The following is a 288,358-nucleotide window of genomic DNA, read 5'->3' on the forward strand; positions in this document are numbered from 1 at the left end:
GGTCAGTTTCTCCAATGTAGGGAATCCCTTAGAAACATGGGATCAAATACACACCTTTCATGTCTTTAGGATTAACCAAGTCTTTGACTAATCTTAGGTAGCTACAAGTTGTGTTCAAGGGTCTAAAGGTGGAAGCAACATCGTGTTTCCTAAGAACCCAAGCAATCTTGTCAATAGTCCCTTGTATAAAGGGAAGTTGAACACTAGAAGCAAATTCCCTAGGTTCTTTCTTAATCTTTGAACCCTTGCTCACCTTTTGAAAATCTCTTATACCTTGGGATATGCTATATCCATTCTTCTCAAAGACATTAAGAATAAAAGATATCTATGCCCAAGCTTAACCTATAACTCTTGCTAATATGAATATTGCACATCGAAAATTGTGATATTATTTATTGATTACCTCAAGTTCAAATGTGTCATGTGTGTGAGGAGCCATACGCTAGATTTCATGTATTTTATACAAATATAGTTCAAATGTGCATGAGATCTAGAAGAGAAGGAACTCATCAAATTAATCTTAGACGTATTTAAAATGATTAGATGAATCATATGTTCAACAAAATTTGTGTGGGACCATGCACAACTGAAACCAGCCTAGATCCATCTTGACTTTGGATCTATCAAGCATCAAGAGGGATCAAATCTCTTGAGGTGCAAACTTTTACTCAAGTGTTACATTCAAAAATAGGTTCGTTCCTTGAGAGATTTGATCCCTCTCAAGGTTTGATAGATCCTAAGTTAAGATGGATCTAGGATAGTATAAGGAATTGCGTGATAGATTTAAATTTGTTTGATAACTTTAATATATGAGTTGACGATGTCATGACACAAGAAAAGAAGTGTATCCCAATCGAGGGGACTCTATTCAACATTGACATCCTAATCCTACAATGGGTACAACATGAAACTCAAGGATTCTCTTGCAATATTAGCCTTAGTCTTTTTGGATTTTTCTTTCTTATCTTTAAAGTTCTTTGTTTTGAACTAGCTTTCTATTGTTGTATGAGTTGCACCTCTTAATGGTTAGTGTTTCACATGGAATATATGAGGTAATTTTGAAGATACTCCTCAATACTATTAAGACACATTACTTTCTCTTTCATCGAGAAGTCAATTTTATGTTAAATTTTTAATGATGGTAGACATAATTTCTATGAAAAAATTAAAATGTACACACATTTACAAAAGGTTTTAGGTTATAATATGTATCTTTAGAGAATAGTTATCCTACGGTTATCTTAGAAACTAATAATTGTCAATATAGATAGGAGGTTGATCTCAAGGATTAGGAAAAAAAAATAGATGGAAATACCATTAAATGTATTCCACATCAAACAACAAGAATGGAATATGGAAAGAAAAAGGGACATTTCAAAAAACCAACAAGAAGGGTCTTAAAGTTATTATGGGGATAGAGAAACATGATTTCTTACTGCATCAAAAAGGTAAATAGTAAAATATAAAGAGATGTTTATAAAGATCAAGGGTGAAAAATATTGGAACATGTACAACAACATACAATTTGATTAGAAGCATCCAATCCAAAATTTGAAAGTGGCAAATAAAACCTATCCAAAAGACAAAGAAATTAATCTAATATTTCATGAGTTTTTGTAAGCTTCTAATGTTGTGGACACCATTGGTTGGATATATGTTGGCATAAAATTTGTTTGATAGAGTAGGCTAAAGGTATTGACACATTTTTAAAAATTGGACTCTTTAATGCACTAGTCATTAGGCTAATGTTATAGTTTTAGTGAGATATATCATAATACCTATGGAAAGTATTGATTTTGTTGAGTAATGACGATGAGTTTCACCTTTTTACAATTTATGTTTTTAGGTATTTTGTTGTTTACCTTGTACAATTTAATTTATGATATACTATTGTTAATCATCAATGCTCATATGTAATTAAGAGCCACTAAAATGTGGAATGTGTTGGAAGTGTAAATAAGTTTGGTCTTCATAATTTGTACTTGTATCAATATGTATTTCATGTAAAAACAAAAAAAAGGAAAGAAAAAAGAAAATAATTTTATTATTATTATTTTCTAGTAAAAGCATGCTTTTCATGCTTCTAGGGTTATTTGAGCCAAAAGAAAATTATTCAAGTCAAGTCTCATTTGAACTTTTGTAATAGAAAAGAAAAGGAATTTTATTTGAGTGAAAAAGAGTTAAATTGTCCTCCACAAGACCAAGTCGGCCCAAAAATGCACGCATTCGACCTCCTAGATATGTATATATAGAGAGTTGCTCGACCTCATTGAAGTACCAATTTACCACTCTGATTTCTATACCAAGAAAAAGAGAATTCCAGCGAGAAAAAGGAGAGAAAGAGAACAAAGTCTAAAGAAGAAGAAATACTTGTTTTTCCCCCAATTTGTCAACACATGCAAATATACTTTGCAGTTTTTCAAAGTTGTTATAGGGCCCGAGATTTCAGGGAGATCGAATTTTCAGGGATGGATCAAAATTCATAGAATTGACCAGCGTTGACTTTTGTTGACTTTTTTTTATGAAGCTAACTTGGAGCAGGGATGACTTGGGACTCCGTGACAATTTTGGTCTTGGTCTTGAGTCTTGGATATCTTACTTTGATAAGATTCTATAAGAAGATATTTTGTTTGGGTTTTCCTCCTTGTGGGCTTTTGGCCTGGCGTGGAGAGCCTACATCTTTTTGTTCTTTTGTCTTTTTGTAATCTTCATGGTTTTTACTTTTCGTAATTGCTTGATGAGAAAGAAGAACATAAAAAATTAATAAAGCCAACAAAACATTCACAAGTAATTATCATGACTGAAAAATCAACCCTTATCTTTAAGAACTTTGATTTCTCGACATAATACACCCAACCTTCAATTAGGAAGGTCCCAAAATATGTAATGTCTTTATTGTTCAAACAAGACATTTTGGTGGCGCAATGAAATGATTACCTAAATATTCATTTTATACTTTCACTTTATAATTAAAATACTTTTATGGAAGTTCAGGTTCTAACTAAAATTATTTTAATATATTCATTTTATACTTTTACATTAAATTAAAACAAATTTATGCAACGATCTCAACTTCTACCATTTAACTAAAAATGATATCAAGAAGGTAAATTTTTGGAAATTAAGATGAAAGTTGCTTTAAAATACATCCCAAATTGTTAAAAGGTATCCGTAAAATGATACAAATCTACCATGTTGCTTAAGATGAGGTCCTAGAAAATTATGTTTACCTTTTATCTTTTTCTAATCTATGAATAATTTTATGGACATGGCTCAAATTCAAGTTGCAACAATTTAATTTGAAACTAGTATATTTCAAGTAATTAAAAATGTTAAATAATAATAAAAATGATAATTTATTTTTAAGGCCGTGGCCAACCAAGATACCAAATTGGTGTATGAGACCTCCTTGTTTGTTGGATAAGAGGCCCATCTCTGCACAATAATTTGATTGCTAAGCCTATGGAGGTGTACATACTCTTCCCCTATTTAGATGCAAACATGTGACCTCTTATGAAGAAACACATGTTCTTAACAATTAGGTCTACTCTAATTGTATATAACATGGATAATATTGCTCTAATTGTATATAACATGGATAATATGGTATCAATATGTGACATTGCAATAAAATGCTCAGAGGAATGATAATTTGTCTACAAGGATCCTATTACAAAATTGTGCAATGGTTATTACATGAGCCAATATTAGAAAAAATACATGAGAAATACTAATATTATTTAGAGAAAACAAACAAAACATTTACAACATAGGTGGATTCTTATCATTTAAGGGGGTGCCAAGGAGGTGCCAAAGAATCTATCTAATTTAAAGATAAAAATGTGTATTTTCTTTATTAAGTGATTCCCAAGTATTCATCTACACAAATTTAAATTAGAATTAAAAATAGTTTTATGCAAATGGCTATTCTAAATTGTTAGAGCGATTCACCTCCAAACTATCACGAAGAAGAAGAAAACAACCAAAATAAAAAAATTTGAAAACTAAGATGAACATGAAAATTAGTCAAACATCATTAAGTTGTGACATTGCAATGAAATGCAAAAAAAAGCTAATGACATTGCAAAGGTCCTAAAAAATCATGCAATAGGGATTAACTAAAGCAACAAAGAGAGACAAACAATTGTCATTTAAAATGTGCCAAAAAAAATAAAAATCATGCCATGGGGATTAACTAAAGCAACAAAGAGAGACAAACAATTGTCATTTAAAATGTGCCAAAAAAATCTAAATATATGGTTGAAAAGTATATTTTCCTCTTCTATAAAGTCATTTCCTATACATTCATCTCTATATCTCTACTTTATAGTTAAATACTTTTACATAAGGTGTACAAGTTCAAGTAGTGGGGATTCAACCCCAAACAACTATAAAGAGTTTGTGGCAACCAAAACGCATATCATTCCAACATAACAGGAAATGTTGTGCTTTGCATTAAAATACACTCTAATTTGTTAAAGTTGGTACATGCAAAAATGATTAATACATCATGTTAGTATGACGTGGCAATTGAATACATCATGTTAGTATGACGTGGCAATTGAATGCCCAAAACAGAAATGTCAACCTGTCTATAAGGGCCTATATAACATGCAATTGTCATTATGAGAGGTGCCTTCGGAAAAAATGCTTAAGCAAGACAAGCAACATTTAAGTTGTCACAACATAAAAGGTGCATTTGTCATTGAGAAAGTGATTTTAATTTAACTTTATAAATAAATTTAATATTATCATCTATTTTAGTTGTTTGCATTAATTATTCCCGTTTGTGAATCATAATTATACACAAAAAAAATTTGATGGAACCTAGTTTTAATCTTAAATTTGATGATAATATATTACACTACATGTTACTATATTATTCATTTATTTTTATCGAGTTTGAAAAGGCTTAATAGTTTAAGAATACATGTTTCCTCTTTGAAAATCAAATGTTTGAATATAGAGAGGGATTAGTGTATATACATCTACATAGATGTTACAAAGACATTAGGTTGTTATATATATATATATATATATATATAAATATAAATAAATAGAATGATGATATTTATAATGATGATTTTTTGTTTAAATATACCTTCGATGAGTTTACATGAGGGGTTATGATCTCTTGATTGTGTCTTTTTTTTAAAATTAATTATAAGTAATTAACATTTATTTTTTATAAATAATATTGTATTTCTTCCATGAAATTTTTTATTCTTAAACTTAAGTAACAAGGGACGCTGACAAAAATATTTTGCTTCTTAAAAAATATATTTTTTTGTTAGGCTCTTCCACTTGATGAGATATTCTTTAATTACTCAATAATGTAATCGATTTTCTCTTGTGGCAATGATAGATTCCAGTTCTACTACAACTTCTCCTTCATTATTCAATATAGGAAGTGTTGTTTGTGTTTTTTTATATTTTCCCAACATATTTTTTAAACAAGAAACATGGAAAATGTTATGGATGTGGCTTGTTTCAAGTAATTTCAAACCATAAGTTACTTGATTGATTTTCTTGATGATTTGATATGGTCCATAGAACTTAGGAGATACCTTGTTTTTTCCTTCTTGTTTTAATGATAATTGTTTGTAAGGTTGGAGCTTGATATATACCCAATCTCCTTTGCTAAATTCTAATTTTGATCTATATTGGTAAAAACTTATTTGATACGGTTCCTTGCAATATTTAGGTTCTCTTTTAGTGTTTGAATGACTTTTTGGTTCTCCTCTAGTTGATGTTTTACTGTTGGAATTTTTATATCATTTATTGCTAACTCCTTCAATTTATGAGGTTCATAACTGTAGAGAGCTTGGAATGGTGTCATTTTTACTGAAATGTGATAAGTGGATTTGTACCACCATTGCGTTGAAATATGTAACTAGGTTCGATCTTCATAATACATATGAAATCATGATTTTATGTATTTGATGTAATGAGAAAAAATAAATCATTATTGTTGATCTTGAGCCATGGGTTTTATGCTCAAGAGAATTTATTTTTAGGTTAAGCTCCCATTGAGAGCTTCTAGGGCTTGTCATTAAGTCTACAAGTCTAGGGAGTCATTGTCATGTATGAAAGACCCTTCTTGGGCATGTTGCATATTGTAAAGAAAATTATTTAAGTCAAATATAGAGTCAAAAGACCCTCCAAGAAGGCCCTCACAAAGGAGCAGTTAGCCTATCTAAAGGATATATCGGCCTAAGGAAGATGTCAAGTCAGCCTATTTGCATGGGGGGGAATAATATATATAGGAGGGCATAGCCTCACTCAATGATAGAAATCCATCAAGCATCCACGATAAGAATAGAAGTGTGAATAGTAAGGGAAGATAACATCTTGAGTAGCGCAGAGAAGGAGAAGAAGATCGAAGACTTCTTGTGTTGTTTTTGGGTCAAGTAATCTCACAAGTGCGACTGCAACTAGGGTTTCTGCAGTAAAAAATTGCATACCTTGAAAAAGTTGTGATATATCCCAAGGAAGAAGTATTCTTGCAAGTCGAGTTCTCAAAAGGAAGTGCCCAAGCCAAGCGAAGAAGAGGAACCTAACAAATCAGCCCCAATCAATCCACACGTGTCAAAATTATGTGATTACAGGTAGGACGAAAATAACAGGCCTATAATAAGAGGTCGAAATAGAAGAGGAAGTTAGAATCTATTGTGTAACAGTCATTTTGACAAGAAGGAAGAAGAAGTCTTCAAGGGTGTTGAAGGAAATATAACTAGGTTCGGTCTTCATAAATGTACTTTTGATATTTGTATTTATTCAAGAAAAGAAATATTATTTTTCTAATATATGTCAATGAGTTTCTTACGCATTGAAATAGGTCTAGCACATGTTAAAGTGATATATGTGAGTCAAATAGTCAAAATAAAATGTTGAAGACCTTAAGGGCATGTTTCACCATGTATATGTGTGTATAAGAGTCAAAGAATATCCCTCTAAGCATGTGGCACCATCAAAAGAAGCTATCCAAAGCAAAGACCGAAAGTCGGCCTACAAATAGCTAGTCGGCCTTCAAGGCGGCCTAAAAGGAGGGATAGTCCTCTATATATAGAGGTTTTCCACTCCATCATAATTTCAATAAATCCTCTCTGAAATCAGTGAAGTGAAGGGACCAGAAAAGGGTGGAAAAGAGCAAAGGAAAGGAGCCTCTAGTGCAGCGAAGAAGGAGAAAGAAAAGACCGAGCATTAGAAGTTTGTTCTAGGGCTAAAACATAGTCACATTTTGGAAGAAGGAGAGGGTTTCTCTGCAGTCATAGCAACCCTCTATCACAGTCATATATTCTCGTTGGCTGGGCTAGATCATTAGGCCTATAAGGCCTCTCACTTAAGCATGGAAGAAGGCTATACAAGTGAAGGGAGAAGGATAAGTTTAGCATAGTTCTTGTGAGGGTATTCCCTCACACATGCGAAGAACTAGGGTTGCATTACTGTTGCTCTAAGTTTGTAATATTTGTGAAAGAGAATATGGCTTGGTTGGGAGGCAACAAGGTAATATCCTTAAGTTATAAAGGCTCCATCACAAGCAAAGGAAGGAAAGGTCAAGGGTCATTCTAGAGTATACAATCTAAGGTCTCTACAGTTCCCGGAAGAAGTGTCGAAGGAAGAAATACAAAGTGTTGGAAGGAGGAGGACTAAGAGATTCAAGAAGAAGTAATCTTGAAAGTGCTTGACTTGTGCTTGGAAGATATTCTTGTCAAGGGTCTAGGGTTTTGAATTGATCAATAAGAAGCTTCAATAAGAGAAACTTACTGAAGGGTTTTCCTCTTAAGATAAGAGAAGTTTTGGACCTGGCAGAGAGCCAACATCTTGTGTTCTTATTCTTATGTTTTTGGTAGAAATTTGATGAAGTACACACACATGCAGTAATAATAAGAAGAAGAAGATTAACCTAACAAGAAAAAGTAAAAAGACTCCAAAAATTGTTATCAAGATGAAGAAGAATCGCACTACACCTAACTTTCGTTGATTCTTCAACAAAGGGCATATGTGTGACTTGGTCTTGGAGAGGTTTGGCCAAGGTTCTAGGTCTTAGAACTCGTCAATTGAAGACTTTATAAGAAGAACAATTATGTGGGTTTTCCTCTCAATTCTTAGAGAGGTTATGTCCGTAGTTGATCGCATATATCTTTTGTCCTTTGTTTCATTGTTCTTTATGTTTTTGGTAGTTGTTTGATGAAGGGAACATAATATTAATCAAGATAAAGAAGAAACTAATCAAGATAAGTAAAAAGTATTCACACGTAGTTATCATAAGTAAAAGAAATCGCCTAATCTCACTTCCCTAGATTTCTCAACATGGTATTAGAGCTAAGGTGACAAGTAAAGGAAGGGTAGCTCAATAAAGGACCGAATTTCTAGAATATTATCAATGGCATCAAGTCATCAAGAAGGACTACTTATCTCTAAAGAAATTCAAGGACTAAGATCACATCATCATCTTAAAGAAAGTCACCAAAGAAGATATCAAAAACCTAGCTCGTTCAAAGAAGGATTCTACACTTGAAAGCATTCTTGGGAACCTATCTCAATCATCACCTCGAAGTAAGAGACCTCAAATACCCTTCTCTATTCAAAGAAATATCTACAAATCGAAGCATCTTGAAGACTACTCATCCAAGGGAAACAAGATCAAGGAATTTATCATCATCATCAAGGATTCAAGGTGATCACCCTTTCTTTGGGTTAAGGATCACTTTTTATAGAATAGATCTTCTTCAAGAAGAAATATTCTATTACCATATCATAATAAAACTCAATAAGGAAACATATTGAGTAAATTTTCATCAAGGAGTATCTTCACAAGTAAGTATCTTTATGTCCACATATAAATCTATCAAATTTTATTTTTTCATGGATAGAAACAATTTGGTTGGGTCATCCGACTTTATTGCATTGAAGAAGAGGATTGATTTGATCGTCATAGAAAATGAAGTTGTGGAACATGTTAAGGGCTCTATCACTAAACCTCCAAAGAGAGAAGCTCAAACACTTGCAAAATACATGAAAGGGGAAGTAAGGGCTCAAAATATTCTCATATAATCCATAAAGGATCCCCTCATTCCCTATGTATCAAAATTAGAAACATCAAAAGAAATATATGATAAAACTATAGAATTGTTCTTCGTAAGCACTGCAAGAGAAGTGATCTCGTTAAGGAAAGAACTCTACAAGATGAAGATATCAAAAGAAAAAGAACATGTAGAAGGTTCAATGTTATGGTTTTCATGAATATGTGTACTACAAGAGAGATTGTGCAAAGCTCAAGAAGGACAACAAAAAAATAGGAAGGGAAGAAGGCTATATCACTGAAGAAGTAGAAGACGTTGAAAAGAAGAAATTATCTAGGAAGGAGGAAGTAAGGGATATCTACTATGATTGAGATAATCTTCTTCACCTAGTTATTTTCAAGTTTTTGTTTCAAGTTTTCTTTTGTAAAGTACAACTATCATGGTGGCAATAATAGAAGCATGATAGGATGCATCATGTTAGGAGATTGCATCATAGAAGCATATGATTGAAGAAATAGCTCGTGACATCATCATAAGAAGCATAAAAGATAACTAAAATACAATTCTATGGCAGTCACCTATAGAAGGATGTAACTCTTGGTAACCTCATTAGAAGCATAAGTATTACTTATGGGAAGAACAAATTCATGTAGTTTAGAGTTCATCATACATTATTCAAAAGGAAAATTTGTTGGATGAGGATGATCAAAATCCTCCGTTGGAATCTTCATTGGAAGGTTCACCTACTGGAAGAAGCAAGTGTCTCGCTGAGAATTCCACCTTGTATGGGATTAATGGGATGATGGTATGATGTCAAAAGAATTAAATTAGGTCTAGGTGATTGAAGTTATTTCAATCAAGGAAGTTGTTGAAGGAAGTTTAGATGACCAAAATAAAGAGATAAGGTATGTATGCTTGTATTTGATAAAATTGAGTCATGTCATATATTTGTAGATAGCATGGATAAATGCTCTACCGCATGAGCATGATTAAAAGAAAAATTTATCCTCCTTTCGAAGGATACATGAAGGCATGATTCACATATTTACTAGATGAAGTCAACATAATAAGTCTTCACATGTAATATGAGGTGATTGAAAAAATAAAGGAACTATGGATGGAAGTTCCTAGGATGCAATATGTGAAGAGAATAAGGAGAGATTGTGAAATATGCAACTATGGTCATATGGAAAACGAAATCAACATCCGATGTCTAGAAGGATTGACTGTATATCCATGGAAAATGTATGAAGACTCTAATGCAGTCTAGAAAATAAGGAGACCCTTAACATTGTATATATTGGAGATGTGTCAATATGTATGTAGGATGTTGATATGGTAATAAGAAAATGTCATTATTTAAGACCATCAAAAAGGTAATATTAATTCGATGTTCATTTTTTATTTTTTAACAATATCTCGATGGGCTAATACAGGACTACCGAAGAAAGGTGTGGATGTCATATACAACTGATACTCATGTGGAAGGATGAAATATCTTAAATGATGTGGAAAAGGTAGTTGCATGAAGGAAAACTAGATATGGACTAGTGGATCACTTTTTGATTAAAAGGATGGCATGACTAAAATGATTCATAAATGAAAATGATGGATGGTTGATGCCCTATGAAGGGATCCCAAGAGGATGAAGGCTCCATAACAAAAAGATAAAATTCATGGCATCGAAAGAAGGATCCATTCAAGTAGTTGATTGTCCCATCATCTCCACCTAGAAAGATTGTTGGAAGAAAGTCCCTGGTTAAGAGGGAGCTTGGGTACATTCCTTCATTGGAATAGGTATATCCTCCATAGTTGAGAGGGAGAGATAGACACATCATTCTTGTCTTCACTTGGGAAGAAAGAATGGAAGATTGGGTAAGCTTTTGGCATCTGATACTCTTTGAGGATGTGGTAGGGCATCCAAGATAGGAATAATTGTAAAGGAACAATATTCTTTGAGGATTGGGAATCCAAGATAAGAATATTCCTAGTGGAACATACTCTAAGATAACCCGAATGGGGTATGTTCCAAGAGAGACAATGATGAGTGTGTCTATAAATCATTGGTATCGCCAACATTGTGCTCTAATATTTTGGAGAGATAGATTTGTTAGTCAAGGCCTTTCTATGTGACAATGATGGATGATATGATGCTATATAGATGGGTTACCAATCTGACTCTTCTTATGAGAATTTTTCATATTAAGAATCTCCAAGTACCTTGTATAGATTATGAATACCTCCCTAGTTAAGAGGGAGTGTTGAAATATGTAACTAGGTTCAGTCTTCATAATGACATATGTAATCATGATTTTATGAAATTTATATAATGAGAAAAAATGAATTATTATTGTTGATCTTGAGGCATGAGTTTCATGATCAAGAGAACTTATTTTTAGGTTAAGCTCCCATTGAGGCTTCTAGGGCTTGCTATTAAGTCTACAAGTTTAGGGATTCATTGTCATGTATGAAAAACCCTTGTTGGGCATGTTACATATTGTAAATAAAATTATTTGAGTCAAAAGACCCTCTAAGATGTTGTCTAAGTGCTAAAAAAAAGTCAACCCTCACAAAGGAGCAGTTAGCCTATCTAAAGGATATGTTGACCTAAGGAAGATGTCAAGTTGGCCTATTTGCATGGGGGAGAAGACTATAGATAGGAGGAATTGGCCTCAATCAAGGACATAAATCCATCAAGCATCCATGACAAGAATATAAGTGTGAAATAATAAAGGAAGATAGCATTTGGAGTAGCAAAGAGAAGGAGAAGAAGATCAAAGTCTTCTTTTGTTGTTTTTGGGTTAATTAATCTCACAAGTGTGGCTGAATCTATGCTTTTTGCAATAAGAAATTGCAGACCTTGGAAAATTTGTGATATAACCCAAGGAAGAAGTATTCTTGCAAGACGAGTTCTCAAAAGGAAGTGTTCAAACCAAGCGAAGAAGATTAGCCTAACAAATCAGCCCTAATCAGTCCACATGTGTGAAAATTATGTGATTATAGGTAGGCCAAAAATTACAGGCCTATAATAAGAGGTTGAAATAGAAGAGGAAGCTGAAATATATTGTGTAGTATTTGACCAGAAGGAAGAAGAAGTCTTCAAGGAAAGAAGTGTGACTTGGTCTTGGAGAGGTTTTGGTCAAGGTTCTAGATCTTGGAACTTGTCAATTGAAGATTCTATAAGAAGAAGAATTATGTGGGTTTCACTCTCAATTCTTGGAGAGGTTTTGGACCTGGATGATCGTCTATATCGTGTGTCCTTTGTCTCATTGTTCTTTATTTTTTTGGTAGTTTTTTTATGAAGGGAACACGATATTAATCAAGTTAAGAACAAATTAATCAAGATAAGTAAAAATTATTCACAAGCAGTTATCATAAGTAAGAGAAATAACCTAATTTCTTTGCCCTAATTTCTCAACACAATGTTCTAGATGTAACCATTTAGACCATTTTTTATGCCTATCTATTACAAAACAACGAAGATATGCTTGCAAACATTTATTGACAATTTCATTTTGTTCATTTGTTTGGGGGTGGTAGGCTAAGCTCATGTTGAGGGATATCCCAATTTGTTTGAAAAAATCCCTCCAGAAGTTTCCCTTGAATTTGGCATCTCAATCACTAACAATGATCTTTGGAAACCCATGCAATTTGTAAATATTTTTTCAAAATATTTCAGCAATTTGTTTTGCTGAATATGAACTTCTTACACCCATGAATTTTGCATATTTAATGAGTCAGTATACAACCATGAGATTTTATCCTTCCCATTCAACATGGGTAGCCCGTCAATGAATTCCATTGCTATTTCTTTTCATTTCTGGTTTGGGATATGAAGGGGATGGAGCAATCCTAGTGTCAAACTCTTTTCATTTTTGTTTCTCTAGCATTTATCTCATTTTGTTATTGAAATTAAGTTGCAAGATTGAATTTATAGTCATGATAATTACTTGTGAATATGTTTAGTGTTCTTCTTAGTTTTTCTTTATTATTCATCAATAAATTACCATTCAAATGCAAGAAAATATAGATCATAGTGCACAAGAGACAAGAGACACAAGAAGTTAGGCCAAAGGTTAGGGAAAAACACACAAGGGGAAAACTCGCCAATCCTTTCCTTGTATATTCTTCGTCAACAAGAGAAATCCAAGTCAAACTAACCAATGATCCAAGTTCCAAGTCAACCCTCCAAACTCTGCCATGTTTTTTCCACAAATGACTCAACAAATTTGATCATATGTCTATCCTTCGATGCCACGTCACATAGATAGAGTGTCTTGATTAATTTATATTTCATAGGATAGTATGTCACTTATAACTCACATTTACAGAGATAATGTGTATTATGCAATTCACATTCACAGATACTCTTGTAACTCTCATTCAAAAAGATAATGTTCCTTTTGCAATTCACATTCACAAATATTCTTGTATCTCGCACTCACGGAGATAATGTCCCTTCTACAATTTGCATTCACAGAAAATTATAACTTCTGGAAGTTTGTATCGTCACAAAGACATGTATCTTTTGATCCTTCCTATATTTCATATATTATGATTCTTAAACCCTTCATACCATATATTTGAATTTTCTTCCATAGATGAGACCTAAATTGATGCCAAATATTGGAGGATAGGTGTCAATATATAGTAGTTTTCTTATGTGAAGAGACACATCCTTTGGGCAGGCTGAATTGTCTTTCTAGAGGGTCAACTTGGCAACTTGGAGGGATAAATGACACTTGCAAAATTCAAAATTTATTTTTTTTCACAAGGGTCATGAAGAACATGCCATTTTACATTTTATTTTGACTAAAACAAAGCATGAAGAACATGCTTGATAATAAAAAATAATAATTTTTTTTTACTTGAATTGCATATTGATACAATGATAACTATGAAGACAAAACCTAGTTACACTTTCAACACTTACTCTTAATTAGGGAGGTATTCATAATGACTTATCAGTATATTCTCAAGTTGAAAACTTCTATAATAAAGGATTCATATTGATAAGCATCAGTGATGACAACACCATCATGATCAACATTGTCAAATTACCAAGGCCTTGAGAAGTACGCTCTATCTCTCCACTAGATCAGAGCACAATGATGGGAGGCATTCAATTTGACATTGCCACTTCTCAAGGCACATACCCCAAAAGATCGAATTTTTGAGAGAGAGTCTCAGTTCTATAGCAGAAAAATACAATTCGGACAAGGTTATATAGACCACAGTTCGATGTTATGAAGAAACTACAGTTCAGTAATATATTACAGTGATTTGGTGCTATCTCAGTCTTACAGATTCTTTGTTATCTCAGCTTCAGTGCTGCTATAGTGATCACATTTTGGTGACATTACAATGATGTGTTTCAGTGCCATCTCAAGTGTGTCTACAGTTTGTTTCTATGCTCAGGTAGGAGATGATCTCAGTTCATTTTAATTCTATGTCTCAGAGCTAAGAAGGTCAAAGCGGAAGAGGAGTCAAGAAGAAGAAAAGAGCAGAAGACAGTCAAGAGAACTAGTGTCTTGGCCTTGGAGTGGCTAATAGGTCAAGGGTCTTGGTCTTGGTATTCGTCAATTTGAATCTCTATAAGAAGAATTTGTGTGGGTTTTCCTCTCAAAGAGTGAGAGGTTTTGGCCTTGGCTCATTTCCTACATTTGTTGTCTCTTGTCTATTTATGTTCATGCATTGGTAGTTGTTTGATGAAGAAGAACATTAATAACAAAAGATCCTAATCTAAATTTGTAAAAATCACTCACACATAGTTACCAATTGAAGAGAAAACACCTAACTATTGATGCCCTAGATTTCTCAACATGGTATCATAGCTAAGGTGACAGTTAAGGAAGGGCATCTTATCAAGGGAAACTCAAGGATCAAATTTCAAGGAAGGCATGGAAGGAAAGACAAGATCTTCAAAGGAACCACCATAATGTTATATCAAGGAAGAAAGTCTACTTCAAAATAAGTCTTGGGATCATCATCAAATAATCAAGGCCAAAGCCTTATTTCTACTCAAGGCTAATAGATCTACAAATCAAGGCAACTAGAATTTTATTCATCCAAGAGAAATATTTCTAGGTCAAAGATCATATCATCTTAGAGGCAATAAAAACCCTAGAAATATTTATGATATCCGCACTCTATCATCACCAAAGGAAACTTCAAAGAGTTTCTAGAGTGTTCGATCAAGACAAGAAAGATTAAGGGCATAATCATTATCTTCTAAATAAATCTCCCCCTCATTGAAGCAAGGATCTCCTTATCCTTAAAGAAGATCATCTGAGTAGCATCAAGACATCTTCATTGATCACCATCAACAAAGGATCAAGTTGAAGGTTTTATCTTCACTTGAAAAGTAAGTACCTTTTCTCTAAGGAATTTGGATCATTATTGTTATATGCAAAATTCACTTCTGGGGACAAAAATGAACTCCCTAGATCTAGTGGTCTGATATAGAACAATAGATAACAAAAAGATTTACTTTTTCCTTAGAGAAATTGAAATATAGAAAAGAGGCCTACCTCAAATGTGTAGTAAGTACTCCTCTTATCCTTGCATGAAAGATCCAACACTAGCTCTAAGTGTTATAATTAAAATTTGCACAAATGACTTAAACAAGAAAAGGAATGTTAGGTCCCTATAATACTAGTGATGCCCCCATTAATATTGTATTTTTATCCCTTATTAATATTGTTGTGCCCCTATTGTCCCCATATTGTTATTATTGTGCCCCATAGAATTCCTCTATTGTTATTTTTGTGCCCTTATATTATTATTGTCAGGTCGACTTGGTTATATTGTGACCCCTTAGACTCCTATATATAGAAAGGAGGTTTTTTCATTTGAATCATCCAAGAATTGTTCATTTATGTAATGTCAAGGAGGTTGCCCCCTCGAAGAGGCTGAATTCTAAGGCATTGATCTATCTTTTCTATCTTTCTGTGAGCTGGTTTCATAACATTTGGTATCAGAGCTTTGGATTCTAGGGTTTCACTGCTCCAAATAGGTCATCGTGGCATTTTCACTATAATTTTTTTCTTGCAACATTTCAGAAGTGAAAACAAAACCATTTGAGATGAAATCGCACTGAACCTTGGGTTCGAATTTCAGAGCTTTTCGCACTATATTTGCGGAGATATGATCTGAGTAAGTTAGTCTTTTTGTAGACTCCTGAATTACATTCCAAACAGGTGACCTAGGGAAAATTGTCATAACTTTCTCTCTGAGCATCGGATTGAAATTTTGTAAGAAGGTAGAGAAAGAGAACGGACTGTAGTTTCTTGTATATATTTTTTAGAGCCAAAGGTCGAAACTGCTGGGTCCCTATAATACTAGTGATTACCCCATTACTATTGTAGTTGTACCCCTTATTAATATTGTTGTGCCCCTATTGTCCCCATATTTTTATTACTTTGCCCCATAGAATCCCTCTATTGTTATTTTTGTGGCTTTATATTATTATTGTTAGGTCGGCTGGGTTATATTGTGACTCCTTAGACTCCTATATATAGAAAGGAGTTTTGTCATTTGAATCATCCAAGAATTGTTCATTTATGTAATGTAAAGGAGGTTGCCCCCTCGAAGAGGTTGAATTTTAAGGAGTTGATCTATCTTTTCTATCTTTTTCTTGCGCTGGTTTCATAACATAAACAGTGACACGTAGCACTTCATACAAGTTCGCTCTTCTGGAAAGGTCTATAATCAGGTCATCTTGGGAGATTGTGCATAACTCTTCCTTGGAGAATCCAATTTGGATCAGACTGGTGGCATTGGAAAGAGAACACAGAGGGCTACTACAGGTTGCAATTTCAGAACTGGATGATCTGAAATTACAAAGATACATCAGATTAAATATCAAGCTCCTACAAAGTGAAAAAAGGTGTGTAGTTTTTCTTTTAATTTTTGCATAAGCTTGGTTTGAAAAATTAGTTTGAAGGAATTCAAAGGGCATAGTAAAGCATTATTATCGGTAATTGATGCCCCGAGGAAAAAATGCAAACACCTAGTAAGCAACCTGAAATATCTAGCATGACTCATGAAGAAGAGGAAGAAATGCAACATAATATATCAAAATTACGAGACCAAGTGCAACAAGTGTCACTTGCACAATAAGTAACAGAATCTAAGATGGATGGTTTAAAGAAAGATGTAGAAGCTAAGATGGATGGTTTAAAGAAAGGTGTAGAAGCTAAGATGGATTGTTTAAGGAAAGGCATAGAAGCTAAGATGGATGGCATGGAAGCTAAGATGAATGGCATGGACGCTAAAATAGATGGTATGGATGATAAGATGGAATAATTGAAAATAAATATGAATAAGTTGCTACAAGAAATGGTCACTAATGGTGAAAGCGTAGTAAAAGAAACTTATGATGAAAACAAAAGAAATGTTAATCATGATTCCATAGACCCTAATGTTGGATCGAAGACCCACCATATTCAAAAAATCGATATGAGGAAGTTTGATGGCAAGGATCCCACAACATGGATATTACAGATGGAGCAATTTTTCGATCTCAATAATGTACAAAACACACAAAAGGCACGTATTGCAACTTTATATTTGGAACCAAATCAGTTTGTATGGTATCAATGGCTTTGCTCTCGTAAACAAATTATCACTTGGGCAATTTTTACGGAAGAACTGACAGCACATTATGAGGATACAAAAAGCAACACTTTTTTTAGCCAATTGATAAGTCTCAAACAAAAGGGTTCAATAATGGAGCACATTTAGGAGTTCCAAAAATTGAACATAAGGGTAAAAAATATTCCAGAGGAGCACAGGATTGATGTGTTCATAGGGACTTTAAAGGATAATATCCAACATGATGTTCGCCTTTGGGAACCTGATTCATTAGAGAAGGCATTCAGGTTAGCAAGGAAATTGGAAAGCAAAATTATGGCAACCAAGAATCATATCACTCACAACTATAAAGATGGAAGTGTTGTTGCCCCTAGCCTTCCACAACCTATAAGGTTGACACCACAACAATTGGAAGAAAAAAGAGCAAAAGGACTTTGTTACAGTTGTGATAGCAAATACACTAAAGGTCATAAGTGTACTGGGAAGAAATTATTCTACATAGATTGTGAAGAGGAAGAAGAAAAGGAGCAAGAAAGGTCAAAAGAAGAGGATATACTCCAGGAAAAAAGCCTAGATAAAGAAGAAATGGATCCAATCATATCTTGTAATGCATTGGCTGGAACTACCACTCCTCAAACCATCAAGATAGAAGGACAAATCAAGAAGAAAAAGGTAATAGTGTTGATTGATTCAGGAAGTACACACAATTTTATTCATTGTAAGATAGCAAAAGAATTGAATTGCTTCCTATATCCAGCACCAGAGTGTCAAGTGATGGTTGCAAATGGAGGAACGATAAATTGCTCTAGAAAGTGCCATAATATCAAGCTATCCATGGGAGAATATGTATTGAAAAGCCCAATGCTTTCCATTCCAATGGGAGGTGCTGATGTTGTACTAGGAGTCCAATGGCTACAATCCTTGGGTACAATATCTTTTAACTTTCAAGAACTTTTCATGAAATTTTATGCGGAAGGGGTATTGTAGGGAAACCGGGAAAGATAATAATCTCTAACGGTATGACAAAGCTTCTAAAAAAGGAACAACGAGGTGTAATTGCACGATTATGTTCGCTAGATGTTTCCACATTGAATTCATCTATTGCTCCAAATCTCCAGAAAGTCTTGGACAATCATTCCAAGGTATTTGAGACTCCCAACGGTCTCCCACCTATTCGTGATCATGATCATGATATTCATTTGATTCCAGGAGGTGTTCCTCCAAACATCAGGCCATACAGATATCCCTATGCCCAAAAGAGTGAAATTGAACGTATGGTTGCAGAAATGCTTGAGGCTGGTATAATTCAAACCTAGCCAAAGTTCTTTCTCTGCTCCAGTAGTATTGGTGCACAAGAAGGATGGATCATGGCGCATGTGTCCGGATTATAGGGATCTCAACAAGCTCACTATTAAAGATAAGTTTCCCATTCCTGTCATTGATGAATTATTGTATGAATTGCATGGATCAATTTACTTCACCAAGTTAGATCTTAGTTCAGTATATCATCAAATCAGAATGAAGACTCAAGACATTCCGGAAACAGCATTTATAACTCATGAGGGTCACTATGAGTTTTTGGTCATGCCTTTTGGCCTTACCAATGCACCTTCTACATTTCAACGTTTGATGAATTCGATTTTCAAACCCTTCCTTAGAAAATTTGTGTTAGTATTTTTTGATGATATATAATCTACAACAAGTCTTGGAAGGATCATGTTGAACACGTTGACAGGGTGCTACAACTATTGGAGGAGAAACAATTATATGCAAAAAGATCCAAATGTTTCTTTGGAGTACAAGAGGTGGAATATCTGGGTCATATTGTATCTCATGAAGGAGTTAAGGTAGACCCTAGCAAAATTAAAACCATTAAGGAATGGAAATCCCCACATCCATAAAGCATTTGCAAGGATTTCTCGGGTTGACAGGGTATTATCGCAAGTTTGTTAAGAATTATGGGAAAATAGCAGAACCTCTAACAACATTGTTGAAGAAAGGTTCATTTTCGTGGACTCCAAGCAACAAAGGCCTTCAAAGATCTTAAAGAGGCAATGTGCCAAGCACCGGTCTTAGCTACACCAAACTTCACAAAAGCCTTTATTGTGGAATGTGATGCTTCTGGAAATGGAATTGGTGTTGTTTTAATGCAAGATGAAAGACCCATTGCTTTCGAAAGTCATCCAATCAAGGGAAAGTATGTACACAAAGCTATTTATGAGAAGGAAATGTTGGCAATACTACATGCACATAAGAAATGGCGACCCTACCTAATGGGAAGACATTTCAAGGTAAAAACGGATCATGATAGCCTTAAATACTTTTTAGAACAAAGCTTATCCTCTGAAGAACAACAAAAATGGGTCACAAAGATGTTGGGTTATGACTTTGAAATCATATACAAAAAAGGGAAGCAAAATATTGTGGCAGATGCATTCTCAAGAAAGGATGAGGATGTAGAAGCATTGTTGTGCGCCATTTCTATTATCCAACTAGATTGGATAAACGAAGCAAGGGAGGAATGGAAGAATGATGAAGAAGTGTGGGAACTTATTCGAAAGTTACAACAAGATTCCAGTACATCTGGTACATTTAGCTGGAAAGATGATTCGTTATGGTACAAAGATCGTTTATACCTCTGTAAGAATTCCCAACTCAAACAAAAGATTCTTCTGAAATTGCATGCTTCTCCATTAGGAGGGCACTCAGGATTTTTAAAAACTTACCACAAGGTTAAGAAGGAATTTTTTTGGGATGGCCTTAAATCGGATATTCAAAAGTTTGTGGCGGAATGTTTGGTATGCCAACAAAATAAAGTTGAAACAATTAAGACACCAGGTCTATTACAACCTTTATCCATTCCAAGCCAACATTGGGAGGAGGTTTCAATGGATTTTATCACAGGTTTACCCAAGTCTGAGGGAAAGAGTGTCATCATGGTGGTAGTTGACAGACTTACCAAGTATGCACACTTTTGTGCATTATCACATCCATTTAAAGCTAGTACAGTTTCTACGGCATTTATGGAAACAATTCAAAAGCTACATGGAAACCCAAAAATTATTGTAAGTGACAGAGATCCCATTTTTACAGGAAATTTTTGTATAGAATTATTTTCTTGTCTTGGTACTCAGTTAGCTCATAGCTCATATTATCATCCTCAATCTGATGGGAAAACTGAGATAGTAAACAAATGTTTGGAAGGATATCTTCGTTGCTTTGTATCTAATAAGCAGACACAATGGGTCAAATGGTTGCCTCTAGCTGAATGGTGGTATAACACTTACTTCCATACTGCAACAAAAATGACCCCATTTATGGCACTTTATGGATATCAGCCACCACCCATCACATCATATTTAAGAGAAAATTCTAAGGTTCAAACAGTGGAACATCACATCGAGCATCAACAACAAGTTCTCCAACTCTTAAAGGATAACCTCGTGTTGGCGCAGAATAGAATGAAACAACAGGTAGATCAACATCGCAATGAAAGAAGTTTTGATGTAGGTGATTGGGTATTCCTACGGCTACAACCATATAAACAAATGCTCCTCAAGAAAGCTAAGAAGGATAACAAATTTTCACCAAAGTATTATGGTCTGTACAAGGTGTTGGAAAAGATTGGTATTATGGCATACAAATTGGAGCTTCCTGCAGCTTCTCAAGTGCACCCAGTTTTCCATGTTTCATGTTTAAAGAAGGTTATAGGTGACAAGCTCCCAGTTCAAACAATATTGCCAGAACTTGACGAGGAAGGAAAAATTATATTGGAACTGGAAGCAGTCATAGAAACAAGAACTCGACAACTACGAAATCGATCCATTTCAGAGTATCTCATCAAGTGGAAGAACTTATCCGTTGAAGATTCCACATGGGAGGATGAGAATTTTATACAAAAGCATCCAGAACTACTCAAGCGTTGAGGACAACACTTTTTTGAAGGAGAGGGGCATGTTAGGTCCCTATAATACTAGTGATGCCCCCATTAATATTGTAGTTGTATCCCTTATTAATATTGTTGTGCCCCTATTGTCCCCATATTGTTATTACTGTGCCCCATAGAATCCCTCTATTGTTATTTTTGTGACCTTATATTAGTATTGTTAGATCTGCTTGGTTATATTGTGACCCTTAGACTCTTATATATAGAAAGGAGGTTTTGTCATTTGAATCATCCAAGAATTGTTCATTTATGTAATGTCAAGGAGGTTGTCCCCTCGAAGAGGCTGAATTCTAAGGAGTTGATCTATCTTTTCTATCTTTTTGTGAGCTCGTTTCATAACAAGGAACTACAAAATCTACATAGCCTAATCCAACATCTCTATTAAATGAGTCAACATGGAATTGAAATACATAAGCATCAACATGACACAAGTATAGGAAAACAAAGTGTTTTTCATATTAATAAATAAAGGAGATAGTTATAACCATATATAGAAGTTGAGTTTGTATATGTCTCCCTAATTGACTTGTCCTTCCGTGCCACAAATAAAACCTTCACATACAACCCTAATGCATAAATGGATGGATTCCTTAAGCTTAAAGTAGTAGCATGAGGGCACTAGTAATCTCCAAAAGCCAACCCAGACTCTATGGGAGGCAGTAAATTTATAGGGTGAAAGTGGTAGTTTAGGATTTACCAATCTAGGCTTGAGATCCACATATGAGGGAGGATAAGCTCAAGGGATAAGAGATGATGTCTCCAAGATAGGATCATATAGGAATTTGAGATCTCTATCCATGGTAAATAGTTAAAACCATCTTAGAAAGCTTCTAGAAATAAAGGATTCGAAAATATTTTTAAATTTTCCTGAAATTCTATAATCATTGCACCTGCAGAGTAGAGAAACCTATGTTAATCAACGCAGATGCTCAGTTATGCAACTTGCAACCATTGCAGATGGTCAAGCATGCAGGGTGTGTGCTTGGGCCAAAAACATTGTTTTTTAGTTGATTGACCTAGAAAATCAGACTTTTTGGAGATGTGATGCTTAGGGATTTGCAAAGGGATAATGACAAAGTGTGTAAGGATGTTGATTGATCTGAATTTTAGGATTGTTTAGCGGATGTGACAAAATTACCTATAACAGATTGCCCCCTAAAGTACAAAGTTAGAAGCACTGGTTGAGGATTGAAATTCTTTACCTTTTGACAAGTCCAAATCAAGAACAAATTAGTTTGAGATCGTCATATGTTACAATACATATTATTATCATGATATCATTGCTGAGGGAGGCATACCCATGCTTAACATATAAGCCAATATTGCATGTACAATGGTTAAGAATTCTTGTCCACTAATGATAGAGTGTGGACCCATGCTTGGATGTCTGTCTAAATGATCATAGACACTATACTTTGTAGTCTTGTATGAATCCTGAAATCGCAGCCCGAATGGATGGAACTACATCTGGGTCCTTCTACCTCGTCACTTGATAGTATGAGTCTAACCATGCGAATAAATGAGTTGGAGTCGAATATGGTAGAAACCATCTGATTACTGGCCATTGATGTAAGTCATTAATAAATGTGATAAAAACCATCGATAATGATAATGGATCTCAAGGTCCCATAGTATAATATATGTGGTGTGGATAGATGCGTTGAAATCGAACACCACACAAAATTTTCCAATCGAAGGTCGACGATGAGGACCTATCTACGGGAGCAAGGAAAATTTCCATTGAGGTATGTAAGCTCCAAGGTACCAGAAGGATTTTCTAAGTCAACTTCTTGGATAATGAGTTGATGTTGATAGGAATCGACCCATCATTGGAGGGCCTTGATGTATCCCTCATCAACGACATGAAACGGGTATCAATATTTGAGACAGAATAATGTTGGTGCAGAGTTGGTTCAGGAAAGGAAGACATGAATGAAGGCTTAAGGTATTGTAGCAGATGTTAATTTAAGGACATCTCTTGAACATATCAGTGACACTTTATTGAGTTGGCAGCATTGAACCAAAACTGATTACACAGGATTTTCATATGGTATGATTAACCAAAAAGGAAAGAAAAATTCCCAACCCAACGGTCACAGAGATGAAGTGAAAGAGTGTCACATTCAAGAGCGACTCACTTTTATTAATATGTTACATACCCATTTTCCCAATTTCTCCAACCATTTCTGGTCAGTAACTCTTTATTTATGACAAGCTTGAGGAGGATAAGTACATATGCTTGATCTATAAGTTCACCCTTGAGATGAATACTTTTGAGTATATTTAATGAACCCTGAGAAGGAGTGGTTTGGTTTGATCATATTTGATGATTCCAAAGTTGTTTGATGATTTTACGAGTCCAGTGAAGGTATAACTCAACTACTTTTTCATGTTTAGATAGTTTGAAAAAAGAGGCAAAAAAAAAACTCCAAAGGTTTCTCTTCTTAAATTTAGTCTCTTGAATCTGAAAAGGAAGAAAACAATACTCGGGAGAACCTCTTATCCATGTTTGACTAAAGTATTCCTATTTTGTACATAATCTATCACGTTCCGTAAAATGGGTAGACTTATACTAGGTAGGCGTCTTTTCATTTACTTTAACAAGTTCGAAGAGACAAGTGCTCGACAATCTTTTCATATTTTGGGAGTATGAAAAGAGTTGAAAGAAAAAATCCTCATGGAGGAATGATGGTATAAATAGTAGAAATTAGTTTCGTTCATGATGGAAATGCTCAAAACAGAGGTCAATAGGCGGGCTAATAAGACCACTCATCGCAACGATTCCCCAGTAAAGGGTAAAAGACCAAGTGAAATCAAATGATCGGGCAAGTAGATGGTGATGATGGAATGATCCAAATTGGGTCATTATATTTTTTTTCATCCATATTGATGCATTTGGAGTGGAAAAAGTTGAGGAATAATCTCACCGGACCGTTTTTACGACGGGACCGAGTTTCGTGAAACTGGGTCTAAAACCTTTCACGAACGTTTTGAACCATCAAATGATATTTTTGAGGGGTAAAACTTTTTTGCATAGTGCAACACCTTTTCATGCTATTATACAAATAGGAAGCTTTCCAATGGTGCAAGAATCGCATCAATCGGAGTTTGTATACAAAATTTATGCCACTCAGAAGTTGACCTTCCTGTTTTCACACCTATAGTTTGGGAGGATGTCGTGTCAGCCCCATTATTCATGTAAAAATGGCTAGCCACATGTTTGTGATGTAAAATTCTCTATAAGAGTCTATTTTTTAACTCTATTTAAGAGTTGATGTAGTCAAACTTAACCACTAGTAGGCTATCAGGTTGTGTTATAACCAAGCCACTAGGAGGAATATGCATTCCATTTTTTCGAGAACATTTTGTTCCATATCTGAGAAAAGGTAGTCAAGGAGATAGGAGGTAGAGCACACAAAGAGGATTTATGCACTGTAGTAGCCCACAAGCCACAGGAATTACTTATTTGTACCTGCAGCCATATTTCTAGGCAGAGAAAGGGAGCGAAGCAGCCTCATATTCTGGTTAGGTTTTCTCCTGAAAGGGTTTCCCAAAGAGCATATCTTGTGTCTTATATGTGCCTGTGTTTATTTTTTCATTCTCTACTTTTTTGTATAATTTACATTCACATGCATGCACTAATTACAGTGAAATCCACAAATCTTAAAGTTTAATAAACTATAATAGTGTCGAATTTTCAAAGTTTTAATATAATATTATTAGATCTGTTGTGACGAACTGTCCAATGGAATATCCATGGAAGTTTAGGGATAATTTGGTATCATAGCAAGTTTCTTTGGATATTTATGGATATTTGTAGGGAATCTAGGTTGGCAGTGTCAAAAATTGTAGAACCCTAATCATAACCGACGAATCTGTAAACAAACCTCAAGCTCTTGCAGAGGTGAGGTTTTTGCAGCTCAAACAACAAGTCGCAGATATAAAATGCAATGTAAACCTCCTCATGGAGGCCCTAAGAAATAAGTTTGGGATATTTGGATAATATGGGGGTTCAAATGTAAAGGAAAAATAAGAACGGGGATCAAAATATTGGGGAGAAACGGAGAACCAACCGAAGAAATAACTCGGAAAATATCAACCCAGTTAGAGTGTTGTGAATCAATCCCTATTCAAAATGGAAGAAAAAATCGATATCATGTCATACCATGGCGATATTGATGCTCTGAAGCTGAAACACTAGTTACAGCAACTGGGATTTTATTTTAGTGCCCATCAGATTGAGGAAGAGCAAAACATCTCATTTGCGCGACTGGAATTAGAGGGTCGTGCACTGACTTGGGGGGAGAGCCACACGGAAACCCTGAGGTTGGAGGGAGAACCTACAGTGACTAAGTGGGAGGATTTCAAAACCCTCATTAAGTCACAATTTTATCCCATTGGGTACATGGAGGACCAGTGGATCCGATGGCATTACTTCAGGCAAAAGTCGGGCCAAAGCGTGCAAGAGTACACCACGGAATTTAGAAAGATGGCTATAATGTTGGGTATCTCTCCAAAGAACCCAAATGTACTCCTCAAGTATTTGGGGGATATGCACCACCATCTATGTGAGAAATTAATGTTGTTCAAGCCCAAATCAGTGGATGAGGCTTGTGTACAGGCACAGTACCTAGAGAACATAGGCCTGAAAAGAGTGCAATCAAGTGGATTGAAGCAAAAGGAGCAATAGGAAGCTTCTAAGGAGGGGAAGAAGAAAGGAAAAGGGGGAAAAGATAAAAATATGTCAGCCACAACACACCAGTACAAAGATCCTAGCAACCATTGCAACTTTGATGGAAATACATAGGAGAAGTGTTGGAAGTTGCATCTAGAGCTAAACCCAAAAAACAAGAAGAAAGATAATAAGAATAATAATATCATGGGCACTAATTTGAGAAACCAAATTGAAAGTATCTCCGACATGGATGAGAAGATCATTTGTACATCAATGCAAAAGGAGGTGAATCTAAGTATCCTTCAGCAATAGGAAGAGAAAGAAATGACCAAACTCGTCCATATAAATATACAGGTCAAGAAGACAAATATTGATGCTCTATTTGAGTCAGGATTGCAAGTGAATATCATTGAAGAAGATCTGGTCAAGAAGTTGGGGTTGGAAGTTTGTGATCATCCAAACCCATATCCACTAGGATGGGTAATTAAGGATGCATATTTGTAAGTAACAAAACAGGGCAAATTTGGATTTGCTATCAATGCTGATTTTATTGATGAAGCATATCTGGATGTGGTTCCCCTTGATGTATGTGGAATGGTGTTTGGGATTCCATACATGTACATGTGTGATGAAATATTCATGAGGAGAGCTAACTAGTACCAGCTCATCAAGGATGGAAAATCGTTCATTATCAACGTGCACAAAGGCAAGTCAAAAATTTCACTGGTAAGTGCCAATCAAGCCAAGAAATTGATCAGTTCCAGCAAGAAGTATGTTTTATTGTTTTTAAGAGAAAATCATAATAAAGAGGAGTTAATAAGAGGCGAGGCATCCCTAGAGGGGTGTACTAAGAAACAAAAACAAGAATTGGAGGATTTGTTACAGGAATACAAGAATATGTTCCGAGAGCCTAAACGGTTACCACTTAAGAGAGAAGTGGAGCATGAGATCCAACTATTGTCAAACTCCCCATTGCCAATATTGGGTTGTATAGGCAGTATGTTATAGAAGCAAGTGAGGTGAAGAAACAATTGCAGCTATTGCTGGAACAGGGTATCATTTGACCAAGTACATCACCATATGGGTCACCCATCATCATGGTGCCAAAGAAGGATGGGACTTAGCGGATGTGTATAGATTACGGGGCGTTGAATAAAATCATGCTCAAGAATAGATACCCCCTACCAGGATAGACGATCTACTAGATCAGTTGCAGCAAGCAAAGTATTTCACCGAGTTGGACTTGAAGTCTAGATGGTTCAAGTCAAAGAAGAAGATACATGGAAGACCACCTTCAAAACTAGGCAAGGTTTGTTTGAGTGGTTAGTTATGCCATTTTTCCTATGTAATGCACCAACTACGTTTATGAGATTAATGAATGATATAATGCACCCTTTTATAGATTCATTTGTTATTTTCTATCTAGATGATATACTAGTATATAGTGCTACCTTGGAGGAGCATATTTCATATTTGACGTGGGTGTTGTAAACATTGAATAAGCACTAGCTGCTAGCAAATGTAAATAAGTGTGAGTTTACTCAGTAGTCTTTGGTGTATTTGGGGTATGTGATCAGTGAAGAAGAGTTGGAGATAGGTCCTTCCAAGATGGGGGCCATCATGGAATGGTTGGTTCCTACTAATGTTTCTGAGGTCAGGAGTTTCATTGGGGTAGCACAGTACCTAAGAAATTCATAGTCTCATTTTCAGTGGTAGCAGCACCGCTCCACGCCATAAAAACGTGGCAAGAGTTTCCAATGGGGAAAAGGTCAGCAGAAGGCTTTCGAGGAGCTAAAGAAGAAGATCATTCAAGCACCAATTATAGCATTACCAAACTTGCAGCGACCCTTTGAAGTGGAGACAGATGTGAGTGGGTATGTTATGGGAGTTGTCTTAAGGCAAGGAGGAAGGCTCATTTGATACCATTCTGAAGTATATCATGGGGTAGTTCTTAACTACCCTACCAATGATAAGGAGATTTATTCCGCGGTGTAAGATATGAAGAAGTAGAAGCACTATCTTATGGGAAAGGAGACGGTAATCCACATAGATCACGATCCATTACAGTACTTGCAGACCCAAAGTAAGCTACAACAAACTAGGCATTACAAGTGTATGGGGGTTTTTACAACAGTTTCATTTGGTGATCAAGTATAACAAGGGCAACACAAACAAGTTGGTCAATATGCTTTCAAGGCTACCCACATCAAATATTACAGCTTTGGGGACTCTTATACACATGGAGCCATTCACCCATGATGCATATAGAGAGGCATATTCATAAGATGAGGACTTCTAGGAGGTGTATCAACAATTTCATAGTCATGGTCATGTGCACGATGGCGAAAACACCATTGACTACCATCTCTAGGATGGGTTACTCTACAAGATAGATAAGCTATGTGTTCCTAAAGGAGAACATTTGCAGCTGATTAGAGAGGCTCGCACCTCCAAGGTTGTAGGGCACTTTGGTGTAGGGAAGACTGTGGATAACTTGCAGAGGTATGTGTATTGGCCAAAGATGCAAGAGCAAGTAGTTAGGTTCATAAGAGGATGCATTCTTTGTTGTACCAGCAAGCCTAGCAACAGGAAACAGGGTATGTATCATCCCTTACCAGTACCTACTCATCCTTGGGAAAGCATTTCCATGGACATTGTGGGAGGTTTACCGACAACCTAGAAGGGACATGACTACCTATTCGTGGTAGTTGGCAGGTTCAACAAGATGTGTGTTCTAATGCCCTGTAAAATTACCATCAATGGACAAGAAGCAACAAACGTGTTCTTTGGACAAGTCTAGGTGCCATTTGGGATACCAAGGAGCATCATCTCAGACAGGGACTCAAGATTTCTCAGTGCATTCTAGACTACATTGTGGGAGAATATGGACACAAATTTGAAGAGATCTACAACATTCCATCTGCACATAGATGGGCAGATAGAAGTAGTCAATAGGAATTTGGTGCAGCTTCTGAGGGGATATAATCAGAAGCATTCGAAGACCTGGGATGAAATTATGGTATATATTTTAGTTAAAATTGACTCAGGGTTTGAGTCAAGGTTGACCTAGTTAAATAGTATTGGTTTTGGGCACATGGTATAGTGTACCCATGGTATTATGGTTCGTGATATTGCATGTAATGGAGCCTATAAAAATTTGGGATTACTTCATTGTAATGTATGTCTGGAGGTGAGTGGTGAAGGCTCACTTGGCCGGATTGGCCATGGTTTTGGCCAATGCTAATGAGATCTCATTGGGTTTGGTTTTTCCCTGGATTTGGGGTTTTCCTGGATAAATATTATGTGTATAATATTTATGTGTATTTTTGCTCGTTATTTTATTATTCTTCTCTGTAAATCTCCGTAAATCTCAGTAATAATTTATCTTTGTCGTAAAGTTCTTAACAACTAGTATCAGAGCTAAGTTGGCTTCAGAAGGAAGTTTTTTGTTACCAAGGGTTTGTGTTGGCTTGGTAGATAGAGAGGTAATTAAGTTTTTCTTGTTGATCTGGATCAAAAGCCATAGATTGTGAAGCAAAACTGCACACTATTGGGTCATGAGAGATTCAGTGGATGAGGAGGATATGTGCACATGGATTAATTAATTGATGAACCATGTACCTGAAAATAACGCCTAGATAAATGGTGATTACAGTGGCTGGTGACCCATGTAATTTGGTAGATGGGTTCTTTTTATATGGACATTGATGTCATATGTACACAGACAACAACTAGGGTAAACAAAAAAAAATTATAATGGAGTGAAATTTTTAATTTGCATGTAAATGGGCATGCCTGGTAATAGGGGGATGTCGGGTTAACAAATCTCGGGTAAAACATTTGAATGGGTTAAGGGCTAGAGTGAGCAGGATTGTCTCACTTAGCAGGTTTTGGTTGGATTTAGTCAGGGAACCCCAAATCAAGTTTAAAGGGGGAATTGTTAGGTAAAATTGACTCAAGGTTTGAGTCAAGATTGACCTAGTTAAATAGTAGTGGTTTTGGGCACATGGTATAGTGTACCCATGGTATTATGGTATGTGGTATTGCATGTAATGGAGCCTATAAAAAGCTGGGATTACTTCATTGTAATGTAGGCTGGGAGGTGAGTGGTGAAGGCTCACTTGGCTAGGTTGGCCAGGGTTTTGGCCAATGCTAATGAGATCTCACTGGGTTGGGGTTTTCCCCAGATTTGGGGTTTTCCTGGATAAATATTATGTGTATTTTTGCTCGTTCTTTTATTATTCCTCTTTGTAAATCTTAGTAATAATTTATCTTTGCCGTAAATTTATTAACAGTATATACAAAATTATTATAACAGAATAGTCCACACTTCTACAAGAAAGTCCCCATTTGATACTTTTTTTGGATATTTTCCACCTTCACATTTGGATATTTCATTGGGTAGTAAGGAGTGAGGGAAGATCTTACAAGAGATGCTTTGAGGAATGAAAAAATTCTAGAGAAGATCAGGCAGATCCATCTACAAGTACAGGAAATATTGCAGAGGTCGCAATATAAGTATAAGGGTAGGCATGATTAGCAGAGAACATATCAACCATTCAAGGTAGGAAACATAGTATGGCTACATTTGAACAAGGAGAGGTTGCAGGGAATCAAGGCTCTAAGGTATGGTCCCTTTGAGATACTAGAAAAGGTGGGTGGTAATGCCCATCGACTCAGTTTACCACTATATATACCAATTTACTCAGTTGTGAATGTAGAGAATTTGAAACTTTATGAGACTTCCATGCTAGATCAAGAAGAGGAACAGGTCCTACCTTCTGTGGAGAATTTGGCACCAAACGATTAGGCAGAGTTGAAAGAAGATATATTTTTGCAGAAGAGGTCCAAAACTACAATACAGGGGTAGAATTACCTTTGGCATATTGGGTTGAAGGGAAAACTTCCAAGCAAAGCTAAATGGTACACCCGAGAGAAGGTCAAGGAAAAATTTCCTCACCTCATTAAGTAAAATATTTTGGGGACCAAAATCCTCCCAAATTGGGGAGGTGTGATCCGAATTGGATCATTATATTGCTTTTCATCCATCTCGATGCATCTAGAGTGGAAAACGTGGAGGAATCAACTCACTCGACCATTTTTACCGGCGGGACCTAGTTTGGTGAGGCGGGGTCTAAAACCTTCCGAGAGCATTTTGAGGCATCAAACGATGTTTTTTTAAGGGAAAAAAATTCTACTCTATTGTAGCACCTTTTCATGATATTCGTCACACAAGCCTTTCCAATGGTGCAAGAAGTGCATCAATCGGAGTCCATATTCAAAATTTATTCCACTCAGAAGTTGACCTCCCTGTTTTCACACTTGTAGTTCGGGAGGATGTCGTGTCAGCCCCATTATTCATGGAAAAGGGGCTACCCATGTGTTTTTTTATGTAAAATACTCTAGAAGATACTATTTTGTAACTCTATTTAAGAGTTGACGTAGTCAAAATTAACCACTAGTAGGCTATCGGGTTGTGTTATAATCGGGCCACTAGGAGGAAGAGGCATTCCATTCTTTCGAGAACATTTTTTTCCTTATCTAAGCAAAGATAACAAAGGAGATAGGAGGTAGAACACACACAAAGGATATGTGCATTGTAGCATCCCACGGGACACAGGCATTACTTTTTTGTACCTGCAACCATATTTCTAGAGAGAGAAAGAGAGCAAAGTGCCCTCACCTTCCAGCTAGATTTTCTCCCGAAAGGGTTTCCCAAAGAGCATATATTGTGTCTTATGTGTGTGTGCGCTTATTTTTTTGGTTCTCTATTTTTCTGTATAATTTCCATTCACATGCATGCACAAATTATAGTTAAATCCACGTATCTTAAAGTTTAATCAACTATAATAGTGTATAATTTTTAGAGTTTTAATATAATATTATTAGATTTTTTGTGACGAACTGTCTAGTGGAATATCCAAGGCAGTTTACAGATCATGGAATTAGAAAACCAAGGCGTATTTGGAAGAAACAGACTGATAAAAATGAAAATAACAAGGGATAATATGAGAATGGGTTCATTTTTACACAAGCTTGAAACATGGGAAACTAAGCTTGAAATTGGTCTAATTTTTACACAAGCTTGAAACAAGGAAAAATTATGATTGAGATGAGAATGGGTTGATTTTTACACAAAAGCTCGAAACATGGGAAACTATGCTCGAAATTGGTTTATTTTTTACACAGGCTTGAAACAAGGAAAAAATGTGCTTGAGAGTAGTTTCATTTTTACACAAGCTTGAAACAAAGGACAAAGGAAAACTATGCTTGAGAATGGTTTCCATGCCCCCAGCATAATAACATAATTCTACGCACATGCCCCCCCCAAGCTTCATTTCATTCACCTAAGTAGAATATTGATTACTAAGAGGAGGATGGAATGAAGGTTCATTTATGAGATCAAGTGAAAGACTCAAATCAACAACTACGGGATCTAATCAAATACTCGAATTGGAGGGACATATTTTTCATTTTTTAACGAGCTTAATACAATAAAATAAATATGTTCAAGGGACCTTGTTTAATTTTTTAACGAGCTTGACACAAGACAAGGAACTCTTCTCATGGCACCTTGTTTCATTTTTTAACGAGCTTGGCACAAGAAAAGGAACTTTGCTCTAGGGATCAAATCATGGCCCACAAAAATCCATGGCTTCCAAGAGGTTCTCAGCAAATGGGAGAACAATTCTCTAGAAGGTATCCAAAGATCCAATAGAAAAATTAGACTCCAATGCCCCCAGTAAATGATTTACCACATCACCTACTGGATCTAGGTCAAAAGAAGTTGAGAAAACAGTGAAAGGCTCATCTTCATCAATAGGTACTAGCAAGGGACAGGTTTCCACATAATTGACCTGTGGTGGGGGATATATCACTTGCATATTTGGAATGTTTATGGAATTTGGATGATTGGAAGTCAAACTGGGACCAACAAATAAAAGTTGATTAATAGTCACTATTTTTCCATCATGCAAAAAACACATCATTCGAAAGAGTGTGGACACGACAGCATTCATATCATAAACATTGTCTCTCCCCACAAATAACTAAAAATCCAAGTGACCCATGACTACCATAACATCAATACATAGAATTTTTCCTTCCAAAGTAATAGGAAACTGAGGAAGGATCCCTAAAATTTGACAAGTTCTTTTGTTAAAATCTAATAGATTCAGAGTAGCAGACACAAGCTGAGGGGAACCCAAATCTATCCAAGTGATCGAAGATAGAATGCTAAGAGGAGATCCCTCATCTATAATAGTGTAATGGATGTTTTTATCACAAGCCTTTACCATCATCTAAAAATGCATGTAAGAAGGGAGACGAGGCTTTGTTAATTGATTCCAATCAAAGGAAATGCCTTGTTTTCTTCGAGGGGGTTTCGTAGGAACTCAAGAAATGCCCCCTTGTCTGACAGGATCTGAAGAAACAAGAAGAACTTAAGAGGTGTGAACCTCACCCTCTATGGGAAAAGTGTGATCAACTAAAGGTGGAATCGAGTCAACCATTTTCTCAACCAATGGTTGGCTGGAAACAAACTCATGGGATTCACGTTCAGAGAGAGTGGGATTGACTGAAGATGGATTTGAATCGATTACTTCATCAACTAGTGGAGGATTAGGAGAAATATTTTGTTAACCAACTGAAATTTATGGTTGAGAAAATATAAGTTTTTCCAACACTTTTGATGCTTCATCCATATAAGGACAAATGTGAATAGGATTATTCCCTTCACATAACCTACAGGGAAACTTAACTTTACCATTTTTCCCATGGACCTTACTATCATTAATTGATGGTTTATCACTAGCATGATCTCTAGAGGTTGATGGCGTGGGTTGATGTGAGCCAATGGACCACACTTCTAATACCTATGGAATACTAGGACAATCTCTAAGAAGGTGGTCACCCTTACAATGATTGCAAGGTAACTTCACTTTACGGGGATTTCTGGAAGGTTTCTCAACATCAATTACATTAATAGAAATGATTTCTTAGTTTCCACCCTGTTTATTTGGCTTCTTCTTCTTCCCTATCTTATTTTTCTTAGCCTCCTAGTTACTAGAATCAAGACTTTCACTAGGAAAGGAGGAAGAAAGGAATGAAGAAAAAATAAGTGAAGGTGGCAAAGGGTCAACTTTAGAATTTTTTCATTTTTTTTCCGGGGTGGAGGACTACTTGGTTGAGAATCATTTTGGACATTTGGAGGTCCAAAACAACCAAACTGGTAAACCAATGGTAAATATGGGAAGGGACAACGTTTCCATATAAGGAGCACCAATATTTCCAAAAGAATGAAAAGGACCAAGATTCTTTTCAAAGGGGTTTACTTGACTGGTAAGCTCGAGAACTGTGGTCATTAGCCTCAACCTAACATCTACTAAGGAGTTGTTCCACGGTGAGGATGTTGTTCCACAACCAATTAATTAATTTTATAAATTAAAGACATGTTTTCATTGTGATAAACACCATCCAAAATATGTTCACACCTGAATTTTGGATCCTACTGAGAATCTTACGGTGTATCATCCTGTGGCCACTCCATGGTCATTTGTTGTTTCGTAAAATGTTTAAGCCTTCACCCTATTTTTAATTGTCAAGTCACTTGTACACACATGCTCAGTATTCGATGAGTTCATGAGAACACTTCCTTCCTGCAAGCTTGAACAGCCATGGTATCGTCCCTCAATACAATTTCTATGTGATTTTCAACTCATGTTGACATTCAATGCGTACTTTCGTTGATAATATCCCTCACCTTGGTTGTAATTGTACTTCTATTTCTACGAGTGTTCTCAATTGTCGATTTTGCATGCCTCTGTGTTCACAAGTGTCGCTTTCACTTTTGTGGCTATCACTTTTGCTTTATTTTTCCTTAACAAGTGATCCAGGTGGCTCCAGACACATGCAGAAGTCCCAGAGGACTCAGAAAGGGTCAAAATTCAAAGTGGTCAGATCACTCCCAAATTAGCACCAATTCGAAGTACTCGTCGCCTTGATTCCAACGGTGCGAACTGCACTCAAATCCGAGCTCATAGGAGGGAGAAAGAGCCAGTCAAAGTTTCCATGTGGGCAAGGTTTAATGGTCCTACAAAGTGACCGAGTCCCAAACATGGAATCTGGCCCCCAAGAGCGGACGAAGTTGTTGCCTCTTTAATTTGTCTTATATCCCTTATATTAGACAAAATCGAAAATAACCTATTATTATAAAAAATCAACATAAATATAAAAATAGGTGGCGGGCCATGACCCTCGCCACCTCCATCGGGACCCAAAATTTATAAAATCAAATTTTTTATTTAAAAAATAGGCCAACGGCCATGACCTCGCCAATCCCCCAACCACCATACACCATGTTTAATGTTTGAATGGGGTGTGGGCCACCCCCAGCGGACCCGCCATCCATGGTGGAACCACCACCCATATAACAAAACAGAACCAAAAAATATGTTGCCGCAACCATCTTAGAGATAAGGGTGCCGCCAGCGGTCAAACCCACCCAGCCCACGTGGCCGGCCCCTAAGTGGGCGGCCCCATGAATATATTTAACTCCAACGAAATCACAACAAACATCAAAACTTGGTTAGTTAATGCGTCGCCGCCAACCCCGATACATCAAAATTTTTTAGGAAGGGGATTTGAACCCGTGATCTAAGAGGAGTCCAATGCCTTGTTAAGGACAATCTGACCAATTCACCAATGGGGCCTCTTTTATATCTCTACCCACGAAAACATACTTAAACTCAGCACTCACTCTATTGTACGGGAAAACAGAGATGGTAGAATGGAGAGCGGCTAGGAGCGCGCACTACAAAACCATGAGCGATGGAACCAGGAGAAGAAACCTAACATGCTTTTCAAGAAAAAAAAATAATTATAGGTGGAACCATGAGCGTAGAGCAAAGGCAAGCGAAACCATGATTGAGCCCAACTTTCAGGGGGGCGAAATTTTTCCAGTGTCCAAATTGGACAAACTTTATGTCGATCTGACACCTCTCGGAGACACGAACCTGATGGTGCAGAAAAAATTTTGATCTGAGAAATAGATCTTCAGATGACCTGGAGGAGGGAATATTTGAGGAATCTATGGGGAATCTAAAAGATTCTTGTACCCCCAGATTTTCACTTTGTCAGAATTTAGAAATTTGACAGTCGATTTTACACTATTCGACGCCATGAATCTAATGGTGTAATCAAATTTTCCATTTGATCATTCCATTTTTTGGACACTTTTCGAAGCGGAGTGCAAGTGTCAGCTTTCAATGTGTGAGCAGTCATTTCCATGATTTCAATGCCACGAGATTGATGGTATATCCAGATCCAGATTGATGGTACAGCCAGATCCAGATTGATGGTCTCTTTGCTTGAGATGCATTGTGTTTTGTAGATCCCTTTTTGATGTTTGATGTGGGATCTTGTTTTGTTCTTGATGTGAGATGTACTTATTGTCATGTTTTGATTGAAATCCCTTTGTTTCCATGTTGACGGGGTACTCATGTGTCACCATGTATGCTTGAATTAAGATCCCTTTGATTCCATGTTGGCAGGATGCTCATTATTATCATACGTGAAATTATGTCATGCTAATAGGAGTCCTTTTTTGAATGAGAATTTCTGCAGCCGAACATCTCTTGGAGCCACTCCTGCGTGAGGGCATATTCCTTGTATGATAGAGAAAAAACATGCATGTACATCATCACTATTTCCAGCACTTAATGCAACGGCCTACACCATCTTGACCGGGGCCTGGAGACGTAGTCCCTCCTGGACAAACTCTGTTATCAATGTCTTGTGTTTTTTGTTGTTGATTCTTGTCATGTTCCTTCTTCTTTACATCATGCATATATGTTCCTTTATGCTCTTTTAAATGAAATTCTAATCACATCACGAAAGCAAAAGATCTTTGTTAAATTTGGGAGTTGAGTCAACTTGAATCAAGTTTGGTATCAGAGCGGTCTTTGCGTGGATGTGAATTGCGAGCGTGAACAATGGAACGTGCAACGATGGAGGATGACAAAGCGATGTATGATACCATTCTCAGAATTTCCCAAAAGGTGGAAATAATGTATGAAGCTCTACAAAAAGAGACAGAGGAAAAGCAGTGAGTGTAGCTTCAGTTGCCAGCCACAGAAGAGACCCTGGAAGAACTGAAGCAAAACAACCAGAGTCTTCAAGTGGATAACGCGGAATTGAAGATGCTTCTACAAGAAGAGAAAGAGGAGAAACATAGTTTTCTACGACATCTACAACCTAAGGACGAGGCCTTGGAGAAGATGCAGCGTGACCCATGTGAGGTAAAAAGTAATTCTCTGAATCCTGATAATGATTTTGTTGTTTTTGAAAATCATAGCACATGAATTGGCTCCAAATTGTTGAAGAGAATGGGGTATGAAGGAAAAGGCTTGGTAGTTAATGGCCAAGGCATTGTTAGCCCCATCAAAGTAGAGGAATTACCCTGTCAGGTAGGACTTGGGTATGTTAGAAAGGAAGTTGGGGAATGTGCCAAGACAGCCAGCGAACCACCAACAATAGATGATGAGATGCCCTTATCAGTTCTTTCCAACTCGATAGTGGAGAGACCTCGATATGCAAGCTTGGGATACACCGAAGGAGAATGCTCGAAGGTGTCAGATGCCTCTGAGACATCGTTGAAATCGTCGAGGAAAGAGAATGATGGGAGCACATCCCCATCATCCCATGGTAGTGTCCATTGCAGGGAAAGAGCTGAGGCAAGATTTCATCACCATAATGACACCAGAGCAAGCAAGGAAAGGTATAACCAGTCTTGATATTAAAATGTTCATTTCAATTACAATCAAGTTGTTAAAGATGAATGTAAACCATGGAATCGAAAAACTTGTACTTTTTATGGTTTACATAACCATGTATTTACCGAGTGTTGGAAGAGAATGGAATCAAGAAAAAAGATGAGGCGTGAAAGACCCTCTCAACAACAGGAAAATAAGAAGGTAAATCAGATCTAGAGGAAGAAGACCTATTGTAGTCATTGCGACAGAGGTGGCCATCAAAGAGCCACATGTTGGAGGCTCCATCCAGAGCAGCACCTTAAAGACAAAGCGTCGATGCATGAACCAGTTCAGAAAATCACTCAACAAGCAAAACCACCACAGGGGGGTGACCCATTCACATTGATAAGTGAAAAATGGTTTCTAGATATTTTAGCTTGTCATGGTCGTGATTTTGTAAATCATTTGTTGCATTTTAAAATGTAAAAGTGATGATGTGTTTTCCATCACCTGTTAAGAAACAATGATGTCTGGTTTTATTTTGTGTTGCATTTTAAACTGTGAAAGTGATGTTGTGTTTCCATCACTTGTGAAAGAAACAATAGTGTTTGGTTTTATTTTTGTAAATCATGTGTTGCATTGATGATGTGTTTTCCATCACTTTTTGAAGCAACAATGATATGTTGGCCTTGTTTTCATAGCTGGGGTATTGTTTCCATTTCGATGTAAACTTGGCCACCGAGTATGTGTTATAACTCATGGAAAGCATGGAATGCTTGGTTCATTAGTTGGTCATATAAGTCAAGCATGTAATTTGCAAAAACAATGTACTATAGGTTTATAGAGGTGGCAGGGGTTGGCTCATTGCTTATGGCTCCAAAGGACAAAGGTGAAGGAGAAGGAAGGGTGACTTATTAGACACTTGTAAGTGTAGACAAGGTACAGAGAAGTTGTAGATTATTTTTCATGATTATGGAGGACCAAAATATCCTCAGTGGGGAGGATTGATTCAGGTGGCTCCAAACACATGCAGAAGTTCCAGAGGACTTAGAAAGGGTCAAAATTCAAATTATTTAAATCACTCCCAAACTAGCACCAGGTTGAAGTACCCGTCGCCCTGATTCCAACGATGTTAACGACACTCAAATCCGAGCTCGTATGAGGGAGAAAGAGCCAATCAAAATTTTGATCAAAGTTACCATGTGGGCAAGGTTTAATGGTCCTACAAATTGACCCAGTCCCGAACATGGAATCTGGCTCTTGAGAGTGGGTGAAATTGCTGCCTCTTTAATTTGTCTAATATCCCTTATATTAGACAAAAACGAAAGTAACCTATTAGTATAAAAAAATCCACAAAATATAAAAATAGGTGGCGGGGACCCAAAATTTATAAAATCAAAACTTTTATTTAAAAAATAGGTCGGTGGCCATGACCCCGTTGATCCCCCAACCACCATACACCATGTTTAATGTTTGAATGGGGTGCGGGCCACCCCCAGTAGACCTGCCACCCACGGTGGAACCACCTCCCATATAACAAAATGGAACCAAAAAATATGTTGCCACAACCATCATGAAGATAAGGGTGTTGGCGGGGGTCGAACCCGCCCGGACCACGTGGCTAGCCCCCAAGCGGGCAGCCCCATGAATATATTTAACTCCAACGAAGTCACAACAAACATCAAAACTTCGTTAATTAATGCATTGTCGCCAACCCCGCTACATCACAATTTGTTAGGAAGGGGAATTGAACCTGTGATCTACGGGTAGTCCAATGCCTTGTTAAAGAAAATTTGACCAATGCACCAGTGGGGACTCTTTGATATCTCTGCCCACGAAAACATACTTAAACTCAATGCTCACTCTTTTGTACGGAAAAACAGAGGTGGCAGAAAGGAGAGCGACTAGGAGCGCGCACTGCAGAACCATGAGCGATGGAACCAGGACTGGAAACTTGACATGTTTTTCGAGACATTTTTTTAATTGTAGGTGGAACCATGAGCGTAGAGCAGAGGCAGGCAGAACCATGATTGAGCCCAACTTTAAGGAGGGCAAAATTTTTCTAGTGTCCAAATTGGACAAACTTTATGTCGATCCTACACCTCTCGATGACACGAACCTGATGGCGCAAACATAATTTTGATCTGAGCATCAGATCTTCAGATGACCCAGAGGAGGGAATCTTTGAGGAATCTAGGGGGAATCTAAAAGATTCTTGTAGCCCCAGATTTTCACTTTGTCAGAATTCAGAAATTTGACAGTCGATTTTACACTATTTGATGCCACAAATCTGATGGTGTAATCAGATTTTCACTTTGTCAGAATTCAGAAATTTGACAGTCGATTTTACACTATTTGATGCCACAAATCTGATGCCATTTGATCAATCCATTTTTCGGCCACTTTTCAAAGTGGAGTGTAGGTGTCAGCATTCAATGTGCGAGCAGTCATTTCCATGATATTCGATGCCACGAGATTGATGGTACAACCAGATCCAACAGTTTATCATCCTCTTCTTCAAATAACTCCTTTAGCTGAGGTATATGCAGTGTGATCATGTACTTCTTTGTCTCTTTTCTTGAGATGCATTGTGTTGCGTAGATCGCTTTTTGATGTTTGATGTGGGATCGTATTTTTTTCTTGATGTAGGATGTACTTATTATCATGTTTTTATTGAGATCCGTTTGATTCCATGTTGGAAGGATGCTCATTATTATCATATGTGAAATTATGTCATGCTGATAGGAGTCCTTTTTTGAATGAGAGTTCCTGCAGCGGAACATCTCTTGGAAACACTCCTGCATGGGGGAATATTCCTTGTATTATAAAGAAAACACATGCATGTACATCATCACTCTTTCCAGAACTTAATGTAGCGGCCTACACCATCTTGACACTGGGGCTCGGAGACGTAGTCCCTCCCCGACAAATTCCATTATCAACATCTTGTGTTTTATGTTGTTGATTCTTGTCATGTTCCTTCTTCTTTATAGCATGCATATATGTTCCTTTATGCTCTTTTAAATGCAATTCTAATCACATAACAAAAGCAAAATATCTTGGTTAAATCTAGGAGTTGAGTCAACTTGGATCAATAAGTGTCATATTCATGTTATCTTCACTATGGCATGTGTTGCCTTCAATTTATTTAACTTTTGCAAGTGTCAATTTGTTATCATTTCAAGGTGTGATTGTTGTTCATGAGTCTTGTGCATTCCCTTGGCTTGCATTAATGGCATCCATGTGTGTGATCCATGTTTGAGTTTTTAACGGATTCATTTCTCTCTTTTACTCTATTGGTCTCACACTTATCCATTTTGAATCCCTTTCTTTATCCTACTATTCAACGCAAGTTGTAGAGGCATTAGCCTTCTTACTATGTAATGAGTGCAACTTATCCATGAGCCTCATTGACCCATACTTCCTCCCATACTTATGCACTAATTATTTTCTAAGGTCTCCTCCCTCTCACCGTTCATTATTACTTCCTAAGGATATGTCACCTATCCTTGTGCTTCCTCCCTTAGTGAAAAGTGCATTCCAGATGACCAAGTAGCCACTGTTGGAGAGAACTACACCCTTCCAAGCTTGAGTGAAATTCAAAACAATGAATCACACTTTAAACGATCAGTGAAAAAGCGAAATTTAGAATAACAAGGACCTTCTCTCTGCTAAAAAGCACACTCTAGACAAACAAGGACCTTATGGCCTTAAAAAGCGAACTCTGAGAGCCTAAGCACACTTCAAAACCATAGGTGCACTTCACGACTATGAGCACACTCATTTGGAACAAAGAAATGTGCCCTCTTAGAGTACATCTTGCACTCACAAAGATTGAAGCTTCATCCTTCACTTTGAGCGCATGGCGCGGTCATGAAGCCTGAAGCTTGAACGCACTCCTTCAACATGAATAACTGCACCCTCTTTGAGCGCATGAATGCACCTTGAAGGCTTGAATGTTTTCCCCTCGACATGTGCTAGTGTTCCATCCTTGTCCTTGAGTGCATGAGCATACCTTGAAGGCCTGAAGGCCTGAAACTTCACTCCTCCATCTCTTTGGAGTGTGCACCTTGCACCCACTTTGTCTCTTTGAGCGCATGAGAACACCTTGAAGGCCTAAAGGTTGAAGCCTCACTCCTTCGTCTCTTGGGAGTATGCCCTTATGCCCCATGAGCTCTCTCTCTCTTGCTTGAGCATGCCTTGAAGGCCTCTTGTGAATGTTAATGAGTTTAATTGCACCCTCCTAATCAAGCCTTCTTCTTTTAACCCTCTCACATGCCTATCATGAGTAAAGCATTCCATGATCTAGGTAGTGATAAGATAGATGTTTTAAAACTATTTTTTCCTCGTCATGAATGATTTTCATTCATAGGAGTACCATTTCAGCATGACAAGGTGATGTTGAAGAGAAGATAACAAGTATAAAGCATAAATAAATACCTTAATAGAATAAGAACAAAATAGAGCTATCATGGAGACATGAAGCAAATCATGGACCAAAACATAATGAAGACATTGCATGATGACTCATAGGATTCCAATGTTGATTCAAGACCCTTGGAGGGTGAAGATAAGGAAAAATTGGACATTTCATGAAGATAAAGCATAGATCAGATCTATCATCAAGAATGAAGGATGAAACAGTAAGGAAGACAACTTAGCATTGCCACCTCATCATGAAGGCCATGTAATCATTTTCAAGTTTTAACTTGTACAAGTGTCATCATAGTGTTAAATGTATGTACATGTGTCATGCCACATCATCATGTGGAGTGTAATGATGTATTTTCAAAGAAAAGGACAAAATGTAATGTGTGGAAGTCCAAGAGTCATATGTGGAACATGAAGAGTCACATAGTCATATATGGACAAAGATTGTATAGAAGTCCAAAAGTCATTTAGAAGTTCAATAATTGTTTAGAAGTCCAAAGGACACACTAGAATTCCAAGGTTCATGAGGAGAATCCAAGAGTCGTGAGGATATGAAAGGTCGTTCCTCTTGTTATTAAAGCAACCTCATAACTCAAGAAAAGGGCTTTTTGGAGGCTTAAGCTTTGGAGAGCTAGTCATGGCTTCTCTACTTGGAATAGGAGAGAAAACTATTCTTTGGAGAAGCAAGAAGTGATTTAATGTTCTACTAATGGAACTGGTGTCTCACCACTGTAACTGTGTACTTGCATCTTTCACCTTATAATTGAAGCTCGATGAGCCAACACATTTCCATGCATGTATTGTGAACGTCTTAGGACTATTATTTAGATGTTGGTTATATATGTTTCGTTCATAAATACTAATGAAATTGAACTATTTCAGTGGCTTTGGTACTTATCTTGTTGAAGGTGTCTTGTGTGTAGTTTAATGATTGTTGTGTCTATGTGAACTATTTCGCTAGATAACTAATGAATCTTTCTTTGCTTGTATGTCTCTATTAGGTTAGTACTAGTACTTCATTTCAGAGGCTCATTTTTTCTCTCCCCCTCCTGAAAGTCTCCTTTTATACATTGCAATTAGTGTTTCACAATGTCAGCTTACTTTCATGTTCAAGGTTTATGTATATAATCTCTTATGTTATCCATTGAAACCAAGATGAACCTTTGTGCTATGGTGGTCAGGCCAATAATTCGGATGGGGCTCCTACTCCAAATGGTGTGAACTGTAAGACACAAAATAAAAAATAAAAAATGAGTAACTAGGGAAAAGGGTTTACCAATCCACTATGAACTGCAATATACCATTTCCAGTACTTGCAGACAATCTCCCTAAATGATGTTTTGTATCACAGATAACAAGGTGGTTGACTCAATTACCTTGGGCGGGCTTGCATCCTAATGGGGACTTCCAAAATATACTCAAAGGTATGTAGAAGTGCATTCCATGGTAGTGTTTTCTAATGCATCATGTATGGTAAGAAGTATTACAATATACTTTTCATACGGGGAGCATCATCAGATATAACTGAAGGCCCTGTGGAGAACGATCCAATATACTTACGTACATGGAATACTGACTACCCCTAGAATGTAACACAGACAAATAATGACAACTCCTATATTTAAAGATGTCGGAACACATATATAGCCTAGACCTCCATGTGTTTTGTTAATGTTCCAAATGATCTTTAGATTGATTGAATAAATTTTAAAAGTTGATCTTCAATTATGTTTCAGTTTCAAGGCTCATGATACGAGTGCCCCTGAATTTCCTATGATTCAATCTAGTATGATAATAGTGATTCTTTTCTTTTCAACGAAGATATATCTATGAGAGGGAAGAGACATAGAGTAATGAAACAAACAATGATGCAGCAAACAAAGCTTCCTAAGTAGATCTTGTAATGCAACTGTTCAAATTCAAATTCAAAACCCTACATGCAATGCAAATAATGAATTTGTTTATCTTATTTCCTCTTAATTTCCAAATGAAATGAAAACTAAAATGCACCTAGATCGTTGATAAAATAAATCACGCAGAATATGACTATAATACAAACTTCTTCAAACCAATCAAAAATCAAGCCAAATGTTTATAAAATACCTAACTGATAAGAAGAAAGAAAAAATAAAATAATTCTCATCAAAGGCTAATAAAATCAAATGCAAACACTATGATGGATTTTCAGAGACACAAACAAACTCAAAAACCTAATAAAACTTTCTGGACCAAAGCAGAACAAAGAGAAAGGCAAAGAAATGCAAATGTTTGCATTCTACAGGATCAGGGCAGGTGCAGTATGGGCACCAGAGCGCATCAGTGCACTTCCAGAGAAGATATATTGTGTTTCAGTGCTCTATCATAGAACAGAGAGTGTATTGGGGATAATTTGGTCAAAATACACCAAAAGAAACCCTACCAAGCTCGAAAATGTAGAAAAACTTCTAGATTCACAAGCTCATGTAATCTACTAAAACAAGAGACAAGAATCTACTTCTACTCTTTACAGCGGAAGCTCATAAACATCGAGCAAACAATTATCAATAGAGGAAGAGAATCAAAGGCATATAACACAATAAATATTCAGAGAAAGCCACGGCTCAAAACCCCACTATTTGTTTTGTATTAATCTAGAAAATCAATATGAGATTACAATGCTTGTTCTCTCTAGAACAATCCCAACACTCAGCATATTCAATCTCCAACTCATAATCAAGCTCAAGGCCAAATCTTAGCCAATTCAGAAGCTCTGCAAGTCTCTATTCCAATGTGTAATTCCTATGAAGGATAACTTGTATTTAAAGGGAAATCAAGCCTCTAAAAATAGCGCAATCCCTCAAGGTTCAGTTCCTAATTGCATGCATTGTCAATGCAACTCAGGAAAATATAAAACAATTAGTACATTGTCCCTTCACTCTAGTTTCAACTGGGTGTTTCTCATAATCAGCATGCTTGAGTTTCTGATGGTGGAAGCTTCAGTTAACTAGAGTAGCACTAATTAGGTCACTAGTGGCCCAACTGACTGTTTACTCACTATTAGTTCCTGAAACAGATTGGAACTAATTTAACTAAACTTAACTCAATAAACTGATTTAATTAATTACAACTCATCCATAACTCATTCTAAAATCCTATAAGTTAGGGAGAACATATACATGTCTTCTAAAAGAATTCCAATTCGAATTTCCTAAATTAATTAAGTTAATTAAACTTAATTAATTATTTCCAAATTTCTATGAGAAAAGAATTCTATTTTAATTCATAGTTGAATTCAAGGACAAATTAAACTGGAATTTCTTGTTTCCGTTTCTCAACACTCCCTCTTAATAAGAAAGGGATTATCCACTACCCCAATCCTATCTCTGTGAAACTTGAATTTACATCTTGGCAATGCCTTTATCAAGATGTAAGCATATTTATCCTTTGTGGGAATATAATCTAACAACATGATCTTCCTCAATACACAATATATGAGATGATGATACCAAATATCTATATGCTTGGACCGATAATGAAAAACTAGATTTTCAGAGATTTTGGTACAACTCTAATTATCACAATCAATCAATGTCGGATCCATCTGCTGACCAAACAAACCAACCAGGATCTTCCTCATCCAAATAGCCTCACATGTTGCTTGACTTGCAGCCATGTACTCTGCCTCTACCGAACTCATTGCAACTGATCTCTATTTCTTGTTGTACCAAGAAACTGCAACTAACCCAATACTAAAGACCCCTCCTAATGTGCTCTTACTCTCAGATGGACTCCCTGCCCAATCTGCATCGATGAAGCCATGAAGCTTCACTCCCTTTGTCCATTTGTACCATAACCCAAACTGAGTAGTGCCTCTGAGGTATCTCAATACATGCTTTTCCGCCTTCGAATACAGCTTGGTAAGACTAACCATCGCTTGACTAAGTTGGTTAACTTCATAACACATATATGGTCATGTGTTCACCAAATACATGAGTGGACCCACAAGCTGCCTGTAAACAATAGCTTCCACTACTTCTCCTGAAGTATCATCCTCCTTCCTCCAGTTACCATCTAGAGGAGTATCCATGGGTTTACTGCTCTCCATGCAGAATCTCCTAATTATCTCATCGGCATACTTGCCTTGAGAAACAAACAACTCCCCATCTCCCTAACATGCCTCCATGCCAAGAAAGTAATGCATGAGCCCCATGTCCTTCATCTCAAACTCTCTTATAAGGTCCTCCTTGCAATATTTGATGAGCTTCTCATCACTTGTCAGTATGAGATCATCTATATAAAGTACAATGACCAAAATCTTACCTTCCACCACTATGTGATATAGGTTTGCATCTGCTTCACTCTTCACAAATCCCAACCCAGTGAAGTAGCTATCTATCTTGGTGTACCAAACACGAGGTGCTTGCTTCAGCACATGCAACACTCTCTTGAGTCGGCACACATGCGACTCATGGTCCAAGGTTTAAAAACCTTGGGGCTACTCTATGTACACCTATTCCTCAATCATGCCATTGAGGAAGGTAGTCTTCACATCCATCTGATGGATACTCAAACCCATATGTGCATATACTACCTTGCAACAGGAGAAAAGGTCTCATCATAGTCAATCCCCTCTACCTGTGAAAAGCCACAGGCCACAAATCTAGCCTTATGCTTCTCAACACTACCATCTACAGCTTGCTTTACCTTGTAAATCTACCAGGAGCTCACAACTGACTTGTCCTCTAGTCTTAGGACCACATCCCAAAAACTGTTTCGAACTATGGAGTCATACTCCTCCACCATCGCATCAACCCAAACTGGTTGTTGAACTGCTTCCTGGAAGGAAGATGGCTCTATCACAACACATGCACCCATAAGTGCCATGTATCCATTGTACCTCTCTGGTGACCTCCTCTATCTACGTTGAGAAGAGGGTTCTCCCACATTCTCCCATGCATCATCCAACAATCTACCAGCCTCTCTAGTGTGCTTTCTTCCCTCTCTGGAAGACTCTGTGTGGTTGGATGTATCCACTCCCGGAACCTCTGCATGTGGCTACTCCACATAAATCTGAGGCTCCTCAAACTTAGGAACTAAAAGCTCCTCCCCCTGCATGTAGCTCAAACCCCCTCTCAAGGGATACTCACATGGCCTTCTCCTCATCAAATTTGACATTCCTGCGAACTGTTGTCATCCGACTGGTTTGCATTTACACCCGATAGTTTTGGGGAGTATCACTGTACCCCACAAATATCCCCAACTATGTTGTTGACTCAAGCTTATTCTATGCATCTTTGGTCACATATAAATAGACCGATGATCCAAAAATCCTGAAGTCACCAACATCTGGCCTCTTACCGAAATAATCTTCCTCTGGTGTTTTACTCTCAAGTATCCAATGTGGACTATGGTTCTGAACATAAACCGTTGTGTTGCATGCCTCAGCCCACAACTGTAGTGGTAGGCCCTGATCATGCAACAATGCCCTTGTTTCCCCTACTATGCTCTTTTTCTTCCTCTGGGCAACCCCATTCTGTTGAGGATTATGAGGTGCCATCAACTCTCGTTTAATCCTTTCCGCTGCACAGAAGTTCTTAAACTCATTGGAGACATATTCTCCACCGTTATCACTCGTAGAGCTTTAGCCTTCTTGCCTGACTCTTGCTTGACCAATTCTTTGAATTCACAAAACTTTGTGAATGTATGATCCTTTCTCTGCATGAAAAATATCCAACATTTACAAGAATAGTAATATACAAATATAACATAATACCTTTCTTTGGCGATGGATACTGTCGAGAATGGTCCACACGCATCTGAATGGACTCTCTCTAGAATAGACTATGTTCGACTGTCTCTATCTCCAAAGGAAGACTTGGTGTAATTTCCCAAAGTACAACCCGTGCATGTATCAACTTGCTCAAGCGTACCTTTGGGAAGACCAGAATGGAGAAAAAATTGACAGACTTGTATCAAAATAATAGTGATCAAACGAGGTTGGCACTAAAGGATAAACTTTGTAAGAAGTTTGTGGCCATTTCTATGAGAAAAGAATTATATTTTAATTCACAATTTAATTCAAGGACAAATTAAACTGGAATTTCTTGTTGCCATTTCTCAACAGAAAATATGTTTTCTTAAGGTAAATTACTATCTGAATAAGTCAAGCCTAGAATTGTGTTATTATGTTGGGGCCATTAAAACCATTCTCAAGCATATTTTTCCTTTGTCCTTTGTTTCAAGTTTGTGAAAAAATGAAACTACTCTCAAGCATAGTTTTTCCTTGTTTCAAGCTTGTGTAAAATGAAACCAATTTCAAGCATAGTTTCTCATGTTTCAATATTGTGTAAAAATGAACCCATTCTGATCTTATCCCTTGTGATTTCCATTTTTATCAACCTGTTTCTTCCAGATGTGCCTTGGTTTTATCATTCCATCATCACCATCTGTTTGGCCAATCATTCGCTTTCACTTGGTGTTTTACCCTTTCCTGAGGAACCACTGCGATGAGTTGCCTTGTCAAATTGCCTCTTGAACTCTACACGATTTACGCAGTTCCATCATGACCGGAATCAGTTTCTACCCTTTATACCACTCGCTTAGCTCTTTTAAGACTTCCAAAATATGAAAACATCGTTTAGCACTTGTCTTTTCGAACTCGTTAAAGTAAATGAAAATACATCTACCTAGTATGAGTTTAACCCTTTTCTAGACTGGGATAGACTATTTACAAAAAAGGAATACTTTAGTCAAACATGGCTAAAAGATTCTCCTGAGTATCATTTTCTGCCTTTTTGGACTTAAGAGGCTAAATTTATGAAAAGGAACCTTTGGAGTTTTATTTTTTTCCTCTTTTTCAAACTATATAAACATGAAAAAGGAGCCGAGTTATACCTTCCTTGGACTCGTAAAATCATCAAACAACATTGGACTCATCGAATATGATGAGACTAAACCACTCCTTCTCAGGATTCATTGAATATACTCAGAAGGATTCATCCAAAATATGAAATTATAGATCAAGCATATGTTATCCTCATCAAGATTGTCAAAAATGAAGAGGTATTGACCAGAATGGTTGGGGAAACTGGGAAAATAGGGTAGTTATCCTACTAATGGCAGTGAGTCGCTCTTGAACATGACACTTTTTCACTTCATCTCTATGACAGTTGGGTTGGGAAATTTCCTTGCCTCTTTGGTTAATTACACCATGTTAAAAAACCTTTATAATCGATTTTGAGTCAATGTTTCCAACTCCATAAAGTGTCATCAATATGTTCAAGAGAATTCATTCAAATAAAATCTACTATAATAACTTAAGCATTCATTCATGTATGCCCTTCTTGAACCAACTCTTCATCAACATCATTATGTCTCAAATCTTGATACCCGTTTCATGTCGTTGATGAGGGATACATCAAGGCCCTCCTGCAGCAAGTAGTTTCCTGTCGACATCACCTCATTATCCAATAATATGGATTAGAAACTCCTTTCGGTACCCTGGAGTTTGCATACCTCAATGGAAAGTTTCCTCACTCCCAGCGATAGGTCCTCATCATTGGCCTTCGACTGAAATATTTTATGTGGTGTTTGACTTCAGCTCATCTATTCACACCACATAGATTGTACTATGGTACCCTGAGAGCCATTATAATTATTGGTGGTTTCTCTCGCATATGTTAACAGCTTACATCATTGGTCGGTAATCAGATGGTGTCTACCATGTTCAACTCTAGCTCATTTATTCATATGGTTAGACTTGTACTATCAAGTGACGAGGTATAAGATCCTATATCTAGTTCCATCCATCCAAGCTACAATTCCAGGATTCATACAAGATTACAAAGTATGGTGGCTATGATCATTCAGACAATCATCCAAGCATGAGTCCACACTCTTTCATTAGTGGATGAGACTTTTGGTAATTGTACATGTAATATGAGCTTATATGTTGAGGATGGGTATGTTTCCCACAACAATAATATCATGATGATAATATGTATTATAATATATGATGATCTCAACCTAATTTGTTCTTGATCCAGACTTGTCACAAGGTAAAGAAATTTAGTCTTCAACCACTGTGTCTGACTTTGTACTTTAGGGGGCAATCTGTTATAGGTCATTTTGTCACATCTTCTCAAGAAGACTGAAAAATGGATCAATCAACATCCTTGGACACTTTTTCATTATCCCTATGCAAATCCCTAAGCATCACTTCTCCAAAAAGTCTGAGTTTTTGGGTTAATCAGCTAAAAAATAGTGTTTTTTGGCCCCAACGCACCCTGCATGCATGTACACCTGCAATGGTTGCAAGTTGCATAACTAAGCATCTTTGTTGATCATTGCAAGTTTCTCTACTCTATAGGTGCAATGATTCTAAAATTTTGGGAAAAACAAAAAACATTTTTGAAGCTTATCCTTCTAGAAGCTTCTAACTTGGTTTAACCATCTACCATGGATAGAGATCTTGAATTTCTATCTAGTCCTATATTAGAGACCTCATCTTTTATCCCTTGAGCTTATCCTCCCTCATTTGTTGATATCAACCCTAGATTGGTAAATCCTAAACTAACACATTCACCATATATATTTACTACCTCCCAAAGAGTTTGGGTTGGATTTTGGAGATTACTAGTGCCCTCATGTTGTTATTTTGATATTAAGGAATCCATCCATTTATGCATTAGGGTTGAGTATGAAGGTTTTTTTAATGGCAAGAAAGGATAAGTCATTTGGGGAGATGTCTACAAAGTCAACTTCTATATATGGCTCTAACTCTCCACTTTATTTATTAATACAAAAAGCATTTTGTTTTCCTATACTTGTGTCATGTTGATTCTTATGTATTTCGATGCCATCTTGACTCGTTGAATAGAGATGTTGGATTATTCTATGTATATTTTGTAGTTTCTTTACTTGTTTAATCCCATTGTGCAATTTCTAGTTATAGCACTTGGAGGTAGAGTTGGAGCTTACAAGCAAGGAGAAGAGGAGGACTTACTTCAGACTCGAGGTAGGTCTATTTTTTGTATTTCAATTTATCTAGGGAAAACATAGATCTTTTTCTTCTTTGTTGTTCTAGATCAGGCCACTAGATCTAGAGAGTTCATTTTTGTTCACAGAAGTGAATTTTCTGTAGGAATTTATAGGGTAAGTTCCTTAGATAGAACACAAAAGGGCACTGCTCACAAAAATATCACAAATCAGTACACCAGTATTCTTGACGTGGTTAAAACCCTCAAAGAGGGAAACAGTCCACGGTTTGAGCCAACGCAGCCACTTTAGGCCATTAATTAATGTAAAATAAAAATTTACATAATCTTTTCTCATGAACAGTCACTAGAAAAATGACCCTCCATGCTCTTTAAATAGAGATCATGGACCAATCGGGTGTTAAGCCACGGATCAAGTGTCAGTAATACCAAGGAGAGAATGAATCGTTGGATCACTTCATGTCTAGAACATATTGTGACAGTCATATTGTAAGTTACAAAAAAGTACACACTAAAGAAACACACTTTACCTAAATATACACTAGACCAAGTTATACTTAATTAATTCCTATGTGTCAAAATATCCTAGCATCCCCCCTTAAGAAAAATGTGGGATAGGATTGAAGGATGTACAAAAATGGCACAATAGGAGAAGGAAGGAGGCATTAGAGCCTATCCCCCCTTAGTGACAACTTTCTGAACTCCAACCAGAAATCAAAGTTTAGTAAACTTCACCTCTATGAGAGCCTTTGTAAAGATGTTTACAAATTGATCATCGGTTGAACTTCACTTCAAGAACATGGTCATGAATGAGCTTTCTGATGAATTGCATTGGTAGTTCAATGTGTTTGTTTTGATGATGTTGGACTCGATGTTTTCATAGTTGAATGGAATTTTTATTATCACACCAAACTGTAGTCAGATGATGTTGTTGAAAACCAAACTCTGATAGGATCTAACGAAGCCACATGGCTTCCTCACTAGCTTCAACAGTGTCACGATACTCTGCTTCTACTGGACAAAGATAAATGGCACTTTTTTTCTTGCAAGCCCATGTGATAGGTCCAGAAACAAGAGTGAAGACATAACCTGCAATAGAATTATGATCATCAGGGTCACCAGTCCAATCAGAATCAGTGAAACCAACCAATAGAGGAGATGCTTCTGCATTTTATTGAATCCCAAACTGAATTTTACCTTGAACATAATGAAGTATTCTTTTAGTTGTTATCCAATGAATTTCATGTGGTTTTTCATAAATTGAGCAACAAGGCCAACAACAAAAGAAGGTCAGGACAGGTATGGGTCATACACAAAAGTTTTCCAACAAGCTGAAGGTATAATGTAGCATCAAATTCAGGGGAATTAGAAGTGATTGAAAGTTTGACTCTAGGCTGAAAGGGAGAAGGGGTTGGCTTACATTCTTCCAAGTCAAAATGTCATAGAATATCACATGCATACTTGGACTGAGAAAGGGAAATACCTTCTTTGGATTGCAAGACTTGAAAACAAAGAAAAAAATGCAAGTGTCCTAATTCTATCATTTCAAACTTCCTTTTAAGGCTATAATTCACATGTTTTATAATGTTGGGATCACTATCAGTAAGGATAAGATCATCAACATAAAGAACAAGAATGATAAAGGACTTACCCACTTTCCTGGTGTAGACAATATTGTTAGAATGACGACTAGAAAACCCAGTATCTAAAAGAAAGCTATCCATTTTGGCATACCAAGCTCGAGGGGCTTGCTTGAGACCATAAATGGATTTCTTAAGCCGACATACAAGGCTAGAGTCTTTTTGTATAAATTCAGAAGGTTGTTCCATATAGGTTTCTTCATGCAAGTCCCCATGCAAGAAGGCGGATTTAACATCCATCTGATGGAGTTCCCATTTGAAAGAGGCAGCAAGGGCAAGAACAAGGTAGATAGAGTTAATTTTGGAAATAGGGGAGAAGGTTTCAGTATATCCAATGCCTTCAACTCGTGAAAAACCTTTAGCAACAAGACAAGCTTTATGTTTATCAACTTTTCCATCTAGTCCAAAGTTGGTTCTGTAAACTCATTTGCATCTAACAAGTTTTCATCCCTTTGGAACAGGAATAAGGTCCCATGTATCATTTGCCAATAATGAACGATATTCTTCATTCATAGTTGTGTCCCAATCTAGATGGCCTGAAGCTTCTGCAAAGGTGTCATCATCATAATTCGTTGAAGTTTTAGCCAGTAAAGAAGAGTCTCTATCGAACTGAGAACATGTACAACGCTAATCTGTAGGATCACCTACAAGAGCACCTACTGCATCCCAAGTAGCACAGACCCATTTTGGAAGATGAGGAGCTGAAGGAGGATCTCGAGAAGGTGGGGGAGGGTTCTCATACTCATTGTCATTATCTGAAGAAGGAATATTTTCAGAAGTAGAAGGGATAGAGAGGGGTGGCACATCCGTTGAACTAGGCTTGTAGGCCGATATATTTCCAACAAACTTTACATCTCTTCTAATGATAACATTTTTTTATTTAGGTTGAAGAAGTCTATATCCTTTGACATCTTTAGAATATCCAAAAAAAATACATTTTTCACTCTTAGGTTCGAAGGCTTTATGTTTCTCACCTGGAATATGAGCCCATGCTTCACTTCCAAAAGCACGAAAGTGACTTACAACTCGTTTAATTGAGCTCCATGCTTCTTCTAGAGTAATATATTTAAAACCTTAGTAGGAGTGTGATTTACTATGTAATTTGCACATTTAATTGCTTCTTCCCAAAAATTAAGACTAAGTCCTTTAGATTGAAGCATACAATTAGCCATTTCCTTTAAGGTGTGATTCTTCCTTTCAACTACACCATTTTTCTATGGAATATACGGAACAATATGTTGCAATTGAATTCCATGAACAGTGCAAAAGTTGATGATTTTTTTTTTAACATATTCTCTGCCATTATTAGATCTTGGCTTAAGAATTTGATGTCCAGATTGTTTCTCAACAAAGGCATTAAAGGCCAAGAACATGTTAAATACTTCACTCTTGAGTTTTAAGAAGTATACCCAAGCAACACCAAGGATGACCCTGAAAATCCATGGAACATTGGGAATCATCATTCATGGTTTCTCATCTCATAACCATTATAGGAATACTCTACTCAAAAATATATTTCTATCGGTATATAGCTCTCCTCGTAATTCCTCACGGTTTGTAATTTATTCAAGATTGAAGTTAGTAACCCAAATTAGTGGGTTAAAACCCCAATGGGGTTGCGGCATGGCCTTTATCATTTATTTTGGTCATTGAATAGTCAATAATTAATCATTTTTTAAGCTCCTGAAATCCCTCCAACATTCCCTAGAGAAGCCCCTCTCAACTCTATAAAAAGAAATCTCATATATCCTCCAAAAGTAGCGATCATTGAATTTTCGCTATAACCTTACTTCTGCGAAGTATTAGATGCTAGGTTGGTAGGGTCCATTCTTATTGTATTCTTCTATAGGGTGGTAGGGTGGTGCTAGGTTGGTGCTTGAACTCATCAATAGGTTCAAGCCTATGAAAACTTCAGGGTGGTAGCGTGGTGCTAGGGTGATTTGTAGCTCATTGGTTGTTGGGGCATCCGTTCAGTTGAATACTGATGAATCTCGAGCATTGGAGCGTCCATCCAATGGGAGTTGGAGAAGAATGATTTTATAGATTCTAGGAAGTTGGAGATTTCTTTTCAATTTGAGTTGAATATTAAAGAATATTAGAAAAGCATTCAGGGGGTTTTTGTCCCGAAGGGAGTTTCCACCTTGAAAATTGGGTGCATTTGTGTTCCTTTTGTTTACTGCTATCATTGTACAAACACTTATAATAATTGAAGATTAACTAATGCTTTGAAATATTAATAATAATACTAATTGAAAGGAATATTAATTCACCCCCCCAACTCTCAGTATTTCCAACAATTGGTGTCAGTGCTTGGTTCCTACAATAGCAGTTTAACAACTAGAAGGAGATCATGGAGCATACCAAGAATGGTGTACCTTTGTTCAATGAAAATAATTATGAACTCTGGAAAGGAAGAATGGAGGTCTATCTCTTGGTGCAAGGTTACGAATTATGGGACACTGTTCAAAATGGCTTTACACCAATCGCCGATGCACGAGGTAAGAAGAATTTGGTAAATGATGCCAAAGCAAAGACTATTATTATTAGTGGACTTATTGAATCTTCTTATCATAAGGCGTTGGGTTGTAAAACTGCCAAAAATGTATGGGACAAGCTTGAGAATATATATGCAGGTGACTCAAATGTCAAAGAAACAAAGCTTCAAATCTACAGAGAAAAATTTGAGCAACTAAGAATGAAAGAAGATGACAACATTGTTGCATACTTCTAACACGTTGATAAATAACCAACACTCTGGAAGGATTGGGGGAGCCTTTTGACGAGAAGACTATTATACGAAATATTCTTAGAATGTTACCAGGAAGATTCAACCCAAAGGTATCAGTCTTAGAATACAATGCAAATATGGCCAAACTCAACAAAGAGGAATTACATGGAGATCTCATAGCATATGAAATAAGACTTGATGAATAATAGGGTACTTCGCATCTAGAAACTCCGTTTGTTGCATCTAAGAAAACCAATAAGGACAACAACCTTCAAAGGAAAAGACTTGCACCTGCAAGTGTGAAGAAATGGAAGATGATGAAGAAGGTTTTTGAGATGGAGAATATGCTTACTTTACGAGAAAACTAAAAATTGGCAAGAAGAAAGGATTCAAAAGGAACTTTTTCTCTGAAGAAGATAGTATATCATCCGATGAAGACAATGACAGCAAAGAAGAATCCAATCAGAGAGTATTGTTTATGGCCAAGCACAATAAACAAGAGGTATCAAACAACAAAGAAGAAGGGTTGACCATAGAATAATTTTATAAGGAGGCAATCAAGCTTACTAAAGAGCTCAAGGTTGAGAAGATCCGTTCCAATACTATTGAAGAACAAGTTCAAGGTCTCAAAATTGAAGTTGAAGAATGCATATGTATTGAAGAGTCACTTCAAAAGAAGTTGGAAGAAAGCAACCGAGAAAGGGAAGCATTAGAAGCCGAAGTAGTCTCGCTGCGTAAGGAAGCGAAGAAGGGAAAATTTGTCCAAAACTATGCCAACAGCTCAAGGGCGTTGGAAGAACTCATCAAAAATCAACGATCTTACAACGACAGAACTGGCCTCGGTTACAAAGAAGAAGAAGCAGGACCTTCTACAGCAAAATACAATGAACCTATGAGATCTGACAGGCATGTAGACTTCATTGGACAAGATTCGCAAGAATAGCTTTGGAAGACAATTTCCCGACGAAGATTTCCATCCAGGTACCAACATATTTTTCATGCCTATTGTTATTTGTGTGGAAACTTTGGTCTTAAAGTTGTAGAATGTCGCAAGTATGTTTGGAATGAATATAATTCCAGAAGATCTATCATAAATGGATATTCTAGAACTCATCATAATCTCCACAAATTTGATCATTTGAGAGATGATGTCGAATGTTATAAATGTAACAATTTTGGACATATGGCCAGGGATTGTGAAGTTCCAGGTAGTTACAACTATTATCGGCAAAACCCTAGAAGCAAATTTGCAGGATCACGAGATAAACACCAAACAAAATCTTCTATGAATAACATCAAATGTTACAAATGTCATAACTATGAACACATAGCTTGTAACAGCAGGTACAATATGGAATCAACCATGAATGAAAATTTTGACGACAAGAATAAGAAGGTTTCGAAAGGAAAACAGGAACATGATGAACAAGTAAAAGATGACCAAGAAAATCAAGAAGGCAATCAGGTCCCAACAATTATGCTTTCACGATTCGTAAGGAATTGTGAGGAATCAGCAACTACTTCAGTTAATGACTTGAGTCAAGACGATCTATTAAATGACACATTATTCTGAACAATTCAACTTATGGACTCCTAGAAATTTGAAGATGAGGAGTTTATGCAATAGTATATGACACAAGTTTACGATTGACAGACAAGTAGTTTGAACAATATGGCAGTTTCATTACATGTTTAGGGGGAGAATAATAGTTGACGTATTATAGATTCAAGAAAGGAAGCGCTGACAAGCAATCTCTATGTGAAAGTGGATCAAGAAAATCTAACAATTATCAAGATATCTCAGCAAGATAAAGGAATATTCATATATCAAATCAAGTACATCAAGGAAATGCTCAATAAATTCAAGATGGAAGATTGCAAGCCTATCCTTATGTTGAGGCCTCAAAAATCTGTGGCAACAACAAGGGGGATAACCACTCGGTCCGGACCTTAGATCAGCTCCTTTTCCATTCGGGATAGTGGCTCCGACTGGATATGATGGGACCATTTTCCCAATGTTTTGGGTGTATATGATTTGTGGGATTTTTTCTGATGATTTGCAAAAGAATAACTAGAAATTAACACAGTGTTATTCTAAGATGCAAAACTTTGAATTAAATCTATTTTAATCTAACCTGGGGTATTGTTGGTTTTATGCAATATAAAAAGATGTATATGTAATCTATGATGATATAGATCAATCACAGACTATATAGAGTTAATATATTGTAAGATAATTCCTTTGAGAAAATAGTTAATCAAAAGAATTTTGAAAAACATATCGCATATTCTAATGATCACATATAAAATAGACCATTCTCTATTCTGATATCGTACAATAGTGCAATTGATACTTTAAATAGAGATGATAGATTTTATAAATAATTCATGGAAGAGAAACTTATCACTAATATTAGAACAAATATTTAGCAAACATGATAATAGTACCAGATGTGTACCGTTCTGCTCATTTGACTAGTGACAATAGGCCATAATCAATCTTCTACCAATAAGTATCCCAAAATCAACAGTGATAAAAAAAATAAAATAAAATAAAAATAAAAAATAAAAAAAAGAAGAAGAAATTTGATTGAAAAGACTACGTTCCATGATTCCATCAAGGCATTTACAAACTTACGATAGCGCATTCTTTGTAAATGTTCTTAATAAAATTATGGACCCTTCTCTAAATGCATGAGAAGGGTTTAAATACTATTCTTAATTAACTAAAAATAACTTATACAAAATATCTATGAGGAGGTTTCAAACAACCTTCCTTGTTCCAAGTATCCAACTTTCCAAAAATAAAATTTCTCAACGATGACTCAGGTCTTCATTGATTAATCACCACTGCCAGCTTTGCCTCTCAGCTCATAAATGTTGGACATTGACCTGACTTGTGGTGGCATCCCGAATTTTGTTCTCAATTGCCTTGCAAATATAGCATCATGTAAAGGTGGCAGCATTCTCTGTACTGAATCCAACGAGCAATTCAAGGTCATGATCCCACTGTGTGGTTTGACCAAAAGTTGTCATACTGCTTCCCAGTCGATTTTTGATAGCCCCTCAATTGTTTCCTTTTGTAGCTAACTCTTATTCTTCCGATTCTTGTCTAATTTTTTAAGATCAAGAAGTTTTTTTGGATCACTCTACTTTATGAGGTTATATGTGTGCAACATGTGATTTATTGTTTTAATAATTCTTTTTGAAATACCCGATGCTCTGGCCATTGCTAGTTCGGCATGTTTCACCTCTGAGCCCCAATCAGTAAATAGAATATCCTTATGTCTTTCGTTGATCTTTGGGAAACTTGACCTTTTCCGTTCATTTGAATCATGTCATTTAATATAATCAGAGATCTTAGAATTGAGTTCATTAAACTCAATCCTTTGATCAATAATGATGTTTGTTAATTGTTCACTAGTATTCAGAGGTGTAAAGATATTTGATATATGTTGGAGGAAGAGTTTATTTGGCTTTGTCAGTAAAGTATTCAGTGTTAAAGCCTCATTAACGAATTTCTCTGCAATAGGAATATCGTTATACTTTGATAGGTCACTCTTTAGCTCATGGATTTGTTTGTTTTTAGCAGAAAAGTCATTTTCGTGACTTATTTTCAGTACTTCCATATCCTGTTGTAGATTATGCAGCTGATCCTTTGCTTAACGATTCATGCTAGCTCTTTCTTCATCTAACTATCGCAGTAATAGTGTGATTTGGTCATCCTTTTCTTTAATCAAAACAGAGACTTCGGTTGCTTTGTCGATTGTTGTTGTAGCATAGGCTCCAGTAAATTGAGATAGCCAAGTAAACTACTCAGTTGAATTTATTTGTGTGTCCTTCCATAGGACATCCATAAATTAATGTTCTGAAGGAGTTTCGGTTCTCCTCCTCTTCCCTTGTCTTTTTACAACAACTTTATGAAGAGGGTTGTAAAAGACATCTAGAGGAGGGATATATGTTACATTCAAGACAATTTCAGTAGTTGGATCTGCAGGGATTACCTCTGTATCTTGGAAACTTGTTTTTGGACCTTCAGTGGTCACTACTGCTATTTTCCATGGCGAGGTCTGAAATCATGTGGTTTCTTGTGTTGATGATACCTTAGGGGTATCCTGTATTTTTTCATTGAATGCATCCCATAGCTTTTCTAATTCATCTGTTTCTTCTTCCTGCTCTAGTGACGTGCCTAGCTTATTCTGCTTCTGAGAGTTGGTTTCAATTCTATGATCAGTAATCTAAAATTCGTGTGGGAGGTATTCTAACCTCTGTCCTCTAAACTCCTGGAATCTTCTTAATTTCTATGGGTTGAACTTTGTCTTGGCCGCATTCAAAATCTGCTCAAAATTCTCGGCTAATTCCATTAAATATTCAAACTCATATATTGTATGAGTTACATGTCTGATCTTAACTGAAAGGGTGAATTTGTTTTGCTACTTGCTGCAGATCAAAAGACCTTGCTAGTAGAACAGGGAGCTTTAATAACTGCATATTCTGATACTTTTTATATGCATGACCATAATTAAGAAGGGTAAATGACCCACACTGAAGGGGAAAATTTGGCCATAGGGATTTCTTCATCTCCTTCAGGTTTCTTGTGAGGCCATTTCCTACTATTTGGTATGCTACTTCTCTTGCCAATAGTTTATCTGATACATACATAGGGAGGACATGTGGGAAAGCTTGGCTACCAAATATCCTGATATAACAAAAGGACTCTTCAAGAAAATACCTTCTGATTGCTTGGAGGTCTGTGATAGCTTCTTTTGTGAATCTCGGACATCTTCTATTGAAAACTAACTAATGTAAGGGAAGAAAAACTCCCTGGCATAATTGGTGAAAATGTGGAATAAAATCTTGTTCCCACATTTGCTTATAACTTAGGAAGATATGAATAGGATCATTTGTAGTCCATTTCCAACCCATGGTTGGAAAATGAGTGCAGAAACAAATGGCATTGAAGACATATGCAGACATGAAGAATTGGGGAACTGCTCTAGAGGAGGCAGCCCTGGTTTGGCGATATTCAGTAATCGCTTTGGCCAAATTCTCAGACAGAATGGTTTCCCAATTCATAATGTGAGAATTAACACAAGCATCAATTAAAGGAACCCAATTGATCGAGAACTTAGAATTATCAGGGAGACCATACAATCTACTTAGCATAGAGGTTGCAAAATTATAACGATTGGCCAAAGAAGCAATGGGGTACATACCTGCTTTATCTTGTTTGAATTTATTGTCTCTTCTCCTCCATTCCTATATCAATTGAAACGGCTCTTCGTTTTCCTTTACAAACTTTGCAACAAATTGTTTGTCGTAAATGTCCTGGGCATCGGGTAGCTTGTACATTTGTTGTAAATATCCGGCTCTGAAAGAACCAAAGACTGTATTTTTAGTTGTCTTGATAAGTCTATCTTCAACTTCTGTATTCTCGACTACCCATCTTATCATATCTGTGCATGGCAAGAGCCCAGCCCTTGCTACTATTCGGTGAAGGAAAGAGCATGCAGCGTCTCTGAACTACACTCCTGATGGTTCTATGCTATCAGTGGTTGGTTGAATGTCTGTTAATTCAGGTTTTTCATTCTCTAGCATAGTATAGATAGTTTGCCATGTAGTGGCACCTCCATCTGCAGCGCATACTATATCTGTAAAAATGGACAGCATATATGTGCTTTTAGTTTCTATGATATATTTCTTGGTATGCTTCTGCATCACCTTTCGAATGGACATCTCTTTAGTGGAGTTCCTATTAAAACCAACAACAATTAATTATTGCGTAATATAAAGATTTGATGAAATGACTGCACTTTGAAAGAAAATATCTGGGAGTGAGTTCAACATTAATCAACCATAATGAACACATCACATAAAAATTACATGCATAGGGATGATAATCGTATTGAATCATCCTGACCTAACTCGTGTCCAGCTTAAAAACATTATTAAACATCTGTCAAATCCGTCATGTTGGATATTTAATCTATAGCACGAATGAAACTTTGTTTGATGGATCTTGCGATCTGCGATATGTGATATCGCGAGATCGCAATATCGAGGTTTTGATAGGTAATAATTAAGCTCATGACATAATATCCTCTAATGTGCGATATGCGATAGGGATGTCGCATACAAATTTCAATCGCAAGTCGCATATTGGTATTTTTTGAATATGCTTAACTTTGCTACTAAGGAATCATGCGATTTGCGATTTGCAATGAGGACTTTAATATGTTTTAAGTTAGGCTAAAAAGGGATTTTTTGAGAAGTGACAGTTTTCTAAGAGTTGGCATTTTATTCACAAAGAGGGGAAAATTCAATTTAAAAGGGACCCTATTTGTATTATATATATAAAAAAATGGGGGGGTTGTTGCATAGCACAACAATTGGCGATTCACTTGGGAGAACTAGCTATCTCTGATTAGTTTCTTTGACATTTCTCAAACTTTTGAAACAAGAAAAGTTGTGAAAAAATAAGAATTTGTATGATTCATAAATTAAACAGTGTTTCTATGAAATATAAAGTATTTACCTATTTCACTTCTTTTCTTACTCAAATATTTAGGTGATAAAACTTAAATGTTTGTATCAGTCAATACTTAGATTTATAAAGATAAAGTAGGTATTCTCTTAAAATTGGCTTTATAGATTTTTACTCATTTATCATAGATAGAGCCTCTACTACCAGCAGGCGTTCATAGCCTCGACAGGGTTATCTTTTAACCAACAATGATTCATAGTCCCATCTGAAATTGATTCCTAATTTCAAAATTTAATCAAAATTTTATTCAATTTCCTTTTACTTGGAACTTGTTTCTTTTTTATGGTACTTTTTACTTTAAATATCCTTAAAATCCATTGTCCAGGCTTGGTGACCTGATGGTAACAATGTCATTCACTGGTTGTAATTTAAACTAAACAAGTTGGCTCGTGATGAGACCCCTTGTCTTTTGATTGTTTCAATCAATAGCTATTACCCTGTTATGATATGCAGTATTGGTAATATCAGTCTAAATTATTTTCCTGTGATCATGATAAACAAGCTCGTGATGAGACTCATTATCTTTTAAGTTTTTGATATTTTTAATTACATTGTGAAAAAAGAAAATTTTATCAGATGGGGTGAATCATTGGCTCATTTAACAGTTATGGATGATAATTATAGAGTTGGTAAATACCTTTCTATAGAGAACCCTTGCTAAGTTACTAGTTCTTTTCTTGACTAGTACAAAAACATCTATACTTTATAAAATCAAGAGTCTTTTCAGAAACTAAATGTCTTTAGTAAATTCAAAATTTTCCCAAAGAAATAAGGTTTATTTAAATCTCATATTTATAATTATTCTTTTACTCTTCTATTTATATAAGCGAGAAAAATCAAGTAAATTATCAGAAAATTAAAATTTTGAACAGCCAAAAGAGATATTATTCAATCTTTATTTTCCTAAAACTTAAAATTTTAAAATTAACGTTTAACTTCTAAGAAAAATATTTTTTAAGAATTTGCCCATTTACAGGTAAGGAGTCTTTTCTACCTGACAAATCTTGTAACAAAAAGGTGGATGGGCCTAATTTCTCTATGATTTGAAATGGACCAAGCCACAGTCTTTGGAATTTCAAAAGTTCTTGGGCTGGTGGATGTTGTATCAAATGAAGCTTTAACTATCTGTTGATGATGAGCATGTATTGCTTTGGCTTCTTCTCTTTGTTCTTCTAATTTAAGGATTTGACCATGTCTAAGTTGAAGAGAAGAAGAAGGGTTTTCATCAATAAACTGAACTAAAGCAAGAGATGGTATTGTTATGTTTGTGGATAGAATTGCTTCTTTCCCATAAACCAATACAAATGGAGAAGTACCTATTGAGGCCTTGTGAGTGATTCTATCTGCCCAGAGAGAAAATATTAATGCTTTATACCAATTCTTATAATTTTGCTCTACAGTCCGTTTGATAATTCTAATGAGGTTCTTGTTTGTAGATTCAGCTAATCCGTTACCTTCCGGATAATAGTTAGTTGAGTATTTAAGTTTAAAACCTCTTTTCAAAGCAAACTCTACCATATCATTTCCGGAAAAGTAAGATGCATTATCAAACATTAAAGCTGATGGGAGACCAAACCTAGTAATTATAAACTGGTCAATGAAATTCGTAATGTTTTGGGTGTTAACTACCTTTAATGGAATAGATTCTACCCACTTTGTAAAATAATCAGTTGCAATTAGAATATACTTATGCTATTTTGAGGAGGTTGGAGTTATTTCACCAATTATATCTAACCACCATTGTTCAAATGGTTGATGTATATTTACTGGTTGCAACGGGAGCGTTGCTTTCCTTTCTCTTCCCGCTGCGGTTTGACATACTTTGAATTTCCTCGCATATTCATGTGCATCTTTGAAAAGGATTGGCCAATAGTACCTGGCGTGCAAAATTTTATGTGTTGTGGTATTTCCTCCAAAATGACCTCCAGCTAGCCCGTCGTGTAATTCCTGCATTACCTTTTTAGTTTCAATTTTCTCTAAACATATTAATAATATAGCATCATAATTTCTTCTAAATAACACATTATCAATTAATTGATACTGATTTGCTTTAAGCATTAAAGCACGCTTAGCTGTATAATTGAGATATAATGGAGCATGTCCATTTTTCAAGAAAAATTTCAGATCAGCATATTGTGATTCAGAATCGTTGAGGCTTACCTCAAATAATTGCACTTCAGTAGATTGATCGTCCTTTGTTGGTAAATGAGAGGCTCCGGTTAGCATTTTGCAAAAACCTTGACCTCTAATAACTTTGGTAGGGTGTATTTCTACATCATATCCTGAAGTGCAGTAACCCAATTTGCTCTCTTCTCTCCTTTCGTTGGATTAACAGCTGCCTTACAGCAGGGTAAGGGACTATTGTCTTAGTGTGTGTTTTTAGGAGGAAAGGTTTGAAATGTTTTAAAGTTTTAAATACAGCAAAGGCATGTTTCTCCACAGCTGAATAATTTAGCTCAGCACCTTGTAAGTTAGAACTAAAGAATGAAATAGGTGCTTCAACGTTCTGATCATTTCACTGTGTCAAAACTATCGTGTAAGAGGTATCAAAAGAGAATGTGTATAATACAAATGGTTTTAGGAAATTGGGATTTGTTAAGGAAGGAGCCTCAATGATGGCTTTCTTTATTAACTCAAAATAATCTTTCTCACCTTTTCCCCATTTAAAAGTTGAATTTTTTCGGATCATTGATTGTAGGGGTAAGATGATTTGAGAAAAATCGGGAATAAATCTTTTTACAAAATTAATTTGTCCTAAAAATGATTGCATCGTTTTTTTGTTATGTGGCAGGGGAATGTTTTCAATTTCTTGAATCCTATCGGGATCGATATAGATTCCTTTCTTAGATACCACGAATCCTAATAATTTACCTTCTGCCAAGGCGAAATAAGATTTTTTAGGATTCAAAGAAATGTCGAATTTCTCACATCTCTCAAAGATTTGTTTTAGGTGACTGATATGGTTGTTTCTATTTTTAGAATAGACAGTGATGTCATCTAAATATATTACAATTAAATTGTTTATTAGTCCTCTAAAAGCTATGTCCATAGCACGTTGAAATGTAGCACCAGCATTAATCAATCCAAATGGAATCTTTTGATATGCATATGTTCCCCACTTTGTTCTAAATGTAGTCTTTAATCTATCATTTAAATGAACCATAATCTAATTGTAACCTGAAAATCCATCAAGAAAAGACATCAATTCAGAATCTGCAACTGATTGCAGAATCTACTCCATGGTAGGCAAAGGAAATTTGTTTTTTTTGGCAGGCTTTATTCAAATTTATAAAATCTATACAAATCCTAATGTCTCCATTATTTTTCCTCACAAGAACCATGTTTGACACCCATTTTGAATGTCTAACAGGGAAAAGGATTTTGGATTTGAGCATTTTATTGAGTTCAGACTTAATTTGACTTTCCAAATTTGGGTGGATCTTCCTAAGCTTCTGTTGGATGGGCTTGTCATTTGAAATCATGGGTATAATAAGTTGCATTATAGAAGTATCATATGTTTTGAGATCTGAATAATCCCAGGCAAAGATAACTTTTATATTTTCTTAGCAATTTAATGAATGACATCCTTTCATCAGGTGTTAAGCCCAAACCTAGGTTTATGTTTTGAGGTTTATCAGGTGTACCAAGATTAATCAACTCAAATCTTAGAGTAGAACTCTGTGTTTTTGAATTGGTAGTATTTTTAAACCTATCTTTTAAATCATAAAGATCTTCCATCTTGACTACAGATTTGGGAATTGGATTTGCATCCTGTTTATTTTCAATCTATAGGTCATGTTCATGTTCGTCTACGATTTGACCTTCATAAGGTCTATCTGATGAAAGAAAGTTGATTATATTTGTATCATCATTAACCACTCTCCAATTTGTTAAATTATTGGGAATGGAAGGCCTAAAAATCAACTCAATTGAAAATCTATCTGGACTAAATTATTCTAACGGTATCAATTTAGATGCTACATTGGCAAGTAAATGAGCACTTGCATTTTGTAACCTAGGGATTGTTGAAATATTAAATGCAGTGAAATGAGAAGTGAGGTTCTGAGCTAATGCTTGATAATGTTTCAGGTGCCCAGAAATACAATGGATTGTGTTCCTGACTTGCTTAACAATTATTTCAAAGTCCCCACATACCTACAAATATTTAACGTTTAATCCAATGGCTTTGTACAGGCCTTGAATCAATGTTTCATATTCGGCAGTATTATTTGTGCATTGAAATTCGAGTCTGCAAGCTAGCATTGTTTTCTCTCCATGCAAATTAATTAAAATGCAACCTGCACCTGCACCATCATTTTATTTTGAACTGTCAAACTATATAGTCCAGAACAAAGAATTATCTAAAGTTTTATTACTAAGATTAATACATTTAGAAGTGTCTGATTGAGAAAAAATTTCAACCTAAGAAGTAACAGTATTTTTTGGGAAAGGTGAGATTTGAAAATTGAATGAGCCAAGGAATCATTCAGCAGAATAATTTCCAATAATATTATTAGTAAAAATCACAAGCTTGTTCGGTCCTTCTAATTCAATAACTGTATGTTTCATAAATTTTCTGCGATCAACTCTAATTTGATTTGGTTTACCATTATATGGTAACCACATGTGTAACCAATCAGTTGCGAAATATCCATGTATTTGCTCAATCCAATCCATAATTAAAATAAGACCATAAAATTCAGGGATGTCTACCACTAAGACATCAATTACTTGCAGCACCTTTGGGTTGGATGATAATCTAATTGATACTGATAAAATTTCTCAAACAACATCGACTTCTATTCTGTCCAATTGGACTATATGCACAACAGAATTTTGAGGGGTAACGTTAAGTATCGCGCACACAGATCTTGGCATGATATTCGAAGAAGCTCCTAAATCAATGAGACAATTATGAAGATTTTTATTAAAAATTTCATAAGTCAAAAGGAAAGGAGTGTGAGACTTAGATCTATCACCAATCAACACAAGATCATTTGGTTTTACCTTGTTTGAAGGTGACGGGGGTTTTCCCATATCTTTGTTAGCTTGGGCTATAACCAGTAGTGGTATGGGATCTACAGGAACTGCCTTAAGTTCTCTCAGTAATATTTTTTGTTGTTGTTTGAGTTTGGTCATTTAAAATAATGAAATGTTTTCTTTAGTATTTTTCATGTCTTCAACTATATTGTATTCCAATGTATCTGAAACTATCAAAGTTTTAGAAGTATCTAGGGAAATAGGATCAGTTTGAACAGTTTTAGATTTTTTATTCATTGCTTTCTCCTTTGTGGGAGGATATTTCTATTTCTGAATTGGTACAGTTGAGTCAGCAGATGTTTTTCTCCTTGTAGATGTGGGCATAGCCTCTCTTTCTTCTTCGGTGGGGAGAATAAAGTCCCATAACCCATTTAATTCGACTTCTTCTTCAAGCTCTGTTTCTTCTTCAGTTGTTGAGGCGTCTTCAACATATTGATCTGATTCGGCACTTGAAATCACATTCGGAGGCTGAGATGGCGAAGCAGGACTTCTATTGTATGGGCGATATGGTTTCTTAGGAACTGATGATTCAGTTACTTGTTTCTTTATTTCAATCATATCATTTGACATAGTTTTCAAGACTTTTTGAAGACCTTCAAGATCGAATGGATCCTTTGGGGTTTTCTTCTTTGATTCTTGGCTAAAAGTCACTTTTTTAGATTTCTTATCTTCCATATCAGATCGTTTTTCTAAGGCTAAAATTCTCTTTTCTATAGACAGGGCTTCTTTCATGTTTTCTGAGAGAGTAGCCTTACTGGCTCTATCTACAAAAATGGCTATATTAGAAGGTAAAGCAGAAATGTACCACTCTATTTGTACATCAACAGCAGGTTTAGAAGCAGCTGGGATTTTGTTTAATAACTTGTTAAATCTGGAGTTGAAATCTTTGATCCTTTCACCCGAATTTTTTTTCAGGTTAGAGAGAGCATTGATTAAAGATGCCACAGTTCTATCATCTCCAAATTTTGCAAGAAACAGTTGTTCAAAAGTTACCCAGTCTGTTATAGTTCCTATTGGAAGAGAAAAGTACTAGGATCCTACAGATCCTTTAAGAGTATAGGGAAACAATCTTACTACAATATCTTCATGTGCAACCCCATTCAAATTCATGGCCAACATAAAATTGTTGATGTGTTCTTCAGTAGGAAGACCATCATCTGGATTGTATTTGGGTAACCATTTCTCTGGATGGTCAGGAAGAAGATGTGGGTTTGCAAACAACACGGCACAAGGATTAGTCCAAGTCTGATTAGCCATAGCTTGAGTTAGGATTTGAGAAGATATAGAAGCAGATCCAGAAGTAGTGGGTATGGATGTAGAAGTTACAACTGGACTAGCACTACTTGTGGTAGCACTAACTGTTTCAGTAGAAGAAATGGAAAGATGAGAGGATGTGAATGGAGGTGTAGTGAATGAAGGAGTAAATGGAGGGGAATTTGATGTGACCTCACTTGTATCTAACTTAGATCTAGACATGAGAACTTTCTTATGCTGTGAATGTATTGGAAACCCAAAGGGAGGTATTCCGAGTTTATCACTTTTTGATCGCATTAGGATACCAGTTTCTTTAAATAGATAAGTAATACTTTCTTCAGAAGCTTCAGGTTTATCAGGCTTCTCAATAGAAATAGATATTCGTTCTATTTTATGAACTAAGGACTGAACTTCAGGAGATTCTGGAGTATATTCTGAAGAAGGTAAGTGTCGAGATACTTCAAGAGATGAGGGGGAAGTTTCTACAACTTATGACTTCTGATTAGGTAACTTAGAACGTGATCGAGAATCTGTAGGATTTTTTGAGGGGGATTGACTCTTGTGAAGGCTTCGAGTTTGAGATTTAGATTTATATTCCATTCATAGTCAAGTCCCTCCTTCTAGCGCCAAAAATGTTGAGGCCTCAGAAATATGTGGCAACAACAAAGGGGATAACCACCCAATCTGGACCTTAGAGCAGCTCCTTTTCCATTTGGGATAGTGGCTCCGACTGGATATGATGGGACCAGTTTCCCAATGTTTTGGGTTTATATGATTTGTGGGATTTTTTCTGATGATTTGCAAAAGAATAACTAGAAATTAACACAGCTTTATTCTAAGATGCAAAACTTTGAATTAAATATATTTTAATTTAACCCGGGGTATTGTTGGTTTTATGCAATATAAAAGTATGTCTATGTAATCTATGATGATATAGATCAATCGCATACTATATAGAGTTAATATATTGTAAGATAATTCCTTTGAGAAAATAGTTAATCAAAAGAATTGTGAAAAACATATCGCATATTCTAATGATCACATATAAAACAGACCATTCTCTATTATGATATCGTACAATAGTGCAACTGATACTTTAAACAGAGATGACAGATTTCATACATAATTCATGAAAGATAAACTTATCACTAATACTAGAACAAAGATTTAGCAAACATGATAATAGTACCATATGTGTACCGTTCTGCTCATTTGACTAGTGACAATAGGCCATAATCAATCTTCTACCAATAAGTATCCCAAAGAATACAATAGTGCATCAACAGTGATCAACAAAAAGATATTTGATTGAAAAGACCATGTTCCATGATTCCATCAAGGCATCTACAAACTTACGATAGCGCATTCTTTGTAAATGTTCTTAATAAAATTCTGGACCCTTCTCTAAATGCATGAGAAGGGTTTAAATACTATTCTTAATTAACTAAAAATAACTTATACAAAATATCTATGAGGAGGTTTCAAACAACCTTCCTCGTTCCTAGTATCCAACTTTCCAAAAATAAAATTGCTCAAAAATGACTCAGGTCTTCATTGATTAATCACCGCTGCCAACTTTGCCTCTCAGCTCACAAATGTCGGACATTGGCCTGACTTGTGGTGGCATCCCGAATTGTGTTCTCAACTACCCTACAAATATAGAATCCTATAAAGGTGGTAGCATTCTCTGTACTGAATCCAACGAGAAATTGAAGGTCATGATATGACTGTGTGGTTTGACCAAAATTTGCCACACTGCTTCCCAGTCAATTTTTGATAGTCCCTCAATTGTTTCCTTCTGTAGCTGACTCTTATTCTTCCAATTCTCGTCCAATGTTTTAAGATCATGAAGTGTTTTTGGATCACTCTCCTTTATGAGGTTGTATGTGTGCAACATGTGATTTATTGTTTTGATAATGCTTTTTGAAATACCCAATGCTCTAGCTATTGCTAGTTCGTCCTCTTTCACCTGTGAATCCTAATCAGAAAATAGAATATCCTTATGTCTTTCATTGATCTTCGGGAGACTTGATATTTTCCCTTCATTTGAATCTTGCCATTCAATATAATCAGAGATCTTAGAATTGAGTTCATTGAACTCAATTCTTTGATCAATAATGATGTTTGTTAAATTTTCACTAGTATTTAGAGGTGGAATGATATTTGATATATGTTGGAGGAAGAGTTGTTTTTGCTTTGTCAGTAAAGTATTAAGTGTTAAAGCTTCATTAATGAATTCCTCTACAGTAGGAATATCTTTATACTTTGCTAGGTCACTCTTTAGCTCCTGGATTTATTTGTTTTTAGCAGATAAGTCATTTTCATGACTTATTTTTAGTACTTCCATATCCTGTTGTAGCTTATGCAACTACTCCTCTGCTTGACAGTTAACGCTGGCTCTTTCTCCATCTAACTATCGCAGTAATAGTGTGATCTGGTCATCCTTTTCTTTAATCAAAATAAAGACTTCGGTTTCTTTGTCGATTTTTGCTGTAGCATAGGCTCCGGAAAATTGAGATAGTCGAGACAAGTGCTCAGTCGGATTTATTTGTGTGTCCTTCCATAGGACATCCATAAATTCGTGTTCTGAAGGAGTTTCGATTCTCCTCCTCTTCCTATACCTTTTTACAACATTTTTATGAAGAGGGTTGTAAAATACGTCTAGAGGAGGGATATTTTTTACATTCAAGACAATTTCAATAGTTGGATCTGCAGGGATTACCTATGTATCTTGGAAACTTGTTTTTTGACCTTTAGTGGTCACTACTGCTATTTTCCCTGACGGGTTTTGAAATCATTTGGTTTCTTGTGTTGATGATACCTTAGGGGTATCCTGTAGTTTATTATTGAATGCATCCCACAGCTTTTCTAATTCATCTGTTTCTACTTCCTACTCTTGTGACGTGCCTGCCTTATTCTGCTTCTGTGAGTTGGTTTCAATTCTATGATCAGTAATCCAAAATTATTGTGGGAGGTATTCTAACCTCTGTCCTCTAAACTCCTAGAATATTCTTAATTTCTCTGGGTCAAACTTTGCCTTGGCCGCATTCAAAATCTTCTCAAAGTTCTCGGCTGGTTCCAGTAAATCTTCAAACTCATCTACTATATGAGTTACAAGTCTGATCTTAACTGAAAGGGTGAATTTGTTTGCTACTTGCTGCGGATCAAAAGACCTTTCTAGTAGAATGGGGAGATTTAATAACTGCATATTCTGATACTTTTTATATGCATGACCATAATTAAGAAGGGTAAATGACCCACACTGAAGGGGAAAATTTTGCCATAGGGATTTCTTCATCTCCTTCAGGTTTCTTGTGAGGCCATTTCCTACTATTTGGTATGCTACTTCTCTTGCCAATAGTTTATCTGATACATAAATAGGGAGGACATGTGGGAAAGCTTAGCTACCAAATATCCTGATATAAGAGAAGGACTCTTCAAGAAAATACCTTCCGATTACTTGGAGGTCTGTGATAGCTTCTTTTGTGAATCTCGAACATCTTCTGTTGAAAACTAACTGATGTAAGGGAAGAATAACTCCCTGGCATAATTGGTGAAAATGTGGAATAAAATCTTGTTCCCACATTTGCTTATAACTTAGGAAGATAGGAGTAGGATCATTGGTAGTCCATTTCCAACCCATGGTTGGAAAATGAGTGCAGAAACAAATGGCATCGAAGACATATGTAGACATGAAGAATTGGGGAACTGCTCTAGAGGAGGCAGCCCTAGTTTAGCGATATTCAGTAATCAGTTTGGCCAAATTCTCAGACTGAATGGTTTCCCAATTCATAATGTGAGAATTAACACAAGAATCAATTAAAGGAACCCAATGGATCAAGAACTTAGAATTATCAGGGAGACCATACAATCTACATAGCATAGAGGCTACAAAATTATAAGGATTGGCTAAAGAAGCAATGGGGTACATACCCGCTTTATCTTGTTTGAATTTATTGTCTCTTCTCCTCCATTCCTGTATCATTTGAAACAGGTCTTCATTTTCCTTTACAAACTTTGCAACAAATTGTTTGTCGTAAATGTCCTAGGCATCGGGTAGCTTGTACATTTGTTGTAAATATTCGGCTCTGAAAGAACCCAAGACTGTATTTTTAGCTGTCTTGATAAGTCTGTCTTCGACTTCTGTATTCTCTACTACCCATCTTATCATATCTATGTATGGAAATAGCCTAGCCCTTTCTATTATTCGGTGAAGGAAAGAGCACACAGCGTCTCTGAACTGCACTCCTGATGGTTCTGTACTATCAGTGGTTGGTCGAATGTCTGTTACTTCAGGGTTTTCATTCTCCAGCGTAGTATAGATAGTTTGCCATGTAGTGGCACCTCCATCTGCAGTGCATATTGTATCTGTAAAAATGGATGGCATATATGTGCTTTCAGTTTTTGCGATAGATTGCTTGGTATGCTTCTGCATCACCTTTCGAATGGACATCACTTGAGTGGAGTTCCTATTAAAACCAACAGCAATTAATTGTTGCGTAAAATAAAAGATTTGATGAAATGACTACACTTTGTAAGAAAATATCTAGGAGCGAGTTCAACATTAATCAACCATAACGAACACCATGATTACATGCATAGGGATGATAACCGTATTAAATCATTCTGACCTAACTCGTGTCCAGCTTAAAAACACTATTAAACATCTGTCAAATCCGTCATGTTGGATATTTAAGCTATAGCGCGAATGAAACTTTGTTTGATGGATCTTGCGATATGCAATATCGCAAAATCACAAGATCGCAATATCGGGGTTTTGATAGGTAATAATTAATCTCATGACATAATATCCTCTGATGTGTGATATGTGATTGGGATGTCACATACAAAGTTCAATCGCAAGTCGCATATCAGTATTTTTGAATGTGCTTAACTTTGCTACTAAGGAATCATGCAATGCGATTTGCAATGAGGACTTTAATATGTTTTAAGTTAGGCTAAAAAGGGCTTTTTCGAAAAGTGACAATTTTGTAAGAGTTGGCATTTTATTCACAAAGAGGGGAAAAATTCAATTTAAAAGGGTCCCTATTTGTATTATATATAAAAAAATGGGGGCGTTGTTGCATAGCACAACACCTTACTGCCACGGTAACAGGTTACAAGAATATTTGTCAACGGATGTGGACCAAAGGTTGTATAGATCCATGATTGGTAGTCTCCTATATGTAACAGTCTCCCTGCCAGATGTGATGCAGGCATTTGGACAAGTAGCAAGATGCCAAGCAACACCAAAAGAATCTCATATTATTGTCGTCAAAAGAATTCTTCGATATATTAAGGGCATAGCGGAATATGGTCTATGGCATCCCAAAGGAAATGATCTAGTTATCCAAGCTTATACAGATGCAGATTGGGCAGGAAGTGTTGATGATGGTAAGAGTACTAGTGGAGTAGCATTCTATCTAGGTGGTTGTCTCATATCATGGTTGAGGTAAAATCAAACCTTAATCTCATTATCTACAGCGGAATCAGAATACGTTGCAGCGGCAGCTTGTTGTACTCAAGTCCTTTGGATGAAACAAACCTTCCAAGGTCTTCAAGTATAATTCAATGAGCCTATTCCCATCTTCTATGATAACACCAGTGCCATCAGCATCTCCAAGAATCTTATCATGCATTCAAAAAAACACATTCCGATCAAATATCATTTTGTTAGAGAAAAATTCACTAAAAAGAATATCAAACTTGAATATGTTGGTACAAAAGAACAAATCGTTGATATCTTCACTAAACCTTTACCTCGTGAAGCATTTGAATATCTTTGCCAGAAGCTTGGGATTCTCCCAAGTTCTCATTAGATTTTCCTTATTCAAAAATAAAGAGGGAGTGGAAGTGTGTACAGGTCTACAGAATGGTTGTGTGTCAGGGGGAGTTACCCTTTTCCATTGATGTCAAAGGGGGAGAAAAGGTAGTAGGAATAGGTTCCCTGATCGCGGGGGGGGTACTTGTGTTGCCATCAATGCCAAAGGGGGATATTGTTGATCTAAAGACGATATGAGGTTGTCATTGATGTCAACCCAAGAAGCACCAAGGATGACCCTGAACTTCCATAGAACATTGGGAATCATCATTCATGTTTTCTCATCTCATAACCATTATAGGAATACTCTACTCAAAAATAGCTTTCTATCGGTATATAGCTCTCCTCGTAATTCCTCACGGTTTGTAAGTTATTCAAGATTGAAGTTAGTAACCCCAATTAGTGGGCTAAAACCCCATGGGGTTGTGGCATGGAATTTATTATTGATTTTGGTCATTTAATAGTCAATAATAATCATTTTTTAAGCTCCTAAAATCCCTCCAATATTCTCTATAGAAGCCTCTCTCAACTCCAGAAAAAGAAATCTCATATATCCTCCAAAAGTAGTGATCGTGGCATTTTCACTATAAATTTATTACTGCGAAGTCTTAGATTCCGAAATTAAAACCCATTTGAGCCAAAATCCTGGTGAACGTTGTGAACGAATTTCAGATCTTGGTTCTCTATATGTTCAGATATATGACCTGTCGAACTTAGGGTTTTTGCAAAATCCCGAATTTCATCTCAAAGAGGTGACCTTGGAAAAATCGTCACAACTCTGTCTCTAAGAAGCGGGTTGTAATTCTATAAAAAGTGGTAGATAGTGCTCGGACTGTAGTTTCTATATATCAATTGCAGAGTTTAAGGAGGAAACAGTGACACATGTCACGCTGTACAAGTTCGCTCTACTGAACTAGTCCATAATTAGGTCATTGTGAGAGATTGGGCATAACTTTTCCTTCAAGAATCCAAATCGGGTCAGATCTGTGGCATTGGAAAGAAGACTCAGAGGGATACTACAGGACTGAAGATCACATATTCGGGATATTAAATCACATAGATACATAAGATTCAATATCGTGCTCCTAGAAGGCAAGAAAAAAAAACTAGATCAAGTGTTGTCAAGGGGTGCAAAGGACCAAAATTTCCAAGGCAGAAAGGAGCAAGGTGCAGCAAAATGATGCAGCAGAGGTAAGCTCTAGGTAAGTATCTTTTGTATATGCATGTTCATCTCTTAATTGCATTAGTTTATTTTTATTCTAATTTGTTTTTTTGTTTAGCACTGACATATGCTCTGCAAGATGAGGTGAGTTTTGCTATTATCATGTCATGGGTATTTCCTTGAAGACTTTTTGCAGGTATTATATATTCATCAAGAGAATCTAATGTTCTAAAGAGTGAGAAAGGGTAGCATGACAAGAGCAGCAATCAAGGTGCAGAACAGCAGCAAGAATTTCACCACATGAAGTCTTCATGTGGGCAGCACTGCATACAGTCATCGTAAAAGTATCATTGTACAGAGTCATTGTAAAAGCATCATTGTAAAATTTGTACAAGTGCCTATCTGCCAAGAGTTGGAGAGGCAGTGTCGGGATGTTTAGGATCATCATTAGTGGTTGTGTCATAGTTGGGATTATGGTTAGTGTGTCTTCTTCTTCTACATCATTCTATATCATTGTAAAGTGAACCATTTTCCCTCGTACGGGAATCCATTCTTCTTTTATTCTTCTATAGGGTGGTAGGGTGGTGCTAGGTTGGTGCATGAAGTCACCAACAGGTTCAAGCCTGTGGAAACTTCAGGGTGGTAGGGTGGTGCTAGAGTGAGTTGTAGCTCCTTGGTTTTTGGGGCATCCATTCAGTTGACTACTGAAGAATCTCGGGCGTTCGAGCGTCCATCCAGTGGGAGCTGGAGAAGAATTATTTTCTAGATTCTAGGAAGTTGGAGATTTCTTTTCAATTGGAGTTGAAGATTAAAGAATTATTATAAAAGTGTTCAAGTGGCTTTTGTCCCTGAGGGGGTTTCCACCTTAAAATTGGTGTGCATTTGTGTTCCTTTTGTTTACTACTATCATTGTACAAACACTGATAATAATTGAAGATTAACTAATGATCTGAAAGATTAATAATAATACTAATTGAAAGGAATATTGTTTCAAGCCCCCTCTAAGTATTTCCAACACCTCCATGCTCTTTAAATAGAGATCATGGACCAATCGGGTGTTAAGCCATCGATCAAGTGTCGGTAATATCGAGGAGAGAATGAATCGTCATATCACTTCATGTCTAGAACATATCGTGACTGTAAGATTGTAAGTTACAAAAAGTACATACTAAATAAACACACTTTACCTAACTATACACTAGATCAAGTTATACAAAATTATTTCCTATGTGTCACAATATCCTAACATTTTCCATATTACAAGAACCTACACAAATGACTTAAACAAGCAAAGGAACTACAACATCTACATAGAATAATCCAACATCTCTATTCAATGATCCAACATGGCATCGAAATACATAAGCATCGACATGACACAAGTATGGGAAAACAAAGTGTTTTTTGTATTAATAAATAAAGGAGAGAGTTACAACCATATATAGAAGCTAACTTTGTAGGTGTCTCCCCAATTGACTTGTCCTTCCTTGTGACAAAGAAAAACTTCACACTCAACTCTAATGCGTAAATGAATGGATTCCTTAAGCTCAAAGTAGCAGTATGAGGTCACTAGTAATGTCCAAAACCCAACCCAGACTCTATGGGAGTTGGTCGAGCCCTGCCAGGGCATCCTCTCCTTATCATTCGAGCCCTGTCAGACCTCTCACGTTCGTCGAGCGATGGCGGCCTTAACAGTCAAGTGTTCGTACCTCACCCTACCGGGGGCATCCTCTCCTTATCAGTCGAGCCCCAATCTAGGCTTGAAATCCACTTATGAGAGAGGATAAGCTCAAGGGATAAGAGATGGGGTCTCCAAGATAGTATCAGATAGGAATTCGAGATCTTTATCCATGGTAAATGGTTAAAACCACCTTAGAAGCTTCTAGAAAGAGAATATCCGAAAACATTTTTTAAATTTATCGAAATTCTAGAATCATCGCACCTGCAAAGTAGAGCAACATAGCTTGATCATCACAATTGCTCAATTATGCAACTCGCCGCCATTGCATGTGGAAAAGCATGCAGGGTGCATTTGGGCCAAAAACATTGTTTTTGAGCTGATTGACCTAGAAACTCAGCCTTTTTGGAGAAGTAATTCTTAGGGATTTGAAAAGGGATAATGACAGTGTCCAAGGATGTTGATTGATCTAGTTTTCAGGCTTGTTGAGCGAATGTGATAAAATAACCTGTAATAATTACAATTTCAACCCAGAATTTGGATCATACTTAGCCTCAATAGCGTCTTGGATCATTGATGGCTCCTTTTGGAAAACTCATATTACAGAGTTTTTATACCATAGAAATAATCTCAGTTTGAGGGAGCTCAAACCATCAACATTTAATACAGGTCTACAAACTAGCAATTGACCTCTTCCTCAAGATATCTTAGAATATTACTCCTCTTTCCACACGGGAATTTTTGCCCTTCTTTTATGGTTCATGTAGAATACTTAGATATATATGATATAGACCTTTGTGTTGAACAATCTAGGGCACCTGAGTTATAACGAGATTCGTCTAGCAATGATAAAAATTTGTGAAGTACTTTTTACTCTTCTTGCTAACACAATCTTATTATTATTATTATTGTATGTTCTCTTACTTCATCAAACAGTTACCAAAATACAAGAGACAAGAACACGAGCTGTTGGCTCTCATCCAGGCCAAAACCTTTCTCTCCTAGAGAGGAAAACCCTTCTTAAAATTTCTCTTATTGAATATTCTATTGATAAATTCCAAACCCTAGACCCTCAACAAGAAGATCCTCCAAGCACAAGTCAAGCCTTTGTCCTTCTTCTTCCGTCACTTCATCCTCCTTCTTCTAGCACTTCGTTCTTCTTTCGACAACTGATAGCAACCCTAGTACTTGCCCTAGAAGAGATATTTTTATTTGTTCCTTCTTAGAATCCTTCCCTTATGAAGAGTACCTTATCCCTCTTACAATTGAGCTCTTCCTTGAGATATAGTTGCAGGTCTGATGTAACAATAGTGTGGCCCTATTTCTTCGCACGTGTGAGGGGATTCCTTCAAGAAACTGATGCTAGATTGTTCTCCTTCCTTCGCTTGTGTGGTATTCTTCTTCGCTTGAGTGAGAGGACTAATAGGCACTCCTTTCTTAGCCCAACTAATGAACTTTTATGACTGTAATAGGAGGGTTTTTATGACACTATACAGAGCCTCCTTTTCTTCTCATGTGTGATAGTAATAGGCCCTAAAACAACCCTATTAACTTCGGTTTTCTTCCTTCCTTCTTCACTACACTAGAGGCTCCTTCTTCATCCTTTTTCATACCCTATACTTGTCCTTTTCCTTCGTTGATTTCATAGGTGAATTTTGTTTCTTTGGAGGGGTGGAATGACCCTTATATATAGAGGTATGCTCCTTCTTTAGGCCGACTTGAGGTCGTGTTGATGATTTGAGGCCGACTTGACTTCTATGCTTCAAATTTCTTCCTTTTGTGATGTTGTTGCATGGAGGAGGCTTGTGGCTTGGCTTGGAGGTATTTTTTGGACTCTCATACATAAATATAAATGGTGTAACATGCCCTTAAGATTCTTCAATATTTCTTTTGACTCTTTGACTTCCTTATAGCACTTTGACATGTGCTAGAGATATGCAATGAGCAAGAAACTCATTGATATAAATAAAATAAAAAAATATTTCTTTTCTTTTATAAATACAAAGATCAAAATTACATTTATGAAGACCGAACCTAGTTATACTTTCTTCAACACTCCCTCTTAACTAGGGAGGTATTCATAAATCATTACAAGGTGTTTGGATATTTTCAATCTGAAGAATTCACATAAGAGAAATCGGATTGGCAATCCATCTGTTATAGCATCATAATACCCAACATTGTTTCCACATCAAGGCCTTGACTAATAGATCTATCTCTCATTAGATCATAGCATAATGTTGGCAAGACAAATCACTATAGACACCTTCATCATTGTCTCTCAAGGTACATACCCACCTGAGTGTTCACTGAGTATGACCTTCTAAGACTATTCTCATATTGGGTTCCCAGCCCTCAAAGAATATCGGTCCTCTTGCCTACTCTTGTCTTGGATTCCCTACACATACTCAAAGAGCATCAGATGCTAGATGATTACCCTATCTTCCATTATTTCTTCCAAAGTGAAGACAAGAATGTTGTGTCTATCTCTCCCTCTCAACTGGGGAAGATACGCCCATTCCTTGAAGGAATGTACCCAAGCTCCCTCTGACCAGGAACTTACCCAAGCTCCCTTTTAATCACAAACTTGTCAAAGCTCTCTTTTATCTAGGGACTCTTCTACACATCAGTAACTTCTTCTTCGTGGGTCCTTCAGCTACTTGATCAACTTCTCTCCTTAATGTCATGAAATCAGTTGAGCTTCTTCTAGTTAGGGCATCAGCCATTGATCACTTTCCTTCTTGGTTCATCATGTCATTCCTTTATGTAAAGTGGCCTTCTTGATACATGTTTGGATCTTCCGTCATATAGCTACTTCCTTTTCATCATGCTTCTCTCTGAAATATTCATCATATGAATGCTTAGTTGTACTTTCATTTTCAATATTTTGTTCTAGTAGCCCTGCATGACTTCATCGCGATATTATTCAAAAAATAAATGAAATAGTACTTTTCTAGATGGATTTCCATCATTACATCTTGTTGACTTGAATCAGTATCCTGTATCTTCATATCTCCAAGGTATTCCTAAGTGTCAAGGGTCCTTTGATCTTTTTCTTCCTTGGCCAAAGTTCTCGATCCTTCTTTCAAGAGATGTCTTCAATGAATTTGGCATATGATGATTCCTAGTGACCATGGTGTTCTTTCATCTTTGATCTCTTTTCTCATATGGTTCTTCATAGGTTGTTTATTCAACCACATCATACTTCTTATGAGGGAATTTCTCATGTTGACCTTTATTGGTGTGTAAATCATGCCTTCGAGAATGTTATTAATGAAAGAGATCTTCCCTATTCTTGACCATGTTTTTAGAGCCATCCCACATGCTCATTAATACATATGATGACGTGACTTTTAAACCAAAAACATAGATGCATACATACCTCATCTTGACTATTTCCTTGATCATATTTGCTTCCTTTGATAGCTTATTGAGATTGTCTCTTTGTTTTGCTTCATTTTCTCTTGCCTGCATATCATCCTTTCTTGAATCCCATGAGTGGAATTCCTATCGAGACATTTGATTTTTTGGAAGTTATGAATATTCTGTTGAAGATTCCACCAGAGGGTCTTAGTAGTCCTCATTCTTCAAATGCTTCTTCTTTGTTGATGATAGTGGCTTTCTAAGATTTTATCATGATCATTTCCTTTCTGCATTGATGAGGTCATTCAATCCTTTCCACATGAATATCTTTATCTGATCTATCTCTACATTATGCTCCTATATTCCTGAAGATGCCATTTTTTCTAAACCATGCATTCTATCATACTTCTACATGTCCCTATGATACCAAAAACTTTAAAAGAAGGCTTATGTAAAGAAGTTGACTTAGTCATAGTATAGATCTGGAGGGTCCTCCTTTTTCTGCTTCTTCTCTTCTTCTCTCACTTATTGAGTAATGTGAGCTTTTTCTCTTTTCCTCTTATTGTTGTCCTTAAACTTGGGACAATCCCTTTTGTAGTGTCCATATTCTTGGCAGCCAAAGCATTAGACTTTGGACATATCTTTGTTACCTGTCCTTTGTGGACCAAACTTGCCAAACTTTCCTTTTCTCTTGGCCATAGCAGAAAATATTTTCTCCTTTGATCCCACATCATCTTTGGCTTTGAGTCTAGTCTCCTCAATTTTTCATAGAGACCAAAGTTCATTTAGTGGGGTAGCTTCCTTCTTAGCATATATACTTGATGTGAAGTTGCCCCAATCCTCATTTAGAGCATTGAGTGCTACAGTTGTCATTTCTCTATCAGACATGACTTCTCATAGCTCTTGTAGTTGATCTCTCACCTCAAAGATTTTCATGAAATAGGGAGCTATTCCTTCCTTGGATATCTTCATCTTGTACAATTCATTTTGTAATGATATGAATTCTCCAATTGTGCTAACTGATAATAGCTCTATCAATTTATCATAGATTTCTTTTGATGTTTCAAGTTTGGAAACATAAGGAATGAGAGTCCTTGATGGATTCTATTAGAATCCTTTCAGCCCTTGTTTCATCCTTACTATATTTTGCTAGGACTTGATTTTTTTCCTTAGCAAGGACAGTGATACTCCCTTTGATGTGTTCTAGAAGTTCATTCTCCTTGAGAAGTAAATCAGTCCTCTTTTTCCATGCAAGGAAATTAGCAGTCCCAACCAATTTGCTTCTTTCCTTTCAAAAATACATCGTGATATGTTCAGAAGAGGGCATACAAGTAATTACTTGATAGTGTTGATGATGAAGAAATCTTGCTCATTCCTTGAATATTTCATGATTTTCCTTGTTGGATCTTGGTCATCTTCAAATTTCTTTCTTCAAAGAGATTGCTTGGTGATGAAGACTTCTTTGAATGGATCTTCTTGTAGGTCCCTTTATATGAAAGGCTCTTCTTCTTGCTCTATAGTCTTCCTTGATGGATCTAGAAGAGTAGATGATAGACCTTCTTGTCCTTGATGGATTTGAAACACTTAGCTTGTATATTTGATGCTTCAACCTTGTATGTGTTCTTGAGATTCCCTTCCTTGATGTGTCACCTTAGCTCTAAAACCATGTTGAACAATCTACGGCATCTGAGTTATAATGTTATTCTTCTAGCAATGATAACAATTTGTGAACTACTTTTTACTTTTCTTGATAACACAATCTTCTTATTATTATTATTAGTGTATGTTCTCTTACTTCATCAAACAGTTACCAAAATACAAGAGACAAGAACACAAGGTGTTGGCTCCAAGCTAGGGAAAAACCTCTCTCTCTTAGAGAGGAAAACCCTTCTTGAAATTTCTCTTATTGAAGATTCTATTGATAAATGCAAAACCCTAGACCCTTGACAAGAATATCCTCCAAGCACAAGTCAAGCCTTTGTCCTTCTTCTTCCGGCACTTCATCCTCCTTCTTCAGGCACTTCGTTCTTCTTCCGGCAATTGATACCAACCCTAGTTATGCCTGCACTAATAGAGATATTTTTCTTTGTTCCTTAGTAGACTCCTTCCCTTATGAAGAGTACCTTATCCCTCTTACAATTGAGCTTTTCCTTGAGATATAGTTTCAGGTCTGATGTAACAGCAGTGTGGCCCTATTTCTTCGCACGTGTGGGGGGATTCCTTCAAGAAATTGATGCCTAATAGGTGCTCCTTTCTTAGCCCAACCAACGAAATTTTATGATTGTAATAGGAGGGTTGTTATGGCAGAAGAGAGAGCCTCCTTTTCTTCACACGTGTGACTGTAATAGGCCCTAATACATCCCTATTAACTTCAATTTTATTCCTTCCTTCTTTGTTTCACTTGAGGCTCCTTCTTCGTCCTTTTTGGTACCCTATACTTTTCCTTTTCCTTCGCTGATTTCAGAGGTGAATTGTGTTGCTTTGTAGGGGTGGAATGACCCTTATATATAGAGGTATTCTCCTTCTTTAGGCCGACTTGACTTCTATGCTTCGGATTGCTTCCTTTTTTGATGTCATTGCATGGAGGAGGATTTTGACTTGGCTTGGAGGTATTTCTTGGACTCTCATACATAAATATACATGGTGTAACATGCCCTTAAGGGTCTTCAACATTTCTTTTGACTCTTTGACTTCCCTATAGAACTTTTACATGTGCTAGACCTATACAATGAGCAAGAAACTCATTGATATAAATAACAAAAATAATATTTCTCTTCTTTTATAAATACAAAGATCAAAATTACATTTATGAAGACCGAACCTAGTTACACTTTCTTCAGCACTTTGGACTTGTAGCTTCCACAGAAAAAGGGTCTTTGGATTTTAATTTTTCACAGAGACAAAACTTCACACTACAGAATTATTCCTTTTCATAGAGAGATAACTTGAACTCCTTGACTTGCCACAAAGATAGATAAATTATCCTCGAACTCGTTATATTTCTTCACATACCTTCCAAATAAGCCCTTCTGATAGTTTCAACACAAGTGGTAAACCCTACATCTAGAACCTCAATAAGAGACTTGGACCAGTAGTCCTTTTTAACTCAATAAGAAACTTCAACTCAATCTAGATCAGGTCCTTTTGAGAGAGATACAAACTTGTCTCCTATCCAACTCAAACTAGGTTTCTCTTGGACTGTGAACCTAGCTTTGATACCATTTTGAAATTAAGTTTCAAGATTGAATTTATAGTCATGATAATTACTCGTGAAGATGTGTAGTGTTCTTCTTAGTTTTCCTTTATTATTCATCGAGCAATTACCATTCAAATGCAAGAAAATAGATATCATAGTGCACAAGAGACAAGAGTCACCAGAAGTTGGGCCAGAGGCGAAGGAAAAACCCACAAGAGGAAAACCTACCAATAATTTCCTTATAGATCCTTCGTCAATAAGAGAAATCAAAGTCAAACTAACCATTGATCCAAGTGTCAAGTCAGCCCTCCAAACTCTGCCATGCTTTTTCCACAAATAAGTCAACAAATTTGATCATATATTTGTCCTTAGATGCCAAGTCACAAAGATAGAGTGTCTTGAGTAATTTTCATTTCACAAAGATAATATACCTCCTGTAACTCACATTTACAAAGATAATGTGCCTTCTGCAATTCGCATTCACAAAGATTCCTATAACTTGCATTCACAAAGATAATGTGCCTTCTACAATCACATTCATAGGGATGATGTGCCTTTTGCAATTCACATTCTCGGAGATTCCTATAACTTGCATTCACAAAGATAATGTGCCTTCTATAATTCACATTCACAGATATTCCTGTAACTCATGTTCATAGAGGTAATGTGCCTTTTGCAATTCACATTCATAGAAATTATAACATTAGCAAGCTTGTATCATCACAAAGATAAGTATCTTTTGATCCTTCATATATTTCAGATATTAGGAGCCTTAAACCATTCATACCACACACCTAAATTTTCTTCCAAAGATGAGACCCGAATTTATGCCAAATGGTGTAGGATAGGTGTCAATATATAGTAGTTCACTTATGTCAAGAGACATGTTCTTTGGGAAGATCAACTTGTTTGTCTGGAGGGCTAAATTGGAAACTTGGAGGGATAATTAGACACTTACAAAATTCAAATTTTCTTATTTTCGCAAAGGTCATGAAGAACATGCCCTTTTACATTTTATTTTGACTAAAACAAAGCATGAAGAACATGCTTGATAATAAAAAATTAAAATTAAAATTAAAACAAAAATATTATTTTTGTTTTCTTGCATGAAATACATATTGATACAATGATAATTATGAAGACTAAACCTAATTACAATTTCAACATTTTTCACATATGTTAGAATTTCCTTGTACATCCCTTCCCAAAAAAAATGAATGGCATGTATTATACTAGGTTTTGAAGAATCCCACATGTCCAACTATTGTTGAATCATGACACTCCTTAAGACATTTGGTTTATAATTTCGAAATGGGACTTAGATAAATTCGTCACTTATACCAAAGGATGTCATTCCTCCATTTGAGTTTTTAGTTTTGAATAGGATTATTGATTAGGTTACATATATATGGATTCTTCATGTATTCACTTTGAATTTCATCTAACTATTCTGGGACTATAGTTGAGATTGCAAGTAACGATGGGTCTTCGTCTTTTCGAGATAGAGCACCAGCTACAACATTGTCTTTACCCTTCCTAGGAAAATTTCTAAATCAAAGGTAGTTATTTTCTCCAACCATTTGAGTTGTTCTACCGAAAGTGTTTTCTGTTGTAAAAGGTACTTCAAGCTATTATGATATGTACATATCAAGATATTTTTGCTATTTGGTTAAGGCATGCATAATAGGAAGCATATATTTATCATATGTTGATTTCAAGCGCTCCCTCTTTTTCAACTTTCTTCTCTCAAAAGTTATGGGATGGCCATCTTGCATTAATATAGCTCCTAATCCAAATCCAAAAGCATTGTATTCGATTATAAAATCTTTTGAAAAATCAGGAGTTAATAACATCGATGTTGAAGACATGACTTCCTTTAATATTTCAAAACATTGTTTTGCTCGATCATCCCACATGAAAAAAATTTTCCTTAAAATATTTGTCAAAGGAGCAGTTATGTGGGAATAATTACAAATAAATCTTCAGTAGCGTCCATTCAACCATAAAAAATCCTTTTAATTTGGAGATGTTAATTGGTTTAGGCCATTCTTTTATTGCTTTGATCTTATTAGGATTTACCTTTACTCCTTTGGATATTATGTGTTTTAGATACTCTACTTCTTTTCCAAGGGTGAATTTTGACATCTTAGCATAGAACTGATTTTATTCTAGTATAGTCAAAACTTGTTCCAGGTGTTGTAGATTCTCCTTTTGTTGGAAATGTAATTAGTTTATATCTTTATAATTGTTATTGTATTCATTTCAATGTGTCTTATGTAAACAAACAAAATAAGAAAGAAAAAGTTATTATTTTAAATCATAGGTTTCATGCTTCTTATTGATGGTCTTCTGGGTAAAAGCATGTTCTTCATGCTTCTAGGGTTTGTTAGGTCATAGGATTTATTATCATCAGTCAAGAGAGTCAACATCATGACCATAAGACCCTTCTGGAAAAAATGTATCTTGTAAAAGAATTTATAATGAATCTAAAAAGTCCTAGAAACCTCCAAAGTAAAAGTCAACCATGACAACTAAAAGTAAGCCTAAAAGAGGGAATTTGACCCCTTGGAAAGGCTATATATAGAAGCAATTTCATTCTCATTTGGGACACTCATGCACACAAGTTCGGTCTCTCAAGAAGAAGTTTGATCTGAAGTTGAGACACAAGAAGAAAAGAAGATCGAAGGTCTAGAATACAATAAGAAGGAAGAAAAGTTATTTTTGGGATCTATCTCTTCCACATGTGTGAAATCTAGGGTTTTTGCAACTTCAAGGAAGGTTGAAATTGCAGGTCCGAATTGCAGAAGATCGAGTTGCAATATCAAGTTGTTGGAAGATTGAATATTGGGTTTTGACTTCATTGACCTTGTGAACTATTGTCTTGCTCAAAGCAAGATCTCTAGAAGAACTATCTTAGGATTTCTGCAGCAGCTACGAGGTCGAAGTTGTAGGGTCAAAGTTGGGGATCGAAGTTACAATTAGAATTTGGTTGATATAGGATCAAGCCTTATTGATCTGATCTACTTGGAAGGGCTTCTTGGGGGGTTTACTTGGTACTAGGAGGACGACTTTGTCTAGGGTTTGGGTCTTTGTTGTCTCATTTGAAGCAGACTCTAAAAGAAGAGGAGATTTCTGGGTTTTCCCCTTGGAGGGGTTGTTCCCTAGCTTGGAGCCTAATTTTTGTGTCCACTTTCTTTATTGGTTTTCTCTTTATATTTTTTCGATGAAAATATCTAATAAAGACACTTCAAAATATTAATAAGGTTCACCAGAAAATATTAAGGAATAAGGAAAATCTGAATTAATAGTGCCACATTTCATTTTCCAACATGGTATCAGAGCTAAGGTGAAAAATAATGCAGTTGGAAGGATCATCTTGTGGACACAAGAAGGGTTTGGTTGTCAAGGGGAATCATATGCAAGGAAATAAGAAGAGTTATTGATCTAGAAAAAGATTTTCCGCATCAATATTTTGTTGAAGAAGACCTCATCATCAAGATCTCATTAAAGGAAGAAAGGACAAGTATTTATTAAAGAATCTCTAGTGTGTCATCTTGAAGAAGAGGAAGCATCAGGGGATCTCGATATCATCATTCAGTCTTTGAAGTGGATTGAAGTCATCATTGTTGAAGGCATCCTAGAAGACATCTTTCTAGGACATCATTGAAGTCTCTTTGAAGATCTTGAAAGCATCAAGATAGTTGGGGACATCATCAAAGAAGAAAAGACTCTTGGTTGACAAGTAAGTATCATATTGTTACTCTATGTCTAAATCTAAAGGTCATATGGGTTCTTTCTGCAAGGAAATCAATAAGCTCATTGGCTCAACAAATTTCCTAGCATGGAAGAAAAGGATTGATCTGGCACTTACAAAACATGAAGTAATGGAATATGTCCTTGGTGAAGTTGTTGAACCTAGCAAAGACAAGACTCAAGAGCTAGAAAAATACAAGAAAGGAGAAGTGAGGGCACAAAGGATCATTGTTAAACCCATTAAGGATAACCGTGTTCCATTTGTTGCAAATTTGAAGACTTCTAACGCTATGTATGACAAGATAGTAAATATGTACTCTATAAGCACATCAGGACATACGATTTCTTTGAGAAACCAACTATACATAATAAATAAAACAAAGGATGAATACATAGCCTCCTACGTAATGAATATTTCATAGATAAGAGATCAATTGCATGAACTTTGGGAGACAATTTTTAACTCTGAAATGATTGTTTGTGTGTTGAATGCCTTGCCACCAGAATGGAGTAGTTTTGCAACTAGCATCTACTCTAAGAAAGACTCTACTCCTTTTGATGAGTTGTAGGCTCAGTGCATCTTGGAAGAGACTAGAATCAAAGGCAAGAGATGACATTGAATCAAATGAACAATCTCAAGCCTTTATTGCAAGAACCAAGAAGCTGAAGAAGGGAAAGTTTGGAAAGTCCAAGAAGAAGTCAGATATGTCGAAGGTTCAATGCTTTGGATGCAATGAATTTGGAAATTTTAAGAGGGATTGTCCAAAAAAACACAACATAAGAAAGGAAAGAAGTGAAGCTCACACGGCTGAAGAGAAGGGAGAACCTAAGAATAAGCCAAAGAAAGAAAATGTCAAAGATATTTACTATTGAAGAAGACATCCTCTTTGTCAAGTTCTTTATAAAGATTTTCTTTCATTTAGAATAGCATGCATTGTTGTTTACTTTAGAAGAGTCTGGTTTTAAGAGCATGGCATCATATATAGTATCATATGATAGTAGAAGATTTAGAGTCTACTTGATTGAGTTGCTTTGTAGGAATCATCTAGTCTTTTAAAAATTAAGAAGATTGGACCATTTTGCATATTATTATTCATCTAGACATTCTCTAACATTATGTTAGAGGTAGTCATTTTGCTAAGGTGGATCATCATGATCCTAAAATACCTATCATTTTGGAAGGTTCTTGGGATAAATCATTATGAAAAAGACAATATATATTCCATATAGTATGGAAACAATACTCTTGAGGGATGAAGGAATGTAGTTGGTCAAGTTGCAGAGTAAATAGCTAGATGATTGTATGGAAGAATAGGAATGCATATTTTAGGTAGGATTCATATGTATAGAATCTTGTAAAAGAAGTTGGTCATAAATCATGCATGGTGAATCTTCCATTTGGTTGTATGGTGCTTAAAAAAGATGAATTTGACTTACTCCAGAATGAATAAAAGGATTAATACCTTCTCACTAGATCTATAATGGTAATCAACATCTAGTATAATCTTCAAAAGAATATTGTAACTTGGTAATCAAGTTCGATCCTTGGGCACTGGGATGCATGAAGGAAGACTCTTGTGAAGATGTACCATGAGGATGTTGATGTTTTTATGAAAAGGACATCATGATGAGGTAATTCTAATATTAATGTTTCTTGTCGGTTATCTGGTTAATGTATTGTTTTCCTACCTAGAAGGATATTGTTGCAATACATGATGGAAATTGAGGCAAGTTCAATTGTATGGATTGAATGTTGAGACTAGCTCAGTAAGGCTCAATATAATGCCTTCATCAATGACAATATGAAAGTGATATTCAATATTGACTTTGTCACAAGGAAGAAGATGGCTCTATGATACCCACGAAAGAATAAATCTTAATATAATGAGATACAAAGGAAAGAGGGAGTTGTGCAGCTATCTCCAAAAAGAACATGTAGCTGATATTTTTTTGGAAACCAAGCTAGAGAGCTTGTGGTTATGACTTCTCATATTGGAAAGAAGTTAGGCGTATCCTCTATATTTGAGAGGGAGTAAAAGATTTTCCTTAAACAAGAGCAAGGATTTGTTCCCTGATCAAGAGGGAATAGGGATTTACTCTCTAGTTGAGAGGGAGTGATGATGAACATCACATGTGAATTCTATTCTTCATGTGGCATGCACTTGACCAGGAATAACAACCGTAAGCCTAATTGAAGTCGCACGGAGAGAGAATTGTGGAGGATTGGATAAGCATTTGTGGTTTCCTTGAGGATAGACAATCTAAGAAAGGAAAGGTATCGACACTCGTTAAGGATAAGATAGGTATCCAAGATAAGAGTGGTCAAAGAGGACCAACATTATTTGAGGATTGGGAATCCAATATAAGAATAGTTCTAAAAGGACATATCTAGTGAACATTTGAATGGGGTATGTGCCTTAGAGGTAGTGTGGTATCACATGTAAAGCCTCCCATCATAATGCTCTCGAATGAAGTTGAGCTTGTTAAATCAGGCCTCAATGGCAGTGTTGGTTATAATGTTGATGCTTATAATTGGCTTATCAATTTGACTCTTCTTATGAGAACTTTTCAATTTGAGAATGATGGTGTACTAGTTGTACAATTATAAATACCTCCCTAGTTAAGAGGGAGTGTTGGAAATGTAACTAGTTTCAATGTTCATATTTGTTATTGTATTCATTTCAATATGTATCTTATGTAAACAAACAAAAGAAGAAAGAAAAATATATTATTTTAAAGCATGGGTTTCATGCTTCTTATTGATGGTCTTCTAGGTAAAAGCATGTTCTTCATGCTTCAAAGGTTTGTTAGGTCATAAGATTTATTATCATGAATCAAGAGAGTCAACATCATGATTATAAGACCCTTCCGAGAAAAATGTATCTTGTAAAAGAACTTATAATGACTCTAGAAAATCCTGGAAACCTCCAAAGTACAAGTTGACACTGGCATCTACAAGTCGACCTAAAAGAGGGAATTCGACCCCTTGGAAAGGCTATATATGGATGCAGTTTCGACCTCATTTGGCACATACAAGTTCAATATTTCAAGATGTTCGATATGAAGCTGAGAAGCAAGAAGAAAAGAAGAGAGAAGGTCTAGAAGGCAAGAAGAAGGAAGAAAAGTTGTTTTTCGTCTCTATGTCCCCCACACATGCGAAATCTAGGGTTTCTGCAACTTCAAGGAAGGCGGAAATTGTAGGTCTGAATTGTAGAAGATCGCATTGCAATATCAAGTATCTGGAAGAGAGTATATTATGTTTTTAATTTTTTGACCTTGATAAGGATTGTCTTCCTCAAAGGAGGATCCCTTGAAGAATTGTCTTAGGATTTCTACAATAGCTACAGGGTTGAATTTGGGGATCGAAGCTGCAACTAGAAGTTGCTTGATACAGAATCAAGACTTGTTGATCTGATCTACTTGGAAGGGCTTCTTGGAGGGCTGACTCGATACTAGGAGGAGGAATTGGTCTAGGGTTTGGATCTTTGTTGTCTCATTTGTAGCAGATTCTATAAGAAGAGAATATGTTTTATGGGCTTTCCCCTTGGAGCGGTTTTGCCATGGCTTGAAGCCTAATTTTTATGTCCACTATATTTATTGATTTGCTCTTGATATTTGTTTTATGAAAATATCTAATAAAGACACTTCAAAATTATTAATAAAGTTCATAAGAAAATATTAAGGAATAAGAAAAATTTGAATTAATAGCTACCACATTTCATTTTCTAACATCTTCCATGTTTTACTATAGACTAGAATATCATCAAAGGAAACTAGCAGAAATTTCATTAAGTATAGTCAAAATACCTCATTAATGGTAGCCTGGAAGGTCATTGGAGTATTATTTAACCCAAAAGACATTACCTTAAACTTGTAATTACCTTCACGAGTTCGAAACGTGGCCTTCGCTATGTCCTCTAATCTTATTCTGACTTGGTAGTATCTGGATCTCAAGTCCAATTTTGAAAAATATTTTCTCCATGAAGCTCATCTAACATTTCGTCTATGAAGAGAATAGGAAACTTGTTCTTAATTGTTATCTTGTTAAATCCTCTATAATCTACGCATAATCTAAACAATCCATCCTTATTTCAGACTAGAATCACTAGTGCAGCATAAGAGCTTCTACTTTTTGTTTGTTTCAATTTTAGTTTTTTGATGATGTGGATATCTATATGGCTCGATGTTGATAGGATTTGATCATGACTTGACTTTGATTATGTGTTCACTTTATCTTTCCAGATGCATCTGTAGGGGAAGATCTTGGAATACCGTCTCGTGTTTTTTAATTAGCTCCTGAATCTCATGGGGGTCCTTCACAAATTAATTTTAAAGTCATCATTTACATCTGATGACATTTCTCCATATATCTTGGAGCTCCTTTTCGAATCAACTTCACTATTTGATGGGATGACACAATCTGATTTTTAGGTGGTTGAAAATCGTATAACTTATATTTATGTCCTTCCCATCTAAATTTTATAATAAAAAATTGACAGTTGGAAGAGTAAGTGTCTAAGGTTTTTAGCCATTGGACACCTAAAATCACATCCACTCCTCCAAGTAGTGCGATGTAAAATGGGGAATCTAACTTGTAGTCATGAATCTACAATTTAACCTTACGGAAATTTCCTACTCCTTCGAATTTCTTTCCCTTTGCTACCATCACTTTCATAGTAAGCATTGGATATGTGAAATTGCTGAGTTTTTTTGCAAGATTTGAATCCAAAAAATTGTAAGTGCTTGTTGTACCTATTAGAAACATTACATTGTTCTTTTTTATATGTCCTTTTAACTTTAAGGTATGGCGCTGAGTTATGCTTGTCATGGTTGATAGCGATACTTGCGGAACATTTTCGACATCTGATTCTAAGGAGAATTTTTTAGAATCCTCAACTTCTTCCATGTTTGATTCTTCACTATTTGAACCATTGGTTGCTTCACATTTATATAAGTTCTCGGTATCCTTTCTCTTAAAACATTTGTGTCTTAGGTCCCATTTTTCACCACAATGTTTGCATTTACCTTCTTTTATTCTTTGCATATCCATATTAGATTTTCCTTCTCCTTGTAGAAGTGGTGGAACATACTTCGTATTTTCCATATCAGAAGTTTGGGGAAACCTTCATATTGCATATACTTTTTCAACTTTTGACAACGGTATTCTTTCAAATTTATTTTTTGTAGCTTTTGCTTTATATCTTGCTTCTTCTATAGGTGTAACATCATGAAGCTCAAGTTCATTTTGGAGATATGGTTTAAGTCTAGTGACGTATGATTGAATAAGGCATTTTTCCGATAATCCAGGTACTCATGTAGCTAGTGTTTCTGATTCTTTAGTAAAATTTTCCACATTTCTCTTTTATTGTAATCTTGTGAGTTTTGTGAAGAACTATTATTTCTTGACACCCTAGAACCATTTAAAGAAAACATCTGGTTACATATGTTGACTTCTTCCACCACATGTACCAATTACATGTGTCACCTTCACGCTGCATAGACACATACTTGATTTCTTCATCATCATTGTCAATATTGTAAATCTCAAATACTCATATGCCTTATTGAACCATGCTACACTATGTTTCTCATTACCATCAAATTTTGACAACTCGAACTTTGTTCTTCATTGATATGTGACAATCAACATATTTGGAAGATTCAATTTATTGTTTTGTGGATTAGGTATAGTGGACGAATGTGAAGATTCGAGAGTGTGATGTGAATCTAACAAGTTTGACGTATTTGAAGAGTCTTGTTATTGAGTGGTTGCATTATTCTCTTATTGAACGATAAAGTTCAACATACTCATCACTTGATTGTTATTACAATCAACTCAGTTTCGCAGGTTTTCGTGGTCCTTTTGAATGGAATTATAATTTTGTTGGAGATGATTCTCTAAACTCTCTACTTTCTCCTGAATCTTCACAATTTTTGCATCATTCTAGTTGCACTTTTTTCAAAATCTTCTAGTTTTTTTACTAAATTCACTCTATCATAGTTCGGGTCACTAGTGGTGTATTATGTTCCAATTCAACTCGCCTTTTTTTTAATTTTATATATATATATATATATATATATATATATAATTAATTAATTAATTAATATAAAAATATATGCAAATATATTAACTAAGATGTGCATTATAATAAGTTAATAAATCAATTCAGATTATCTATCCATTGAAAGGAAGAATCAACTTATTAGTTTGGAAGCAGAAAAGATTAAACTCTTAAGATAGAAAGAGGAAACTTGGAGATTAAAGAGCAGAGCCATTTGGCTAAAGGTTGGGGATGACAACACTAAATTCTTCTAGCAATGTTCTAGAGGAGGAAATTAATCAACACTGTTTGGAAATTAAGGGATCAAAATGGCAGGGAGGCCAACACATTCAGTCAACTTGTGGATATGGGCATTAGACACTTCTCCCAAATGTTTAGAGCTCCACAAAAAGCTACTATAGCAGAATTTATCTGCATTGTCAGGACAATGCCTCAATTTGTGAATGAGGATGATGTGGAGAACTTGAAAAAACCGGTCTCGTTGGGGGAAATTGAAGTTGTACTGAAGTTCAAAAAAGACAAAAGCCCTGGACCAGATGGATTGGCTATTGAACTTTATCTTACCTTTTTTTTACTTTATTTGTAAGGACCTCCTATTGGCAATCAAGGAATGAAAATTGTCTAGGAATATGTACGATGGGTTCAACTCTACATTTATTGCACTCATCCCCAAGGTTGATAACCCCCAGACATTTGATGACTATCGACCTATATCCTTATGCAATTACATATACAAAATCATATCCAAGATCATTGCTATCCACATCAATCCCATCTTATCCAAGGAACAATTTGCATTCCTCAATAATAGACAGATCCATGAAGCCATTGGTACTGCTCAAGAAGGCCTACACTCCATTAAACTCAAGAACCTTAAGAGTATCATTCTTAAGATTGACGTTTCTAAAGCCTTTGACAGAGCATATTGGACATACCTTCAACTTATTCTAACCCGCATCGGATTTCCTCACTCTTTCATAAAATGGATCATGTGCTGCTTCACTATTGCATCTTATAGCATTCTTATCAATGGGGTTGCATCCAAATTTTTCCATGATGAGTGTGGCCTCAGACAAGGGTGTCCATTATCACCCCTTTCTCTTCTTCCTTATCATGAAAGGATTAAGTCAGCTCATATCCAATGCCCGAGCATCCAGGTCACTATGCAGGGTCAAAATGACAGAGTTGTCCTATCTTACGCATCTTTTATTTGTCAATGATGTACTAATATTCTTAGATGGGTCCATTCAAGGCACAACTTGTTTCAAGCATATTTTGTCCCTGTTTTGTAAAGCTACAGGAATGATGCCTAATTTCACCAAATCCACCATTATGTATGTATGTTGTTCATTAAACGAACATAGATTTTCTCTTCAACAATTTCAATTTACACAACTACACATTGAGGAATGCCTCAAGTACCTTGGATTTAGACTCAAACCAAATGATTACCGTATAGCAGACTGGACTTGGCTATTTGCAAAAATTGAAGCTCACATCAACATTTGGTAGCAAAGATGACTTTCTAGCGCTGGCAAATTAGTGTTAATCAAATCAGTGCTAGAGGTTATACCAATATACTGGATGGCGTTAGCCTGGATCCCTAAAGGTATCACCAACATAATACAACAAATTTTCCGCAGATTCTTATGGAGATGGAAGCACGATGGCAAAACATTTTCCTGGGTGAAATGGGAGAGAATTGGGAAGCCCAAAAAATGGGGAGGCTGCAACATCAAGGATTTGAATAAATTTGCAATGGCTCTTGCAACAAAACTAGGCCGGCTGATACTAACATCAAACAGCTTATGGAAAGAAGTTGTTTATCACAAATATATATACCCTCTTACCATTATGGAATGAATTCGCAACCTGATCAAGGGTAGATCTAGCTCCTCCATCATATGGAGAGCTATTACTCAATCCATTTCGGTCATAAAAAGAGGATCGGCATGGCGTATTGCTACTGGTGAACTAGTACGCATACGAATAGATGCATGGTCAAGTTGTGGGAACGTGTACATACTACCGTTGGACCTCAGGTTGACACTCGAAATTGTAGGCATCACACAGCTCTCCCAAATCGTAGATGGGAGAAACCCTACATGGCCCTTACGGGCTTGGAAATCGGCCCAAGACCTCATGATACCAGACATCTGGAGCAATGATTGGAACTGATATATTGGGGCACTTGATGAGTCACTTGTTAGAATAAAACACTGTGAGGATGAAATCATATGGGCTTCCTTCCCCCCCAGGACATTACACTCCCAAGGATGGATATACCTTCCTTATTACGGAACAGGAACCAGTTGTGGCTAAATGGTGGTGGCGACCCCTCTAGAAACTCAACGCACCTCCTAAATCTTGATTGTTCATGTGGTGCTTATTGTCAAAGTACCTACTGACGAGAACCTTAATCATTGAGCTATACACAGCCCATCTCACTGCAGCCTATGCAAGGAACATGTTGAAGACATTGACCATCTCTTCCTACATTATCCAACTACCAAACTGGTGTGGAATCGTATTTATATCTCCCTTGACATCACCATCAGATGGCATGCGGAACAACTCACTTCAACTTGGCAGACATGGTGGACCTCTGCAACATCACAAAAAATCCGCAACCTCCCCCTCCTAGTCTGTTGGTATCTGGCTATCTCGAGATCGGATCATATTCCAGGACTCCCTCATACAATGGAACTCCATTTGCAACAACACTAAAGCATTATATCAGTTAATCCTTGAGGATCAGCCAATGAAATAGACTCGTACTATAACACTAGAAGCTATTGATAGATCATATCCATGGGTTTATTTTGATGGATCGGCCCAAGAAACTGGTTGTGGAGGCAGAGAAATCCTATACATATCAGACATACATTATTACAAGCTCAAAATGGGATTAGGTCGTGGCACAAACAACTTTGCAGAATTAAACAGCCTCAGACACCTACTCATATTTTCACTTGAGAAAAACTGCAACAGGATTCAGATCTTTGGGGACTCAAAAAAATTTATCAATCGGATCAACTCTGCTTCTCATTGTCACATGCACACACTCAGGGGATTACTGGATGAGGTTACTACTCTAAAATCACATTTTGATTTTATTGTCTGCTCGCACATATACAGGGAAAGGAACCAGATTTCTAACTGCCTTTCCAAGGAAGTCGCGCAGCAACCCAGGGGTCAGTGGATAATACAAGAACAACAGGATCAGGAATTGTACCAGTTCTATCACAGGCCATTTATCGAGCACGCAGGAGGAGATGTGTCGAATGATCTACCATGATCCTTCAGTTGTTTTTGATAGATATATATGACTGATATTATGCTTTGCATGTTTATATTTTCTAGTTTCTTTATGTATATATTTATGGACTTTTGATGTATGTACTATGATCTGACATTGGAAAGATGGCTCGGTCCATCCTTGCTATGTGCATAACCTTTATGCAGTGGATACAACATGTAATTTTCAATTTGATAATGGAAATTATGATTTTTTTCTTGGGGAGAAAAAATTATTAAATAATAACTAATAATACTAATTCTAAATAACGATATATTAATAGTATATTATAACTATTAATAAATTAATTATTATATTATATAAGACTGTTATAACTATACGAATTATTTTATTTAACCAAACTATAGCCTAAAGCTTATAATTACATTGTGGCAAATAAATGTGTTTGTTGATGACTGGTTAAGTAAAAAATAGTGAGGGCACAAGTGTCGAGGAACGGTGTGTCTATGGAAGGCAGACAGGACAGATTGGATGGCAGCAGTGAGGACTGCAGTAGGGAACAGGTTTACGATGGTGTGATAAGGAACACTATGGTCGGGCACAAATCGAGCACGACAACAAGGCAACGTAAATGCAAATGTGATGAGGGTGATGTCAACAATGAATAGGGTGACAGACAACAAGAGAGTAGTGGAACAAGAGCACGAACAGGGTATTACAGTGGTGGCAGAGGCAACTAGGGCAGAACACGGTAGTTACGGACTCCAGAATAGCGTACAATGGTGGCGGTTGTTGCAAATACGAAGTTGGCTCTGATACCAGATGTTACAGAGACACTTGATATATATATATATATATATATATATATATGAGAAAAACTAAATGATGATGTTCACAATAACGACTCTTGGCTTAAACATAGCCTCAGTTCCTTTTCATGAAGAGTAATGATATTTTGATCATTACCCTTCTTCTAAACTAATCATAATTAATTTACATTTAATTATTATACGTAACCATATATTAAATGGTAAAAATATTGCTTGAAAAGTGTCCCTTGTCCCATAGACAAGGGGGTCTCGTACCAAGATCCTTGATATCAGCTATTAATTACCGAAATCTTAAATTTGATGACCATATACCTGTTGTCGCACAGAATGTCTAGGCACCATGACAACAGCTCAGATCTGGGGCTGTCACCCTGATCCCCAATATCTTCGTTTAAGTTGTCTCCCTACAGCAGGCTAAGGGGGGTAGACCCTATGGAAAATGGAAAGAAGAAGAACTAGTTGGGAACCAACCAGTTCGGGAGACACAGTGAAGCAACCAAGTACTTGATTAAGATTTAGCAAGACTTATAGGATTTGATTAGATTTTAAATGATTGATACCAGTGCCTTATGGAGACAATGATCTTGCTAAGGAAATTAATACCAAGTAATCAATTAGCGATTGTTGCTTAGATGAATGACTATCTTATATGAAATGCAGATCCTAAAGCTAATATGAGATGCAAGAATCTTGGTTGATTTTAGTTAAATGCCTACTCAAATGTGAATCCTTCAATCCTTTCTGTGTTGAGCTTGATTTCGTAGTAATTAGCAGAGAGAATATAAGGTGAAGCACACTAAGGTGTGATTAACGACACCTCTCCTGAAAATCTAACATACCTGGTGCCTCTAACGCTGCAAAGAGTTGTGGCTCTAATGACTACAAGGTCACATTTTTAAATACTATTAAAAGCAGGCTTCTCAACAAAATATGGATGGATATCTATGTCTCTATCGACCAAGCTTATATTTGGAAGCAAATTTTATTTATGCAAAGCTAACGTATATGCAAATGCACCAGATGATGAGATGAAGTTAGAGTCTAGGATTAGAAACACTTGCGTTGCAAAAGCCCTCAATTACCAAAATGAAATGTTCACTTTATTGGATGAAGACTTAAAAATAAACCCCTGAAGATATTGCAATTAAACCACAAGCTTATTTCAAATCTTTCTGATACAATTATAGCTCAAAGAGAACAAAAGCTTCTTTGCAATTTAATATCAATGTCAACAGATGCTCAAAAAATACCCAGCTTAGGAAACAAAGATATGTAATCTATTACAATTCCACGACAGAGAACTTTAACAATTACTTGAAAATATTCGCAAAATATCTAACATGTAACAAACATCAAATAATTCAAGTAATGACGATCAATTTCAATAGATGCAAAATATTCTAGCAATTAAATTTCTAGAGATTTGAATACTTTGAAACGCCATGAAATTTAAATGATAATCAATTCACAACCCTAGAATTAAAATGATTTATGCTTAGTGACCCAAATCTAGGAAAATTTATCAGTTTCCTATAGTCAATCTTTAGATACAAAATTTTTAAGCGTGTTTCACTATAGAGAACTGAAAAATGCTTCATACCACAAAAGTTCTCTTTTAGACTTTTACCCTTAGCCCAAAAAGACACCAAGAAGGAATTATAGATTGATAATTTAATAATTCCTTAGACAAATCTAATGTGCTATGCTTTATGAAACAAAACTAATGCGGTAAATGATCAATTAGGATTTTTTAATGTGACTAAAATAAATCAAAATGATTTAATAATCTTTTAAATTTTTTAAATGGCCCAAAGGCCACATAAAAAATTTAAAATCTTTTAAGGTGAAAAATTAATTTCGATTTAAATTTTCAGTCACATAAAATGAACTTTTTTAGGTTTTTAGATTTTTTTATTTTTTTAGATTTTTAAATGTTTTGAATTTTAATAAGAATCAAAGTCAAAATGAAACAATGTAAAATCAAATAAAAATAGAAATAGAAATTGAATTTTTAGTTTTATTTTTAAATAAAGTACCAAAGAAATTAACCAAAATCTAACCCAAAAGAATAAAATAAAATCGGCCTATGTATATCTAAATGCACTAACCTAAAACCTAAGAGAAAAATATAAACAAACAGAAATCAAACAAAAAAAAGAAAATCGAAAAAGTTGGAGTTTTGTTTGCAGGTGACACAGGCGGGAGGAGGAATAGTTGGATGGCAGCGTTGGGGGAGGATGAGGAGGCTCGACAGAGGACTTACTAGCGAAGCTAAGGCAGCGGCAGAGGGAGAGTTGCGTGAGAGAGAACCACGAATGCAGGTAGAGGGCAGTGTTTGAGAGACGCAGAGCTAATGTATAGTTGAGGCAAGGGTTTCAAAGAAAAAGACATAGAAAAAGGATGTGATGGAAGCTATGCAAGAAGGCAGCGGATTGCAGATGGACGCGGAGCTATAGCAATGGGTTTGGCTGTCATTTTGATTTTTTGCAGGTTGAAGGGGCAGCGAGGGCAACGACAAGGGAGCAGATGCAAGTCAAGGGGACACGGAAATGAAGATAAGGAGAACAAAAACGTAGGAAAAAAATTGAAATCTCCCAGAGAATAGAAAAACGCAGCAAAAATAAACCCAAAGAAACAAAACAAATCTGAAATTTTCTGTTTAGAAAACCCCGAGCTTCTGAAAAACTGAAGCCCAAAACTTAAGATAAACTCAGAAAAATGAGTTTTACAGCAATGTATTTTTATACTTCAGATTTATCAATGAAACCCTCATTAAATTGTTTCTAGATTAAAAAAATAATAATAATAAATAAATTCAAACCATTGCACTGCATAAGGCTGGATAATATCACTGCAAAAATTATTTTGAAGTCAGATCTTACCCTCCAGGGCCTATATCTGGCTTCAAATCAAACCTCACCTTCAGATCTGCAACCTGTACCTGAAAACAAAAACACCTAGAAACCAAATATGCAAAAAAAAAAAAAAACCAAGAAACCCAAGTCAGAAAACCCAAAAACTTTACAGATCTATGCACAAGAATGGCAGATCTATCAAATCTGAAGAGTGCGAGTCCAACTCCGCTCCCAGATCTCATAATCTAAGGCTCTCAACGGCCAGATTCATCAATTTCGCACATATATATATATATATATATATATATATATATATATATTAAAATAGGTTCTTAGCTCAAAACCCTTCATGCATCAACAAAAAATCTTATGATAAGCTCGAGATCAAATTAAGCTGAGCTCTTCAGAAAACACGGATCGGGAGTTGGCTGGTCCAACTGAAAACTTCCCCTAATGCCCGAAGATCTAAAGATCACAACTTTCTTGCAAAACTCAATTCAGCCATCAAAACAGAGCAAGAAAATAATAATAAAATTCAGATAAATAGAGATACCTGCTATTACATTCAAAATTTAAATTATCACTTAAACCCTAGCGACTGAACAAGATACCTATACTCAAATCGCTCTTCAGAAGCTATTATGAATGGCTGAAAAAAATTATGCGTGAAAAAATGACACATCATATAGTATTTCCATGAAGAGTAACACCGGCAAAGATTATCCCCAATGTCTTCCTTTATTATTCAAAAAAGATTACACGAGAGCTTTTCGCTTAGCGTACGACTCAAAGATCGGATGGATCAACTGACAAATGATCTCCTATTTAAAGATAAATCTTCCAACTGCTAGTTCGAGTGATCTTTGTCAAAGCAATCTCGACCGTTGATAAGGATTAAAATTTCTTTTAATCTCATCCATCGAAATATTAAATTCTTGAGGAAATTGGAATTTTTCAATTAAATGTATTTTAATTAACTCAAAAATAAAAATTTGAGTTAATTTCCTCAAAAATTTGACTTTGACTTAACCCCAGGGACTAAAGGTTTAAAATTTAGCAAAATAATTAACTTACCTTAGTCCCCGGACCTTTTAAACTTTGATTTTTAAGGACCGGTGAATTTTTCTTTTAGAGAATTTAAATTTACCTAGAACCTAGAATTAATTAAATTTTTGGCTTATGACTTTAATTAATTTTTGGACAGAAAATTTAATTAATTAACCTATGAGGGGATAAATTATTTTTCCAACCTTCAAGACACTTTACATCATAAATTTCATATTTTTTATATCATAAGGAGGAAAACCCATATGTAATAGACCCTCACAGACTACCCATTTCTGCGACACAAATATAATCCAGCAAACCAAGCAATTTGTAATAAAGTATTCTAATCAAATAGTTAGGATTATTCCTAAATCACTTTTACATAAACTTGATCTATAACACTAAGACTCGCCTAAGATCCCAAAGACAAAATCCATTCTGGCTTCAGGATAAGTTGAAGGAAAACTATGCCGACCATCCGAGAATGGATCAATGAAACAAAAAACCTCCCAGAATGTAGATCGTCACCAGAAAAGTAGGTTTACCTAGGCAATTACATACATGACACGGATTTGCTGAGATTATTTATATCATATACATGTAGAATGGGTTTACATTATAACATGACAATCAAGCTGACGATGATAGTTGGATGACACGGACACATCGATCATGTGTTATCCCTTTTGCGAAAAAATGGGGTGTACTGCTATAGGTCGTTGACATGCAGTGGTCAACATCTGGCTCTACTTAGGGACACGTTGTTGCACCGTAGGTATGTGAGAATCCAAAATTTGCATCCACACAACACACAATATAACATAAGTAACGTCCATCCAAAAATCATCATATAACATTAAGCACAGGAAAGATATAAGATCATCATTTATTAATGATCTAGTAACATGAAAAGTAAATCTAATCCTAAAACAAAAATGAAATGTTGAAATGACAAGGTGTAGGGTTAGAAATAAAATATAAAGGATGCCCCATGGCATCAGATGTCATCTTTGAAGAACAGCATGAGCATTTGGCCATTTGCAGGTAAGTCAAGTGGTTCGCCATCCAATCTGCTCAAGTGGAATGAATTTGGCCTAGCAATGTTTCGAATAATGTATGGTCCCAGCGACAAACTGTCAAATTTATTATGTTTTCCTAGTTTTTCATTCTTGCGATCCCAAAGGAGTACCATATCTCCAACATGAAAAGGTCTAGATCGAGATAATTTATCAAAGTTTTTCTTAATGTTAAATTGACTTTTACACATATTATCAAAAGTTGTCCTACGAGTTTCATCCAACTCCACAATCTGATCAATTCTATTTTGAACAACATCTTTATTAGTAGAAAAATGATGGAGTTGATAAGCTGGCAATTTAAGGTGCGTAGGTAAAGTTACATCCAAACCATAAACTAATTCAAAGGGATTGTTTCCAGTAGCTTTCTTTTTAGTAATCTTGTCTTCCCATAAAGCATACTTGATTTTGATGTCCCAAGATCGCTTATTATCTCCCACTATCTTCTTGATAATGATTATAAGATTTTTATTACTTGATTCAGCAAGTCCATTACCCTGAGGATAGTAATTAGATGAATGAGATAAGACAATGCCATACTCGAAACAAAAAGATGAAAATTATGAAGAACTAAAATTCTTGGCATTATCAGTCGTGATTTTAGCAGGGACACCAAATCTAGTAATGATATTTTTTTCAATGAAATCCATAATGACCTTTTCAATGGCATTCTTAGCATGGATGGCTTCGACCCATTTAGTGAAATAATCAATAGCAGTCAAAATCCATGAGTAGGCGTTGCTAGAATTTTCATGAAACTTCCCAATGAAGTCCAGACCCCAATGCTGAAAAGGTGCCTCCACAACCACAGGTTGTAAGGGCAGGGCAGCAAGCTTTGGTTTCCCAGTGAACAGTGTTGAAGAGGTTGTCATTGATGTCAAAGCAGGAATAGTTGTAAGATAATTAAGCAGGTCATTGATGTCATAGCATAAGCATGCATCTAGGGGATGATACAGTTAAATGAAACCCTAGCCCTAGGGTTTGAGTTCCTTGGATGGTGACAACACCCCGTCTTTGTTGATGTTTTTGGCACAGTAGACCAGTGAGCCTGCCTCGGAGATCTTCGCCATTATATTCTTCTCGGCTTGCTGATTCCTATGGTATGTGGAGCATTTCGTGGGCCCTCATAGTTTGTAAGATATGCCCAGTTGAAATTAAGGCCCCAGGCTTTGGTCCCAAAGCCCCAAAAGGTTGATGAGTTGGCCCATAAAAATGATGTGGCATCATTTGTGATTAAATTCCATAAAGGTTTTTTTTTCAAAAGAGAAGGGGATCAAATTTCAAATTTTAATTTTATTTTCAAAAATTCAAATGGGCCCCAAATTATCTGGAGACATCCATTCTGCTCATGTAAAGTGTATATAAACCAAGGATCTTCGTAAGATTTAGCAAGTACATTATTTTGGCTCTTCAAAAATACAGCGAGCAAAAGGGTGCAAAGTCTTTTTGCGACTAGAAAGTTTTTGGGTTCGAAGAAGTGGATCAAACTTCTCATGTGAATTAACTTTGCGGTTTTCCTTGGGCTTGATGTCTATTTTTGTTGTCGTTGTATGTTGGTTCTTACAGAAGAAATTCTGAAACGCCTTTTGTGGACATGTCAAAATTGACGGTTGACAGGTGTATTGGGGTATATTTTTGGTTTAAAAGGGGACTCGTTGGGCATTCTATGGCACTCATCTCTTCTCAATATAATTTGAAACTTTGATCTAAACCCTGTGGAGTATCCTGCAGCCAAGCACATTTGAAGAGGGTGGAAACCTTTGAAGCACTCTCGCTGAAATATATATGAATTAGTTAGGGTTTTCGGAGCTTATTTGTTGCAAGTCTCAGACAATTTTCTGCAACTTTTCATGGGACATTGAGGCTATTTTGAGCATTTCCAGTCTCTAATTGGCACCTCTTATGGCATAGTTGTACTTGGCCCTTTGTTGAATTTGAGATTTGAAGAAAATGATGGAAAGGCCACTTCTGTCGCTGCATATTTTTGTGATACATTCAGCTTCCCACAAGAACAATTCTTGTATAACAACAGACCAAATCATGTGGCATCGTTAATTGGAAATATATCACTGCAAAAGGGTTTGGGAGCTTAACGACTTGACCTTGGGAATCATATGTCTCTACTACATGTGATCAATGACAGCTGCAACCTTCTATAAAGGCTCCTGACCTCATCAACTCTACATACAGCTTCTATGTAGCACGTTCTTTATCATTTATAAAGGAGAGGTTGCTTTGGATCCATTCTGTCCAAATTTAAACCCTGAGGCCTGGAGCATAGATCAGTTATTGAAGTAATAAACAGTGACCCTTGAACCATACTCTTGGTAACATGATAAGATAGTAACGTTAATACAACAACATGACAATAAGATCGCATCTTTGACTTTCTATGGTGCCTTCAGCACAACTCTATGCATCAGTGAGTTTCTGACTTGAAAATAAACTTGATCTATACAACAACATATTGAACTTGAAGCAATTTTGGTTTACTCTTGTCCTAAACCAATATTGCACCTAGATGCCATTGTCATGTGAGTTTCTGGGCAGAATTACAATAAATGCAGAGATTGTAATTCGATACCTGTAAGGGAGTTATTAAATACACTGTTTTGCAGTATTGTTAAATAATATGTAGCAAATGCGGGGCTTTCTTTGGTCATGAAGCATGTTTTGTGGAGGGTTGACAATATTGCGTATATTGAGCAAAACACAATAAGGCTTTGTTTTGCGACATGTATACTTCTGAAATATGTTTTGATTACAATAGTGAAAACCAGAACAATATGTGAATGGAGCTAAGTTGTGATCCCTGTACTGTTTGAGCTTAAATTAAACTAGGGTTTCCATTTAACCTTTAACATAGTTTCCAGTGGAGCTTGACAATGGTAGTGACTTATTATGACAATACAAAATTGACTTGAGGAATATTGCCTTGTGTGAAAATGATTTCGCTGACAGTGAAGCTTGAATAAGCATAAATGAGACGTGTGTTGTTGTGATCCAGAATGTTCAGTAACAGCTATGAGCTTAGGAATGCAACAAAAGGGTTGAGATGTGTGATGTCTGCTTGTTGAACACTAAGGCGATCTAGAAAGTTCAGTGGCAAGGAATAGGTTAGAATCTATTGGGATGGATTTATCTAAGAGCTAGATTTGTGATGAGCAATGCAATAGAAGTAATGGAGATGTGGGATGTATGTTCACTAGGTGTTATGATGATCTAGAAGGTTCAGTGACAAGGATGAGAACCTTGACAGTGATGGAGTTAAAGCAGAAGTTGTAACAGCGAATAGTAGTGGATCAGTAATAGCAAAGGCAACAGGTCACAGTAGCGGTGCAGCAGAAGAAGAGGCAGTAGCTGAAGGCTTGAAGTAGAGAGTGTGTCAGCAACAACATCCGTGATAAAGCAATGGCAACAACAGTAATGTGCAGCAGCGACATCAGTGAGCAGTAACGGTAGCAACAGTATGTGTGCAGGGGTTGCATCAGTGGGCAGCAGTGAGCAACAAAGGCAATAGTGGTTGTAGCAGTGAGTAGCAGTAGTAGTGATTGTACTTGGGCCATTATCACTGGTATGGGAGCCCAACCTTCAGGGAGCATTTTTCTTCCTTCCAGATTGCTGGAAACTCTTGCAAGTATTTCACTTCCTTCCAGGTCCTCCTGGTAAAGTATTGTATGTACATTGCACACAATAATACAACGCTTGTTAAAGCTAAAATCCCTTGTATTTCTCTTCATGTGATATATTTTATGGTTTTATAATTATGCTCTTAATTGTTTTTAAGAATCTGAAAATTAATAAGAAATATTGATTCACCCCCCTCTCAGTATTTCCAACAAACAGTTGGCAGGCTTGACAACTTCTAACAAACTTATGCACATCAGAAAAAATCGAAGGCCAATAATAATCAGCGCTCAGAATTTTGTGGGCGGTAGTTCTCGCAGAATAATAACCACCACAAAATCTTGAATGAAACTCAGAAATTAACTTCTTGGACTCAATTTCATCAACACACCTAAGTACTATGCCCTCAGGATTTCTCCATACGAGGCCATCCTTCATGAGGCAATACTTATTGGCTTTTAATATAAGATCCCTTCTCTTATGAGCAACTAAATGGTTAGGACATGTAAGATTTAACGAGTAATAAATAATGTCCTTGTACCACTAATGCTCTCATAATCTTTGCAGCTCAAATAAAGATGAATCGTTAAGACAAATCAAACCAAGAGCTTTTTCATTACCTTGGGTCATCATTTTAGCTAAGCCTTGACCTTTGACTAACTTGGTGGGTCTACTCTGTAAATCATATCCTTGTATTTTAGTGACCCACCTACCACAAGTCCCTAAGCAATCAATTTGAGTTAATATATCGTTAACTGCAGAATGTGGGACAAAAGCAATGATTTTGGAATAGCCCACATAAGTTTTGAAATGTTTAAGAGATTTGACTAAGGCATAGGCTTGTTTTTCCATGGCAGTGTAATTTAAATCAGAATTTTGAAGCGCTCTACTCATGAAAGCAATAGGTTGCTCATGACCATCCTTATTTTTCTGTAATAAGACACTAGCAATGGTATCTTCAGAAGCGAAAGAGAAAATCCTGAAATCCTTCGAATAATCGGAACTAACTAAAACAAAAGCTTTTGCAATAACCTTTGAGTTCCTAAAAAGCCTTTTTGCAATCTTCTTCCCATAAAAAATTTACATCCTTTTTTAGAAGACTTGGAATAGGCTTAGCTACTTCTACGTAATTTGGAATAAATCTTCTAAGAAAAATTGTTTTTCCAATAAAAGACTGAAGGGATTTAAGATTATTGGGGAGAGGAATTTTTTGGATTACCTCAACTCTTTCAGGATCAATCTTGATTCTTTAGAAATGATGTGACCAAGTGATTCCCCTTCAATTACTCCAAAAACAGAGTTAGTCAGATTTAAAGAAATCCCATATTCTCTACATTTATCAAAAACTTGCCTAAGATGACTATATGACTAATACCATCCTTAGAAAAAACAGTAAAATCAACCTGATAAATTTCGATAATCTTCCCAATTAAACCCTTGAAGGCATAATCCATTGCCCTTTGAAATGTAGCCCCAGCATTCGTTAATCCAAATGACATTCTAATATATTCGAAAGGACCCCATGGTGTGGTGAATGTAGGTTTTTGATGATCCTCCTTCTTAACCCATACCTGATTATATCCAGAAAAACCATCTAGCAATGACATCATTCCAGAACCAGTTACTCTCTGCAACATAGTCTCCATGTTTGGCAATGGTATCTTTAGAAGCGAAAGAAAAAATCATGAAATCCTTCAAGTAATCGGGACTAACTAAAACAGGAGTTTTTGCAATAGCACCTTTGAGTTCCTGAAAAGCTTTTTTGCCATCTTCTTTCCATAAAAATTTTACATCCTTTTTTATAAGACTTTGAATAGGCTTAGAGACTTCTATGTAATTTGGAATAAATCTTCTAAGAAAAAATGTTTTTCCAAGAAAAGACTGAAGGGATTTAAGATTATGGGGGAGAGGAATCTTTTGGATTGCCTCAACTCTTTCAGGATCAATATTGGTTCCATCTTTAGAAATGATGTGACCAAGTAATTTCCCTTCACTTATTCCAAAAACAAATTTAGCCGGATTTAAAGAAATCCCACATTCTCTACATTTATCAAAAACTTGCCTAAGATGACCTATATGACTAATACCATCCTTAGAAAAAACAGTGAGATCGTCCTGATAAATTTCGATAATCTTTCCAATTAAACCCTTGAAGACATAATCCATAGCCCTTTGAAATGTAGCCCCAGCATTGGTTAATCCAAACGGCATTCTAATATATTTGAAAGTACCCCATGGTGTGGTGAATGTAGTTTTGTAACGATCCTCCTTCTTAACATACTTGATTATATCCAAAGAAACCATCTAGCAATGACATCATTTCATAACCAGTTACTCTTTGTAACAGTCTCCATGTTTGGCAATGGTATCTTCAAAAGCGAAAGAGAAAATCATGAAATCCTTCGAATAATTGGGACTAACTAAAACAGGAGCTTTTGCAATAGCACATTTGAGTTCCTAAAAAGCCTTTTTGCCATCTTCTTTCCATAAAAATTCTACATCCTTTTTAAGAAGACTTTGAATAGGCTTAGCTACTTCTGCGTAATTTGAAATAAATCTTCTAAGAAAAATTATTTTTCCAAGCAAAGACTGAAGGGATTTAAGATTATGGGGGAGAGGAATCTTTTGGATTGTCTCAGCTCTTTCAGGATCAATCTTGATTCCATCTTTAGAAATAATGTGACCAAGTAATTTCCCTTTAGTTACTCCAAAAATAGACTTAGCCGGATTTAAAGAACTCCCGTATTCTCTACATTTATCAAAAACTTGCCTAAGATGACCTATATGACTAATACCATCCTTAGAAAAACAGTGAAATCATCCTGATAAATTTCGATAATATTCTCAATTAAACCCTTAAAGGCATAATCCATAGTCCTTTGAAATGTAGCGCTAGCATTGGTTAATCCAAACGACATTCTAATATATTCGAAAGTACCCCATGTTGTGGTGAATGTAGTTTTGTGACGATCCTCTTTCTTAACCCATACCTGATTATATCCAGAAAAACCATCTAGTGATGACATCATTCCAAAACTAGTTACTCTTTGCAACATAATCTCCATGTTTGGCAAAGGGTAAGTATCTTTCTTACATGCTAGATTAAGGTTTCGAAAATCGGCACAAAGTCTAATTGTATCATTCTTTTTTCTAACAATCATAAGGTTGGAACACCATGTTGAATGCCTCTTTTGAGCAATCATTCTTGCTGCAAGCATCTTTGAAAGCTCCTTTTGAACCAAAGGGGCTAACTTAGGATTTATTGCCTAAACTTTTGATGAAAGGGTTTAGCATTTTCATCTTTCAAGGGGATAGTGTGCTCCATGACATCTTCCCTATAACCTTTTAACTCATCATAAGAAAAAGCTAAAACATCACGATATTCACGAAGTAAATTGGTTAACTTTTTCATTTCTTCATCATTAGTACCCTTACCAATTTGATAATCTTGGGATCACTAGAGGTACCAAAGTTTACCTCGATGAATTCGTCTGGATCCATTTTATTTTCCTCTTTCATCTTTGTCGCATCATGCCGATCAAAGTGTTGCTCTAAAGAAACAACATTCCTAGAAGTAGGATTTATAATATTTTCATGATCATTAGATCCATCCTCCTTGGAACCTATCCGAAAATTTTCAAACCCATCCAAATTATCAAGAAAATGAATCACTTGTTTCTCATCATCAAAAACTTGCCAATCCTCTAAGTTATCTGGAACAAAAGGCCTAAATATAACTTCCATTTTTATCTTATCCTTGATCAACTCATCAGATAAGTGCAAAGTAGAAGCAGCTAGGGCAAGCTCATCTGCTGAACTATATTGTTCCCTCGGGATAGCCTCAAGGTCAAGGGCATCAAAGTATTCCATAATATTCCATACAGCGTTTCGATAATTCTTTTACCTTTGATTTTTACATGTAAATTTATTTTTAATTTGCATAATAATTAAGTCAAAATCCCCCTTGATGCTAAGTAACTTAACTCTTAAAGCCTTTGTCAACTCAAGACCCAACAATAAAGCTTCATATTCAGAAACGTTATTGGTTGCTTCAAATTCCAATGGATAGGCAAACTTGAAAATATGACCAAGGGGAGATTTTAATACTATTCTTGCACCTTTACCATGCCTAGACGATGCACCAACAAAATACATGTATCAAACTTTATCCTTAAGATCCTCAATCTTTTTATCAACCTTATCATGGGGAAGAACTATGGAATTTAGACAAAATAGCGTAATTCCCAATGTCAGATTGTTCTTTAATTATCTCATTATGAGGTCTCTTAGGATCTTCAACATGAAATCTTCTCTCGGGCTCTCTATTAAGTCTTACAAACCCATCACCTCTAGGACAAGAAATCGTAGCATATGACTAATTCATTTGAATACTCCCTCCTAGATCAGAGGCCCACTTTCTAGATAAAAGCATACCCCAAGCATCAAGCAGATCAACAACAACAATGTCCATAACAATCATAATGTCAAGGTAAACCGATAAATGAACTTGTAAATCTTTGATTAACCCATGAACTTCAATCTTCTTAGAATCCATGGCACATATATTGTAGTAAGGCCTAGAAACTCTTAAATTAAGTTGTTCCATGACCCTCTTGGTCATAACACAAGTTGATGCACCAGAATCCAGCATACAATTATTCAATGTATACCCATTAACCATCAAAGTAATAAAGAATGGTTGATGATCCTTGTTATCTGAATCCAAACTTTGCAAGTATATAGGAGCATCCTGATAATCAGCTTCAGGTGTAATGATATTTTGATCATGCCCCTTCTTTTAAACTAATCATAATTAATTTACAATTAATTATTATACATAACCATAGATTAAAAGGTTAAAATGTTGATTGAAAAGAGTCCCTTGTCCCATAGACAAAGGGGTCTCATACCAAGATCCTTGATATCAGTGATTAATTACTGGAATCTTAAATTTGATGACCATATACCATATTCTTGTGTTTCTCTATTATTGATTATTTCTTGATTCTCAAGTTCATCAAGAAAACCTTGGAAGCCTTACATATAATTTTGTATTTACCAAGGAAACTTTGAACAATACACCTTAATATACTTGTTTGATTATTTAAGATAGCCTTGTAACACACCATAAACTAATTGTCATGAAAATGAGTGTCCTTGATAGCACTAATTAATTACCACGATAAACTAACGATGGAAACACCTAAAAACATTCATTATCAAAATGAGCTAGTAATAATAATCCCAAAAATAGGTAATAAAAGATGCAACCAATTAGCAACATTGCACATCAAGAAGCGAAGAACATAATTACACATTAACAATCCAAGACTATAAATTTCAATGAAAAATAGAAAATTACAACGATAAAAAAGTGGAGATAAACGCCAAGTGACCAAAAGTGGTCATGATATGGCATGATACTAATTTGGTGGAAATTCTTTTGTTGGAACTTACACACAGAAAACTGATACTGCCAGACATACCTGAGCAGTGCACCTAGCCTAGACCAAACCACTGAAAGGAAATGTTCAACCCAATACTCAAGCATGGTAAACAATGGAAGTTTGCCTGGTTTTGAGCCTTGCACCATCCCCAAACATCACAGCAGTGATAGAACCTAAAAGTTGTGGATGACTGTCTGAACAATTTTCCCTGCTCTGCAGATGATTATATGAATAATTTGCTATTTGGCCACAAGCCCAGTTCCAATCCCTAAGTCATCCTAGCTACAAAATACAGATAAGCTACTTCCAATGCTTTTATTTTAAATCTAGTAATAACTCCAATGCTTATCCAATAGATAATTTGCTAGATTTACAACTCAAATCTTCATTATGAATAACAGTGACGAAATGCATTTAAACAAAGGAAAGACAACCTAAAAAATCAACTAGAGAAGAAAATTGACTATCTAGCTGTAGAACATTTTTTAATATCTCACAACTCAACTAATTTGTTGCATCTCCTGTTGTCATGCAAAATGGAAACAACTCATCCCTATAAAAACAATTGAACATCCAGCTAGATATATTCTCCTTTATACAGAAGATATACACCAACGGGTTAATTTTACGGGTACAGCATATAAGATGACTTCTAAGTTCTTACTAGATTATTTTCAAGATACAAATTCAATGCTAATTTTTGTAAAGAGACAATGAACACTATTTATGGACTACCTCACTTACAAATTACAGAATAACACCATGTAAATAAGGAAACTTCTAAGTCCGAGGAATTGCCAATCCAGAGAACCTTACTGAGCAAATCCTTGCCTCACAACGAGAAACTATTGACAACAGGAATCTAGCTAGGATTTGTCGCCTGTCCGATGTAGACTTGAAATTTGAAAGGGAATAAAATAATCCAGAGGCAAAATACCAAGTAAGAAACATTTCTTGAATGGACATTTATTGCATAAAAGGGCTCAAAGAGACTTTTGAGCTTCCTATCAATTGAATATTTCTATTGGAAAATTTACAATCTAGCTGGAGAAGTAGAAATTATACAAAAATAAATTAGATGAAGAAACAATAAACCAACCGAAAATTGAAATATTTCCAGATCACCTGGCTTGGATCTGTATCCAGCTCAGGGTGCATATTTACCAAAGTCCTATCCGTCCAGATTAAACTACTGTAAAATACAAAGAATGACAGAAATACAAGAATTTCATTACTGCAAGGAAATCTTGGGCAGTCTGTAGCAGAACTGATAACTGGCACGTTATCAATATCAAGCTCCTGAAAATATCTTCAGGGATCAAGTTCATCATAAAGAGAGAAATAGATACCTGAGAGCAGCAGCACTTTCCCAAGAAAATGTCCAGCATGTGCTAGCCTCAGCTGTATTAACAAGACATGCATTGAACCATTAGAAAATACCTTCTGTGATTTGACCATTTTCCACTGTGAAGGCACCCACAAGAAGTATATAGGGATTTAATTTTACCTTATGCAAAAACAGATGGAACTTAATAACTAAAAACATTTATAGATTAGCTCCATGAAAAACTAATGTATCAAATATTCACACATCGGTTGCCTTGGAGCTTGAACAGGTATACCTGTACAATATGGTACACAGGCATGGGCCAGAGCCTTGTTCACCTGGCATAGATAAGAGCTTCTTTGGTATTGAAAGCTGGCACTTATGCCACCTCCCAATATCATTACATTGGTTCAGAAGTTGGAGGTTCCATATATGGACTTCCTAAACTACTGGACATGGAACTCTGCATTCCATTGTGCCCTTGTCGCTGCTGTTGTTGCTGTTGTGACTGTGACTGTTGAGTTTTCCATTGAGCACCCATTTGTGGTGACATCCTTGCCCTTATTGCTGGATGGGCTCCCACATTTTGACCATGGACTGGACCAAGTGGACTTACATACTGTCGTTGAGGTAGTCCTGTGATATTTGTCTCTGGAGACAGTATGCCAGAAGTAGTGGGTGTTGGCACTGCAGCAGTTCCATTTAATGGGGTGATCAATGTCCCTGCTGAATTGGCTGGAGATATCTGAGTGCCTGAAACACTACTATGATTAGATAATTTATATGGCACACTTGTTTGTGATATGCTCTGCCCTGCTTTCCACTGTGCTGTATTTACAGCAGTGGTGTTTGAATTCATAGCAGAAGCAAGGGGTACAACAGGACTGGGTGATACTGTACTTAATGGGCTACCCACATTAGACCCAACTTGAAATGCTACATGTCCTGTTGAGATGACAGTTGAGAGGTACCCTGATCCTGTTGTTGCACAGAGCCTTTGCTCAGTTGAGGGGATGGTTGTATTCCAGCATCAGATCCTGTTTGACGAGGCGGAAGCTTTCGGTGAACAGCCTGTTGAGATTGCATTGATTGCCTTTGTTGTTGTGATGATGAAGCTAATGGAGGGATGGAAGAAGATGCTGCTTGTTGTGAGATATGCACCTGTTGCTGTGGCTGTACAGTAGGTGGAGATGACACTGATGATTGGTGGTTTTCTGTGGATAAAGAAACCTGAGATTGCTGCTTTACTGATGATTGTTGCAAAAATCCCTTTTGATGCTGAGAAAAGGTTGAACTCTGAGACAGGATACCTGCTGCCTGCACAGGACCTTGTCCTTGTTGTCCTGTCATCCCTGACTGTATCACTTGTTTCCCTGACTGCAGAGAACTTGGACCAGTAAAAATCCTTTCTCCGGGTGATATCTGCACCATTTGCTCCCCTTTTTCAGCATGTTGACTTCCAGGTACAGGCCCTTGAGGCCCATTGCCTTGACCGGTCTCTGCAGACAGGTTCTGCATTATCATGCTCCCCCTCTCCAAACCTTTTGATACTTTACTCTGTTGCTGCTGCTGACAATGTGGTTGGTGCTTGTGTTGCTGCTGTTGTGGTGCTTGATGTTTTGGTTGCTGCTGCTGCCGCTGTTGATGCAGTTTCTGCACTTGGTTTGGTTGCAAGCTCAATTGGCCAGCACCCTGAGAACATTGTCCAGGTGTTTGAGGGAGACTTAGGTGTCGCTTTTGTGCATTTTGCGACATAGATGGAGTAAGGGATGAAATAGCAGATTGCTGGGGTGGTTGATGCTGCAAAGTTGGGGGTGACTGGGATTTGGACTGCTAGGGACCACTAGTATGTTGGTGCTGAAGCACATGTGGCATTGAATGTTGCTGTGGATGAGAGTTATTAGGGAGAGGTGGCATTGTATGCGGTGTTTGAGAAAGTGGGTGTGGTTGGGACTGTGGCAGTGGGGATCCATTTGGAGGAAATTGTTGTTGCTGGAGATACCGCTGACGCTGCTGCTGATGCTGCTGCTGTAGCTGTTGGCGAAGCATATAGGCTTATGGATTATGATTGGGATTTTGCAATTGAGAATGGTGCAGATTACTGTGTGGCTGTGGCATCTGGTGTTGTTGGTGTTGACTAGAAAAATTATGAGATGGAGAAGAAACCATCTGATTAGAAAAAGAAGTATTCAGATTACTGAAAGAAGGTGCAGCTTGACCATTGCCCTGTGTAGCCTGGAGCTGAAACTCTTGCATTAGCATCCACTGATCGTCAGTAGATTGGCCAGGCTGTAAATTAGAATGAAAAGAAAAAGGTTGTAAATAAGATAGGTAATAAACAAATAACAAAGGGAAAACTTTCATGTTGAAAACCTAGATGCTGCACTCTCTCAATATTACAAGGTTTGCAGCTTTTTCTTAGAAAAATATTGCAGCACTTATGACAAACACTGTCCCACACCACTGAATCAAGCATTCCAAAGAAAGGTAATACAATCTATGATTAGTGAACAGCTGCCCATTCTCTAGTCCCACTGTAAGCAAGCAACAGCAATATTGATCTCCTCTAAAATGTTTTCCAAAGCATATAAATTCCTTCCATGACAGAAGATTAAAGAAGATAATTTGGATTTCAATTTCAATGCCCTGGCATACGGGAGAGTTCACTAAACTAAAATATAAATTTATAAAATTACATAACAGTATTATTTACATTCTGGAATTCTATTTACCACCAAAGGAAGTCCAGAATGTGTGGACAAGGAGGAACAAACAATGGTGTTTCTTTTCTGCCCCACGCTTAGTCACTGACTTCACCAAAGTTCTTTTTTATAGAAAAATGCTGCTTATAGCAACATAAAATATGCTATAGAGATAATATGAAAATGGGCATGAGACTAGCTAACGGCCAAGAGAAGAGTCTTTAGATCAGCCTCTGACTCAACTGAACGGTCTCACACATTTCATCGTCAAAGAATGCTTGGAAAATTTCAGTATATGGCGAGTATCATGGCCCAACAAATAAATTTCATTGCATTTGGTAAATTTATTCGACTCAATTCAGTGGATCAAGTTCAAATTTATCATTTATAAAATTCAATTAAATTTAAATTCGTTCATAAAATTTAAATAAAAATCACTAGTGCATAGAATATTATCATGTATGTCAATTGGGGTTATCTCGGGTGGTTGGGTAGAACAATTATTATTCTTGCCACCCAGTTCAAATCCTTGGTAGTGACATGATGAGCTTTGATGATATTGTTGTAATGGCTTCAAGCCTGAGAAAAGCACTCTTAAGTGAGTATAATTGTGGGTTGGCCTGGTACCAACAACCTCACTCTTGCCTTCAGGCTGAGAGGGAGCTCGATTTCTTTCCTTCGGAATTAAAATAAATAAAAAAATATTATCATGTATGTTTTTAAATTTTGAATAATAACTTTTTCTCAAACTTCATGACAAATTTTATCCAGTTTCTTGGATGGGAAGAGTTTTTCCAAATTCCTTGTTACCAAATTTGAATGCAAATGAGCCAGATGACTAGGCTCCAGGATAGACCCTATGCTTCAACACCTAGTATTTCTAATTTTCTTATGGTGATTTCTAACAGCTAACAAAGCCAACCAATAAATATGGATTAAAATTGCCACTAAATTATTCCAGAATTGAAAGCATACGACTGACCCGCAACATCCACATAGAATCTCTGGATCTAGGGATCAAGTTCCCTTGGCTGGTTATAGCTCCAGAAGTTACTGTGCTAGCAGCAGGCAATCCAACACCACTACAAGGAAGCATGTTACTTATCCCTGAAGAAGTCATGCCCAAAATACCAGGTGATCCTATGCTTGGAAATCCTGGCCTGGGCAGTGAAATACCTCGATTCAGCCCTGACATCATTCCTGCTGCATTGCCTCCTGATAGCATCCGACCCCCGCGATCATTTGTGTTTGTTAAGCCCACTGGTAGACTTACAGGCATAGAAATGCCAGGTTGCTGCAAGCTCCTTCCTGTTACCATTGGATTATATTGTTGCATGCGGTGTTGTTGCTCTTCCATAGAAACAGAAACGGGTCTTACCGATGCAAATCGCTGCACATCCCTGTCATGGATAAAAGCAATCTGAGAATATGTCCCATAAATGTTTGAAACCAATGTACAAAGCCATCTAAGTACATTACCTTGAAGTTGTTACCACACTTAACGCAGCAGATGATGGTACCAAACCAGCACCCAATGGCAAGTTGTTTGTCCCTTGAACAGGAGGAATGCCACCTGAGGCAGGCTGTACTGCCGAAACTGGTCCCAAAGAATTGAGCATTCCAAGGCCATTAGCATGTGATGTCTGTGACTGAAAACCATGTGGAAACTCTGTCTGTAATGGGCCTTGATCACACAAGTCCAAAGGCCTTGATTAACAAAAAAATGATATTAGAAATGACACATATAAATAATTTCCTTACATAAAGTGTTCAACCACCAAAAGAGGAATGCAAGAATCATTTCAGTTTTGCAGAGGTAGTGTCTCAGAGAATTAAAATATTATGGGAAAATCAGCCACTTACGTAAGAAAACTCGAACGGGAAATTCCTTGCATATGTGAAGGATGGACTGGAACACGTTGCTTTGGTTCTTGATTATCATTCTGCAATTAAAAAATAAAAGAAATATACAGAAAAAAGATCAAGTCACGCACTCGCGAAAAGCAAGTAAACAGATGAATAAAATGCCATGCAGTTTTGAAGAGCAAATAAACAAATGAAAGCTTTTGATATTCCAAGTGTCGGCTTAATAGAGCAAGAAAAAGGAATCACGACAAAAAGAAACAGGAAGAAATATAACAAATTTTGGTAGTAGTTTCAGAGCATGAAATTGCTTATGGTAAACTCCAAAAGCATTGCAAGCTGTGATACTACTTCCAAAAATCCATACAGCTTGAAGAAAGTATCACCAACGAGGTCATAAATTTCAAGCTAGTCTTGAAACAAGGAATAAATAAATTATGATTTTAGGGATGACGAAGGAGAGGACACGGTAATCCTATTCAGGTGGTTAAGTCTCTTATAGCTGGAATGTTAACAGTACTGAAGACTTGTGTCACAAAAATTAAGTATGAACACAGTGCCTGACATGTTTTTTTGTCTTAAAAAGGTTTATTGAAGGAATCGTCACATGGTTCGGTAACAATAGTTCAATTTAAATTAGAATCTTCCAATAAAGTTTGTATGAGGTCTGCCATTAAATTCATATATATATATATATATATATATATATATATATATATATAATCAACATTAAAATAAGAAGTATATCTTATATATTATTTAACTCAAGTAAAACAATTTGTAAATGGTCTAACTCGCATATTTATGGACTATATAACAAATTTTATATTCATTTTTATAAAATAATATGTTTATATTATAATAAAAATAATTCCAATAGGAAATATTGTATTTATACGATATGTATGAAATTAATTAACATAGATTAACGTAAAAGTGGTACACATCTTTGTTTTCAGACACTATATTTGCAGCTACTATGTATCTGCACAGTTCTTTTTTGGACAGTAGCATATGTTGATGTTTTGTATCTGATCTGGGGGCTATGTTTAACATGAGTCCGCCTCTGTTTGTATTTTGATATTATGCTATTTCGGACTTATATGGACAGGATGGAATGCGCTTTGTTGCATCTGCAGAATGTAACTTTTTCTCTATATAATAAAATGTTACGATCTTTTCTCCAGGTAAGGGATTAAAAAAAAAAGTGGTACACATCATTTCCAATTGCATACGCGAATTGGATTATAGGATGATACAATCTACTGGATTCACTCCCTTTCTGCACATCAGCTGTTACGAACCATGCACCTAAAAAATGATAAGAAGCCATTAATTACAGTCCACTTCAAGGTGGAAACCTCCTTTTACAATGAATACAATGTATGAGACAATATATGATAATGAAAGGATGACACAAGTGTTACAATTATTAATGAAAGGATACAATGAAAGGTTCTGGTCCACATAACAATATAACTTAATATCTAGGGCTTAATATGGTATTTTTGGTATAACATGGGGTTTGTCTAGGGCTTCACATCAGCCAGATTGTCATTTATCATTTTATGTGCTCAACTGGATGTGGTGATTAATGTGTTCCTAACCAGTCGATTAGTAACTAATTTATTCGCATTTATTAAACCAAACATTCAACTGCTGCATCATTCTGTTAATCTGTTTGCATATATAGTTGTTGTAGCTTCTGCCATAATTCGAGTGGTAATCTGATGCATAAATTCCATCATTCGATTAGTAAATTGGTAATTTGGAGCCCAATATCAAATTTCAGGAATAAGATCCAGTGACTGTGGTGATTTAGGGTCCAAGTGAAATCCGCCAGATGCTAGAGTAGAAGAAAACATGAATGAACCTGAACATTTTGTTTGATGTTTGCTGAATTTTGAACCTCAAGGTACAAATTCAGTGAACCCTGTGACATTGATAGAAGGTAACAATGTAGAGCACTACTCTGGTTCCTTGTTCCTTTCCACTACATATGAAAGATGAGGATGAGGTGGTAATTTAAAACTCAGACTCAGCTCGGCCAGTTTGACCAGTTTAATGCATTGGGGTAATGACTCAGTCTTCAAACTGGCTTGGGACCAATTTGGTACCAAACCGATTAAAACTAACAAAGTCCATAATAAATCAGTCATGTATAGGCTGCAGCGCTCTTGCGAAAAAAAAAAAATTTCAATAAAAGTGGAACCTAAACTAGATTTTCCTGCCCCCTAAACCCTACAATGACATTATAATATTATATAGAGAACACCCCCATCCTCTCTATTTGCCTCACGCCTCTTTCATTGAGCATTTGTGACAACTTCTGAGTATTTTTCCATTTGAAATTTGTGGAGTAGCATTTAAAAGGTTGTCTTTTATAGTAAGTGTGGGGCTTGTTTGAGAATTCTTGCGAGCTGTTCAAGTGGACTTGGCATGTAAAATAGGAGGCTACAGCCCGTCTACAAGCTTAGAGCAGTTGTTAACCAGATTCTTGTGCTCATTGGTCTCATTCCTAGGTATGTTAAATCTGCCACTACTGTCATAAAATTGGAAATCTGAAATATATTTCTTTTGTTGCAAAAAAAGTTAAGACAAGGTTTGCATATTTGCATTTTCAGATTTATTGCATTTACCATGGCCACCTGAGTCAAAGACCCTACATGGATCCACACTATTGTTTTTGATGATGAGAGGATCGTAAATATTGCAAGAAACAGATAAATGAAGGGGGGCATTCATAGGTTGAAACAACACTTGGCCTGGAACAGAAAATTTCTGGATAAACAGAAATATATATAGAAATAATTTATTAATAAAAGAATAGACAGATGATGTTGATTTACAATGGGTTGCCTGGCTTATATACCGCCACGGACACCCTTTAGGAAAGGGCATGATCTTATGATCGTGCCCTTTCGCCTAACTAAAACTAAATTAAATAATAAACCTAATATTAACTAATTTTTACATAACATTGTCTTCCTCTCGAAAGAATGCTTTGTCCTCAAAGCATAAGTAACGACGGATGTTGTTGAAGAATGATTCGTTCTCCCAGAAGCGTCTTCTTCGGGTAAGTCCTCCCACTTGATCAGATACTCCAAGATGATCAAAGTCACACACTTCAAAAGATCTTGGATTAATCTCTCAATTCCCGCTTTTTGGAGATGTGGATATCGGTATGGCTTGATGTTGACAAGGTCTGACTCTGTTTTAACTTCTGTTCTACGCTCAATTTCCGTATTAGGCGGCATCTTCATAGGTAGGTCTTGAATCTCTGGTGATTCTTCTCTGGTCATATTTGCAGATAACATTTCTAATTGGTGACATTGTACTACATAAGTAGGTGCTCCTTTTCGACTCAGCTTCATCATCTGGGATGATGATGTAACTTGATTTTCTGGTGGTTGGAATCCGTGTAGCTTGTACTTCTGACCTCCCCATTTGAATTTTATAAATTGTACTTGATGGTTGGCGGCATAAGTACCTAAAGTTCGTAGCCATTGGATACCTAAGACTACATCTACTCCTCCTAACGGTACTGTGAAAAACGGAGACTCTAAACTGAAGTCTTGAATCTGCAATTTAACCTTATGGCATTTTCCCACCTTTTCAATCTTTTTACCGTTAGCTATCATCACTTTCATGTTTGGTAAGGGAAATGAAAATATATTGAGTCTCTTTGCCACAGTTGTATCTAAAAAATTGTGTGTGCTTCCAGAGTCAATGAGAACCACTACGTTGTTCTTCTTTATGTGTCCTTTTAACTTTAAGGTCTGAGGTTGTGATATACCTGTCATGGCTGATAATGACACTTGCGGAATACTTCCATCATCTAGTTCTGGTGAAAATTCTGGAGCGTCTTCTGTGTCTTCTACGTCATAATCTTCACTGTTTGAATCATTGGTTGCTTCACAATTATATAGGTTCTTTGGTTCTTTTCCTTTAGCACATCTATGTTTGGGGTCCCACTTCTCACCACAGCGTTTACATTTACCCTCTTTTATCCTTTGCATTTCCACATTAGATTTTTCATCTTCACGACGATGTGTTGGAACATATCTTGTATTATTTGAGTCCACATACTGGGGTATCCTTCGTCTTGCATAAGCTTTTTCCGCTGTTGACCAAAATATTGGTTCAGATTTCTTTTCGGCTGTTTTTGCTTTTCGTCTTGCTACTTCTATAGATGTAATGTCATGCATCTCAAGTTCTGCTTGTAAATGGGTTTTGAGTCCCGAGATGTATGACTGAATTAGACGAGATTCTGATAACCCAGGTACTCGTGTTACTAAGGTCTCCCATTCTTGAGTGTATTCGTCCACACTTCCTTTTTGTCGTAATTTGATGAGTTTTGAAAAGAACTCTTCTTCCTTTACACCTTGGAATCTTTTGAAGAATGCATCTTTAAATCTCCTCCAGCTAATGACGTGTGTGGTCTTTTTCCACCACATATACCAGTTATATGCTTCTCCCTCAATTTTCATGGATGCATGTCTGAGCTTTTCGTCATCGTCAGTGATGTCATATCTCTCAAAGTATTCTTCTGCTTTATTTATCCATGCAACATTGTTTTTTTCGTTTCCATCGAATTTAGGCATCTCGACCTTTGCCCGTCGCTGGTATGTTGCTACTGGTTGAGCGAAAAAAGGGTGTTGATTGGTAAAGTTATCCCAGAGTTGCTTGTTTGTAAAGGCTGTGTTACTCGCTTCTTGGTGGGGTGTCACTGATTTTTTTGGGGATTCTACCTTGTCATGAGGGTCTGTGGACTTAGTTGAATCCGACGAGACGTGTTCTTGATTCTCTTCACCTTCTTTTAATAGCTCTTCGGGTGTACAATTCGACTTTTTACACAGACTTTTCAGCATTGTTAAGACTTCTCTGAAGTTTACTTCTGTTTGGACATGTTGACTTTCCATCTTTATCTCTATTCGATTTGTCGTATCTTCAAGATTTTTGATTTTGTCTGCTTGCTCCCCAAGCTTGCTCTCGACGTCATTTAATCTCTTACTGACCTCGTCGTGGTTGTTATTTATCTTTTGCTATGCATCCAACAACCTTTTCTGGAAATCCGCCATTGTCATTGTCGACATTGAGCGGGTTTGCGGAGGCGTGTATTTATTTGCCAGCTAAAATATTTTTCTTTCCCCTTTTTTTTTTTTAAATAATTAAATTAAATTAATTTAATAATTTAATTTAATTAATTATTATATATATATATATATTTATTTTAAATTAAATTAAATTAATTTAATAATTTAATTTAATTAATATATATATATTTTTTAATTATAAATTATAATAATTATAATTTATAATTATTAATTATTATATATATATATATATAATTTAAAGTTATAAATTATATAACTTTTAATTAACTTATATATATAATATATATATTAAAATATGATATATATATATAACTAATTCACTTTATAAGGTATATAACTAATTCACTTTATAACGTTTCAACCTTTCAGATCTCCTGAACAGTCTTTTTATATATATATATATTAACCTTTGAACCGTTCAGAAAAATCGAAATCGAATGTTACCGTAACACACGTCGATTTACAAACCTTTTTGACTATTCAAAAAATCGAATATTACAGCAGGCACTTTGATTTAACAACCCTTTCGATTTTAAAAAAAAAATTGTATCGACTTACCACCGTAACCGCAGAGATTTATTCCGTGCAGCCGCAGGTCCACCACACCGAACCACCGCATCTGGTTTGTATGACGTTTTGGTCACCCGGAAACCAAGTGTGAGCCGCGGAAACTGTGTGCGCAAAGAATGACAAACAGCAGAAATTTGAATAGGAATGAAGGCAGGGACGTGGGTACGGACAGCGTTGTGGTGGACGGGTTGCTGGGGAGAATTGTATGGCGGAAGAAAAATTGGCGTGAGCTGCAGAGATAGACTATGAGCACAGCGGAAGTGGGGGATAACTAACCCGCTCTGATACCAAATGGAACAGAAAATTTCTGGATAAACAGAAATATATATAGAAATAATTTATTAATAAAAGAATAGACAGATGATGTTGATTTACAATGGGTTGCCTGGCTTATATACCGCCACGGACACCCTTTAGGAAAGGGCATGATCTTATGATCGTGCCCTTTCACCTAACTAAAACTAAATTAAATAATAAACCTAATATTAACTAATTTTTACATAACATGGCCAGTGTCAGGAAAGGGGCATTCATAGTTACCCCTTGTACTATGCTAGACATTGAACCCATTAAAGACCTAATACAAATCCCATTATGTTGGATGATATTGATCCTATCTCAAAATGGGTAGATGAGACCCACCACACAAAGTTTGATCCTAATATTAATAACTTGGGGTGGGTTGGTTTGGATTTGGAACCACTAGCAGTAGCCCTAGGCATGGCAGGCACTAGCCATGCTACTACTCATACTACTACTGCAGTTGCAAACATCCATGAGAAGTACTATGACTTCGATCCAGAGAATGGTCTTGTAGCTTATGCCAAGGGATCCCACTTCTAGCAGTGGTGATGGGTTTGATGATTAATCATGCTGACGAAGGACAAGGAGTAGGCTTGTAGCATGTTGTTTTTGGACTCTGGAGGCCATTTAAAGCCTTGATGATTATGCATTTTGTCCCACATATGTATTGCAAATTGTCATTTTCCTATATTCACCCTGACTATGTATATACATGAGCAGAATTTACATTTTTTGTCTCTAATGATTTGGAAATTGGAATCATTAAAATGTATTTTTTCATTAAAATTTGTATAATATTTCACAAAAAAATTAGTAAACCAGCTCAAAAACTGTAAAATGGACCCATTCTGATCTGAGACTTGTCAAACCCTTGGCCAGCTCGAGCCCAAGTCTGACTTTTGAAACATCACTTAATTCCCTCTCTTGAAAGTCTGTACTACTTTTTATGCATAACTCTTTTCTTACATAGTGATGTATGTATTATCTTTAATCATATTTTTACCGTTCATATTTTGGGTTTACCCCCTTTTACAATCTATATTAATTTTCATTTCTGTGAGGAGTTGCCTTTGCAACCATCACACGGCTATTGTGATTTCTTGTACTTTATGTTCCAATCACCTATTTTGGTCACTTAAATTTTCTTTCTTTCCCTGTAGGATCCTCTAGCATATCAATAGCTCCAATTTGTCTATATAGGCAATATAAATGCTTCAAACCATGTATAAAGACTCCATATTCAAAATGAATAGAAGAGGCCAAGACCATAGGATATGAGATACCATCAATGATCCTAAAGACCAACTAGTAAGCCTCTTCTAAAGATAGCATATATAAAGAGAAAGTTACTAGGCTTCATAAGAAGCTTATTTAGATTATTTGGCCCTACACTACAGGGGAGTGTCCCCCCCTCCACCTCCAATGCTTCATTCCCGAAATGCGCTCCCAAAGGAGGCATTTAGGAGGTGAATATTGGGAGGACACCCCCTCTCAAATAAATTCACTCCCTACCCAAATAGGGAGTGCTCATGGAGTGTTGTTCCCTAGGCGCTACAAGTAGACTGTGGAGAGCTTAAAAAATGCTCCACAAATGCTCTCTAAGCAATCCCACACGAGAAGGGAAAAATGAGACTTTCTTTCTTGCTTGTAGGAACTAGGACAAGCTTCAAACTTGGTGGATTCAAACACTCAATCACTCTGTTTCCTCTCATTCTATTTCTCAATTCACCCATTTCACTCGTCTTTGCTAGAGTTTTGCATGGGCTGCTTGCTAGTTATTGAGGAACAGATTTGTGAAAGCTTGGAAGAGAAATTGAAAGTTTTCATTTATGAGAGCTTGAAAGAAAGATTGAAGGCAGCCATAGTTACACTCAACCACAATTGGAGAGCCGAAGGCGTAAGCTATAAATCCCATTCTTGTTTGCTTTTATTTTTTTTATTCATGTGTTGTAAGTTTAAACTATTATATTTGCTATGTTGAATGTTTGAGTATTCTCTTCTCTTACTTTTTCCCATTTTTCCTCCATCATTATATTGCAAGCAACAAGTTATTCTCAATATTCAACAAACATGACGAGGTATGTCAATGTGGTTTATCCTTCTCGGTCGATTTTTTATTATGATGGTTTGTTGGGGAGCCGAGATATTGGAGATGATGAGAAAGAACTAGTAGTAGGTAGCACATGCCAAGGGGAGGAGGAAAAACTGGAAGGGCATGATGATGATGATCATGAAATTGACAGTGATGATCGGAAAAAACCCAAAGAGACTTCAACATTGTTGTAACAGTATGTGACAAAGTTTGGGGGATAAAAAGCAGGTGGAAACACAAAATTTATATGCCATAATTGTTGTAGAACTTACATAGTATGCTTCAGTTTGCAAATACAAATAAACCGATGATTGACAAGGTGTAGGAGTAGATAAACAGCATGCTAGGCCAAATCAAAGACATTGTTGAGCCTATATATGTGATCTTGCATGATAATATTCAAAACATGTGGTCAAAAGTTAGGATAATTTGAATGCTCCACTTCAACCCTAGCATCTGCCCTTACACCCAAATATTATTCTACATCTTGGTTGGCCAAACCAACACCTAGGGGTGGAGTTAGGAGAAACCACACATAGATCTAGAGGTGCAAAAGGGGTACACGCTTGCATTAGACAAGTTGGTCCTTAACGAAGAGAGGTGTACTCAAGTGTGAAGCCAATTGAGTAGGTACATCAAGAACATGGAATCTTCGCTTACCTGCATGCAACTAAAGATCGAGCTAGGTTGAATCCTATAAATTGGTCTCTGATAGAGAAATGTGGTCAAGTGCAAAGTCAATTGAGCAAGTCCATTAGAAACATGGAGTCTTTGCTGGCCTAAATGCAACTAAAGATCAAGAAAGGTTGAATCCTTAGATCCTATCAAATGGTGGAACACGTATGGCTTCTCTACCACGCATCTAAATCAATTGACGGAGAGTGTGCCTTCACATGTTGTTAATACTTCTTCTGCAGAGAGGTGTTGGAGAACCTAAAGCTTCATCCACAACAAGAGAAACAACCTGAATCTGGACTAGGCAGAAAGCTTGTTTTATGTGCACTATAACTTGAAGTTGATGGCCCATTATTGAGAGTCAACACAGAATGATAAACATATGTGACTTGGGACAACAATCTATATGAGACTAATTTCGAGGATGGTATCATAGTTTTAGAGCACTTGGAGGCTGAATTTTCGAGTGATCATGATGATGATCATATTCATGGTATAGAGATGCCACCCCCATCCACTTGCAGGTTTCCAGATGTAAGAGCTTTACCTTTAGCTTCACAACAACCAATGTTGCATGGCGATCATGTAGCTGTCAGTTGTGTACCATGAAGACTTCCACCTACCCCTACTCCTCTTGTTCATAGATCACAAGAAAAGAAACTAAAAGTTTCTTGTAGCAAGAGGAAATCTTAGTAGATGCTAAAACTATTTGCCTTTTTCCTGCTTAGTAGTCTCTAGAAGTTAGTAGTTTGTTTTTATTATGGCCTATCTTGTATATATTATATGATAGTTTAAGTTTGAAATTGAACTATTGATTGCATCTTATGGCAATGAATATCATGTTATAATTCATTTTGTTGATGACAAATTTTATTTGTTGAAACTTGAAGGTTGATGTTGTTGTTGATGATTGATCATTTGATGACAATGTTATAATTTATAGCTGCTAGATGATTGATGTTATATGTGTACTAAATGGTTGATACTTCGATTATCATCATTAAATATGTAGTTAAATCTATGTTTTCACATTTTCTACAGCTAATTCAACATTATGCATTTTTTTAATATATATTCATCAAAATATATTAAAACATGTATTATATAAAAAGCATTCTACCCTCAGAAGCCTTTTGAAAATTGTGCTTCTTGCTCCCCACTGCAAACAACCTTAGTTTGCCCCTAATAGTCATAAAAGATAAAAACAATGTCAACAAGCAGCAATTGTCCATTTGGTCCAACTTTAGACACATTCATCATGAAATCCTTAGCAAATCATTTACAATTTCAAGCAAAAGTTCTTAGAAAACTATATAATATATAATTTCAAAGAATGGACATTAAAAATTCAACATCTCCAATGGTTGCACCATACAAGTTATTTTTCATACATCTAATCAAGTTTGGCATGGATTAAGACGTGACAAGATAAAAAAGGAAATGGCCTACTTTCAAGCTTAGCAGTTTCTTGCCTTGAATAAGACACCTGCCTAATTGGAATCATAAAGCCCTCTTTCTTGCAGCAGAACCCTTGGGAACCAAGAGCTAGATTAGATGGACTAAATCGAATGCCAAGGGTACTACCTTTCTCGAAACAGATTAGTGCGTAGGTTACTTTTATTTAAAAAATGACATGATAGACATAAGATAAGATCCACAAATGAACAAGGAACGAACCAATATAACTAGATAAGATAAAAAGACAAGATAATATTATTAATGTCCCACAAGTGACTACTAAAGTAGGTCAAAATGATGATTTGATATAAGTGGCTCCTATAAAAATAGAGTGTAGAAAACAAAAAAGGAAATCTAATCTAAATCATGTGGAAACAATCTGCAAACTCCATCGCTAGAGGTCACTCTGAGAGGGATGTACAATATCGGTGGCTCCCAAACATGGAAAAAAATGTAGGTAATGCGCAAGCTATGTCACTGTCTGATGGGTCTGGCCTGTCTCTCCTAACATCTGAGGTCAAATGAAGGAAGCTCAAGATAGAGAGTTGCATAGAAGAAGTTTATGAAGAAGAGTTGGGTGACATGTTGCCTTCTTGTGTGGAGGAGGAGGCACATCGTTGGAGTCGAGACAATCTCTATTGACTGGTGGTGCAAGGTCTGGCTAAGTTGTTGACACCTCCATGAAGTGTGGGAGGTGTTGCCACAAAATCTAGCAGGCCTTGGAGAGGGAAAGCCTACAAGGTATAAACTAGACCTACAAGCAACAATGGGGTAGTGGCCCACTGTCACCGCACCCAAAACCCCCTGCCCTCTACATACTTTCACCGATGGGAGGGGTCCCTATAGAAAAGAGATCACTTATAGTTGGTATTCTAGGATTAATGTATGAAATGATCTCACTAGGAGGTCTTCAATAAAGACACACTTTTGGTCCAAGGTTTCACAAGGAAGCAATTTGCTATTTATGAAGAATCCTAGAAACAAGGGCTCAAAACCTAGGGTTTTATTAATTTGATGAGCATTGGAGCAACTCAGGTAAAGGCAACAAGGGCTCAAGACCTAGGGTCTGATTGATTTGATGAGTGTTGGAGCAACATAGGTCAAGGCAACGAGAAAAGGCTTCTTACAATGTATATTAGCTAAGCCAAGACTCATGAAGCCTTCAAGAAAGTCCTTAAGTTGAGGGAAGAAAAAACAGGGTTTCCCCCTTGGGGCAAACACCTAGGGCAAGAGAATTTGTGGGTGAAATTGGAGTGGATACCCACCAAATTGATAGGTTTTCTGGAAAACCCTACCAACTTAATGTTTAGGCTCTCCAACCACCAAAATCTTCCCTCCCTAGAATTTCACACCAAGCCCTAGATTTCTTCTCTAGCATTGAAAAGACCGAATTTAAGAGAGAGAAAAGATGGATAAAAGTGAGAGATGATCACTAAACAACTTGACCAGTGCCTTGTCCCTTGGGAGAATGGAGTCAAGGATGATTTAGGATAGTCAAACTTGTTCCTAAGGAGGTCGAAATTTGATGCCCTAGCAAGCAAATTTCAAGCATTTACCCACTCAATGGAAAAATGAATTTTTATGGGAGAGCTTCAATGAGTTCACCACTAGGACCATTCAATACATGTTATACATGAGTAATGCATGCAATATTCATCTAGATAGCAACATTAATTAATTTTCAACAAATTAGGGCACAATTTTGCATGACCTAGAATCAATAATTCCATACATTAGACATAGAAAAATAAATCTTCAACAAATTAGGGCACTTACAAGACAACATGCAAGAATTCCTTCCATTATGCCAAAGAGTAGCTCCAAAGAATATCCAAGATTAACTCCAAAAATCAAAATGCATCCAAAGATTTCAATTAGTCCACAAGAGAGAAGTGTGAGTTCCAATATGAGACCAAAATTCCAAGTGTAATCATGATGAGAGATCTCTAATATATATGTGCTCTATCATATCCTATTTTAGCCTACAAGCCCCTCTAATCATAAAATAATGTGCAAGTAATGGCCTAGATCACAAGCCGACCTAGTAACTTTTACAAATTTGATTTTATCTCCACAAAGGCTAGCTGAAATGCTGATGTCATGCTTGTGTGGGCTTCTTAAGGGCTAACATTGAGGCCTTTTGGTGCCATGGCATGTGTAGATGGCCTCCAAAATCAATATCTAGGGTTTGGCCCCTATATCTCAAGCGCAAATCATCTTGTGGACCCCAAACATGGGTTTGGTGCACAAAAATGGGTCTCATGGGTCTCCAAGTTGTGTAAACTTTGTCTCTGCTCCAACATTGAGGGCACTGAAGATGGTGCTAGCCCTCCCATGTCTCAATGCATGAGACAAACCTCATATGGGCCCTGGATCAATTGCCACACCAAGTATATTGCTAAACCGACTACGGGCATGATGGTCAAGGTGCATCATCCCATGAATAATAAAGCAAATGCAAGAACATTGTGGGTGCTAAAGGTGCCCATGGCTATGAATGATGCTCTACAACTATCTGGAGTCCCATGGCTCTCAACACATCACCTATGGGTGTCAATATGTTCCTCTAAAGGACCTAGACCCTAGTTAAGTTGCCCAGACCTATAGATGGAACCACCTGCCAATTACACACAATATCCAGTGTTGCAACTTTCATCATCAAGTACATTAATCATTATTGCATCTAAGTGAACCAAGCTTGAAAGAAATGGGCATAATAACACTTCATATGTGGCTTCTCTTCCAAAATTGGGGCCTTAGTCACGTAATGGTGTTACCTCCCTAGGTAGGAGTGGCTAATAGACGACCCTATTAGGTGTTCCCAACCCCCAAAGGGAAGTGACATGTTCTCGATCCACCCTTCAATCAATTAGTAGGTACCATGTCAATAATGATGGAACAAAGGGTTAAGAACTCCATGGCCAGTTGTCATGGTCAAATGGACTAGCTATTATGCAGTACCTCATCCTAGGTGTAGAGATGTGAGGATGTTGAAATTTGATGACTAAAAAAAGTTTCCAACAATCCCAACCCGGTTTTCACCTTATCACTCCCATTCAGTTAAATGCCCTTTCCCATAAACATACATTCAACATATAGAATTCTAGAAATGAAATTTTCAGATTAAAACACATGGGACTATCAACACAAGCTGAAAATAAATATGCACATAACCATACCAGCAACATATAAAAATACACACAAATTTATGGTCAACTTAGACCCGGGCAAAACCCCTTCAATCTTCTTCGAGAAAAACCTGTTAGAGAGCTCTTCAAATTTATTTATCTTTCAAGTTCAGGGAAAATACATTTGTAGACAAAACAAAACAGCAAAATACAACTTGTCTCTTTAGCCCAAAACTCCTTGAAAACCGTGTCCACTTTGCCTTGATTTTCGTGCCCACTTGATTTATGTACTATACGGATACGATTGTACAGACTGTACAGATTTTTCCAAAAAAAAATCAAAAACTTCTCTCGAACGACGTGCAGCTCACAACGTTAATGTTGTTCATACTATACCTTATGTTGTCTTCTAAACCTTGATTTCTATGCCCAGCTTTGCCCAGAAATCACTCCTTCAGCTTGCTGCAACAATTTCTCCTTCAGAACTTTTCTCCAGCTCGCAGCCTCCTTTCTCCAATCTGCTCATGAAGAATGAGTGCAGTCTCTCTTTTCTTTTCCCCCTTTTGTTTCCCTAAATGAATTTTGGGCAACCCTCAGATCTAATGGCTCAGATTCATTTAGATCAAGGGATGAGAATAAATGTGCATTTAATTTTCACTTTCTATTTTTTAACTCACCCATCAAAAAAAGTACCCACATTGTACTTTATGTCTAAAGTCACTTTTCACTTTATAATTTAGCATTGACTTTACCACTATAAAGTCACTTTCACTTTATAAAGTCACACTTAGGAAAAGAATTATTTTGGACACTTTTCCCTAGGTAGATACTAACCCATCGAAAACCACTTGTCCAAGGTACATTAAAAATCAACACTCCCTCTTACCAAGGAAAGTGTTTCTCACCACACCCATTTTGTCCCTAAAATGGACATGCTTGCCTCTTGGCAAGGACTTCGTGAGAACATTTCCACTTGCTCATCTGTTGATATATACTCCAACTTCACTGCCCCCCTTTGAACATAGTCCCTGATGAAATGTGTTTTGACCTGTCATGAAACACTGGATTCTATGTGAGTTTAATGCAACTCTAATTATCACAATGAATAACCGTCGGTCTCAACTCTTGATCAAATAGGCCATACAACAACTTGCGAAGCCAAATGGCCTCACAACTACCCTGACTAGCAGCCATATACTCAGCCTCATAAGAGCTCAAAGCAACTGACTTTTGCTTTCGACTTAACCATGACTTTTGCTTTCGACTTAACCATGAAGTGCTCTTCCTGTCAGAAGCACAGCCTGCCCAATCTGAATCTGTGTAACCTACCAACCTCACTCCATCTCTCCGCCTATAGTCCAGAGCATAATTAACAGTCGCCTACACGTAGCAAAGAATGTTCTTTACAGCTACCCAGTGCACCTTCTTGGGCTCAACCAAAGTGTGTTCACTGCAAAGCATATATCTGGCCTAGTGTTAATCAGATACATCAAGGACCCAATAAGCTACCTATACAATGTGGGATCCACCAAACTAGAATCTGAAGCATGAAGCATCTTCCATTTGGTGATCATAGGTGTAGACATGGGTCTACAGTCTGCCATGTGAAATCTGCTCAACGCATCCACAGCATATTACCCCTGCCCCAAAAAGATATGCCCCTCCTCCTGCCACACCTCAAGCCCCAAAAAGTAATGCATCAACCCAATGTCCTTCATCTCGAACTCCATAACAAGATCCTCCTTGCAACCACTAATCAGTCTCTCTGCCCCAGTAATGAACAAGTCATCAACATACAACACAAAAATGAGTGGATCATCCCCTACAACAATGTAGTATAGGTTAGGATTTGCATCACTCTGTTGCAAGTAAGCATCAATCCTCGAATGCCAAGCTCTCAGAGCTTGCTTAAGTCCATAAAGTGCTCACCTCAACCGACATACATGGATCTCCCACCCAAGTACCTCAAAGCCCTATGGCTCCTCAACATACACCTCCTCCTCTATAATTTCGTTCAGAAATGTGGTCTTCACATCCATCTAATGGATCTGCCAACCCATTTCTGCAGCAATAGAAATAAGGAATCAAATAGAAGTGTACCGAGCTACGGGAGCGAAGGTCTCATCATAGTCAACTCCCTCTATCTGTGAAAACCCTCTAGCCACAAACCTCGCCTTGAACTTCTCAATGTTGCCATCCGCAGCATGCTTGATCTTGTAGAGCCACCTGGAAGTCACAAATGACTTGCCCTCAAGCCTAAGCACCACTTCCCAGACATTGCTCTTAATGATAGAGGCATACTCCTCCACCATAGCCTCTCTCCATACCTCTTGGCTAGCAACCTCCTCATAGCTAGTAGGCTCAGAGTCAACAATGCTGGTAGCCTTGGCTACATAACTGCAAAATCACTCAGGTGGTACACTCTCCCTGTTCACCCTCTTTAGAGGACCAACAGACTCTGCTTCCTTCAAGGTGCCTTGAAGCCACTTGGGCCTCCTCTTCCTTGAAGAAGCTTCCCCATAGGGAACTTCATCCTCTGCCCCCCAATCTGGTGAAGTTGAAGGTCTGCCAACTGACCCTAGTGTGCATGTATCAGCACCTGTCCTCGAAGAACCTATACTGGCACTTGTGCCTGTGTCAGCTGAAGTGCCATGTGAACTCTGTACCAGTGGACTCCGTAAAGAAGTGCTCGGTGAACTCACCACTGGTGCCCCAAATGTCACTGACATTGAAGTACCTCTTGTACTAGTCGATCTAGAACCCTAAGGTCATGCTCCCTGTACCCGACCTCCCTACAGAGGATAAGTCTGTGACTCTCTCTCATCATATTCCCGTGATCTCCGATAGGTCCTCTCCTCCTTGAACTTCACATCCCTCCTAATCACCACTCTCCATTTAGAAGGAATGAAGATCTGATAGGCCTTCGAAGTCTCGCTGTAACCCATAAAGATACCCTTCTCTGCCATGGGTTCCAACTTCGTCCTCTGCTCCTCGGGGATATAAGAATATGTGAGACATCCAAAGATACGAGATGTGCCACATGAGGCTTCTCTCCAGCGAAAGCCTCCTCCAGAGTCACATCCCCCAATACTTTGTGAGGACTCCTGTTTTGAAGATAAACAGCAGTATTGTAGGCCTCAGCGCACAAAAGCAAAGGCAACCCTTGATCATGAATCATCGCTCTAGCAAACCCCAACAATAGCTCTGTTCTTCCTTTCAGACACCCCATTCTGTTGGGGGTTGTAAGGAACCGTGAACCCTCACCTAATGCCCTCCTATGCACAATAGTCAAAAAACCCACCATCGGTGTACTCACCACCATTGTCTGACCTCAAGATCTGAATCTTCCTACCTGTCTACTTTTCCACAAAAGATTTGAACTCTTTAAAGCGACTGAAGACCTCACCCTTGGTCTTCAGGAAATATATCCAAGTCCTTCAAGAGTAGTCATCAATGAATATAACATAATACGCATAGCCACCCAAAGACACATGCGACATACAGCCACTAACATCAGTATGAATCAAGCCTAGTATACTTGTAGATCTGTTGTCGCTCGCTAGGAATAGTAACTTGGTGTACTTGTCCAAAGCACACCCTCTGCAGACCTCATAATGCTCGACACTAAAATCAAGAACTCTTGTAGTGATCTCCCTCAGTACTCTCAAAGCTCCATGATGCATATGCGCCATCCTCTGATGCCATAACTCACACAAGTCTCTACTGCTGGTGGTACTAGTGTGAGTGCTACCAGATGTGCTGCTCACCAATGCTCCTACCGACTGAAAACTGAACATGTATAGTTTCCCAGAGCGGACTCCAATCACTTTGGCCGAAGTGATGGAAGCTCCCCTGGGATGCATGAATCCCTGCCCTCCTGAGAAAGTGACGTCAAACCCCTTCTCCTCCATAGTAGACACTAAAATCAAGTTCTTCTTCATCCCTGTAACATACAAAACATCCATGACCTTCAAAGGAGGCACAGACTCCCTCTCAAAGGTCACAGTCCCCACACCAACAACTCTCATAGTGCAGTCATCTCCTAATACAATCTCAATATCAAGTGCCCTCTCTGCAAGCTCTGAAAAGAACTCCCGCGCACCTATCATATGGCAGGAAGCCCCACTGTCTATGTACCACACATCGGATGATGTACTCCTACTAGATGTAGAAGTAATAAATGCAAAGTCCTGGTCAAACTGTGAAGCAAACTGTTCCACCTCTGTTGAAGCTGCAGTACCCTTCTTCCCCTTGTTCTTCCTCTCAGGACACGTAGCAGCATAGTGTCCCATCTTCTGACATGCCCAACATTTGACTTTGGACATATCCGTATCTTTCTTTTTCTTCTTCTTCTCCTTTCCCTTAGCCCCATCTGATGAGGCCCCTTTCTTGGCCTTCCCTTTGTTCTTCCCCCTAGCTATCAAGGCTACATCCTCCTCATCTACTATCTTCACCCCACCACTGCCAGTCTTCCATATCTCGTGTTGCACACAATCATCCCCGAATCTGTCCCAATTTGGAAGATTCTCCTTAGAGGTAATAGCATATCCAAAGACCTCCCAAAACTTACGAAGTCCCGCTAGAGCTATCTTGACTAACTCTGTGGGTGCAATTGTCTAACCAATACCATTCAAATCATCACGTACCTATTTGACCCTGCCAAGATAATGAACTACACTTTTAGCATTTGTCATCCTAATGTTCTTCAACTGTTCTTTGAGTACCATCTTCCTGCTCTCATTGGTACTCTAATAGAGAGTGGTTAGAGTTGTCCACATTTGATGTGCATATGTGTTTCCTCTCACCTGAGGAACCACATGATCCTTTAGACTGTCCATCAAAACCATTTTTGCCTTTGCATTGTTTTTTGTGAATTCAGCAAGTTCATTTGCAGTAGTAGGAGGTACAACCACTTGCCGCACTATGTCTCAAACTGCTACCTCCTCAAACACTGTCTAAATTTTGTCCTTCCAAATGGCATAGTTGGATATCCCATCCAGTCTGTCCTCTATCTTTAAGAACATGACCATGACTGTTGTCCAAAATTTACAAAACCAAGAAAATGGAGAAATGAACTTTCCAACACACCTTGTTGTCCCAAAAGTTCAGTCTATGTGAAATTTCACCTTGTTGTCCCAAAATATCAGTTTGTTGTGCAAACTGGGTTTGTTGTCCAAAAATTCAGTTTGCGGTCCAAACCACTGTTTGTTGTCTCAAACCACTGTCTCTCGTTCAAACTACAATTTTCAGCTTGTACCTCTGATACCATGTTGAAATTTGATGAATAAAAAAAATTTCCAACAATCCCAACCCGGTTTTGATTTCACCTTATCACTCCCATTCAGTTAAATGCCCTTTCCCATAAACATACATTCAACATATAGAATTCTGGAAATGAAATTTTCAGATTAAAACATATGGGACTATCAACACATGTTGAAAATAAATATGGACATAACCAGAGTAGCAACACACATAAAAATAAAAATAGATTTTTGGTCAACTTAGACCCAAGCAAAACCCCTTCAATCTTCGTCGAGGAAAACCTGTTAAAGAGCTCTTCAAATTTATTTATCTTTCAAGCTCACGAAAAATACATTTGCAGACAAAACAAAACAGCAAAATACAACTTATCTTTTCAGCCCAAAACTCCTTGAAAACCATGCCCACTTTGGCTCGATTTCAATGCCCACTTGAAGATGAAACTATGCACTGTACGGATACGACTGTATGGATTTTTTTTCAAAAAAAAAAGTCAAAAACTTCTCTAGAATGGCATGCAGCTCACAACATTCAATGTTGTTCGTAGTCGTACTATACCTTCTAATGTCTTCTAAACCTTGATTTCCATGCCCAACTTTGCCCAGAAATCACTCCTTCAACTTGCTGCAACAAATTTATCCTTCATAACTTTTGCCAGCTCTCGACCTCCTTTCTCCAATCTGTTCATGAAGAATGAATGCAGTGTCTCTTTTCTTTTCCCCCTTTTGTTTCCCTAAATGACGTTTGGGCAACCCTAAGATCTAATGGCTCAGATTCATTTAGAACAAGGGATGAGAATAAATGTGCATTTAATTCTCACTTTCTATTTTTTAACTCACCCATTAAATAAAATACCCACATTGTACTTTATGTCTAAAGTCACTTTTCACTTTATAATTTAACACTGACTTTACCACTTATAAAGTCACACTTAGGTAAAGAATTATTTTGGACACATTTCCCTAGGTAGAGACTAACCCATGGGAAACCACTTGTCCAAGGCACATTAAAAATCAACAGAGGAAGGTGCATTCGTGGATGCATGAGTTACCTTGGCCTTTGTTTTTCCACCCCTCTATATTGCCTTTTACTTTTTCTTGATTTTTCCTTACATTATTGCTCGTAGCTCGAGGAATGAGAGCTTGCTTCGAATGATGTATAGCAATTATCACCCCCTTTAAGATGGGCAAATTCATCACCCATCAAGGGTTGGGGCATGCAAGGGTTCCTTGTCTTTTATGAAATAGGGCAACATTGGCCAAGAACTGGATGATGACCATATGATATAGGTAGAACTCATGCTTGGCTTTTGCCCACGTGCTAATTTGTAAGTCTTGGCCATCTTTTGCATTTGGTTTTTTTTTATTTTTCTTGTGGTCATCATCTGCTCTTTCCTTTTCTTTTAGCTGCATCAACCTCCTAGGGTGCATTTCTAGGCTCGAGCCAAGGTATGAGGATGTGTGTATGCCAAATATCAATGAACTAATGGTCAGTTGACCTGAAGAAGGGAGGTGGAATAGGGGTTCATAATGTAAAATGGAAAGTGGTAAGTATGGAATAGGGATAGATGGGACTACGCTATCTCAATCATGGCATCCCAAGTAGTGCCCCTTCCTAAATCCATGGGCCATTTGGGGAGGGCCCACTGGACTAAGATTGAAAATTAACCCCCCATTTAAGGAGATGGAACAAGACTATGGCCAAGACACTTCTTTCTTCCAAGTTACCCCATAATCGATGCCAAAATGCCCAAATACAAACAAGCATAAGCACCCAATTCCAAAATGAAAAAAGTACCTTTTGATTGGAAGCCCACCTTCCAACATGTGCTCTTGACAAATGAGCGAGGAAACATATGATCGATGCAAGTGGCAGAGATATGAATGGCACGTCATATCAACTACAAAGTCGCTCTCAGGGGCTGCTAGTTGTCGACTAGAAGAGATGAATAGGAGAAAGGCTTCTCCTAGGGGTCACCCACTTTTGGTGGGCAACAGGAGGCTCAGGCCATATCCATCTCTCGTGGCGCCTCAAGCAAAAGGGAGCATTGTAAAGAAGGAAGTGATACACTAAGTGGAGGTTGGCTTGTGAGGTGGCTAGATGGAATGGTAAAGAAAGCTAACAGTATCGTACATGTAAAGGGCCATATATATCTGACCTGGAAATTTGAAGAAATTTGAGAGAGTCTGGGACTCTCCAAATAAGCAATGGAACCTCCCTTGAATCTCATAGTAAATCAGGCAATGGAAGATAAAGTGTTCCTTAGTCTCAACGTCTTAAAGGTGGCAAAGTTGGCATATCACGTCCAATATATCAATATGGTGATCAGCCTCTACCCGAAGCCTATGAGAGCCTACTTTGAATTGGCCACAGGAAATGCAAAGAGCATGCATCCAGTGGAAAAGGGCATATATCGAACAAAGTCAGCAATAAGTCAATCTATCAGCTTAAAAAAGTGTTCAACATAGAAGACCATCTTTGGGATATCCCACCTAGAGGGTTAACCTAAGTGATCTAGATAAAATGTTTGTATTTGTCATCTTTGATGATCTAATTCAACTCTTGTCTAAGAGGAAGAAGGTGACCAAGAGCATTCAAGGAGTATATGGAAGGAGAGAGTCAAGTCATCTAAATGTGTAATGTCCCCATTTTCAGGCCACTATCCATCTATCTCTTGGCGCCTTGAGCAAAAGGGAGCATCGTAAAGAAGGAAGTGATACAATGAGTGGAGGTTGGCTTGTGACATGGCTGGATGGAATGGTAACGAAGACTAACGGTATCGTACATGCAAAGGGCCATATATATCTAACCTGGAAATTTGAAGAAATTAGAGAGTCTGGCGCTCTCCAAATAAGCAATGGAACCTCCCTCGAATCTCATAGTAAATGAGGCAATGGAAGATAAAGTGTTCCTTAGTCTCAACGTCTTAAAGGTGGCAAAGTTGGCATATCATGTCCAATCTATCAATATGGTGACCAGCCTCTAGCCGAAACCTATGAAAGCCTACTTTGAATTGGCCAAAGGAAATGCAAAGAGAATGCATCCAATGGAAAAGGACGTGTATCGAACAAAGTCAACAATGAGCCAATCTTTCAGCGTAAAAAAGTGTTCAACATAGAAGACCATCTTTGGGATATCCCACCTAGAGGGTTAACCTAAGTGATCTGGATAAAACATTTGTATATGTCATCTTTGATGATCTAATTCAACTCTTGTCTAAGAGGAAGAAGGTGACCAAGAGCATTCAAGGAGTATATGAAAGGAGAGAGTCAAGTCATCTAAATATGTAATGTCCCCATTTTCAGTTTCCTCTATAGTACAGCCAATATGGGTTTCCAGGGTATGTGATGGCCAGGCCGCAGGAGTAGGATTACACCATCAGGGGTCCCGGAGGAGTTTCGAGGAGTTTTTATGGGATCTGGAAAATTCACTTGGCATATTCATCATCGGGAGCAATTTCGCACAGCTTGTTTATGGTTTCGTTGCTTTCTGATAGTTCTCGTAAAATGGGGTTATTATTGAGCATAACTTAAATAATTACACATAAGGTGGCATTCCGAGAGGAATATGTGACAAAACACCTTAGGGTAATAGCTCATTGCAACAGGAACAAGAAGATCTACAGAATGAGATGCTAAGAAGTGACTTACAGTTGCCAGAGAAAATATGGTGTCATTTACCATTTTCCTAGATTAAAAGTGGCTTTCATTAGTCACTTAATAAGAAAGGAAAAGTTTAATTAAAGGGAAAAGGCCAAAAGTGACTTGAATAAATTCAAAAGTCACTCAAGACAAATTCAAGGAGAGGCTTCTAGAATAATAAGAAAATAATAAAATAAGATACATCTAGAAGATTGGAGATCTAACTATTGGGCCTTTAAAAGGAGGAGGAGATGATTTGGGACATCTTGGTTTTGAGGGTTTGTCTTTGGTGTAGATTGGAGAATTTAGTTCTTTGCTTTGGTAGCCCCAAGACGAAAACCCTCGGGTGATTCAGTGAGAGTGGGTGAGAACCCATCTCTCCCCTTGGTGAATTCATTCAGAGTTCATAGGTTGTATTCGGCGGTTCAGCTATTTTGGAGGCCTAATATAGTTCGTAGCAGATATTTTTGGGTGGCCATCCTCTCAGCCATTTCTAGTCTTTTATGCACTATGTTATATCAATAAAATAAGGTTGAGTCCTTCTGCGTGTTTATCTCATTTATTCTTCAGTGGCAGATTATATTTCCAATTTTTTTGTTGATTTGTGGTTCAAAATTGTGAAATTGTTTATTTGAATTGGCGACATAAATTTCTGAAGCAATATTCCGTGAAATTTGTATTCTGGATATTACAAAATGGCTACAAACTACATGAGAATCGAGAACCCCCCACTCCCCCTCCCCAATGCGCTAGAATAAGCAATGGTTTATGAGGAATAATAGGCCAAGTAAAGGTACGTGTCATGCCCTTTTGTTGAACCAATGAAGCTCTGAACCTGATGCAAAAAAGAAACCAAATGGAACATTATCTCAAGATAATACATTGAGGGACTACTTGTTTGCATCTGATGATGTGACAAAGGTTAAGGGTCTAGACCCACTCAATTGAAGCCCATTCAGACTCTAGCAAACAAGTGCTACAGACTAAATGAGAATCGAGACCCCCGCAAACCAACATCAAGCCCACCTCAATGCACTATAAGCAGCAATGGTGTACGAGGAACGATAGTCCAAGTACAAATACTTGTCACGCCCTTTTGTTGAATCAACAAAGCTCTGAACCTGATGTAAAAAAGAAACCAAATGGAACGCTATCTTAAGTCGAAAGGGATGCACCAAACTCTGGCAAGACAATACGTTGAGTGACTACTTATTTGCATCTAATGATGTGACAAAGAACAAGGGTCTAGACCCATTCAATTGAAGCCTAGTTAGACTTCAGCAAATAAATGCTCCAAATCTATAATCCATAGAGCATAATACGTCAAACAAGAGAGTCCATGAGACACAGATTGGAAGAGATGTAATGGAAATAGTGATAGGAACACTATCTCTCAGTATCTAGAAGGGCTAGGGACTTCTTGCCCTTATTGACCTGGGGTTGGAAGATTTATTGCAAACTAAAGCAAGGTCCTAAGAATTACACTCCCAAATATATGTAGGTGTTGAAGATCTTAATCTCCTCCCCTCTAAAGAAGAAATGTAGGTCTGAGAGTGTCTCTTCATCCCACTGAAGACCATAACATTGGCTTTACCTAGGTTAACAGTTGGTTGTCAAAGATCAAAAAAGAGAGCAAGGGCGTCCAACTACCTTTGCAATCCCTCTAGAGATGAGGGTAAGAGGACAATGTCATCTATAAAAGGTAAGATAGATATCAAAACATGGTGAAGAAGACATTTGTCATTATCTTGGATATGGTCATGGAGAAAATTCTCTAACTCATTAATATAGATCCCAAATAATGTGGGGGAAAGGGGGTCTCATATATGCCAATGTCTTTGAAATAGGAGTTCCAAAAGAACATAATCAAAAGCTTTTTGAAAGTCTACATAGCAACAATGGCTTTTCAAAGAGGAGTGCCATGCCTCCTCAATGATAGCCCTTGGGGTGAAAATGTGATCAATGGTTTAATGGGGATCATGAATGTAGCTTATCATCTAGCTCTAAGGCCTCTCTCCTCAAGCTCTCTAGAAAGCTTCATATGGAGGAAAAACACATAAAAATTTGAAAATGTGTGACCTTCCATGATCGTTTTGTATTTGTTGGGATCTATACTAGAACCCAATTTATGTATCAAGTGAATGGTGTGATGTGACCATGTGAATTAATCAGGATTAGATCGTTATATTTTTTTCATCCATCTTGATGCTCTCAGAGTCAAAAAAAGTGAAGGAATCAGCTCACATGACCATTTTTACCGACGGAACCTAGTTTCGCAAACTAGGGTTCGAAACCTTCTAGGAGTAATTTGAGGCATCAAACAATGTTTTTTGAGGGGTAAAACTTTGTTGTTTAAACGTCACACCTTGTTATGTTATTCTACACATAGAGACCTTTCCAACAACGCAAGAATCGCCTCAATTGGATTCCGTATACAAAAGTTTTGCCACTCAAAAGTTGACCTTCCTGTTTTGACCACCATAATTCAAGAGGATGCCACATCAACCCCCATTATTTATGGAAAAGGGGCTAGCCACATGATCATGATAAAGAAGACTCTAGAATAGTCAATATTGTAACCCTAGTTAAGAATTGAGGGAGCCAAACCTAACCACTAGAAGACTATCAAACTGTGTTATAACCGAGTCACTAGGAAGAAAAAGGAATATATTCTATTCGAGAGCATTTTGTTCCATAGATGAGCAAAGTAGCCAAGAGTGGATAGGGAGAGAGCAACAGAGAGGATTTGTGCACTGTAGTAGCCCACGGGCCACATGCCTCACTTCTTTGCACTTGCATACATTTTCCATTCAGATAAAGAGAGCAAAGCACCCTCACCATCTAGCTAGGTTTTCTCCCAAAAGGTTTCCCAGATTATATCTTGTGTTAATTTGTGGTTTATGAGTTTTATTTTGTTGTTCTCTATTTTTTGCATAATTGTACTTTGCATGCATACACAATAGACAGTAATTTAAAGATCCAGAAGTTTAAGAAGAAATAAACCCTCATAGTGTAGATTTCAAATTTTCAGCATAATTTTATCAAATATATTGCGACGAACTGTGCAATGGAATATCTAGTGCAGTTCATGAATCATATTGGTGTCAAAGCAAGTTATTTTGGGTATATTGTGGGGAGTTGTAGGGGATCCAGATCGGTGCAACTGAAAGTCACAAAACCCCAGTCATGGCCAATGAATCTGTGCATAACCCTCTTGATCTCGTAGAGGAGAGGTTTACGTGGTTGGAAGCACAGGTTGCAGATATAAACCATAATGTGAGACTCCTCATGGTAGCCCTAACCAATAAGCTTGATTCATTCGAAGAAGATGGGGGTTTTAATACAGAGGTCCAACCAAAGGGGAAATCAAGAGATCAAGAAGAAACATAGAAGCTAAAGATAAATCCTGCCAAGATGGAGGCCATCATGAAGTGGCAGGTGCCTACTAATGTTTCTAAGGTTAGGAGTTATGTTGGCGCAGCACAATACCTGAGGAAATTCATAGCCTCAATTTCAGCAGTAGCAACAACTCTCCATGCTATAACAGCAAGTGGCAATAGTTTCCAATAGGGAAAAGGTCAGCAAAGGGCCTTCGATGAGTTAAAGAAGAAGATCAATTAAGCATCAGTTTTGACATTACCGAACTTGCAACAACCCTTCAAAGTGGAGACAGATGTGTGTAGATATGTTATGGAAGCAGTTTTGATGTAGGGAGGAAGGCCTATATGCTACCATTCTGAAGTATTTCATGGGGCAGTTCTTAACTGCCCTTCCTATGACAAGGAGTTCTATGCCCCAGTGCAAGCTATGAAGAAGCGAAAACATTGTCCAATGGGAAAGGAGACAGGGATCCATCACTAGCCACTACAGTACCGACAAGCCCAGGGTAACAAAATCAGGCATTACAAGTAGATGGCGTTTTTAAGGCAATTTCATTTAGTGATCAATTATAAGAAGGGCAACACAAACAAGTTGGCCAACATGCTTCCAGGGCCACCCACATCAAAGATCACAGCCTTAGGAACTCTAATGCACATGGAGCCATTCACCCATGATGCATAGAGAGAGGCATATTCAGAGAAGATAAGGACTTCAAGGAGGGATTTCAATAGTGGCAAAGTTGAAGTCATGTGAATGATGGTGACAATACAGTTGAATACCATCTCCAAGATGGATTACTCTACAAGTTGAATAAGTTTTGTGTTCCTAAAGGTGAGTGACTACAACTAATTAGAGAGGCTCACAACTCCAAGGTTACAAGGCACTTTGGTGTAGGGAAGATAGTGGCAAACATACAAGGTATGTGTATTAGCTCAAGATGTAAGAGCAAGTAGCTAGGTTCATAAGAGGATGCATGTTTTATTGCACTAGCAAACCTAGTAACTGGAAACAATGTCAAAACCCTTGAGGTAGGGTAACACCATACAATTACTCCTTAAGGAAGGAGATCACTCCACAATCCATATGCTTGTCAATACAAAAATACTTTACATCTCTCAATGGAGAGTCTCTAGCCTCTATATAGGCATTTCATACATACAATACCACGGGTCTTCCAATACCATGGGCTTATCACTTTATTCCCTAACTACTTGTGGTCCCTTGCATAATGTGGTTTAACTACTTTATTTATTAATTATGACCCATTTATTTATCATCCTTACATTACTACATTACATTATTCCCTTGGGTACCTCCCTTTGTACCCCATATTATCCCCCATAGGTATACTACAATGGCACTCCCTAGCGAATTTAACAGAAGGATCATAGTTTTAAAAATTGGTCGACTCAAACTGAAAATTGGCCAAATCAGAGGTTAGATAGCCTTGGGACCAAACCAGAGCAAAAAAAGCAATTGACAGGCCTATCAGGACCGGTTTGGCAGCTAACCTGTCTTAATCGGCCGATTCCGACACAAACTGGCCCACGTATGGTTTTTTAGGGTGGTTTTGCCCAAACCATGGGCGAATTTCTCTCCAAATTTGCTCCCCTACAATTATAAAAGCAAGCCCAAGCTCTCATTTGTCTCACACTATAATGTCCCCACTTAGCAAGTTTTGCCAAGTAAATACATTTTTGCACAAATTTGGTATTTTGGCATAGTTGACTTAGAGAAAGTGGGTTAGGAGAACCCCACTTGAATTTTGAGGAAAAGAAGGCTCCCAAATTTTAGAAAAGAAGATAAATTAAAGAGCAAGTGGGAAGTGGGGGCCACTCCAAAAGGGAATTTGCACCCCTTAGGAGAATTTGAACTTGTGGGAAGAGAGAAAGGAGGGAATTCAACTAGTGGGACCCACAAGGAGGAAGAAAGGGGCAGCAAAGATAAATAGAGGTGGAGGACCTCATTTTGGGGACTTTTTGCCAATTTCATATCTAAATTATAGTTCGCTTGTGCTGCTCAACCAGGTCAACTCGTGTTGTTTAGCACACGAGATTTCCGAGCAGGAATGTCAACTCTACCTTCAGTGGATTTCGAGTGCCACTCTAGAAGAGTATTGGTTTCACCATTGCAGGTCATTCCGAAGTAATTGCAGGTGAAATTAGTGATTTCAGGGAGAGGAATCGACACAGAAGGGAACTCACACTCTTTGGGGAAATTAGTTCCAAGGCATAGCAGACTCCGAGAATTTTAGAGAAATTTCCTTTGGCCAATTGCTGGAGATTTGTGGAGGATTGCAGGCCAAATCCATGGGGAAACTCCAAAACAATTTATGAGCTTTTTGGGCCAGCGCAGGAGCTTTTTTTGGGCATGCACAGGGGGTCAAGGGAAAGGAAGAATTGAGGTGGGGAAGTGTCGAAGGAACAACGGAGGTTGAGGAGGAATTTTGCAAGAGGATTGCAGGAGTTTGGAAGGGAATTTAAATTGAGTTCAGCAGCACTTTATCAAATGTTCGTACAGGAGGGCGTATTGGGAAATTCATGCCTTTTGTGGGTTTTTCCAGTAGTTGGATTGGTGGCAAATTCTTTCTGGGTTTTGCTAGTCTCAGAGAGGAAGTGTTACAACAGAAATTTCATTATTTTTTTAGCCCTCTAGAGGTCAGAAATCTCGTTTCCTATTCAGTAGTAGCAACAGTGAATTCTAGGTCAGTGCAGTTCAAGGTTGGGAGCTTACCTCAGTGTTTGGGCAACATCATTCTCACCTAGGTTTGGTTTTTCTCGTTGTAGCAAACCGAAGTTTATCTACCCCTATCTATTGTACTTTATTTCCATGAAATTAATAAAATGGCTCAGCATTTGGTACAATTTCTTGGCGTAGCTGATAATTCTGCTTTGGGTGTGTTAGTTGTTTGATTGCATGTTCGATTATTGTTTGTTATCACTTAATATTTCCAATTTGGAATATTACATAAACATTTGATTTCTAATGTTTGTGAGAGTTTGAGAGCTTGGAGAGTGTCGCAACAACCTTGAGTTTTGGAGCAACAACAGCAAGTTTGGAGGTTCTTTGTCATCTTGGAGGAGCTTTCTAGTGGAGTTGGCATCTTTGGGAGGAGGCTTCATCAACTAATTTTCATTTCCAACCTTCTAGGTATGATTTTTCCCTAAAAAAATTCCAGATTTCATTGTTGTCTCTGTTTTTAATATTTTTCCCCTTTTAAGTTAAAAAGCATCAAGGAAGAAGGATAGTAGTTGATCATAGGTTTTGCATTTTCCTATTTTATTTGCAGATCTCATTCCTTCAAAATATGAAATTTCACCATCTATTATGGCCCCAAAAGCCAAAGACACTGCATGGTTTCACTGCAATGTTGTCGATAGAAAAATGTTGTGCAAATATTACAACCACCCAATGGGAGGAGGGGGTAATTATAGGTTGAAACATCACTTGGTTGGTGTATGAGACTAAGTAACCCCTTGTAATGTTGATGATAATGTGATAGGTCCTATTAGGATAGAATACCTTGAAAAGTTTGAGAAGTATCAGGAGGAAAAGGCTAGGGAAAAGGCTATACAAGATGAAATTGCAAGGAAGAAGGAACTAGCAGAAGTTATGGCTAAAAGAGAAGCAAGTGGGTATGATGATTTTGACCTTGAAGACTCCTCCACCAATCTCCATGACTCCTTTCGTTATGTTACTCCCCCCTCTTGGGTCTCACTCTCAACCTCAAGGCCAAGACAAAGGTGAAAAAGGATGAACATTAAGAGCTATTTCACACCTTCCTCCACCTTTGCCTCTGCTACTGCTAGTGCCATTGCCTCCCAACCAAGTCTAAGTCAACCCACCTTGGATTCTCATTGGAAAAAGAAATGCAGAGATGTTGCTTTTAAATACATTGTCAGATGGTGGTATGATGCAAATATCCCCTTTAATGTTGCTCGCTCGCCTTACTACCAAGTTATGTGGGATGCTGCTATTGTTGCAGGAAAGGGCTTCAAAGGCCCTATTATGCATGACTTGAGGGGAACTCTTTTGCAAAGAGAGATTGCATCCATTGGAGATTATTTGAATGAATTTAAAGAGTCATGGACCAAAACAGGTTGTTCCATCATGTTAGATGGATGGACTGATGGAAAAAACCGCACTATCATAAATTTCTGTGTCTCTCGCTGTCAAGGAACCATGTTTTTGAGATCGGTCGACGCCTCTGATAGGGTGAAAGATGCCAACTTGTTATTTTAGCTTTTGGATGAGATTGTTACTATAATGGGGGAACACAATGTTATGCAGGTCATCACTAATAATGCCTCAAACTATGTTCTTGCTGGAAAGATGTTAGAGGCCAAATATAGGACCATATTTTGGACCCCATGTGTTGCACATTGCATAGACCTCATGCTTGAGGACATAGGAAAAGTGGAGTGGGTGAAGAACATTGTAGAGCATGCCAAGAGTATCACAAAATACATCTACAACCACTCATGGGTATTGAGCCTAATGAGGAAAAACACTGGGGGCAAGGAGCTTGTTAGGCCTGCCATCACAAGATTTGCAACTCACTTCCTCACATTGCAATCTCTCACTTCCCAATAACAAAACTAGCAGAAAATGTTTTCCTGTGATGATAGGAATTCATCTCGGTGGGGGCTTGCTAAGCAGATGGAAAAGTCACCAAAAAGAAAGTCTTTGACAACACTTTTTGGAAAAAAAAACCACAGAGGTTGTGAAAATTTGTTAGCCCCTTGTTAAGGTGTTACAGTTAGTGGAAGGGAAACATTGGCCATGGACTACATCTATGAGGCTATGGATCAAGCAAAGTAGTAGATACGAGTAGCCTTCAAGCGCAGAGTAGGTAAATATGGGCCTATTTAGGAGATCATTAATAACATATGGAACAATCAACTCCGTCGTCTTATACATGCAGCTGGGTATTTCCTGAACCCAAAGTATCATTATAGAGCTAACTTAGGAGAAGATCATACTGGGGAGGTCAGAGATGTGTTGTGCGAGTGCTTGGAGCGCATGGTACTTGATGAGTCACAACAATTAGAAAAACATCAACAACTCCCTACTTTCTCTAGGGCCACAGGGACATTTGGCAAAGATTGCAAGAGATGTGGATCAATCAGGTAAGCAATTCCAGTTTATTTGTTTTTTTTGTTAAGTTCAATTGTTTAAAATTGAAGTTGTAATTTGTATTTTGTAAATTGTTCAAACATACCATCTAAATTGTTGAACAACGAACTAACTCCAGTCTTTGTCTTTGTAGCACAATGGAAGGAGTCATTTGCAAGCCAATGCCCTCCACTGCAAAAGTTTGCAGTTAGAGTTTTCAGCCAAACTTGCAGTGCTTCTGGTTGTGAGCACAATTGGTTTGTTTTTTAACAAATTCACACGAAGAAGAGAAATCGTTTGGAACAAAAACGATTGAATGATCTTGTGTTTGTGCAATACAACCTTCAACTAAGGCGCAACCAGTTGTTGAACAAAAGACCTGATATAGATCCCATTGTGTTGGATGATATTGATCCAACTTCAGAATGGGTGGAGGAGACTCATCCAGGTAAGTTTGATGTTGATTTTGATATTGACATGGTGTTAGAGTGTGTTGATCCCAATGCAAATATAGTAATTGACCCAGTAGCGGGAGGAAGTCAATTACCAGGGGCGGGACCAAGCATGGCACATGGTATTGGTGAGGGGAGCAATAGTCGTTCAGCTCAGCCAACTTGTGTTCCTAGATCTGCTAGGCCTAGTACTTCTATTGAGGTTGGAAAGGAGTGTGACGACTCCTCGACTCTGACCCAGATGATGTTTATGTAGCTCCTAGCAATGAGCCCATGTCTTGTAGTGGTGATGATTTTGATGAGTGATAATGTTGATCAATGATTTTTAATTTTGTAATTTGTGGTAGGCTAGTGGCCTAGTAGCTTGAGTTTTGGCATTGTTTTTGGACTCTAGAGACCATTTAGAGCCTCATTGGTTATATATTTTGTCGATGATATCATTGATATTTATTGCACTCGGTGCCATTTTGATATATGCACCCTTACATGGTATATAGATGAGAAGAATTTCCATATTTTGTCTCTAATGGTTTGGAATCATGGTTTGTAATCTTAAAGATAAGTTTTTTCATTAAAAATTAAATATTTTATGTATTTTTATTAATTCAGGTTTATTGAATCTTGTTCGATTCAGTTTGATCCGGTTCCAGTTCGAATCACGGTTAAATCAGCGACAGGTTAGATGCCCAGTTCCGGTTTTTAAAACTATGAGAAGGATAAGCACACAAGTGTCCACCAGAGATGCTGGAAAGCTGGGTATCATAGGTACCATTCGAAGTATACTATTGCATCAGGGAGCTACAAAGGCACACAGTGACATGAAACCCCTAGCAGACACAGGAAAGAATGAATCAATTGCTGGAATGACTTTTTGAGGTGGTGCAGAACATGTTGATCTTCCTGAGGCAAAGGGCTGATATGGTTGACAGGGAACAGAAGGAACATTTGGAATCGTTGGACAAGTATGAACTGCTACAGAGGAAAATTGAGAGAATGCAGGGAATTATGGAATCAGAACTGGTTGTTTTGGAAATCAGGCTGAATAAGATGGAAGCTGACTTCCACAGGGAGTTAAAGGGCAAGCAGGATGACTTGGACGCCAGCGAGGTTCTGGCTCGGAAGAGGATCTGAAGTACGGCAGAACAATGAATGGAGGCAAAGGACGATGTTGCTCGATAGGTGATTGAAGACCTTCAGACCCCAGTTAATTGGATTTTTTCTCTCTGCTGACGTATTGCAAATAGAAACAGTGTTTAGGAGTCTATTATAAGATTTATGGTGGATATCATTACAAGATAGTGAGTAAAAGAGGCCATAGGTATAGAAAATAATTCTGCTGGAAAGGTAAAAACAATGCAACATCAGATCAGGATGAATTTTGTAAAGGCTCTGGCCTTGAATCCAGATTTTAGTTATAATATAAAGCTGCTATCCGTTGCTTTAAAAAAAAAATAGCAACTTCTCAGATTTGCCTAGAAACAAAACATTGTTCATATCTCCCCAAACTGTGTCCAAAACTATGATCAAATCATGAAAAATATGACACTACAAATTTTTGCTAATCACATCCCCTGCAGTTCTTCAACCTCGTATACTTACTCTGAATATTCCACTAAATTTGTAAATATGGGACACCTGTTCTGCTGAATCATTTGTCCACATGTGACTCTGACATATACTCCACATGTAATTGTGTGAAAGTAATCTGTCTGAACTCTCTAACCATCTATCCCTGAATAATAAAGACATGTGACCATGTGCCAAGTCTGAAAGGCACTCAACAAATTGTCGATGCTGCATTAGTGGACCGATTAATCAATCCACCTTGTAATGTACTCATGAACTGTTAATGTAGAATGGTGAACTCTATAACAATGAGGTCACCTCAGATAATATCCATGAATTATTGAATATGTAATGTAGATTAACACTCAAATTTATAAGGTTAAATCTGGTGTTAAAAATACCATTTTGGATTCAAAGCTGGAAGAATAATCTGCCATACCAAGAAGTGTGTTCAGGTTAGGTTCCACTGCCCATCCAGGTGGGATCTCACCTATTTGCGATGGATTTAATCCTCTCCCATATAGAGTCAATGTCTTCATAAACCTCACCTAACTATGTGCTATCTATTTCTGGATATGTGCTATGTGTGTCCAGATGCTAGATAGATAGCGGAGTTAACATTAACATAAAAATGATCATCAAATATCTTATGTCTTACTTCAATGGTTTAGACCCATGAAGATTGCCTCCATTATCCCCTCATGTCATTGTATTCTTTCTTCAGAGGGAAATGAAATGAAACTTTTATTATTGTCCTCAGAAGACATCATCAAAATAGAATAAATAATAGGATTATGGAACAGAGTATATAAAAAACCGTATAAGATATTCAATATACCAATATAGAGTATACCTATATAAATACATTATAAATCAATAAATTTAGTAAGCGGTTTCTTCTCTTTCTATGCTAGAAAGAATATTTTTTTTCTATATTGAGTAAGCTTCCTAGATGCTTGGCTGGATAATTCAGTAATTGCATTCAGCTCCCTAGGCCAGAATTGATGCTTTGAGTGCTCAAGTCGGGTTAAGGCCAGATCACAGTTTCCTGCAAATGACTTTCCATGCAAAGACTGCATAGGACAAGTTTGTCTTTTCTGTGACAACTCTTGTGGGAAGCAAGACTGGATTGATTCTACAAACTTAGAAATCCTTTGCTATGAACAGATATTTAATAGATCATATGGAAGGACAAGTAGACAGAATAGTCCTTTGGCATTGAAGGTGTTAAATTTATTTGAGTCATTATGTACTAAATGTCATCATTTAATAACTCAGCGGTGGATTAATATCAGTAGTTTTTAATTCATTTGGTATGTAGATCATAAACAAATTGAAATGGGCTCCAATGCATCCAGCGAGCTTCGAAATGGCTTAAGACGGCTATTGCATTAGCATTTGGCATCAGTTTAATTACAAAAGGATTTATCGCAATGTGAACTTTAAGATATATTTACCCTCTTCAGCTACAAATGCCTCACATGCTTCTTTTCTAAAAAAACACTCTACAATGAAGATAATGAAGATAATGCATCAATCAATTAATTACAGGAATACTGAACCAGTATGCTATCATGGTTAAGGAAAAGTTACAAGGGGAGTCAAATTGCAAACAGCAACCATATACAACACCACATCCTTCTCCATGCCATGAAAACTCACTTCCAAGTTATACAGTTACACTAAGAGTGTGCAAATAACTCTATGCTGCAGTATTAAACAACTTACTTGAATCTTTCGAGAATGTGACCGTTGCCCTATCAGAACAATTTGCTCAAAATGTGCTTTAAGTGTTTCCTCTTCCATAGGACCCTGTAAGCGATGAAGCAACATTCTAGCACTACCCTGCATTGTCAAAATGTAATTTCTTTGAATCATAAATTATGGCGAGAAAAAATATACAACTTACAGTCTGTAATTATCTCTTTGCTGCATTTGCCGTCAGTGATCACCTATGTCGGAATTCTTTACGCCATAACTAATTAGAGTTACATTGAACTCAAATGTATCTATCTATCAGCAGTTTAGAACTATAAAATGCATCCATAACACAAAGGACGATGAGACCATGCCTTTGGAATGCCAGGTAAAGTAGAGGGGTAAGGTTGAGAAGAGCCAGAGTCCTCTGGACTGTCACCACCATCTCCAGTGGTTCTCTCCACAAGACTTTTATGACGTTCTTTGCAATCCTTTGGTTTTCGGAAAATACACTGACAGCATTCAACCATACAAACACCCAAAGTCAATTACCTGTGTCCACAGCAGTTAAAAAATAATGTAAACAACAAAACAGCATTGCCACTCCTTTAGTTCTGATTCGAGAATTTATTTTCATTTTTATACATGACAGGTGACAAGCCAATATTATATTTATAGAACAGCTACAAGAACTCCACATTATAAAATAGACAGAGATGATCACCTTTATTTGCAAACTAGAATTTATAATATCACTCACAAGATCCCAATTAGGGCCAAAATCATGGACCAGAACAACAAGTGCCTGAAAGTAAAGATATATCAGTAGATGGGACCACATGCCAAACCAAATGCATCAAATGAAGGCAATGGATATAAATTCTAACCCTCACGCCTCTTTGTAATTTCCAAAATAACATCTCACCTGGTCTTCAAATGTTGACCATGGAATGCCCGTTCCTGTCTGACTAACACCAGCCTGAACAATTTAAAAAAATTGTACACGCATCTGAATTTAATATTCTTCTTTGTTTGCTTATGTGTCCAACAGTTAAGATTAATATTTTAAGGGAATCCTTGAGTATATAAGAATCAAGAACATTCAAATTTAACCAAACAAAGAAAAAAAAAATTGTCGTTTGACCCTTTACATGGCCTGTATTGCTCTTTTTTGCCTATACACAAGATAAATGTCACTGATGTTGTCAAAAATGATGAACAAAACTCAAACCTCAAAAGATTCATGCAATGCATATATTATGAGAAACTTGTGTACTGCTTACCTTCCCCGCTTTGTTCTTCCTGCCTCTGTCTCGACTACTCAGCATTCGCATGAGCTTATTGGGATTGGACATATTGCTCATTTGAGAAGCACCAGGAGATGGTGCTGAAACAGTTGCAGGTGTACCAGCTTCAGGAGACATATCCGACAGAGGCTTTGAAAGTTTTAGTTTTTTCATAGCAGGTTGTCCAACCAATCCTTGTGAGTTTGTTATTTGTAGATCTGGCATAGACCCTGATGAAACACAATATGAAACTTATGTTTAACCATTTCTTCCTCTAGCTCAATCATGAGAAAAACCCACAAACCATGAACTGCAAAGTGGAAGGGAAAGGGGAAAAATACCTAAAACACTGCTTGTGGCAAGAACTTGACTGTCTCCTTTCCGTTTTATCTGTTCTCTCTGTACATTTGATACAAAAATGGAATATTAGAACTTGCCACTGCAAACAAGAGCTTTGATATAGTCATCACTGTGGCTATAGACAAAGATGATTGGATATTTCATTTAGTTCATACATCAGAAAAACATTGTCACAATTGCTTCATGGGCTAGGTCTTGACCTGCTTAATAGAAATCTTACTACCAAATTCCAAATTCCAATAACCCTCATTAGTACATTCCTTTTGTATTAGAAGTTTGTCATTCCAATTCCCCATGCCCTAGTCTCTCTTGACTTTTATTGGGATTTGTTGAACTTTACATCACAGATAAGGAAAATATATTACTGTCCAAAAAATGACCACTGAATTAGGTCTACGGGACTGTTAGGTACGATGACGTCTAAACAAAGCAGGAGCACTAAGGTGGCTACTATATAAAAGCAAGAAGCAGAAAGAAAATAAAAACATAATACAGGTCCAATCTATAACCTAGAGATCTGACTTCAGAAATGAAGAGGCAGTCCAGGAGAAAGCTGTACAACATGATTGTGTTGCAAATCTAATGCACCAGAGGTAGGATGCTGCTCTGGTCTACTAGAACCATCTTCCCTAGCATCTGATGCTGCATTTTTGGAACTGTGGTATTCTTGGAATTATGAAAGAATAGAATAAAAACATTTATTAAACCATCATTGAGGCCAGCCACCCTTGGAAAAAAAATTGCATATACATCAAGTCCCATCATCCAAACTAAATTAAAATATTACAGCCAAAAAGAGAGCACAAAACAAACGTGTGAATACAATGATATCGGGTCATTAATCAGCGTTGATGTTGGAATAATTAATCATTGATGTACAATGGATGCAATATCTATCTTGATTTATGTAAAAATATGCATGTTTTCATGTCTTCTACAATTAATTTGGTATTTTGGATGTTTTTTTAATATAAATGCAAAAAATATAAATATATATATATAGTAGACGCTTCGCTTCCTAGATTTTTGGGAAATGACGCTTTCGCGTCCCTGCTTACAAAAAATGTCCCCACTTCGTGCAACATTGGTCCTAAGTAATAGGAGATCACAAGTGCGCTAGGATTTAGGCATTGGGATCAAGGGTTGGCAGGGCAAGTCTAGGTCAGCAGGAGAACAACTTTGTTCTCAAGACACAAATTGCTTTGTATCTGATTCAATTGCTCAACATCAATAAAAGACCACATCAAGGAGACAAGTTTTGCACTGTTGGGTTTTCCTGATAAAATTGTGTCAATTTGTGTGACTGTGTTTTTATCTCTGTGTTTTCTTTTGTTGCTTATCTAGTGTTGAGAATGTTGTCATGGTGAAAAGAAATTAGTTTCAGATTGTTCATCATAGCAGTTACAGAATTTCATGGAAATTCAACATAGTATTAGAGCAGAGATCAATATAAAGACCAGCACCAAATTGACCAGTTAGTAAAGAGCACAGATCAGTCAGTAAGGCTAGCGCTAGAATTTTGAAGAGAATTTCTTTTTGGGCCAAGAACAAATTTTTGTGAACAATTTTTTTGTGAAAAGAAATAAAAGGGTCCATTTTTTCGGTGAGAAAAAAAAACGCAAGCCACCGGCAGTGTAGCCGAGCTGGAATTGGGGACAGGTCAGAGATGCAATTACATGAAGCATCGACCTATAGAGGCAAGTCGGGATAAGGGTTTATGCAGCAGGACCTGATCACCGGCAGAGTGGTGCTCTCGTCAACAAAGTGTTGTTGGGCACAATAAGGGCAGAGATAGTCAATACAAGACAAAGTGGCAGTGGACAGTGAGAGTTGTTGGGCAGGGGATCTGCTGTGGCAGGCATGGGCCAATAGCTGTTGACAGATTTAATAGTAGCCAGCGCTAGGTATGAAGGACAATACCAGCAGCCAGCAGGATTGGCAGAGGTCAACCCTTAGAGGGAAAGAGGGAAACCATACAAATCGAGGGGTTGGCAACAAAACTTGTGGGTGTCTCAAAGGACCAAGACAGGCCCACAGTCATGCTAGAAGGACTTAGCACAAGATCGATATTAGTGGCAGAGATTGGGCAAGAGGCCTCTTCTAGATCTGTCAAGACCAGTTGGTATGAGTTAACATTGATGGATGCTCAAGATCAGCATCCTAAGAGCATGGTTGGAAGGAACAGGTCTTCAGATCAGATTCCACAGCAAGAAGAAGGGAAGTCTTCTAGTTCAAAGGGAGCAGTTGCAGCAGCGGATAATGTGGTGGTGTTGAAGACAAGTTTAGGTGGACGAGGTTCTTCCAGAAGTACCTTCCTCGCTAATAGGGAGTGTTGAAAATGTAGTGAGCAAGGTCTTTTGACTTGTGCCTTAGCCAGTAAAGACCTCGAGTTGTCCTCACGAGATAGACTTCAATTGTGGTGAGTTAATTTCCAGTTATCGGAATAATCATCACGAGTTCATGCGTAGAGTTGGAGCTTCAATTAAGTGGAAGTCTTCATCAGTTTGACTACAGGATTGGTTGGTAGATCGAGTTCAGTTAGAAAGAGTTGGGTCTTTAGTCTTGATTGAAGGAAGAGTGAGTTAGATCTTCAGTGTTGATTGGAGAGAGCATGAGTTAACAACTCTAATGATGATTGGAAGGAGAGCAACACTCCCAGTTAACTCGCTATCAAAGCTCGAGTTCTATATTTGAATTAGCCTAATTTAGCATGGATCAAATCTATAAAGAGAAGGACGAAAACACAAGAAATATACAATTGTTTTGGTGCACAAAGGTTTGGGACAAGACAAAGCTCACAGGTTGTGAGAGCCTTGTTTGTGGAGAGCGCAGAGAGCTTGTGTCCTAAGTAATAGGAGATTACAAGTGCACTAGGATTTAGGCATTGGGATCAAGGGTTGGCAAGGTAAGACTAGGCTAGATCAGCAGGAGAACAAATTTGTTCTTAAAACACAGATTGCTTTGTATTTGATTCAATTGTTCAACATCAATAAAAGACCACGTCAAGGAGACAAGTTTTTCACTATTGGGTTTCCTGAGAAAATTGTGTCAATTTGTGTGACTATTTTTATCTCTGCGTTTTTTTTCCGCTACTTATCTAGTGTTGAGATATTTTGTGTCTTGGTGAAAAGAAATTATTTTTAGATTGTTCATCATAGTAGTTGCAAAATTTGAACTTAACAAATTGAAAAGGTAAAAAAATGTTTTTAACCTATTCTCTTCACCTTGGGAAATAGAGAAAATCAAGTTTAGCCTTTTTATAACTTTGCAATCAACAGTTTGTTAATTTTTCATAGGGCTATATTATTCTTTGATTTGATAATTGCATTTCTTCATTAACACATTAGGTTCACCCCATAACATCATAACATTATTCATCATCATATGCAACTATGTAGAAAAAACAATATCATCATCATCAATGCAGTGGAACATAAAGGAACAACAGAAGAAAAGCATTCACACATAGAGACACTAGGATTGGTCGAAGACCAGGGAAAAACCCATTATGGGGAAACCCCTTGCAAATTATTCTTCTTAGATTATCATCAAATGATTCAGGAAAAGAGAGTACAATGATCCAGATCTTCATCTATGCAACTAACCAACAAAACAACTACAACATTCATGAAATGAACCCAACAAAGCTTATACTCAAAAATCTGATTCTAAAGTTTGTAATAAATTATCACTTTCTGCAGTCAATTGCTAAACCCTGCGATCACTGAGCAAAATCTTTGGAAGACAGAGATTTCATCTTTAAAGTTGCTAGTCTCACAGAGGAGGAGCTATGCGAGCAACTATGGTTTCCCAGTCGCTCCCTTAAGCCTCGCAAGCAAGCAACTGGGGTCAGATCTGGACTGTGAAAACCCTAACTCCCAGTCGCATGCATGGGGAGTTGTATGTGCGACTGGAAGGCTCCAGTCACACGCATGAGCCTTTGAGAGAGCGACTATAGTCGCATCCATCATGTGTCGTGCCTGCACCTATGGCTCAAAACCCTAGACCTAGAATGCAAGCTTCGGACCCTGCAATTTCACCTCAGAGTAAACATAATCCTTCGCAGACGAGCCTCAGGTCTCTACGAGCCAAAACAAGATAGAAGAGTGTCTCATGGTTGTGTCCAAATGACATAGAGGGCACTTGTATTTACTATTTATAGCCTTTCAAGGTGGTCCACTTTGCTTTAGGGTCGACCTTATCAAATATGCACATATAGGCTTCTCTTTAGGTCGATTTTAGTCCTCTCGAAAAGAGGAATTCAATGCAATCATTATCTACATCAAGTGAGCCGTCCAAAGTGGAATTTGACCACAGTTGCATATTTTTAACACAGTTGACCCACTCTAAAAAATTTAGGTACTTCAATATGCTCCAATGAGTAGAGGTTCAATTTGCATGCCTTCTCAGGAAACCAACATGCCCTGTAAGAAGTCCCTAGGCTAGCCTACACTAACCTGGACCTATATCCACAAAATCCATGCTATGAGTTATCAACATCAAAAGCATTATTTACCATGTCAGCGTTTACGCTGACTTGTCGGTCACCAAAGTAAGTCAGACTGCCAATATATGCCCCATAACACATTTAGGGTGTGCTTTCCTCATATTCTCAGCAATGCATATGCCCTGTCTCTGAGATAGACATAGGATCTGATATTTGTTGCCTCCATTACCCCTCACCCTTTGCAGATCCTAAGGCGTTGCTTCCCCTTCTTCCTCCTGTCTTTATTTCTATTTGACTGTGACTGTGAATTGGAGAACTCTTATATTTGACTGTGACTATGAATTGGAGAACTCTTACATTGTATTGATGGATATCATCACTTATTTTTGCTTTTAATGTTGCTATTATGCAATGTTATCAGAACCGTTGTAACTGTCCAAGCCAACCGGTTGTCCTGAACCGGAAAAGGCAGATTTGGTACTGAACCATTGTTTCCATACAGCGCAATGCAGAGCGACTTAGAACCCACAAAATTCAAATTAAGAGAAAAATAAAAAATAAAATTGTGGAGTGGCCCACCTCCAAATCAACCCTAGGTCCCCCTAAATGTTATTTAAATATTATTTAACGGTCACCCCACCCTCCTCCCCCTCGCCCCTTATTTCCCTCTTACCATTCATTTGAGATTCTTGAAATTCTTGAGTAGGTTTGGAGAGATCTTGGCAGCTATTTTGAGGAAGTTCATGGGCAGATTTGGAGAGTTGGTTCAACCACTGAGATGGGGAGTTTATGGGCTAAGTTTCTAAGGGAGATTTGGAGCTACTTCAAGGGTTTTTTCCCAAAGACTTTGGGCTGCTTTTGGAGGTGATTGAAGGGCTCATTTTCAGATTTTTTAAGGCTGTTAGAGAGCTGTTTTTTCTGTTGTTTGGTGCTGCTCTTCTTCTCAACATTTGGAAGGCTTATGAATGTATGTCAAGGCTTCTCTTCTTATTCTATTTTTCTCTTTAAAATGGTTGCTTTTCCCTAGAAATTAAGAATTCTTAGGGTTTTGTACGCATATTTTTATTTGTTTCTGTAAAAATTGCCATGGCCCCTAAAATAAGAAGGATCCAAATGGATTCATTTCCATTTGGATGAAGAGGGGATAAAGATATGTAGCTATTGTGAGAAAAGAGTTAAAGGTGGGAGTATACATAGGATTAAAGAACCCTAGCACATGAAAGAAACCAAGTAGAACCTTGTAAAAAAGTCTCTCTTGAGCTAAAAAGAGAGATGCAAGGCCTGATTGAAGCCTTTGAAGCAAAGAAGGGCAAGACCAAAAAGGTTAGAAAATATAGACAAAAATAAAAAGAATGATGTTGTTTACAATGTCCCTAAACTTGAACAGTGTATGCCTAGTTTTGAAGAACCTTCCAATATCTAGTTACAATTGGAGATCCACAAGTTTTTGGCCCTAGTTCATCCAGTTCGAAGAGGGCACTAAAGGGATTGACACTTTCTTTGTACCCTAAACCACCCCGAGTGCCCAACCCACCATTGATGCTAAATTGAAGAAGATAGAGAAGGAAGTTATGTTTGGGAATGCATTTTTAGATAATGGTAACATGCAGACTACCTTTCAATGCCACTAATTTTGCATATTATCAACCTATGATTGATACTATAGATTCATGTAGTATAGGCTTCAAATGCCCTAGTTTTCATGATATCAAAGAGCTACTTTTACAAAATGAGGTCCAAAGAATAGATGAATACCTCAAAGTTCAAGCAATCATGTACTAAAACAAGGTGCACAATTATGTTTGATGGATGGACTAATGGAAGATCCCACACCATTCTAAGTTTCTTAATGGCTTGCCCAAAAGGAACCATGTTTCTCAAATCTTTGCATTCATCTAATCAAGTGAAGGATGCACAATTGTTATTTCGTCTTTTGAATGAAGTGGTTGTAGAAGTGGTGGTAGAGAATGTTGTACAGGTTATCAGAAACAATTCCTCTAACTATGTTGTAGCTAGAAGGATGTTGGTGGAAAAGCAATCCATCATTTGGTGGACAGCATGTGCAGCGCATTATTTGGACCTCGTGCCTAAGGATATTAGCATAATTGGTGGGTGAAGAAGTGTATAGAAGAAGAAAACTCCATAACTAGGTACATTTGCAACCATTCATGGGCTTTGAACCTCATGAGGAAAAACATTGAGGATAGAGAGCTTGTTCAGCCAGCCATTAAACAATTTGCAATAAACTTTCTTTCATTGCAAACCCTTGTTTAGCTAAAATTCAACTTGCAGAAGATGTTTTCTTGTGGTGAATGGAATGCATCTCAATGGAACAAAAACACTGAAGGGAGACTGGCAGTTGACAAAGTGTTTGAAAAAGGTTTCTGGAGAAAGGCAAAAGAGAGTGCTATTTAGTAAGCCTCTTGAAATAATGTTCCAACTGGCGAATGGAAATAAACTTGCCAAGGGTTTTCTTTATAAGCTCGTGGATCATGCCAAAGAGGCTATAAAGTCAATGTGTGCATATAAAAGATAGACGTACCTTCCTCTATGGAGAATGATTGATGAATGGGATAAACAACTCCATAGAGCTTTACATGCAACTAGCTATTACATAAACCCAAGGTATGTGATTTCAAAGTTTGTGTGTTATGTTTTTCAGCAGAAAGACTTAGAGAAACATTCAAAATCAACTGATGAATATTTTTTGTCTTCTCAACTTGGAAGGTAAACTTACACAAAAGATTTTGAAACGGATGGGGCAGGGGGGGGGGCTAAAACAAGGATTGTATAAATGCATTAAGCACATGGTGCTAGATACTCGGACTCAAACAAAATACATAGCAAGCTCTTGGACTTCAATGAGAGTATTGGTACCTTTGGCATGTCTATGGGTATAAGAAGAAAACAAATAATCCACCAAGTAAGAAACATCAAAGTTTTCAAATTATATTACTCATTGCAAGGGTTGAGTCCAAGTTTCAAAGTCATTTGCTAAAAATTATTTAATTTCAACTCTTATTGCAGTGTATTGGTGGCAACAATTTGGTAGCCAATGCCCTAGTTTGTAAAAGTTTGCAAATTGGCTATTCGGCCAGACATATAGTGCTTTGGAGTGTGAATGGAATTGGAGCATTTTTAAGCGTATACATACCAAGAAGTGGAATGATTTGGAGCAAAAATAGTTGAACGACATGGTTTAAGTTCAATACAAACATAGGTTGAGGCATAACCAATAGTTGAACAAGTACCCTCAATCAAGCAACATAGTTTTGAGCGACTTTCATCCATCATCAGAGTGAGTTGCAAAAGGCCACGCACCATCATTTGACAAAGAAGACCTTTCTTGGATGGACTTGGACCCACCTCCACAGGGAGAGGTATCACTACCTACAGGGCCAGGGTAACCAAGCCAAAATACCACTGTAGATTCTATTGATTTTGACCCTAAGGTTGAGGGCAATGAGGATTTTGATGATTCTAACACTAGCCATTAGTAGTATTATGCTTATTTTTGAACTCTAGAGGCCATTTAGAGCCAGTTTCTTGATGCATTTTGCTTCAAAAATGTATGGCAATAGGTGCTATTTTGGTTATATGCATTGTTACTTGCTATATAAAAGAGAAATTTTGCATGTGTCTAAATGGTTTGGATTCATATAGCTGAACATGAATATATTTGTTTTTGTTTTTAACTGAATATTTTATGTATTTTTTGGTCAACCGGTTTTTTGGTCCAGTTTTTTTTCCGGTTCCCGATCTTCGGGTCAACTAGTCTAGTTATAATAACACTACTATTATGTAGCTTCTTTTCTTACTCTTTTAGAAATTAGCTTCTAGCTTTTAGAAGTGACATTTGCACTACCATTGCTTATCACTACTAATGTTTGACATATTTTTTTGGTTCTTTTAATAATATTATATTATCTTAAGCCCCCCAAGGGAGCTCACTATGCAAGCTCAAAAAAATGTCTAGTAAATGTGAGTACAAGGTCTCATGTTCAAATCCTTTGACTATCTAACACATGGTCGTTTGTTGGGGGTGGAACAAACCCACCTATGGGTTAATAGTTCGACTTCGTGTCACACAAGTAGGAGATCAACCTAGTTGTCGATTCCTCTAGCGTGAGGATATATATATATATATATAGAGAGAGAGAGAGAGAGAAGCAATGTTTAAATGTCTTCCAAAGAATTAAAGTTGATGTTTATTTCTCAACATAAGATACATTTAAGATTATATATATATATATATAATTGATGGTTATTTCTCAAGATAAGATATGTTTAAGAAATGTTCAAGATAAGATATATATATAGAGAGAGAGAGAGAGAGAGAGATTGAAGCAATATTCAAATGCCTTCCAAAGAAATAAAACTAGTGTCTATTTCTCAACATAAGATACTTTAAGATTATATATATATATATATATATATATATATATATATATATGATGTTTATTTCTCAAGATAATATATGTTTAAGAAATGTTCAAGATAAGATATGTGATAAGATATGATTATCTTAAACATATCTTATATTGAGAAATAAGCATCAGTTTTAATTCTTGGAAAGACAATTAAATTATTACTTCAAACTATATTGTTAATCTTACTATTTATTGTAATATTGTATGCTTTATCGACCATATATAAATGCAAAAAATAGCAATGCTCCATGGGGACACGTCCCTTAGGGTGGGGTGCATGCTTCCCACACACTTGGATGGGGGGACGCCTCAGGAAACGTTTCCCCACGTCCCCCTTTTAGGGAGACGCAAGGGGAAACGTTTCCCTAATGTGGGGGACGTGTTTCCCCAAAAGGGGTGCTTCTAGGCGCACCCTGTCAAAAGGGGGACGCCCAGAAGCACCCTATTTGAGGGGGGATGCCCAAAAGCACCTCTTTTGAGTTTGAGTTATATCAATTTACTATTCTAATCTTCAGACTTCAATATCTACTATAGTCTATTTTGCTTAGTGCTAATTAGATTCTAGATTGATGAATGAGAAATTTAAATTTCAAATCAATCTACATTCTAGAATGACGAATGATGAATACGGATCAATGTATTTCATTATTGAATCTAGTGGTGTATAGATGAATGATGAATATGGATGATGTATGTACTAGTATGGGGATACGCACAGGGGAACATGTGGGAGTACCCTCAAATTTTAGGGAAATTCAGGGGCAGGGGCGGGAAGACATCAGGGTATATATATATATATATATATATATATATTCAATAATGAAAACATAAATATATTGATCCATACATTATTGAATTAGATAATGAAATACACTTATCCATATTCATCGTTCATACTGGTACATACATCATTCATACTCATCATTCATTCATACAACATGAGATTCAATAATGAAATACATTGATCCATATTCATCATTCATCATTCTAGAATCTAATTAATACTAAGCAAAATAGACTATGGTAGATACTAAGTCTAAAGAATAGAATAGTAAACTGATATAACTCAAACTCAAATGGGGTGCATATGGGCATCCGCTCTCAAAAGGGGTGCTCTAAGAATCCCCCCCTCAAAAGGATGCTTTTAAGGGTCCCCCTTTTGAGGGGATGCGCCCAAAAGCACCCCTTTTGGAGAAACACATCCCCCCACATTAGGGAAATGTTCCCCCTATGCCTCCTTTCTTCTCCCCAAAAGGGGATGTGAGGGAACTTTTCCCTAGACGTGCCCCTGTCCCAGGTGCGTGGGAAGAATGGGGTGCGTGCACCCCACTTTAAGGGATGTGTCCCCGACATCTCCCTCTCCCCTCTAAATTTCCCTAAAATTTGAGTGTACTCCCACACATCCCCTTTGTGTGTCTCCCCGCACCCGCGTCACTCTCTCTCAGAGTCTTGGTGGAACAAATAGTTTGCATTTCTATTTATCATTTGGACAGAAAGATGTCCTTTGGCCTAACTAAAAACATGATAAATAATATTACTGTAGACCTATGTTGCATGAGGACCGGTCCCCCCTTAAAAAAACCCACGTACCCTGTATCCCCACATCCCGAGGACTTGTGGACACTTAGGAAACATCCCCAAATTGTTGGGAACTTCATTGGGGACTCGAGGACTTCTTTGCCGTCACCAAGACATTTCGGGTAGATTTTGTTAGAAAATCGGAAAGTCTGAAAGATTTTCTCTTAGCTTATAATTACTTGTGATATCTTTGAATTTTTATTATCTTTCTTATTTTCTTCTTTTGTCTTAGTTCATCAAGAATTACCAAAACCAAAACACAAAGATCAAGGACGCAAGATGTAGGCACTTAGCCAAGGCTAAAACCCCTATATAGGGCAAAACCCAGTCATTAACTCTTCCTTCAGTAATTCAAAATGAGATGGACCAAGACCCTAGACCAACAGACCTTCCTCCTCCACCAAGTCAGCCTTCCAAGATGATTTAGTAGTCTCTTATTATCCATCCCAACAACAATCCAGAAATTCAACGTTCCAATTGCAAAATTTCGACCCTCGATAGCAAAATTTCAGCCTCCTAACTACTACAGAATTTTGGCCCTCTAGCAGTTCTCTATAACTTCGCACGTGTGGGATAGGAGAGAGAAATTTCGATTTTTACTGCAAGATAATATCCTCCCTCTTTGCTAGATTCTTCCTTTTTCTCCCTTGAATTTCGCACTTTTCCTTGCTCAGAAGTTGCAGATCTAACTTGTTGATAAGTGCTCCAAATGAGGTCGAGTTGTTGCTTTTATATAGTAGTTTAAACTTTATGCCCCTCAATTTAAGCTGAGTTGTCCAGTTTGAGGTTAACTTAGTGGAGGAGACCTAATTGACCTATTCTACAGTAAAATAAATTTCTTCTTTGACAAATAAATCCCAAGAAGGGTTCTTTACATTACGACATGGACAAGGACACTTGACATAAACCCTAAAAGCCTGCAATGGAGGTTTTAACCTATAAATAATTGACCCAAGCATGAAACCCATACTTTAATAAGTCAAATTCTTTAATAATAAAAAATTATTTTCCTTTTCTTTTCGCAAATACACTTCATAATGACTCAAATATAATTATGAAAACGGATACTAGTTACATTCTTCAACACTCCCCCTTAACAAGGGAGGTATTCATAATTAAAAATATATAGAAGTACACAGAAGATCTCCAAAATGAACTACAAAGAGTTCTAGCACACTTAGTGCTGCAGACTAGATACTTGACCAGGGTAATCTATTTGGGTCAGACTAAGATGGACTCAAGCTTTCATCTAGTCTAAGTACCATCAGGCTTATTTGCTAACCATCAACCCGAGGATCTAGGTGTGTATCAAAGGTTGAAGCTCCATGTCCAATGCCACCCTCCCTCTTCAGGATCTAGACATCAACACATAGGTTGGTTAGATGTCCCCCCAAGAATCTGCCATTAGATGCTTCATCTCTCCCTGGACCCTAATAAACTAAACTAGATATATCCATTTGTCCAAGCACGCTTCCAAAATGTTCAACCTTCTTGCGGAGAGATTTACCTGTACAAACATAAACTCCAATCATTAATAAACTTTCAAATATAAGTAAACATAAACCTTAGGGGTCTTCAATCTTTTTGATGTTACTTTCATCATCAAGTTATCCATATATAGTTTGTCAAAGCTTTCTTTTTCTTTTATTTCTTCAGCAGCACCAAATATATCTTTAGATCTTGTCAAGTCTTTTGTCTATAGTACTTTTTCTTACTTCAAGGTATTCACTGTCATAATATATCCTCCCTCTTAACTAGGAAGACATACCTTTTCTTCTATACAGGCTCCCTCTCAACTTCATAACATTGGAAAAACTTAAGGCTTCATCTTTCTTATGGCATCAAGGTCATCTTGATCATCATCATTCTTATAGCTTCCTTTCATCGTACTCATTATTATAAACATCTTCAATCACAAACATCTTCAGCATCTTGAAGATCATGTACCTGCAAACCTTTAATAGCAAGTACAACAAAGTACAAATATACGAAACCATGAAGTTAACTAAATCATATTATTTAAAATGTTCAAGCTTTAGACACCAAATACTTAAGCCTAGTTAGGTTCATAATCGATAAGAGACATACTAAAATTAAATTTCTAGCTAGAGAACTTTATTATCGAGACACAAGGCTTTAGATATCAACAATTCACTCAAATTACAATCCAATCATAGTACTATACCTATATTACTTTCAAAATTGTATGACAAACTCTACTAGGATTTGTTCCAAACTCTAGATTTTATCAAAGCAAATTCATATCAACAATCGAAAACAATATCATTATCTCCTAGAATATCAATCTCTATGGGGGTTTTGTTAGAAACCCTAGATTTTACAAATCAAAACAATTAAGTTAGCATACTTGAATATATCTAGGATTTCATACTAGCATCTTACAACAATATCTACTAAGTGAATCCGATACACAAATATTAATACATCAAAGTTATATATACAACAATTTTCTCTAGGCTAGGGATTCAATAAGACGAATATACACCTAGGGTTTCATTCCTAGGAACTTACTATAGACATTATAGGGGTTTTGCTCATAAACCCTAATTTACCAAACCCTAAAGGTCTAGGGTTACAATACATAACTTAGACATTAACAACAAACCCTAAAGAACTAGGGTTTCTATAAATACCAAAACCCTAAACATAGAATGAATAGGTTTTCTAGATTTCATTAACAACCCTAAGTAAACTAGGGTTTCATAATCAATATTGACACTCTAAGGTTAGGGTTTTATAGTGAACTTTTTAGAGTTCCATAAGAATGATCAAAATATAATGAGGGTAGATTCAATCTAATGATTGATCACCCAAACAAGAATCTTTATGATTCAAAACCCTAGACATAACGATGTTAGTAAAATAAAGTGAATTTTAAAAGAGAATGATCGTACCTTTTATATGAAGAGAACTTTAAAGTTTGTAATCTAAGACACACCTTGTGTTATTCCTTAACAAACCTTATAGGACAACAATTCTTAAAGAGCAAAACTTCATCGATGCTTCAAGTCTATCCTTTGAAGTTTCCTCCATAACTCTTGAGCATTCAGCAAGCTTTCCTAACCAAAGAAAATATAAGGAGAAAGGTTATTAGCATACAATACAAACAAGTCTTGATGTGAGGAGGAAACCAAACATGAAAAGATGAAACAAATAATAGGATACTTATCTTTTGGTAAAATGGTGGAGGCTCCCTCTTAACCCAATCCTGTTGAGGGATACCTACAACCTTATATAGATAATTTAAAAATGTTCTAACAAGACATGTTATATCTATAAACTCTAGAAATCAAAACATAAGGGAAACAATTCAAAACCAAAAAATTAAAGACTAAGAGCGATATGTAAGAGAGAAAGGACTTAGTAGTACAAGTCCTTGACTTTTGATTCTTTAGGCTTGTTCTTCTTAAGTGGAGCTTCATCGGCAACATCTGCATGTTCCCTTTCTCTCTTCTTATTACTTGGATTCTCTAGACAATGGATTTTGTAGTGACCCATCTTGTGACAGTTGTAACATTCAATCTTGGATAGGTCCACTTTCTTCTTTGCTCCTTTGAACTTCTTAAAAGTTCCTTTCTTCTTGTGATGAGCAGAATAAGCATTGGAGGTATTTTCTTCTTCTTCCTCCTTCTTGTTATTTACTAACGATACTCGAGCTTCTTCTTCACTGCATGCATTCCATTGTTCAAATGTTGGAATATCCTTCCACCTGTTAAGTCTTGATGCAAAGGCACTCCAAGATTTTGGTAGTCCTAGAAGAGCAGTAATTATGAGCTCCTTTTCTGGGACAACTTCATCTATTGCCTGGAGTTCGTCTCTGATTCTAGATATCCTTATAATGTAGGATGATATAGTGTCATCTTTTGTCATCTTAATAGTCCTCAACTCATTCTTCAGACTTGCTATTTGACCAATGTTCTTGATTGTGAATAACTTGGAAAGACCCTCATATATTTCTTGAGCGAAATTTATGTTGGATATGTATGGAATTAGGTTGTCCTTAGTTCCATCCACTATCTGGTTCATAGCCAATATTTTGATTTCTCTAAACTTAGTTTTTTCTGCTTCACTTGATTCATCTGTAGGCTTCTTGATTTTTCCTTGAACAAGATCCAAAATTTTGTTCTTTTCGAGAATGAGGTCTATCCTCTTTTTCCAGGCCCTATAGTTGGAGGCTCCTCCTAGTTTTTTTTCTCCCTTCATTGGGAATGACATAGTTCCTGTAGATAGTAGGCTTGACACTTCATATGGTCCCCTTTAATGAACTTTCCTTGATCTCTTTTTCCTCAATAGATCTTTTAATCTGCCTTTTTCTTACTTCTTCACCTTAGCTCCGATACCATGTTAGAAAATCAGAAAAGCAAAAAGATTTTCTCTAGTTGATAATTACTTGTGATATCTTTGAATTCTTATTATCTTTCTTATGTTCTTCTTTTGTCTTAGTTCATCAAGCAATTACCAAAACACAAAGATCAAGGACACAAGATGTAGGCACTCAGCCAGGGCTAAAACCCCTATATAGGGGAAAACACAGTCAAGTACTCTTCCTTCAGTAATTCAAAATGAGATGGACCAAGACCCTACATCAACAGACCTTCCTCCTCCACCAAGTTAACCTCGCAAGATGATTTAGTAGTCCATTCTTATCCATCAGCTTCAGCGCAGCAACAATCCAAAAATTCAAATTCCCAGTTGCAGAATTTCGACCCCCAGCAATGTAATTTTGGCCTCCCAACTATTGCAGAATTTCGGCCCTCTAGCAGTTCTTCGAAACTTCGCACGTGTGGGATAGGAGAGAGAAAATGCAGTTTTTATTGCAAGATGATATCCTCCTCCTTTGCTAGATTTTTCCGTTTTCTCCCTTGAATTTTGCACTTTTCCTTGCCTAGAAGTTGCAAATCAAACTTGTTAATAAGTGCTCCAAAAGAAGTCAAGTTGTTGCCTTTATATAGTAGTTTTTGCATGTCAGTTTAGAACATGTCTAATTTGAGGCCAACTTGGTGGAGGAGGCCTAATTGACCTATTTTACAATAAAATAAATTTCTTCTTTAACAAATAAATCCCAAGGGTTCTTTACATTATGACATGGAAAGACACTTGACATAAACCCTAGAAGCCTGCAATGGAGGCTTTGACCTATAAATGAGATGGACCAAGACCCTACATCAACAGACCTTCCTCCTCCACCAAGTTAACCTCCCAAGATGATTTAGTAGTCCCTTCTTATCCAACAGCTTTAGCCCAGCAACAATCCAAAAATTCAACTTCCCAGTTGCAGAATTTCGACCCCCAGCAGCAAAATTTTGGCCTCCCAACTACTGCAGAATTTCGGCCCTCCAGCAGTTCTCTGAAACTTCACACGTGTGGGATAGGAGAGAGAAAATGCAGTTTTTATTGCAAGATGATATCCTCCTCCTTTGCTAGATTTTTCCATTTTCTCCCTTGAATTTCGCACTTTTCCTTGCCCAAAAATTGCAAATCAAACTTGATAAGTGCTCCAAATGAAGTCAAGTTGTTGCCTTTATATAGTAGTTTTTGCATGTCAGTTTAGACCGACATGTCCAATTTGAGGCCAACTTGGTGGAGGAGGCCTAATTGACCTATTTTACAATAAAATAAATTTCTTCTTGAACAAATAAATCTCAAGAAGGGTTCTTTACATTATGACATGGACAAGGACAATTGACATAAACCCTAGAAGCCTGCAATGGAGGCTTTGACCTATAAATAATTGACCCAAGCATGAAACCCGTGCTTTAATAAAAAAATTTCTTTAATAAAAAAATTTTCTTTTTTTCTTTTTCTTTTCTTTTGACAAATACATTTCATAATGACTCAAATATAATTATGAAGAACGACACTAGTTACATTCTTCAACATATTTTAGGGACGTTCCAAACAGATTTCAGGGACATACTGGAAAGATTTTAGGATTTTTCTAGGAAAATTTCAAGGATAACCTAGGAATATATATTTAGTTTTGACAATCATGGACATTGATAATTGGATAATATGATCACTTTTCCCATCCATTATTTTTGTATTGCACTGAATCTAAATATGTTGTACAAGTTGCAGCTCAAAACATGGGTTTTGTATGATGATAGGTTTCAATTGGGTTTCTAGTAATTTAAATATTGTATTTTCAACAACAAAATTACAATAAGCAAAGCCTCTATGTCAAGAAAACAGGAAATGCAACATTTCAAAGGGTCGATCCTTGTGGTTATTGCTCTTGTTTTTTCTCGTTTTTCAGGTCATCTCAGCTTTACATATTGTGCATGGGTTTCCAGGAGTCATTCAAGTCTAATGCTTCCGCCATCCCAACCTCAAACATTGTGAAAAGCAATCAGATAGTAGTGACTTGGATTGGGTACTAAATGTTAAATAAATTCCTATTCAATCACCATCTTAATGAAATATGAATCTAATCTCTTTGTAAAATCAAATCATTTTATCGTGGTTTTCAATACAGCTGTAAAAGTTTGCAAAAACACTTGAGAAGGGAAAGCCTTTTACGTTCAGCATAATCATCATTAACAAGAAATATGAAGAAAATCTGCTAAAGGGACAGTTCTCTGTCTCATAGACCATTCATTTACACTTAAGTTTCCTATAGCTAAACTGCATTTTACTCATGTCTAGCGGCCAGTAACAGAAAGTCACTCAACCCTGTTTAAGTTGCTCGAGATTTTTCAGAATTGGCAAGTGTAAGGACTGTGAATAATACTATATAATATAGCTTGTTATATTTATAAGCTTGAAGCAAATACAGATGATAATAGTGAATTCTGAATTTTTAACATATATATATATATGAATTTTTAACATCTATATCTATATATATATATATATATATATATATATATATATATTATTTCCATCCCCAACCCGTCGTCCCCTGAAATTTTTGGGGGTGTGCTCTAGTTGTCCCAGGGACGCACCCCCCGTCCTCGCCATTCCCCCATCCTGAAAACAAATGCAACAGAGTTGTAGACGAATAACGCTTTATTATGTTTAGCTATCTTAGAGTGCCATTTCATAATCCTTTCTGCTACAGTATGAAAATTCCTCGATATTTCAATGTTATATTTAAGTTCTAGCTTCACAATCCTTGTTTATAGTGTGAATTACTAATTCTGTCCAAGTCAAATCATTTACAATAGTGATCAAGTATGCCCCACTTCAAAAGTCAGTTCAGAAATTTACTTCATTATCTTGTTTGCAGAATTCCATAGATTACAAATGCCATCCAGTCCAGCACATAATCTTTGTTCTAGGAAAAGTACGTGTTATGCCCCTGCGAACACTTGTATATATATATATATATATATATATAGTAGATTGGCCTACAGCTGGGCCCACATGAGTATTGAGTACAGTTGCAGCTAGCAGGAATGCTACTACGGAGTTATGCATTATTGAGGCATGTAGAATTTCCTAGTCAATGGATATCGAACTGCAGTAGAACCACCTTCGAGAGTCCCAGTTACTGGAACCTTTTATCTTCAAGTATTGTCCATGGCGTAGAACCACCTTTGAGGGTCCCAATTACTGAAGCCTTTTATCTTCAAGTATTGGCCATGGCCACATCATGGACATAATGCTACAAAATGTCACCCTAGGCAAATAACAGTGGGGGCCAATGCAAGCCCTAAATGATTTGAAGGAAAAGATATCCCTTGCTCATGGTTTCTTAGCTGAAAAAGTTATTCAGGTTTTGCAAAGCTCTAGGAAGTTGAAGTAGGGGGGCAATAAGCCTTCAGGCTAAATCTATACTTTCCCACAAAAAAAAGAAAAAATACTTTCATTGGGGATTGATCTAGCACAGGAAAGCAAGTTTCAACTTTCAACAGAAGATGAAAGGTAGCTGAAACAAGAAGATTGAGATAAATCGATCAGGATTCAGAAATAGAAACTGATGAAAAACATAGAGGTGTAGATCAGAAGAATCTTAAGTGACTTTAAATGCCAGCAAAGGCCATCGAGGAAGATTAAAATCACTATCGTTGATGTGACCATGGCATCTAAGTTTCTAACAATAGGAAAAGAGAACGGTGAATTACTAATGAGTTGTCAGCTTAGATGAGGTGAAGCCACTAGAAGCTACATATAGGCACATGTCCTGAGGATAGGTTGATTGTACTTGAAAGATGTGACAGACAAGTAGATAAGATAGATATGAAGAGATTTGTTGAGATGAGGACAGATGCAAGAAAGATTTATGGCAAAACAAAGGCAGGAAAATAAAAATGAGATTAAAATGCAACAAGAAGAGCTGAAAAAGGGAACATAAATGCATGATGCTAAAAAGGAAGACAATCAAAGAAGTGAGGACTGGATATCTAAAAGATTAAATAAACCAATGCCTATGGTTCTATATATCACATAGATAACAGATTTGTTTTTATCAGGGATTATAATTAAGAATCGTATGCTAGGGCTAAGAGTTTATAGGCATATACTTACTATATGAGTTAGTCCTATTGAGCATGCACTGTGCCCTCTATTCATCTTGATTTGACATGCTTGAATGCACACACTATAAAAGAAGAATAGAATACTATTGCATTCCTCTATATACCAACCTGAATAATGACATCAAATTTATTTTTCAGAAATATTGTTTGATAAGAAGGTGATTTGATTTATATTTCCTAAGTATTCATCTCAAAGATCTGTTGTTCTTTATAATTACTGATTGGTCAGTACTTAAAAGTCTCTGTTCCAGATTAAGAAATAGAGAATGCAGTCTTCTTATTTCCACCTTGATATGTATTGGACCATAAAAAGAAAAATAGATACCTGGTCAAGAGGAGAAGTAACATCTTGTTGCCACTTATGATCATATTCCGAACCCTGCATTCAAACCATGCAACACAAGAAATGATAACCATTATATGAAAAAGACATTAAAATATCCTTAGATAGTTTCATCTAAACAACAAGACTTCATCCATACTTTTCCAGAGGGACCAAAATTTCCAGTAGTGTCCATAGCAGTTGAAGAGGATCCTGTGCCAAGGTGCTTTGTCTTTTTCTTCTTTTTTGTCTTGACAGACACATCTGCTGCATCAAAGAGCCAATAATTTCCACAAGCTCCAGTGGGTCCAACATCCATACCTTTTGGATGTTGAGATCCACCAGACAATGTGTTGAAGTCCTCTTGCAGGGAACTGGTATCCCCACTTGAAACATCAGTTTTGTTTGCAAGACCAGAAGCCCCAGTTGTTCCTCCACTAAGAGATCCTGCAGCACGTTGTCTTGCAGCGATCGTTGAACTACGAATACGCTTTGTTGGAATGGAACCAATGTTCAAATTTGCAGAAGGTAAAGCTCGCTTTCCTGTTGACACTGGCAAAGGAATACCATTATTTGTTTCAGCCTTGTAACCTACAGAAAGAACATGAGATTCTCCTGATGGAAATCTACCCGCATGTGTCTTAGGCATAGATGCCCTCATTATGCTTTTTCTCTTCTTACGAGTTTTATTAGCTTTGCTACCCTCAAAAGCACCTGGCAAATATTGCACTCTCATTTCATCTTCATCTCCACCACACATCTTCTCTTGAGGAGATCGTCCTGAATGAGAATGGTTGTCATCAGCATAATCAGATATTTCATATTTGAAGAGCCCTAATGCTTCATCGCTGGCTTCAATACCTGCTTGAGCATCTCTAGCAGTCCAGGCTTCCATGTTCTCATCTCGTGGCATCCCTTCATGATTCTACAAAAGAAAGGTAAAAGAAATTGGTTGCAAGAGGGCTTTGGTATTAAGAAGCATTATGAAAAGTGTACTACTGGCTGAAAGAAAGATGGTATGAGATATGCATTGAACACAATCTACAATATATGAACAGTAATGGATAGTATTCTTACAACCTCATGGGATGCCCAATATGACTCTACAGAATTTCGATATGCCTCCATTGCCCCATATGGAGTTGTATAGAATAAACTTTCCTGAAAAGAATTAAAAAACCAACACTCTAATTTAGGAAATAGCTTACCAAGAAAGAAACTTGGGCACGAAATGCAAATAAAGGTAAACATTTGATTTTCAGTAAAGTCAGGCACGATTATATGCCTTCTCAGAATCTCAACAGTCATATATTGCCTCTAGGCCTTACATTTTGTCCACCTACCACATGAATAATATTTCAATACCATTCATTACGACATGCACAAAATCCAAGTTCTAGCTGCATAACTTAATACATGGACCAAACAGAAAGCATACCTCTGGAAATTGATCTTCCCAAGATGGCTCCAAAATGCCAACATCCAATAATCTCTCAGGAGTAGAAGGAGCTTCAGCTTGAACTGAATAATCACTGCCTTTTGTATGTTTAAGAAATCGGATGGCATAATGCTGTAAAGGTGATATATCACAGGGCTTCTCAACTCCAGATTCTTTGTTCCATGCCTGCATATATTGCTTCAAACTCAAGAAACAAAACAGAGGAACTAAATAAAGCTAAGTTCAAATGACCAGCTAAGATAATTAGGTGAATGACATTGCCATATTTTGGCCCAAGCAGTTTTAGAAAAGCTGTAACCTTATATTCACGAATAGGAGAGAAGCCATATGACAGGCTAATATTTCTTATGACACTTTTTTAAAAATAAAATAATGGAATATTAGATCCGTAATCAGGGTCCAGTAATTCATATCATTGGCCTTAAATGTCCTTAATTAGGGTATAGTAATCTCAAAGAAGGCATTGCTAGACAGAATACATAACAAGATAATCTGAATAGTGAAGAAAGAAAAATTATAACAAAGACCGGCATTTGAATAGCCCAACCTATTATAAACAAGGATCCTTGTAAAAGGAGGATTTATCAGTCTCAGGCAGGGTAATATGCTGAAGAACGACACTCAAACATCACTTGTTATAACGCATCAATAGAGTGTCCAAAGGAGTTGGATTCACTGCTGAGGAATGAGGAGTTTTCACTAATGACTATAGTTCAATTCCGATGAGGGTGTCTAGCCCCTGATGTTGCCGTGGGGTCACCTAGAGGTAATGGTCAAAGGTGTTTTGATTGGACTCCCTGCACACACATAAGTGGACCAGAGCCCACCCTCTTGTCATCTATAAAACTTGACACTAAGCATTAAGGCTATCGCCATAATTTTGTCAAAAGGATCTAGAATGAGTCGTTGAGAAGAGAAATTGTTATCATTCAAATACTGCTTGTGACATGTTTGCTCCTTGTGACCCAATTCTTGATTGGGGCTCTTTGAAAGCTGTGAAGAATGGCTCCTACCTTATAGGCTGCAGGGTGGGACAAAAAGCTACATGAAGCAATAAAAAAATTAATTAAAAAAAACAGTAGAGAGACTGACTAATCACAACAACAGAAAAGTACTTAAAAGAGGGCACTCAATTGTCAAAAATATCCTAAACAGAGGAAACAGCTACACAAAAACATTCCCACATTATGAAACCCAACAAGATGAGTATAGGTAGACTCTGAATCATAGTCAGAATAGATTCTTTGGCATTTTTGAAAGACTCCCATCTGCACAGGTGGACAAGGAAACCCAAGTTCTAGCAGAGGAGAAGAGTGAAAACTGCAGTATTGAAAAGCTGGTAAATCATAAAAATGAGAAGATAAATGATGAAACCAACTTAAAATCATTTCATTAATTTAGATTTGACCTAATTGACCATGATATTTTTGATGAAACATATTATATTAGATGGAACGAGGTCTCAAAGCATTAACGTATTTTATTCCTTGGCAAATATTTCTAGAATAAGGTATAACCTGAGTTCCAAGATAATAACTTTAACAAAAGGAATTGACTCTTCCCATAATAAGCTTGCCAACTTCTGGAAGCCAGTTATCCTTCTTTCTAATGCCCCAATTTGGGGGATATAAATAATATAAAAGGTTACTATGAATTAAGAATTTTGTGATGACATCTCAATTTTCTAATAATTGAGCTCTTATGCAGATGCCCCCTTCTGGTGTGGGATGTGCTCAATTATGATGTATTTTGTTTTGCATGGCACAAATAGTGAAAGTTCACCAACTGAAAACAGATGCTCACACTGCTAAGAGACTTTGGGAGCTTGGTCATAATCTTGAGTAAACTGAGTTGATATGAGGAAGGCTAAGTAGGTTATACAAGAGAAAACATTCATCAATTAGAGACTATCTTCCATGCATTTAAAGAGACAGGAACTAGGAAACAGGAAATTGAATAATCCCACGCTTAATCACATACTAAACGTTAGAAAACTAACACCTTAAACCATTAGCAAATCTGATATTTCACATGATATATTAGATTTTAACCACCTCAACCATCTTGTTCATGTTTCTTCCACCGCCAGTTCAGAAATTTTGAGCATGGACAGTGGAGAAAAAACTGGTGTCTTCCTGCTACTTGCTTTAGCTAGCATTTTCTAGCAGGAGAACGACACACAAGATGTAGGACAGCCAGTGACAGGGTGTTCTGTTAAGAAACTCATCATGTGAAGGGTCACGAGTTCGAACTCCACTAGGTCCAAAAAACCCAGCATGTTATGAATTGGTGTGACCAAAGCCAGATGTGATCCCCTATCGGGTGATTTTGACAACTTAGATGCCCCTGTGTCGCAGTTTCTTAGCCAAACGCTAGTCCAACAAGCAATGGAAAATTATAACCTAGCCAAAGGGGCATATGCATAACTTGGGGGTGACTTTCTCACTGTGCGATTAACATTGAGCAGAAAATACATCAATTGACAAAAGCGATAAAATTTCAATCCAGACAATGGCACAAACAACTAGTCTCCTACTGCAAAAACAGAAGAGAGCCAATACCTATACTCAGAAGATAAAATTCTACCACAATAATGATCCCAAACATAAAAGTCCAAAAATATGTCACTCTGCAAATGTTGCATCCGCATGGAAAGGAGTGGATCTGCCTTGAAAAAACTAAACTTTTACTGCAGTTGCATCAATGCAGGAAATGAGTCGGGTCAATACCCTCATGGCACATGTAGATGAGGCCAAATGCAAGTCCAAGGTTATTTCAACGGAGAAAGTACCTGTCAATCACAGAATCTAAGCCAGAGCTTGTTCACTAGCAAAAAATATAAGCTTAGTTTACCATTGAACTAGTCCTTTTTCATTGGTTTGCTGAAACATGAAGCCTATACCCATCCTCATTTACATTATCAAAAACAGAAGATCACTTAAACATTAGTTTCTTCTTGAATCAAATGTTAATACTTGCTGTTTTGATTCATTGTAACCACGTCCACAACAAATCTAGTTATTTAAGAAAAGTCTTTTGGTAGAAATCACATAAAAGAAATTTTTGGCCGACACATTTCAAACCAACAAGTGTGGTTCATCATCAGGACCAGGATCTTAATAAAACATTGTAGATTCAAACTTTCAAAACAATTTCAGATTCTCAAACATTACAATTCTGTAGCATATCTAGGTAGAAGTCAGTGACATAATGTCCATTACTACCTTGATAAACTACATAACTTCTCTTAATCTCCATAACTTCATCATGAAACTTGATATATTCATTGACTATCAAAGTTATGATATCAGGAAGTTGCACACTATGTTAACAGATGTGGGGTTACATGAAATGTAATGAGAAACGGGGTAGAAGGTTTCTGGGGGTAAGAAACGTGAATCCAGCAACCCCTCCCTTTGTATATTATATGCATATAAAATTACTTAGTAAGTACTGATGTAGATTCAATTATTCAAGATGGGAATGGGAACAGAAACAACAACAAAAAAGGGTCTCCTAGTCAAGTTTATGGTAACATAGATCACAGACCCCACAATGGTCCAGTTGAAGACCAGCGAACATCCATAGCAAAAAATTATAGAAAAATGTCACAGAGGCCACAAGGTTCAATTGCATGCCCATGGCAACTCCTCAAGGTGCAGAATGAAGAAAGTTGCAATGCTAGGAACATTACAATCCCACAAGAGTCAGTTGTGAACAAAGTAAAACTCTGCAAGGAAACATGGCACTGCCATAACATTGGGGGAATGGCACTTAATGAACAGAAACCTCTGCAAAAAAAAATCACAAGATGGAGCAGGTTGCAGTGAGAAGAATGCTATATGTTATCCCCCAATGGGTTACTACCTTAGTAGCACCCTCACAAGGGTGTATTGTTGCTGAATTTATGAGCTTTCTTAGTCAGACTCTCCAGACTCAAACAGTTTTCATTTTTCCCCTTTCTTATGCAGATGCCCCTAAGTAACCTATGGAAAACTATATATACTAGCCAAAGGAGAGGTTAGAGCCCAGAGGTCACATCAAATGAGGAGGACTTCATTTGTGTGTTGAGGCTAGAAGGACTTAGCCTAGACTGCCCTAGAAGGAGCCACAGTCTGCTAGAGGAGACCAAGGGAAGGAGTTGTGTGAACAGGAGCCGAGTTTCTTCTGTGGAGGAGGACCGAAATCTGTGACAGAGCTTCTGTGTGAAGGCCGCATGTCTGTCTGAGGTTAAAGGAAGGCCGGATATGCTTCAAGAAGGCCCTAAGTGCTGGCCACAGGCCTGATAGGGCAGCCCAGAACCTAGGCTGAGGACAGAACAAGTTGAATAGGGCTAGAACAGCCTGCCCGAGGTTCTGAGAAAGCAAAAGAGGGCTGGCCGAATTGGGCAAGACAACTGTTAGGACAGAGCGAGGAGACAACAAGAGGGCCGAGGTTGGATCAAGCTGACCGCGGGACTAGGGAGACCTGGCCGAGACTCAGATCAGTTGGCGAAGGATCTAATTAAGGGGGGACAAGGGCCTGAAAATGCTAAAGAGGGCTGACCAAGGATCTAGCAGAGAGCAGAGTGTCTGGTACACAGTGGACTGAGACTTATAGAGGGCTGCCTTAGCAGCAAGCTGAGAAAGAAAGGTAGCTGAAGGCATGGAGATACCTGGCTGCAGCTAGGAGAGACAGGCTGCAGCTCTGTTAGGCTAGAACAGTCCGACTGAGGACAGATAAGACGAGGCCAAGGGCTGCTGAGAGCAGGCCAAGGCCTAGAAGTGCCCAGAATGGCTGGACAAAAGTCAAGGAGAAGGCCAAAGGGCAGTTAGGTGGCTAGCTACAGGACTGATCAAGGAGAAATAGGGTTGCTGGTGAAAGGAAAGAAGACTGCAGCAGCAAAGGAAGAGTGCTACAGCATGGACAGCAAGTGGTACTGAGGTCTGTGCCTGTGGGCTAAAGGAAACAGCCCAGGTGAGTAAGTATCTTGCTGATTATGATTTTGTAGGCAAAGGACAGCTGATTGTATTTGTATATGGGCAGATGAGGACCTAAAGGAATTGGCCTCAGCCCTGAATTATTGGTCAATGGACTGACTGTGTATATTAGCTTTGTACATGAGTTTGTAAAGGGCCATGATCCCTGGTATGGGAGCCCTAAGGATTTCTTATTAATAGATAAATAAGGAACGTGTTTTTGGCCAAAAATACTGTGTACTGTTATTGATCTTATCAACATTATATTTGGCTGTGCAAAATTGTTTAAAGTTGGGTATCTTCTAGTGTGTTTATGTTCCTAGCTAAGGCATATACAGACCTAGGGTGCATGGAAATTCCAACAGTTTCAGCATGTCTGCTTTGATATTTCATAAATGAGTTGTAACTTGTGGTGCTATAATTTCTGGGTATTGCTGTGAAAGTTGTAAACTCCAATGAAATCTGATAACACTTCACAACATTATGGTTTTATTCTTTGCCTCGTCATAGTATAGGGGGCATGGCTTTCCTCTGAAAGTGTTACCATTTCTTGAGTCAATTTGTACTACTGCGAGACACTGGTTAAGGTAGCGTCCTACACATCCCAACCACACTTGACACTTTCCAATGTACCCCTTCACTCTCCCCTCCACAGAAAGACCATCCCCTTTTATGTTCTTATCAAAGATCACAAAAAAGCTTAGAGGTGGAGAGGAAATAAAGTTAAATGCAATGTGGAAAAAGTTGAACTCGGGAATAAATCAGCACGGGTCCAGAATTTAAAAAAATTGTTAAAGTCGGGAGGTTTTTGAAAAAATCAGCAAAAACTCGGCAAAATTTAAAAAGTACAAAAATATTCATTTTTTTTTAAATTAGCATCTAAAGTATCCACAACATCAAATAAATGCATTGCCACATAAATATGAAAAGAAAGCTAATATATAAGATGTATAAGAAGTCTAGTGCTACATCACATATCAACAGTGAATCAAGTCTTGAATCTTGAGTCCTGACTCAATCTCAAGAGTCAAAATATCAACAAAAAATATAATAAATGTATATCATCATCATGAGTCATCTACATGTCATAAACTAATCAGTCATTGAGTTCCTCTGCCCATTTTACAGGAATAGGGAATGGCTTTTCCTTTTCCTCTAGAGGAATGTTGATTTGGTGTAGCATCAGATGTGTTCTAGCCACGAAAATTGGTGGAGAGGCTAAGGCACATGAGATCTCCAATAACCAGAAAGGGTTTTGGGTAGATTCTAAACAGTTCGGGAGATATTAAAATAATTAATATTTTTAATGGAGTCCCTAAGACTAAACTTAGGGAAATTAAAATATTAATGTGAATTAATATAAAACTGTGTTAGAATGGTCCAAAAGTCATGGATCAAGCGAGATCTAATCTTAGTCATTGATTAGGGACTTAATCTCGGCTGTTGATTTGTCAACGAGAAAAGTATAAGAGGAGGCTTGAGGGTCACTTGCAGAACACACTGAGGGAGACTAGTCAATTCAATTTCTGGAGCGAGGTTAGCTGAGAAATTGAACCAGTGGTCTGGTGAGCAGTCAAGAGGCAGCAAGTACGGAGCAAAGAGGCGGGATCAGCAACTGGAGATCAGCGTCAAGGCAAAAAGGCAGACGCAGGGCTTTTCAAGCAGACGCAGAGGTAGCAAAAGATTCCACAATCACTAGCTGGGCCTGCGTGGGTGACACAAAGAGGCCCAGGGTTGACGCAGTCAAGCAGGGGCTAACGCAGAGGGTTTGAGAGCCATGTAGAGGTCAGCCGGGTTGATGCTGGGATTGGGAGAAGTGCTGGAGAATTATTTCTCTCTGTGGGTAAGCCAGTTTGACACCTTGTTGTATTGAAGAATTGCTAAATAATAAAATCCTCCCTTGTTGCACCGGTTTTCCCATATTGGGTTTTTTTCGGGGACTGTTGTCCAAAATATCTGTGTCAATGTGTTAATGCTTGTGCATATGTTTGTTTCTGTATTACGGTGTGATATCTACAACATTGTTTATTTTAATGTTTATTGAAGTAATTTCATAAATAACTTATTGTGGAATAAGTAAAAAAAAGAAATCAGTTGTTGCAGTGATAGAATTTTCACAAGGAAGAAGGCCTTGCCCCTATGGCTACAAATGGACTTTGTCGTCCTCTAGAAGAAAAAATAGGTGGCCGCCTTTGTCCTCTATTGTTGCCCATCCAAGATGGTGTCACCTCCTCCTCCTCCTCTCTCTCCCCTTGCAGCTGCTACCTCTTCCAACTCCAGTGCCTCCGAATCCACCTCACAAAACTAGTAAATCTCCTCCTCTTGGGCAGTGACAAACACCTCCTCTCTCCACAGGCACAAATCACAAAGGTTAGAGTGCAAAATGAGCAGAAAATTTGGCCTTTTTCCTAACTTATATGTGGCATAGCACCTCACTCACAAGTTTTTTTTAAAACTCGCGATTTTATCCCGAGTTTTTCATTTTTAAAAACATCATGAAAAACTCGGCCATAACATCGGCAAGTTAAAACAATCGCAACTTCCCGATGTTATCACGATTTTATCGGGACTTTTTCCACAATGGTTAAAAGCCAATAAAATGTAAAGCATGAGTGAATGCCACCTCACTATGAGGCCATTGCCCCTAGTCCCATGATTGTCAATGAATATCTAAATAAAAAGGGACTTGTTCAATGAAATAATCACTAAAAGAAAAAGGAAAAATGGGTAGTAAGAAAAAGTGTCGAGGAAAGGCAACTCAATGCAAGGCTCCCCTTGTAAAGGCTTTATACATAAAAACCCTAGCTCATGAAAGCTAGATGACCAAAAATATAAGCCCTATGTATCATTACTTGACTTTGAGGGTCATCACATGAAGTTTACCTTCACTTTTCATAATTTTTCATCACCTCAACTATTTTTTACTGAGGGACTTGGAAAATGCACTTTGTCTTAGGACTTGACACATGTACAAGAATTAAGTGTTGTCCCCTCATGGTAAAACTTGGGAAAATTTTGGAAAGTTATGCTCACTCTTTAAAGGCTTCTATAAATAAAATGTCTAGCTCATGAAAACTAGAAAATGCATCATTACTTGACTTGGGGGGTCATCACATGAAGTTTTCCTTCCCCTCTCATGATTTTCCATCACCTCACTCACCTTTTACTTAGGGGCCTTGAAAATACACTTTGTCGTAGGACTTGACACATGTATAAGGGTTAATTGTTATCCCCCCATGGTAAAACGTAGGCAAATTATGTTGGATGAAATCACTAAAGATATACCACTGAAAGGAACATCAAGATGTTGGACCCACACTACAAGTGGGTACCCTACATTAAGATCCATGTACGATGTCTCGATATTTGTAACACTGCATTGGGTTTTATGATGTTACATTTGGATCCATGTACCTATATGTAATCATATCTATGGAAATTAGGATCCATGCCATTCTTCTTAAGATCAATGTACTCTATTGGGATATGTGTCACTGCATTAGGATCTATGAAAGCGCATGCAACAATGATGGGGATGCCACATCATCACAGTAGCAACATGGACCATTTAAAGATCGTTCCCTTGCCTAGTTGAACACTTTACACATGATTATTCCCTCTTTAGACCATGTGGGAATTTGTTGAGGCATTTAAGGACTCTAGGAGGTGGTTACACAAAGTAACAGGTTGCCAAAGCAGTTATAGATATCATGGCAGTTGACCATCTTCTTTTGATTGAGGAGCACCCTACTAGAGAAGCCACACGAGCCATCTCTCATTGGGGTCTTCCTTGGACATAGCACGTGTGGGGTGACATCACACATTTATAGGTTGTAATTTCTTGTTTGGTCCACTTCCTCACTCTTAAGAGTTAGTTGGAGGGGCGCTCTAGCCCTTGTGCCCTTTGGTTGACCATTTTTCACCTATTTTGATGGATGTCGAACAATTTTGAGGGAGGCACACTTGATCTTGCCTTCCTAGGCTCACACATATGAGTGTTTGTTACACCTTTGACCACATTTGAGGGGGTGCTCACATGTTGGAGCTTTATGAGGTCTGTTTGTGCCCACTTGACGTATTTTAACCATTGTTTTGACTTGGGCCAATGGTTTTTGCCCATAATTTGAGCTACGCATATTGTATTACACCATGTATTGAGGACAATGAGGAGGCTCCCTATCTATATAAGAGGGAGACCTCTCTCAATTTTTTTTGTTGGAGACTAATGAGAAAACTTGCTTAAAGAGCTATTGTACATCTATCTTTTTCCAAGTGATTTATTACATATTGTTCAAGGGTTAGACTAGGCTATTTTTTCCAATTTGTTGTAGAACAAAGCTACTATAAGGCCAATGAAGAGCACCTTGCTCCGCTTGGAATGGTAACTCAAACTATAGTTCCCTTACATTCCCTCTTCAACCATTGAAGACTTGTTTAATTGCATCAAGGTAGGATGTCCTAAGGCTCTTCCCTCTTGCCTTGACCAATATTTGGGATCACCTTGCTAGTACTTGGAGAAGCTTCCGAGAGGATGAACCCCCCCATACATCCTTGAAGAAAACCTAGTGGCCCTAGCCAACACTTGAGAGGCAATCCTCCTTCGTGCCCTCAACATTGTCTCATCCTAAAACCTAAGCTTCACTTGGAACTTATGCTCATCCAAGCATTTTTCAATGGGATTTTGACCAAATTTGCCCCCTTAGTTATTGTAGATAATATTTTGTTGTAGAGGAGAGTTGAGCTAAAGCCTATCTTGCTCTCTCCATTTTCTAGATGGATTGGAACAGACGATTAATGGGAGAACTTGTGAGCATGCTAGCCTCAAGCAAGGAATTGAAGGTACTTGTTATGTAAGATATGTCGTTGTTTTAGCCCCAAGGGTTAGCTCAGTTGGTCAAAAATCGTGCCTCGCCATCGGGAGGTCACAGGGTCGAATCCACCTGAAGCCCTTGGGGTCAGGTCTTGTAGTAGGCCGAGGGGCAATTTAGCCTAGCTATCGCCCAGATTTTTCCGTGGACGTAGCGATCACTCACTGACCAGGGTGCTCGTGAACCACATGCAAAAAAAAAAAGATATGTCATTGTTTTTGTACAATCTTATATGTGTGGTATATATGTTCTAAGCACATCTCTAGTGTGTTTGTATTGTAAGTTAGCTTGACAAAAGCTAAAGTTGGATCTCATAAGGAGAGGAGTTGAAGTGTTAGACCTCCTATTGTGAGTGAAACTTGCATCTTTCCTTTAAGAAGAAGAAGTTTAAAACCCTAGATCTCATGGAATTAGTGAATGTCTAACATTTCCTACTTTTAGTTTGAATTGTGAAGCTCTTATCGTGAGGCCCTTTCCTTTCTACACCTTGTTATCCTTTGCTTATAATCCTTAGTAGAACACCCTCATAGTTCATTAATCCATAGCCCAAATAACTAGGCATTGGACTTATCCCTTGGGGAGTATCTCAATTGGCAAAGCCATGTCATGAAATGTTATACTATGAGATCCAAGGTTCAAACCCCCCCGATTAACATGTGTCTGTGAAAAGGGCATACAAAAGCGACTAGAGGTTATAGCGATGGCGGTCGGAATTCACCCCATGTCACATGAGTACAAAACCAGCCCAGTTGTCGGTTCCTCTAGTGACCAAAGAAAAGAAAAAACCAAGGCATTGGATTTCCCCTTTCATTCATCATCTCCAACCCCATCTTTAAAACTTTCCCATTTTACTTTTGTCGTATTTGTTGTTAAGCTTCCTTTACTCCCACTATATACTACAAGAAGTGGTCCTAGCAACCATAGGGAATCTCCCCTTGACTTAGGTCTAGGTTTGTCTTAAGTACAAAGGAGTGTTGGTGAGATGACAATGGCCAACCTCCTAGTTTCATGTCTCCATCTAGGAGTTGGGACTTTTCATCTTTGGGTGTGAGATTGTGTGGTGATACACCTTATTGCAGAAAGCCAAGTTATCCAACTTCAAAGTGACTTGGCCAGGTCATACCTTAGCAGTGGTTCAAACTTCAATCCCTAGTCCCAGACCAACATGTAATAATTATTAAGAAAGGACATTAGAGGGAAAGTCCCTAGTGCCAGACCACCATGTGAAATAATTGCAACTGGACATTAGAGGTGAAGTTTGATTAACGTGTTAACATCATAGTGTCACATATTAGAAAAGGCAACCCACTAAATTGAAGAAATAAATATTCTAATTTCCTGCTCAATAACCAAGGAATCTTAAGAACATAATGCAGATATATAACTCAACATGGTCCTCTCACAGTATAGTCATCAAGTTGTGATTTGTAAAAGAAACTTTGATTATGAAAAGGGAAGATCTTCTGTATTGGAGTGAAAAGCTACAAAATCCAACTTCAAATGGAAATTTGGTCAAACTTGTTTAATTATCAAGGTTCAACTAACTGTCTAGAGCTAAGTTGCAGGAAACGTGGCCCTAGGGGCGTTTCGCCAGGGGAAACAAAACGAAACACGTTTCCGGCCGTACGGCCACGTTTCCCGAAACAGAAACGTGGCCGTACGGCCGGAAACGCGTTTCCAGGTCGTACGGGCCACGTTTCCCCAAAAAAAAACATTTGTTTTTTATTTTTTTTTTCTAATTTGTTTTTAAATTTTTTTAGGGTTTCCAGGTTGTTCTAGAAACCTATTCTAAAGTTATAAAAGAGCAGTTTCTCTCATTCTCTCATCACACTATTCAGCAAGTCGTTTCTCTTGGAGATTGGCAGTTGTTTCAGCTAGGGTGTTTTGAGCAATGAGCAAAGTAGATTTCAGCAGCAGGAGAAAGAGATTTCAGCAGCAAGAGAAAGAGATTTCAGCAGGAGATTTCAGTAGCAGCAGATTTGGCTCAGCTACAACCATATTTCTCTTCTCTTTTCTGGCATTTCGGGGTAGTCTCAGCGACAGATAATTAATTTGGGTAAGCCACATTCATTTTTTTAGTTTTTTCTTACTATTTCTTCAATTTTTCTAGGGTTTAGGCAGCCAAAAATATGAAAAACGTTTTTTATTGATAGATTTGTTTTTTAAATTTATTTTTGCAGCAGATTTGGCTCAGCTACAGCCATATTTCTCCTCTTTTCTGGCATTTTTAAATATTTTTAATATATATATATATATATATTCGCGTTTCCCATTTCCAAAATTTGGGGAGGTCACGTTTCGTATCGCTTCCCGTTTCGGAAACTCGTTTCCGTTTCCCCGTTTCGTGCAAATTAGGTCTAGAGTCAGATTAAGAGATCTGAATAACTCTAGGATGATGACATTTGTGAGTTAACTAACTGCACTTTAAGCTCAGCAGATTTACATGTTAGAAAAGCAGGGCTCTAAATTGTGACACTACTTTACAATGACAGATTTCAATTATATATGCCTGCAGTAATCAGGAAAAAGGGTAGAAACCGATTATATGCTAGGATAGTTAGCATTCAGATTCATTATATTCAAGAATGGTTAGCATGCAGATTCATTGTATTTAATCACTTTAGACTACAAATACATTAAAAAGTTATTTTACTGGCAATATATTGTATATCAGCACAATAAACTAAAGTCCAGACTTTGTTGACCAAGGGCAAGAAGGAGATGAAATTGGGATGAAATGGGCATTGCGTAAGCCACCTTTATGGTCTCAGATTCATTAACCTCCATTCGAACTGCTTTATCGCCATTTGGTTCCTTTTGTGACACCAGTGGACTACTACCCTGCTGCAAAGGAGACATCACCCCTGCATGAGAGTGTCTCCACTTCATGCCAAAACTTCATGACAGCAGCTGCAATTGCATGAGAATTTTTTGTTTGCTTCTGGTACAGGTCCTTTGTCCAAAAAAAGTCTCCATGACCTGTCTCTTGAGCTACCCAACGACTTACTTGAGCAGCTGCAACCGTCTTCCAAATCCTTTCCTGCATAGAACAAAGGCAGACAGATAGTAATATATCACAAACATAAATAATGTTGTTATTTACACAATACTGTGAAGGTATTTACATTTGGCTATAAACAAAGTCAAAAAATCAATACAGAAACCAGAAAAGCATTGCCACTGCATGAACCTGCATGAAATCATTAGCCATCCAACACATTTCCTCGAGGACAAAATCTGAATGAGATTTCCTTCGTGGAGGCTACAAAAAAGGTTTTGAATTAGCAACTTTTGTGTTCTTCCTCAGTCTAGCCTGCATGTCAAGCAAATTTGGCATTAAAACAATATTTCACAGCATAGCTAACAATGCTGAGATAGAGTAGTCTCCTATAGAATGAATATATTAAATATCTATTAAAAAGTTTGAAAGCATTTAACCATAAACCTCTGTACTTACTTTGATCGATTTGGCCTCTTCCAAAATGATATCTTCATGTGCTCTTTTTGCTGCAGCCGATAAGTTTGAATTCTTCTCCTTTTCCAAAGGAAGAGCAACTCCTGGGCATTTACTACTCACAATACCAGATAAGCTGGTAACTTTTGATTGTGGAAGCATAGACACTTTTTGGGAACTAGATATGCCACCCACTTGACTCTCAACCTTCTTTTCCAGTACAGAAGAGGAATTTTTTTTTCCTTTTACATCCTGAATATTTGTGATCCTTGGTGCTTCAAGTTGCGGAACAACTGTACTAGCTGGTAATCCTTCCTCAGTCTTTATCTTAACATCAGTGACCCCTAAGAATTTATCTTCATACTTAGAATTGGCTCTCCTCCCCATATGCAAATCCATATAATTTGATGAAGATGTTTCCTTTATATTGTCCAAACTTGTACTTTCTGGTGACCTCTCAGACATTGAATGTTTCTCACAGGCACATTCATTAAAGTCATTTTTCTCATGTGTATGAGATGAATTAGTTCCTGATATGTTCAGTTTGCCAACATCAGCTGCAGTTGTGGATGAACGCTGTTGACTATTTTCCTGTTCAACATGTACATTCTTCTCATCTTCAATTGTGCAACCAGCATACCTCCTATTCAGACTCGGTTCCAATACAACAGCATTCTGGACAAATTTATCTGTACCCACTTTATCATTTGCTTGGCATGAAGTTTGATATGTCTCTTCACTAACCACCATCGATGCTGCAACATTTCTTGGAACTGTGTCCTGAGCCACATTGACCTCTTTAGAATGCTGATGGCTTTGGATATTATCAGAACTTATATCAGCCTTAATGCCAATATGATTTCCTTCATTGTGGATATATGTAGCATCCCTATAAGTGTCCTGCCTCTGTAGCCCACCCAAATCAGTTCCCAAATGGTTTTCATGCACAAGTGCTTCTGGCATTCCATTCTTATTGAAGGGCGTGGACTTTGTAATACTGGCTGATGAAATATTACAATTTTTGTCAGCATGTATCTCAACCTCTGTATCTTTGACTTCTCCAAGGCCTTTTAAACCAGTGGGCAAATTTGGAGATCTATCACCAATAATAACTTTAACATTATCCTTTATTGACGAGTGTCCAGTATAACGATTTGATTTAGGCCTATTTCTTCTTGCATAGCCTTTAACACCCATGCGTACACCCCCTGAGTCTTCTGATTCTTTTACATGTGTTTCAATCTGACTTCCATCCAGCTGTGATGTCTGCCCTTCCTGTGCAATATGTCCTTTCCCATCACAACATGATGTGATTCTTTCAGCATCCACAACTTCTGTATCACCAGCAAAATTGTCTGCTGTGTTTAAGTCCCTGCCAAGAAAAGTCCCAGGTCTTCTATTGCTTTCGGCAGAATCTCCAATTGGTGAGGCATTCAAAGAAAAGCTACCTTTTGCTTCACTACAAATTATCATTGAATCGTTCATTGGCTACCATAAGAGTCTATGTAACTATGTATTGGTTGTGCTCCATCACAAAAGCAGAGATTTTGCAAATTCGTAGAGGCAATAAAAACAAAACTGCGCAGGTGATAAGCCTGAAGAAAAGCTTGTTATGTACTGCTCAGCCATTGGATCCGTTGGTGATGGAGACAAAAAACCAATAGAGGTCGTCTGTCCAAATTTGAAATCCAAGGGATTTTCTCCCTGAAAAAATAAAACAATATGTAAGCTACAACAAAGCAAATAACCCTCACTAAGCATGGCCTGTAAATTCAAGCGAAATGAATAAGAAATGAGACCACCTACAGGAATTTCAGTTCCCTCCTCCGTTCTTCACGAACAACAAACTCCTGCCTGATTTCATGGTAATCATTTCTCTAGTGGATCAGTGAAGAGAACAACACAGTAAAACAGAAGCTTTGGGACTATAAAAAATGGTATACAAACAAAATCACTGCTACCTGAGCTCTGCTTGAGTCTTCTCAATGGCTGCACGGCGTGGAGAGGGCTCTTTGTCTATACCCACCCCACCACCAATGCCTCCGCCCATGGAACCTTGCTCTGCATTGACCACGTGTTCAAACCCAGGATTGGGTACAGAATTTTCCTTTCCACTACTCTTTCGGTACAAGCATCCATGCACTTAAATTTTGATCCATGACTTCCTGTATATTCAAAGTCCATCAATCAGTGGTGATGATAAATCTGATTTTCTAAAATCATCAAATACAACATGTATAATTGAGAAGGAAACAATGTGCAGAGTAATAAAGGCAAACACAAATTCATAATTCAAACTTCATCAAATGCATCTAAGATAATCTCAACTAGAGAATATACAGAAGCAGGGAGATAAGAGAACAGACTAGCATAAGAAGATAAGATGCTTGACTGCCAACAGTTCTAATCAATCAAGTGTGCCAAGTGTAAAACTCTGATTAGAACCTACCTAAGTCACATGACACAAGGGCACAGAACACAGAACAAATGTATATGAGTATCCGACACAAGACATGCCGACCCAGGAAACACGACACCTGGGAGACATTATATATATATATATGGACACAGAACACATGGATATGAGCATCCAACACGAGACACAACAACCTGAGAAACAGGACACCTGAGACACATTATCTATATATATATATATATATATAAGGGCATGGATATGCCTATCTGATACAGGACACGTCAATCCGAGAAACAAGACACCTGGAACACATTTTACTAGTGTTACAGGAGTCTCCGATCACTTGCGAGTACTCACAATTTCGACTCTGATCTTCAACCAAACAAGCCGATCTGAATCTTGGCGAGCCAAACTCGTGTTGACTGATTTTGACTCGTCGTAAACACGAGTTTGACTCGGCAAGCCACTCGGATTCTTAGTTTAAAAGTATGCAGTATTTTGTGGTTTCACTTTCACTTCTCCTTGCCACCCGCCGCGCTTGGAGTTTGCTTTCATTTCTTCTCGATACCACCTATCCAAAGACGTCATGGATCAAACAACGCCATTGTCACATTCTTCCCTCACTGTGTGCACGTCGGCTTCGATAAACCAGAACCCTTTTTCCAATTCATCAAGGTCATGATGGGTTTTGTTGGTCGGCTTCATGTACTAGGCAGCAGCTTACCAGACTACGCTACTTTCCAAGTTTTTGTGCCTTAGGTCTAGCCATGCCGCCCTTCCCCCACCCAAAGAGTCACCTAAGTGAAATACGGGTCCGCTTACCAACACGAACTACTTGCCTCAGTGCTCATGTCAGTAGCCATTGACTTGGCTGGTATACGTACAATGTACATATTTGTGGCTACTCCTTGATGGACAAGCAACGTTCTTTTCCTTTTAAAATATCATTTTGAATAAAAGAAACTGGTTGTAGTATGTTAAAGTTCTATATCGTTTTGAATAAAAGCAAATCGTTGCAGAATGTTGGAACTTTACAAGGACCTATAATAATGAAACAATTCCTTAAATTGATTTGTTGTTCTCGAGTGTATAAGTGATCTACCAATGGATATAACGCACTACCAATCCAAACTTAACCCAATTTAAAATCTTGCTACTGTAACCCCAAGTAAGATTTTAGCAGGTCCACAGTGTTGGTTGACAAAAACTTGGAAGTTCATCATCTCGTTTGAAACTTTGTACCTGTTTTTGAATGTTTTCCAATACTAAATATATTTTGTACTTGAAGACTGAAGTATACACATTGTCCTCGTGATTTTTTGGATGTCTGTTGATATTATGCATTGTTTGAACTTTGGACATGGCTTTGTTGAATATCAATGAAAATTGTTTTTTTTATTCAATATGTGTATATCTTTATTTATTGTATTCACCAATTTTTTCTGATCCGATTAAAACTCTTTGCTCTTTTGCCTTGCCAATTTGTTATCGATTCTGACTCTAGTAACATTGAATTTAGAATAGATATAGTTGGATGAGGATCCTTATGTCTATATTTAATTTTTGTATTTAACTTTTTATAAATTAGAACATTCACAAAATATTGATACAATTAGTTACTACATAGCTGATGATCAAACACACAAGAAATTAGAATATTCAACACACGTCATAAAATAGAAGCTTAGAAGTTAGAACCATTCACTGTAGTTTTCTCATAAGTCATTTGATGTGATCAAAATCAAAATGTATTACACATATACTAAGTCGCTGATACCATAGGTGTTTTACATAGATACTGAGTCACTGATACTATAGGTGAGAATGCTAATGGTAAATAATAAATATAAAATAGGGTAGATACTAAAACCATAGATGGAAGAATCTCATAGCTCATCATTATCAGTAGTCCTCCTCCATGTCAGAAACATCAAAATCACCACCTCTGCCACTGCTCTCTCCTCCATCCTCCTCTATATCCAATCCAAAATCTGCATCCACTGATGTAGAGGATGAACCCTCAAGAGGATCACCATCATCAAAAGTGACCAGCTCTATCACTGGTTTATTAAGATCCAAATTAACTAATGCCAACTCAACACTGCTATCCAAACCCATATCATCAGCAAACACAACCTACATTTTTTGTCTTCATCAAGAAGAATCACTCTTTAAGAGTTCCAATGGGTCTTTTTCATCCCTTGGTGTCCAACACGCAAGAACACCTATAGGGCACTTGTTCAACACATGTTTGGCACGTATCCAACATGTGTCCTAGTGTGTCAAATGTCCAACACATGGGATATAGACGCAGACACCCTAAGAGATGTATCCTGTTACTTAGATGCCTATTGACTGTGACCAAAGACCCCCAAGGGACTATCCTGTTACTTAGATGCCTATTGACTATGCCCAAAAATATAGAAGGAACATCTACTAGAAATTCTGATCTACAAACTAAGGAAAAAACAAACAGGCTGATTTCCATGTGGAAAGATGTGTGTGCGCGTGCTGGTTGAGACAAGTGTTGGGGCATCACCACTATAAAGTTATAAACACCCAGGTCCAAACCCCAATGAGCATAGAAGTTAGAACCCCAATCAATGTTAAAAGTTGACCAAATTTGATGGACCGCACATTAATGTGGGTTCGCCATTATAATGTGAAGATGGAGCTTAAAGAAAAGTCGTTCACCCTTACCAAAAAAATCTAACAATAAATACTCCCTCACACACAGGTGTACAGAAGCATGTGTGTATACACATTACCAGTTTACCAGGTGTGCACATAAGTGCATAATGCATACTTATCTACATAGTTTGAGTGTATGTTCCTAAAATATATTAACTTTAGAGACTAGCCTAGATAGTCATAGTGCCTTAAATTTCCTTTCAAAGCTACTGGAATTTAGAAGGTTGAAGAATCACAAACTTAAATCATTGTGGGGCTGCTTATCACCAAATAGATGTTCGTTTGACCAATTTCTTGAAAACAAAATTTTGCAATGGCCAAAACTTTTTTAAACATTAGCAAATTTTTTAAGTTGCAAATTCCTTATTATTTTGTATTAACCATAAATTGTAACAAAAAAATCTCAACTTTATTTTCCATATAGTTCAGTTATAATCAATTTTACAATGCTTATGAGAAAGATTTCATATGTAAAGAAAGACAAAAGAAACAGAGACAGAAGGGCAACAAAATTATGCAAAGAAGACAAATTTTATTTGCAATCGAAAGAGATTTTTCTCTGTGTGAGAAATTGTCCATTCAGACAGTTCCTTATCCATCATTTTATCTATTTATTCAAATATTTATCTGTTTACGGTCTTAGCTTTCATTTCTCTGAGGAAGAAAATATCCCCCACCTTCTGCTGTAATGAAAAAAAAGAAAATACCTTGTGGAAATCAGAAGAAAATCATTAGTAATTACTCTTTGGATTGTAAGGTGCCTTTTCTGCCAACTAAATAGGAGGCAGCCTGCTCTCTTCTAGTCACCCATGTTTTGATATCAAAAGATAAGATGAGATAAATTTACTAATGTCCATCAAATGACCACAAAGGTAAGCCAACGGGACTAAAAGGTACTACTAAAGTAAACACAACAATGGAGCGCAAAAGCAAATCCTAGATTAACGCTGAAATAAAAATGATTAAGAACTAAGCCCCTAGCAAAAAGCAAAAATCTATAATGTAGTAATCTATGCAAAGGATAAGATAATGTAAGTACAGTGATACAATAAGAATGCTCGAGCTAGAAATCTCAGTGCTGAAATATAGCGAGAGAGGATATTAAGTCCTGTTAAAACTAGTGACTGAGGATGCAAGAGGGGACTAAGATGCAGGTTCACTGTCAAAGTCATCAATCATTATGGAAGCGTTGATGCTAAGGTGGATAATATCCTCCAAGCACTGACTGGGTCTGAGAGGACTTGCGTGTATGATCCTATTGCAGGGCATAGGACGAAGGGATCCCTGCTCTCCTACCATCTCAGGTCATAGGGAGACCACTTAATAGAAATCTGGTTACTCTGCTGAATCCAGTGAGTAATCCAACAACCAGGTGTGGCTTGGGCCTGGGACCATCTAGAACTGGTATGTCTTTATGTTTGATGGTCCATGATTTGTGGCCTAGAACACAAAGCCCTCATAGGCCTTGAAGGTTCCAGTTGACCATTTGATGGGAGGTTGAGAAGAGACGTGAATCCTCACCAATCTAGGATCTGAAGTATCATGGGCCTCTACCTATTGCTTGTTGCACAAATCAAACAAGACAACCTCAAAGTATGAAGTGATCCTACTAGGAATCTCAAGTCGAGATGGGACAAGCAAACATTGTGATCTAGGTTTGAGCACTTTTCTATGAAGAAAGCAAGGCACCTATGGTTGGGATAGCAAAAGAAAATGGAGAGGGAACCTCTTGAATCCGGAAAAAACAATAATAACAACCTCTGATATCATACTAAAAACCTGAAAATGAGATGCATCTCCATCTAAAGCTCATGTAAGAGACAAACTTGGAAAATCCTATACAAGCGCAAAATGTGGTGTTCAATCTCTACATGGACTCTATAGAAGCCCACCCAAAGTTGACCCAAGATTATCCTCAGTGCATGCATCAAGTGTCTCCACGTTGATGAAGGATGGATGATAGCACCATCCTATAGCTCAAGAAAGGTGCTCCAAAAAGAAAACCATCTTCAAGTCGAGGCTCTCCAAAGGTGCAATCCAGGTAACCTAGATTCACTCCAAATGGCGTAGTTCAAGCACTGCTTAGACAACAAGTGGTGACCGATGCATCTAAAGAGTACCTAAATGGGGGCAAATACTTTGGAGAGGTGGCCACTATATAAAGAAGCTGAGACACCTCTAAGTACCAAATGTAGGCACATCCTACCAAGTAAGTTGAGGTCTTGGAAGAGCAAAGTGCTAAGATTATGTTGAGAACAAAACAAAGATAGCAATAACAAATGAAATATCATAGAGCTATTGCAAAGAGAACAGTAATACATTTAAACCCAAACTCTATTAATGAACGAAATAGTGAAAGTGTTGCAATATGCAAAGCAATACAAACTGGCTAGAATGGCTATAGCCTATCTTTGAGAGAGATGTATCCACCATGATCATTCAAGGAAAGCCCATAATAAGAGGCTAAAGTTGTCTATATAAATGCCAAAAAAGCTTAAGACACAAAAACCCTAATATGCAAGAACCCTAACATAGCGCAAAAGTATTTTTTGAGTGGAAACATTGAGTTGGACAAATCTAAGCTATCAAGAAAAAGGGAGCCTCGTCAAAGCGATTAACTTTTCACTCATTTCTTTGTTTTACATATTCCTTAGCTCATTGGAAAGAAAAATAAAACACGAAGTTGGCTTCTTGGCCTAGCTAGTACTTGAGAGAAAAAAGTGCATGGAAAGCCTCGATAAACACATCAAAAGTTGAGGACCCAAAAATTGTTAGAATTAAGACCATATTTGAGATGACTCTGATTGCCACCTAGATCAGTCATCCACCTTTAGGAAGCAAAGGTATCCTTTACATCAAGTTCCTCTGTCAAATGGGAAAACATCTACTAAATCTAGTTCCTATTGAACCACCTACTTTGTTGAAGAAGTTACCCGGCTTTGACAACCCAATAGAGTTCTATTTTATGTTGGAAAGTGCTCTTCATCTTGGTGTCCATGACCCAGTGGACTCTAGCCTACTCATTATAATTAGGTTCAGTTCTCTATGGCCAAGTGCTCTACTGCCTCCAATGTGTCCAACAAAGGGGGCAAATATGGTCAAAGCAACTCCATATTAATAATTGGATGTAAGCCAAGAAAAGGTGGAATTCACAATATGGTCAAAGCAACTCCACATTAATGATTGGATATAAGCCAAGAAAAGGTGGAATTTCCAATATGGTCAAAGAAGCTCCACATTAATGATTGGATGTAAGCCAAGAAAAGATAGAATTCACAATTTAAAAGCATTCTCACCCATGGCATTAGTGATGGTTTAAGGCCCATACTGAAGTCATTTGAGCTTCCTATGGGGGCATATGAGTAAACTCTCTTCGTAAGTGCAAACATAGCTTATCACCAATATAAAACTTGTATGAAACCTGATGTTGATCAAGTCATTGATTGTATTTGACTTTGGCTTCTACCAATATCATGAACTTCTTATTGGATGTGTTGGATCCATTCAAAAAATTTGATTGCGTTGTCTACCTCAATCTAAGGATGAGAAGACCCTTCTTATGTAGATGCAATAGGCAAAGCTACATCAATTGGGGCCAATGGTTAGAACCATAAGCACATCTAAAAGGGTCGTGGTCAATAACACTGTAAGGAGTTTTGTTGTAAATATGTTGAACAAAAAGGCTTTTGTCCCTTGTACATGGATGCTTAAAATTGTACATTCTAAGGATATGCGCAATCATCTTGTTGACTACCTCTTTCTATCCATTGGTCTAGAGGTGGAAGACAATGAATTTGGTCATCTTGGTATCTATCAATGAACACAGGCTAAACCAAAAAAGTACTAGGGCACATGTTGCCCTTATCTAAAACAATGGTCCATGGCAACCCAAAATGAACCTAAATGTGGTCAAAGAAGATCTTAGCAATGACTTCCACCATGATACTCTCCTTGCAAAGTGCCAAAATGCTTATTTTAGATAACCAATCAACAACCACAAATACACAATACCATGCCTAGTTGAGGGCAGACCTAACATATAATCACTGGAGACTAACTCCCAAGTTTATCTGAGGTAAGGTAGAGGAGTGCACAGTCCCTACTTCTTAATGGCAAGTTTAGGAATAACACAACTGGTGCAGAAACTAATATACCTGCTAACATGTCATCCAAGCTTTGGTTGCTAAATAATTACTAATTCTACACCACCACCACTCTTTTCTCCACATGAAAGTTCCCTGCCACCAAACTATAATGCACCTCCCAAGTCAATGTCTCATGCCAACCAAAAGGATCATAAAGATGGCACAGATGGCATAGAAGTCCATCGTCAAGGTGACACTCTAAAACTTCGTGATGCCTAGTGTCTTTCAATGAACTCAAGGTCACTATTATACAATTAGGGCCACAACCAAAAGTTGACTAAGGCAATTTGCAACTCGATTTGTGTTTCTTGTAACTAATGTTCAAGTGGAATTGTTGAAGGTGCATGGACCACTTCTAATGGTAATCGTTCTACAATTTTCCCTACATCTACAATGCTACATGAATTGTGGGGGCTTGTGGTTAGCGTGGATGAGTGTTTCCTTTTCCAAAATATAACTCTTTAATTCCCAACATGCTTGTAAAATGAAGTATATTTCCTTCTCATAAGTGGGTACATGTGAATTCTGTCAAAGAGTCTCTAATTGTGATAGGCCATCAACTATCAATGTTAAGTGAGGACTACGCTAGCAACATTATCTAAGGCATGTGTCTCACTCTCGAATGGTTCTTGTAGACCTAGCAGAATGAGGATTAGTGTCGAGCAAAGGCATCATTTCAAATCCTCAAATGCTTTTGGTTGTGCCTTCGCCCAAATAAGCTTGGCTTTGGCTACACCTTCGGTCACCTAACTTTGAGGCCATGCAACATGAGAGAACCTCAACATGAAATTGCTATAGAAGTTAAGGAGGCCCAAGAAATTGTGGAGCTCTATTAGTGTCTTGGTGGCTAGCCAATCATGAATGACATGGATCTTGGTTTGATCCACATGCACGCCATGCTCATTCATGTATCCCAGATACAAAAATTCTCTACATGTGGAATGATCACTTCCCCATATTGGCATGTAACTTGTGTTTTCATAGGGTGCTAAGAACTTGCTAAATGTTAGATGCTCCTCTCGTGTTCTACTAAGGATGAGGTTATCATCCAAATATACGATGACAAAGGAATTAATAAATGACCATAAGATATCATCAATCATCCTCATGAATGTTGTTGGGGCATTACTCAAGTGGAAGCACATGACCAACCACTTAAGAGACCACCTTTAGACTTTTAAGGTTGTCTTCCACGCATCAGTTTGCTCAATTGGCACCTAGTGGTAGCTTAACTTCAAATCAATCTTCCTAAAAGGCTTGGCACCCTTGAGTTGATCATGAAGATCATCAATCCAAAGGATTAGATACCAGTTCTTGACTATGATTTTGTTTGAGGCTTTGTAACCAATATAGAGTCACCATGTCCTACCCTTATTCCAAACCAGCACAATTGGGCTCCCGCATGATGAAGAGCTTGCTTTAATGTAGCCCTTTTATACTAGCTATTAAATATGGCATTCGATCTCCTTGTTCTCCACAAGAGAGAACCTATATATCGAGTCATTAGGTACTAGCATCTATATACCAAGCTGTTAGGTAGAGAGTCACCCAATGTCAAATCAGTTATGTACTTTACCTAACAATACAAAAATACCCTTGTAGGTGAGCCAAAGATATCTTTATATTGTTGAAGTTTGTAGCTCAGGCAGAGGTACTTTTGTACTTGTTGAAGGTCTTCTAGCCATGTGTCTTGACTAGAAGGGCCTTGTTTTGCCTCCTTAGAAGCTTACATGCGATATGCAGAGTGTGACATGAGTTGCATGCATGCAGATGTGTTGCATGTGACATGCATGAGATGTGCATGTAAAGCAAGCTAAATTTACGACTTGTATTTGAGTTAAAGTAAAGAAAGCTAAAGAAAGGGAAGTTAACTAAAGTTAAGTCACTTATCTTCAGTTAACTTGATGAACTAATTTTAGCCATCAATTTTAGCTTAGGAAAGTTATAAATTGAGCAAATTTGTTGAGGCTAAGACACAACAGCAAGACAAGATTGAGAGAGGCTTCTCTGTGAGTGTGTTGGGTCCAAGAGAGTGCAAAGGGGTTGAAGATCAGTTTTTGTAATCTGTATTTTCTCAGTTAGGCCATTATACTAGGACAGGAGCTCGAGTAAGTTTTGTGATTAATTTATTAATGAAGAACTGTTGATTGGGCATAAATTTGTTTGTGTATGTGATTCATCTCAAAGTTTTGCTTCTGCTACATCTTTTGTGTTAGGAACCTAACCATGTATTTGTTCAGTTAATAATAGCTTGGAATTGAATATTTGGTGTTGGATTCAGTAAATTCTAACATGGTCTTAGAGCCCCATCTCTGAATCGATCTAGGAATTGCAAGGGCTGGGTTTGTATCAGATCATCGGAGCTAGGTTGACTAGGATCATACAAACGAGACTTTTTTATTAAGGCGACAAAAGGCTTTTTATTTGGGCCAGATAATGTTTGGATTAGGCGTGAAATTAAAATGTTAAAAAAAAAGAGAGAAGGGGGCCCATGGTGGTGGCCGACAGCTGAGCCAACTAACAATCAGCAGCAACAGCCGACCAACCGCAGCAACAACACCATCAGTAAACAAATCGGTCCGACAACAAATCGATCACAAAACTTCAACAAACAAGGCACATCTAGGTAGACCAGTCATCGAGAGTCGAGCACCACAACTAACTAGCGGCCAAAGAGAACAAGACAAGACGTTGACGGTACCCACAGGTCACACATAGACAATCAAGGTCAAGGCAAGCTTAGACGAGCGGGGCAAAGATAGTATCAGGGGCCTAAGCCACTACAATAAAAAATTGTTGTCACCATCCAAGCCCGAGGTTAAGGCAGTCATGTGCAGAGTTCTGCCAATGGTTGTTGATCCAATTGGAGCCACCCATAGAGGAGACCAGCAGGGGACGTGACTAGTCTGAAACTTGACACAGTAATCTTTTTCTCTAGTCGAGGTCCAGCCTGGGTTCATTGAATTCTAGTAGGATCAGGTTGCAGAGATTGTCGGACCACAGACTAACAGACATCGACGGAGGGGTATAGTTCAGGCTAGCAGAGGGCTATAGCAATTGTAGGCTGTAGCACACAGGTAAGTGAAGTTGATTATCAAAGGAATCACCAACTGACTTAGATCAACCATTAAGTGGACAATCGTCAAGCTACAAGTTGATAGTAGGTTTTGGATCACGATAGCGTAAAGAACAGTGTGCAGAGGTTGAAAAGAATTGTTGGTCAATTTGACAAGGATGACTACTAGGTTACTTTATGAGGATCGGTTGGATGTCACAGGAAATTTCAGCGCATGGAAGGAGCAGATTGTTTTGTTATTTGAGAAGCAGGAGTTGTGTGACATCGTGGAGAAGGCTATCCTAATTCCTACATATCCTACTCAGTTGGCTAATTTTAAGAAGAAGAACGTGAAGGCCAAGCGAATAATCCTGGATTCCATTGAAGACCATATTATACCTATTGTGATGGAGAAGAAAAATGCCTTTGAGATATGGGCATCCTTAACCAAGTTATACCAAAGTACAAACAAAAATAGAAATATGGTGTTGAAAGAGAAACTGAGAAACACTAGAATGTTTGAAACTGACACAATTGCATTATATCTAACCAAGATCACTCAAATTAGAGATGACTTGGCAGCAGTGGGGGAAACCATTGACAGTGAGGAGTTGGTCAGATCAACCTTGGGTGGCCTCCCACTGAAATGGGATGTCTTTGTTGATGGGATCATCACACGAGAAAATTTGCCCAGTTGGGATAGATTATGGGATGATTTTGTACACTAAGAGACAAGGAGACGTTCCAAAACTACAAGCCAACATGATGGTGGGGATAATGAAGAAAACTTTGCTCTTGTTGCAAAGGGCAAGAATAAAGTAAAGGGAAGTGGGGGATCTGATTCTGTGAAGGACATGAGCAAAGTGAAGTGCTTTATGTGTCTATGCAAGCCAATGTCCATACAAGAAGAAGAAGAAGCAGAATCAGGTGGTTGCATCAGTATCAACTGAGATTGATGACTTTACGAAGAAATTTGAGAAAGAATTTTCTCTAGTTGCTTGTGTTTTTTACAGTAGTATTGTTGTGTATGGACAATGGGTTATGGCTAGTGGCCAGTAGAGCATGGAGTCACATGACAAGAATGAGGTCAATGTTCTGTGATATTTCAGAGACAAACTCAAACTACAATGTGTTTAGTGGGGCTAGTACCATGCATGCGATAAAAGGGCGTTGGATGTGTCAGATTCGAGCTAGAGTCAGGAGGATTTCTGGAGGTGACAAGGATGTTGTTTGTTCCAAGGTTGATAGTACATGTGCTCTCAATATCAACCTTGGAGGATGTTAGATATAGAATTTTGTTCTGGGATGAACAGGTCCTTTTATATTCAAAGGGAGCGACCTTGATGTTGATTTTTCATGATCTTCTAATCTGATAATTACTTTCCAGTGATTTCTTAACCAATTCATCTTATGTCACATATATCATTAAGCAATTATACATAGAAAAATCTCAACAGAAATGCAATAATGACAGTAAGATCATAAAGAGATAGCCAAACACAAGAGACACAAATTTTTGCCCTGGGAAAACCCTAACTAGGGAAAACCCAACAATCTTTTCTTAGGAGAAATTGTTCAATTCAACAAAAGTATAGTATAAATTTCATAAGACAACCTAGGAACTCCTAGGGCTAGACCAGCGCTTCTCCCATGAACAGTAGTCTATCAAGGTCTCAGTCCTAAGGTTACAGTCTACTTCTAAGGCTTCAACCCTCTTTCATAATACAGAACAAACTTAGAACTTCGATGGCTTATTATGAACCTCGACCTCTTTAAAACAGTAGTCACTTCGACCTTTCTTTTTTATCAAACACACAGATAAGTAACTCGACTTCTCTTGCTTCAATTCGTCCTCCTTATGAATATTTGTAGCTCCTTTATGAGATGATAAGTTATGATCTGAATTGTTTCAAATGGAGGAGGTCAAGTGTCCTTTTTAAGTGATCTAAGGTGCCCCAAGTAGTGGGTCTCCTTGGCTAGGCCGACTTGAATAGTTGGAGCCACTTGAACAATTTTAAACTTTAATTTCCCTCTAATTTGATTTTCTTTCAAGGCCGACTTGGGTAGTTGGGGGATACCAACCATAGCTACCCAAAAATCAACACTCCCTCTTAGCTAGGGAGGTATTCACCTTGACTTCTTTTGATGTCCACTTTGTTGGAAAAAATTCCTTCCCAATAAAAGATTAAATGAGCTTACTATGTTAATGTAATCCATCCACTTCATGAGGAAAGCATCATGCAAAGGATCTAGTCATCTACTAGTCAAATTCCCTTTGCAAATGGATCTAGTCACCCACTAACCAAAACCCTTTAGCGATACAATCAGAACCTTTTGATTGGGGTCAACAAGACTAGTCTTGGGTCACCAGCTCAACAAGTCGTCACTTGGAACAAGGTATTGACACCTTTGACGAAAACAAATGGTGAAACCTTGCACCAATTACCATTCCTACATGTCAATTGAATGGTAAAACACTTGGCTGATGCTAAAGGCACTCACTCTACCACTAGCCAAGTACCTCTTGCCAATATAGTCAAAACCTTCTGACGAAGGAGCACTTTGGGCCTTGTCGCGCTCTGGACCATTTTTCCTAGCCACATTACATGGCCTCTAGTCAATACCTTTGACTTGTCAATATCCTGACTAAGGAGACTGTATGCCCTTGATGCTACAACATCAACACTCCCTCTAACTAAGGGAAGCATTCTCAACCACTCCAAGCTTGTTCCTGAAGCATACAAACTTCATCTAGGGACAGAGACTTTCTGAGAATGTCAATAGCGTCTATAAGAATGTACTGGAGCTTCATTATTGCCTTCTATACCATGTCTCGGTAGTTGATCTCAATGTGCCTTGACTTATCATCATAGTCATCTCAAGCACCTAGTCAAACAGTCTTGTGAGCAGCTTTTGAAGCCACACTGCTTCAAACACTCGCCAAACTACCTACAATATACTCGATCTCTGCAGTGCTGAGTGCGACAGATGTATTCTTTTTACAAAACCCAAACTGAGGCAACATCCTGATGTGCTCTTCCTGTCTTCGACACTCCCTGCTCAATTGCAATATGTATATCCCAACAGTTGTATTTCATCACTTGAGACATATCTCAATCCATATACAACTATACCATGTTGATACCTCAACACATGTTTTGTCGCATGCCTCGGCGCAACCATAAACTCACTGACTTCCTTCACTGGATCCATCACCATAGCTGCTTTCAAGTCACCCTGACTAGGTTCTCCTTCTAACACTGAAAGTCTGAAACAAATCTTGCTGTGGCAATCTTGGCTGCTCCCTCTGCCATTGTTGCTTCTTAGATACTGAAGCATATATGTTGTCTAGCATGGTCCACTCATAGAAGGCATATTGCTCTTAGAGACCTCCTATCTCTAAGCATCTAGTTTGACAATCTTGTAGTCCATCATCTAAAGGATCTCAATAGTATACTTCCCTTGACCAAGGAAGTAATGCATCAAATCTAGATCCTTCATCTCGAACTCAGAGGTCAACTCCCTCTGACACTGAAGCAAGGCTTGATTGCTCCCTCTATCACGGAAGCAAATCCTCCTGCCACTGTTGCTCCCTTTGTCACGTGAGTCCTTTTGCTCTCGTCAAAAACAAGTCATATAATAACAAGATCAACCAAGACTCATCAAATATCCATTAATCAAAGAATATCATGCTCGAGGTCCGTACAAAGGTTTTTTCAGTCTGCAAACATGAGATTCCCTATCATGTACCCCAAGGCCCTAAGGTGACTCTATGTACACTTCTTCTTCCTAATTCACTCCACTGAGAAAAGCAGTCTTTAGATCCATCTAATGTAACCTCCAATCCATATCAGAAGCAATAGAAATAATAATTCTAATAGAAGTGTACCTAGCAACTGTAGCAAATGTCTCCTCATAGTCCTCTCCCTCTTTCTAGGAGAACCCTATTGCCACAAATCTCGTTTTGTACTTCTTTATGTTGCCATCTACCGTATGCTTGATCTTGTAGATCCATAAGTCACCACTGACTTCCCTTAAGGTCTCAACACAATTTCCTCCATCAAGACACCCTTCAAACTTATTGGCCCGCCTGCTTCCTCTGAACTAGGAGCTCTTCCGATCCTCTGGCATGATTTTAGATGTCAATACAATTTATTCCTCTTGAACACAAATCACTCTAGCCGAGTTTATGCTTGATCATGGGAAAGTCCTCTTGCCACAAAATTTGCTTCGTTCTTCCCAATGCTTCCATCTGTTGTTAGAGCCTTAGTAGCCTTCACGATGCAACTGCAAAAATCATTAGGAGGTCATGGAAGAAATGATTATAACCAAGCAAAAGATACAAGGACAAGAGGCTGACCAAAAATAAAGCAATAATCAACAAGGAAAGATATAAAGCACTTATCTTTTGATCTAACGATTGTAGGGAGTTGTCAACTCCATGTTGATCATTGCCTTCATGTTGAAATCATTGAAATCCCTCTGCAAACTCGTCATCCTCGTCCTCATCATCAGCTACTAATGTGTGTTACTTTCCTTTCCTTCCTTGCATGAATTGTTAGGGTTTCTTCATTCAGTGGATTCAATGATTCTAGGTCTAGATCTAGGGTTTTATGCCCAACCCTTAGGGCTTTCTAAATCATAACCTTCAAATCTTTTCTAGGGTTTACAAACCCTAAGTCTACCAGCCCTTCCAATAAACGATCATACATGAATAACAATCTCCACAATTATGATTTTTCTAGCTTTATATGAGACAACCTTTCACCACAACTCCCTCTAGCTATGGAGTAACTTTCAATCTATTCTGGCAAGACCCTAGCAACATATCTCAGCCAATACAAACTTCAACAGCATATACAAGGCATGAGCAACACTCTTTATTTTGTCTCTTTCTAAACAAATTTCAAATTTGTCCTTGGAGCAGCCCAACCAAGCCTAAACGTTAGCCCTTGTCGTGGCCCTGCTATTCTGCTTTCTAGAGTTTTGTTCAGCGCCTTCAACTATCATGTCAACAAAGACAAAATACTACAGGTGGAGCCAAGTCTTCCATAGATAATGCTTCATGAAAGTAAGATGATCTCCAAAGGAGGGAATAAGATCATCTTTCAAAGAATTTGCTCCATCAATTGATCCTCAATATATGTGCAAGCAACGACCTTCAAGTGGCACAAACATGGTCCTATTCAAACCACACTTCCTTTACAGAATAATTATCAACAAATTTTGTCTTCTAGGGCACAAACAAAGTACTCGGCAGTTCTTAGATGATTTCTCTCGACCCTTTCAAACCAAGCAACTCGGCCTCCTCAAAACCATCGTAGCAATAGGAACAATTTTTCCTTTACAAGGGCAACTCCAGCTCTAGAATCTCTCAACCTTCACAAGAAGATTTCGGCTATAATATTACCACGACCACCAAAATTAATGCAATTAACTCCCAAAGAAATGGATCTCGACCTCTAAGTGGAGCAATTTCTCAGCCTATCAACTCGACCTCCTGATAATTTCAAACCCCAATAAAACTCGACCTCCAAAATAGATAACTTAGCTTGCTAACTATGGACCAATTTAGTCTTTTGGTATAGAAGAAATTCGATCTCCTCACTAAGTGATTTGTCCTTCAAGTGATCCAGCAATTTGATCTACATATAAGATGAATCTCAGCTCCAATAGAAAAGTGTAGCAGTAACAACAGCATATGGGACTCGAGCACTTCAAATATGATCTTTTTCCTCGGCAATCGGTCCTTCAATAGGCAATTTCATCGCAAGTCTGGAAAAGACACCTTTAATCTTGAAGAATTCGACCTATAGGGAGACTTGAACTGGTTGGCTAAATATCTCAACCCTTCTATAATATATCACAAACTCAACAAATACCCTAATGATGATAACAACTTGGTTTCCTTCAGGAACTTGGCCTTCTTCACGCATCTTTAATGGATGCCCTTTAACCTCCCTCTGATACCATGTTGATTTTTCATGATCTTCTAATCTAATAATTACTTTCCAATGATTTCTTAACCAATTCATCTTATGTCACATATATTGTTAAGAAAATTACACATAGAAAATCTCAACATAAATGCAATAATGAAAGTAGGAAAATCCTAACTAGGGAAAAACCCAACAATCTTTTCTTAGGAGAAATTGTTCAATTCAACAAAAGTACAATCTAAGTTTCATAAGACAATCTAGGAACTCCTAGGGCTAGACTAGCCCATCGGCCATGAACAGTAGTCTCTCAAGGTCTCGGTCTTGAGGTTACAAAGTCTCCTTCTAGGGCTTTGGCCCTCTTTCATAATACAAAACTAACTTAGAACTTCGATGGCTTTTTATGAACTCCGGCCTCCTTAAAACAACAGCCACTTTGACCTTTCTTCTTTCTCAAACACACAGATAAGTAATTCAGCTTCTCTTGCTTCAATTTGTGCTTCTTATGAAGATTTTTGGCTCCTTTATGAGAAGATATGTTATGATCCGAATTGTTTTCAAATGGAAGAGGTCAAGTGTCCTTTCTATAATGATCTAAGGTGCCCCAAGTGGTGTATCTTCTTGGCTGGGCCGACTTGAATAGTTGGAGTTGACTTGAAAAAATTTTAATTTTAATTTCCCTCCAATTTGATTTTCTTTCAAGGCCGACTTGAGTAGCTGGCTAATACCAACCACAGCTACCCAAAAATTAACACTTGAATGCAACAGTAGTGCTTGGCATCAAACAAGGGAAGTCATACAAGTTGTTGGGACAACCTGTGGGTGTATCCAAGGGCACCTTGGATATAGGATCAGTGTTAGTGACTAAGAGGGGGTAGTTGACTAGGAATAGTGATTCTTTAGGTATTGCAAGGGACTCGGTGGATATGATATGACATTGATGGATGTTAAGGAGCAAGATTCTCGAAGCATGGTTGGATGTGACAGGTTCTCAGCTTAGGTTTCAGGTCAAGTAGCAAGATAGGCTTCAGAGTCAGAGGGAGCAACTACAGATACTGAAATGGGCTAGGACACAGATCCAAGTGAAGAAGGTTCTTCCAGAAGTACATCCCTTGCTAAGAGGGAGTGTTGAAGTTTGTAGCTTAGGCAAAGTACTTTTGTACCTACTGAAGGTCTTCTAGCTATGTGTCTTGACTAGAACGGCCTTGTTTTGTCTCTTTAGGAGCTTGCATTGCGACATGCAAAGTGTGCAAGTGACTTGCACTAATGTGGATGTGTTGCGTGTGACATGCATGAGATGTGCATGTAAAGCAAGCTAAATTTTGACTTGTACTTGAATTAAAGTAAAGAAAGCTAAAGATAGGAAAGTTAACTAAAGTTAAGTCACTTATCTTCAGTTAACCTGACGAGTTAATTTTGGTCATCAATTTTAGCTTAGGAAAGTTATAAATTGAACCTAAGTGTTGAGGTTAAGATATAACAGTAGCACAAGATTGAGAGAGGCTTATCAGTGAGTGTGTGTTGGGTCCGAGAGAGTGCAGAGGGGTTGCAAATCAGATTTTGTAATTTGTATTTTCTCAATTGAGCGATTATCCCAGAACAGGAGCCCAAGTAAGTTTTGTTATTAATTTATTAATGAAGAATTGTTGATTGGGCAGAAATTTGTTTATGTGTATGTGATTCAGATCGAATTTTTTCTTCCGCTATATTTTGTGTTAGGAATCTAGCTTTGTATTTGTTCAGTTAATAATTGCATGGAATTGAATACCAGGTGTTGGGTTCGGTAAATTCTAACATATATTCCTTCATCCTTCTCACCTACTTCTATTGTGTAGAGAAACCCCTTGCAAAGGCCTTAGAGATTGTGGTGTTATTTCTTTTTCCTTCTGACCAAACTATGAAGATGACAAATCTCTCATCCAAAAGGCTACTCCCCTGCATTCAACCGTTGTGATTAGAGAGACTACAATATCTAGGGCTACCTCTAATATCCAATTAAGACCTCCCAAAGTAAATAGACTCAGAAACAACATTACAATTCCACATATATGGTTGCCCAAAAAAACGTCACAAACTTCACGTGGAGCAACATCACACAATACCTCATCTTTGAAGGGCTTGAGGCTAAAGTGAAAGTGACATCACTAGCTGTCCTAGATGTCTTGTCCCTAGCCCAACCAATAACTAGCGTATGGCTATGGTTGTGATTAAGGAGGCTTTTAGCTCGCCAACAACGACTATTTCAAACAACATTTGTCAATGTTGTGCCAACAGATTTCCTAGATCTCACACCACTTTCTAGTGTCTTTCTTAGAATTCCTATTACTCTTCTTTACACGTGGCTTGGACTAGTTGCCCTATGGTTGGTTATCCTTACTCTATCCTTTGTTCTACTAGTTAGGGCCACCTTTACCATTCTTTGTTATCACTAATTTGCAAAACCCAAACTCTCACTAAACCTTATGTGAAAACTTTTGCTCAATTTGACAATGATACACCAATAAACAACTCCCAGCGAAGATATGTCTAAAAACCAAATTTATGTTTGTATATACCTATGTAGGCAAATATGGTATTTTATAATGAAGTGTCCTTTGGCATCCTTGATAATTGATACCCAACTTTGAACATGACGTATAGAAGGTATTAGAGTACTCCAACACACCATGGTCTTTCTCATGGCTCAAAGTTTTCCATCTCATATACCTAATCATTATGTTTCCAATAGGGTAGAATTCCTCCTTGAGAGCACCCAAAAAGCCAACCAAGTGGATTCTATTCCAAATGCTTCAAATTCATCTTCAACCCTTGCACACATTAGGTGTCCCACAAATCTTCGATAAGGGGAAGGAACTTCAAAAATGGAAAAGTAATATTTTAACTATTGGAAAAATTTTGAATAGAGTAATAACACTTCAATAGACTTAATCATTTCTCCAAGAAATAAACATCCAGGTTGCCTTCAAAACAAAAGTATGTCAAAGTTAACTTGTACCCTCAATGGCATTATACCTCCAAAGACACTACTTGTAGAAGGTGCCTCCATCGCCATTGGGAGTTATCAAAGGATTTGGCAATTATCCAATATCTTGGTCCTTTGAAATGTGAGAGCTTCCTCGATCAACAACTTGATAGGATCTCCTACTCTGTCAACTTTATTTTTGTCCACCATTAGAGACTGTCGGGTTGACAAGGGCAGCTTTCACCAAGATTGTTTATTTCAAGGCCTAACTTGCTATACCCTAACCTCATCAAGGACATGCATGAAAAAACAACAAAGGGCATATTGCTCTAATACTACTAATCTAGATTACAATGAGAACAAAATGAAATTAGAAATAATAGTGAAATAACACAAAGACATTGCAAAGAGCACAATAATAGAGCGAAACCCAAACTCTATAAATGAATGAAATAGTGAGAATATTGTAATATGCAAAGCAATACAAACTTGCTTGAGTGATGAAAGCTTATCTAGGACAAGAAATGTGTTGTCTACACCCATTCGAAAAAAGCCCATAACAAAAGGCTAAAATTGTATTTTACAAATGCCAACAAAACCCTAACATGTAAGAATCATAAACATGGCACAAAAATAGGGTTGAGCAAAAATGTTGAATCGGATGAATCTCAACCATCCAAAAGAAGGGGAACCTTTCTAGGAGCATAACCTTTTGATTGCTTCTCTATTTCAAGTCTTCATTGGCTCATTTAAAATAAAATTAAAACATCAAGTCTACTACCAAAGCATGCACATATTTGAGGTGAAAACACACATGGGAAAACCCCAAAAATGCACCAAAACTCAAGACCCAAAAAATGTCAATGGGGAGCCTTGCTAGGAGCATAACCTTTTGCTCGCTTCTCTGTTTCAAGTCTTCCTCGGCTCATCTAAAATAAAATTAAACACTACGTCAGCTACTCACACTTGCACATATTTGAAGTGAAAAACGCATGGGATAACCCAAAAAAAACGCATCAAAATTCAAGACACAAAAAATGTCAAAATTAGGAATATTTCTGAAATGGCCTTAGTTGACCACCTAGATCACCCGAAGGCCAAGTCCCTAAAAGTCTGCACTCTATGTAGAAAAGGGAGTAAACAAAAGATGAACTCCATGCCAAAAGGGTAGGCTCCACACTCTGCCTTAACAATGGTTTTGTGTAATGTACCAAGTTTGTTGGGCGCAAAAGCAAAGCAGGATGTTAGAGCATGATGCACTAATTTTCAAAATATTTTGAAACCACAGTGGTCCAAAATATCTTTTTATATTTTAATATATTTTGATGCATATATATTCAAGACAAACATGTAGAATGTCGAATTAGTTGCAAAATTTGAAAACATAGACTTAACTATTGAATTAATGATGATCATTAAAGCATCAACCATTTAGCACATATATAACATAACCTAGCAGCTATAACTTATAACATTGACATCCATTGATCAACCATAACATCAACCTTCAAGTTTCAACAAATAAAAATTTATTGTCAACAAATTGTAACAGATAACATCAACCACGAAATAAAACAAAGCATCATGTTCATGATCAAACAATTGTAATATGCAAACAACAATTCAAAGTTCAAATTTTAGCTATCGTACAATGTTTACAAAATAGGTCGTAATAAAGACAGTACTCTTAAGTTCTAGAAACTAGATTGTAAATAGAGAATGACAAATAATTCTACTACTTACTAAGTTGTTCCCCTTGCCATGAAAAAAAAAAATTATCTATTTTCCTGTTATCTAGGAAAAATAGGACTAGGAGTAGGTAGGATTGGTCGTGGAACATGACCAGGAGCTACATACAACACCCACACACAATGCTAGAGGTTGTGAAGCTAAAGTTGCTAATTTGGAAACCTCTGAGTGCCAATAATGGTGGTATATGGGGGTTGGCACCTCTATTGCATGATCACCATCATGAGTCCCATTAACCAAAAATTCAACCTCCAACAACTCTAAAGCAATGGCTCCATCCTCCAAATTAAACTCATGTGGATCTTTGTTCTAAGTCATAAATGTTCTATCATTCTTTGTCACCTCACAATTATGGGACAAGAACCTCAAATTGAAGAACTCATAAAGCAAGCTTTCTACCCAATCTCCATTTAAATTGTTTCTCTTCAAACTATGGGTGAAGTTGCACAGGCTCCAATAACTCTACACAAAAGAAGTGTTCAAAACCTATGAAAGTACACTCGCATCCAATTTGAGTATGATGTATGGTAGAGATGCCATACAAGTTTCACCATTCAATAGGATTCAAAATATCTTGATCTTTAGTTGCATGCAAATTCACAAAGACTCCATGCTCATTGATGTGCTTGCTCATTTTGCTTCATACTTGAGCACACTCCTTATCACCACAAACCAAATTGTCTATTGCAAGCATAGACCGACTATGTATCTTAAGAAGTGTGTGGGTTTCTCCTAACCAAACCCCCAGGGTGTTAATTGGGCCAACCAAGATGGACAATAATATTTGGGTGGAAAGACATACGCTAAGGCATGTAGCGTTATATTATCCCACATTTTGACCAAATGTTTATGAATACAATCATACAATTGTGCATTTCTCTGGTCAACAACATATTTGATCTAGCCTAACACACCTAACACAAGGTGCACTTAATCATACACCTCCCCATTCCATGGTTAATCTATATTTAAAACTGGACCATATTATAAATGGGCCTGGTGAACAATGGAACATACTTGACCTGTGCCCAAAACTAACAAAATGTTAATGAATACGATCATACAATTGTGCATTTCTCTAGTCAAAGACACCTTTGATCTAGCCTAACACACCTAACACAAGGTTCGGTTACTCATACACCTCCCCATTCCATGGTTAATCTATATTTAAAACTGAATCATATTATAAATGGGCTTGGTGAACAATGGAACATACTTGACCTGTGCCCAAAACTAACCATCAAGAATGAACTGCTCCACCCCCTAGATTTCTTATTCTATCGAATGTAAATGCAGCCCTGTCTTTCACATCCGACCATGAATCACTTGAGACCATTCTGACCAATACCTCTCTTGAGTCTTACCTTCATCCTATAGGTGAGGCCGACCATGAATCACTTGAGACCATTCTGACCAATACCTCTCTTACCTTCATCCTATAGGTGAGGTGATAAGTAGGAAATCTAGTCCTCACAATCTTATGTAGCTCCAATTTACACTAATTGTGGAAAAGATGGTGGGCATGACTATGATAAGTAATAAATGTTATCATACCCATCCTTTTTTGTACAATGCACCAGTACATTTATACTAATACCTCCTTCAACTTAATAATACCATGCATCAAGAGGTTTAATGTGTTCACCAAACACCTAGACAAAAATATGTCAAAATACATATCCTTAATGATTACTCCCATTGCCTTGTAATTAACGACAATATCAATAATGACTTCAAGGACATTGTACAACCCAATCTCTCCATTGGTTTTAATAAAGGACTTTCCGATATACCAATCTTCTAATGATCAATGCCACTAACAAACACACAAAGAATAATTATCAATGCCCTACTTTTAGCATTTGTCCAACCATCAAATACAATGGATGCCCCATATTCAAACCAATCATTTGTAAATTTCCCTAAAGCATCATGGATTTCCCCTCTTTCCTTGTCAAGTCCCATGGTTTTGGCTTTGTCATACCAAATGATCCTATATCCTTTAGGGATACAGCGTTGTACACCACATGCTTAGAATACCCTTATCATTTTCACATCCATGTCATCCCTACAACCTTGGTCAAGAGAATTTGTTAATGTTCTAAGCCCTAAATGTATGGTCAAATATCCACTAGCATTGAACATTCTATGTGAGGTTTCAAATTCAAACTCTAATTCTTTGGGTTTCTTTTGTGCTTCCTCCTCTTCCCTAGTATTTTTTTCTATCTTTTGCCATCACTTTATCACATGTTTTAACTACCATCACCTTACTCCTTTCATCACCTAACATTATCCCACAAAGAAGCACAAACATGTGTACATTGTGTTATAATGAGGGGCATGTAAATTTAGTGGTTTCACCCCTTTTCTGTCCCTCATGCCTTGTCACATACTTCCACGAGGTTGTTGTATGCTCCTTGGGTTTATTTCCATCAGCATTGTCAGCTTCATCATCCCCTTTTATGTCTTGCTCTTCTCCATGGTATGGAAAACCGATGTACTCTACTTTTTCCTCACATTTCCCATCAACACTATCATAAAAAAAAAAACAGAAGCATAATGATAAGCCACATATAGGTCATGCTTCTTGAGAATAACATGTTGCCTATAATACAATGAGAGAGAGAGTGGGTGTAAGAGTAGGAGAAAAGTCCACAATACATGGAAAAAAAGGCAAGAGTGGGCTTAGACCTTACCTCTTCAGCTCTACAACAGTAGTTAAATGTAATTATGTCAGCCTTTAATCTCTCCTCCAATCTCTCACAAACCTACCCCTCAAAAACTAGCAAGAAGACCCCTTAAAACCCTAGCAAATATGAATGTAAGTGAGTGAAAAGAGTGATAGAACTAGAGTAAATGGAGTGAAAGAATGTTTTAATTCATCGAGAAACCCTCCCTGTGAGTTATTTTCCTTTGTTATTGGCCCACAAGCTTAAAAAAAAACCAAAAAAATTCACCCATTGAACTCGACCGTTTTGCTTTTTTAAGCAAAAGGAAGCACAATGGAAATGACTTAGGAGTGCCAGTCACAAAGTGTTGCCCATTGAACTCGATCGTTTTGCTTTTTAAGCAAAAGGAAGCACAATGGAAATGACTTAGGAGTGCCACTCCCAAAGTGTTGTCATAAAGCTAGGAAGTGCATCAACATCCTTTGAAGCATTATCCCAACAAACACACCAACTCGAAGCACAATTTGGGAGTAAAGTTGAGCTGCATTCCCATACAATGTAGTACAGTCCACTTCCATTAGATGATGCATTTGAGAAGGAGGTTCTAAACTCTATCGTGACATAGTTAGTGTGCAACAAACTTAGTCCCCAAAGCTTCGAAGCATAAAGCACTATGCGCATGACGATTGTATCTAGGACAAGCATCTTAGACAAGATGTCCTAAGACTAAATTTGGAACACTATACCTCGAGGAAGGCAAGGGAGCCATATCCCTTTTTGGTGACTAGATAGTTGCCACAATTGATAGGCACCATAGTGGGATCTAACTTCATAATCTTAGGGGAACATAGAAGTTAGGTACCCCTACTCTCCTACCATCGAAGGTATAAGGAAACAAACTCTAGATAGAACTTTGGCTATTTTGTCAAAGTTGGGAGGTAATCCAGTGGGTAAGAGGTGCCCAACTATAAATCTATCTGGAGTCAAACTGTTTATCACAAAGATGATGTGCAATTGGAGGTCTGTTTTGACAAGTCTAAACCAATCTCAAGGATATTGGTTAAGCGCTGGGGGGTGGGTTTAAGGGAAACATAAGGTCTCACAACATTATATTCTAGAATACTTTGAAAACCCTCGTCTCTTATTACCCTGATCTAGCAAGGGCAACATGAAAGGATGAGGTGATACTCCTAGTAGTCTCATGGGAGTCATGTAAGAATTGGAATTTGTATTTGAATATCTCCCTAATGAAAAGGACTAGGCATCTATGATCTCAATATAGGAAAAAATTAGAGAGGGAGCACCCTAAGTCCTTATAGAGGTAGTGTTATCACCCTTTAATCTAATACTAGAAGAGACCACTGAAAATGAGGTTCATCTATGTGTCTCATTCATGAAGATGACACATACAGCATATATTGTCTAGCTGAAGAATATGCTTATCGATCTCCATCAGAACTCTATGGAAACCAGCCTAGAGGGATCACAAGTGAATGCATCCATTGGCTATGTGTGTAGGAGGCATGAATGATGATGCCATCATGCAACTCCAAGAAATGCTCTAAATAGAAAGACATCTTTGAACCCAGGTTCTCAAGATGTGAGGTTCCAAGTGACATACACGAATATACAATTTGTAGATGTCCTCTTTTATGGCTCGATTCAATTTTGATCTAATTGGTAAGAATTGTTTTGGCACATCTAAGGAGTACCTGAGGGACGGAATGTGCTCAAGGGAAACGGTTATCAACTAGAGAAGTAAGAGGCTTTTGAGAACCAACCTTATGCACAGACTAAGGGGCAATCCAATGTAAGGACCTCTAAGGAGTGCAAGATAGGGGTACCTCTCTCTCCTAAAGATAGAATCACCAAAGGTCCTAATTCTATGTAAGAAAGAGACCAAACAAAAGATGACCTTAAGGCTGAACCTCGCTTCAATAATTAGTTGTGGAACTATGTGTTTATATTGTATGATGCATGTAAGATAAGATAAGCTAGTATTATTATTAATGTCCAACAAGTGAACACTAATGTAGGTCAAAGGGATTCTTCGATACAATAATGTCAATACATAGTGGGAGCACTAAAGCTACTCCTATAAAAATAGAGTACAAAAAGAAAAAATGCAAATCAATCTTAATCATGTGGAAACAATATCTAGACTCCATGGGTGGAGGTCACTCTAATAGAGAAATGTACAATATAGGTAGTTCTAGGATATGGAAAAAGGAAATAGGCAATGAGCCAAGTGTCTCATAGTCTAGTGAATCTGGATCCATGTCTCCTAGCATCTGAGGTTGAATGGAAGAAGCTCAACCTAGAGGATTGCCTAGAATAAGCACAAAACGAAGGGGCGGGTGATGTGTTGTGCTACTACCTAGAGGAGGCACATCCTAGAGTCAAGACGACCTCTACTTATTGGTTGTGCAAGGTCTGGACTGGCTAAGTAGTTGAGGCCTCTATGAAGTGTGGGCAGTTAGTTGAGGTTGCACCAATTGATGGTGGGGGCCCAAGCCACTATCCATTTCTCTCATGGTGCCTTGAGCAAAAGGGAGCATCACAAAGAAGGAAGTGATACGTTAAGTGGAGGTCAGCCTAGGAGGTGACTGGATAGAATGATACCAAAGACAGAAGGTCTCCTACATGTAAAGGACTAAACATCCCTAATCCGAGAATCTAAAGAAACTGGAGATATTTTAGGACTCTTTGAATAAGAAATGGAACCTCCCTTGCACCTTGTAGTATATGGGGTAGTGGAAGATAAAGTGCTCCTCAGTCTCAACTTCCTACAAGTAACAAAGTTGGCATATCCTATTTGATCTGTGAATATAGTGATCATCCCCTACCCAAAGCCTATGAGAGCATACTCTAAACTAGCCAAAGGGATGCAAAGAGTGTGCATCCAATAGCAAGGGGTGTTTTGTGATCGAACAATGAGCCTGTCTCTCAACTCCAAAAAGTGCTCAACATAGAAAGCCATCTTTAGGCATACCCCACTCAGAGGGTTAACTCAGGTGGTTTGGATAAATGCCTATATATGTCACCTTTGATGATTTGGTTCAACTCCTATCTGAGAGGAAGAAGGTGGTCAAGAACATTCAAAGAGTAACAGAAAGGAGGGAGTTAATCCATCTAAATGCCTACAAACTCCATGAGAATAAAGACCCTTATAAACCAACATCAAACCCATCTCACTGAACTAAAAGAGTCAATGGTCTCTAAGGAACAATAGGCTAAGTACAGGTACCCATCTTGCCCCTTCATTGAATCGACAAAGCTCCTAACCCAACACAGAAATGAATCCAAACAAAACACTGCCTCATGTCTAAATTGTTGTATGCCAATCTCTCTAAGATGATATGCTTAGGGGTTGACTATTTGCATCTGATGATGCAATAAACAAGAAGGCTTTGGAGTCTGGACCCACTCAATTGAAGCCCAATCAGACTCCAACAAGCAAGGCTCCCAAACCTATGATCCATAACCCAACACAGAAATGAATCCAAACAAAACACTGCCTCATGTCTAAATTGTTGTATGCCAAACTCTCTAAGATGATATGCTTAGGGGTTGACTATTTGCATCTGATGATGCAATAAACAAGAAGGCTTTGGAGTCTGGACCCACTCAACTGAAGCCCAATCAGACTCCAACAAGCAAGGCTCCCAAACCTATGATCCATAACCCAACACAGAAATGAATCCAAACAAAACATTGCCTCATGTCTAAATTGTTGTATGCCAAACTCTCTAAGATGATATGCTTAGGGGTTGAATATTTGCATCTGATGATGCAATAAACAAGAAGGCTTTGGAGTCTGGACCCACTCAATTGAAGCCCAATCAGACTCCAACAAGCAAGGCTCCCAAACCTATGATCCATAGAGTATAGTAGGTCGAACAAGAGTCCATGAGATACAGCTTGGGCGAGATGTCCTAGACCTAGTGATGGAAACATTATCTCTTTAGAAGGGCTAGGGACCTATAGCCCTTGTTAACTCAAGGTTGGAAGGCCTACCACAAACTAAAATGAGGTTCTACACTCCCAAATATGTGTAGGTGCCAATGATCTCAATCTCCTCCCCCCTAAAGAAGAAATGTAGGACTGAAAGGATCATCTTCGTCCCATTAAAGACCATAACCTTGGTTTCACCTAGGTTAACTGTTCGCTGTCGAAGATAACAAAATAGAGCAAGGGCATCCAACTATCTTTGCAACCCCTCTAGAGACAAGGCTAAGAGGACCACATCATCTACAAAAAGTAGGATGGATATCAAAAAATGGTGAAGGAGACATCCATCGCTATCCTCAATATGGTCATGAAGAAAATTCTCCAACTCATCAATATCGATTTAAAATAATGGGGGTGATAGGAGCAAGTTCTAGACTCTATCTATCTAGGCCTACTCTATCTATAGCAAGCTCAGTCCCCAAATCTCTAACCCATAAGAGACCATGGGTCTGATAATCACCTCCAAGAGGTAAAGTTTGGACAAAATGTTCTAAAACTAACACTAGAAACATGGTCTCTCGATCAGGACGAATGAGTCGTACCCTTTGCTAAGCCAAGGCCGGAGAGCCTGTCACATGCTAAAGCGAGGCCAAGTGAAATGGAACCCCAAGTAACTATAAGTTGTTGTGATCTCAATCTCCACCCCCTGAAAGTAGAAATGTAGATCAAAGACAAAGCTCTTTGATGCATTGAAAATCATGACCTTGGTTTTAAAAAAGTTGATCATCAGTTGTTGAAGGTCACAAAACTTGGCCAAGGCATCAATCTGCCTTATAAACCCTCAAGAGTAGAAGCCAACTAAATCAAGTCAACAACAAAAAGTAGGGAAATCAACATCTAATGTAGAAGGAAACCATCTCCAACCTAGATGTGCTCATGGAGGAAAGATCCCAGCTCATCAATGTAGATCCCAAAGAAGATCGACAAGAGGAGGTCGCCATGTTTTACCCTAGTGGTACTTAAATGAAGTCAAAAAGGTCACATGTCATCCAAAGACAATATAGAACTAATTCATACAATCTCATGACCATAGCCAACAAGATCTTAAAGATGCCCATGTGATGAAGCCTCCAAAATAGTACCTCTCATGATTGTATAAAACACTTTTCAAGAATCTACTAAGCAATAGTAAACTTTTGATTGGCGGTGGCAAGCCTCCTAATAAAAGCTCTAAGTGTGAAGATGTGATCAGTCATCTCATACTCCAAGCAGTAACTAACCTATCCTTTAGCCCTAACGTGTCTACACTTGAACTCATATGAAAGCCGCAAATGTAGCACTATGCGTAAAGCTTGGCGAATGTATGTCAAACCATGATTATCTGATAATTGTGTGGATAGTGACTACTCCCCAATTTGTGGATCGAGTGACTGATGTGCCTACACTAAGAAAGGGGGGAAGTTGAAGCATACCAAATGATTAAATAAATAAGCAACATCTAAGTAATGAGATAGGAGTTTCACAGAGAGGCCTTCCTAGTTTATTGCTCTATTGGTACTCATAACCCTGGTTGCTCTTATAATGTCTCTCTCAAAGAAAAGATGGCATTAAAGGGGGCATGAGGGAATGCGAGTGATGAGTTGTCCATGAATGTTGTAGGAAGGTCATGCAAGAGAACATGGACTGAGGTATACGTCTGGGCCCTAGGGGTTTGGTGTGGTTCTTAGGAAAAGGGGTATGCTGAAAGGTTTTCAAGGAGTGGTAGAGGGTCACATAAAGTTCACATTTCCTCAAGGCAACAAATGCATGCTTCTTACGATGAAGGAGGCAATGATGGGTTTTATGAAGGGGAGATGAAGGGTCGTGCTCTTATAATGTCTCTCTCAAAGAAAAGATGGCATTAAAGGGGGCATGAGGGAATGCGAGTGATGACTTGTCCATGAATGTCGTAAAGGAAGGTCATGCAGGAGAACATGGACTAAGGTATACATCTAGGCCCTGGAGGTTTGGTGTGGTGTTTAGGAAAAGGGGTATGCCGAAAGGTTTTCACGGAGTGGTAGAGGGTCACATAAAGTTCACATTTCCTCAAGGCAACAAATGCATGCTTCTTACGATGAAGGAGGCAACGATGGGTTTTATGAAGGGGAGATGAAGGGTCATGTGTGAGGGTGAAGTAAAGGTGAGTCATGTGTGAGAGTGAAGCAAAGGTGGGTCATGTGTGAGGGTGAAGCAGAGGTGCTTGAGGAGGGTTTTGCAGCAAGAGCCAAGGGTGAGCTTATGGTTGTGTTGTCAAGTGGAGTGGTGATAAGAAGCAAGGGTTACCTCCTCTAAGGCCCTAGAGAGTGGTGTCATACTTGGTTGTGGCTATGTCAAGTGAAATGAAGTGAGACATGGGGGGAGTAACCCTTTAAGATGAGTGGCGTATGAGTCAACATATTATCTAACAAAAAGGAAGGCAATGTGTGGGGGTAGGGGGGCACAATCAAGTGGGAAGAGGCCCTAGAGAGTGGTGTCATACTTGGTTGTGGCTATGTCAAGTGACATGAAGTGAGACATGGGGGGAGCAACTCTTTAAGACGAGTGGCATATGAGTCAACATATTATCTAACAAAAAGGAAGGTGGTGTGATGAGGTAGGGGGCACAATCAAGTGGGAAGAGGCCCTAGATAATGGCGTCATACTTGGTTGTGGCTATGTCAAGTGACATGAAGTGAGACATGGGGGGTGCAACTCTTTAAGACGAGTGGCGTATGAGTCAACATATTATCTAACAAAAAGGAAGGCGGTGTGAGCGGGTAGGGGGCACAATCAAGTGGGAAGAGAACGGCGTGGAAAGGTGCAAATAGGAAGAAGGTGAGGAGCGCGTGGTCTGCTAAAGGAGAGGAGACACAAAGAGGTGTCAAAAATGTGGGAAGAGATCCTAGTTGGCTGGGATGTATTCCACCACACTAGCCCCTCAAATGTGGCAGAAGCAAGTGAACCCCCTTGACTCAAGGTAGCAAGGAGACCAATCAAGATCAATAAATCATAGCATTCATCAAGGTATAAAAGGTTCCATTCATATGTTGTGAGTGGCTCAATCTCATCCTAGGAGCCCCTAAGCAATTCCACAAAATCTAGCTCTAAACCTTGGAGACTCAAGTGCATTCTTAACTATGTCATGTATAGACACTTGTAGGAATTTGGTACAAGCATTGAATTCCCACAAGAGAATGACCTCCCAATCAATGGAATAGTGGGAGATGTTAACATAAAAGGCTTAAGCAAGGGTCCCCCTCAAATTCTCTATGAAGTGCAAAGTATAACGACACTAAGGGGAATGGAAACAACAATGCAACTATCTCGAAGTAGGGGACCACTGTAATGAATACAAACCCACAAAAACTTAGCATGCTCATATGATACCACCATAGTAATCTAGCTCTGGAAGAACTTCCATATGAAACAAACCACTCCAAATCCTTCGACAATGTCAAACCATGTCATATATCGACACCATGCCCAATGGTAACCATGGATCTAAGGCAATGTCCGCATGGGACTCATGTGTGTCTCTGTGAGAAAAAAACAAATCGCAAGACCCAAATGCATCACAAAGGGTTCCCAAGGGAGACTAAAACGCATCATTATAGTTCCAGTAGCCAATGGAGATGGTGGGAAAGTCCCTCAAGTCTATCCCCTGCAGAGACAAACCTGTCATTTGGGCCAAGGGCAAGAGTATCTCCAAAGGAGGTCATGGATGACAACTCTAAGATATTGAATAATGGCCTAATTCCCTTCTTTCCTCGGCATTGTGACCCAATCACTAAACTACTTGAGATCCACCAATTAGGCCCTAGTAAGGTAGATGTCAAGTAAGATCCTGTGTGGGAGGGCAGTCAAACATATCTTAGCCCAAAGGGCGCTAAGTCAAACCTCTAGTGTCCAAAAATATAAGAATAGTGTGGAGTTGGGGCCCATCCACAGATGTTCAATGCTAAGGTCATTCAAGTGTCGTGAATTAGGAGGTACCTATATGTAGCAGGTTAGACAAGGCCATAAAATTGGGGAGCCCGCACACTCTAAGGTTAAGTTCATGGGTCTAACAAAGGCATTCCTCTTTCAGCTTGTCTTTTATTACCTCTTCCACCTTCGCAAGTGGGTGAGGTTGTTCCCTTTTCTAAAACACATAAACCCAAGAATTAAGGGTTACCTGATACATTTCAATTTCCCATTTAATAAGCCCTATTGTGATCTCATCTCTTTTTCCAAATTATTTACATTCAAGATTTTGAATTGGAGCATAGGGCAATCCACAAGTGGGTTTTGCAAGTGTATGTTTTATTGGTCTTTCATTTCATAAAATAGTTGTTTAAGATTTGTTACCTCCGAATGGAGCTTGTCATTTTCAGTTTCAAGAAATCCCATGTTTCACAAAAAAATTCAATGTGGGATGTCTAATATGAGAGTCTTACTCAAAGGCTAAATTAGTGGGGCTATGAATTGGTCCCTTATTACTATTAAAAGTAGAAGAGGATAGGGGCAATGACATTATAGAGGGGGGTAATCTAACATGGTGTTAGGATCCACCATGGAAGCAAACTCTTCGGCTTGCTGTATTTCACAAGTTCCACGAGACTTAGCCCTTGTAACTACAAAGCAAACTCTGTCATAGAACTAAGCAAAATTGCACCACCTTTTACTCCTTGAGACTAAAGCCAAACCTAGCCACGAGGAGTCCACTTGAGTTGTAACCCTACAACCCTGCAAATCCCTCAAGTACCAAACAATTAACTCATATGATACAATTATGTCAATTATCAATTCTCATGGCCTTGTTTTTTGTCTATTTTGCATATGACTCCTCTCAAATTTCTCTCAATTTCCATGATAGCTCATCTTCCCAACAATGCTTCACTTTCGTTTTAAATCACCCCAATTTGTGATGGCAGCTTAGTGCCATGGCAAAAAACCTCTTACAATTGGCAGGTCAGTGCTAAAATGAAAAATATCTTATAATTATTGACTCAATCCCACAATGGAAAATCTCTTGTGATTGGTTGTTACGTATCTCCTTATGAAATGATGATAGCTTCTAATCGGCAACTTGATCCCTATTTTCCCAATCACCAACTCTCGATAGTAGCGGCATCTTGACTTTTGCACTCTCTTCAAACCAATTAGAAACTCATATTTCATTCAAATTGCAGTAATTTGGCATGGGTTATGCTATGTCTGACTCAAATGAGCCAACAAGAAGCAAAATGAACCTCCAAAGTTCAAATTTACTAAAGATTGCAATATTGAAATCAAAATTTGACACCCATTCAAAACTTTGTGTCATGAGCAATCACTCTTGAAGAGGATTAGTGGATTTGCCAACCTTTGCTCTACTCTTTTATTGAATTTGTTCTTTGCTTGTTCTATTCATTCAAGAAGATGGAGAAAGAAAGCAATGTAGATATCCACTCACGTGGATGTGGTTATATTTTCAGATTAATAGACATTTTAGGTTTAGAAAATATGCAAATCAAGAAGTTATCATGACTCCAATTCACATCATTCCAATGAAAATAGTAGCCTTTCTTTACTCATATTTTAGATCAAAATGGGCACTCTATGAAACTAAAAGTGGCATTGCATACAAGTTTCAAAACTTTAAGTGTGCAACTTGATGATTTGTTGCCTTGTTCGTCCATGTAAGACAAATTTCTAGTTGCATTCAAAGCTTATGAATCATATATGACAAGGACTTCATTCAAATCATTCTAACTAACTTTGGTGGAGTACAACAAAACCAATAAGTTATCTACTTTAAGTAGCTAGAACCAATAACCAAATAAAAGTTGCTCTTTAAGATGCCATAAGAGGGAGAGAGAGATGTAAGTATCTAGCATAAATGTTAGATAATCATCCATTGTCTTGCACATTATAGTGTATACCTGGGAAAACTATAGGCACTAGATTTTTGCCATTTGGCAAATTTCCAAAAAAGATTCACCAATTGTATTTTTTTCAAAAATGTTTTGCCCGTATGAATTCAGATGAAATTATTATTATTTTGTTTAGAAAATAGCCAAAATTTCTTATAACGATATTAAATACATAGATATTTGAATATTTTTGCAAAAAAAGGATAAATAATTTATAGTTAGCATTTCCAAAGTTAGATTTACCAAAGTTTCTATGCTACGACAAGTATGGATCCTTAAAAATATGCTTACATATTACATGTGTCCAAATTGCAAAAGTCAATTTGGGTCTAAAGATTGCTTATAGCTGCTCAAACATTAGGTTGTGTAAAAACTTGCAAACTGAAAGTGACTTTAAAGGTCATTTCTATTCCAAATATTAAGCCAGGTATAAACTGGCAAAGCATCTTTGATCTGTCACATGGATGAAATTCAAAGCCCAACTGACGAAAGACTCTCATTTCACGTATTGACGAAGGAGTGATGCATTTGCATAATCAGAGATTGTTTTATCCAGAATTAGCGTGTTGCAGTTACATTTCACGTATTGACGAAGGAGTGACGCATTTGCATAATCAGAGATTGTTTTATCCAGAAGTTAGCGTGTTGCAGTTACAAGCTAAGGGTCGCGATATGAACAACCAGGTCCAACGGGCATGGTTCTTGGCACACGCCATATGCTTCGTAGGCCCTAACACCATAGGGTGATGTACTGGGGCCTCTATAACCTAGGGTGAGCTCAACGATAGTCTCAATTTTCCAAATGGATTAGCGTTTGCCAACCAGAGGTCTCGAGTTCAAACTCACTCGCATTTGCACAGTACAATAGAAAGCCCTCTAAACTGATCACGATATCCTCAATCCTCTTAATAGCTGGCACACCACAGTCTACTCGTCACTCTACAGTTTCTAATTCGACACACGCACACACAGTAAGCCCAAACAAAACCACGCAAGTGAACCTAGGAACTCATTACATGAGCCGAGCTACGACAAACACTTCGCCACGCGACAAGACACGAACAGAAGAACAGAAGACCATGACATCCAATAATAATCCTTAACAACATTCCACAGCTTGAACGAACAGGATCCATCAGCTACAGAAGCTCGCAAACTAACCCGCGCCCTAATTTTGAACTAAAGATTAAAAAAATGAAAAAACCCCAAAAACATAAAATTTCAAACATAAAATCTTAGGTATGGAGATCCAACTAGGGCAAAAGACACCAGGCAAAGTACCGAACGAACGAAGAAAGAATTCGATTGACGTACCTATTGGGAGGGGAGTGAATTCAAACCCTGGTAGTGCGCGAGCTCGCGAGGGCTCGATTGACAGCAAATTGCTCCGCGAATTCAACGGCCAGGGAAACAATTGGTCGGATCCGCGCAAAACTGATGGATTTAGTGAAAGATCAATGGGCGCCAACACTAAATTGAAGAATATCAAAACCTAGTTGATAGACAGGTACGTCTTGCTTCTCTTTGTGTTCTGGTTTATCCTCTGCGTGAATGTGTGAGAGTTGGGTTCGAGGGACGTATTGTTTCATTTGTGCAAGACCTGAAGAGGAACTCTCTCTGTCCCTTTTAACACTCTCCTTAGCTGCTGATGTGGCCGTCTAGTTGGAGGCTATGTGGACCTTGAAGTGGCAACTCATAAGGAAATGTTTTGGTTTTTTGAGACTCGAGATGGAATTTTAATGTAAAAGGGGAAGAGAAATGAGATTTTGTGCCCTCATCTTACGGGAGGGAGGGAGTGTTTCTCCAAAACAAACCAACAAAAAAAATCAAATTAAATTAAATAATTTGAAGATCATTTATGTTGTAAAAGAGTTGATGATTTGGAATGTAAATTTATTTTTATAAGATATGTGAAAAGAGTATTAATGTCAAATGTTTATTAAAAAAAAATTTAATGTTAAAAGTTTGTTGTTATTTATTGAGTTGTAGTCTTGCGATAAGTTTATTTTTTGGGATAAGTTAGAGTATTTGCTTTCATGTGTATATGTTAGAAATTTTAGTAAGCATGTTGTAGTGAAAGAATTGCATTTAACATTGAGTAAGAACCTTATAAATCTTAAAAATATACAAACATGGCGAAATGAGAGTAAATAGACAATTTACTTATAAAACAAACAAACTCTAAAAATTAAAACTCTTCATTACTACTAGATACACGAGAGTTGTAACTTAATCCCTATGTATTGAGTATAAGCCTTAGTTTTGAATCACATCACAGCCATCCTTTAATGGAGAGATGAACTCTACCATGGAAATATACAATAATGAGAGGGAAATGAGATCAATAGTACACATTGATAAGAAAGTGAGGGTCCACCTCGCTTAGATATGGTTTAAGCTGACTTGATGTTGATTAACTTCATAATTGTTGAAAAAAACAAAGAATTTTTAGTTGTGTGGATGAAGAATTTGCAAGCTTTAAGAAACTTGAGTCAACCATCTGAGTTGGTGCTAATCAATAAACTAGACTACCAACTCCAATATGGAGTACCTCATTGATAATGATATCACGCCTCTTAACTGAGGAGTTGACGTCTATGTTGATATAAAATGATGGTATTATCCATTCCTTTAATTTTACAAAGATGTTGTATGATAATCTCACATGTATAGCAAATGTGAGAAAAAAGGTTGTTTATTGAGCATTGATGGCACAAAAAACTTTGTTAATATAGAACATGGCTTTGACACATAAGTCCTCACTTTAATGTAATAACATCCTCTCTTATTCATAAGCAAAAAACATCTTTTAATTAACAAAAATGGAAGGATAAAAGAATAATTCTTTATTGAAATGTAAAATTCATTTAAGTTAGTCAATTTGTGGGAATGACAATATAATCAATGGGTACACATATTATTGATCCAAAATCAATTACAATCAAGACAAACAAGAAAACAACATGAAACCTTCCTTGTGAGGCATAGACCTAAGGCTAATAAAACCTCCAACCAAGTTTGCACCAAACTAACACTCTAGTGAAATTAAAGTAAATTAAGTATTTTGTAAAATTATATTACAATCATCAAGAAAATAAACAAGCACCTTATTCAATGCAATTGGGTACTATAAACCACATAGAAAATGAGTGTTAACCACGTGATTTTGAGTGTCACCTAACAATAAGGAGGTGAGATCATAATAAATTGAAGGTAGAAAATTGAAATATATAGTCTTTACAACAAGAAGACCATGGGACAATGTAATATATGAAGAGAAGCATTGGAAAATGGATGTTGGATCGTACATGCAACATCAACCTAATTCAAACAAACAAAACCTCTTTGCATATTTTGTTTGGTCAAGGAATGAGCAAGAATAATGTTTTACATAGTAAACCAAGGTACCAATAATTCCTAACATATATAACATGCATATAGTAAGAACATAATCGCAATAATACGTCATCAGCCAAGTTCTTAATAAAGGATTACAGAGTAAACCAAGGTACCAATAATCCCTAACACATATAACATGCATGTAGTAAGAACATAATAACAATAATATGCCATCATCCAAGTCCTTAATAAGGGATAAGTTCTTAATAAGGGATATATATATATATAGAGAGAGAGAGAGAGAGAGAGATTACATAAAATTGTTGACAATTATGTTTTATAGCATGGGAAAATAGTAAGGACATCTAAACTCTATTAGATTGATTAGATGGAAAGACCATGTGGACCAATCTAAGAGTCATTTTTAACATCACCAAAGGATCAAAGTTAATTATGAACCATGCAAGGAGACAAGCTACTCTAAACAAGCAAACCAGTATATATTACAGATATAAGAAAAATCACAAAGACTTTGCAAATTAAATAATAATATCACAAATTTGTCATTTATATAATTCGATATTTCAAAGTCAATAATCATTAAAAAACTTGATTTCATCACAAATATATCAATCTTTTAGAATCCATAAATTATTTTTCTTTTCTTTTCTTTTTTAATTTAAGTGTTTAATTCCTACTAAATTAAAACATAATTTCATAACTAATGAAAATACAATAATAAATTATGGTCATTCTACAGCGAAGAGAGTTTTGGAGCTTGTGTGTGGAGTGCTGGGAGAAGAGGAGGGTGTTACAGAATTGATCCGAGCTAGTCGAAGGGTCGACATTATCGTAGAAGGTTATACCCATGCTGGTGGGTGTGGGTAGTTGTCAATTGCCGAATTGGGCTTGGCAAGAGCAAGTCTACAAGGAATGTGGTGTATGTGCGTCTGACGGGGGTGGTTTGTTGTGGCTTTTGGTTTGTTTGGTGCGGTTTTAGTCTGGGTTGGTTGTGAATTTGCCTTTGGTGGAGCAGGATTATTGAAGTGCGCCTCCCCAGCCAATTCACAGGGTCCTAGGCTGCGGGGTGGTGCCATTGGCGAGCCTGTCGTGGGTTTTGGTTTGTTGGAATTGTGAGGGGTTGCTTCAGGGGGTGTATGTTGTTGGTTTGAGGTGGGAAATAACTTTGTAAGCTAGGATACCTGGCACCAGAGGGAGAGGAGGTTCAGTTGGAGATGGTGGTCTTAACCCCTACGTGGATTGTTTGGGAGCTATTGGAAGGGTGGTCTTCGTCTCGCTTAGGTGGTTTCTGGGTTTCAAGCATGCGGTCGGTTCCTTGCTTAGGGCAGTCCTTAGCCGAGGCGCCGCCTAATTCGGGCAGGCCAAGAGTGGCTAAGTCTCGACCTCTGCTTGAGCTAGTGTCTAGCAGTGGTGGAGGAAGTCTAGAAGGTCTAAGTGTAGAGGGTTCCAGCCACACAACTTCAGGAGGCAGAGGTGAGGCCGATCGGGGCATTCTAGACATGCAGGGTCAGTAGCTCGAGGTGGTAGACGCGAGGGCTAATCCGAGAGTCGGGGTCGCCTCACTTTGCCCATTCTGCAGCGAGGGGTTCAGTTCGTCGTGGTGTTTTCGGGTGTCGTGTGTCGGTGCGTCAGGGTGGTCACGTTTAGCGACAAGGCTGTTGCATGGAGCATTGTCGAGATGTGGTTAAGTAAATTATGGATCGTCTGGAGAATTCAGAGAAGGTTAGACAAGATGAGCATGTTGAATTGATAGCAACTCTAAACAAAATGCATTATTTCCAATGTCATACCAGGGAGCGTGTTGTGGTGGCCTGCCGTGGCCAAAAGTTGCTATCAGAGAAGGTCGAGAAATTAGAGTTGGATGGTCCATTTCAAGGAGCATGTCCAATGCTCCTTTCGTCCTCTGCCACCTCTTGGTATAGCTTCAGATAACCCAACCTCCATCACCCCTGACGACTGACATGGATACAGGTGTTTTATATGTTTTGTCTATTTACTAGGGCCTATGGCCTTTGAAATTGTGGATTGTGTCTCTCTTTGGTTTTTTGTTTAATTGTCATATGCTTTCGGCGGTAGTCAACAAACCTGGTTGGGGTGAGACTACCGCATTTTTCCTTTGATGTATTTCCTTTTGAAACTATGAATAAAAATTTGATTTACAACAAAAAAAAATAGGGGTGGCAAGAGGGGGAGGGTTGCTCTATGGCCCCGAGGAAGTTAAAGTTGGAAAGTATTTGTGGGGCTTAGGATGCATGACAAATAACCAAGTTGAAGTTTATGCCCTCCACTAGGGGATTTAGTTAGGCAAAGAAAAAAAGGTGAATTCTCTCGCTATTTTGGGAGACTCACTCGTACTTATTCAACATTTGGTGAAGGTCTCTTGATGCAAGAACATCTCTTTAAGTCCACAAGACCTAGAAGATATTATCAAGTTTACTAAAGGGAGTGGGATACCTTAAGTTAAATTATTGTAATTTTCCTAAGTTTTAATCATGTTCTAGAATATTTTTAGATGAGAAGATTTTGTTTGACAAGCATTGTAATGGAAATTATTTTTAGCAGTTTTCAAGGCTTTGTAGAAATCTTGGGAATTAGTTAAAGATTAGGGGAGGATATTTTGGAGTTGTGATGATAAGGAAGTTTATCTTCTGGATATATAGTGTAAGCTTATGAGCATGATAAGGAGTCTAGCCAAGCAAATGTTTAATCCAGGCCAAGATTGAGTTGGAAAAAAAAATATGTTGAGTGCGTGTAGAGAGAGTGGAGTAGGAGGAAGACTATATAGCATGCCAAAACCCTTTTGTAATATTTCTTTGCAGAAATTATAAAAGCGTGTATTCTCTTGATGCCCTTGTATGTAATTTGTGTCTTTAATTTTGATTTGTATAATACCAAAGAAAAGTGGATTCCTTATTCTCTGCGTACAAAATCTGACTATGGTTGTGAGTCATTGAATGCAATAGTTTAGGTTTGTGGTAAAATTTTGAAGTCGAAGGATTGAGTTGCAACATGGTGCAAATGAATATATCCGATCTATGAGCCATTTGGTAACACAAATTAGCATATGGGAATTCGGAAACTTGATAAACGAATCACAGTTATTTATCAAAATTCTGGTAGGGGACTCACATTCGAGTTGATTAAAAGAAAATTGGTTTTGAGAGATGTCAGAGTCGCATGTGAGTGAGGTAGGCCCCAATCATCTTATTATCTGGACTCTCGGATATATCCAACCTGTAAACAAATATGGCACCACAAGAAGTGCTCAATATAATATTACTCAAATTCTGGATTTTGAATTCGCACCAAATAATTTTTTGGCCAAGTAAAGCATTCATTTAGCATATAAAGGTTATTCAATCCAAGTTCATATCAGGTGTCTAAATCCATCCACGTACCAAGTAATCCAAATAAGTGAAAGTTAGAGCACAACATATTATAGCCAGATCCTGGATTGAAGGAGGAAGGCATGGACCCATAAAAGAGAGGCAAAGCATATCCATGGCATGGAGTCTCCACTTGTGTAATTGGAAAGGAAGAAAGGAAAAGGGTGGACAATAGACCAAAGACTTAACATGGTCTTCAAGGAGGAAATGGACCCCACATAAATTTCTTATGAGTTAAATTTGACAATAAAAACATCCAATTGATCTAATCGGAGGTCAAGCAAAGGAAAGTTGGACCTCCAAATTATTAAAGAAAGTACGAAGGAGAGTCTGGGCACTCGGGGATTTCACACTCAAAGATAAAGTATCTGGGTGTAAATATATAGATAGCATAGCAACTAAGGATCATTTGGATTTTGGCAATCATGTGCAAGTTTTAGGCCAAAACCAACATGATTAAATGTTGAACTTTGAATTGTGGTCATACCTACAAGCAGATTTTGACTGTTAGAATGAGGGGAACAAATTTCTCATGAAGATTTAATAGTCCACTAATCCAAATAGAAAGATAGAGCTCAGTTTAGAGTGAGATCTTGATTCAGTTTGGTATCAGAGCACGAATTTAAAAAAAAAATATTGTGATTGTTATCAAACAAGTGATTGAAAATTATAGTAACAAGGTGGCATATGAATACACAAATAATTGAAGAGTTCATGTTTGTAGGTAGCAGAAAAAAGACAAGTTGTTAGCAAAAGCATATGAAGCAAGTAGTATGTAACACACCCCCTTACCACCCATAGACCTGACTAAGAGTGATAGAAGGCATGTTACTATGTTGATCCAACCTCCAAGGTATAGTTATGGAGATGAGGTCTAAACTTTTCACTCATTTCAACCTTTTCAAAACTCAAAACCAATAGCACCATTGTGTTCGTCTCGTCAAGGCCTTTCCAACGACATAAAGTTTGCCTCAAACTGATTCCCAGATCGAGAGTTACAACCTTTTAAAATTTAGTCTCTCAGAATCTGACATGTCATCTTGGTCTGCCACACGGTACCCACGTGGCTATCTACATGAGTTCCTGGACATCCTTCATAGATGCCACCATGGCTTTACCACGTAACCCTATGCTTCCCTAGCAATTCCCTCAACTCGTTCACATGAATTCTCCAATGGTCAAGAGGCAAGACAAACTCTTTTTGTGTTTTCAGACAGGAGAATTTTTCCGTCCATCGAGGTCTATCCCTACTGGTTCTTCATCCTCTGCACTTTGTCACAATTTCAAGTCCACTCGATGACCAGTGATTTAGTGAATCCTTGTTGACTGCCATAAATGTTTGCATCTGTTGACCTCCGTTAATGTTGGCCAACACTTTCTGCACATCCTGTGGTTTTCACTAGTGGTTTGGTGCTCTGAGACGACAACCTTGTTGTCACCTATCGGAGATAATATATCTCCTGACATTTGTCTGTCAGCCATCTCCCTAACTACCTTCAGTGCCTCACACTCGGCGAGTCGGTGCCCAATTTTTTCCTGATAAATGTCACGAATATTTTTGTTTATCGACCCCCCTCTCGCTGTCAAACCTTCGAGGACCTGATATGATGTAAGTTGGCAGGACATCGTGTTGACGTCACCCAAACCATGCAGCGTCCTACCATGTGTCACTTGCCTTTGGCCCCTTTGGACCCACCAAAGGATCGAATAGGTGTGCCATGTGTCACGTTACATGAGCACCACATCACCCCGTGTCCATGTCACTGACCTGTGTGGCCTTGGGGTCCCACAAAATACCTTCCTTCCTCGCAAAACCAAATTTATTTCATTATACGATGTTTGGGGTCATTCGACGGCATTGGTGCCTTTGCGCATTTGACAACAAAGATTCAGTTTTGGACCCAAACATCAACGACAATTAAACATCAAAACACTCTAACAGCTACGATAGAAATGCGGACCCCCATTTATTCGTACCGTGTCAATTCTCCAATTTCGATTCACAATTTAAATCCTGTACCCAACCTTAAGTCATTTCCCTGCTTGACACTCAGTTATAACACTTAATTGTATGGTGCCACGGCTTAAGCCTAGACCCTCCTAGGCTCATATGCATATTTATAATGGGTCGGGCCTCCACCTTGGCACTTGGTCATAACGCTTACCCATATGGTGAGCCGATGCTTGAGGCCTATTTCCTTTGGAACCTTAAGAGTTCCAGCCCCGCATAATACATATATGATTATACGTACAACACTCTTCGACTTATCCATTGAGCTTGCCAAGATTTGGCCTAGCGTGTGCACACATACCTTTAGATATGCATTCGTATGGATATATATATGCAAACAAAGTTGTCCCACCTCAGTTCTTTGTTTACACCCAAGGGGCATATTTACAACATTCAATGTCAGTAGTCTAATTATGAGCAGAGATTGCCATTCAATGCCAATAAATTTAATTATCAACAAATATTTCCCATCTTTGATGCTTAGGCAACTTATAAAACATTTCAAACTTAGGCCATAACAAATTTCCATATTCATTACTTACATGCCATGAACTAGAACTTATGCTCAACCAACACAGGGATTTAAAACCTTCAAACCTTGGAATAAATCAACATCTCTTGACGTTAATCTAAACAAGCTATCCACATTGTGGCCAACATGTAACATTCAATTCAAAGGAGTATAAATAAGCATTAACATACCAATCATTCAAGAGTTAACCATTCCTCTACAATTGCACAAAATTTAGCATTATCCATTCACACAGGAATTCAACGTTTATCAACATCAACATGGGCATTAAATCAACGCACTAGACACATACATAACATTAAATGTACAAGAGCTTGAATAAACACTTATCTTATAAAGTTAGTCTGACAACTGAGATTGGGACTATGATTTTACGCCCAACCTTAAATTGGATTTCACCGAAGCCTTTCTTACAACTAATCACCCTCGAGCCAAATTCCATAGCTTGAGGAGGATTGCTCAAAGGATAAATCGTTATTGCTAGCTAAAACAGGGACTCCAGAGGCCCAAACACTTTCACCCATAAGTTACTCAATGCAACCATCTAAAATAAGGAGTCCAGAGTTAAATCACCTCCACCCACCGATCATTCTTTCCACCAGCTGAAACAGGGAATCCAAAGGTAAATCACCTCCACCCACCAGTCATTCTTTTTGTGACAACTCTAATTAATTTTCTATATAAATAAAATAAAACCAAGGTCATGGGACACATATTTCAAGTTGAATGTTGGGAAAAACGTAGTGATGGTTATCACTTGTGATTAGTTAATGGCTATCGAAATTGGCAAAGGAAAAGTGACAATAATTGGCATTTATTTATGAAAATAAAGGAAAATATGAGAAAAGGAAGGTGAAGATACACATATTTGCATGCAAGGGAAAATAGAGGAAAATAAAGGCCTCATTGATAAAAAGGTGTCTGAGGATCAATTCATAGTTTTTTGTCAGTTTAGTTTTGGAGCTCTCATACTCTTGCACACTTAGAGAAATCTTGGAGCATTATTGGAGCATTTTGGCATTCACTTTATTTGGAGGAAGAAGGCAAAGGAAAGCAAAGAAGTGCAAGGGAACAAATGGATCAACAACTATAGTTGGATTGCTTTGCAAGTAAATAGGTTGCATGTGTGATTTCCTTATTGATTTATGGATGCATGGTATATGCACGTGATTCTCTAGTTATGTGCTATCATTGGCGTGGAGATTTTCCTAGATTGATAATGGTTTTAACCTTGCCTTACCATTTACTGCATAGCCATGATGTTGTGGGTTTTTACACTTGTTTTTGTTGATTGGTGCTCATGTTCCTTGTGGGTGTGGGTTGGAACAAATGCTCTAGAAGCCCTGGAACAACTTGGGTTGAGTTACTAGTTCCTAGTGCCCTTGGTGGGTTGAGTTACTAGTCCCTGGAGCCGTGGTTGGAACAAACTCTCTGGAGCCCTGGAAGGCTATGGGTTGAGTTACTAGCTCCTGGAACCCTAGATAGCTTGGGGAGAGACCGATTTGGTTGATGTGATTGATTTCCATACCGTAGAGGTGGAGTCACTATGGATGAGGGTTGAGATGATTTGGGCTTTGGAAGCCTTGGTTGGTTTCGTTTTGGTTTATTCCATGAGATCCCACATTCATGCTTGGAATACGATGTGTGGGTGATTGCCTGAAAGAGAGATTTGTTTCATCCCAATCCATGGTCGGGTGGTATGTGGAAGTCCCTAACTTGGTTGGATTTTTCATATGTTAATAAGAGTTATTTTCCTCTTGTGATTTATGAATACTTGTACTAGTTACGATGTCGATATTATGGTTGAGTTGCCATGGTTTCTATGTTGGTTATTTGTTGGTTATATGATGTAACCTATCTATGGCTCTTAACATGTTTGGATAATTTATTGATTGGTTGATGAAGGTATGGACTAACAAGTGTTGTTGCAGCTAGCTAGAGAGGGTTTAGAGCCTTCTTAGTGATTCTCAGATGAAGACTGTCAATTTATGATCAAATAGACATTCATGACCTATAACTTAAATGTTTATCATATGTTTGATGAAATGTCTGCATGGATTAGGCAATCTAGGTCAAGTTCTTGCTTGAGTTTTGATTGTTTGGCATTGTCATCATGTAAATTATGATTCTGGAAAGTTCCAGGGAATTATGGGTAGTGGTATCAAGGCTGGCCTGAAAGGTGGCACAAATCTCAAAACCGCATACTTAGAACTAAAGAGTTTAGGCCATAAATGCATGGACGCAAGCCTATGTGTGTGATTGGAGGTCTATAACCGCACTCTTGCCTTGTTATGCATTTGGTCGGGGTGTTGGGTCAGAGAAACAAAGTTCCAACTCAGGGATTGATTACCTGGGGTGTTTGTTCAGCTCCTGAGTGATTTGTAGTCCCTGAACGATGTTGTAGGCCCCACTTCCTTAACTAGAACTTGGAGGTCGGGTCATGTCGTAGTGACACTCATCTCATGTTTACCCTAGCAAGCTTGTGAAATTGGGTAAATGTGGGGTGGCATGTTACAAAATGGTATCAGAGTGAGGTTGCAGCACTGAACCTCAAGGTAGATGTTATTGTTATGTATGCATGTATGGTTGTCTGTGTTCACCATGCATGTATGTTAGTTATTTCTCGTGATGGTCATTGTTGTAGTCTTGTGTCATCTTGATGATGTTGGTATGTTATGTTGATTGATATGTTGATGTCATGGTGTTTATATACATGTATATTCTGCTAATATAGATTGATTGTGCAAACGAGATAACCTCCCCTGAAACACATTAAGGTATGTTTGCTTATGTTTATATTTGGATTTGGATTATCTAACATGACATGTTTACAGGAAGTAGAAGATCAGAGATGACAAGTAAGATGGTGGATTGCAATTCACGTGACTCTCCTTATAGGTCAGTTGAGCAACAAAGAGATGAGTACTCTCTTGATATAGCAGATACACTGAGAAGTCTAAAGGTAGAGATCAAAAGTTGTAAGGCGGACAATGACAGGATAATTTAGTCACAAAAGACACTTGCCAGAGCTTAGGAACAATAAGCAGAGGTCAATGCAGTGATCCTTCAAAGCTTATCACATTTGCAGAAATAGGGACCATTGAAAAAAGTAGCAAGAAAGGCTCAATTTGACTTTGCCTTAGTCAAATTGAGTAAATCGAATTTCCACATCAGCAGGACAACTTGGAGGTAATTAACTTGTGTGACATGGCTCTTATCACTCAGTTAGCTCAGTAAATTCGAGTTAGAGGGCTTGGAGTTCACTTATGGCGCATGTGTGATTGTTAAATTTTAGTAATCTAGTTCAGTTGTATTTAGTTAACTGAACTCTAACTATTGTTAGAGTCAGTTGAAGGTCAGTTGTGCAGTGAGACAACAGTTTATCTAAGAGATTTGTTAGTTAACTGATTAATCAGCCCGGGTACAACCTCCTCCAAGGATCGATGGGAGGATGGAGGAGCTCTGCAGCCATCGACCTGCATCCAAATCAAACCCTGATTAACAGAGAGCTCCCAACCATAGCGGTCAACCCGACTTTCCCCGCAGCTCCGGTCCCTACCTGCACCTATCAATTTCTGCAGTTAGCATGGATGGAATGGACCTCAATGTTGTTGATTACTCACCGAATCCGTTAGCCAATCAGGTCATTTTCCATAATCCTGCTCAGAAGTCAGTTGCCGCCTCCTTCGTCCCGTCCTGTTCGCATCCTGGGCCGGTTGTCTCCTTGCCTGGGCCACCTGACAACTCTCCCCACCTCGGATTCCTCTCTGTTGACTCTCCCAGGCTGGACTGCCCACCCCTCTCACCCACAACCCTCAATCTTCTCACCTCCTACTCCATCCCGCTATTCGACCCAACTCCTCCTGTCGACCTCTACTTTCCTCAAAACCCTAACCTTAACCCTCATCAAGGGCCGCTTGCTGAAAACCCCTCCCAGTGAGCTGATCTTAATACTGGATCTGGGTACGTGCCATTGGTATCCAGCAAACCCTCAAGATGTTTTGTCACGCCTGTGGTTGGGGTTCAAGCTGAGGATACTCTAGCAACATCTAATAGTCCAGCCGATCATCTGCGACCGCACCCTACTGTGTCACGCACCGAGAAGAAAAAATCAAAGTGCATCAGAGCCTCTGGGAAAGACTACACCATCAAGTTTGGAGAAGGTCTTACAATGGGGGATATCGCAGATAATGCCAACAAGGTTCTGGTAGGCAGGGTTCGTAGACGAAAATATACAGCAGAACGATTAGGGCACTGGGTAAAGGAGATTTGGGGGCAGACCTTCCAACAACTTCCCGCGGTACAAACCCTAGCACGAGGATGGTTTGTTCTCTGGTTTGCGAATGAGGATTACACCAATCTAGCTCTGGCTCACTCCTGTCATATCGAAATGGAACCAGTGCTCCTCAAGCGTTGGAGTCCTCTTTTTGACCTAAAGCGAGAGCAGATTGGAGCAGGTCCACTATGGGTGAGGCTACCGAAGCTTCCATTATAGTACTGGTCCGAAGAAGTCTTCATCAAAATAGGTAACACTCTTGGTACATACTTGGATTATGATAAAACCGTTGTGCAGTCCAAAAATCGCTCTTTAGCACGCATATTGGTACATTTGGACACTAGGGAGGGCTTGGAAGATAAAATTACTCTACAGTGGAGGAATTTCACCAGGGTTCAGATACTGGATTATGAGGGTGTGCCATTTCGATGCCGCAGATGCCATAAGGTTGGCCACATTTTCAAGGATTTCCCCCTGGTCACCAAGCACAAGAGACAGCAATAATGCACAGATCGACATATTCTCATGGTACTACAGCTCAACACAGGAAGAACACTGAACTAGGCCCTAAACCACCTCACAAAGCGACTCCATCCAAGCTTGTGAGCCCTGCAGTGAGTACATCCTCTGGTCCCCCATCTCCTCCACTGACTTTAGCATGAGCAGCGGCGGAAGTGGCTCGATCAGCAGGTACTCCTCTTCCCTCATCTCCTTTACTATCTTATATTGATATTTCTAATGTTATGCATCTGCCTGCATCTCATTCTTATTGCATCCCTCATTCTGCATCCATTTTCTGTAGTTCCCCCCCCCCTCATTTTTTGGTTGACTCCACCACCCCCCCCACCATTCTCCCTGTGAGTCATAGTCCACCCTCCTCATCTCCTCTGGATCCCCGTTGCCCCTATAATCTTATGTCTCGGACATCAACAGGTCTTTCCTTACCCCTCCCAGGCCTAGGACTCACTCCCCCCATCTCATTGACCAGACCATCTCGGGGCCGCAAAACATTTTTATCACATGCTATCCTTCGAGCAGGGGCCGAGGTCTTCCCTGGGAGACAGTCATCTATTGATTGGGTTCTTAGAGCAAAGCCAACCCCTGCCATTGTTTCCCCGTGAAATACCTCTCTTTCAATTGTAGGGGCATGGCTAGCTCCCCCAAAAAGCTAGCCCTTCGTAGACTTTTCTCTGTTGATCCTGTTGACATTATCCTTCTACAAGAAACCCTAGGGGAAGGCATGCTTGTCTCTAACACATTACAGTCCATCTGCCCTAGATGGACCTTCACTGCTCTTGATGCCTCGGGTCGTTCGGGGGGATCGGCTATTGGTTATAACCCTCGCACTATCAAAGCCCTTGCAACTTGGGGAGGCAGGGGATATATGGGAATGGACCTATACTCTGCTGATTTGGGTAAGGAGCTCAAGGTTATGAATGTGTATGGGCCTTGTTAGGGAAGAGAGGCCTTCTGGAATCACCTCCTAAAATTATCTCTGACCTTTGTAGACAACCTCATTCTAAGAGGAGACTTCAACTTCTCCATTGGATATAGTGAGTCGTGGGGATCAGCTGCCCAGGTCGATCCTCTCTCGGAAGTCATGGAATCCCTTCTTGAACAGGCACAACTCATTGATGTGCCTATGATAAAGCCCTTACCTACTTGGAGGAATAGAAGAATAGGGGAGGCAGCCCTAGCCAGGAGGCTGGACAGGATGGTCATTAAGAATTAGCTTCTTCAGACCCTTTCTCATTACAAGCAATGGGTGGGTTCTGGTGGCATATCTGACCACTCTCCCAGCTATTTGGAAATCACCGAACTGCCCACCAAACCTCGGGCTCCTTTTAAGTTCAATTCAGTTTGGTTACAAGATCCGAGTTTCTCTGAGATGGTAAAGACACATTGGGCACACAATCCTCCCTCCCAGCTTCTATCTAAGGCAGCTATCTTATGCCACAAACTACTCCACCTAAAGAAGCTCACCATTAAATGGGCTAAAGACAAAAATATGAAGGACAGTCAGACTCTTTGTGCGGTGGAAGCTGACCTTGCTGGTCTCATTGATGAAAATAACAGAGGTTTTACCAATCCTGAAGATAAAGCCCATCTGATTGAATTGGAGAACAAGCATGCTAGCATATTAAAGGATCGAGAGGAAACTTGGAGGCTGAAGAGTAGGGCCATCTGGCTCAAAGCAGGAGATGATAACACAAAGTACTTCCAAAATTTTGCCAAAGGAAGGAAATCTGCCAACACTATTTGGCAATTGCCCACTCCAAAAGGTGGCACTGCTCACACTTTTCACCAGCTCTCAAAATTGGGCATTGCACATTTTAAGCAACTCTTCAAAGCTCCCCCTGGAAGTAACTTGGCAGAGATCATTTGAGCAGCAGAGCATTTCCCTCGATTTGTTGAACACGAAGCTGCAGATGAGCTCATTGCCCCGGTCACTATTGAAGAATTGGAACAAACCCTAAAATGGTTCCAAAAGGACAAGAGCCCTGGGCCAATGGGTGGCCTATAGAAATTTATTTGGCCTTTTTCGATATACTTGGGAATGACCTCCTCAGTGTTGTTGAGGAGTGCATATTGATAGGCAGAATGTACGATGCTATCAACACCACCTTCATTGCCCTCATCTCGAAATCCGATTCCTCAAACTCCTTCAATGATTTTCGGCCTATATCCCTCTGCAACACTCTTTACGAAGTTATAGCCAAAATCATAGCCAAACGACTTCGCCCCATTCTATCTCACCAAATCTCCCCTGAATAGTTTGCCTTTCTCCATAACAGGTAGATCCATGGAGCCATTTGTACAGCTCAGGAAGCCATTCACTCCATCAATCAAAAAGCCCTAAAGTTTACCATCCTCAAAATTGACCTTGCAAAAGCTTTTGATCGTGTATCATGGCTTTTCATTAAAATGATTTTCATACATCTTGGTTTTCCCATTGAGTTCATTAATTGGATCATTTGCTACATCAACTCTGTCACCTACAACATCCTGATAAATGGCTCAACTAAACCTTTCTTTCATGTTGATCGTGGCCTGAGATAGGGATGTCTTTGTCTCCTCTGCTTTTTCTATTAGTGATGGAGGGCCTCAGTAGACTCATTGCCTCGGCAAAGACGGAGGGAAGATTACAAGGCCTCAAAATCACTGACCTCCTCTATCTCACCCACCTGCTCTTTGTGGATGATATTTTGATTTCTTAATGGAAGCCCCAGGGACATGGACACCTTCCATGAGATCCTTAATCTTTTTAAAATAGCCACTAGTATGTCAGTCAACCATTCCAAGTCCACCATCACTCTGTCTGGCCTTAATCCAACAGAATCCAGATCTGCAACCCTTTTATTTCCTTTCACTCCCCACCATCTCTCAGAGGGTCTTAAATATCTGGGCTTCCAGATTAAACCAAACTGCTATCGCATTGCTGACTAGATATGGTTAGTCGTCAAGCTGGAAAAAGACTAAAAAGCTGGAACCATAGACTACTCTCCAGAGCTAGGAGGCTAGTCCTGATCAAATCAGTTTTGGAGGCCACCCCAGTCTACTGGATGTCGCTTGCATGGATTCCTTGGGGAATTCTCAGCCGTTTGCAACAACTCTGCAGCCGATATCTATGGAAGGGGCACAAGGAAGGTAAAATTTTTGCATGGGTGTCATGGAAATCCATTGCCCTGCCCAAGAAATGGGCGGGATGGGGGATAAAAGAGCTCCCTCGGTTTGCAAAAACTCTTGCTGCTAAAATGAGTTGGACGCTCCTCACTGCTAGCAACCTCTGGACAACTGTTTCATTCCACAAGTACATCTGGCCACTACAGATCTTGGATTGGGCGCGCCAACAAACCTGGACTAGAGGAGGCATCTCAATTGTTTGGAAAGCAATTTTACAAATAATGCCTTTTATAAGGGCTGCTCTAGCATGGCGCATCAACAATGGTTACTCTATAAGAATCGACATCGACCCATGGATTGGGGGTGGCAACTTGTATTATCTACCTCCAGACCTCATCCATTTCTTACACTACAAAGAGGTCTCGACCATAGCCCACATTGCTGATCCAGACCCTCGTATTTATCTCAGACAACAATGGATATCAGCACATGATCTCGACATCCCTGAGCAGTGGCAGCACACTTGGTCTATGTATATCAGGTCTCTTTAGGAGGCACACATCATTCTAAATTAAGAACCTGACACCCTTGTCTAGACTCTAACTGCACATGGGATATATAGTCCCAAGCTCGGATACCTTCAACTGATGGAAGCCCGGAAACCATCACATCTACATAGTTGGTGGCAGAGCCTATGGGAATTAAAAGCTGCCCCTCGAACCAGGCTATTCATGTGGTCTGTTCTTAATAACAAGACCCCCATGGGAGAGGCCCTCATGCACCGAGTGATATATGGACCGAGCAGATGTGTATTATGTCAGCAAGCATCTGAATCCAATGAACACTTATTCCTGCTCTGCACACATGTCACACACTTTTGGCAAGATATCACACAGCAGCTAAGAATCAGAAATTCTTGGCAGGGGACATCACTTATGCAAGCCTGGCATAGCTGGACAACTGCTCACCCTAAACATAAAGAACAGTGCCTCCCTCTCATAATTTGCTGGACTATTTGGCTTGGAAGGAACCGATGCATCTTCAAAAACCAGCCTGTAAATTAGCAGCTGCTCACAATACAGGTTCTATCCACATACAATGATGTCACCGAGGATCCACCTTTTCGATCCCTCATTATTACTGGGCCGGGGAACATTGATAAAACTCGGCCATGGGCTTTCTTTGTCGGGGCCGCATAGCCACATGGATGTGGAGGGGGGTTATGTTTATACCTCACCGAACAACACTGCTTCAAAGTAAAACTCGGCCCGGGAGATGGAACCAACAACTATCACCCTCGCGCATGATTGCATCTCTATTCAGATCTTTGGAGACTCACAAATTATCATTAATTGGTTCAATGACATAAATCAATGTCTTGCCATTTCCCTTCAAAATATACTATTTGATGTGAAAAATCTCAAAACAAGATTTAATCTGATCTCTTGTCAACACATTCACAGGGAATACAATGAAGATGCTGACAGGCTTTCCAAGGAGGGCTCCTTACTTCCCAGAGGCTTGTGGATAATCAACGAACAGGTGGACACAGAAATCTATCAATACCACCATTGACCGTACATAGACTGGGAATATCACAGGATGGATCGGCCATAGAAATATGATCGATTATTTTTGTTGTTTATATACAGATTATCTATAGACAATACTGTATATTTATTTTTGATTTTTTGTTTTAGCTCAACACAAACAACATTTATATTTGCAAATTGACCAGCAGGTCAAAGGTTTTTTTTTGCACTATGCAAACTATGTATATAGCTCTCAACTGAACAGTTTGATATCGCATATGCCTACAGGCATCTACTACATGTAATTTTTCTCACATAAAATAACTAGTGCATGCAAGGAATTGAAATTTCTCAATTGAAGTGGAGATGATTGGAACATTGGTTGTAGACTAGTCTTGAGTGTACATGTGTTGCATGCAATCAATGATGAATCCTTGGGAATTATGCAATCAATTTGGAGAACTCTAACACATGAGATTGGGTCATCTACACTATGGTGCCTTAAATATCATGAAACAAATTACCACCAGTCTCCCTAAAGGCTCCCTTGACCAATAAGATGTTTACAAGGGTTGCACATTGGTGAAATATGTCAAATCCACTTTCTATTACTAAGAAAGAAGAGCAGATGCAACCTTGGAGCGAGTCCACTCTAATGTTTGTGGACCTTTTTCTACAGCCTTCACAACAAGACATAAGTACTATGTTATTTTTATTGATGATTTCTCTAGAAAATATTAGACCTTCTTCATGCTGAAGAAGGATGAAGTTTTCTCAAAATTTGTTGAGTTCAAGGCATTAGTTGAGAAGGGGACCGGGAAGAAGGTGAAGGCTCTTGGGAGCAACAATGGAGGTGAATTTGTTTTGCATGCTTTCAAGGATTTATATGCAAAAAAAAGGTATTCGAAGAGAACTGAAAACACCCCATAACCCATAACAGAATGGGGTAGTTGAGAGGAAGAACAAGAACATAGTGGGATCAATAAGGGCCATGTTGCGTGATCAGGGGCTGCCATTACATCTATGGGTAGAAGCGTGCAACACTACAATCTACTTGTAGAATCAGAGTCCAGATAAAATACTTAGTATGATCAAAGCGGAGGAAGCTTTCTCTAGGAGAAAACCTAATGTGTCTCATTTCATAATTTTTAGAGATTTAGCTTATTGCCATGTCTCCAAGGGTTCGAGGAAGAAACTTGAACCTAAAACAAAGTTGGGAGTTTTTGTAGGATACACTAAAAATCCACACAATTACCGGGTGTATTTTCCTTCACTGAGGATGATGATTGTAAATAGAGATGTCAAGTTCGATGAGGACAAGGCTATAAGATGCTCTATGGAATGAGAGTTAAGTACCCCAACAGAGCAAGAGATCCTAGCTCCAAAGGAGGAGCCTCAGGGTGTTGTGGAGCAGCCACATGCAGAGGAGCAGATATGAGGCTGAGTGGAGACATCCACTCCACCAGAAACATCCAAAGAGGGGAGAAAAAGAACCATTGAAGATGATAGATTGGTGAAGGATGCATAGGAGAATGTGGGAGCCCCCACATCACAGTGCAGGTAGAGGAGGTCACCTGATAGGTACACTAGGTACATGGCTCTCATGACAGAGCTCATTGAGACAAAGCCTTCTTCATTTGAGGAAGCAGTTGCTCAACCAGTTTGGGTTGATGCCATGGTGGAAGAATATGAATCCATCATGAAGAACAGTGTATGGGAGGTGGTGCCAAGACCAGAAGGGAAATCAGTGGTTGGTTCGAGATGGATCTACAAAGTGAAGCATGCAGCGGACGGGAGCATCGAGAAGTACAAGGCTAGATTTGTGGCCAAAGGATTCTCTCAGATAGAGGGAGTGGACTATGAGGAAACTTTTGCACCAGTTGCAAGATATTCCTCAATCATATCCATTCTAGCATTGGTTGCGCAGATGGGTTGGAAAATCCATTAGATGGATGTGAAGTCCACCTTTCTCAATGGTGTTGTTGAGTAGGAAATATTATAGAGAAGCCAGAAGGATTTGAGACATATGATCAAGAGTCACATGTGTGCAGACTCAAGAGAGCATTATATGGTATCAAACAAGTGCCCCGAGCATGGTAAACTCAGATTGACAATTATCTCACTCGATTGGGCTTCACCAAAAGTGAGGTAGATGCAAACCTCTATCGTATTGTAGTAGATGGTAAGTTGCTTATTCTTCTTTTGTATGTCGATGATTTAACATTAACAGGTGATGAGGATTTGATCCACTCTTGCAAAGAGAATCTTGCAAGGGAATTTGAGATGAAATACATGGGCCTCATGCATTAGTTCCTCGGGCTGGAAGTATGGTAGGGTGATGGTGAATTGTTTGCATCTCAAGATAAGTATGCTACCAAGATACTTCATAGATTTCACATGGAGAGTTGTAAGCCCATGGACACACTTCTAGCTACCAATTGGAGGAAGGAGAATGCCACTTCAGGTGAAGAAGTTAATTCTACCATTTACAGGCAGTTTGTGGGTTCATTGATGTATCTTGTGAACACACGACTCGACCTATGCTATGCAGTCAACCAGATCAACTAAGCTATGGTGAGGCCTACCAAATTATATTGCATCAGATCATGTGTTATGGTACCTTAGAGGTACTACCCAATATGGATTATAGTACATATGAATAGAGGGAGCGAAGATGCAAAGCTTCACTGATGCAAATTGGGAAGGGAGTCCATCTGATAGGAAGAGTACATCAGGTGTTATCTTCAGTGTTGGGTCCACAACTATTTCCTTATACAGTAGGAAGTAGAGGTCTGTGGCACTTAACTCAAGACAGACATAATACATGGTTGCAAGCCAAGCAACATGTGAAGAAATATGGATGAGGAAAATACTTGTGGGACTATTCAGTCGGGAGATGGATCCAACAGTGATGTATTGTGATAATCAGAGTAGCATTAAGTTCTCTAAGAATCCGATATTTCATGACAGGTCCAAGCACATTGATATCTGATATAATCATTTGTGGGATTGTGTGCATAGGAGAATTATGTTGCTACAATACATTCCAACCGAGGAGCAATATGGTGACATCTTGACAAAGGAATTATCAAGAGGTAAACTCAAATTCCATAGGTGCAAGATATGGGTGATTGGAAATCCCTTTCTTGTTAAGAGGGAGTGTTGAAAAAATGTAGCAAGAAAGTCTCAATTTTACTTTAGCCTTAGTCAAATTGAGTAAATCAAATTTCCACATCAGCAGGACAACTTGGAGGTAGTTAACTTGTGTGACATGGCTCTTATCACTCTTGTAGCTCAGTAAATTTGAGTTAGAGGGCTTGGATTTTAGTTATGCATGTGTGATTGCTAAATTTTAGTAATCCAGTTCAATTTATTTTCAGTTGTATTCAATTAACTGACCTATAACTATTGTTGGAGTCAGTTAAAGGTTAGTTGTGTAGTGAGACAACAATTTAACTCAGAGATATGTTATTTAACTGATCAATCAACCTAAAACAGCTGGTGCATGCAAGGAATTCAAATTCCGCAGTTGAAGTGGAGATGACAAGGCAATGTAACATCAGTTATAGACTATTCTTGAGTGTACAAGTGTTGCGTGCAATCAATGATCAATCATTGGGAATTGTGCAATCAATTTGGAGGAAATTCCTAAAGAACAGGGGCTAATTTCCTCATGAATTACATAAGTAAGTGGAGGCTAGGTGAGTTGATATTTGACTAAGTGTTGGCCAGAGTTGTTCATTGAGCAGAGAGAACAATTATTCTTTTGCAGGTTGAGCTCAAAGCTGGAGCTAGTAATTGTAATAGATTATCTATTCATCTGATTAATGCAAAGAGGTTTGAGGGGTTTTTCCCAGTTGGGTTCCCCTAGAAATCACTGTGTATTTGTTGTTTTTCTTATTGCATGTCTATGCATGTTGTTCTAAATTGTGAATTTCATTTTGCATATCAATAGAGTAGAATTGTGTCTCTTAATTTTAGATTAAATTTCTTGAGCATTTGGAATTCTATCAAATTTCTACAGGGAAAACCAAGGATCGGTTATGGACATGCGAAAAGGACTAATGGGGCATATGGTAGCAGGTCTCATGAAGGTCATAGGTCGGATATGGATGACATGGTCAGAGGTGGCAGATGGATGGATACACTTGACATGAGAGTTAGTGGTTATGGGTTCTATTATAGTTTTGGATCAGAGAGAGATCATGGTCATCACCACTATCATCCTTTTAGGAGAAGCGAGAATCAATACTTTCTAGATGAGTTTAAGAAATCCAAACCTCATACCTTTGATGGAGAGTTGAAGAAACCAGAAGATGCAGAAATATGGTTGTTTGGGATGAAAGTTCTTCAAATTGCATGATTATATAGAGAATATGAAAGCCAAGTAACTATTTTCAGTCTGAAATGGAAAGCAGATATCTGGTAGGAATATGTGAAGCATGTTAGAGACATCAAGATATAGGAGTTGAGTTGGCATGAGTTTAATAGACTCTTCATAATGAAGTACTTGTCCGAGAGATATTATGATGGAAAGGCTAAGGAGTTCTATGAGCTGAAGATGGGTTCTATGAAATATGAAGAGTACACGACTAAGTTTTTGGAGTTGTTGAGGTATGTGCCATATCTTAAGGATGAGAAGACAAAGGTTCAAAGGTTCATTAGTGCATTTCCTTTAGCATTCAAGGATCAGATTGAGTATGATGAGCTCGGTCACCTAAGGAAGTCATTGGAAAGTTGAAGCATTGTTATAAGCAGTCTAAGCAAAAGTTTGATCCTAAGCGTAATTGGAAGGGGAATGACAAGACTAAAGGAAAGTGGGATAAGAAGCGAGGAAGACCTCAGGATGCAGGTAACAAGGAGAATGCAATGCCATACAAGAAGTTCAATGCAATTGACAGAGGACATGGGTCTCAACTTGAGGAGCAGAACAAGGGTGATGGCAGGAAGCCTTTGTAGTGTTGGACTTGTGGAGGATAGCATCATAGGAGAGAATTTCCACAACATCAGGGTGGTAGGCTTTAGATTTATAGTGCTTAGGAGGCACAAATAGTTGGAGATGTTGGGCAGAGTATTCCTCGAATTTATGCAATAGTGGATAATAGGTAGGTTCATCATCAAGCATTTATTATCAAGATGGAAGGTAAGATTTGTGAACAAGTTGTTTCCATTTTGATTGATCTTGGATCTAACTATAGTTATATCAGTCCTAACCTAGTGGATAATTGTTGCTTCAATAAAGAACTGCATGTAGAGTCTTGGTTGGTGTAGTTGGCTACATGAACTAAGAAGATAGTTCATCATTGGGTGAGATCTTGTGCATTTGAGTTGAATGGTATGTCTACATCAACACATCTAAATGTGCTTCTTTTGGGTTCATGCAATATGATGTTGGGAATGGATTGGTTGTACATTCACATGAGTAAGGTAGATTACTATCATAAGGCTATTGAGTGCATAGATGATGATGGGGAAAGGAGAATCTTGCAGGGTAAGAAGAAGCCTACGTTAGTAAGAATGGTTACAACTATGTAGGAAAAGCACAGTCGCAGGAATGGATGTGTATTTTTTGCAGTTCATGTTTCCAATGACAAAGCAAAGGATGATGAAGTCCTTAAGAGGTATCTAATTTTGCAACAATTTTAGGATGTGTTTCCAACAGAGATTTCAGAGTTTCCTCCTCATAGGGAAGTGGACTTTTCTATTGAGTTGGTACTAGTATCAACATTAGCATCAAAGGCACTGTACATGATAAGCACTCAAGAGTTAGTGGAATTGAAGTTGTAGTTCATGGAAATGTTTGATAAGGGATACATAAGGCCAAGTGTGTCACCTTGGGGTGAACCAATGTTGTTTGTAAAGAAGAAGGATGATACTCTTAGGTTGTGTATTGATTACAAGCAGTTGTACAAAGTGACTATCAAGAACATGTATCCTTTGTCACAGATTTATGGCTTGTTTGATTGATTGAAGGGAGTAGCAGTGTTCTCAAAAATTGACTTGAGATCAGGATATCATCATGTACACATCAAAGAAGAGGACATTGTAACCACCTCTACCACATTTACCTAATTTCACTGGCCTGCAAGGGTAAACATGAGACGAAGAGTTACCATAACATGACCTGACCTCCAAGCTCCAATTTTGGAAATGGAGTTGTCAAACTGACCACAAATTGACTACTCACCTCATCCCTCAGTGCTACAAGACACTCAATGGCCAAATAACCACCCTAGGTGACCAAACCCTGACTTGGGGCTCCTTTTCACTGACCTAGATCCCCAACCACATGCATGACAATGCATGGGTGCGGTTGAAGGCCTCCAACTGCATGCACAACATTTCCTGAGTGCGGTTGTGACCCAACTTGTCTAGTTCAGAAGGTGTGGTTCCGAGATCTTAGCCACAATTCCTGGACAACCTCCAAACCACTACCCAAAACTTCCTGAAACTTCTCAGGATCATAAATGACATGACAACAAGGATAAACATACAAACTTGAGTCATAAACTTGACCTAGATTGACCAGAACAAACTAGGCATTTCGTCAAACACATGGCAAACATGTAAGTTACATGTCATGAATGCATATATGATCATAATAGTTTGAGATTCATTTGAGAATCACTAGAAGGCCCTATGCCCTATCCACATAGCTGCAACAACACTTATTAGTCCATATATTCATCAATCGATCAATAGCTAAACAATTCATGACAAAAGCCATAAATGATACACACCATATAACCAACATATGTCCAAAAAATAACCAACATAGAAACAATGGCAGAATAACCATAAGATTACCATCATAATCCATACATATACTCATAGATCACCATAGGAAAATGTCTCATATTAATATAGGAAATTACCAACCAAGTCAAGGACTTCCACGTACCATCCGACCATAAATTGAGCTGAACCAAATATCTCTTTTAGCCAATCACCTCCGTTCCATATTCCAAGCATGAATCCAGATCTCATGGAATAAATGAAGACAAAACCAAACCAAGTCTTCCAGAGGCCCAACCACCTCAACTACTGGTTCCACCTCACAGTCGGACATCACGAACACCAACTAGATTGGTATCTACCCAAGTTTTCCACGACTCTAGGGAATTGTAACTCAACCCACAACCTTCCAAGGCTCTAGAGAATTTATCCAACCCGGCTCCAGGGACTAGTAATTCAATCCACCAAGGGCTCTAGAGCATTTCTCCCAACCTAGGCTTCACGAATAGTAACTCAACCCAAGTTGGTCCATGGATTCCAGAGTGTTTGTTCCAACCTACGTCCATAAGGAATTATGAGCACCAACGAGAAAACAAGCAAGTGGAAAAACCCACAACACCATGGCTATCTAGGAAATGGCAAGGCAACGCTAAAACCACCATCAATCGAGGAAATCCTCCATGCCTATGACAACACATAACCAGATAATCGCATGCATATACCATGAATCCATAAATCAGCAAGGAAAACACACATGCAACCTTTTACCTACAAACAATCTAGTTGTAGCTGATGATCCATCCCTTGTGATTTCTTGTTTTCCTTTGCCTTCTTTCTCCAAATCCATTGTGTGCCAAAGTGCTCCAAGATTGCTCCAATATTTATCTAGGTGTGAAAGAGTATGAGAGAATTAGAGAGTAGAAGGTAGCTCCACCCAAAAACTATCAAAAGCTAGCAACTAATTCTCAGAAGTTTTTTTTATCATTGAGGCCTCTATTTTCTCCATTTTCCTTCAATTTTCCTTACATGCAAATATGTGATCCTTCATCTCCATTTTTTCTTATTTTCCTTTATTTCATAAATAAAATGTCAATTATTTCCACTTTGCCTTTGCCAATTTCCATAGCCATTAATTAATCACCAGTGATACCCATCACTATGGTTTTCCCAACATTCAGCTTGTAGTACTTGTCCCATGACCTTGGTCTTATTTTTTTATTTACATAGAAAATCAACCAGGGATTGTTACAAAACCCTCCCCCTTAGGGAAACACCGTCCTCAGTGTTCGACCACACGTATAAACTAGCAAATAACATGCTCCCCATGGAGCTTTACAACACAACTCGATGCGGTATTTACATACATATGTATATATAAACATAACCAAAATACAACATCAAACACATATATCAAAATACATCTGCTCAACCATCTCCCATGTAGCTTCATCGAGCCCAAAGTGCTTCCATTGCACTTTAACTTGCTCAATTGCTCGATTTTGGAGCACGAGCTTCTTTCACTGCAAAATGCAATGAGGTTCTGGCTAGAATTCTCCTTCTGGTTCCACCTGCAATATACTGCAATCAATCACATGATCAACATCCTTAACATACTTCTTAAGCAATGAAACATGGAAAATATCACGAAATTTCACTGTCGGAGGCAGTAAAACATAATTACCGATCAAACAGGAACTATTACCTCAAAAAAGGTACTCTGGCCCAAAAACCCCAAAAAAATGAAAAAACATGCTGAAAACGAAAAGTGTTGATGCCAGAATAACATTTTTTTCGTACATTTTCAATAGATTTTAGAAATGAAAGTAAGAACCAATTTTTTTGTGCAAAATACACGTTGAAAACGAAAAACGTTGATGTTGGAATAAACGTTTTTTTTTTTTTTTAGGGTACATTTTCAACATTTTTTAATAATGACGTTAAAAATTAAATATCATGACTTTGAAAAACTTTAAATTTCCAATTCTTTTCAATTATGACATTAAAAATAAAATATCACGTCTTTGAAAAGCCTTAAAATTTCAACAATTTTTAGGTATGACATTAAATTTAAAATAACACGTATTTGAAAAACCTTAAAATTCCAACAATTTTAAGGCATGGTGCTAAGAAAAAAAATACTTATAACTGTTTTCAACCATATTATTAAAGATAAAATATCACGACATAGAAAAACATTAAAATCTTGATAATTTTTCACCCATAGAATTAAAACCAAAGATTATGACTACAAAACAATCTTAAACTTTTAAAATATTTCACGCATGACATTATGGAAAAAAAAATTATGACTTTAAAAACTTTAAAAATGAATACATGAATGAAAGAGTTATTATACCAAGAGTAATTTTTTTAAAATGTTAAATGTATAGCGATTTTAAAATCTTAGCCTAAGACAACTTGATATATTGCAAAAAAAAAAAAATCAACCATCAAATTGACACGCAATGTAGGTGAACTCGACCCATTGTAATGAAAACTTAAAAATCAACTATGAAATTGACACATTGTGGGGGCAAACTCGATTCATTATAACAAAAAATTTAAAATCAATTATCAAAATGCATATAATGAGATCGGGTTGCTAGACAAGCATCGACACGAATCCTGTAGACAAAAAAAAAATTTCAAATATTGAAAAATAAATAAAAACAATTAAAAAAACACAAAAACTAATACAAAAGAAGAAAAAAAATAAAATATTGAAAAAAAACAATAAAAAACACACACACACACACATTTTTTTAAAAATAATAATAAATGATTAAAAAACATGTCATAAAAATCAAATATAAAAAATATAGGAGTTGTCTTTAGTGCAACTTTTTGGACTTTCCGGTGTCGGAATCCGGTGGAAAAATTTGAGGTGAAATCTTGATTTGTGTTATTTAAACTAGTTTTTTGGCTGTATATATGGATTCAACACCCTGGAAAACCCCAATGGCACTTCGATTGCACATGATTACCCATCAAACTTATGATTTCAATAGATTCTTGCCAGATTTTAGAAAAATTACATCAGAAAAACTCACTATAAAAGCTTCCAAAAAGTCGCACTAAAGACAACTCCAAAAACATATAGAAAGGACTAAAAAAAAGAATCATCAAGTCTTAAAATTTTTAAATTAAAAAATAAATACATAAAGTTAAAGATTAAAAAAAAATCAAAAACATTTTTTTAAGTTAAAAAAATAAAAATAAAAGAAAACTAAAAGATAAGAAAAAAAGTTACCAAAAAAAATAAAAAATCCCTGCCCACCCCGAGGCCCAACTCGGTAGGGGTGGCAAGGGGTTGATTCATGAAAAAAAAAAAAAAAATTTAAAAAAGGGAAAATATTTCAAAAAAAATATATAACTTAAGGGAAAAAAATTCTAAATCAATTTTTTTTTTTTAAGTTAATAAAAAACCTCATAGTAAAAAAAAATATGAAATAATTAGCAAAAAAAAATTAAATGAAAAAAATGAAATTAAAATTAAAATAAAAAACTCGGCCCACCTCACCCTCTCTCCTCACCCATCCCAATCAGCCCACCCCACCTCTTACCTCTCTCCATCCCCTCCCACACCACCTCGCCCTCCCTCCTACTCCTCCTCACCCATCCCTCTCTCCCACCCCACCCAACGACCCAACCAGTGTGGGGTGTCCCGGAAATGACCCCTTGCCACCCAGGGTTCGTTGGGTCGTGGGGTGGGCGGGGAGGAGTGGGAGGAAGGGCGGGGTGGAGTGCGTGGGGAGGAGTGGGTGGAAGGGCGGGGTGGAGTGCGCGGGGAGGTGTGGAAGGGCGGGGTGGGTTGGGTGGGGAGGAGTGGAGGGAGGTGTGGGGTGTTCGGGGAGGGAGGGCGACGTGTAGTGGGAGGGAGGGAGTTGGGCAACGGTGGGAGGGAGGGAAGGAGGGCAGGGTGAGTTGGGAGGAAGGGCGGGGTGGAGAGGTATGGGGTGTGTGGGGAGGGAGGTCGGGGTGCGGTGGGAGGGGTGGCAGGGGTGAGAGGGAGGGTAGGGTGCCCTGGGCGGAGTGGCAGGGGTGGGCTGTGCAGAGAGAGCATGATGGGTCGAGATTTTTTATTTATTGATTTATTATTTTTAATTTTAAAATTTTAATTTTTTAGTTTATTTATTTATTTATTTGTTTTTAACTTCGTTATTTTTTTTTAATGTTTTGATTTTTTTTGGTAATTATTTTTTTGTTATTTTTTTTAATGAAGTTTTTATTTTTTAATTTTTTTTTTAACCTAAAAAAATGGTTTTAGATTTTTTTTTTTTGGGTTTAATTTTTTTCCCTTAAATTATATATATATATATATATATATATATATATATATATATATATATATAGTCATGTAGTTTTATTACCAACATGAAAATCACCAACATTTAAACAAAATTATCCACACTTAATACATTAGAAAATTTAAAATGTAAAAAATAAGCCCTCTAAACAAAAATCAAAATCAAGATGAAAATCACTAACCAAATAAAAATGAGGAGTGGGAGGGCGGGACGGGCTGGGTGGGGTGGGGGAAGAGCGGAGTGGGGTGGGAGAGAGGAAGAGGTGGGGAGGAGTGGGAGGAAGGGCGGGGAGGGAGGGAGGAGTGGGTTGGGCCAATATATATATATATATATATATATATATATTATTATTATTATTTTTTTTTTTTTTTTTTTTTTTTTTTTTCCAGCTTTATATATATAGTTAAAAAGCTGAAAAATTAAAAATTTAAATATATATATATCTCGGCCCAACCCACTCCTCCCTCCCCGCCATACCTCTCCGCCCACACCACCTCCCTCCTCGCCATACCTCTCCGTCCACACCACCCCACCCTCCAACTGCACCCCACCTTCGCTCCCCACACACCCCACACCTCCTCTTTTTTTTTAATTGTTTTTAAATTCTTCTTCTTCTTCTTATTTTATTATTTGGTAATAATTTATTTATTACTTTTTTGATGAGGTTTTTATTTTTAAAATTTTTTTAACCTAAAAAAATGGTTTTAGATTTTTTTTTTTGTCATGTTTTTTTAATTATTATTATTATTTTCATTTTTACCAACATGAAAATCGCCAACACTTAAAAAAATTATCCACACTTAATACATTAGAAAATTTAAAGTGTAAAAAATAAGCCCTCTAAACAAAAAGGGTTGATGTTCATGAGCACTTTTCAAAATCAAGATGAAAATCACTAACAAAAAAAAAATTACAGAGTAAAAAATAAGTCCTCTAAAAAAATATGTTGATGCTCCATCAATGTTTTTCAAAATCAGCATGAAAATCACTAGCATTTAAAAATAAATGTTCATACTTGATAGATAAAAATATTTAAAAGTGCCAAAAATATGTTAAAAAAAAGGTGTATTCTGAATCACCATTTTTCAAAATCAAGTGATTTTTTTCTACCTCAAAAAAACGGGTAGTACGTAATTTTCTCGTTTGATCGGTAGCTATGTTGTGCAAGTCTGTAGGTCATTGGTCAAATCCTCTCAAGGATCTCGAAAGGCTCGTAATACCATGGTGTCAGCTTGGCACATGATCCAATCCTCAAGGAGCTCCTCTTGGGCTTGATGCTCAAGTACACATGTTCCCAGAACTAAAACTCCATAAAGGCCCTGTGTTGATCTGCATAACTCTTCTGTCTATCATGTGCTGCCTTGAGATTCTTCATGATAACCTGCATTTCCTATTCCATTTTTCCAACATGTCTGATCCAATCAACATCATGTTCACTAGATCACTCCAGCTGATAGGAGTATTACAACTCTGCCCATAAAGTGACTCAAACAGACTCATCCTCAAGGAGTCTTGATACTCATTATTGTAAGCAAACTCTACCAGTGGTAGATACCCTTCCCACTTCCACTGCTGATGCATGACGTACATCATCAACATATCCTTAAGCATCTTGTTAACCCTCTTTGTCTATCCATTTGTCTACGGATGATAAATTATATTGAAAGCTAACTCTGTCCCCAAACCTGCAAACAACTCTTTCTAAAACCTGAAAGTGAACTTGGCATCTCTGTCAGATACAATCTTCTTAGGATCATCATAGCTACAATGTGATTTACCTGCACTCTTATGCTAAGAGCATCTACAACCGTGTTCTCATTTCCCTTGATGTACCTAATCTCAAAGTCAAACTGACTGACCGTAGCTAACCACCTAGCTTGCATGGCATTCAAATTAGGTTGGTCAAATAGGTATCTCAACCCACTATGATCACTCATCAAAATGAACCTCTTGCCAAGAAGATAATACCTCCACATCTTCAATATAATAACTGTCAAGTCAAGATCACGAGTCACATAATTCTGCTCGTGCTCATTCAGTTTCTGTAACAACCTTGGTTAAAAATCCATGTAAAAATATATAAGACCACAATCATGGGACACGTATTCCAAGCTCAATGGTGGACAAAACATCCTAGTGGGTGTTCATTTCGGTTATTATGGCTAAGGAAATTAGCAAAGGTAATGACAAAGGCTTTGGAAAGACAAAATGAAATTTTTGGCACATTTATTTAAGAAAATAATTGAAATTAGGAGAAAATGGAGGTGAAAGGTCATAGGTTGCATATGAGGAGGAAAATGAAGGAAAATAATGGAAAATAATGGAAAATGAAGAAAATAGAGGCCTTATTCATAAAAAGGATTCCGAGGATCAGTTGGTAGGCTTGGTTAGTGTAACATTTTGTCAGTTTAGTTTTGAAGCTCTCTCATTATTCTCTCTCTCTTTCACTCACTCTTAGACACAGAGTTTTCTTGGAGCACTCTTGGAGAGTGTGGCATACTTGGAGTTTTGGAGCAGTAAGGCAAAAGAAGAGTAGGAAAGCGCAAGAGAACATTGAGATCAACAACTACAACATGTTTTTCTTGCAAGTACCGAGGTGCATGTATGTTTTCCTCACTAGTTTGGCATGCATGGCATATGCATGTGGTTTATTGGTCATGATTTGTCACTGACATGGAGGATTGCTTGGATTGATAGTGGATTTGCTTAGCCTTGCCATTTCTTGGATAGCCATGGTGTTGTGGGTTTATTTCTTTGTTTTTGGTTGGTTCGCATGTTTCCTTAGTTGGGTTGAGTTACTAGTTCCTAGAGCCTTGTTTGGAGAAACATTATGGAGCCTTGCAATAACTTGGTTTGAGTTACTAGTCGTGGAGCCTTGGTTGGGCAAACGCTCTAGAGCCCTTGGTGGGTTGAGTTACTAGTCGTGGAGTCTTGGTTGGACAAACACTCTAGAGCCCTTGGCGGGTTGAGTTACTAGTCCTAGAGCCTTGGTTGGACAAACACTCTGGAGTCCGGCAACAATTGTGGGTTGAATTACTAGTCTTGGAGCCTTGGTTGGAACAAACGCTTTGGAGCCCTGGAAGGCTTGGATAGAGACCAATCTGGTGATGGTTTTGTGATGTCTGGCCGTGAGGTGGAATCACGTTTGATGGGTTGAGGTGGTTTGGCCTCTGGAAGCCCTGAATTGTTTTAATTGATGTGTTTTATGAGATCCCACATTCATGCTTGGAATATGGCACGGGGGTGACTAGATGAAGAGAGATTTGGCTCAACCATGTCTACGGTCGGGTGGTACGTGGTAGTCCCATACCAGGTTGGATTTTGCATACTTAATATAAGGTTAATTCTCCTTATTGTTTTATGAGTATTATACTGGTTTATATGTGGATTATATGGTTGTTGTTTCCTTGTTATTTCTGTTATTATTATCTTGGTTATGAGAATGTATTATGACAGTGGTTATGTATGGCTCTCATCATGTTTTCACTTGGAAATGAATGAACAATGTGTAAATGGCCTAATGGATGGAATTGGACCTAATTTGTTGAGGGATCAATTCTTCTTAGCGATTCTCAGATAAGTATGAGACCCTTATGCTCAAATATGTTTTTTAAACCTGTAAATTACATATTTGTAATATGTTTGTCATGGCTAGTAGGGGTACAATCATGGGCTTGGTATCATCATTCCATTGTTATCTTTCTATTCTAAAGGTGTCATTCAGTTCTCGACAGTGACTTGGGCTCTAGACTTGAAAAAGTGGCTCAAATCTCGAGGACGCTGGCACACCAATGAGAAAAATAGTCCCTAGACGTTGACATACCATGCTATGGGAGCGTCCATAGCCCTCTAGGCACGTGCATTCCCATATCATGGGAGCGTCCGGGGGTTAATTGGTCTAAAAACTTAGTGGGACCCAGGGGCTAGTTACTTGAGAGGTTGGGATGGTTCCTGGGAGTCCTGTTGCTGATGTGGAAGGTTTGTATGGTGTGTTTCTGTTGGTTCCACTTCCTTAAGGTGACTTAGGAGGTTGAATTATATCATAGTAACTTCTCGTCACATGTTTACCCCGGTTGGATGGTTACTTGGGTAGATGTGGGAGGAGGGTGTTACAGAATGGTATTAGAGCATGGATCACCCCTCGGATTGGATGGGCGATGTGTTGGTCATGCATTCATGTTGGTTGCATATGTGTTTCTTATGCTTGTAGTCCATGTGCTTGTTGCATTTGCATGGTGTTTATCATGGTTGTAGTGATGTCACCATGTGAAGGTTGACGGTGTTGTTGTGGGATGTGTCACCATGAGTGTATGGTTGTATATGCATTTGTTATGCATGTCATTTTCTATATGTTGTTATGCATGCATTTTCATGGTGAAGGTTGTTGTGCATAAGGTCATTGTATGCAATTAGGTCATCATGATGATATTGCTATGTTACGATGCTAATGTGTTGGTTGAGATAGAACAAGAGATGTGGATCATTAAAGTGAAGTTGCAGCATTGGACCTCGAGGCAAGAGCATGTCGTCATACAGGTTTGTATGTTGGGAATGAAGGTATGTAGTTTAAGGATTGCTATATGCATTATGGTTATGTGTATGTCTTTCATTCTATTGTTGTTATGGTTACATACATGATAGATGCTAGTTGATTAGTATGGTCATATGCACATGGGTCAGATAGTCAGGAATGATAATAACCTGTGGTTGTATGCATTGTTATTGTTGTTTTAGGTTAGATAACTCGATGATTATGTTATATGTTGTTGATGAGTATGTTATAGGTTAACTTATTGTTGTTATATGATAATTAGCTTGATGATTAGGTCATATGTTGTTGACGAGCATGATAAATAACTTGTTGTTATATGTTAGTAGCTTGATGATTAGGGTTATTACATTAAGACCTTGATGTTATATGTATCATACTAAATTGGATTGGCCTATGCAGATGGTTAGGGTTATGACATTTAGCTATGAGTTAATATTTTGTGATATTATGTCATACTAATCTAGACTGTCTATGCATATGTGATTGTTATGCATGAACGGAAATTGTTTATGAGTTTATGATGTGAACATGTTAGCTAGTTACTGATATGGACATCATGACCTTATTTATGTTTGAGGTGATATGTTGTGAAGTTATATCGTGTTAATCTAGATTGATTGTGCAGACAAGATAGCCTCCCCTGAGATACATTAAGGTATGCATTTTATTATGTCATCTATTTGGTGTTTGAATGTTCAACTATGTCGTTTATTTAGTGTTTGAGTGTTTGGTGTCTATTATGTCGGTTATCTGTTGCTTGAATATTTGATTACTTGAATGATATGAGTATGTGTCTATAAGATTTCTTGCCGAAATTATCTTGTTTTAAGATGGTTGTACTAATATGTATGTGTTGAGACAAATGATATGTACTTAAGTGTAAGTAGGTGATAGTTGTAGCATTATGTATTATGACTGATGAATGTGAGTTGATTGTTGAGTATGACATGGTTGTTAGACTTGGTAAAGGTTGATTTCAAATGCTCTACTACTTTATTATCCTCTGTCTCTTTCCCAACAAATAATGATTCCAAATCTAAAAGAGATGGAGCATTGGGATAAACAACGATATTGCATCCCACAACAAACACATTGTACACCCTTGTAGAAGGTCCAATGCATATTCTCACCAAAGTCGTGCTTTTTTTAAACCAAGACAAGGAACCTCTCCAACTGGATAAGATGAAGTAATAAAGTGATTCCCTAAAGTTAGCAAAAAGAGCAATGCTTTTTTTTAAGTGTTATTACTTTCTCCAGTAGTTGGGTTCCTTTCCATGAGACAAGATGAGCTTGATGACACCCTCTACTGCAAAAAATAATTTAACAATGAAAATTTTTGCAACCACCAGAAAATTGTGAACACAAGGAAATAAGGAAAACTAGGTGGATGTGTATACATGATTCAATCCAGAAGCCATTATCAAGCGAAACAACAACACAAGTGATTTAGGATTTATCACTTACTAGAGTTGGATTAAATGCCCATAACATTGAACCCTCACTATTCACAAGCCAACTTTTTGTCAAAACTACCAAGACATATGGAAAATGCTTGAAAATCCGAGAGTGGATAACGATAAGCCACAGTAAACACGTCCTTTCCAACTTTCCAAATTGGAGTATAACCTTATCATGGTCACATTGTGTTGAAGATGAAAAGTTTTAATAGAAGGAACTATTACACACTCTTTGAAATTCAAACACTAACATATAGTTTTTTATGCCACCATGGGGGTTTATTTTTCAAGAGAAATGGCCCTTCTCTCTAGTTACTATTCATGATGGGTTTGGAGAAAAAACTACTCTCAATGACCCCCAATTTTAAGACAAAACTGAGGAGCATTGCCAACCAATCCAAAGAACTCAATTAAAATTCAGTTGGAGTAGGAGCACTCCCTCCTACTTTCATGACTAATTCTAACACAACATTCATCAAACATTGCATGAATTCATCAACCCATAAAAATCTTGACTTGCTACAACTGCTAACTCCCAATAGGTACATCAAAATCTTGACTTCAAGGAACTTTGATGAGAAATAGAAGGCGTCCCTATGGTTAAGATGACATCATGACTTGATCATGGGATTTGAGTTCTTGAGAATCAAATTATCTTACATCAACATCAAGATCTTCACTAATTTCAATAAGGCAAGGGCGAGTGGATTCCTTTACAATCGAGTGATAAATGATTGGAATTGGGAAGTGAAGCACCCTCATAACTTGCATAACAATGTTGTTTGGTGTTGAATTTTCAATAATCTTTGGATTCTTGGCCTCAAATGCAAGCTGGAGTGGCTAAAGGATGAGTTCTGCCTCTAATGCTTCTAATTCATGACTAGTAGTTGACAATGTTGATGAAATCACTTCACTTATACTCAACCTTCTGGGTTGATGATACTATTTCCTTTGAATTATCCAAGTATGATTTAAGAACCTTTTGAAGATTTCCATACTTTTCCCATAGACTCTTTCAACATACATTCGAAAGTCCAGGAAAGAAAGCTACTTGTAGCTTCATCCATTGAGTTAAAATAAATAAATATTATTATTTAGCCTCTTTCTATCGGGAATGTTGTTTTTAAATTGCCCCTCATACTGAATGTGTCATCCCATCATCCAACCTTCAAATCCCAACAATTTAAAATGCAAAACAAAGGATTTGGGCAAGCATGGGGAATTCCATACCAATCGATATCATGTCCATTTAACTTTTCCTATGTGACATAATGCACATCACGAATAACAACCATTTGAAAATATTCTCAAGTGCAAGAAAGAGTTGTTGAGCCTTAATTTGAGCACTCACAAAATCTTGAACTTCGAATTTATTTTTTGTAAATTATTTAGTCAGAGGGCTTCTTCCTTATTGCATTCCATATATGTTGATACCTCTTATATTTGTAATATAATTCTCACTCACACTTCCACTAAATATATAACTTGTCACAACTCACATCTAAGCAATGGCAAGCTCCCTTCGCTTCAGCACCAACAAAGTTATCTTCTCTAGAAGGCTGATAAAATAGCCTTTTTTGCTGGAAAAAATGGAACTTGAGTACCAAATTTTAGCAAAAGGACAAGGTTACTATGAATTTTCACTAATGGAAACAAATATAAAATGAGACACAATAAATTTGTCAACAGTTATAGGAAGTAGGAACTCGTTGTTTGTGAATAGAGATAGGTAGAAATTAATGAAGCAAGTAGAAATCTCCACATTGTCTGAAGCACAACCTTATCATGTTCCAATGATTTTAACTGGCCAAGAATTATGACTACCACTACACTTGTAAGTATTATAAAGTTGTCAAAGCTCCTAGGTATGAAAACTTCATTATTTCCCACTTGTTGATGAATGATGATACAGAAGCAGAAATGCAATACCCAACTACAATCCCCTAAATAGAAGCACTCTACCACATTGTTTATCTAGCTAAGATTCTTGGACTATATGGAAAAACTACCTCAAATAGGCCAGGAAAGCTTTTAATAAATATGGATCAAAATCATCCACCTCTCCAGGAATGTTGGGGTCATTTGCATCCTTCTCATCATATTCTAAAGACTTTGTTTATTAGACTACAAAGAACAAACATGCACCATTTTAGTTTAAGAGAGCTTCCTCAACAAATACAATTTCATACTTGCGATAAGTTGCAACAACCTACCTTAGTTGCTTCACACAAGCTTGATACTGAAAAAATTCTCTGAGTCAAAAATGAATTTGTAGTGATCTTAGAGAACTTTACAGAACATATATTTGTAGCAATAATCATATCTTCAAGAACCCAGTTAGCATAAACTGCCTTCAAAGCTTCCATAATTCTTGAACCAAAACTTCCTCATAGAATTCCAAACAAGAGGAATTTGGGATATAATGGTTGTAATATGGGTGAGAAATGGTTAAAATTATAGGCATGGCATAACATAATGATGGATGAAATCAAGTAAAGAGAAGGGTAAAATGACAAGCATATGAGAAGCTACAGTTTAATAAATTTCATTTATCCCTAATAAACCAAAAGGATTAGAAGTGTTTTTACCTAAAAAAATTGTTTAATTTCTCATACTCGTTGATATGGCTGTTGGATATGAGCATTTTGAGCTTATGGAACTCAAACTCAACCTGTTCAAAGGCATAAAACATTGAACACAATACTGTGATTGAAGAAGGTTGGGGCTGATTTTTATGAAACCAACTCACAAAAAGATAGAAAAGAGAGTTAAACGCCTAAGAATTCAGCCTCTTCGAGGGGGCAACCTCCTTTACATTACACAAATGAACAATTCTTAGATGATACAAATGACAAGACCTCCTTTCTATATATAGGAGTCTAAGGGGTCATAATATAATCAGAGCCGACATAACAATAATAATGTAAGGGCACAACAATAACAATAGTGGGTTTCTATGGGGCACAATAATAACAATATGGGGACTACATGGGCACAACAATATAATAATGGGGTTGTACTAATAACAATAAGGGGTTACACTAGTAGTATAGGGACCTAACATGCCCCTCTTCTTTAAAAAGTGTTATCCTCAACGCTTGAGTAGTTCTAGATGATTCTGTATAAAATTCTCATCCTCCCATGTGGAATCTTCAGCAGGTAAGTTCTTCCACTTGACGAGATACTCTGAAATTTATCGATTTCGTAGCTGTCGATTTCTTGTTTCTGTGACTGCTCCAGGTTCCAATATTATTTTTTCTTCCTTGTCAAGTTCTAGCAATATTGTTTGAACTGAGATCTTTTGCAACTTTTGAATGAGTGGCCACACTTCTTTGCCCTTCTTCCATTCATCCCTTGCTTCATTTATCCAATCTAGTTGGATAATAGAAATAGCACAAAACAATGCTTCCACATCCTCAACCTTTCTTGAGAGTGCATCTACAATGACATTTTGCTTCCCTTTTTATAGATGATTTCAAATTCATAACCCAACATATTTGTGACCCTTTTTTTTTGTTCTTCTAAAGATAATCTTTGTCCTAAAAAGTATTTAAGACTATCATGATCCATTTTTACCTTGAAGTGTCTTCCCATTAGGTAAGGTCACCATTTCTTAAGTGCATGTAGTATTGCCAACATTTCCTTCTCATAAATAGATTGCTTGAGATGTAGCCGTAAAAATACCCAATTGCCTACATCAAAACTTCTTTCACTGTGATGTTGATCTGCCTGTTGTTTCATTTGATTTTGCACCAAAGTGGCATTATCCTTTAAAAGTTGGAGAACTTGTTGTTGATGCTCGATGAGATATTTCAATGCTTGAATATTTTTCTTCTTGATATGTCCTTCTATCTTGAGAGTTTGAGGAGTGCTAATTTCTTCCGATGCATTACAAGATATGGTCGGATTCATTTCTTGATGCTTGATGTGATCTTTCACTTATTGAACATTTTTATTCTTGATATGTCATTCTATCTTGATAGTTTGAGGAGTGGTAGTTCTGGCCAATGCATTACAAGATATGGTCGGATTTTCTCAATGTGATCTTTCACTTCTTGAACCTTTTTCTTCTTGATATGTCCTTCTATCTTGAGAGTTTGAGGAGTGGTAATTCTTGCCAATGCTTTACAAGATATGTTCAGATTCATTTCTTCCTTCTCTGGAGTTGGTTCCTGGTGTATATCCTCTTCTTTTGATGTTTCTTGATCCTTTTCTTCCTCCTCTTCATAATCTATGTAAAATAATTTATTCTCAGCACACTTATGACCTTTAGTGCATTTGCTATCACAATTGTAACAAAGCTCTTTTTCTCTTTTTTCTTCTAATTGTTTTGGTGTAAACCTTGTAGGTTGTGGAAGGGTAGGAGAAAAAACACTTCCATAACTATAGTCGTGAGTGGTGGGATTCCTTGTTTCCATAATTTCACTTTCAATTTTTCTTGCCAACCTGAATGCCTTCTCCAATGAATCAGGTTCCCAAAGACGAACCTCATGTTGAATGTTATCCTTTAAAGTCCCTATGAAGACATCAATCTTTTGCTTCTCTAGCATATCATTTATCCTTATATTTAATTTTTAAAAGTCCTCAATGTGCTCTACCATTGAACCCTTTTGTTTGAGATTTATCAATTGGCTAAAGAAGGTGTTTCTCTTTGTATCCTCATAATGTGCTATCATTTCCTCCCTAAAAACTGACCACGTAACAAGTGGTTTACGAGAACAAAGCCCTTTATACCATAAAAATTGATCCAGTTCTAAATATGAAGATGTAATACATACCTTTTGTAACAGTTTCACCTCATGTAGATCAAAATATTGCTCCATCTGTAGTATCCAATTCATTGGATCCTTGCCATCAAACTTCCTCATATCGCCTTTTCTTGATTTTAGGAGCTCAATCTTGAGACGACTATAACGCTGTAATTTCGGATCTTCTAGTCCGGAAATCGTGACTTGTAGTATTCCTTTGCGTTCTCTTTCCAATGCCACCAGTCTAATTGAAATTGGATTCTCCAAGAAAGAGTTATGTACAATATCCCAAGATGACCTCATTATATACCTTTTCCAAAGAGAGAACTTGTATGAAGTGCCACGTGTCACTGTTTTGACCTTCGGATTTGAAAAAGATACACAGAACACTACAGTCTGTCCTCTTTCTGTAACTTCTTACTAAATTTCAATCTTATGCTCAGAGAGATAGTTATGATGGTTTTCCCCAGGTCACTTGTTTGGGATGTAATTCAAGAGCTTGTAGAAACCCTAAATGTCTTGGACTGTATCTCTGAAAATATAGCAAAACAAGATCTGAAATTTGGATCTGAGCTTTCCCACGATTTCCTCTCAAATGGGTTTTAATTTCAGAGTCTGCACCTTCGTAGAAAACAAATTATAGCGAAAATTCCATGATGAACTGTTTGAGATGAAATTCTGGAGCTTGAAAAAACCCTAACTTCCTTAGACCATATCTCCAAAAATATAGCAAGACAAGATCAGAAATTTGAACCTGCGGTTCGACGTAACTTTGTCTCAGATGGGTTTTTCTTTTAGCTTCTGAAACATCCAGAAAACAAGTTATAGTGAGAATGCCACAATGACCTGTTTGGAGCAACGAAACCCTAGAATCCAAAGCTCTGATACCAAATGTTATGAAACCAGCTCACAAAAAGATAGAAAAGAGAGATAAACGCCTTAGAATTCAGCTTCTTCGAGGGGGAAACCTACTTTACATTACACAAATGAACAATTCTTAGATGATACAAATGACAAGACCTCCTTTCTATATATAGGAGTCTAAGGGGTCATAATATAATGAGAGCTGACATAAAAATAATAATGTAAGGGCACAACAATAACAATAGTGGGTTTCTATGGGGCACAATAGTAACAATATGGGGACTACATGGGCACAACAATATTATAATGGGGTTGTACTAATGACAATAAGGGGTTACACTAGTAGTATAGGGACCTAACACTGATGGAGTGAAGGTTGATAATAATAGGATTCGTTGATATTGTTCCGAACAAAAATTTATGATTCTTGAAAATTTATAGGACCAAAACACTGTAAACTGATGTTGGAGATTGGATCACCCCTCCCCCCCTCTTTTTTAACATTGGCACACAACTACAAACTAATGCTAGAATCACAAACCATATAATATTTTCCATAAACCCATATCTTGCATAATTTTATTTATGTGAATAAATTTGTTGAGTTCAAACATAGAAATCATTAGATTAACAACTGTTGATGGATGTCGTTAACTAATGCGAGGAAACTCACCATTGATGTCAATGAGTGTCAATATGCAAGAGTGCATTCTAATAGGCACGAGTAAATTTGTTGAATTCGAGTCACCTGCAAGATCTAGCAACCAAGAGACATTGAGGTATTCCCGTGTTTTCAATGAGGAGATCTTCCATTGATGTATGCAAAATCCAAGGCACTCCAAAAGATCTCTGATATTGGTTTGAGATAAGGTGTTGGAGTAAATGGGATAAGATCTATTAGAAGGTGGGCCTTAAGGAATACCACATCATCTAACTCGAGCATAGAACCAAAATAACATTCTCCTTCAAGTGTGGGAGTATTTCCAAAGAATCCATATGCATAACAAGATAATAATTATACTCGTACTCGGGATTGAATGGTAAGCTTAAATGTATATTAGAGCATGAGGGTCTAGCTGCTTCAAATGATGTGGCGTCAAGAATCATTAAAGAAGAGAGTGGTGCTTTGATTTGATGGTTGTTTGGAACCAACATTCAATATATTCATAATATTCTTGGATCTCTTACTCATTTAGTCCACTTTGCATGTCCTCCTCTATCATGCCATACATATCCTCTCCTATTGGATGATTGATTTATTGCATGCATACTAGATCTGATGATGGGCATGTTTTGATAGAAAGTTTTAATGACTACTCTCCATCAATTTGGTCCGTGATTCTTTGATTTCCTCGACGAATTGGTGATCAAGGTGATTAGATAAGACTTTTAGTTTTGCTTGTGGCTCATGGGACTTTTGATATTCTATTGCTTCCTAGAGTATAAGTATGTTCTCAACTACTGCCAAGATTTGATCTTCCTAATATGTAAAGAGTTTTCTAGTTGCTATTGGGAGTTGAGAAATTTTTGGAGTAACATTCTTCTTCAGGTTCCTAAGTTTCCTTGTTGGTTATTGATCACTACCTAACACACGGATTAGTATGTTTTGTGGGGTGCGGTTACTTACAACACCCAACTAAAAAATTATTAAAGAAATAAATGAAATATGCTTAAAAGGAAATAATTTCGAAGCAATATTTGTCATGTACTTGCATGCTCTCATGCTACTAAGACCTGTTTTCCCCAATTATTTATTCATCATGAGTTAGTTTCTTCCTTTCCATGAATCAAAGTAAAAAAGAAAACACACTTGTATAAAAAAACACTAAATCATCATGATGAGGCTTTAGAAAAACCCACTAAAGTGGATGCACCAGGCTAGAAACCTTTTTACAGGGCATCTTTGAAGTTTGCATGTCATAATTTCTACTCCGCCAAGGCACAAGTGTTGAAAAAAAACAAGAAGAAAACTACGAGTGTTCTAATCTCTTTTTATCACCTCATTGGAAATAATGCCAAAAATGTTGGGAAAATATATATGTTTTATATTTCCAACATTTAATTATTAAATTGCGGTCATAGAGTTGGAGATGCAAGAAAATTATATGCAGGATTAAATCCCTAACATATCCTAATGTAATATCGGTAACTATAATTGATGAAAATTAACAACGAAATAACATGTGCTTAAAGAAATACTAAATGTCGATAAACACACTAAAAATAAAGGCCATATGTCAACCATTGTCATAGATCCCCTTGCATAGCCTTGGATTGCAATATTTTACTATATGAAACAATGTTCATGCATTCAATATCAGGTTGGATTTAAAGAAATGAAGGATTCTAGTGATGGTGTTTAGTCTCTTGAAACCAAATAAAAATCATTAAAGGCGTAAATCAATGTAAAGGAATTAGAACTAAACTAAAATAGTCTGAACCAAACTATCAAAGTAACATAAATCAAATTTTGGAAATTAAAGGAAAGTGAATTAATATGAAAATGAAATTCATGATAAGCTTCTAACTCAACAAACTAATATATTGAAAACAAAAATTGGAAACATTGCAAATCAAACACTCTGGCAATCTAAGCTAACAAAATGAAAGGGAAGAATGTTACCCAGGGTTGAGGGGCCCTTCCCAACCTTACTAATGCTGCCAAGAATGATAAAATTACTCCAAAGTGATGCACCAAAGTTTAGAAATAGACAACATTCGTTGATGGAAGATCAACTCAGTTTACAAGAAGGCAACACACAAGATTGCTACCACAATAAACCTCCTAATTAGATACCATTTCCCAAGCCTGTTACGAAATAATGAATCAACAACCCAAATATGTTATTCATCTAAATATTTTATAAGAGGAGCATTGGGGTGGATCATAACCAATTCCCAATCTCATATTTGCCTAATTGTGGAATACATTCAAGATAACAAAAATGATAATAACAAGAAAAAATGGGTCATTTTCTTTCCATAATACGAGTACATCATAATAACTCATTCCCATATTTTGAATATATCTAAGGTTCATTCCTCATAATCGATAATTGATCTAGTGTTTTCCTCAAATTTAGACATTGTTTGCAAATTTGGGAGAATGTGTGCATTTTGGGTAGACTGACATTAAATAACCAAGGATATCTTTCAAATCATTCAGTATTTTGGCAAAAGAACTTATTGTAACCAGTTAGCCATAATGGGAACAAAACCCATGTTCCAGGATTTTTAGATTCACCTTCATCACCACAAAAATCATGCTTGAAGTTGACTCTTTGGAAAGTTTAACCTGTAACATTATTTTAGAGTTGGAGCTTGACACATGTAACCTGGGTGCGATTTGATCAACCTAGAATTATTTAGACACCCCAGGTTTCAAAACCCATATGGCGTACTGTCTTCTAGAAGGGTACAAATATTCTAAACATGATCGGGTATTGGAAGTGAATTGTTGGTACAAGAACTGTGTAAAAAATTTTATCATTAGAAAAATCAGCTTAAAATTCATTAGAGACTTAGGAATTAATAAAAATAAACAACTTTTACCTCAATATGTGTATCAAAGGATTTTGGGCTCAAAGGGGTGAAAATATATGATAAGATGGTCAATATGCATTTATGAGTGTAGCATATGAGGGGTAAAAGGTCAAAGGAGGTGTTGAAAAAGGTGGTAAAATGGGATCCTAATAGGATCATCTAGTAGAGCCAACCTAGTAGTAGTAAGTCATTAATTCCTTCTTAGTCTCACTAAAGAGAGACTTGCCAATGTTCTCCCACAATACTAAAGAGTATCAAGTTGTTATGGAGAGATTTTTGTGTAACAAAGTTAGAATGATTGGGCCAAATTATGAGCTATGGGTGGCACATATTTCGGAGATTGAGAAGATTCCACTTGAGGATGTGATTGTTGTGCATGAGTTATGAAAGTTTTACAATTTTTTTTTTGTAATTATGATTAAAATTTAGGAGAAAATTAAGAGTTTTAACTGCCCTTGAGAAGTTCAATAATATTAAGAAGCAGTTACCAATCAAACCTATCAATAATGTAAAGCTCTATGTAAGAAGGACTTTAGGATCTGTTTTCTGAAATCCTTGCAGACCAAAGATTGTAAGCCAGTAAATATGTATTTTTTGGCTATTTAATATAGAGAATTCTTGAAGGTGATCGTTGAAGCTTCATTCCACATGCATGGTGTCTTTATTTCTGACTACTCTTAAGCAATTCATTTATGTATGTATCTATGAGATGTATTACTACTAGTTCTTAAACTAATTTGTTAATTGGTTTGTAATTTCTCGCTTGTGGTTTCGGTTCCATTGTTTTCTATAATGAGTACTTATTGGTTCAGAATCTTACTATTTTGTGTTTAGTTCTCATAATTAAGTGTACATTGTTGTCCAGGATATTAGCGAATTGTTTCCTTGACCATGCAATTGTATGTGTACTGGCTCATCACTTCCTATTTCTCTTCTATATTTCAATACTAGCTAGATTATTCTTTTTCATCTTAGTGTATTATATATTTTTAGTGTAAAATTTATGTACCTCTACCATGATGATTGTCCATATCTCATAACAATATTGAGAAACCAAGAATGGTTGTTAGACCATAATTTAGATGGGTCTCTTATCCCAAATGGTGTGATGTATAATTGGGACCTCTTACTAGAGAGAACTCCTTGACTATTGTTGGGTCATTTATCCATGTCAATAGGTAACAGTTATTTTTTATTAGTACCACACACACACATATATTCAAATTAATTAGTACATAGTTTATTTAACTATGTTGTGAAGAGTGGGATGTGTTCGAGAAATCTAGGGCATTCAAAGTTAACAATTTCTCACACTTTTACTTCTTATATTATAGTATTTTCTTTGTTAGCTTATTAATGTGTTCTTCCATAAAGACAATTACCAATATGCATAATCAAAGACAAGTGACACATTATGTAGGCTTCTCAGTCAGGGCTAAAACCTCTCACCTCTTAAGAGAAAAACCCGATAAAAAATCTTATTCTAGATCTTCAATTGATAAGTACCAAGACCATGACATAGACCCTTGAATCTAGTATCCTCCTAAGAATCTTGTCACTAACCTTGATGCTCTGCCTCTTCCTTCATTTGCCTTTATTCTTGATCTAGAACTACTCTCCTCAACTCCTTCTACAGAAACTCAGTCTTTATCCTTCTTACTGCTCCTTCTTGGCTTTCCCTAGAGAATCTTGGTCTCTAGGTCTTCACTGGTTTCCTCTAGAGAAACCTGGTATCTATATATTTACTTCGACCTCTCAAAAGAATCATTCTCTCGTTGCCCTAGAAGAAACCTCTTCTTTTACTTTCCCAGAAGAAACTTCGTTGCCCTAACTTCGCACTACCCAGAAGAAACTTCGCTGCCCTAACTTCACACTACCTAGAAGAAACTTCGCTATGCCCAAAAGATAGTCTCCCAAAAGAAACTTCGTACTTTTCTTCATAGCTCCTTCTTCACACTCCTTTCTACCCTTTCTTCACACTTCTTTCTAGATTGAATTCAGATCAAATTCCTTGCTTAGAATGGAGGCTGAGTTAGGTTATTTATACACCACTTCACATGATCTTTAGGCTAACTTGACAAGTGGATTTAGGTCGACTTCATCTAAAGAGTTCCTTCATCATTTTTAAGCCAACTTGAAGAGGTTAGGTGACAATTTCTTGGAGGATACTTTACATAAACAAGATGAAATTTTTCAAAGTGTAACATAACTTCATTTACATGACAGCGACTCTAAAATTTTATGACTAGATGATAAATAAATCCTAAAGACTCTCAATGGGAGTCTTGACTCAAAAACAAAATCTCTTGCTCATGAAACCCACGAAGTAATTCAACATAATAATTTTATTTTTCTTATTTACATCTCATTACATAAAATCATAATTGCATGTCATTACGAAGACTGAACCTAGTTACACTTTTCAATACTCGCTCTTAACTAGGGAGGTATTCATAATGGTACTTGGACTTTCTCAATATGAAGAATCTCTCATAAGAAGAATTCAGATTTGTAACTCATTTGTATAACATCATATCAACCATCATTGTTATATAGCAAGGCCTTGACTAACAACTCTATCTCTCCACAAGGTCATAACACAATGCTGGCGAGATATCATTTTTTTGGATTCAACTGTGTTAAGTAAGTCATTCATCTATGACCATTTCCATGAGAGATAGTCGTAACTGACTAATTTCTCATGATTTTTGAATAGTCCACCATGAGAAGTAGTCGTAACTTACTAATTTCTCATGATTTTTGAATAGTCCACTTAGCACTCATTGCATCAGGGGATGCTCATAGGGGTGAAGAAGTGGGATTGAAATTAGTGAAATAAATCACATAGCATCAATCATAACTTTCGGGGCTTGCACCCGGTAACCAGGACTTCTCGGGAGGTCACCCATCCCAGATCGCCTCTGTCTCAAGCGCGCTTAACTGTGAAGTTTTCCGCACAATCAAGCCCACTTAGCTTGCTACCCCATTTGCAAAACCTTAGCAAGTATTGTGCCTCATGAACCATTCAAGTAGAGTTCCATTCACTCTTTTGAATTAAGTATTGGGGGTTTTCGCAGTGCATTATATTAGATATAATTTTTTGGGATTCAACTGTGTTAAGTAAGTCATTCATCTATGACCATTTCCATGAGAGGTAGTCATAACTGACTATTTTCTCATGATTTTTGAATAGTCCACTTAGCACTCATTACATCGGGTGATGCTCACAGGGGTGAACAAGTGGGATTGAAACTAGTGAAATAAATCACATAGTGTCAATCATCACTTTCGGGGCTTGCACCCAGTAACCACGACTTCCCAGGAGGTCACCCATCCCAGATTGCCTCTGGCTCAAGCACACTTAGCTGTGGAGTTTTCCCCACAATCAAGCCCCCTTAACTTGCTACCCCATTTGCAAAACCTTAGCAAGTAATGTGTTCTTTCGTCAATACAATTACCAATATGCATAATAAAAGACAAGTGACATAGTATGTAGGCTTCTTAGCCAGGGCCCACCTCTTGAGAGGAAAACTCGATCAAAATCCTTCTTCTAGATCTTCAATTAGTAAGTACCAAGACCATGACACAGAACCTTGACTCTAGTATCCTCTCAAGAATCTTGTCACTAACCTTGATGCTCTACCTCTTCCTTCACTTTCCTTTCTTCTTGATCTAGAACTTCTCTCCTCATCCTTCTAGAGAAACTCGGTCTCTATCCTTCCTACTGATCCTTCTTGTCTTTCCATAGAGAATTTCGGCCTCTAGGTCTTCACTGGTTTCCTCTAGAGAAACTCGATCTCTAAATATTTACTTCAACCTCACAGAAGAATCCTTCTCTTTCTGCCCCAAAAGAAACCTCTTCTTTTACTTGCCTAGAAGAAACTTCGCTATACCCAAAAGATAGTCTCACAGAAGAAACTTCGTACTTTTCTCCACAGCTTCTTCTTCTCACTCCTTTCTACCCGTTCTTCACACTTGTTTTTAGACCGAATTCAGATCGAGTTTCTTGCTTAGGATGGAGGTCGAGTTAGGCTATTTATACACCAATTCACATGATCTTTAGGCCGACTTGACAGCTGGAGTTAGGCTGACTTCATCTAGAGAGTTCCTTCATCATTTGTAGGCCGACTTGAAGAGGTTAGGTGACAAGTTCTTGGAGGATACTTTACATAGACACAATGACATTTTCAAAGTGTAACATGACTTCATTTACGTGACAATGACTCTAACACTTTATGACTAGATTACAAATTAAACCTAAAAAATCTCAATGGGAGTCTTGACTCAAAAACAAAATCCCTTGCTCATGAAACCCATGAAGAAAGTCAATATAATAATTTTATTTTTCTTATTTACATCTCACTACATAAAATCATAATTGCATGTCATTATCAAGATCGAACCTAGTTACACTTTTCAATAGGATGCACCACATTTATACATTGCAAATAATGTTGACTAGATGAAGGTATGGATATAACAAAGCAACAAAATTTACAATAGTTTATCATAGAGTGTTATGATGGTGTTAACTAGAATATCTTATTTGCATAGTGATACAAATCTGATGTAGAAGGAAATTGATCTAGCATATGGTGACAAATATAGAAAGGTAAGCATATCCCATTGATTTTATGGTTTTTAATTCCAATTTATCTGTTGATCTTTTCTCCCTTAAAAATTATATGATATATAGCACGTTTAGCGAGCAAGTGAAATATCACAAATCCATGTAGTGCATGTTGGAATTCACAAATATACTAAGAGGGTGGGGGGGAAGGGTTGAAGTAGTAGAATGCCAATTTTTACTTATCTAATATCATCATAAAATGTCAATCTCATAAACTGAATAAGACAATATATACATGGAAACCTACAAAACTTTTTTTATATGAATGGTCTTGTAGGCACCAACCAATAAGAGACACCAATGCCATCTATTTCTTTGTAGGCACCAAGCTACAAAAGACACCAATCCCCTTTGTTTCTTTGTAGGGACCAACCTATAGGAGACACAAACCTCCTCTGCTACTTTGTAGGCACAAACGTATAAGAGACACCAATCCCCTTTGCTTCTTTATAGACACCAATCTACAAAAGACACCAATCCCCACCTTTTTTTATAGGCACCAACCTGTAGGAGACAACAATCCCCTCTCTTGGAAGATTTGTAGGAACCAACCTACATGAGACACCAACCTCCACTGCTGTGAATATTCATAGGCACCAACCTACTTGCTTACTTCTTCGCAATGTTTATTAGTTGCTTCTTCTTTCAACAAGCTTGCTTGTTGCTTCTATCTTCACCAACTATGTCTGTTTCTTCTACCTTTACCAGGTCTACATGTTGCTTCTTCCTTAAGAAACACTACTTCTCCCAAAATATGTTGCTTTTGGCTTCTTCCCAAGAACAAATTTGCACAACATGCCATGTATCTAATTTTTCAAATCTAGTTTTAAATTTTTTACCACAGGTACATAAATACCTCTTCTCTGTCTTATCCAAATTTCATAGTCCAAAACATCTCAGGAAGAAAGCTATAGAAAAAATGACAAGATAACATGTTTCATAAGCATTCATGAATAGTAACTTCCTCAAATCATATCTTTGAAATTGTAGCGAGACAGGGTCTAAAAATTCTACCATAGGTACCTTGATATCTCTCCTTTGTCTCATCCAAAATTTAGGTTTGAAACATCATAGAAGGAAAGATATAGCTAAAATACTGAGATGACATGTTTGAAGAAAATTTTAGGACCATTTAGGAAGCCTACATTCCTTAGAGAATAACTTTGAAATTAAAGTGAATTGAGGTTTTTAATTTGAACCACAATTACATGATGATGTTCTATCTATATCCTCCAAGTTTCACAGTCTGAAACATCTTAGAACAAGAATTATAGCAAAGATACCAGACTGACCTGTTTGAAGAATATTTCAAGAGCATTCAAGAAGCCTAACTTACTTAAACCATATCTTTGAAATTATAGTTAATCAAGGTATAAAATTTGAACCATAAGTACATGAAGATTGTTTATATATAGCCTCCATGTTTCACATTTTGAAACATCCTAGAAAAAAGTTATAGTGAAAATTCCAAGATGACATGTATGAAGAAGATTTCATAGCATTCATGAAGCCTAACTTCCTTAGACCATATCTTCGAAATTATACCAAATCAAGGTATGAAATTTGAACCACAGGTACGTGAATATATTCTATATATATCCTCCAAGTTTCATGCTCCAACACATCCTAGAAGAAAAATTATAGTGAAAATGCCCAAATGACTCGTCCACTCCATAAATCACATTTTTGCTTCCACCTTTAGACTCTAAGAATCACCTCAAAATTGATTCCTTAGCTCCTCTTGCGACCTTAGATCTATTCTTTGATGGATTAGTGTTTTGTTTTGTGGAGTAAATATTGTATTACCTTTTGAACATGAGATTACAAGAAAAGTTAAGTAGTTTAGGTTGGATGGTCACTGGGGAAATCTGACCAAATCCAAAAAAAGAAGACACACTAACTAAAGATTGAAAATACATAATACTTTACTGATATTTAGGTCTTTGAGGTCAGAAATGATCATTCTGATTTTCAAAGGTATTATTTTTTGTGAGTGTCAATCCATCCTAAGAAGCTTTTGGGGTAGATGATGCATATATAATGGATGCATTTCCTTAAGATATTCCCAATTTCAGAGGGTTTGCAATAGTGGATGTTTCCTTATCACTATTTGAGTGATCTCATTCATGAAGTTAGTTATGCCTGTTCATGGATGAATCCATGATCATGGTTGTATCTCTTTGTTCTCCATTTGAGGGATCTTCATGAGAGTGGGGCGATGATAGACGAAGAGGGCGAGAAGGGACCTTATAGTCTGAGGGATGAGATGACACCACATGAGGCTAAGATGAGGCTAATATGAGGCCAAAGGACTAGATTTGGTTGCAATTTCTTTTTGTTGATGCATGTTGTTTTTCTTGTGAGCGAAGGAATGTTGAAAAATTGATTAGGGAAACATTTTAAAATTACTTTTCTAATAATGATAGTTATTTGTGATTTATTTTCTTATGCTTATGCTCTTATCATAAAATACATTTCAAAACAAGAATATCACAACCATACATAAATAACACAAGATATAGGCTCCAATCTAGGGAAAAACCCCTCCAAGGGGAAAACCAGAAATAAATTTATCTTCTTATCAATTCAAAGCAGACTTCCAAGACTAAGACAAGACCTCTGCTTCCACCAAATACCAAGCGAACTAGCTAGACTTTCTTCATAAGGTTTCCCAAGGACAACGATATAGGTTCTCTTCAAAAGAAGGCTCTTCTAGCCTTAAAAAATATCCAAGAACGAACTATGGTACCTCTTGTATTCTCAGATTTGAGGTAACCCTAGGTACCTCACATAAGGGAGTTATTTCAGGCATATAAGAGATATATGAATTCCTCAAGAATAGGTCAAGTCCTTCACAAGGCTCTTATAGCATTCTAAGCCCTTCAAATGCACTTACCAACCGCATATCAAATGCAAAGATATGCAAACTTGTTGTGTATGAATGGAGGTCGAAGTCCTTCCTTTATATAGCATTCCAAGTGGCTCTCCAAGCCCACTTTAAGATGACATATAATGGCTAGTCGATTTGGTCTTTTGGAAGCATTTAGACACTTCTAAAATATAATAACATTTTTTTTCATGATACAAGTGCCTAATGGGGTCTTTTATAATGTAATAATGACCATGACTCATGACAAAAACCTAGAAGCATTCAATGAATGCTTTGACCTATTAACCAATGACCCAAGCATGAAACCCATGCTTCATAAATAATTTTTCTTTATTATTTTGACCAATGTATAATAATTACATCATGTCATAAGTCCAACAAAAATTATGAAGACTGAAACTAGCTACATTTTCCAACACTCCCTCTTAACTAGGGAGAAATTCATAATTGTTCAACACGTATAAGGATAATACCCCCTTTGAAAATTTCATATAAGAAGAGTCAAATTGATAATCCATCTTGTAAGCATCAACATTAAGATCAACGAGCATTTTCTTTGAGGCCTAACTAAACAAGCTCTACTTCATTCAAGAGCATTATGTTGGGAGGCTTTACGGGTGATACCACAAAACCTCTATAAGGCACATACCCCATCCATATGTCCACAAGGTATGTCCTTCTAGGACTATTATTAACTTGGATTCATGGCCTTGCATCCTCAAAGAATATCAGTCCTCTTCACCCACTTTTATCTTGGATACCTGTCATATTCTCAAAGAGTGTCGGTTAACGAGACTACTTCCTGTCTTGGATTCAAATCCTCAAGGATTACCAGCCTTAGATTCTTATATTATCCTCCAGACACCATTCTTTCCTTATGTCCTTCACTAAGACTTACATATTTTAGTCCCAATTTAGTGCATGACATACAAGGATAAAAACTATCCACCATCACTCCCACTCAAATAGGGAGGATATCTTACTCTTGGTCAAGGATACTCCTTTTACTCCCTCTCAAAACTTAGAGGAGATTCCAAACTTCCTTAGAGAAGTCATAACCACAAGTTCTCTTACTTGTCTTTCATTCGGCCATCAGTTCCTCAAAGCTTGCATGGCTCCCTCTTTCCTCTGCATCTCATTATACTAAACATGCTTCCTTTCTTGGTATCATAGGTCATGGAGCCATCTTCTTATGACATGTTCTAGGTCATCCATTTTTCATTTCACTTTCATCTTATATTCATTCATGAAGCTAATATGTCGAGCCTTCCCATACTTCAAGTAAATCACAGTTTCCTCAAAAGTGATCTTCCTTCTCATAGTTCAAACTTTTGACCTTCAGGTTATATTTTAGCACTGCTACCTTCCAATACCAAGATGAGAATATCTTGATAATCGCTGGGTATCAGAGGTTGAGTTCCTCCCGATATTCTCCAAGTATTCCATCCACACAATTAAACTTGCCTCAACTGTCATCTTAAATACTTGCAACATTTATTCAGGTAGTAAAACATTATGTTAACCAGATAACCAATAATAAATGCTGAAAACAAACTTACCTTACTATGACGACCTTCTAAGTTCTCAACAAGTTTTTGACATCCTCATGGTCCATATCCATATGAATATCCCAGTGCCCAAGGATCCAACTTGATTACTAAGTTACCATTCTCTTCAAGAGATTGTGTTATATGTTGAACATATAAATTCTAACGAGAAATTCTTTAACATTTCATTCTTTCTAGAGTACGTCAAATCCTTTTCCCGAGGCATCATATCATATACCAAGCATATTTGAGGCCCAACTTCTTTTCCAAGAATATGTAAATATGGATCTTTATCCAAAATATATTTTTTCTTAAATATGAATTCCCTATGCTTTCATGCAACCATCTAGCTATACGCCCTACAATGAGCCCACAACTTATACTTGAAGAGAAATAGATCTCTTCCATTAAGAGACAACATCTTGACCTATTGCATTCCTTCATCCCTAGCCTTGTCATAATGCTTCTTCCAAGGACCTTCCCAAGATGATGGTCCCAATAGGATCATGATGATCCATCTAAGAAAAATGACCACCTCTAACATAATGTTAGATAATGCATGGATGAATAATATGCACAAAGGTCTCAAGTCTTTCAAAGTATAAAATACTAGATTCTTTTTTTACCAAAACAACTTGATCAAGTAGATTTTTACACATGCTACAATCATATGCTTCTATCCATGATGCCATACTAAATCAAGATACATGTTTTTTCCTTCTTAATTATTAGTACCTTAAGGGTCCTTGCAGTTCCCTCCTTCCACCATGCTCATCATTAACAGGCACAAGGACTGCTTTTCTAGTCCAACATTTTCATTATGCTTCCTTCATTAATAATGCACCTGCAACATTCACTGACAATTTTGACCAAGCAAAATACTAATACAAGAGCATGACAACGACCTAGGTTTTCATGGTTTTCATAGAGGGTATTCTCCTAGGATTCTTAAACACAAACCCTACATTTATTTGATATTTCTAATAGAAACATCAACTCTATGGTTTATATGGCATATCCTCAATTCCTCCCTTGCTCAAGATTATGATATACCCTATATTATCCACACACCCTATAAGTCAAAGGCTAGGCTTTCTATGAGGGATCACACTCATTAGGGTTAAGGTTTCCACATAACTAGGGTTTCTAATCCAAGCACCATCTAGGGTTTGCAATCCCTAGATACCAAAAACCTTCAACTAGATGAAGTCTATAAACCCTAGATTCCACATATGAAACAAAATCCTAAAACATTTCATGCAGACCTTTATTTATCTATGCATAAAACAAAAGCACATAACTTAAGAACAACATACCTTTGTCATTGCAGGAAGCTGCTACTAAGCCTTCACCACTGTCACTTCCATGATCTTTCTAAGATTAATGCCAAACCAGAATACTCTTCTTAAGGTGACTAATTAATGCTTACTACTATAGTTCTTCAAGCTTATACTTCCACTAGTTCCGAAATTTCACGAAATTCTTCTCTTAAATCGTTGATTTAATCAATAGGTCTAGTACCTATCTCAAACATTTTAAATTTCAAAACACCTGAAGTTTTCACTATTGTTTTGGCCCTCAAACTAGGGTCTTCGAGTAAGCATAAATAATGATCTAACATATCTCCAAAGAAATGTGTACTTGGAGATGTCACCTTTTGTCAAACTGTAGGGATTCTTCCAGCCTTGAATTTTTTTGCAGAAGACATCAACCTTTCCAAAGGAGATCTCGCACCAATTTATGCTATCATTCTCCAACTTCAGCCCTTACCATAATTACTGTAGTATTTTGAGATTAGACTACTTCTTCTATTTACCTCTGGAATAGGTACTTTTGTGATTTCAACCTTCAAGCTAGGGCTTCTTATTGTCATTCAAATTTTTTCCACATAAGTTGGCCTAGATTCTTCAATCCCACACTGGCCTAAAGAACTATTTTTAGGCTTCTGAAATCACACTGCTACCACAAGACTAGGAATCTTGAATATTTAGGCCTCTCATCCTTTAAAACATGATTGCAAGATCTTCGTCCTTTCTCCTAGGACCTTCAATCTAAATTAGGCCTCTTACCTTGCTTCTCATATAACAAAACATGATGTATAGGACATCGCCCTATTACATATACTTCTGAAATCATAGATCTCAGGCTTTTAAGTTTTAGAATCTTGCAAGGATTATATAGATGCTTGGAAAAAAATGCTTGGTGGTCTCTCCAAATCTTCGGTCTTCTTGGTATAGGACTGTGGCTTTAGCACAAAAAAATTTGACTTATGAAAGAAACCAAAATCAACTCTTCAAGGCTCAGATATGTCTTTAATCACTTCGGACTTCAAAAAAGTGTACACAATCTCTTTTTCTTGGTTTGTAGGAGAAATGAAAAAACCTTCTATTGATCAGTTGCCTCAAAATTTGACCTTAACTATGATACCATATTGAGAAACTGATTAGGGAAGCATTTTTAAATTACTTTTCCAATCATGAAAATTATTTATGATTTATATTCTTCTTCTTCATTATTATGCTTATGCTCTTATCATCAAATAAATGTAAAAATAATAAGATCACAACCATACACAACGAACACAAGGTATAGGCTCCAAGCCAGGGAAAAACCACTCCAAGGGGAAAACCCAAAAGGACTTTCTCTTCTTATCAATTCAAAGGATGCTTCTAAGACAAAGAAAAGACGTCTGCTTCCACCAACTAGCAATTCAACCAACCAAACTTCCTTCACAAGGTTTCCCAAGGACAAAGAGATAGTTTCTCTTCAAATGAAGGCTCTTCTAGCCTTAAAAATTATCCAAGAATGAACTATGGTACCTCTTGTAGCCTCGGATCTGCGGAGAACCTAGGTACCTTGCATAAGGAAGTTATTTCAGGAAGATAAGGGATCTCTAAATTCCTTAAGAATAGATCATGTCCTTCATAAGGCTCTTCTATCCTTCTAAGCTCTTCACATGCCCTTACCAACCGCAGATCAAATGCCAAGATATGTGAGCTTGTTATGTATGAATGGAGGTCAAATTCTTCCCTTTATATAGCCTTCCAAGTGGCTCTCCAAGCCCACTCTAGGCCGACATATGTTGGCTTGATGACTTGGTCTTTTGGAAGCATTTAGACACTTATAAAAATACAATAATATTTTCTTTCATGTTACAAGTGCCCAATGGGGTCTTTTACAATGTAATAATGACCATGACTCATGACAAAAACCTAGAAGCATTCAATGTATGCTTTGACCTATTGACCAATGATCCAAGCATGAAACCCATGCTTCATAAATAAATTTTCTTTTACATTTTTATTTCTTTGATTGATCAATGTATAATAATTACATCATGTCATGAGTCCAACAATAATTATGAAGACTGAAACTAGTTACATTTTCCAACAAGGAATTCTTAGATCCTGTTGGCTCTTTCCATCATTGATTCTTTTTATTGGCATCAAGGGGGTGAGAATGCCCTTGATAAGAAGGGAAATAATTCTGCAGATGAGCTGGTTATTGACGTGACCTATAATGGAAAACTGTGTTTTCATAACCCACCAATTGTGAAAAGGTTATACCATTCCAGTTGATGACGATCTTATCAGGTAGTCCTTTATTGAGATCTATTTTGACATAGATGCATGCACAGGTTACAAGTCCCCTCCCAAGCCCATTTTTATATATCTTCATAAAATTACCTACTAAGTTTCCTACATAATCTAAGACATATAGAATTAACAAATGAATAAGCATATTGTAATAGCCGTGGTGAAAATTCCATGTAAAAATATATAAGTCCACAGTGATGGGACACGTATTTCAAGCTAAGTGGTGGGGGAAACATCCTAGTGGGTGTTGATTCAGTTTATTATGGATAAGGAAATTGGCAAAGGCAATGGCAAAGGCTTTGGAAAGGCATGAGACATTTAGTGGCATTTATTTATGAAAATAATGGAAATTAGGAGAAAAGGAAGGTGAAAGGTCACAGGTTGCATGTGAGGAGGAAAATGAAGGAAAATAATGGAAAATGAAGAAAATAGAGGCCTCATTAATAAAAAGGCTTCCGAGGATCAGTGGGCAAGACTTGGTCAGTTCAGTTTTGGAGCTCTCTCATTATTCTCTCTCTCTCTCATACTCTTAGATACTTAGAGTTTTCTTGGAGCACTCTTGGAGGGGTGGCATACTTGGATGCTTGGATCAAGAAGGAAAAGGGAGAGTAGGAAAGCACAAGAGGGCATCGAGATCAACCGCTACAACAATATTTTGTTGCATGTATGTTTTCCTCACTATTTTTGGCATGCATGACATATGCATGCAGTTTCTTGGTTATGATCTGTCATTAGCATGGAGGATGGTCAGGATTGACAGTGGATTCCTTAGCCTTGCTATTTCCTGGATAGCCATGGAGATTGTGGGTTTGTTTTGTTTTTGGTTGGTTCTCATGTTCCTTAGCTTGGGTTGAGTTACTAGTCCTGGAGCCTTGGTTGGACAAACGCTTTGGAGCACTTGGTTGGACAAACGATTTGGGGCCCTTGGTGGATTGAGTTACTAGTCTTGGAGCCTTGTTTAGAAAAACGCTTTGGAGCCCGGTAAAATTTTTGGGTTGAGTTACTAGTCCTAGAACCTTAGTTGGACAAACACTCTGGAGCCTTGAATGGTTGGGATAAAGACCGCTTTGATGATGGTTTTGTGATCTCTGGCCGTGAGGTGGTATCATTGTCGATGGGTTGAGGTGGATGGTCTTTAGAAGCCCTGGATTAGTTTTGATTGATGTGCTTTATGACATCCCACATTCATGCATGGAATATGGCACGTGGGTGAATGGTTGAAGAGAGATTTGGCTCAGCCATTCTACAGTCGAGTGGAATGTGGAAGTCCCATCCAGGGTTTGGATTTTGCATCATTAATGAAAGGTTATTTATCCTTGTATTTCTATGATTATTATGGTGGATTATATGTGGTTTATATGGCTGTGACTTCATTGGTATTTATGTCCCTATTATGCTGGTTATGTGTGTATTTTATGACAATAGATATGTATGGATATCAACATGTTCTTACTTATTACTGAATGATCAATGTATTTATGAACTAATGGATGAAATGGCAACTAATGTGATAATGAGACAATGCTTCATAGCAAATCTCAGATAAGTATGAGATCCTTATGCTCAAAACTGTTATTTACACCTGTAGGTTGCATATTTACTAAGTGTTTGATGAAATGTCTGTCATAGCTAGTAGGGGTATGGTTAAGGTCTTGATCATATCATTACTTTTGCATCATTGTTTCCTTGTAATTTTCCTGATTCTAAGCATTCATTCCGTTTTGGGTAGTGGCCTAGGCTCTGGGCTTGAAAAAGTGGCTTAAATCCTGGGGTCGCGAGCAGACAAGCCTGTGAGAGCGACTTTGGGTTGCTGGTCGCATGCATGCCTTGTCATGGGAGCGAATTTGGGTTTAATTCATCTAAATGATAGGTTAACTCAGAGGTTGGGCACCTAGAGTGGTGGATTAGCTCCTAGGGGTCCTGAATCACCTGAGGGAGGTCTGTGTGTTGTTTTTTCGTCGATTCCACTTCCTCAGGGTCACTTAGGAGGTTGAATCATATCATAGTAGCCTCTTGCTGCATGTTTAGCCTAGCTGGATGATTGCTTGGGTAGACGTGGAGGAGGGTGTTACACATATTAGGAAGTATTACCCAAACTAGAGTGGTTAGACCCATCATGGATAAATGAAGGAGATCCCAAAGCAATCCCAAAACCAAGGTCCTTGGTAAAAAATTCTTTGATGATCCTCTCATTTTTTAAATAAACCACAAAGGAGCCCTTCGAATAGAAATATAAAGTAATATTAAAGGATCAAGTTTGATGCATCCATTCTTGGAGAACATATGTTGATGGTCAGAGCCCATTTAAATGATAAATTATGGCATTCAACTCATAGGATAAACAAAAAAGATTGGATTGGGACTTGTACACATTTATATCTGAAATATATTTTTCTTGAATGGTTAGCCGATTCAATCAAATAGTCTAGTTGAGTCGACTCACCAAAGAATGTATTGTAAGTTGGTCAGCTCCTCATTGGAGTCAACCTAACAAGTCAATCTGGTTAAGTTGGTTGAGACAATTGAATTGTTGTAATTATCTATTTACGGATATACTCAGTGCTATGCAAGCTAGTTGGTTGTTGAAGATATACTAATACAAGTGTACTTTTGTTGACTCTCTAATTTTTCTCTCTTTTCTCTTCCATGTGATGCATATGATTCTTTAATATTACTCGATGCTCCACTCCACTAGTGACTAATTCACACTTTTCGCTAGATCACAACATTAGTTCCATTGCTGGTAGTGTTGGATTTGAGTTTATACAATATGCACACATAAATGTTAACACTAGAAGAGATAAATTAGTGGTGGGAGAGAAATATTAACAACTCCCTTAAAAATTACATGAAAAGAAATCGACTATTTATTGTAGAAGCTAAAGCACATATTTTCATGGAAGCACATGAAAAAATTATCAAATCAGTCCCTGTCAAAATAAAGAAATATATCAACCACTCATGCGACAAACATAACCCGATGGTCGATTAACTCTAAAATTAACTAATGGAGGAAGAACAAATTTGCATGAGTGGGTGGATAAGATATTAGATGACTTATGTGAGGAGAAAATAATAGAAGAATGAACTTTTGTTGAAAAAATTAAAGCAAGGTTCTTTGATTATTATCACGATGATTTCTTCTGTACCAAACCTTCTTTAGTACATAAATTTCTCCTCTAAAAGGGAGTCAGTCATATAGTTGAATAAAGACCATCCCTGCAAATGTAAATAAACTTTAACAAAAGTAAACAATGATTCGACTGGGAAAAATTCCTCGATGCATGGTGTAAAAATACAAAATGACAAGAAAACATCCAATTGCAAGAATATACGAATATGCTTGACGAAGGACCCAAGTGCGTATGCAACATCACAAACAACCGACTCGTACTCAAAAAATAGAGAGGGACAAAAGATAGAAAAAGTGACAAGAAATAAGGGATGAAAAAATTACCTATAGATTAAGAAATAAAAAAGTTCAAGTGTGAGAGATCAATGATGCGTGAGAATTATTTGAAGGTATCATAGAGCACCTAGAGTTGAGAGGCTTAACACCGACTTGCTCTGACAAGAAGTAATATTCTACAATTAAGCCATAATAGGCATGTAGAAATTATGGAAGTTTATGACTTTTGACCAATGGTTCCTTGATCCCCTATTGCAAGTATATCATGTCTAGTTATTAGATAATTCCTCCAGCAAAGACTTCATATTAATTCAGAGTCTTGTATAGTTTAGTATAGATTAGATGAGCATAGGAATTTGAGCGATTGTCTAAAAATTGAAATACCCACAGTTAACCAAACCTAGATTTACAATGAAGAAAATGAAGACATACTTCTCCATTATAATAAATCTCACAAACGTACCCCCCGATCATAATAAATATATGTTGAATAAGAGAAAATAGAAATTGAGTTAACAAACTGATGCAACCTAGTACAAATTGGTTCGTCGAATATATAGGTTGTTGAAAGGTGTAACTAGGTTCACTCTTCATAATGACATGTAATTGCGATTTTATGTAAAGAGATGTAAATAAGAAAAATGAAATTATGATATTGACTTGCTTCATGGGTTTCATGAGCAAGGATTTTGTTTTTGAGTCAAGACTCCCATTGAGAGTATTTAGGATTTATTTGTCCTCTCGTCATAAAATATACGAGTCATTGTCATGTAAATGAAGTCATGTTACACTTTGTAAAAGGTAATCTTGTCTATGTAAAGTATCCTCCAAAGAACTTGTCACCAAACTTCTTCAAGTTGGCCTACAAACATTGAAGAATCTGCCAGAACAAGTCAACCTACATATAACTTTCAAGTCGGCCTAAAGACCTAGAGAAGAGGGGTATAAGTAGGGGAACTCGGCCTCCATTCTAATCATCAAGTTAAAACTACATCCAACGAAGATAAGTGCAGAAGAAGTGTGAAGGAGGCAACAAAAAGAGGTTTCCTCTAAGGCTAAAAGGACACTCTTCCAGGGTAGCAAAGAAAGAATCTTTTGGGGCAATTGAAGAAGAACCTTCTGGAGCAGTGAAATATATTCTTTTGGGGCAACGAAAAGATATCTTGTGGGGCAACGAAGAAGGGATCTTCTGGGAGGCAGCAAATAGGGCTCTTATGGGATAACGAAGGAAGGTATCTTCTGGGATAAAGAAGTAGAGACCGAGTTTCTCTAGAAGACACAATGACTGAGATTCTCTAAGGAAATTGTGAAGGGGTAGCATAAGAAGTAGAAACCGAGTTTCTCTAGAAGGAAAGAGATGGGAAATCAAGGAAGATCAGGTCGGTGACAAGGTTCTTGAAGAGGATACTAGAGTCAAGGGTTAGTGTCATAGTCTTGGTACTTATCAATTGAAGATCTAGAAGAAGAATTTTATCGGGTTTTCCTCTCTATAGGTGAGAGATTTTGTCCCTAGCTAGAGAAGCCTATATTTTGTGTCACTTGTCTTTATTTTGATAATTGTCTTGATGGGAGAGAACACACTAATAAGCTAACAAAGTGAAGGAAATTAAGCAAAGTAAGAACAGGCATATCACAAGTAATTATCAAGGAGAGAAATTGTTAACATTGAATTCCCTAGATTTCTCAACAGGGTATTGGAGCTAAGGTGCCTAAGACAAGAAGGGGTAGACAAAGAAAGCTAACACACAAATCAAGCTTCAAAAGGGGAATCAAAGCAAGTCAAAGGTTATCAACAAGTCCAAGTTCTACATCATATAAACCCTAGATCAAAGAAGGAAGTAGGAAGAAAATTGAAACCCTCGAAGCACTTCAAATCATCAAAGGATCATAAATCAAGCTCTCTAATCAATCACTCAAGAATAAGGCCATCCATCAACATTGAGAAGAAGGAGGAAGTAAGAAAAAAATTGACAAGTAAGTTCAGGATTGTATCCGATAATATCAAAATGTATTTTTGCAAGGAAACCAATAAACTAGTTGGGGCTGTAAACTTCCTTCCATGGAAATAAAGGACTGACCTCAATCTGATTGAGAATGAGGTTATGGTTCCCATTAAGGGATCAATAACCAAACCTCCAAAATAAGATACTCAAGACCATGCTAAATACATGAAGGGAGAAGTGAGAGCCCAAAGGATTCTTATAGAATCTATAAAATACTCTCTAATCCCATATGTATCAAAATTAGAAACTACAAAAGCTATATATGACAAAGTAGTAGAGTTGTTTTTTGCAAATAATGTAGGAGAAGTAATCTCCTTAAGGAAATAACTCTACAAACTAAAGATATCCAAGGAAGATGGAATAGCCTCATACTTCATGAGGATATCAGAAATTCAAGATGAACTACAAGAACTAGGAGAAGTTATGTTTGACAGAGAAATGACCACAGTAGTACTAAATGAACTACTAGAAGAATGGGATAACTTCACTTCAAGCTTATATGGGAAGAAATAAACTACTCCATTTCAAGATTTATGGTCACTATGTAAGTTCGAAGAAACCAGACTAAAGGCAAATATTGATGTTGGACCAAGCGAACAGAATCAAGCATATGCTACAATGACAAGAAGAAAGGTAAAATTTGGAAAGTTTTGTCCTTCAAAGAAAAGAAACATGGATAAGGTAAGGTGCTTTAGATGTTAGGAACTTAGACACCACAAAAGAGATTGCCCTAATCATGGTAAGGAAAAGAGGAATAGAGAGGGAGCACACATTACTAAAGAAGCGCAAGAACCTGAGTCCAAGAAGCCTAAGAATGAAGAAGTAAAATATCTCTACTATGGCTGAGATGATCTTCTTCTCAAGAAGGTACTTTTCACTTGTAAATTATGGTATTGATTCAATTTAGAATTAGATAGGATGCATCTCGTTAGAAAAATAACATAGAAACATTAGAAGTAAGAGCTCATGACATGGGAAGAAAGTATGTCTAGTCCAAATCCTAATGATAAGGAAGCTCTTAGGAAATCTCATGAATATTTATAAGAAACAAAGATCATCATCGACTGGGATCGTCATAGAAGAAAACACCTACAGGATTAGGGCATAAAATATCCTCAAGTTTCTTTGATAGAATTCTCATCAAAGGACTCACCGATTGAGAAAGGAAGCAAAAGTTTTTCAATAGGAATTCGAATTTGTAGGATTCAGGGAATAATATGATGACACAATAAGGAAGCAGGTCTGAAGGATAAAGTCCCTTCAAATGAAGCTACTATAGGAAGTTTGGATGACTGAAAGAAAGATGAGGTATGTATGCTCACATAGATTATTATGAAAGTAATATGGTTACTGTTAAATATGATTTAGAAAAGAAAGGATATCCTCCTCCGAAGTATTGCAGAAAAGCATAAGTCACACTAGATGAAATAAACATAATATATGCAACATGAGGAAGCTGACTACAATCAAGATTTGAAGCTCCTAGGAATGAAGTGTGTGAAAAGAAAGGAATAGATCATGATAATATTCAACGACGATAATAAGGCACTCAAAATCCAAGAATATTTGATTATAATATCTCCCGAAAGGATTGAAGACACTAATAGAAGTTGAAAAGGATAAAAAAATCCTTGACACTAAATATTTGTGGAGATATGTCAATCTGCATGTAGGATGCCGATACTTACAGGAAGATGTCACGGTGAAAGATCATCACAAAGGTAACTTTGATTTGAAGTGTTCATTGATTATTTTGAACTAACCTCTGGTTGGGATTGTGTAAAAATGTCAAAGGGAAGATTTGTAAATGACGTCCAAGCATACCATATAGAAGGTTGTAATGTCCTATAAGAAATATGGCATGAAAACAAAATGACATGAAGCAGAGCCAGATGGTAAGACTAATAGATCACTTTATGATGAGTTGAAGACATGACTGACTCATGAACAAAATTGATGGTTGATCTATACACTATATAAAGAAATCCCCGAAAGATGAAGACTCCTAGAAGAAATTCATGACATCAAAGAAAGGAACTCTTCATGCAGTTGAGTGTTTTAGATCTCCACATAAAGA

The 288,358-nt window shown here is 37.5% G+C and overlaps 1 protein-coding gene across 1 annotated transcript; it reads right to left on the bottom strand.

Moving 5' to 3' along the window:
• Positions 1-112,754: 112,754 nt before the first annotated feature.
• On the bottom strand, positions 112,755-224,980 carry LOC149170215 (chromatin modification-related protein EAF1 B-like). The gene is given in 24 exon segments (XM_089428942.1): positions 112,755-113,181; positions 113,403-114,055; positions 114,058-115,396; positions 116,792-117,209; positions 117,289-117,516; positions 117,673-117,752; positions 152,161-152,277; positions 152,505-152,642; positions 152,855-152,935; positions 153,056-153,109; positions 153,414-153,646; positions 153,758-153,815; positions 173,058-173,111; positions 173,215-173,979; positions 174,132-174,215; positions 174,493-174,678; positions 187,097-187,180; positions 187,182-187,379; positions 187,530-187,652; positions 187,797-189,252; positions 189,400-189,497; positions 189,593-189,647; positions 189,755-189,958; positions 224,594-224,980. Coding segments are annotated over 22 exon segments (6,486 nt in total). The 5' UTR covers positions 189,844-189,958; positions 224,594-224,980; the 3' UTR covers positions 112,755-113,181; positions 113,403-113,507.
• Between the last annotated feature and the right edge of the window lie 63,378 nt (positions 224,981-288,358).

Source organism: Pinus tabuliformis, chromosome 4_2 (genome assembly GCF_031772625.1).
Source record: "Pinus tabuliformis cultivar Carrire ecotype Pingquan chromosome 4_2, CPIR1, whole genome shotgun sequence".
Taxonomy (NCBI): Eukaryota; Viridiplantae; Streptophyta; class Pinopsida; order Pinales; family Pinaceae; genus Pinus; species Pinus tabuliformis.